The sequence below is a fragment of the Notamacropus eugenii genome, chromosome 6 (assembly GCF_028372415.1).
Source record: "Notamacropus eugenii isolate mMacEug1 chromosome 6, mMacEug1.pri_v2, whole genome shotgun sequence".
NCBI lineage: Eukaryota > Metazoa > Chordata > Mammalia > Diprotodontia > Macropodidae > Notamacropus > Notamacropus eugenii.
In genome coordinates this window covers 78,566,966-78,855,323 of record NC_092877.1, presented here as the reverse complement: position 1 = coordinate 78,855,323, position 288,358 = coordinate 78,566,966, and the positions used below count along the sequence as shown (strand labels likewise).

Genomic DNA, 288,358 nt, shown 5'->3' with positions numbered 1-288,358 from the left:
GATGAAAAGACCAGAGCTGAACAGCAAATTTGACTTTCAAATACAAGACTCAAGAAAAGCATAAAAGTTAAATAGAAAAGGGAAATCATAAGGGACTTAATAAAGTTAAACTTTTTACATTCCTACATGGGAAGATGATACTTGTAACTCATAAAAATTTTCTCCTAATTGGGGTAATTAGAAGTACATATAGACAGAAGGCATGGGTGTGAATTGAATACAAAGGGATCATATCTAAAAAAATAAAATTATGGGGTGAGAGAAGAATGCACTGGGAGAAAGGGAAAGGGAGAGGTAGAATGAAATAAATTATCTCACAAAGAAGAGGCAAGAAAAAGTTTTTACAATGAAGGGGAAGAGCAAGGGAGATGAGAAGTAGTAAGTGAACCTTACTCCCATCAGAATTGGCTCAAAGAGGGAATAACATATACACTCAATTGGGCAAAGAAATCTATCTTATCCTATAGAAAAGTAAGAGGGGAAGGGGATAAGAGAGGGGGGGTAATAGAAGGGAGGCCAAACTGGGGGAGGTGGTAGTCAGAAGCAAAACATTTTTGAGGAGGGACAGGGTGAAAGGAGAGAGAGAATAAATGGGGCAGCAGGTAGAAAAGGATGGAGGGAAAAATATTTAGTAATCATCACTGTGGAAAAAAATTTGAAGCAAATTTCTCTGATAAAGACTTCATTTCTTAAAATATAGAGAACTGAGTCAAATTTATATAAATAAGAGCCATTCCTCAATTGATAATCAAAAGATATGAACAGTTTTCAGATGAAGTAATCAAAGCTACCTATAGTCATATGAAAAAATGTTCTAACTCACTATTGAGAAATGCAAATTAAAACAGTTCTGAGGTACTACTTCATACCTATTACATTGGCTAATAGGACAGAAAAGGGAAATAAATGTTGGAAGGGATGTGGGAAAATGAAAACATGAATGTACTATTGGTGAAGCTGTATACTAATTCAACCATTCTGGAGAGCAGTTTGGAGCTGTGCCCAAAGGGTTATAAAAACATGCAAACCCTCTGACCGAGCAATACCACTTCTAGCTCCATACACACAAAGAGATAAAAAACAAAAAGCCAAAGGACCTATATATATAATAATATGGTATATTTATATTTATATATAAATATATTTATAGCAGCTCCTTTCTGATGGCGAAGAATTGGAAATTGAGGGGATGCCCATTGATTGGGGAATAGCTCAACAAATTGTGCCATGTGATTGTGATAGAATATTATTGTACTATAAGAAATGATGAGCAGGATGCTGTCAGAAAAACCAGGACTTACATGAGCTGATGCAAAGTAACAGCAGAATTGTAAGATGATTATCTGTGAATGACTTAGCTATCCTCAGTAATACAATGATCCAAGACAACTTCGAAGAACTTATGATGAAAAATGCTATCCTTCCCCACAGAAAGAAGTGATGGTGCCTAAATACAAAGTGAAGCATAATTTTTTTTACTTTATTTTTCTTGAGGTTTGGGGTTTTTGTCTTTTTTTTGTCTATGTTCTTTCACAACATGACTAATATGGAAATATGTTTTGCATGACTACACATGTATAACTTATCAAATTGCTTGCCTTCTCAATGAAGGCAGAAGAAATGAAAGAAGAGAGAGGATTTGGAATTCATAAGTTTTAAAAAGGAATGTTAAAAATTGTTTTACAAGTAGCTGGGGGAAAATAAAATACTAAATAAAATTTTTTTAAACCCAAAAATGTTTGTTGATAAATATACATTTTTTAAAAGTGATGAGCCTCACTCTCTCCTCCAAGGTCATCTGAGTCCAGTGGCAAGACATAGGTCAGGATGACTGAAGATAACCCCAGATGCAGCGGGCCTTTTTAAGCTAAGGCCTTGCCCAGGTCTCAGTTTGTCTGAGACAACACCAATTTGGTGATTTAAGGCTAGGTAAGAAATGAGGCAAAAGATAGCTTAGTTTGCCTGTTCAAAGGGAGGAAAATCAGACCAGGAAGGGGAAGACCCTTAAGATTACTGGCCAGAACAGAAATATTTGCTATTTACATTCTCTCTGAGCCATCAAAAACCAAATAATGACCAGGTGAGGCTTGAGCTGGGACCTGTCATTGGTAAATCAGTGAGAGCCAGAGTGATTTGGGTTTAAGGTGTGGTCAAGTATCTCTATTTGAATTCCAATGGGCTTTATGAAGGCTGGTTTTCCAGAACTCTATTTCAAGAAATCATAAATGAAACTACACGAGACAAAAGGGTTAATTGTCCAAAGCTTTAAAAAATGATAGAATAAGTAGGGAAGAGAAAAAAAATCTAACCAGCAAACCCCAACACAGAGTAATCGGGGAAAGCTTCATGAAAGAGGTGGACCTTATCAGTGATGAGGACACGGGTCCCAAGTTTAAAGCTGGTACTCCAGGATGAGGAATTGCAGTGGTACCCAGAGAGTAGAAAAAAAACCCTGGAAATCTGCAAAAGACTCCCAGAGTGGAGGGAACGTAGAATGGGAAGATGGGACAGTGCTGTTGGCAAACAACCCATTTGCTTTGACTGTATCATTCAGCTGAAACGCTGCATTAACATCAACCACAGATAAAAGGCTAAATGGCCACAGTTCAGATTCAAACAGGCTTGTGTTGCCTTCCTGAGCAGCTTCACCCTCAAGTGATTTCTCCTGTACTCTGCATTCTTCAGTACTTCTGTAGAGCCTGTACTTTTATATTTGTAATAACATCCCTGGGCCTGGGGTGGGGAGGAGTGATTGGAAGGAGCCCTAGAGCCTGGGGATTCCAGGTGGAGAAAGGGAGGGCTGAGGAAATAGGATGGGGCAATGATCAGGAACCCAATGACTTTACACCACAATCTTCTCCCCCAGTCTTAGCACATGCATCTCACCCCCAAACCAGTTACTTGGGACTCCACTCCAACTTCTCATCACCCTTAGCTTCTTCAGCACCCCTTCATCCCTTCAGTCCCTCAACTCCGCAGTAGCTATAGCTTTGGAAGAAAAATATGTGGTTCTCAGTGCTTCCACATACCCTTCTATTCATAAGTTGCATTTCCCCAGAAAAACAATATTTATAAGTGGTGGTTTTGTTCCCAGGCTAGCTCAGAAAAAAAACAAAACAAAACTATTCAATCTACAATAAACATGAAATATTCCAAATGGTGGGTTTATTTCCAGGCTAACCCACAAAAAACCTATTTGATCCATAATTCGGCTGAAATACTATGCATTCACCAGGAAAAAAAGTGCAATGCAACTGAAATATTAATCACAGTAACATTATTTCTTGGATTTTTTTCACATGCAGGCACACATATAATATTTCAACTACATTACAGGTTAATGTGAATTCATCTGGGAACCTAACCACCGTTTATAACATTGTTCCTACGAAAAAACATAGCCCACATTCCAAAGGACCAATTTTTATAACAATGCATTCTTTAAAAATAAATCTGCTGCTGATCAATTCATTTCCTGTCTACAAGATTCAGCACCTTTACAAGTGCCTCTCACTCTTTTATAAACAGGTACCAACATTCCTCTCAATATGTTCTTCTGCTCATGAGTATCATTGAGTGGAAATGAAAGGTTCTAATTAGTTACTGAAAAATTCGGCTTTCTGTTTTCTCTGGGAAACACAAATCATGAAATCTTAGAATAAGAAGGAATCTTAGAGGAGATCGGGTCCAACAAAGCTGACAAGTAATTACAGTCACTCTCATGGGAAACTCGCTAGATCTCCAAGAAGTTCAGTCTTCTTTGGGGATACTACTAATAATTAGGAGATTTTTCCTGTTAGCAAGCTGAAATTTGTCTCTTTCCAACTCTTTGTTCCTATTTCTGCTAGGGTTTAGGGTGGTGGTGGTGGTGGTATGAGGGTGTGGAAGGGAGGGAAACACAATAAGTTGAATTTCACTTTGATATACATTTAGGCAGTATTCATGTTTTGTCTTCTTTTCTCCAAGCTAAACAACTCCTGTTCCTTCAACCAATCTGTGTGGTATAGTCTCCAGTCCAACCAATATCGAATTCATCTGTCTTTGATCCTGTCAAGTTTGCCAATGATTTTCCAAATATATAATACCCAGAAGTGGATAGAGTCCTCCAAGCACAGTCAGATGAAGGTATGATGAAGGCAGAATACAATGGAGCTATCATCTTCCTTGCTCTCTACTTCTATGAATGTAGCATTGCCTGACCATTGGGTAATGAATAACTATATCCCCTCTAGCCCTATAAAGAAATCCATTTTGAATTAATAAAATTCACCTCCAGAAAAAGTTTATTCCATCCTTCTCAAGCCATCACATTACCTCATTTGATCAAGGAGGATTTCATTTTAGGGCATGAATTAAAGAGAAATTGTTTTCAAAAAGCCATATCTGTCCTTTATTTAGAGGACTTCCATGACCTTTGTCCTACAAGACATTGGAGGAAGACCACCCAGAGGGCGATTTGGGGGCCCCTGAACCTTGTGAACTTTACTTACATTTTCCCAGTTATTGTAACACCTGTTCCCAATAATGTAGGGGAACAAGAACGCCCATGAGGAAAATTGTGACTGAGATGAAAAGAAACAGCTGGCACACTTTCAAAGGATCAAAACAGACCAAGAAATAGAAGCATTTATTCATTCTTAGAGTTATTAGCAAACCTGCCCAGAGCACTAATGTTATCGTTGCTCTCTTTAGGAGAAAACAGGGACCTGGAGAAGGGAGCAGGGAGGGATTAGAGAATTTTAGATGCACATAGAACTCAGTGATATTCCCTAAGCCTCTTTATGCATTGCTGATTTCCAGGTATATAGTCAGTCTGTCAGATTTTTAAAAAAATTCTAATATAAAGAAATGCTTGATATTTATAGGGCTAAGAAGAGGCTGTTTGGCTGTTCTTAGATTTAATTCAGTAAACATTTATTAAACACCTGTTATGTGCAATACAATGCTTTACATGCTGAGGATATAAACACAAAACAAAACAAAAAGTACCTGTCCTCAAGGACCTTACATTCTACCGGAGGGATAGAACATATATGAGATAATTAAACACAAGGTACTTTGAGGACTGCAGGAATATTAACAACTGAAGAATCAGAGAAGGCTTCATGGAGAATGTGGTACCTGAGCTGAGCTTGGGAGGAAGATGTGGATTATGAGAGCTAGACATCAAAAGGGAGTAGATAATGCACATGGGGAAAAGAGAAGAAAATTTGAGCGACTACACAAAGGTAGGAGATGGAATGCTGAGTATATTTCATGAGCATTCTATCTATACTTTCAAACAATTGATTGATTAAAAGTCTTGAAGAGTGCTGGGTCAAGGAAAGATCCCCAAAGGTCTTCACTACAGATATTCATCCAGATTGATGCTGGTTTATTAATCATGAAGCTATATGTACAGGTATTTAATCAATTCTAAATCTGTCTATTACAGGGCTTCTTAACTTTTTTTTTTTTTTTGTATCATGGACCCCTTTGACATTCTTTCTGTTCAAACCTATGGATCCTTTCTCAGAAAAAAAAAATCTTTTTAAAGGCACAAAATAAAATACTTAAGGGTGACAGAAAATCAACCATATTGACATATAGTTATCAAAATAGTTTTTAAAACAAGGTCACAGGTCCCAATTTAAGAATCTTTGGTGTAGTCTTTTATATTCTTCTAGAAGCTAAGAAATAAGGGCTTCAAAGAGCGGTTAAATTCTATTTTGTTTATGTTAGGAGAAAGGGAGAGAGGGCAGGAGGAAAAAAGAGAGGAAGAAAAAGATAGAGAGAAAGAGACAGAAAGACAGATAGGGAGAGACAGAGTTGATAAACAAGAACCAAAAGCTGTTTGTTCTGAAAATGTAACCACAAGCTACTAATGCCACTTTATTTAGAAATACACAACTGTTAAGGTCTAACATCTGAGAGTTCTTGACATTATATATTATATCCTGTCTTGTTAACACTAACTACTTTGGGTTCTCTTCCTTAAGATAAATAATTCTATATTAATCTGTAACATTTTACATGTAGATGTTAAACAAGAAACAACTGCCTGGATACTCTTGAGAATGTTTCAAAACTATGTGATCACATCCAAAGCTCTAGTCTTTGTAACAGCAACAGTCTGGGAGATCATTGTCCTTGGATGACATGACATTAACACACTAAATCATAAAGGATGTTTCATTTTTCTTCATCACTATGATCCAGCTCACATCTTTCTCAATAGAATATAACCCCCTGAGGGCAGAGATTGTTTGATTTTGTCCTTATATTCCCAGAGTCCAGCACAATGCCTTGCTGTGATAAACGGAGTAAATGTTCAATTCAATTGAACCTCCATCCTTGCTGAAATCCAGGTATGTTATGTCTGCAATATCCTTAATTCACCAGTCAACCCTGTCAAAAACCATTTCACAAATAATATTCAGATATGTTTAAAGTGTTTACATTTCAAAATCCCATCCAACTCTAGTTACGTGGATACTATCGCTCCTCTTCCACACATGTATCTTTCTTCCATTCTCAGCTCTACGGAGTAACTGTGAAGTCTGACATTACCCCCCCCCCCCCTTTTTTAAATCTGTGTTAACCCCCTTTTTAAGAAATAAGAGTAAATTATTTAGGATCATATATTTTACATTGTCACATGACAGGGAATTATTGAGAAAACATGAAATACTTGGAGGTAGAAGTCTAAGTTTAAATTCCAGGGTGTTAGACAAGAATCTCTTATTCTTTGCCAGACCTTCAATGGAGAGGGGTCTTCCCTGCTCCTAGTGGGGGGCTACTTAGATAATATTTACACCAGTATTTTCCGCTTTTTAAAAAGAAAGTCATCTGTTGTTAAAAGGCATAAGTACTCATTAAAGTCTGTCCCAGGCTGATGATGCTGTGAAGATTTCCCTCACACTAGACTTACTAATTCTGTAGCTGTACCATCTGTCGAGCCCCAAGCCTCTTGTTTCTAGGCTTTTCCCACCTCTCTTCCATTAAAAGTCACTTGTCAATAAATATAGCCACATGGAGCCTCAGTAGGCACACCTCCCATGCTAGCATAGGAGCTGTCAACATGAGTACTGAGTAAACAGATGTAGGAATAAGCATGAACAATTCTGTGGTCAGCAGCCAATAGTGCTGTCTTTAGGAGGCACTCTCTCTGCCATGGATTTTCCTTTTAGTATACTCATTTGTATACATGTTGTATCTTCCACTACCACCACTATCACCCCAGTAGTATATGCTCTTTGAGGGCAAGGAATGTTTTGTTTTAACCTTTGTATTTCCATTGCACACAATAAGTGTTTAATTAATGTTTGTTGAATTATTTAATTGAATTTAAAAAACATAGTGATGAATCCATTGACACTGCTGATCATTAGAGCAGCTGCAATACTTCTGCTAAGACAGAATGAAGAGGCATACCATTGTGATGCAGTTTAGAAATGATAGCTTGGTGTTTAATGAAACATTAAGGACTTTAAGTGTAGTCTAAGATGATCTTGGCTTCCATGTCCTTGTTATATTTTGTGACAACTGTGTGGCTTCTTATAGATAGTCTGTGGGATTGCCAGCATGGGAAGTCAGTCCTATTTGCATTTATCCTTAGAAGAGCAGAGGATGGATCATCTGGACAGCTCCTAATAGTCTGGTAGGTCTATGGATCATGGGAACAGACTAGTTGGGAGATCTAAATTAGTTAAAAATCAATCCAGCAACTGCTTATTATGTTACATCGACACTGCTTCAAGCCAGTGTATCTAATGTATCTGATGAGTTTCTGTTGAGACATGTCCTTTCTTCACAGTTATATAATAGTGGAGGGAAAACTGTGCCCAACCCACATTCAAAGTTCCCAAGGCTAGGAAACATAAGGGAAATAAGAATGCACCCAATTCTCAATTATTCATGTACGGATTAGAATCTTAAAATGATTATCCACAGTCAATTTTCAAACTTTAAGTCTGTTTCTACTACTAGGTGTCTTGCTAGGCACACACCACCCCTCTTTGAGTCCTTGTGTCCAGGGTATGCAAAGTAGCTTTAACATCATCAGTAAGAACATTAGGTGGGTCAAGAGGACTGGAAAATGTCATCAAATTAAATAATAAAAAGCATCAATAAATATTTCTTTGAAAACAGAGGCAGCTTGGTGGGGGAAATCAGGCTTGTAGTTTCTTTGCCATAAGGAGGAGCTCCCAGTAAGGGACTCTTGTCTAATAAGGCAAATTTGGCACCTTCTCTGCAACATGTAGTTTTAAAAGAGCTGCCTGGGGTAGAGATTGGTCTAGAGTCACACAGACTTAAGTCTCAGAAATGAGACTCGAACCCACGTCTTCCTGACTCCAAGGCCAGCTTTCTATCCATTGTACTATCCTACCCCTCTTATGTGAAGTAAATAGATCAAAACAAGTAAAGTAAAATTTGCATTTGTTATCATGAGGAAACATCACAACAGATGAGTTCTCAGAGGAATCTTTTTCTTTGCGTAGAAATGTCTGGAGTACATATTGTTTTGGTTTATCAAACCTTTGTTTATCTCATTCTTTCCATTTCCAGTCTCTTCACTAGTCCAGACCCTCATCATTAGCATTTGGACTATTTTAATAATCTCCTAGGTGGGCTCTCTGCCTCTGGGAGTTTCCCTCCCATTCGAAATGTCTCTACAGGCTGCTACCACATAAGCTTTTCTAAAACCCCACTTCACATCATCATTAAATCCCTGCTCAAAAAACCTTCCAAAGAGTTACCATTCCCCATGTGACAAAGTCCAAACTCTGTACTCTGGCACTCAAAGCCCATACAATTAGCTTCCTGATCATCTCTCTAATGTTTCTTTTCAGGAACCCTCTGCTCTAGGTATGTTGATCTACTCTGTTTTTTCAGATTTCAGGCATAGTCCCACCTTCTCCACAAGAAGATACATATATGTGCCTTTCCTCTCCGCATGCCTATTTCTGTCTTTCAAGGACCAGTTTAAGTATCCACTTCCTCTATGAAGCTGCTTTTCTTTGGCTCTCTCAGCTGAACTCTTGGAGCATTTATTGTCTATACCACTCATTTGGCATTCAGAATGCACTGCCATGCTTTGCGATTCATCTCTGAAAGTATATTGTCACTGAACAATAATAATAATGGCTAACATTTACCCAGCATTTTAAAGCTTACAAAGCCCTTGACAAATATCTTATTTTATAACATTTATTTGAGCCCCACGTACTATACTTGGTGCTGGAGGAAAAAGACAAAAATTAAACAGTCCCTGCCTCTCAAGAATCTCACATTCAAATGGGGCGGTGTTAGGGGGAGATAACATGTACATGACAAATTTAATACAAAATATATACAAAGCAATTACTCTAATTGTCATAGATCCTTGGGAGCCTGGGAAAGGGCTTGGCAAGTCTTGTAAAGGGCACCACTGTCACAGCTTTGCAACATATCAATGCCCAGTCTTCGGCATATGCCAAGCCTTAAATAAAACCTACTAACACTTATAAAACATCCCACTGCAGAACACTTTACCCAGGGAAAGAAACATGGAGCTGGTGTGGAGAATGAAAATATAGACACATGGGAAACGTCACCCATGTAATCACACTCCCTAAAGCCACTGGGTGAGGACGGGGTTTAGAAGCACAGACTCGGAAGCTCCAATAAGGTGACAACTGGCAGTCTTGAGAGGCAGTCTATAGCAGCGGCTACTCTCATACCTAGGTCTCTTTAGTAATTTATATCCCTACTCCATCTCATAAACTACAAAGCAAGCTCCTCTTTGTACCTCTGGTGACTAGGACAATTCCATTTGCTCCATGCTAAATCTAGAAGTTGGATCCCAAGAAGGGGCAGCGCAGAAATTTTTTCTTTTTCAGAAAGCATAAAGGGAGTTTATCATGGTTCTTGCCAGAGTGTGCTGGACCCAGTTTGAACTGGATTGTTAAATTTTCAATGTGAGCATTTTTACCTTGGAAATGGGTAGATGCTACAGATCAGGACTTGAGTGATCATTTTATTGATTGTCTAAATTTGAGGAAGTGATGGAGAAATGTTAATAATATAGATTAAATTTAAATGTAAATCATAGATGCTTCCTCCCCACTCCAATCTTGAGTCAGCTGTTAAATATTTTCCTAGCATACCCCTTGGGTTCTTCCTCTTACCACATTTCAAGATGTCAGACCAGGTTTGCCCCCCAGAGTCACAGTCAAGGGAATAGTCCAGAAGCATTTTCTCCCATTCTCACTCCAGTCCTAGAGGACAGATTGGTCCCTTGATAGGATCTTTAGGAGTACAGGCTAGACCCACAGTGGCATACAGGCATTTTTCAGATCTGTTCAAGTTGGGCCTCAGACCCTTACTCACTGTGTGGCCCTGGGCTAGTCACTTAACCTCTGTTTGACTCAGTTTCCTCAACTGTAAAATGGTGGTAATAACAGCACTATCTTGAGGTTGTTGTGAAGGATCAAATGAAATAATATTTTAAAGTGTTTGCAATGCTTGATGCATACATAGCAGATGCTATGTAATCGCTCATTTCCTTCCCTCTTTCATGTCTCCTCCCTGGCCCCTTTATGTCACCATTACCCTAGAGTGGCAGTTGTTTTTCAGTCACCATCTTGGTCTTATTACTCTCAACCTCCTGGCTGTGGTCTTTCTACCTGGCTACTGGCCAGGCTTGTCTGTATTTCTCTGCTTCCTCATCCAGCCCTATCCACACCAGAACCTCCGACAAACATTCCCAATCCCACGTTAGACACTCAATAAATGTTGGGGGGATGATTTATTGATGTTCTTCTCTGAGGCATCTGAGGGGACTCATGGAGTGAAGTGCTTGGAACACCTCAGAGGAAACACACTTTATGAAATCAACAAAATAAATTGCAGGGGATTCCCAAATGCTTTTTTCTGCCCTGAGCTCACCTAAGTCCTACTCTCTGTCCTCAAAGCTTTTGAACACTGATTGATGTAAGTACAAAGCCAGAGTCATAAAACTCACCTAGATGCAATTGTCGGGAGCCTTTGGGGGAGGAGGTAGTAAATGCCTATGAATGGAACTGCATATGTAGAAAACGTCTGCTCTCTCCCATGGATTTTAACTTGTTTTCTAAAGTGAATTACTGTTTGTCCTACTAACTTTCCACCCTAGGAAAGACTCGGTGTGGGATGGAGGGCTCCCTAAGCTGGGCCTCGTTCAATGTTCAACTCCAACTTCTTTCTTAACATATGCAACTGTTTGGGCTCCCCCCCCAACCCCCCCAAGTTAGGTCTGCTTTCTTCTAAACTCTGACAATATATTAGCCACATAGGAAACTGGTCACATTACTTTATAGCTGTACCAGGTGTTGTAGAAATATTAGACATGGTCTGTTCACAGGCAACTTAAAAACCAGCTGCTTATAGTTCCATAGAGTGGAGCAGCAGAATGGGCCAGTGGGTAGACTGCTCATCTTGGAGACAGGAAGATCACAGGGTCATAGGATTACTGATCTACAGCAAGAAGGGACTTCAGATACCACATCACACCTATCATATTGGCTAACATAATAGAACAGGAAAATGATAAATGCTAGAGAAGATGTGGGAAAATTGGAACACTAATGTATTGTTGGTGGAGTTGTAAACTGATCCAACCATTCTGGAGAGCAATTTGGAAAGGGCTATAAAGTTGTGCTTACCCATCAATACTACTTCTAGGTCTGTATCCCAAAGAGATCATACAAATGAGAAAGGGACCCACATGTATGAAAATATTTATAGCAGCTCTCTTTGTGGTGGCAAAGAATTAGAAATCGAGGGGATGCCCATCAACTGCAGAATGGCTGAACAAGTTGTGGTATATGAATGTAATGGAATATTATTGTGATATAAGAAATGATGAGCAGGTGGATCTCAGAAAAACCTGGAAAGATTTATATGAACTGATGCCTAGTAAAGTAAGCAGAACCAGGAGAATGTTGTACACAGTAACAGCCACATTGTGCTACTATTAACTCTGATAGACTCATCTCTTCTTAGCAATGCAAGGATCTAAGACAGCTCTGAAGGACTCATGGTGAAAAATGCTGTCCATATCCAGAAAAAGAACTATGGAATCTGAATGCAGATTGAAGCATATTATATTCTCTTTTTTTGTTGTTTTGTCTTCCTTACGATTCCTCACATTGGTTCTACTTCTTCTTTACAACATGACTAACGTGAAAATAGGTTTAATACAAATGTATACGTTGAGCCCATATCAATTTACATGCTGTCCTGGGGTGGGAGGAGGGAAGAGATGGGGAGAAAATTTGGAACTCAAAATCTTATGTAAGTAAATTAGAAAACTAAAAATTAATAAATTTATATAAAAGAAGAAGGGGCCTCAGAGGCCATCTAATCTAACCCCCTCATTTTGCAGAAGGGGAAACTGAGGCCCAGGAAGAGTTAGGGATTTGTTCAAAATAATAAGGTAATGAGCTTTAAAGGTGGGATTTGAACTTGGACCCTCTAAGTCAAGAACAAACATCCTACCTCTGACACCTATTTAGCTGTGTGTCCACAGGCCCATCATTTAACCTTTCGGTGCCCCAGGCAACTTTACCACTATAAGTTATGGAAGAGCTGATAATCAGTATCACTCAAGAGAGTTTCCACAGCAATATATATGGGGTAATTCCCTACAGTAATGAAATCACACAGCCAGAACATCCCCCCCCCCCCCCCCCACACACACACAGAATAGAAAGTATTGGAAAGTATTTGGAGTCAGAAGCTCCTGAGCATATTACAATCCCCTTATTTTTACGTGTAGACTTAGGGGGTTGGCTTTTATGCTAAAAGAGTAGGTCTTTCAGCTATAAAATTCTATGAATCTATGTGTGATTCCAAGTAGTATTGCCTGGTAGAATATGACCCAGCTTGCTTATCCAACCTGTTCATCAGTCTTGATGTTAGTACACCAGGGAAGGCAGAGCAACATTATTCAGAAGACACAACAGCTTGGTATTTACCTCATGGCTGTGGTGAACATTGCATTTAGGCCAAGCCAGGGCTAGTCATGGTGCTGGAGCCCCTTAAATTGGCCAACATACTGCTTTCTATGATAGGGAACTCTTTTGAGAAGGGCAGGAAGAGGTGGCCCCAAGAAGACGACTGAGTGAGATTGTCTAAGCACAAATCCTCCTTATTAGCTCAAGGCAAGAAGTGTGCCAAATAAACAGAGGGGGAAAATAAAAAGATAATTTTTATTTATTTAATTCATTTAAATAATTATCCAAATAACACATATTTATTTATTTGAAAATGGATATTTATGTATTTATTAAAAAATAAAAATATATAAAGATAAAAAGAGGGGAAAGAGGTTTTCACAAAGTGGGACCTCAAAGGACAACTAACAGAGAAAACTAAAGAAATGAATCAACTAAGAGAGATTCTAATACAATGAAGATGTCAAAGGTGAGTAGCCAATGAGAGCTCCAGCAGGTACTTGGTCTGATGCAGTCTTCTTCACATGGACTTTGGTGAGCCTTCAGATAATCCATGATTATTTCCTAAGTTTACCAAGTGGTGAAAAAAGGGGCTCTTATAAGGGGTTCATATAAGACTCCAAGGATGAGAATGTTTCTTTCCTGGCTGTGATTGAAGGCAGGCAGCCTAAAAACCCATGGGTGGGGGAGAAAAACCTTTAGCTCTCCCTTTCCTCTTCCCTTCCAGAACCCAGGCTGATACCTGGCCAGTGACTATACAGTTCCTTTGTTCTTTGTTTCTTTTTGTCTTTGCTTCACCTGCTTTGGGGAAAGGAATATTGGATATGACTACAGTCTTGCAATCTTTGAAAGATCAGAGAAATAGGTCCAATGAGAGAGTAGATGGCAGAATTTGCTACCAGCCGAGTCATGTGCTAGCAGGAAGGCAGACTAGCTATGGCTTTTAGGGAATTGCTCTTCCAAAGGCTTTCACAACATTCACACTTGGTGGGGAGAATGCTTTATAGTAGATGCTTTAGGTTTGAACTCACTTTATCTAGGGACTAAGGTCATATATGGTAGATAAAATATGCTCCAGGATGTTGAGAGGAATCATTTGTACTTCTGTTTTTGCTTTATCTACTCCACAAATATCCCTTTAAAAAACTAGTTGGTATTAACTGGTTAATCAATACTGTAGCGTTAATCATTGGGTCAATCAATAATATAAGAAAGACTCTAACTCAGGAGTTCTTAACTGTCTTGTGTTATCGAGTCTTTAGGTACTCTGGTGAAGTTTACAGGCCCCTTCTCAGAACACTCTTTTTAAATGCAAAATATACATAAGACTACAAAGGAAATCAAAGGATATTGAAAATACAGATACCACTTTTTCCCCATCCAAGGTCATGAATCCTCTGAAATCTGTCTGGGGATCTCTTGGGAGTCTATGGAGACCCAGGTTAAGAATTCTTATGGTAACTATAACTAGTGATTAATATTAGGGAAAGCACACCAGAATAGGGGCTTGGATTGATAATATGAGAAAATAGTCCCATTACCCCTTGGGGTTACCTCTGATGAATTAACAAAAACAATTAACTCAAAGCAATGGTATTGTAAAAAACAGTACCTACAAGAGTTCCCCCATAAACCGGAGACTCATTTTCCTACCAAAACCAAAAAAAAAAATAGTGTCCATGGAAAGACAAGGCACAGACTTAAGAGTACAACAGTACTGAAATACACATGCACAATATACATATATATGTATACCTGCATGCATGTATATATATATGTGTGTGTGTGTGTATCTATCTACACAGATACACACAGATTTCTACATAGATACACATGTACACACATAATCTCACATGTGGCCAAGGCACCATAGGATCCTATTATCATTTCTCATATGTTCCTCAGGATGCTCTGCTGAGCTCAGTGTCTCTGCTGTAAAGAAATTAAATTGATTTTGTATCATTTTATAACTGATTCTGTACCATGACTGATCCTATTCTGTATTACTACCCCATTTTGTATGCTTGCTCAAGCCACACTTTTTTTGTCTCTATGAGCTAAGTTTAGAAGTTGAGTTCTTTTTCTAATCACTGTTCTATTTTTGCTTCAAAGAAATTGTTATCCTTAAGGAATGCAGGTGGACACTAGGAAATCTAGTCTAGTATCTTTACACCACCAAGCAGTCCTTCTGGGATGTCTGGTTTGTTATCCAAAGAAGTCTCTAACCTTGCAGGTGGACTCAAACAATGAATGTTTCTTAGTCACAGGAGGGAAGAAGTGGGATGTCGCTAGCCCCTCATTCCCAGTTTCCAATCAATCATCTTGTCCTTATCTCCATGACACTGCCAGCTCTGAAACCAAGTTCATTATTTTCCTCACCTACTCAGTTCTGGTCTTTGTTCTATATTTATAAAAAGGAGCTGCACCTACCATTTGACCCACTTTGTTAACAGGTCTACATCCTGTTAATAAACTCATAAAGCTCAGAACTCTGTACCTCAGTTTACCTTTATTAAATTCTATCAAGACAGTTGTGTGATATGCTTAGCTAGGCAACCTAGGTCTGCTCCCCTCTGCAGCATGACAACTGTCTGTCATACCTAGTTTTCTCTTCAATCGGTAGTTGACCCTCTTCCCTGCAGTCTACCTAGAAGCCATTTCCTGCCTACAATGCTGTTTCTCTGTTTATATCTCTAGGGAAGGGGCATATCTCTGCTCCCTGAAGGATGCATCTTAACTGTGCCTGAAATTCAAACTGCTCAGCTGTCTTTTAAAGGCTATGAAGGCCTGGCCCATTTTTCTCCCTGCCCCCCTCCCTATACCTCAGCCTTTCTATGATTATATCCTGGTTTGGGGATGAGAGAGATTATTGAGAAAGCAACTCCCTCTCACAATTCTCCCCTTCAGTCAAATATTTGCTGTTCCTATCAATCAGCCAGGGTGCATTATGTATATATTTATCCACAATCCCAGTTCTGGATAGCTCTCTAGTTAGTTGGGAAAACTTAAGCATTATTCTTTGAATGCCTCCCCCACTGCCTTGTACTACAGAGTCCCAGAAAAGTCCATATATTTTTTATAGTTATAAAGGTGGGAGTTGGACCCTAATCAACTGATTTTCCCCAGCCTTGGAGATAATCATAGGTAATGAGGTATTAATGTGTTAACAACTGTGTTATCCCTTTATGAAGTATGATTACATCCATCTTACACTTAGTTTAGCACCTAATTATCTGTGATTACATCCTGTGCTAGGGGAAATCAATGGGTCAGGGATCAACTCATTCCCCTCCCTCTTTATGTAAATAACTTCACAAATGGAGGGGGGAGGAACCTAGATATAATAGATTTTAGGTAGTGAATACAATTTAGTCTGTTTTTTTCAGCATAACATGATACCTTTATAAAACCGATAGCATACTGCACATAAAGAATTTATAAATAATTGCCAAAAGACAGAAATATTAACCTCACTAATGTTAACCTAGTTTTCCACCTGCCACAATACTACCCAGGTGCCTTTATTGATCTGCCAGGGTACTTACCTGCTGCCAGGATTTCCTAATGCCAACAGTCTGCTTGCTTGGACTTCTGCCACCATATCATACTGATGTTATTCTCCACATCCAACTGGGACATCCAGTTGTAGCGTAGAGACCTCTCTGATCCCAACTATTTATCTATTTCGACCCTAATATATCATTTATGGACAAATTTTTCAGCTACTACACCCACTTGGCTAGACTTCCTCCTCTTACCCTTGCTTATATCCTTTCCAGTTTACTGGTCCTGCTTTTGCAGGCCAGGATCAACAGTGTGACATTGCAGCCAAGAAAAGTTAATGCAGCCTTTGGCCAAATTATGAGAAACATAGTATCCAAAATGAGAAAAGTGATAATCCAGCTAATCATACTACTTCTGGAGTATCATGTTCAGCTCTGGGCACCTAATTTGAGGAAGGACATTAATAAGGTGAAACACATCCAGAGAAGGGTGACCAGAATCATGATGAGGCTGAAAACCATGACATGTGAAGATCAGTTGGACAAAGTAGGGCTGTTTAACCTGGATAAGGGAAGACTTAAGAAAGATAATTGTCTTTTTAAAAAGTGTCTGAAGGGCTGTTATGTGGAAAAGAGGTTAGACATGTTCTTCTTGGTCCCAAAGGGCAGAGCAAGCAATGGGAAGAAATTGTGAAATTTAATTTGATGGAAAGAGAGACTTTATAACAATTAGCCGTCCCAAAGTAGAACAAGCATCCCCAGGAGGTGGTGGTTTTCTCCTCCCAGATCCCTGAACAGTCACAGTTACAGAGGGGACAACTCTCATTCTCAGTCTTTAAATACATTCTACTGTATATATCATACATACGTATATATGTATGTATCTCTTTCTTAGAAGCAGCATGGCTTAGTGGGAAAGTGCTGGCTTCTGAGTCAGGAAGATGTAGGTTCAAGGTCTGCCTCTGACACATACTGCCTACAAGACACTGGGTAGATCATTTAATCTCTTAGAACCCCACACAACTCTTGAGACTATATAAGTTGAAGAGAAGCTAATGTTGGTAGTGGGAATTCCTTCATTAGGAGTTTTCTCACCCAAGAAATCTCTGGTCTAAAAAAATATCAAATCTCTCTACTCTACCTTCCTTTTGAATAATCTAACATCTATTGAGGCAGGTAAGTGATTCAGTGGATAAAGCACTAGCCTTGGAGTCAGGAAAATCTGATTTAAAATCTGGCCTGCACCATTTACTAACTGTGTGACCCTAGGCAAGTCACTTAACCCTAACTGCTTACAAATAAAAAAAAAAACCTAAGATCTTTTCCTTCTTTGGTCCCTGATTTCTTCATTTTGTCTTTTCTTAAGAACCCAATTCTTGTAGGCAGTGGGTCTCAAGTGTTAGGCTAACTAGGGCCTCTGAGCACCCATTTAATTTTTGTTTTTTCAATAAATAAAAATTTGTTTTTTTCTCTCTTCTATCTCCCTCCTCAATGGAAAAAAAAGAAAAAGGAAAAACAAAACCCTTTTTAACAAGTATGCACAGTCAAGCAAAGCTAATTCCTGCATTGGTTGTGTCTAAAAATATCTACCTTATTTTGCGGTCTGTTATCTCTCTGTCAGGAGGTGGGTAGTATGCTTCATCACTGGCCCTCTGGTGTGGGGACTGGTCATTCCATGGATCAGAGTTTTACAATCTTTCCAACTTGTTTATTTTTATAGCATTGCTGTAAATTGTTTCAGCTCTGCTCACTTCCCTTTGCACCAGTTCACATGAGTCTTCTCAGGTTTCTCTGAAACTATCTCTTTTAAGTTTCAACCCTATCTTAATCAAGGAACCATTATTCAATCCACTAAGTAAGGTTTGAATGAATGAATGAAAAAAGCATTTATTAAGCATTTTGTATGGGCAAAGCGCCAGTGCTCAGAAGACTCCCTCAAGGAGCTCAACTGGGGAGACAAGAATTATGGAAGATATCAGTTATAAGTCAGATGGATAGGTGCCATGGTCCTTAGGGTACAGCATAAAAGCAAATGGGAATGCCTCTACATGGACAAAAAATCAGGTTAGTTTCTGATGCTCAACTATTTAACAGTGCCAACGACTTTGGTGGCTTGACTGAAACAAAGGGTAGAAAGTTCTAAGAATGAGAGCATACCATTTTAAAATAACTGGAGGTGCCCAAGGGCAGAGCTCTGTCTCAAAGGAAGATATGCATGGGATGTGCCCCCCTCTCTCAAACAGTACAGAAAGTATGGGTGGAGAGACTACAAGGGTTTTACCCAAAGCTCAGGTTAGGAATTAAAAAGCATACACATCAAAAAGTTTTGACAACTGCTTTAAAAAACATTTAGAAGTATAATTCTGATGTGTTTAAGTCAAGCACTTCGTGATCACATTTTGTAAATGTATAAAAAGTCAAATGAAAATCTGAGATATATTACTCATGTATTACTTTCTTCCATAAGTAGCACATTACTGGCTCCAGTCTCTGCCTAGGCTGATAATATCATATGGCCTGACACTTGAACCATGAGTAGTAGAAAGAGTATGCTGGCCTTGGAATAACCTCAGCTCAAATTCAGGTTCTCCATTTTATTATCTGGATGACCCCTGCACAAAGAATTTTACCTTTCTGACTTTAAGTTACTTATCTATCAAATGGAGATTATGGTAATATTCACATTTTCACAACATTTTTTTTGCAAACTTTAAAACATGATATAAATGGGGTGGAAATGGAACTGTGATTTCATTGGTATGGGAACTCCTTCTGCCACTACATATTGGCAGCTTTTCTGCAACTTAAATAAAGCCTATGGCTGGGGCACTGAGAAATTAGGCTATCCAGAGTCACACAGCCAGGGACTGAACTAGAGGTCTGTCTCCCCAATGCTGAGGCCAGCTCTGCAACATTTATGAGCATGCTATCTTCTGCATTATAATGCAACTTCTTTGTATCTGCAACACTCAGCATATAGTGGTGGCACATAATTAAATGCTTAACAAATGCTTGATAGGTAGTGGAACATTTAAAGAAAGAAAAAGAATGGCATGGGTCCCTCCCTCAAGAATCCTCACTCCATAAGGACAATAAGCCTGATACAAAAATTTTGACTATTATGCAAAATAGCCTAAGTATATAAAACCAAATTTGCTAAGCATATAGAAGTACAAAAGACCATGAGACTAGACGTAAGCAGAGAAGATGGCGGCAAGAATGACTCTGAAGATTTCAGCCTAAGTGAGTAGGAGAATAGTATTACCAGAAGTATAAATAAAGAAGTCCAGAAGGGAAATTAGTTTGGGGGAGAGAGAGAGGGAAAGGGAGAGGGAGAGGGAGAGGGAGGGAGGGAGAGAGAGAGAGAGAGACCTAGCCAGTAAACCCCAAGTTAACCGGGCATCCTCTGCCCATCCAAATTTACCTTCCTTTGCAGAGGAGAAGGAAAGGAAGGGGGAGACAGAAGGGAGAGCATGAGCTGAGTTATCCAGCTAGCTGGGTCTCCATTCAGGCAGCTTGTCTACTCACAGGTTGTGTTTGTCTCTCATAAGTTCCTTGCCAGTAGGAGCTATGTCTTCTTTGTATCCCCTAAAGCACAAATATTTGATTGATTACACATGAATCATGCCAATCAACCTCAATGAGGAAGAAAAAAAAAGCAAAACTAACCAAAAAAAGAACATAAGACTCTGCTTCTAAAGTGCAAAAACCATGTCATACTAATGTTATGTACCTGAGGGTCCATGGCTATTGAACATATTCGGATATGGACAAGTAATTAGCAGGAGCCTAGGGTTTGAAATTACATTTTGGGGAAATGTAAATATTAATATGAAAATTCTGATGCTGTTTGATAAAACATAGAGTTAAAAGTGATTTTAGAGATTAACTAATCTGACCCATGCTTTTTACTGATGAGGAAAGCGAGGTCCAGAGAGATTAAATGTCTTGTCCAAGGCCATTATACAATAACAGAATTGGGATGAAAACAAATTTCTTAATGACCAATTCTGTACTTTTACCATGCTAAGTTACTTGATCCCTACCATGCATCCAAATGATAGTTGTCCCTTCCACATTGTGGAATTATGTTCACAGAGCGCTTTGCAAACCTTAAAACAACAAAGTTACAACCCTCCCCACCCCCATCCCCATGATCTGGAAAATCTGCATACAAATTTTTGGTCCTCCCTTCGTACCAGAAAAGAATGGTATTAAAAGATAAAATATATTGATATTACACAATACTACACATATATTTTATGCATTTCTGAATTAAAAAAAAATTTTTTTCTGTGTTGTCTGCTGGCCTTCGTGTGTCTATGCCTCTACAAACTCCCCAAAAGTTCCCATTTAATTTCTTATGCCAACTCATAATAGAGAAAACTGTGATATGAAAGGGATAACTGTACTTCATTGCTTTAAGACTAGCATGGCTCTGGCTCAGTTTGTAGCCTCCAAAAACTGAAAGTCACCACAGCCACAGCCAGAAGCAGAAACCAGGTTTTATCACATAGCCTATCACCTAGGTTGCTTTCTCCAAAGTTGAAAACCAACCTTCACAGGGTGGGAACCATTGAAACTAAGTTCCAATTTCACTATCACACAAACAGAATGTCACATAGAGCATTTTTATGAATTTTCCCCCTCTCATAGATATCAATGCTAGCTATCAAATAGAAAAAGGACATTAAAAAGTCATTTAGAAAATAATTTTATTTACTCAAAAATATAGCACCAAAGCAACTATTTTTCAGCAGTCTGAAAACTGGACATCAAGTATCTATTTTTTCTAAATAGTTATTTTCATTATGGCTTCTTAAGGGAGTGTGCCACTCACCATTTCCATTCAAACCAGTAAGACAAGCTATGCCCATTTGTCTATGTTTACCCAATACAGTTCTGAGTTTACGAGGTGTAAATTGTTCAGGTGCTTTTGAAGGTATGTTTAGTTAAGTGAGAAAGAATGAAAGCTGATTGATTCCATATCTGCCTAAAGCAAATGGCTCCCTCTAAGATAGCTGTTCTTTTGAAAAATATTTATTAGAAACTGCAAGGGTAAGAATAAATAAAAGGTTGGTTCAAAGATTAACATGACTGCTATAAGTGATTCCTTTCTGAAGGCAAAAAAAAAGCCTCAGAAAACTCTACCAATTTATATAACATTACAATTTTAGTCTTTATGCTTCCCCTGGGCCATATGTAGCGGGCAAAGTATTAGACTGGAAGTAAGTCATAGTTTCCAATTTCACCACACACATTTACTGGTTGTGTGACCCTAGCCTGGGGCTCAGTTTCCTCATCTGGTGAAGCCTACAGATCTCTTCCTACACTGTTGTTGTTGTTCAGTCACTGTTTTTAGTCATGTCCAACTCTTCATGTTCCCATTCTGGGTTTTCTTGACAAAGATACTGGAGTGGTTTTCAATTTCCTCTTCCAATTCATTTTATAGATGAGGAAACTGAGGCCAAATGGGTGAAGAGACTTTCCCTGGGTCACATGGCTAGATCTGAACTCAGGAAGATGAGTCTTCCTGACTTCAGGCCCAGCACTCTATCCACTGCATTACCTAGCTGTCCCACTTCTTAGAATAGTGCTATTAGATGTATAAAATATCTAAGTTACAAGAAAAAAAACAATTATACTGATTTATGGTGATCAATATATTAAAAAAAGAGTCCCTTAAATAGAGTACAAGTGAGGGCCAATTTTACATACAATTCCAACAAACTTATTTGACTCCCAAAGGTACCAGAAATAAAATGGGAAAAATCAATGTGAACAGGTAGGCACACTGAAGACAAGTGGGATCAATCGTAATTGCTAACTCTGTCTACTGCTTTAAGGTTTTTAAAGTGCGCAGTCTCCAAGTTGAAGGGGAGGTTCCCAGTTTCAAATTAAATGGGTGGCTGGTGCTGCCACAGAGAAACAGCTTGAAGTAGGATTGGAACTTAGGTCTTCCTGATGCCAAGTTCACCATTATCCATTATGCAATCCTACCTTTTGAAAGGAGACAGAGAAAAATTAATAGATATAAGAACTCAAAAAGTAAGGGAATCTGGAGCCCTTTGGTGTAGGGGCAAGTAAGCCTATACACTTATGTAGACTTTCAAGGTTTCACCATTATTTAGCAGACTAAAGTAACTACAGTGTCCCTCTATGACAAGAAAGTGGGAGACCTATGTGAGAAAAGCAATGAAATCAGTCACACCCTAGAGCCACTCCTGGGTATATACTCCAAAGGTATAAACACATCAAGGGCCACTAGAAACCAAAATGTTCATAGCGACACTTTTCATGGTAGCTAAGAACTGTAAACTAAGTGAGTGCCCACTGATTAGGGAACAGATGAACAAACTGTCACACCAATGAAATGGAACGATTGTGCAAGATGATAGAGGAATTCAGAATAACGTGGGAAGATTTACATGAACCGGGGCCTCGTGAAATAATTAAAACCAGAAGAATTTATACTACAATAATGTAAATGGAAAGAACGCTAAGAGGAAGCTGACTAATCTTGGCTCAGGGGAACAGAAACTCAAACTTACCTCTATCCTTTTAGCAGCAATAGGAAGCCAAACGTTGCACAGCCAGACAAGGTCACTATTGTCATTTGGTTTTTTTGCAACTTGTTTTTTTTGTTCAGTTTCTGGGAGATGGGGAGCACTGGACTGCGCTCCACACAGAAATGAATGGTATGAAAACAAAAGGTGTCAATAAAATCTTTTGGAAGATTCTCTGTCTGAGAGTCAGGAGACCTGCTAACACACGTTCTACACAATTTTTTGGAACTGCCTGATGCACAGGATAACTTAAATTTGGTTCATTGTATGAAGTAGGCAATGCTGCTTTACAAATTCTCATGTAAGCAGAATGAAGTCAGTTCCATTTATGCAGGAAGCATTTCTGCATGATACTGATTACCAAGAATTTTTTTCTTTACCTCTCTTACTCCAAGGTCCAGTGGGATACAATGAATAAGCATAAGATGCTACCCAGTAGGAGAGATATTTTTATTTTTTGAACAAAGATTATCTCCTCCCTTCTGCTCACTACCCCTTTGGGAAATCAAGAAAAAAAACCCTGTAACAAAAACACGCACTCATCTCAATCTGTACTGAGTCCATCCCCTCTGAGGAAGTGGGTAATCGGTCACAACATGAATCCTCTGGACCTGTAGTCAGTCATGGCGTTGATCAAGAGTTCCTGTGTCTTTCCAAGCTGTCTTTGCAATACTGTCATTGTACCGAAATTCTTCTAGTTCTGCTCACTTCACTTTGCATCAGTTCATTCAGGTCTTTCCAGGGTTCTCTGAAACTATTCCCATTTCTTATAGTACAACAGTATTCTATCACATATACCATAAATTCTTCAGCCATTCCCTAATTGACGGGCATCCCTCTTCAGGTTCCAATTCTTCGCCCCTGCCAAGAGAGGTGCTATCAATATTTCCATGCGTATTAATTTTTTTCCTCTTGCTCTTAGCACTGGGCCTGGAACACAGTGCTACATTCAGGTTATCTACTATTATTAGACCTAGTAGTGATATCACAGTAATATGGGTATCACTGTAAGGATATCATTGGTAGGAGCCCTAGGGTCGCATTCTTAACATATCTCCCTTTGTCATTACATCATCCAGAGGCCAGAATAGCTCCAGGATATCCTCAGGCAAATTCTGTCAGTATAGTTTTTTAAGATTTGTTGAATTTCCTTAATGTATTAGGCACTGATTTTACCTCTCCTTGGAAGGAAACATTAGTAACTTGTAGTTGGAATCTAACCAGTACATTAACTTTCATCTCTCATCTGCAGGAGGTAGATCAGACCAGTGGTTAAGACTAAAACCATAAATCAGAGCATTCGGAGGACTTAATCCAAGCTCTGGCCTGCTCTGTGCTTCCATTTCCTCATCTATACAAAACAGCACTAAAAACTTGTTAAAATCAGTGAGAGATTTTCTATCAGGTATCTGACATTGTGGTTAAGAGCTGGGTTTGGCAACAAGTTGCAGGAGGGATGGAGCTGAGGATCACGGGTGGAATGAGACATTTGTGTAAGCAAGATGGGAAAATTCCACTCTCAAGGCTACATGTCAACAGAGACTCTGCAGCTGGGCAAATAACCCCAAGGAGGTCAGTGAAAAAAGAAAAGCCTCATCTAAAGCAAAATATTTATAGTAGTGCTTTTTGTGCACCAAGACCAAAGACAATGCCCATCAACTGAAGAATGGTTAAACAAAACGTGGTCAATGACAATACTGAAATATTAGTATGCTGTTTGAATATGATGAATACAAAGACTTATGTGTAAAAATCAGTATAAAGTGAAGTAAGCAGACTCAGTAAAGTGATATACAAAATCTGCATAAATGGAAAGAACACAGATAAATGTTGTGAAAATAACAACCAAACCTGTCCCCCTCAAAGAGGCATGAAATCACCTCCTGCTGCTTCTCTTTCTTTAGATGTGGAGGTCTACACACTACGCAACACTACATATAATGCAAGATGCTTTTAATACACTGGCTAGTTTTGCTGAATTTATTCTCCCTTCTCTTTTACAAATACATTGGGAAAAGCAGGCAATGTAAGGAAAAAAACCCATTCCAATCCTACATCCAGACTTTTGAGCTTTTACTCTAAAATATGACTTAAAGTATTATTCAACATCCCAGTGCTCAGGGGAGTAACCACACATACAGCCTTTATATAATGTTCCCTGTTGAATGCTGAGTGCTTCCCGACTGCTAATTTTGGTTTTTCTGAGAAGTGTGAAGAAGGCAGACACATAGAAAGCAAGATTGTGGGTCAGGAACCAGGGAATTCAAAGGTATTGAGGTCACAGAAAAGCACAGAATGAGGGTGGGGAAGGTTCAGAATCAGGTAGAAAACATCAATAACATGGAAACCTTGAATGTGATACAGTTCCTCTAGACAGGAATCATTTTATAAAATGGAACAGGCACTTATCCCAGGGCATGGGAAGCTAAAAGACTAGGTTTGATGATATGCTAATTAAGTTTAAGAAAAATAAAGTGACTGAAAATAGAGGATCCAAGCTAATGAAAATGGAAGAGAGCTATAAACTCCTTAATCTAAAAGTACCTAGCTTTATTGTGAAGATCTACTTTTTCATTTTCTTTAAGCCTCGAAATCACCCAGAACTGGGGGAAGTATAGCTAGTCAAGTCTCTAAGGGTAGGAACTCAGAATGTATACTCTTTCCCACTGAGGTGAGGACTGCGGTAGTGGCTGGGCTATGTGGAAGTGGGAAAATGCTTATACAGCTTTAGGATCTACTATAAATCCCAATTTATTGGTTGGGGTCTTCTACTCTAACCCTCTCAAGTAAGAATAGCTAATTTAACTAATTTCTCTTCTCTACACTCTGATCTACTACTGTACTTCATCTGTACAGTCAATGGTAAATCAAAGCTTTGTGGTCTACCTTCCAATACACAGAGGTTAAGGATGTGCTGCAATTTAGAGTGTACTAATAGTCTCTACAGCTGTTTGCCTTCTGTCCTCTATTTTTTCATCACTAGTGATGAAAAAAAGATGATGAAGAGCCACCAGGATATTCTGCACTTGGGTTCTGAGCTGAAAGCTCCTGATACTGATGAATGTAGATGTTCTAATGAATTTGCAGACAGGTGCCCAAAGGTGACAAGGAATTCCATTATCTTGTGGAGTACATAGAACTTCTGTACACCTAAACTGCAGTATACCACAGGACATGATGGATGCTTACAGTGGACCTTTGGGACATTTATGATTTACCTTTTTAATGTTCACTGGAATACAAATATTTGCAGACTCCAGTCATATCACTTATTAAGCCAAGTATGACTTCCTGGTATGATTTAATCTGTTTACAAAAGGAAATATTCAAACAGAGCTGCTCATACAATAACGAAGTTAAACAATGATTTTAATGTACACATTTACACTTGTATTAATCCTACATCTACTTCCACCATGTACGCAAAGTAATTTCATCACAGAATATTACAGCTGGAAGGGACTGGTTTATCTTGTCCAATTCACCCATTTTTACAAGTGGAGAAACTGAGATCTAGTGTCACAAAGCTGGTAAGTGGGGAAGTTGAAATTCAAATCCAAGTATTTTGACTGAAAACCCAGTGTTCTTTCCATTAAATCATGTTCCCTCTCATTTACATTACTTCCTATTTACATTCAAAAACTAATTAGTCTTCAACAAGATGTGACTCAGACGGACCGTGTTTGTTAACAAACAGCACAGGGCAGGGTCCAAAACGGTTTTCTTGGCTCTGACATTTTCACATCCCAGGAAGCAGCTTATTGAAATCTCCATTTCAGTACATTATTTGAGAAATGCAACACACAAGACACTAAAAAGATCTTCCCAAGTGTGCTGTACTTCCCATATTTAAATCATAACTCTCAGGTTGTGAAGACTGAATAATAAATACGTCTATTTTCTACCCAGAATGGAGAGGTTTAGCTAACAAATTTCACCGCCCCCCCAACTTCTTAATAGTGTAACTTGCATTAATGGTGTTTTGAAACTTTAGAAAAATTTAAAATTAATTCTTGGAATTAATATTTGTGGAAACTACTAATATTTACTCCATTACAAAATTCTGTCTTCTTGAGTTATCACTCCACAGAGATGATCTATATTTGTTGCAGCACAGAGATTATGAAGATGTTTATTTTATCATTCAGATCAGCCACAAGCTTCTTCACTTCCTTCCAAATGGATCAGACCACACTTTTAATCCTATGGAAAAAATAATATCAAAGTATTCAGTAAGACAGGTTTCATCTTCAAACTTCCAACCCCAAGTGAACAAAATGACATTCAAAAATCAGTTGTGCAATTCCACACAGTTTAAAACAGCCCAGGCACTCTGTTGGAATCCAAAAATCTAAGACAGCTAGAATACTGTGCCAGCCTCGAGGGCACACTTAAATGGCTTCACAATCTCTTCACAACAGGAAGAAAGCTGTCTGGCCCAGTGAGAAAAGGAACTTTTCCACAAATTACAAAACTTTTAGTTAATAAGCCATTTACAGATCTAGAAATCATTGAGTCTCAGACAATTCAAATTTCCTTAAAGTAGCTTACTCTTTGGCTATAAAGATAGTCCTTTGCTCTTTGTACAAAGAATCTGGCATCAATTAAAATACTCCACAAGTAATGGTATTTTCCCATGAGGTTGGCATTTAAATAGGTGCTTGGTAAAACCTGCAAAACATCTACTCATATTTCATATTCAGTTGCATATTTAACCTATTTTGCTGTATTCTTAATGCCCATTTTAAATACTCAAAACAGGAATGAGGCAAACATGCAAAGTATCTAGGTTAAAGTACTCAAATTGCCCATGTTAAAACTTTTCTTGGCAATTATGTAATGGCAGTTATTAAGAAATAAATCCAGTATAATTAATATATGGTCCATGAGACAATAAAAATGTCTTCTCCAAATAGCAAGAATCCACCCCACCAATAAGAGGCAAAGTAAAAGTTTTATGAGTTTACCTGGTGGCTGCACATCTGCTTGGACAATACCAGCCCGATTTATAGCTTGCTCCAGCTCTGAGAAAGACAAACCAAAATATGACTTTTAGTGGGGGAAGGGGGGGAAGCTGTGCTTTCCAGGGCCAAGGTCATGGGACAGTTATAGATCACAAAATTAAGAAAACCACAGAAAGTCTATTAAGTTCAGGAATGCCAGTGAGCTATCATCACTTATGGTTTTCAGGTAGTAGATGTTGAATCCCTTAAAGCAAAACATAGGTCTTTTCTCTATCATTCAACCAAAAAGGAGGAAAAAATCCTTCAAAGGATAGCTTTTCCTAATGTCTTATTCTCCGTGCTCTCAGCATTTCTGAAAGACAACAAAAACAAAAAGGAACTAATTTTGAAAAGAACTTGTGGGCGTGATATCAAAAGGAAAATGCTGCTGAACTGAAGGAACAAATACAATTAACAATACGAAGCAACTTAAATATCTGCACTGCACTTCATGGAAGAACAAGAGAGAAAATATGCTATGTTTTTGATAGGAAATAGAGCAGAAAATTAATCTTTGGGTGGGCGGCTTTGGTTTGGATAATTGAAGCTTCTCTAATTGATTGCAGGTGTTGTGCCAATTAGTAATAGCATTTAAGCTACAGAGGCTATGCCAGTCTCTCTGGAGCTGTCCTGAACATGCAAAGGCCAAGAGAAACTGGGCATCTTCTGTCTGTAGGCTTCTAGCATTCTGACATCTTACTAAGTGGTTTAGAATAAAACCAAGTCTTGTGAAAACAGAGACTTATTATTTTAAGAATCTTGCCAAACAAATGGTGGTATTTTAGGAGGCAGACTTGTAGCCAAAGGACATTTACTAGAAAATTATAATAATTAAACTTTGTAATAAAACCTCTGTTTTAATCAGACTGACAGTGTTTCCTTGAATCCACATTTAGCTCTTATATTATTTAATGTTGGATCATTTTCTTTACTTGGTTCTGTGGCTTCCTATAAAGGTACAAATGGCATGACCCAACAAATAAGCAAGAATTTATACTGAAAGCTTATTGCTTTTATAACCCCTGCTCCCCACCCCAAGGAATGGGTCCACAATAAGTGATTTCACTTTACTTATTACTTGGTTGATTGAACACTCAATTCTGTAATTACAAATAGGAAAAAGGGGATAGAGTAGTGGAGGTCAAGTTCCTCTGGGAACAGACACCTAACTCTAAGATGTGAGACAATGATTTACTAAGGAAAAATAAAGTCAGTGCATTACATTTCCTTAACAACTAACAAGTGCAGAAAATGGGAAGAGGGGTAGTGAGACGCGTGAGAAATTACTTGTCTCTGATTATATGAAGATTTGTTAGGGAGAAGGTTTAGACTTATTCTGTCCTGCGCTAGGTCCAAATGTGTATCTAAGAGTGATGTATTTCAGTTCAATATGAGAAAAGACTTCCTTATAGTAAGAACTATCCCAAAGGGGAATTAAATCCCTTGACAAGGAGTTTATAAAGGTGTTTCCAATGATGGAGGTCTTCAAGAAAAGACTAGATGACTATTTGTTTAGGGATACTATAGATTGAGTATTGAGGTAAAGGGTTGGACTAAATGACCTCTAAAGGATTAAGGATTCTTTCAGTGGGAACTAAATTTAAATGAGACTAAAATATGTTTGAATAATATTTTCTAAAGGCAGTAACTCTACCTAATTACAATGAATTATCAGGAGTCCATTAACTTCTAGTTTTCTGAGCTCAGTGCTATATAGAAGAGCGTCCCTTCCATCCATATTCCTGAAGAAACAAAGCCTTCTTTACAAAAAACAAAACAAAAACCCAAAATGTTCTCCAAGAAAGGTCACTTTGAAACAAGTCAAGAGAAAATGATCATAGTTCACATGATTTGGGACAGAAGCATGTATGCTCTTCTCTGTAAAGAACCAAAGAACTTTTCTCTAATAGCAAGAGAATGGTGGGAAAGATTGCACATTTGAACCAGGAGTCAGGAGGCCTAGGTTCAAGTCCTAGGCCTTCTGCTTACTAACTGTATAATCTGAAGTGAGCCACCTTAATGCGTTTAGGCTCAGTTTTTTCAGCTGTCAAATGGGAACATTATCTGAAATGTCAACCTCAAAAGGTTGTCATAAGAATCACAGGATCTGGAGATTAAAGGGTCTTTAATAACCATATAGTATAACCTCTTATTTTACAGATGAGGAAATTAAGATACAGAGAGGTTAAGATGCAGAGAGCTTAAAATCATACAAAACCAGGGCTTCTGACTGCAAATTAAGGGTTACTTCCACTACACCACATTGCTAATGCACTCTATAAACTGCAAAGCAGTATATAAATGCAGGCTGTTATTACTAAAGACATCATTTTTATGGAAATCAGACGTCTTGGTAGCAAATACTCTTCTCTCAGGTGCAATAAGGCAGGTGACAGAAGGCAAAAGAAACTTTCTTAAGGACAACTATTATCCCAATGAGCCTGTTCTGAAAACTGTAGGATGCTGGCTTTTAGTGGTGATGCTACAATATTTAACTATTCCCTAAACTACGGTAATGCCATGGAGATAGTACCAAGAAGGGAATCTTTGTCCTCATAGTTTTTCACTAATTGTTAATAAGGTTTGAGAACAGCAAAGAGTTTCCTTTAAACAGGGTATACTCTCTTAATTCTTATTTTAAGGCTGATTAGGTTGTGGCTTTGCTTGGACTAGTAATTTAAATACTTTGCCAAACCATTTTCTCCCAACTGATAACTGAATATTAGTATCCTATCTACATCACAAGGTTCTTTAATCCATGAGTGTTTTTGAAGTCTTAGCACTTTTATATAAATTCAAAATATTAAGCAGAACCAAGTAAGAGAGAACATTCTTACTTGGGAATGTGGAATGAGAAAAGAAAAGTCTAATACAGCGTAAAGAGCCCTGGATTCTTCCACTTACTACTGCGTAAACTTAGACAAGTCACCTAATCTCTGAGCCTCAGCCTTCTTATCTTTAAATTGGGGTTAATAGTACATATCTCTTTTGTTACAGTTACTAAACTGATAGATCAAAAGAATGTTGTAAACATAGAAAACCTAATCTAGGAGAGCCTGTGATAAAATCTGTGAGGCTATCCAGGTCAATAATATTGAAAAAAGTGGACAAGATGGTTAAGTAAAACTCAGACTCAGAACCAAGGAGAGATCATTAATGGAATGAAGTCCACTTGAAGAGATTTCTAAGGGAAAAGGGAAAACTTGGAGCTGGGCTATTTAGTGCTTTCATCCATAATTTAGATTAATTCATAAATAGCATGTTTATCAAATTTGTAGATGACACAAAGCTGGGAGGCATAGCCAATGTACTAAATGAGAGAAGGATCCAAAAAAATTACAAGAGGTTAGAATCTTAGGATAAATCTGAGAAGATGAAATTTAAGAGTCTATAGGCAAAGTATCTGAATCCAAATAATTGAATTTAGAAAATTGTACAAATAAAGGATGGGAGACAAGATCATGTGAAAAATATCTGAGTAGGTTTAGTAGAATACAAATCCAATAAACATTCAGTATGGCATGGAACACAAAATGAGCTAAATGCAGTCTTAAACAATAATAATAAAAGCCATAATAGTGTTTGGAAAGAAGGAAGTGATAGTCCCATGGTACCCTGCCATGGTCAGGTCAGGCAGAGAATACTGTGTTCAGTTTGGAGCACAATACCATAGAAAAGACTCTGCCAAATTAAAGATGGTAGAAGGCAAATAAGTCAGGACGGTAAGGGGGTTGAAAAGAATACCGGCAAAATGAACTGGGTGCTATTTGTTTACAGCAAAGGCTTGGGGGAGGGAGGGAACGATCAAACAATGTGACCGTGTTTAAGTATGTTAAAGTTTTAGCCTCTGTGTAGAAGCTGCAGGGAACCTGATTTTAAGCATGAGTGCAAACTTGTGCACACACACTCTCTCTCCCTCTCATATATGAGTATATAGATAGATAAATTGATATATGTGTACACATGTGTATTTATCTATTTATATATAGCTATAAAAAGCTAAATTTCCCAGCAATTAGAACTATCTAAAAGTATAAGAAAACATCTCAGGAGATAATGGAATTCCCTTCACTAGAGGTCTTCAAGTAAAAGTTGAATGACCACTCATCACAGATATTTTAAAGGGGATTTCTGTGCATGTATGGGTTGGACTATGATGATTGCTTAGCTTCCCTCCAACTGTGAGATTCCATGATTCTTTTTGCCCCATCTACACCAATTAAATTCAACAAACCTTTGGTTAAGAACTTACAACATGCAAGGCATTATGCTAAGAACTTAGAACAAAAAGGCAAAACAGTCCCCATTCTAAGGAGGGATGAGATCCATAACTAACACCTGAGGAGAATGCAGCAGGCTGCAGATGAGCACAAAGGAAAACAAAGAGTCTAAGAGAAACATAAGGAGTACATTCTAACATGGAGGTGGCCTATGGGGATGTAAAGAAGAGGGAAATGTAATGTCAAGTTTTGCAAAGAGCTACTGGTCCAGTCTGGACGGAATGAAAAGTGCACAGAAAAGGCTGAAATGAGAAGTAGGAACATGTTATGGAGGGTCATAAATGTTAAGTTGAGGAGTTTGAATCTTATCCTACAGGCAAAAGGGAGCTACTCACATTGTTTGAGCAGGGGAGTGACACAAACAAATAAAGAATGAGGAAAAATTATTATGCTAACAGAAAAGCAGCCATTCACCCCTCAGGTTTTAAAGCTACATCATGATGAACTCTCCATAGGCAATAATTTTACTCTTATAGGAGACCTGACTAAGCATTCAGAACATGAACAAGGCAGAAAAGAGACTAAGGACTTCAAAATGTGAACAGATTGGAATAATTAATAACTTGAACAGTGAACATGTTTCTACCTGCAGCAAAATCATTCAAAAGCAAATGTTAAATATTATTGGTTTGAAGGCGCTTACAACCAGCATAACTCTGCCCCCTGGTGCACAGGCAGTGGCTGGTCTTGAAGATTTAATTGAAGATTTTAGTAACCAAAAGGTCAAAGTGCATTAGAAGGAGAATGAGGGAAGACTGAGAAGTCTTCTTAATATAGTTACAAGAACCCACTGGATGTTTTTAAAGTCTTTTAAAGATAATTTTTTTTCCTGAATTTTCATATCCTGAAATAAATCCACTACTTTGTTATCTGCCTAAAGAATAATGATTTTTATGTAAAACTCCTACCATCAAACTACTAAGTCCTAACTGGCTGCATAGTATCATATATAAGTAAGGATTCTCTATTCTGAAGATTAAAACATGGAAAACCAAGGAAAGATTAAACCAGCTACCCAAACAGGACCAAATAACTATCTGGCTTACCGTATTTTATCTAGTGACACTTGAATAATTCAGTTGCATGTGAACCAGTGAATGAGCTAAAAGTTAATATGACTATAACAACACCAGTCTATCCTTATTAATTATACTACATTCAGTAAGAAAAATATATGGTTAAAGCACATAAGGGTAGAGTATAAGGACCTAACAATACAGGAAAAGTCATAACACAAAAGCTAAGACAAGATCACACGCAAAATCCAAGTGATTGCCTTTGTCATTCATACTGGTGAAATTAGGGGGCCCCACCCCTCAACTGAAAAGCTGGCTTGTACCAAACTTGAACCCAGTCCATCATCATCCTTTCAGTACCACAGAGAGAGCTTAAAAAAGCCTCATGCTCTCCTTAGCAGCAGCAGTTTCCTTAACAGCTCCATAAATGCTGAAGAAGCCTGTGAAAGATGACACCTCAGGGAGGCTCACTATGAAGTGCATCAATCCAAACTTCTCATGCTCCACATCTACAAGGCTAGAGAAGATCACTAGAGATGGGTGGTCAATCAATCAATCACCCTTTTATCAAGTACTTACTATGTAGAAGGCACTGTGCTGAGGGTGGGCTGTGGGGGACAAATGCAGCAGTTTCTTCCTTTAAGGAACTTATTTTCCACCAGAGGGACACAACATGTTTGAAGACCAACAGAGAGAAACTGGGAAAGGCCTTATGAAGGGAGGGGCAAATTGAGTTAAGCCTTGAAGGGAGTGTTCCAAAAGGCAGAGGTGAGGAGGGAGGAAATTACAATCTCGAAGAAGAGTATGCTCAAAGGTATTAGAGCAGGAGACATATCCAGGCAAAGCCAGTTTGACTAGACTATCGAGGACTTGAGGAGGAAATGTATAATCAATCAGCCTGTAAAGAGAGGCTGGAGCCAAACTCTGGAGACTTTTAAATGCCAAAGAAGAGAAATTGTATCCTAAAGGCAATTAGAAAACGTGGAAACTTCCTGAACATAAGAACCTGTGTTCTGGGTTGACCTATGTTTTAATAACATCAACTTGACAGCTTTGTAGAGGATGGATTGTAGAAGGGAAAGACCGGACACAGGGTGACCAATTAAGGAGTTATTTTAATAACAGTCCAAGTAAGAAGTAGTAAGAAGTAATAAGGACCTGGACCAGGTAGGATGTGATTTAAGTAGAGAGAACGGAACTGATTCAAGTGACATCCAAGAGGCACAATTAACAATACTTTTCAGTGATCTGGGTATACAAATGGGGTGAGAGTGACAACCCAAGGATGAGTCTTAGTTTGGGAACCTCAGTGTTTGAAGTCAGGAGGGCTGAGTTTAAGGGGAAAAACAATGAGTTTGGTTTTGGATCAGTTGATTTTGAGATACCTCCAACACACCCAGGTGGAGATATGAAGCAAGCACATAGATGCAGATGTGGGGCTGAAGCTCAGTTGAGAAATTAAGGCTGAATAAGAAGATTTATTTGGGAGTCATTTGCATAGATCCATATGATTATATGAGATAACCAAGAGAGAATATATAATCAATCAATAAACATTTAATAAGTACCTACTATGTGCCAGGCGCTGTGCTAAACAAAGGAGAAACAAAAAAAAAAAGGCAAAAAGGGTCCTGTCCTCATCGAGTTTACAGTCTAATGAGGGAAAGAGGTAAGATGCAAACAAATATATACAGAGTAATCTCTATACAGCATTAAATAGGAAATAATTAACAAAGGGAAGGCACTGGAATTAAGAGGGCTGAAGGAGGCTTCCTATAAAAGATGATGCTGTAGCTGGAACTTGACAAAGAGAGCCAAGGAAGCCAGGCGGGAGAGTGTTTCGGGCACAGGGGACAGCCAGAGAGAATATGTGGAGCCAAGGGAGACAGTGTCTTATTCCTGGAATAGCCAGGAGGCCAATGCCACAGGATCTAAAGGTACATACTAGGGAGAAAGGTGTATGAAGATTGGAATGGTGGGACGGGGCTAGGTTATGAAGGGCTCTGAATGCCAAGTAGAATTCTGTGTTTGCTCCTGGAGGCACTGAAGCTTATTGAGTAGGAGAATGACTTGATTAACTGAATGGATAGATTGGAATGGGGAGAGTCTGAAGCAGGCACACCCACCAGCAGGTTACTGAAATAATCAAGGTGTGAGATGATGAGAGCCTGTACCACAGTGGTGGCATCAAGGGGAAAGGTAATGAATTAAATTTTGGACATGCTGAGTTTATACTATGTACTGGATGTTCAGTTCAGAATGTCTAAAAGGCAGTTGGAAATGCCAGACTAGAGGCCAGTAGAGATTGGGATAAGACAGGAATATTTGAAAATCATCAGCATAAAGACAGTAATTAAATCCATAGGAACCGATGAGATTATCAAGTAAAACAGAGGGAGAAAAAGGTCCAAAACAGAACATTTAGGGACACCTATAGTTTAGAGGGTGTGTTACTGAGTCCAGTAAAGGAGATGGAGATGGAGTGATCAAATAGGAGAAAAACTATGAGAGAGTGTTACCTCAAAAAACTAGAGAGAAGAGACTGTCAAGGAGGAGAGAGAGAGAAAGTGTCAAACATTGCAGAGGTGTTAGGAAGAATAGATGGAGAAAAAGGACTAGCATTGAGCTCTGAGCTACACAAGTAGAAGGCAGGATAGAGATGAACCTTCTGCAAAGGAGAATAAGGATCAGTCCAAAAGGGAGGAAGATAATCAAGAGAGAAGGAACCCTAAGCAGGGGGTGGAGAAATGAGTGGGAGATGGGAAAATGGACAGTGGTGTAAGGGATCCCTAGGACTTGTCCTCAGCAAAGTTTGCAGCTTGCACTATTCCCTTTTGGAGAGACATGAGAGGTTCTTGTCAGGGTTGAAGAATAGGTAGAAGAGCGTGCTAAGAGTGAGAATCCATAGGCTAGGCTAAGGAATGAGAAGCTAATCTAGGAGTTGAGGTGGGGGGTGAAAAGACATGAGAGTGACTCTTGTCCAACATCTCCTCAGTCATGAAAAAATCTGTTCAAGTCATATAGTCCCAAGAACTCAATCTCCAAAACTGAGTAGTACTAGGCACCTTGGGTTTGGGAGCATGAGCTCTCTAAGCTGCTTAGTTTAGTCATATGAGAGCTAGGACCTAGTTGGGGATGAGGAAGGGGGAAAGAGTGCTTAGACTGACCTGGGCAGGGAGAAAAATTTTCAGTTGTTTCCAATACTGGATTTGGGAGTCAAAAGTTCTCAATTCAAATCCCAATTCTACCTGCATAATCTTCTTTTAAAATCAATAAACACCGATTTTTAAAAAGAAAAAGCGATCTTAGAGGTAATCTAGTTTAATTTCTTCATTTTACATGAGTAAACTGAGGCCGAGAGAGGTAAAAATATTTTCCTACAGGTCATATAGGTAATATCTACTTATTTATTCTTAATCTGTCACTTAGGGACAGAAAATGGATAGAAAGTTGGCCTGAGAGTCAGAAAAACCTAGGTCTAACCTGTCATTCTTGTGGGCTTTGTGACCCTGGGCAAAACCCTTAACCTCTCAGTACCCCAGAATATTCTAAGGTTATTAAGTTGCAGAGCAGAGGCCAAAATGAATTGGTAGAGGGAATTTCTTCACTAATAGGACCCTAAATCAATTAAATCACAGGGACAAAACAAAAAACAATAACCTCAACACTAGGCTTCATCTGTATATTTGCAATTGGTACGCAATATGCCAAGCACTGTGCAAGGCACTAGAGATACAAAGATAAAGACAAAACCACAACAGTCACAATGGGGAGAGAGGGAGAGGGAGACAGTTTAACACGAAAAAAATAAGTATAAATATAACCTAAGTAGTAATAAGTAAAAGCAAAAGAGAGATCCAGGTAGTCTAAAATTCTCAATGCTCAAAGAGTCTAAGAACTCTAAAATTACTGGAGAAAGGAAAGTAGATTTTTAGGTGGGGGTATCAGAGAAGAAGGTAGTCTTAAGATGGTATGAGTAAAGGTGATAAAGTGATGCAGCAGGTTGAGACCACACCATGGCACTTCAGAAAAGAAAGTAAGTCAACAAGCACTTACTAAGTTCCTACTAGGTGCCAAGCACTGAGCTAAGTGTTGGAAAAAGCAAAAGGAAAGGCTAGGGAAGCACCATCTGTTTCACCATGGTCATGTGCAAAGGACATCTGAGAGAGAGAGATAGGAGTTGGCAAGCTATTTCTCTTCCAAAGCCATCTTTCTAGCCCTTTATGCAACATAATTTTTACACTTAATCTCAATAGGATACTGCTCGAATGGAAGAAATCAAGGATGTGGTGGCCATAGCCTGAAAATATGAACTACAAAGTAATATCTTAAAAATGGTCCTCACTTGTACGAGACAGAACCAAACCTAGGGACCTATCAAAAGCTGCTGAGTTTGAAGGGAGCCTTTTTCATTTTCAGATACATTCTGTTCGTTTTTCTGTTAAACAATTGCAATTTGTCTGCTAGAAGCTAAAGCTCTGGCCAGGGATCCTTAACTTTTTTTATGTCATGGACCATTTTTGCACAATCTGGTGAAGACTATGGACCCATTCTCAGAATGTTTTTAAATGCATAAACACACAGAATTACAAAGAAAACTAATTATATGTAAATGCAGTTATCAAATTTTTTTTTAAAGTTCATGGACTCTAGATTAAGAACTCCTATCCTAGGCTAAAGCAGACCAAGTTGGCAGCAACTCAATATTCCATGAAGCTCTATAAAAATATCTTTATTAAATTAACACAATTTTCACATAATTATAATTCCATGTTAGTATAAGTTTTTATATTTGAAATCTTTAAAAATGTATTTACTTATTCCCAAGAGATCATAAAAATGGGAAAGGGTCCCACATATACAAAAATATTTATAGCAGCAATTTCTGTGGTGGCCAAAAACTGGAAATCAAGGGGATGCCCATCAATTGGGGAATGGCTGAATAATCTGTGGTATATGAATGTAATGGAATACTACTGTGCTATAAGAAATGATGAACAGGAACACTTCAGAGAGGCCTGGAAAGACTTATATGATCTGATGCTGAGCGAAAGGAGCAGAAGCAGGAGAATTTTGGACACAGCAACAACCAGTGTGCAAGGATTTTTTCTGGTAGACTTAGAACTTCATTGCAATGCAAGGACTTCAAAAATTCCCAATGGTCTTTTAAGGCAAAATGCCTCCCACATCCAGAGAAAGAACTATGGAATTCAACTGAAGAATGTAGCAGATAATTTTCTTTTCTATTACGTTTTGGTTTGTTTTATGACTTCTCCTATTCATTTTAATTCTTCTATGCAACATGACTGGTGAAAATGTATTTAATAGGAATGTATGTGTAGAATCTATATAAAATTGTATGCCATCTCCGGCAGGGAGGGAGGAGATAAGGAGGAAGTAGGAGGAGGGAGGGGAAAAAAATCTAAGTTATATGGTAGTGATTGTAGAACACTGAAAATAAATAAAAAAATTTTAAAAATGTATTTACTACATTCTCAAGTCTAATTTCTTATGCCTTCTTGACATTTTAAAATTCCTCACTTTCCTAAATTCTCATTAGTTTCCTATAAGAGATTTCTTCTGGGTGGGGGTTTGCTAGCAGAACCTTACTTTAGAAAAAACAATTTTCTCATATATGCCAGTGCTTTCAATGTGATAATTTTCAACAAGATCTCTTTTTAGGCATACACTCTATGTTTGATGGTTACCTACATTCACATGAATATAGTATTAGTAAATCTTAAAGCACTGATGACATGATTTTAACAGTAGCCTGGAAGATGATCTCATACTATTCGCAGTTTACACTAATTGCCTCACTTCATAATTTTGGCTCTTCTATTGAGGGCATCTTAAGGTTTGGCCTCTGTAGGTTGTCCCTGATACCTACAGAGAAGTCCCTCCATGTTCACCTAGCAATATCTTTCCCATCCTTCAAGGCTGAATTCAAATGTTTTCTCTTTCAAAAAGTCTTTCCTAATACTTCTAGATAGAAATGATCTACACCTTCTTCTATCTCACTGTTTGGTATTCTTCTATGTATTTATAACTTGTATTCAAGTGAGTTATATATTTTCATTATCTTCCCTACTAGATTATAAAGTCTTTAAGATTGTAAGACTTTAAGACTGTACCTTGTTTCATCATTGTGTTCTCCAGGCAAACCAAAATGCACTGCATACAAAAGATCCTCAATAAATATATAAACTGAATCTTATTAAGAAAGTAGAGCATTTCAGAATGAGGTCATCTAGGTAAGGTAGATACTAATATTTAAATTACAACATCTGCACTAAATAAAATTCTTATACCCTAAGGAAGTGGTTCATCAGAAACACAATGCTGTCAACAATATGAATGATAAAAAGCTCCTTTGTGGTTCCCTTTATATAGATTAAAACTACATAATTTTATTGTTTGATACATCAACTCTCAAGTGCCAAGAGTTCTATTTGAGTCTCATTTATTCTCCCTGATCTTCTAATAACCTCAAACGCAATGGTGGTAATCTTCTCTAATTCTATATGGTATTTGGAAACCTCATAGCAGTTAATAAAACTTAAATGCTTGTGTTAAGTTCAAAAATTATCCAAGGATCACATTGGACCTAAAATGAATTACAAATGCAATCTTATGATCAATCAGTCAATTAGCATTTATTAAGCCTGCTATGTGCAAGGCACTGTGATGAACATTGGGGATACAAAAAGAGGCAAAAGACAGTCCCTGCCCTCAAGAAGCGCACACTCTAGCAGGGGGACAAGCAAACAAATATGTACAAACAAGCTATATATATGTAATATGGAGAGAGAATAAACAGGAAATAGTTAGGAGAGGGACAGCACCAGAATTAAGAGAGACTCAAATAGGTTTCCTGTAGAAGATCAGATTTTAGTTGAGACTTGAAAGAAGTCAGAAGAAAAAAAGGACAGGGAATAAGGTGTAAGAACACAGGAAAGGTGAAAGAGGCTAGATTTGGGTTTCAACACCAAACAGAGGATTTTGTATTTCATCCTGAAGATGATAGGGAGTCCCTGTAGTTCACTGAGTAGATGGGTGACAGAGTGAGAGCTGCACTTCAGGAATATCACTTTGGCAGCTGAGTGGAAGACGGACTGGAACAGGGAGAACTTCAAGAAGTAGACCTACTAATGAGTTACTGCAACAGTACAAACATGAGGTGATAAGGATCTGCATCAGGGTGATGGGCAGTGTAAAACAGAAGGGGAAGAATTCAAGGGATATTTCAAAGGTGTAACTGACAGGCTGTGGCAACAGATTGAAAAGGGAGTGTGTGTGTGTGTGTGTGTGTGTGTGTGTGTGTGTAAAGGTGTAACTGACAGGCTGTGGCAACAGATTGAAAAGGGAGTGTGTGTGTGTGTGTGTGTGTGTGTGTGTGTGTGTGTCTCTGTTTGAAAAATAATGAATAGTAGAAGATGTCACCTAGGTTGCAAACCTGAGGGGACTGGGAGAATGGGTGGTCATCTCAACAGTAATAGGGAAGAATTTAGGAGGAAATATGATGAGTTTGGTTTTGTATGTGTTGACTTTAAAATGGACATCCAGTTCAAGATATATGAAAGGAAGCTGGAAGTGCAAGACTGGAGATCAGGACAGGTAGATTTGAGAATCATCAGTATAGAGAACTAATAAAGGGGGAAAAGAGAAGAAGGCGCAGGACAGAGACTTGTGGGATACCTATAATTAAAGGGTGTGACCTGGATGAAGACCTAGCAAAGAACACAGAGCTGTTCTGACGGGTAGGAGGAGAACCAAAAGAGTGGTACCCTGAAAACCTACAGACGAGAGTATCAACAAGAGGAATATCAGCGTGAAAGGCTACAAGGAAGCCAAGAAAAATGAGGACTGAGAAAAGGCCACTGAATGTAGCAATTAAGAGATCATTGGTTAATTCTGCAGAGCTGTTTCTAAGGTCAGAAGGCAGACTATACAGGATTAAAAAGAAAGTATGAGGAAAGAAAGTGATAGAAACTATCTCATTCTTCATTTAACTCATTAAAAGATTTAATGCTCTAGTTGACTCCCTTGCCCTTGTATACCTAAGAAGATAGGACCACATATGTGTTCAGCCCCACCCTAGATTCTAGAATCTGGGATAGGGGCTAGAAGTGGACATGCCATAAGGAATATAGGCAAGTAGCTCAGAAACCCAGCACTGTGACATCATTGCTGCTATCTCACTCTTTCCTCACACACTGGTTCCAATAACTAGGCTCTTGTCTTTTGTCCTCTGATCAAGGTTCCCCTTCTCTCAGTGCTTCCAGATACTACAATCCTGTTCCTGAACACAGCACTATGTTTCGGAAGCACATATCCTGCCCAACCTCCCTGTTGGCTGCTTCCCTGACAGAACCTCTCACAATCCTTTACTATGCCACTAGCTTCAGGTCCCAAGCACCTGTAGTCTAGCTTCCAAAAAAGACTTGGTTATAATCTGGATGGTCTACCTGCTGAAAATGTTATTAGAAGGATGAAGAATCTTTTTTTCTAAGATTCATGTACAAAACATGAACCAAAAATCACTTTTGCTATATTTAGTATGTTTTCAAAAGTCTGATCTGCCTCAAATGACATCATTACAGTAATACACTGTGGACACTCTCTATACATAACCAATATAAAAACTGGCATTTATAGAATGCTTTTAGGTTTACAAAGTACTTCATACCTATTCAAAATAGATGGAAAGAAGAGATTGTCTTTTACTCCTTTTGGTATTCCCAGCGTTTGGCACAGTTCCTGGACACATAGTAGGTTTAATAAATGTTTACTGACACACATCTCTTGAAATCATCACTTCCTTTCCATTCTTATTGTCATCACTTTAATTAAACACTTCATTACCTTTTACCAGGAGTATTAGAATAATTTCCTAACTGGCCTCCAGGTCGTCCCAACTTTAATTCACCTTGCATACTGTTGACACACTAATTTTCTTAAAGCACTATTAAAACCCTTAAAAGTGCTATTCAAGTTACTGCCTTACTTAAAATTTTCTCATTGCCTTAAATTCAACTCAAGGTCTACCATGACCTGACCAGGCAAACTAACCCAAATCATGTTCAAGGTGTTCTCTGCCATTCAGTCTCCCACTTCTGTACCTTTATTTGTGACAACTCAAATGCTTGAAATCAACTTTTCCAATCCATCGTCCTGTTAAAATCTCTCCTTCCTTGAAAGCACAGCTCCCCAATAAAGCTATCCCCAATCCCCACAAGTTAAAGTGATCTCTCTCCTATGACTGTTCATAGCATGCCTAAGCTCTACTTTGCATTTACAACCTTCTGGCATGCCAAACTTATCGATATACCTCTATTAGACTGTAAGGTCTTCAGCACAGTGTGTCTGCGTCTAGCAAAATGCAGGTGCTTAGTTAACTACGTGTTTAATGAATTAATGCTTACACAGTACTACAGAAAGACAAAAGTGTGTCTAACCACTTTATTTCCAGAAGTCAAATTGTGACATTATTCATTTAGGATCTCCAAGCACCTCTGGTTAACTACGGCCAACCTCCAGCTTGACAATAATTCAATTTTCCTAAAGACAAAAGGGATAGATGCTTAAAATATTCTCTTTATGCAAATGTCTTCACAACTCTAATAATCACTGAATTAATCAGGATTAAGCTTTTAAAATTATTGGATTTGATTGCAAAAAGAAAAACAAATCAGTACTCTCGGGATACAAAGTGGTGCCAAGACCACCCTTCTCTTTTTAACATTAGGAGACACCCTGTTTTCCAGAGCTCAGGTCCAGCAAACAAGCTGCGCCCTGAGCTTGGCATAACAACAATCCTTTGCGCTCACTCTGCCCAGCACTGTCTCACACCAGCAGCAGGCGGTCTCATCTTGGACACAGTCACGAAATCCTGCTGTGCATCAGTTGTTACAATGTTGCCGTTAGCCTCACTGTCAAGGTCACAGCTCACTGCGTAGTCATTGGTGTAAGGACCGAGATCCGCCCACACCAAAGTGGGTCTCCTGTGGGGTCTCCGGCACCCGTGGAATCTAGTTTTGGTTTTACTTTGTTTCATTTTATTGTTAAAGCTCACTGTGGTTTTGGTAACGTGTGTCAGCTCCGTGGTTCTTGTTGCAGAGCCGCCGTGGCCCTTGGGTCATTCGGTCAGGGCGGACGGCGGCCAAAGGAACGAAAGACTGAAGTCCCACTGATCGTGGTGGATGGAAAGGAGGAAAAGGGGCCAGAAATGGAACACACTCAGGTGACAGGTCGGGTAAAGATGGCCGCTGAACCCACCCCTGGGGAGCCCAGCGTGGGGCCCCGGCTTTCTCTAAAGGCCGACAGAAGGTCTGGGAGGCCAGGGCGACCACGCGGGGGCAGCGCCGTGAAGCCCGTGTCCAGGGAGACAAGACGCGGCCCCAACACGGGGGCTGGACCGAGGGGCAGGATGGGGGCCAGCAGGAAGAGAGGTCACAGAGCGGGACCGGGACGCGGGAGGGGCAGGCGGGAGGACAGCGGCGTCGATGTACCGTGCCAGGATGCAGGGCGGGGGGCGCCGGCGGCGGACAGCATGGAGGCACGGGGGAGGGGGGGGCAGAGAGAGCGACCCCAGAATGCGGGGAAAGGAGAACACAAAGAGGAACCGGCATGGGGGGCGGGGCGACGGGAAGAGAGGGGTCCCTGGGGGTGTGCCCGAGCCCCAAAGGGGAGGTCAGAGGTCGCACTCACTGTACTCCTCGGTCCGCATCAGGGGCCGGAAATAGATGGGGTAGAAGGCGGCGCCCAAGAGCAAGGCGAAGCCGCCGAAAATCATCGTCGTGCGCAGGTTGCGAGACATGACCCGAGCTCGGGAGGTCCGGCACAAGACACTGACCCAGAAACCCCGGGCCGCGCTCGCCGCACACGCGAGGCGCCCACGGAAGTGGGGGCGGGAAGAGACTTTCACTTCCGGAGCGAGGGGCGGGGAGCGCGTCCAGAGGGGGAGGAGTGTCAGGGAGGGGCAAGGAAGAAGGGAGGTGGGAAGATAGTGGGGCAGACCGTGCTCCCCGCTTCCCCTCCTGCCCCCTGGCTCCCATCTCACAGACCTGGGGCACTTGGGGTCCGAGGAAGGGGGTGTGAAGCCTGGGCGGCCTTGGGCGAGTCACGTGACCTCCCATCTGGGGAATGAGGGAGTGGGGGGGCCTCATCAGCTGAGCCGGCGCTCTCCCCGAAGCTAAATCGGCGGGGACCTCCGCGGAGGCGCCCGGGCGGGATTCCAGCCCAAGCCTCTGCCCTGCGGTCGAAACACTCCACGGCCGAAGGCCCTCCAAGCCCCGGCTGTGGAAGAGGAACGATTCGAAGCGGTGGGGACCGGAGACACGTGACCAGGCCCCGCCCCCGCCTTCGCCCCGCCTCGTGCCCAAGTTTGTGCAGGCTCCTAGGCCCCCCTGTCGGGTTACAACCCGTCTAAAGGGATTCCCTTTGTTCGCTCACCCCCTCCGGCCTCGGCCCCTTGCCCACTGATGTTGCCCCTCGCTGGGTTTGTGAGGTCCTTGGAGGCAGGGCCCGGCTTTTGCCTCTTTCTGTGTCCCCGGCACGTAATGGGCGCTTAATAAATGCTTAGAGGTTGGTTGAGTGTGTGTTAGTTGACAATGGGAAACGTGTGTTATGTGTAAAATACATAATGACATAAATATACACACATTGCGGAGATCCTTTAATAGGCACGAGCGCCGTTTTGGAACGCCTTGGCAGACAGTCTCTCCAAGTCCAGCCTAGTGAAGACTTCTCTGATCGTCCTTAGACCAGCCCCAGGGCAGCGTGGGCTCGCTCTGTGCCTGGCTCGGGAGGACTGAGTTTGTAAAGAAGCTTAACCTTCAAGAACCCGGCTTGCCCTCTACACCGCGGTGAGGCTTTTATGGGGAAATGTACGATACCTCCTCATGTACGTATACATACATGTGTGTGTGTGCGTGTGTGGGAGGTACATCCCCATCTACACGTACATGGAATCTCATTCCAGTGTGTTACTGCTGTCCTGAGGTGCCCTCGGTGATGAAAGACTGCCAGCGGTGGCAGAAAAGGCTTTGACACCGTCCGGGAACAGCGGGTGATGCCACTTTCCAAGGATCAGCCCAGCTACATGGAGGGACGCTCATCAGCGGCTGGGAGGCTGGCCATCAGATAACGAATTCTTGGACCAGAGCAACCCATGAAACAGAAGAAAGCAGTGACCCGAGCTCAGCCTTCTGTGGTCTCGTTCTGCCCCTGCTGAGAACTGCCTAAAAAGAAGTAGATGGGGCATTCAGAATCACACAGCCTTTAGACCTTTGCATAGCTCTGAAATGTGACATCTTTGTAGATGAATAGACATATTTTTGGAAGTAAGGGAGTTATATCGGTACTGACAGGTGTTACAGCCACATCTACGGAAGACCCAGAAAAGAAAGTTTTTGTCACCAAAGTCCTTGGCACTGTCAAAGTTCTGATGGTCAACATCAAACACCAGAATGATTTCAATGGTGTAAATGCTGTTTTCTTTTAACAAGAGGCATTCCTGTCTGCTTTGCCACTGTACTGTAAGGATCATTAAACTTTTCCATCTGAATTGCAACTGAAACCTTCCATAAGTATTATCTCCCTCAGAATGTGAGCTCCTTGAGAGCAAAGGCTGTTTTCCTTTTTCCATTTATACCTCTAGCTCTTAGCACAGTGTAAAGCAAATAGTAAGTACTTAATAAATGTTTCATTCATCCATTTTTCCTCCACTAAATAATCAATAGCTGACATCCCAAGAGAATCAAACATTCTGCTGAAGTACTTTGATAACCTCTAAGAATGATATGGCAAGATGGATGCATAGCAATATCTTTCTCAAATCAATAAATCAATCAATACACATATATTAAGCGCATGTTATGTTTTAGATACTTTTAGGCTTCGTAAGTGAATGGGAAAGTGAAAGTGGGACAGTCCTTGCTTGCCCTTAAGAACTTATATTCAAAGATAAGTAAATACAAGATATATACAAAATAAATACGATTTGGGAAGGGGCACTCAACAATTAGAGGAATCAAGTTGTGTTCATCCTTAGTTGCTGAAGAAGACCATGCCATCAGAGAAATAATGACTTGACTTGCACTTGACTTTGTTTTGAGTGAGGGAGGGCTGTGCAGGTCACCAGCCTCACTTCTCCTCCAGAGCCATCTGAATCCAGTGACCAGATATTCATCAGGATGACTGGAGATGGCCCAGGATGCAAAGGGAGACCTTGGCCTTTTTTGGCTAAGGCCTATTCAGGAACTCACTTAGACTGAGGTAACACCTATTCAGTGAATAGGCCTCTTTAAGAAGTAGTCATGGAATGATCCCTTTAATGGACAAAAGAAAAAATATACCTAAAAGAAGCTGGGAGGGAAAGAGCAACAGTTACTATTGATAATCACTCTAAAGCCAAGACGGTCTAGATGAGCCCTTAGGCAGGGGCCCATTGGCATCCCAGTTTCAGAGTGCAGTAGATTTAAGATCTTGGGAGAGGGCAGAACAGGACAGGACAGGACAAAATAGGGAAAGGGAAGGGAAGAAAAGGAACTGCCTAGAGGAATCAAGAAAGACCTTTTGAATGAGGTGAAATATGAGCTGAACTTGAAAGGAGCTAGGGCTTCCAAGAGCCAAACGTGAGGAGAAGGCATTTCAGGAAAGGGGAACAGCCCATGCAAAGACACAGAGGAAGGAGATGCAATGTCTTGTCATGTGCAGGGGACAGCATGTAGGCCAGTCTGACAGAAGCACAGAATGTGGGATGAGAAGTGGTGAGTAATCAGCTTGGGATACAGGCTGGTGCCAGACTAAGTGGGTTTTAAAGGCCAAATGGAGAAGTTTATATTTGATCCTAAAGGCAAGGGGAGTCACTAAAGCTTCTTAAGCAGAGGAGCAAGATGGTCAGATCTATCTGCTTTAGGACTATGTGCAAAACTGATTGTTGAGGGAAGAGACCAAATGTTGGGAGACCAGTTAGGTGACTGAATGAAAGAACCATGATTTCTGTCTCATGCAAGCTAATCCTAATCTAGGGGTTTAAACACGATGAGCAAAACAAGCAGATTAATAATATCACCAGTACAGATTACCATCATCATTAAAGCCTTTACTAGTCATCTCACTGTTCAATAGCTTTAGAAAATGCACAATTATCTTTCAGATTTCAAGATGCTTTACTCCCAACCTCTGCGTCCTCTTGCGGTATCTCCTCATCCCCCTCCCCCCACACACACATAGAGTCTTTCACTGTCTTTAGAACTCCTTTTCTCACTCACTTGTCACCTCTGATCATCTATCAATTTTGTATAGGTGCCATAGTCTGGTGTCAGTATGCTTGTATCTTCTAAAATGTCTTAATTGTAGTTGAGTCTTCATAGTAACAACGGATTTCAAGGAAGCCTTAGCAAAGTTTGGTATTAAGAGCAGTAAGATATGGGGAAAACCATACCCAAATGACAGAATGTTCTTACAGTCCAGATGCCTAAGTACATGATTTCCATCTCAATCACTGTGGAAAAGTCAGTCTGTGCTCTTAGCAGGCACTTTCTCTTTCCTTGTATGTGAAAATGTGAGTGCTTGTAGGGAGTCAGAGCTCTAATGGCATATCACACAGGGTTCAGACAGACATCAAAGTTAATCTGCCCTCTGATCTGGGCAAAATGGTAACTGGATTTTCTTGACACTACAGAGCCACTGATGTGATGCTAAAGCAGGGCTGATCTTTTTTTTTTTAAAAATAATAAAATTAAGGATTCACAAGGAGCATCATTACTATCTTTGGCTAAATTTAGAGGCCTAGAGTGAAATAAGATGGGACAAATTTAGCTTACTATGAGTCAGTGGTGAATAACCTCTAACTATTAATAAGAGTCACTAGTAGAGATAAACAGTATGTGGGTGTACCATGGATTGGTCAGTAGGCAGATGAGGAAAAAAGGATGCAAGAAAAAACTTAAAAATCGAAAGAAGGAGAAAGACAAGACAGTGAGTGGAAGAACAGTGAGGTCTACTTACTTTGAGGGTTATTATTTAGTACCCAAAATCCAAGTCCTCTCCTCCTCCATACTTTATCTGGAGTGAAATGGTTGGAACAGTGTGTAGTGTTCAATAAATCTGATACTCTCTCCCATCTTTTATTGCAGAGGTAGAAGGCCATGGATATGGAATATTGCATGTACTGTTAGGGCTGATCTGTTGTTGCTTTTGCTAAACTATTTTTTTCTCTTTTAAATATTTTAATGTTTGTACACCCCTACCAATTCTTAGGCTCACTTGCCCTCTTCCAGTCCCTCTAAGAGTAAGTATGTATGTTGAGATATGGAAGTAAGGGAGTGTCTGGACACTGAGAATTATAGAAAGATTTTGACTTAGCATTTGATCACTAAATCAAATTGCAGCTAGTAAATTTGCTAGGTTGGAGGAAGAGATATATTCAGAACCGAATGTGATATAAAAACAAAAAACATCAATAAAAATAAATACATCTGATATGCTAGCTATTTATAACTTCCATTTAGAAGTAATTAGTGAATCCATATGCCATAAGAAAAACACTTATAATAGTTCCAATTTTCTTCTTAAGAAGACAAATGGTAGAGATTTGTGGTCCTGCATATTAGATTTAAGACCTGGATTTCTGAATTTCTGACCCAATTTTATTTGCTGTTTAAAGCCTATTCACAGCCTGGTCCCAACCTGTCTTTCCAGTTTCATAATGCATTATTCCATTCCCTTACTTTAAGATTCAGCCAAAGTGACCTTGCCTTTGCCTCTCCCGTCTCTGTGTTTTGATACTGGCTGTTCCGCATGCCTAGGATGCCCTCCTTCCTCATCTCTGCTTCATAGGCGCCTTGTTTTCTTTCAAGACATGATCCAGCACCACATGAGGCTTTTCTTGATCCCACCTGCCTGCTAGTACCATTTTTCCCTATCTTAACTACCTTGAATTCATTTTGTATTTATTCTGTACACATCTGCGTATCTATGCATTGTCAGCTCCAATAGAATATAAGCACTTTGAGAATAGTGGTCATTGGATTCTTTGTACTTGTATATCCAACGCCTATCACAATGACTGACACATAGGAGGAATTTCCTATTATTTATTAACGGGTTGCTTGCTTGCTTGAATATTTCCTAGGTATATATGGGCCTTTTGTTTATATTATGGACAGGACTGAAGAAACCTGTGGATCCCTTCTCATAATAGTTTTTTAAATTCATAATTGAAGGAAATGCTAAATAAATATCATTTAGTGAATATAAGTACATAATTTTTTTTTCCCATCCAAGCTCCCAGATATCCTAAAATTTATGGATTTCTTTGGAGTTTGGCTAAGACTCCTGTCTAGAGTCTCTCAATTTTGGGAACAGATACTATTTCCATGCCTAATTTTAGATATCTCAGGTTGATTTCATTGTTCTAGTGTGGCATTTAAGTTATGGTACTATTTCCGAGACTACTGTACAGGAAAGAGATGGAAAAACATGCCTTTGGCTAGTCTGGAAAAGAATTGTTACTTCATTTTTATTTATTTACTATCAAAGCTCTGGGTGTCAGCATGATTGGAAAATCTTCCTAATTCAAGTTGTCACAGCTAAAAGCATTTTGTGTGTCCACAACCGGAGTCCAGCATACTGACTACTGTACTGTTTGCCTCTCCAAGGGAAGGAAGAATCAGCATCGGTGTTTTATACAATTTTAATTCACTGAGCATTTGGGTGGTGGTGTTGTTTTTTCTTTTTTTTATGGTCAGAAATCTAACTAACTTGGAAGCAGAAATCTAATTGATGGGGAAAGTAGTGCCAAATTTCTTTTGGAGGAAAAATGAAGAGTTGCCCTCTGTTGTTGGCAAAAGAGCAAGTACCAACTTCACCAATTCTTAGCCTTTCTGCTCCTCCTCCAATCTGTACAAGAGTTTATACATATATATATATATATATATATATATACATACATACATACATATGTCAGTGCATGGGAGCAGGGAACAGTCTGAACACTGAGAGCTGTCTTACAGTTCTACTTAGGAATTGATCTCTAGATCAGATTGTAGTCATTTTATTTGCGAGTGATGCTGAGTGCCACAGTACACGGACAATGCATGGTCAAAAGTTTATGGCTAGTGGCAGCAGGAAGTGTGGCCACTAACCCTGGTGCTCTCCACTGCTATTTGTCTTTTTTGGTGACTTCATCTCTGCATTCAGGCTTGATTCCATGCTGTATCAGCTCTTCTGAAAGACCAAGGACAGGGAAATACTTAAATAAACAATCTTGACTTGGCACGTTGAAGGCTTTTTCCTTCAGAGCCACATGATGGACTAGACTTCTTTTCAATCATTTGCCCCTGGGCCAGCCCTGCATTTAAAAACTCCTTCTAGTTGCCGTGCCCTGGGTGGCTCTGAGCAGTAGGTAACTTTGCAGCTAGTAGGCCATAATTTGACTTGAAGATTTATACCTGCATTAAATCAGTAGGGGAGTCTTTCTGTGTGCTTTAGAGTGCAGAGTTTCCATTGTCCCTTTGCAGTATTTGATTAACCTACGGTAAGATCCCATTTCTCACAAAGTCCTAAATATGGATGTGTTGTCCATCAAACTATTACAGAAATACAGTCAAAAAGAACACCAATCAAATGATTATTGCATGTGTGATGTGACCTATTATCCCTCAAGGGAAATTTTTTCCCCAGTTTGCTTATGACAGAAAAATAAAAAAATCAGAGTTGATAATTATTTCAACTATCTCCCCTAGGAAATTAAAGTTGAATTATAAGACATTTTTTTTTCATGAAACTAAAGAGTACAGTATAAACTAATAAACTCAAATAATATGAAGGCCTGAGTAATCTAGAGTAGCTTTTGAGGAGAATTTGAGGGCTTTCCCTTGACATCCATGTGTCTATTCCTTCATTGGCCTAAGTACCCTCTGCTGTTCTGCTAGTGCTGCAATTCTGGAGAGGATCCACATTTATCCTCTGCTTCCAAGTCCTTGAACTATCTTATTTGTTTGGCCACTGACTTTGGGTATATCCTTAAAGATTCACTCCATTCTGTCTCTGCTTTTAGTGGCCTGTAAAATAATAATATTTGCCGTAAGCGATTTTATAGGGACTTCGCATAACATTGCAGATTGGTTCAGAAAATTTATCAATCAGTGATATTCACAAGTCCTTTCCACCCATAGCTGTGATGCAAAGATGAAGTATCCAAAGACAATGGGCATCACTTTTCCTAAAAATGCAAGGTAATGTTCTTTGCCTTTGGGTTGTATTTTTTAAAATTAAAACTATTTATTTTAAAAAAACCCAAACAATCTATTTTCTTTTAGGTCAAGTCTCATTTCTTTCAGGCTCTTGGCCTGTAGGGAAGTGTTAATTAGTTCGATTATATAACATCTGTTAAGATCTTTGAGAAGCTCAGAGAATCACGTAAGTGAATATAAAGTATGACTCTGAAAATAAAAAATGGAGATTTAACACATTAGATTAAGCTTCTAATAACCTTCTCTATTGAGTCAAATCCTATGAAGTGGCAGACTCCTTTCACCTCTGCCCCTAGCCAGCTGCTTCCTGGAGAGCTGAGCTGTTACAAGGCTTTCTGGGTGTCATTTTGGTCTCTGCCACTAGAATCTATGTGCTACCCTAATATTTGTCTTGGGGGATGGCTGGTGGTCAAATAATAGGGTGTTGCCTGGGTTAAATGAATGTTCCTGGATCTTCCCAGAGTGAGCCTTAAAGTTTTGATGATTTTGGGCCCCAGGATAGACCAGACAAGTTCTCGTTTGTAGTATCAAAGCTGTTCTAATAATATTTCATATTAATAACACTTTAGAGTCAGAACCTACATTCCTTTTGAGATGCAGAAGCACCTTGCCTTCCTTAGTGCAGAGCTATGAGATAGCATAGAGGAGGAAAGTGAAATTAAAAAACAAAAGTCTAGATTTAATCAAATGACTTACCTCTGGCAGTGATTAGCATAGGCATGCACTTATAGTCTAGAACTTTAGCCAATTGGCCCAAGTCTCGTTATTCTTCCACTCTATGTCCCAGACACTGGAATTATTGCTAAATTATTACTAAAAACTCATCTGCTGATGGATATGGAAGACAAGATGCCAACTCATTAAAAATGGTGAGGTTCCTATTGTTTAGGTTTTCTTGATATATGAAATTAAACTTTGCATTCTTTTGAAGAAAACCCTTATAAGTAAATTAATAAATCAAAATAAAAACAAACAAAAAAAAAAAGAAAATGACCTTCCCTATTATTCCCAAGTAAATATAGTAGCAACTGGACCATAAGCTTCTGGACAGCAGGGACCCTGGTTTCATGTATTTTGTGTCTCACACCGTACTCAAATGAATCTCTGATTTCATCAGTTTGGGAGACTCAACTACAGTGTAGATCACAATTTGTCCAGGTCCACTGGTTCTAAAATAGTACTACTCTTAATAATAGCTAGTATTTATATAGCACATTGAGTTTTACAAAGAACTTTACAAACATCATCTCATTTTTATCTTCATAATGACCCTGTGAGGTAAGCCCCTATGAGGCTATTATTATCTCCATTTTATAGATGAGGAAACTGAGGAAGCTGGAGCTTAAGTGACTTGCTTAGGGTCACATAGCAATCCTAGTATCTCACTCAGACCTTTCTGACTCCAAGTCCAAGACTATTAGCCATCCAATATGCTGGAGTTCTTCCTTGCTTTCTTCTGACATGTTTCATTATTTCTCTGACCAGAGGAGCATTCTGGCTTTCCATCTGTCATCTCTTGTTAAATGATCAGCCTGTGCTTTCTTCCTATCAAATAATTCTGTGGTGATGTCTTTGGAATTCCTTGTTGGTTACATGTTGCAACCTGCTCACACTTATCATGTGCTACCCCATCGCCCTCTATGTGATATTCATGTCTAGGTCTTCAGAAAAAATGGCTATTTCATGTCTCACTGCCCATGTAGAGACATTGGCAAAATATTAGAATTGAAAAAAATAGGTTTTTCATTTTGTTGGAAGTTCAGGGTCAGTAAAAGAGGTTTTCAATTTCCTGAAAGCAATCCAGCCCACTCTTCTCTTTCTTTTCAACTCTGGGCCCAGCTCAGTATCCACTTGTATTGTCTATTCTAGATATGCCTCCTGTTGGACAAACTTTGTAGTATGTCTATCCAAATCCATGTTGAAATTGGGACAGCAGACATTCTTTATCCATTTGGTGTTTCCTGGGTAGATGGACAGGTTAAACTTCTTTGAAAGATTACAGATCTCTTCCAGGGGGTTCTGCAATATCTTGGGATATGACGCAATCAGCATAATGGAATTTTTAACGGGAGAACCTGGGAGATGCCACTATCCACAGGAAATCCCTCCCTGCAATAGATTCTGCAGTAGATCTCCTCCATCAGGTTAATATGTTTGGGGAACACACATCTCTTGTTTTATTCCTCTCCTAATGTCTGTTTTCAGAGGACCATTGAACAGGTTTCTTTCTATTGTAGCTTCCAAAGAAACCTGAATGATCTTAATGTATGGACAGGGGACATCTTGCTGCAAAAGCTCGTGCAAAGTATTTTGTTTTGTTCTAGAGAATCAAATTTTTTTTTCCCATAACCAATGAGCAAGCCCATTACTGACTATAACTTGTGATAGAAGGTCTATTTGTACCATACTAACGTCTCCATTGATGATACCCTCAATTCATGTATAGACAGAAGAGTAGGTATACCAGTCAGTAGTTATTGGGTTTCTCTTAGGCAGCTTTTTTTTCTTTCCATTATTAACAAACAAGATCTGAGATTTTTTTTTCTATACTTTTGAAATGTGAAGGAAGGAAAGATGCCAAAAATGTAGGGGAAAAATATAAGATTCCATTTTGCTTGTTTGTTTATTATGGAAACTCATTTATTAAATATTTAGTATGTGTCTGGCACTGTGCTAAACACTGAAAATACAAAGAAAGACAAAAAAAGGCAAAAAGAGTATCTTCCTTCAGAGAGCTTACATACTAAAGGGAGAGAAAACGTATAAATAAATAAGTACATGTAAGATAAGACCAAATTACAAAGAAAGTGAATTTAGTTACTAGTGGGACTGGAAAAGCCTCTTGAATAAACTGCCATTTAAGATGATTCTTAAATGTGGTTAATGGATCTCAAGAATTTGAAATAAAGAGGGAGAACATTGCAGGCATAAGGGAACAGATTGGACATGGCGCTGAGAAGGGCAATAGAATATTGTGTGTGAGGAAGAGCAAGAGTGCTGGTATCACTGGATCCTAAAATCCCTGGAAGGGAGTGAAATGGGAGAAATATAATTGTGGTAGGAAGGTTGTGAAGAGGCTTAAATGCCAAGTTAAGCACATTCTCCTAATCCTAGAAGTAATAGGGAGCCAATGGAATTTATTGAACAGGAGAGGACATAGATCAATACTTTTGAAAAATCACTTTGGTAGCTGTGTAGAGATGAATTGGAGTAGGGAAAGATTGAAGCAGGAAGACCAGTTAGATTATTCCAACAGGTGATGAGGAATTGAATTAGGGTAGTGGCTATGTAAGTAGAGATGAGATGTATACGAGAAATATTGTGAAGGGGAAAAGGACAGTGTTTGGGAGCAGATTGGATATCTGAAGGTGAGTGAGAAGATTGAAGTTACAGAGCTGTAAGATTAGGAGAATAGTAGTGTCCTTTGTGGTAATAGGCAAAAGAAGGAGGGTTGATGGGTGAGGGGAGTGGAGTGGAAGTAGATAATGAAATCTGTTTTGGACACTTGAATTTGAGATGCTTATATTATTCAGTTTGAAATATCTAGCAGACAGTTGAAGATATGAGTTTGGAGCTCAGAAGAGAGGTTAGGACTGGATATTTACTCCCATGTGCATATCATCTGCACAGAAGATACAGAATATACAGAATCATATCCATATGCTTACATATACAATTAAACCTATGGAAGCTGAAAAGATCACCAAGGGAGATAACATATAGAGGAAAAAAGAAGACAGAACAGTGGGTGGTGGTAACTACCATGAGTGGCCATGAAGAATGAAGATAATGTAAAAACTGCAAAGGAGAGGGTCAGAGAGATAAAAAAAAAGCACCAAGAAAGAGCAGTATTATGTAAATTCAGTGAGGAGAGAACATCCAGAAGGAGAAGGTGATCAACAATGACAAACTATAGCAGAGAGATCAAGAAGGTTGAAAATTTAGAAAATACCATTAGAGTAGGCAGTCAAGGAATCATTGCTAATTTTGAAGAGGGTAGTTTCAGGTAGATGACCAGGTCAGAAGTCAGATTTTGGTGAAGCCAGAAGAGAATGACAACTTTTTCAAGTAGGTTGACAAAGAAGGGAAGGATATATATATATATATATATATATATATATATATATATATATATATATATATATATATATATATATATATATATATATATATATATATATATATATATATATATATATATGTATGTATAAAACATGATAATTAATAGGGATGATCAGATCAAGTGAAGCCTTTTTTTAAGAATGGGTATGTTTTTAGACACCAGGGAAGAAGCCAGTAGTTAGGAAGAGACTGAAGATTAAGGAGAGAGTAGGTTTGATAGAGTGGGGATGATAAGCTAGAGAATATGTGAGAAAATGAGATCAAGGGTGTTCATTTTGGAAATAAAATGACCAGCTCTTCATCAGATACTGGAATGGAGGACAAGATAAAGGGGATGATGTTAGAGAGATCTAGGATGAGGAGAAAGTGAAAAAAGGGAGCTCTTAGTGAATCTTTTTTTTCAGTGAAGTATGAGGAGAGGTCCTTAGCTGAGAAGTTGTGAGAAAGAAGTACTATGGGAAGCTTAAGAAAAAAATAAGAGGTTTGGAACAGTTTCTGTGGCAAGTGGGATAGAGAATTGGATAGAAGAAATATCTTGCTGCAGTGAAAGACTAATTGAGATTAGATAATATAAGTTAAAAAAGTGGACTCGATGAATTCTTTCTACTCTATACAATATTATATTCATTCTCTATTATATCCATTCAGCAACATGAATAGCAGTAAAGGAGGCAATTAGTAAGAGTATAGTAGGGTTAGGGTTTAGCAAGGCATGATTGGAAATAGGACAAAGGAAAAAGGGATTTAAGAGCAGAGAACAGTGTAGAGTTGAACTGATTAGAAAAGAGTTTGAGCTTGGGAAGGAGGGATAATGTAGCAAGAGCACATTGAATATTGAGAGTATTGAAAAGTGGAAAGATTGGACCTTCTGGTGAGAATGAATGAAGAATAGGGTTGGGGGTTGAAAGGCTTGGGAACAATTGAAGTGAGAAAAGATTGTATTCAGATAAAAGAATTTTAGAGTCTATACACTTTAAAGACGAATATTTGTGACTGTTGAGAAAAATCAAGGGTATGATCATTTCTCCATGGAGCTGAAATGGAGAAGTACACCAAGGAAACTGAGAGATTAGGAAGTTAAAGTATTTGAGACAACATCAATATGTGTATTGCTTAGTATGAGGGCAAGAATTGGGGTAGAGGGAAAGACAGTGCATCAGCACTGATCTCTTTGAAAAAGGGGAGAGAATATCCTGAGCATTAGTAGATAATAGCCACTAGTAGCTGGATTGAGTGATAAACTGGGTGATAAATTGTATCCTCATTCCTCAGTGTCCTCACAATTCCATCATTCCCAACATGGATCATTTTATATATACTTGGTCTATTCCAGCTGCTTTTCTCATCTTTGTTCTACCTTTTCTACAAGCACTGCAGGAACTATGATGTTAGGGTCCAGATAGGATTGGAGACAAATTGTGATTTTTACAAATTCTTTCCATTTCTTTTCTGTTTATAGTCCTCCTTCCTTGAATGCCAATGGCATGTTTGCTTTGTTAGATATCTTGCCAACCTTTCTTTAAGTTGATTTTATCTCCATTTCTTTTCTCTGCTTTAAGAGACAATGTTGCTCATAATCATCTTTCATCCTTTAGAAGAGTCTACAGATGAGTTTATTTTTCATCCTAGTATTTCTTTTGGCAACACTTGTCTCACTCTCTATTTGGCAAGCTGGTCACATTTGTTGACTGAGTGCTTTCTTGATTCTTTTGATCTCCTTAATGTGATACTTAATTTATATTGTTTAAATTAGAGATATAATTATAGTCAGTGTCAATGTCATTTCTGTTGTCCATTTCCAATACTTCTTTAAGTCATTCAGGATCAAGTCATTAAATTGTATTATATATCCTTTTTTATTATTATTCTTTTGTGTGTGTGTGTGTGTGTGTGTGTGTGTGTGTGTGTGTGTGTGTGTGAAAAAATTCTGATCTTGGGTCTTATTAATCTGGCCATACATTGACAACTGATCTGGGGATAACTGCAATGTCAATGAAATATTTTCCCCTCTGTTAAGATGTAGTCATTTTATTCTATGTGATATTATTTGGAGCCTGCCATGTCCAGTACCTACCAATTCTTTTCTGGAAGATGTGTTCATGATTGTGGAGGTGTGGGGTTTTGTATAATCTGGCAACTCTTCCTCTACTGTGCCCAGAACTACTGGTGCTTAATAAATGCTTTTGGATTTGATAAGATCCTTTGTTCTTTTGCAACTACATTTCTAGGCTAATTGGTAATTTTTAGCAGCTGTTGGGTAGGGGAATGGATCTGGAACGTTGATTGGGGAGAGAAGACTGGATAATCACAGTCTTGGTGTTGTATTTTGAAGTAAGAGCTGGCTTTAAAATCTCAGTTAGAGCTCCTTTTAGATAGCCATGCAGGACTCTGTGCCTTGGTATTCCCTGGTGGAGGGTTACCAATTCTGGACTGTAACCAGAAATCTTACAAGGGATGCTAATTTTTCTTACCATAGAACAAAGCCCTAGCTGGATACTGAGAAGCATAGTAGGGACTCCCTGATACTATGGGGAGAGGCTTTCACATCTCTGTTGCTACAGTGGAGAACCCTTGCTTCAACTACACCACTAGAAAATTGTGTGACTTTGGGCAAATCACTTAACTTCTCTGTTCCTTAACTTCTCCATATGTAAAATTGGGACAATAAAAATCCCTGTATGGTCCACTATGTGGGGTATTGGTTTTTTTAAGAAAGTGTTTTGTACATTTTAAAGGTACTACAGAAATGATATTTATTAATATTTTTGATCACTCTCCCCCTCAGTGAGACCATGTTTAGGACAGGAGCCAAGATTCCCCAATGCACATGTATCAAGCATTCCCCTAATGAGTCCTGAAGGAAGGGGATAATGATGCCCTTCTCTTCTGATTTCATCACGAAGCAGAGTTTCCAGATCATGCACTTGAGCATGCTACTAGCCACCAGAGGACCTAAATCAAACTCCAGAGTCTTGGGGAGATGGTTACAATGACCATGGTCACATAACCATTGCCCATCTTAGTAAACAGTTGTCTGTATTGCTGGAAAGTCCCCGGGAATGCTTCCCAAGCTGCTTCATGGCAAATAAACTGCCTATTATTGAGGATGCTTTTCTCTGCTTAGACTTTAGTTATTCCCGCAGCACAGGAGGGCTGAGCAGCCTCCGTGTGAATCATTTTTCTGAAATGAAGGTGAAGGAATGAGGTGAAATCCCAAGTTATGCAAAGTTAACATAGCCCTGAGTGCTGAGGTTGTATGGAAGGCAATTTTTTGCTGAACCATTTAAAAAAAAGGGAGGGGGTGTGTGTGTTCTACCACAGTATTTATTGAACAGATACAATGCATACAAAGACTGACACTGATAATGATAATTGACATCTATATAAGATTTTAAAATTTGCAAAGTGTTTTACATACATTATCCCATTTATGCTTACAGAAAATATGACATAGATATTGTATGTATTATTATTCCCATTTTACAAATGAGAAAAGTTACAGAGAATAAAAACAAATAATCAATCCAATAACCATCCATGATTACAGATAACTAATGATGAACATGCTATCCATGACAGAGAAGTGATGAATGTACAGGTGGTCTTCCTGACTTCAGGTCCAACATTCTAGCCATTCATTACTTAATGTTACCTCAGTTACAACTACAATTTACTACACAGTGATGATAAGATCCTGAGATAAGAAAAGCCAAATCACACCATAGAGATGGGTGTGTAACACGTTGTCATTTACCAGATTATTCATTTTTAAAAATCTAGAACCTCTGGGGGAAGGTTTTTGTACTGTCCCTAAGCCAATGAGAGTCTAGTGTATAAATGTTTTCCTGTAGAATTAGATATTTATTATTTTATTGTGATAATAGAGTTTAGTATGCTAGCAGAGCATAAGCTCTGATCTCTCTGGTAGGTTCTATTAAGCTGAAAAGGTTTTCAATATGGGTCCAGTGTTAGACACATCCGCCATCTGAGGACAAAGCGAAGTTCTCCAAAACTCATCACCAAATTCATCTAAGATTGCAAATTTTTAGCCACAGCAACTCACACATAGCTGCCACCAAGCATAAAGAGGTTTATATCTACATTGGCATCAGTTAAATAATGAATCAGCAAAGGTATGAAGAAATAACATAGCATCAAAGTTATCTTGATCGGGATACTGGCATCCTTACTTGTTCCTCTGACAGAAACTTTTTTTTTTTCTGAAAGACTCTCCCTCCAAGGCTGCTCCATAATTCAGAAAATTGGGCTCGTTGTCTCAGAAGTTTGCTCTTTGTAGATTCAGGAAGCCCAGTAAGAGTTCTGCCTAGCTCCATTATCAAGTTACAGTGCACTTGTTTGGCACACACTAATTTCATATTTTTATTGCTACTGTTAAAAATAGTGCCAGTGTCCAGTGGGTGCTGACTAAATAATTACACTGCTGTAATAAGGAAAGGGAGATTTGTCCCAGTGTCTCCAACTCAGCCTTTCTTATCATAGGCTCCACTTGCTGTTAATCTTATCGATTAGATTTAACGTGACATTCTACCTGTATATCTGTATTATTGTTAGCTTACGTGTCTAGTTTATGCTGCCTCAGTATTTGCATTAGTATGACAAGTCACAATATTTTTCTGTTCCTGCAGTGAAAGACTGCAGTAAGTTGAACTTGCCACAGTGAGATAATTATTAGCTTTCTCAAGAATGCTACTATGTATGCATTACTAATAGCTCCTGAAGGATTAATATTTCTATGAATTTTGAAAGAGACTGAGATAGCACCAAAGCTGAAGTTGGGCAGTTTTAATATTTTGATATGAACCATATGCCTATATCTTACAATGAAAGTAGATAATTTGTTAATGTGCCACTAGTATTTCAGGCCTTTGGCTAAGTGGAGAATTATGCAGTTTCCCTGGAGAATGTTCATAATTTCTAAGTGAGTCTAAGAAGGTCAGAGCATTAGAGGGTTCCAGCAATCATAAGATTTGCTTACATTCAAGAAACGCATCGTTTTGGAATAGGTTTTTCTAAGAAGGCAATAATGAAATGTCAGAAATGGAATGATGTTCTTCGATGGTCAATGTTTGCCTCTTTAAATAAGCAGAGTGCTTTCAACATCTGGAGATGAATAGTAAAGTTTGGTTTTTTTTTCATTTGGTGGGGATAGAAAGGAAGAAGATGAAAGTTGAAAAGATTTTTTAAATTTAGCAGAATAGAACAGAGTACAAGAGGCCATTAGAAGGTGAGTCCTTGGCCAAAGCTACAGGTCTCTCCATCCCTACCCCCAATCAATCTAAAAGCTTTGAAATATCCAAAACCACAGAATCAGAAATCTGTGTTAGAAAAGACTTCAGAGGTCAACTACTTCAACCCATACCTGAACAAGAATTCTTTATACAACATATCTGACAAATGACCATCTGGCCTTTACTCCAAGACCTCTTGAGAGGGAGTGCACTGCCTCTTGAAGCATTCTGTTCTGCTTTGGAATAGTTCTCATTGTCAGGAAAATTTCCTTTACATCAATTCTAAATTTGATTCTCTGAAACTTCCACCCACTGTTCCAGGTTCTACTATCAGAAGCTATCTAGACTAACCCTCTCATTCTATAGATGAGGAAACAGGCCTGAGGAAATTAACTTGCCCAAGGTCACATTGACTCAAAATATCAAAAGTTAGATTTGAACCCAGATGCCCTGACTACAGAGTCAGTACTCTTTCAACTTTACCAAGTGTAATCTTTCATCCACATGGCAAATACTTGAAAATAGCTATGATGGTACCTCTTCCCCAACACTAAACGTTCACAGTTAATTCAACTAAATCTCACATAGCATGTTTTGACGGCCTTTTACCCTCCTGATCCACCACATTTAGACACTTTCCACTTTTTCCATGACCTTTCTAAATGTAGTGCCTAGAAAAGAAGACAACACTCTAAATATGAGGTAGATGAGTCAGTGTTTCCATATTATCACCAAATTTTGCCTCTTTTAAGTCAGTGTAATATTTCATGCACTTTTTTTGTCCACTCACAGTGTGATTCCTTTAGAATTAAAAGTCTATTAAAAAAAACTACCAGATTTTTTCAGATGAATTTCTGTATAACCAAGTTCCTCCTTCCTGACCTTATACTCATGAGGTCTATTTTTGTTAGAACTCAAGCATGATGTTTATTCCTATCAAATTTCATCTTAGATTTGGCCTGGCATTTAAGCCTTTCAAGGTCCCTTTATAATGTAAATCTGTCATCCAATAACTTGCCTATCTTTCTAACATCATGTCATCTGTGGTTTGTACAAACATACCACTGATGTCTCTATCCAAGTCAGTGATCAAAATATTTAGCAGCACAAGGCCAAAATTCCTGGGGCATTTTACTTGAGACCTCTAAGGGATATCCAGCCATTAATGACTGGATCTGATTGTCCAACCAAGAATCCACATAACTGTACTATCATTTAGCCCATATTTCTCCATCTCATTAAAAAATATGAAAAATTTTATCAAATTCTTTGATAAAATTTCAGTAGACTGTAGCACTTCCCAAATCTACCAGTCTAACAACACGTTCAAAAAAGAAAAGAGGAAATTAAGTGAGTTTGGCACAACCTATTCTTGATGAAATCATGATGGTGCTTTGTCATTCCTCTTTCCTTTTCTACAACCTGAGAGCATAGATTCTAGAGCTGGAAAAGACCTTAGAGATCATTTGCAGGTGAAGAAACTCAAGCTCAGAAAAGAGAAGAGATTTGTCCAAGGTTACGCAGGGAATAATTTTTCCAAGACTGGGAGTCAAGGTCACTGGCATGTACTTTCTGGACTCCATTTTCTTCCCTGATTTGAAGAATAGGACATTTGGCTTTCTCTAGACCATATGATCATGGTCACTTATTTTCTCTGACCCTCAGTTTCTTTTTAGGAATAGTAATAATGCTGATTTCTCTGGGTTGTTGTGAGGTTCAAATGAGATAATATATGAAAAGTGCTTTTTACCTTTTAGAGTTATATAATAATATATATTTTATTATATATAATAGTCTTCAAATATTTGAATATACCTAGGAATTTTTTTTTCAGTAGAGCATAAGTTTCTTGAGGGTAGAGACTGTTTCATTTTTGTCTTTGTTTCCTCACTAACTAGAATAGTATCTCACACAGTCTAGGCACTTAATAAATGAATTCAATGAGTCGAATCATGAGCTTTGGTTCTTCACTATTTTTATAGCACCATGTCATAATTATATATTTTCCCTTGTTCCCTGTCCTTGATTCTGTCTTTTGCACATGACTTTTGAATTCTAAAGTCTAGGGGGTCCTTCTGCATCTACATTTGTGGATTTAGAGAACTCCCCATTTTCTTCCTTTTTGCAATTGTTTTTCTTTCTATCTTCAAAATATTCTTAATAGCTTCCCATCCCTCCTGGGTAGATTTCCTCTTTTGATTTTCCCATTAATTATGATAGTTATTGATACATTGCTTTCTTTGACCATGCCATTTGCCCATCATATCTAAATGTTTAATTTGTTTTATACTGTCAATAAGTCCTTCTGTTAAAAGAACATTAAATAACTTATAGGTAGGTAAATAGTGATATATTATATATGCCCCCAACCTGAATTTTGATGATCGTTATTAAATATCTCTTTAGTGCTATTTACGGAATGTTATATTCAACATATATCCTGTCTTCTATAAGCATAAACTATACACATTATGATGTACATTGTCCACATAAAAATACAATTATAAATATGTTCCAACACAACATATAAGGTATTGACTTCTTTATTTCTGTCAGTAGCATCCCCAGTCATCCACATTCAGAATTTTCATGTCATCTTTGACTTTTCCCTTTCTATTACCCCAATGAAAAATCAGTTGTTGAGTCCTATTCATTTTACCACTGTAATACATCTTTAAATTGTTCCATCCTCTCTGCTCTCATTGTCACTATTCAAGCCTTCATTATCATCTACCCATTCTACAGTATTAGCTTCCTAATAGTTCCCCCCACCTCTGGTGCCCCTCCCAACTCATCCTTCCTATCATTTCCAGAATAGTTTCTCTTGTACATGCATAAATTTGGACAAGTCACTACTATACTCAAAATCTTTCAATGGCTCCCTATTGCCTTCATAGTAGAATTTAAACTCAATCTAATGCTGAAGACTATCAGGGAGAAGAGTGGTGAGGCACAATCAACAAATTGCCTCAGAAACCCCTCACTGATACTAAGAACCTAGATTCTCCATACTGGTAGGTATAAAATGATAAGAACTATTAGAAATCATTTGACATTATTTAAAAGTAATGTTATTTTATTGATCTATCATCATTTGAAATATATAATAGAATGAACCCTGAATTTGGAGTCAGAAGCCCAGGTTAAAATTCCAGCTCTTACTGCACTTATTACTTTGGATAAGTCACTTACTCCTTTGAAACTTTGCTGTCTTCATATACAAAGCAAGGGGTTTGGACTAGATGATCTTGTAGGACCCTGCAAGTTCTAAAGCCTATGAGCCTTTGGGGCCAGACAGGGACAAGAAGAAATCAGAACACAGCCCTAACACAACACTTACCTTTCTCTTGTAAAAGACCTTTCCATCTTGCCAGTCATTGTGAATCATCAGGGAGCAAGACTGCAGGCAAAAAAAATGGCCTGATCATTTTCTAACCACAGTCAGGGATAACCTAGTCTGTATCAGAAATTTGGAAAGGAAGCATAAGGAGGCCACACTCCCCTTTATCTGAAACAGTACATTGTAATTCTCCTGGAGACAAAAGGGAAGTTTAACTCTCCTAACAGAAAATGAGTTAGATTTTTCTGGAGAGTGGTGTTAAATAAGGGCACAATACCACAGGATATCACTAGTTGTTTGATTAAGACCAGAAAATCTAAGAGAAGCAGAATCTACCAACTGTAGAAAAATAAACAAAAACAAATCGAAACAACCCAGACTTCTGAAATTGGGAATTCATCAAAGAAAATAGAATATGATTAAAGTAACACCGATGTCTGTGAGAGCCAGGGTGGAAATGTGAACATATTCCTATTTGAAAAATAAATGAGGCTCTACAATTTTCATCTATAGACCTCCAGGTAATTTGCAAACATTTGTAGCTAAATTTTCATTTTGCTGAACTGCAAAAAAAAAAAAAAATTCCTACTTACTTCACAAAGAACTCCAAGGGGCACAGAGCAAGGTGAGAACGTGGTTCTAAGTAATTAAGCCTTATGGCACCCTTGTTAGCTAAGAAATCCCAGTGCACATCTTTGAAATGCAACTGTGTCTGCTTCACAGCACAGAATCGCACCCCAGACATTTTGTTGGAATGCCAAGACAAATAAGGCCCACATTTCCGAAAAGGAACTAACTCAAATGGTCTTTAATTTTGTGATCTTTTTTTCTTAAAATTTTAGTATTAGATTACTGTGATAGGAGGGATAATTGGAATAATTACTGTTTGTCATTGTCTATGTCATTATAGTCTGTCATCCATGGTCATCCTCATAGGACCCATTGACCAAGGGAGACTTTTAATTTTTCTTTTTTTCTTTCTAGTCTGGACTTGTGATTTCAGTGGGGTAGGGGGACTCCTGGTGTAGAAATTTCTTTCAGTGATGCCCATCAGCCACTCATCTGGAATTTATGGTATTAGAGCTGTCTAGGGTACTGAGGAGTTTAAGCCACATAGAGTCATATAGTTAGGTATTGTAGATGTTTGTCCTTTGTTCTTGAAGAGGACCATGACTTCAAGAAGGTGATGCCATGACTTGTAAGTGAATTGGGTTTAAATAAGGGAGGGCTGTGCAAAGTGACCAGCCTTACTCTCCCCTCCTGAGGCAGCTGGGAACAGTGGCAAGATATAGATCAGGATGGCCCTGGATGCTGTGGGAGACCTTGGCCTTTTTAAGCTAAAGACTTTCCCAGGTCTCAGTCTGACTGAGGCAATGCCCATTCAGTGATTAAGGCTAGGTAAGAAATGACACAAAGAATGGCCTCTTGTCTGTAGTCAACCCCGCCCCCCCCCCCCCAACATTCTAAAGGAAGACTCTCAGGGTTTCTATTGTAAATGCTATTTACAGTCACTCTAAGCCATTAAGGCCCAAACAATGACAGAGTGAGGCTTGGGCTGGAACCTGTTGTTGGCTAATCTATGAGAGCCAAAGTGATTTGGGTTTAAGATATTATCCCGAAGAAAGAAATCTAACTTGTCAACCCCAAGATATCTTGCAAGGTTTCAGTGATAAAAATTTATATTCCTTTGGGCAGAGTACCCACAGGTAAAGGTATGATACCCTATGTGGACAGAGGGAGAGGAGAGAAGGAGAACAGGGAGGGTGAGGAGGGAGGGAAGGAGGGAAAGAAAAAGGGAAGGAAGGAAGGAAGGAAAGAGTGAAGAAAGGAAAGAAGAAAGGAAGGAAAGAAAGGACTACATTGCCCAACTGGAGCTGGCCTCTTGAGTACCCAGTGGAGCAGCTACTGCTACTCGTAGGTTGTTTGTTCCTCCTTCTCAAAGACGACCATGACATCAGGAAGGTGATACCATGACTTGCAAGTGAATTGGATTTAAGTAAAGGAGGGGTATGTATGCAGTCACCAGCCTCACTCTCTCTAGAATATGTTAGAGGTAGTACTTGAACCCAGGTCTTCCTGAATACTTACTCTCATGCCACACTGTCTCTTTTGGTTATTATTTGTTGTTGTTCAGTTATTTTCAGTCATATCCTACTCTTTGTGTCCCCATGGGGGGTTTTCATGGCAAAGATACTGGAGTGGTTTACCATTGCCTTCTCCAGCCCATTTTGCAGATGAAGAAAGTAAGGCAAACAGGATTAAGTAACTTTCCCAGGGTCAGATTGCTAGGGGGTGTCTGAGTCCAGATTTGAACTCAGGAAGATGAGTTGTCCTGAGTCTAGGCTCAGCATTGTACTACCTAGCTGGTTATTCTTATGATAGCTTAAATTCTCTTCCTCTAATTTTGAGTTGCTGAAAACCTCTCTGGGGAGCCCCTTCTGCATGTCCTGTCTCACATTCTAAGTTTCATTCTTTTTTTCTTCTTTCTCTTCTCCTTCAAAGTCCTAAGTGGGACATGTTGGTCAGAGCCATTGCAGTTCCCTTTTATCCCCTATTTCTAATAGCTTGCTGAGATCTTGATGTCCATCTAATTCATAAGAAATCAATCAACATTTTTTTTTGCATAACTACTTTGTACAAGGCACCGTGGGGAATACAAAGAAATTTAATAGATATTCCTTGTCCCCAAGAATGTAGTCAGAGACAAGATTTTATGTGTGCATGTTATATGTGTGTTGTCATACATATGTACATATACTTATATGTGTGTGTTTATATATGTGTGTATATACACAACCATCTCTGTCTGTCTATGTATGGCAGTGTATATCAGTGTCAAATAAGTACCCCAGATAATAGCTGCCCTAAAAGTTCAAAGAAAAGAGAGATCATTGTGAGTGGGGTGTCTAGGTACATGTTCAGCTGCTTCTTCCATCTGTGAGTAGGTGGTCTAATTGGCAACATCTCTGGGTAGACCCACTGTGTGTCTTTCCAAAGATAATATCCATCCACCTCACAATGAAAGGGAATCAAACTTCTTCTCCTTTGCTGCTCAAGAAGGTATGTTATGTTACAAATTCCTTAGGAGCAGGAGGAGAAAAATCAGTCTATTTTGGTAAACATGGTAGGTATGTTACATAAAGCAACTCCCTCTGAAAACAATAGAGATATAGATATAGGCATATCTATGTCAATGTCTGTAAATTTTCACTGTAGGATACTAAAGACTTTTCAGAATACAATAAACCAGCTAAAAATATCTGTCGAGAAACTTCAGGCTTAGAAAGTTACAAATTTCTAAGAACATGAAACATTTCCAAATAAGAACAAAGGAAAGAATAGTGGATGTAGTTGAAACTATAAACAAAATATTCTTCCAGTTAAGACTCAAAAACCAGAGGCTGGAACAGCCTGTGATCACATCTTCTCTGCCTGGGCCAATAAAAACTCTGACTAACTGCCCAACATATACCCAGGATCCATAGCAAAGCAGACTGTGAGCCTAAAAGCACACTTATTTTCCTACTTCTCCTTTCCATTTTCTTTTTGTTTGATTTCTATAGGCATCTGCATTTGTGAGGGAGGTTGACCCCATATGCTTCAGGTAGATGTTTGTATGCTCTTTTTCTAATGATATGGGATCAAGAGAAGGAGAACAGGGTAATGAGGAGAGTATTGGGATGACAGTAATTCAGTAGGGGCAGAATCAAGTCAGATTCTGCTATCTGAATGGGCCTAATGATTTCTGAAATGGGGTTCCTAGGAAGGTGAGGAAATGAGATAAAGTATCATGAGTCACTCTAAGTTCTAGGAAGAAGCATAGTATTATTAACACACGTAGCCAGTCTCTAGAGTTGCACCAGGGCTACTTTACTCACTGAACTGCTTGGAAAGACAATTGTCCAAGAAGTGAAATGCTACAGGAAAACAATGTAATGAATTTGAACAAACCAGGACCATGTGTATCTCTCACTGAGTGCATCCATTTGGGCACCAATTTGGCTTTCTCTTTGGATAAACAGTATGGGATTAGGTCAGTTTTTAATGAGCCATATTTTCTCTGTGTATAAGCCACTTCATGGGAGAAAGGCTGTTGATTTCTGATACTAAAGAAGCTCCTTCAGGCCACTAGATTTCCGTGAAATATTTTTTGTTTTAGCAAACAATATTTTTTTAGCATTCCAAATGGATGAAAGCTAGATCAAAAAGACATGATGTCTAGAATTCTCTTTATTTAAAAAAATTCTCTTTATTTTAAAAAATGCAACTTATTAACATGTTGATATTGAAATAAGTATACATATATATATACATATGTAAACTTTCTAGGAGGTATACTTAAAAATGAAAATACATTTGTACAAATGTAAAACATATATAACTCAAGGAAACTAGCTTCTGGGACATGAAGGACAGCATATGTTGTATATAGAAGAGAAATCTGTATATTTATCTCTGAGCCAAGTTTGATTTTAATATTATTGTATCATTTTAAATACAGTTCCCAAGTGATTGACTATAGGACCATTACTCAATAAATATTGTCATTTTGCTAACTGAATCAATTAACAAGCCTTTATTAAATACTTAATCACAGTAACATGCTAAGTGCTGGGGATAAAAAGATGGAAGTAAGTCCCTGTCCTTAAGGAGCTTATATTCTAACAGGAGAGAGAACATGAATATTTTTAGGCATTTACAAAGCAGATACAAGGTTACCTTGCAGAGGAAAAGAAAGCACTAACAGGTGCGGAACCAGAAAAAAAGGCGTGCAGCACTTGAGCTGAGTCTTGAAAGAAACTCCAAGACCTGGAAGTGAGGAGAAAGTGCGTTCTGAGTATGGGAAATGGTCGGTGCAAAGACACAGCACAGGGACTATGGGAGGCTGCAGGAGAAATCTGGAATAGTCACTTTGGAGAGTGGGATAATCAACTAAGGAGGGTCAAGAGAACTGCCTTGCTGCAGTGAGGGCCCAGTTGAAACTGACTAACATAAATTTGTAGTGGATACATTCAGCATAGCATAGTTTGTAATTTTCTCTAGCACCATTCAGCAGCAACTGAGTAGTAGAGGAGGTAGATAGTAAGAGTAAACTAACTGTGGTTAATGTGCTTTCCTTAACAAAAGAAAAAAAGTATTTTGCGTAGTCCAAAAGTTTTTCTATATAGGGAAATTCCTAAATCTTTACCATCCTTCCCATTATAATAAGAAGTGATAATAATAATCTCACAGAGCAATTAAGAACCCATTTATTCAACAAACATTTATTAAGTATTTACTGTGTATTTCCACTGTGGCAAATGCTGAGGAAAATACAAGTTTTAGATAACTTAAAAGAAGGAGTTTTTACTCTGAGGTCAAATGAACTTTTAAAAAATGTATAATTATTTCAATATAGTCAGCTTCTTTTGTAATCGTATGTATTTTATTTATTTTGTGCTTCTTCCCCTCATACTAACCTGCTCCTCCACTGCTCAAACATTTTCTCCTAGTGGTGGTTGAACTGCTAAAAGACTCTTCTCGACATTGTCAACTAGTGTCATTCCAGTGGATGCCACCTTGTCAGTAGGAGAAACTTCAACTCCAACCACAGGTCTACGGGTCTTTCAAGTTCCTACAAGGTCCTGTGTGGGAGGAAAGAAGTCACAGAAGGGAGGTAGCCCCATCCTAGGCACTGACTCACCTAGGCAGAGCCTGTGCTTATGGCTTACAACCAGGTGGGAAGATCATCACTCTCAGGACAGCTCAGAGAGTCATCCTCATGCTTTGAAGTTGGAAGAAAGAGGATTAAATGAGAAGGAGGTCACACCTTTAGTATTACCACATAATCCCAACTCCGGGAATTCAATTGGGAGACAAGTCTTATGTGGTCAGCCTCCCCTTGCCTTTCCTGCAAGCTTCCAGATGGTCACCAGGAATGATGGCTGAGCATATTCCAAAGGAGGAATAGAAGAGGAAGGAGACCTTCATAGATATTATTGACAGCAGAGTCTGTTTTGCTTTTTCCCCCTTTGTATCTCCAGTGCAATATTTTGTACCAGGGGTGGAAAACAAATTGATTTGTTTTGTGAAGTTTGGATTTAGTCAAAGGGTTGCACTTGAGGACCTGGAGGGCCACATGTAGCTTGGAAACCACAGGTTCCCCACCCTTGTCTTGTACATAGCGGGTAATTAACAAATACTTGTTGAGTAATTGGTTGAGGAAATGGCTCAGAGGAATGGGTGGCTTGCCCATGATCATGCAACTAATAAATGTTTGAGCCAAAATTTGAGCTCCCATCTCTTGACTCTTTCTATTGTGTCATGTTGCCTTGTAACTCTATAAAGAAATAACTCTAATTTTGGTCAATTAGTCAAACAACAAGCATTTATTAAGTGTCTATTATGTATTAGGTACAATACTGTGTGCTAGAGATCCAAAGACACCTCTGGAGTGTGCAGAAAGAGAATTTTCAGAGTTCTCAGCTAGGGCTGGGTCTGGAGATTTACTTTCCTTTTTGGAGTCTTTTTCATCTAAGTACTTCTACCCTACCTTTCTCCCAGGTTCCAAATGTTGGAATAATTTGGTGGGTTTTTCTCCCTGTCTTCCCCTCCTCTCGTGTTCATGCAATATCTTTCTCATCTGTAGTGTCATTCAAATCTCCCTCTTCTCAATCTTTACCTCCAACCAGCCTACAGAGGCTACAGTCGAATATACAGAAGACTACAATCTTCTTGCTGGCTTCCAGTATCCAAGTCCTCCATTCTCCTACAGAGTTGTCTGTAGCTAAAATAACTTCCTCATCTCTCAAACTCCAACTATGTCATCCCACTATTTTTAGCCCCCACTCAGCTTCCCATTACCTAGCAAATAAAATAGAAACTTCTGACTCTTTTCTTTAAAGCTCTGCACCAGCTAACTCCACCCTCCTCCTCACCCCAGGTCTTTCTCTCCTTCATCTTATACCAGCCTGACTTCCTTCACTCTAGGAAGCTGGCCTTGTTGCCATCCTTACACCCATTCCTGATTTTGCCATTTCCTACACTCCAGTTGCCTCATAAATGTGTAACAGCTCATCTCATCTGACCTCGCCCATCACTCCCCATCTCCCACACTCATTTAAAGCACACCTCTTCTAGGAAGCTTTTCCTGATTTACTCAAACCATTACCTATCTGCTAGTTCACCTACTCCTATGGAACCCTAATAACAATTTACATAAAGACTGATCTACTTTTGAACCTTAATCCAGTTTGGAAATTACTCTCTTCATATAATAGCGTCTTACACACTTAGGAGCCTCCACTGTCATTCCAATTCTGATCTGAAGCGTGGATCCCTGTATTGATAATGCATTTTTCCTTATTGTTAACATAATTTTGCTTTTTAACGGGAAGATCTTTCCCATCTCTTAATAGGCCCATGTGACCTGCTTAAGTCACATGAGTCTAAGTCACATGGAACAGGAAGGGTGGAACAGAAAGAGTTGGAGCCAGAACAGAGCTGAGAGGAAATTTGATGAGAGCAATCAGAGCTGGGAAGGAAGCAGGCAAACAGGCAGCTGGGTAGCGTGAGTGAAAGAGCCTGAATGTGATTTGTTTAAGGGAGCTGGTTTGTGGGAAGCCTAACAGAGAGAAGGCTTGGGAATGGTGGTATCCCCTGTTTTGTTATTGTGTATAGATATCTTTGTTACTGTGATAGATTTGGCTTTCTGGTGTCTGAATAAATGTTTTGGTTCTGTCTTCCATGTGCATAATCTGTTGTATTTCACACATCAGAACTGTGCCCACATATTCATAGTTATCATAGGCACTGTGAATATTGTATTGGCACTGCAATCCCCTCTACAACCTTCTCTACAAGTAGTCATTGAGATTCTGGTTGAAAACCTTTACTGGGGAGGTCACTACCTTACAAGGCGTCCCATCTTATTCTAATGACTGACAGTTCTCTTAGAAAGTCTTTCTTTATATGGAACAAAAATCTGCTTCTCTGTAATTTCTACTAATCAGTCATGGTTCTGAGGTCCCTGAGGTCAAGCAGACAAAAATCTAAACTCTTTTCCATGTATTTCAAGACAGAAATCATATCCTTCTCCACCACTGCCCCTCCACCACAACTAAATCTTATCTCCTCTAGACACACTATTTCTAGTTTCTTCAACTCAGCCTCATGTCAGATGATTTCAAGTCCTCTCACCATATTGTTCACCCTTCTCTGAATATGTACCAGCTTATTAACACCCCAAATAAAATATATTCAGAACAGAACTGGAAATGGCGTACCATTTCCAGTTCTGTTCTGAATATATTATTACCTCCTTCATTATGGTCTTATGTGTCCTTTGCCACAATCTAAGAGCATGCTAGCTTTTTTGAATACCACATCACATGGATAATTCATATTGAATTTGCATACCATTATAATCTGTTAATCTTCCCTATAACAACAACATAGCAAAACCAAACCAACACAGCAATGATGTAATAGTATTTACATAGAACTTTAAGGCTAGTGAAGCTCTTTACTAATATTGTCTTATTTTATCTTCATAATAATCCTTAAAGGTCGGTGCTATTATTATCTCCTTTTCACAGTGGAGGTAAAATTAGGGTTAACTCAGAGCTTAAGTGACTTATCCAGGGTCATACAGTTAGCAAGTTTCTAAGACCAGATCTGAACTCAGATCTTCCTGACTCCTACCACCTGGCAGCCTCACTAAGTGCTCTCTAGTCATGTCTTTTCCATCTTATAACTGTATTGTTGCATTTTTTAAACCTAAAGTCAGGACTTTACATTTATCTACATTAAATTTTTCTTGTTAGTTTCAGCCCACTATTCTCATCTATTGAGATATTTGGGGGATTTTATATTAGCTCTTTTAAATATACTTCAGTCACATCGTATGATATTATAAACCTCATGGAAAGTGATAAATATTTGCTAAATGACTGACTGAATCAATGTAGTTTAAATTGCATCTTTATTTTTACATGATAATTTAAATGATTTAATGAGTGGCTGTCAGTGATGAGGCACTTGGGGACGATACATAAAATGACACAGTAATATAAAAATCAAGTCTGGTTCAGAGATTAATTTTAAAAATCTTCTCTCCATTTATATATCATCCATCAGAACAGAGAAAACTTCTTCCTTTGGTTAGAATTGTCTTAAATTTATAAAAATGAATTTCTGCATCCTTACATACTGCCTTCTTTAAATCATTTTTAAAGCAAATCATATACAGCACTTATTTCAGCAAAAGATATGCAAGAAATGTTATGTCTTTTTATTTAGGAGACTCTAAGCTTTGATGTCATTTTCATCTTTAGATCAGCAGAGTTTTCTATTGAAGGGAGACTCATCTCCCAAAGTCAAATTTAAATATTCAAAATGGTAGTATTGGTCTCTAATGCATTGCATAGCATATTACTATAGAAGCAAGGTTAACTTCCAAAGGGGGTGGTGTGGAGCAAACAGGATTTAAAGACATACAACAGTATGCAGACATTACCCATTTGGGAAGCAGAGTGAAGGCAGGAAAGAAGGATCAAACAACCTTAGAGAACAAAGTTTGGGTTTTTTTGGTGCTGACTAATCTTAGTGAAACAGAATGTGATGGATTTTTTTTGCCTCATAGCTAGTGAGTTAGAAAGACTACTGAAGTCAGGAGAAATTTGAATCCCAAGGCTAGCTCTCACAGTTCTTGGTTCTGGATATGATCCTTTCCAAGTCACTACCTCTTTAAGCCTTAATTTCTCATTGAAAAATATGGATAATAATCCTTATCCTGCTCTTTCACAGGATTGTTGTGAGAGAATGTGTTTGTAAATATAAAAACATTATATGAATGTGTGTTTTCTTATCTTTTTTTTTTTTTTTACAGTTTTTACAGTTTCTCCACATATCCTATTATTTGACCAAAGTTTCTGGTCTATTATTTTTCACCTATTTGCCCTGCCTGTAATATGTACAGATTCACACAGAATTCTTTGGTTATAATATAATATCCAAAGAGGCCCACAATGTAGTAAATGATCTGGGCATGCTTTCTCAGTCCCATGGTGGTTAAGAATTAAACTACTATTTCTCTCCTCGGGGTGCTATAGGACCCTGAGCAATGGGGATGGGGGTGTTTTTCTAGTACTATTGTTAATAAGCCCCCACTGAAATGCTTCTCTCCATGTTACTTAGTCATACTTAATTAACTTTTACAAAGAAGGATTTACTGAAGTAGTATAGTAAGAACAGTTGATACAAAATACCTTCCCAAAAGTCTCTGATACATTCCCACCAGGATATAGAGTTCAGGGTATAATGGGCTCAACTTTAGATCACAGGTGACAAAAATAGTAACCAAGAGTTTCTTGAATCTCCTTTCCTAGAGTCTACAAGATGATCCCTTTAGATATAGTGTAGCTTTCTGCTGAAGAGTCCTAAAACAGTTTTTTCTTCAGTGTGCCTAGTTTGATACAGGCTCTTGTACCCGTTGCAGATGGGGAGAGAGAAGAGAGAGGCTCTACTCTTTCCCAACAAGCAATTCCTATTTTGGGGCTTGGCTGGAATCGTTCTTTTTGCTAAGCTGCCAGACACTCAAATACTGTGTTCTGAACTTCCTTGCTATTTTATAATAGACTCACAGAGTATGACTGAATCTCCCCAGCCAATATCAATACACTTGCTGTGGCACCTCACTGAAGTTCCTTTGATTGATTCATTGATTCATTAAAGATATCTCAGCCTTGCTCACACCTAATTCACAACTCTGATTGATTCAGTGGAGAAGTCGAAGTAACCCCTCACCCTATAATAGATTCATAACCACCAGTCTTGCCCAGATGATGTGATTTTAGTTCTTGAAAAAAACTTCTATTTGTGTATATGTCTTATCTCTCAATTTTAGGTTATTAACTTTTGAAGGCAGGTACTGTGTCATATTAATCCTGATAACTTGTCAGTTCCTGTGTATAGTGTGTTATACATAGTAGACATTTAATAAAGAAGGAAGGATGTAAGAGAGGAAGGAAGAAAGGAAAAGAAGGGAGAGAGGAAGGGAAGGGAAGAAGAAAGAATGTAAGGGAGGAGGGAAGGAGGAATAAAAGAAGGAAAAAGTCCAAGAAAAGTTTTATTCAGTAAATACTTCTGTAGAATTTTTTGAAGCCTCTGGGATTGTGGGTTTTAAAACCTCATGCTTAGTTGTTCATGTCTCTGAGCAGTCTTTGATCTATAGCTTTATTCAACTCCATGTGTCCCATTGATAGCTGACAGCTGTTGGACAGGCATATCTCACAAACCTGCCTGGATAACTAGGAGGCATACATTTAGGTGGGAATGGGACACATTCCAGTAGCCTATTTCTGTGGTCTCTATTACATACCAACGAACCATTTGGACCAGAATCCTCTGCTCACTATAGTCTGTTCAGATAGTGCATTTAACTGTAACAGTTTGACAGGGTTTCTGATTTCAAAATTAATAGAAAACTACACCCATACCAGAATAAAATGGTCTGTTCATCCAAGAAAAGGAGTGTTATCCTTGTGTAGTTGTGGCTCAGTTCACGGCTTGAATTAGTTATAGACAAGTTTACACAGGGTAGTCCTTGAATGGATATATAGTATATATAACAAAATGTGTGCAAGTTTTTAAAATATTATTAAAATAAGAAATTTTGATGAAGACTGTTAACTTCAGTTAGTTTGAATGACCAGTTGAGGTTACTGTGGAGCAACAGATAGCCCACCTTAGTATTAGATAGTTCTGTGTTCAAGTCCTACCACTAACATGTGACACTAGGCAGGTCACTTAATGTCTTAGTAATCCTGGACGACATGGACCCCAAGTGTCAGAGCAGATACCAATCTGTATTGATAGAGTAGGGCACCAGTTGAAGAGGGAAGTGTGAAGCAATGGAAAGAACCCTAGAGTATCAGGAGATTCTAGTTCTTACCTCAGCTTTGCCACTAACTTATCTAAGTATAACTTTGAATAAGGTACTGAACTTCTCAGCCCCTCTACTTCCTCCTCTACAAAATCAGGGAGGTTGATGAAATAATCTCTAAGGTCCCTTTCAACTCTAAAATTCACTGAACTATTTTATTTGCTTGATTTCTGATCCATTAAAGGACTTGATCCAATTTGACCTGTTCTATTTGTATTGACTCAACCCTGACTGGCAACAAAAAACAGCTTCCTTTTTTGAAATGGCCTCCTTTCACCAAGTACATTGCTGTACAGATGAAAAATTCCAGTTAGCTCCCATACTTCGATGTCTTTTCTGAGACGATCTTTTCCTGGGGTGCTCCAGTGCCCCCATGTTTCTTGCAAATTAGGAACACACACTTGGCAGCCCTGATATTACCTTTGTGAATGCAATGAAGTGACGAGCCCAGAGAGGAAAGAAAAATGACTCCTCAGTAACTCATCTTTGGATCTTAATTCATTAGGTCTACAAAACTGAAATATCACAGAATTATAGAAATTTCTAAAAAAGAGATGAAACAGCTTTGAGAAAAGAGAAACTGAGCCCATGGACTGTGTCTCCATCAGGAGTATCAGTGAACTAACTAATCAGATGGCAAAAATGAGAGCCTGGGATGGAAAATTCTGCTAAGTTGGAATCATGGTTTTAACAGGTCAGCAGATAATGTCCTTCTCATTTTGGCCGACTGGCATTTGTGGAAAGGAATGCTGAAACTAAAAAGTCGATTGCTATGGTCATTGACACAATTCACTGCTTATCCAAACAATTTTTTCTTTTAATTTCCTTCCAAATACTTACTTTAGACATTACTTAGACCTGAAATCACAATTAGCATGTTTACCTATGTGTAGGTAGGGGTATGATATATTAAGAATTATAAATTATTTGAGTCTTTGAAGATCTTAAATTATTTATAATACTTAAACCCTCTAGTTACATCACACATATGTAAATGATTTTATAGCATTGCTATTTATACCACTAGAGTCCTGATTACAGGGCAGATAGCTTTTCCCCAGAGTTTTGTATTCAATGAGTAGACTTGAAGCTCAGGTTTCGGAAAATGAGTTTCTTTAGCAAAATTTGAAATGCAAAAACTATTTTGCCATTTTAAATTTAGAGATGAAAAGGAAGTAAGGAAATAGTCTTTTCTACTTTGTGGGTGGATGACTGAAAATATTTATTCACATCATAGATAATTTTTATATTTACCTCCACTTAGGAGTTATGTTTTTTAAACTATGAAATTATTATTTAGATGTTTAACAGTGTTCAAGAGGAAATGAAGAAAGTTTCATAAAATTTTATATGAGATTGGACCATCTCTTCAAAATAGTCTAATATCTTCCGTGTAGTACAGAAAAAGCTGTCTGTCTAACTGGAGTATTATATCTCAAATGCCTGAACTGAAGAGATGTTAAGATTTCTGTTATTTTATCAAGCTGCACATATATGTCCTCAAAGAAGTCACGGTATCTCCATGTACCTCCATATACCTTTTCTGAAATAAGAATGATAGCCAGTTACCTCACCAGAGTGCTAGGAGATTTAATGAGATTGCAATAGCTGAATTTAGCGCCCTTCCTTTGAGGGAAATGATTTCTTCACTTTGATGTTGCCAATTCTTTTATAGTATTCACCTGATTAATTTTTGAAATTTGTGTACAGATAGGTAGCCAGATGTTCTTCCTATATAATTGGAAGCAAAAATGTGGGACAGAATTTGGAAATGCTATTGAAGTACAAATTAACCAGTCTGATTTTTTATCTCCTTGTTTGAAGGTTTGACTGTCATAAAATGCTGGAAAGAAAGACATCCAGGAAAACCTGTAACTTTATCCTGGAGAGAATTTATCTACATCCACTAAAAAAGAGAAGAGGGAGTGTTTCCCTGCTCTGTTTCTCTCTGCATATCTGGAAAGGGAGACCATTCTATGTGCTTATCCTCACACAGAGAACCAAATTATTACCGTTGAAGTTCACTTGAGGAATAAAGTTATTGCACACATCAAAGTGAAGAATCACTTTTAAAAAACCCGATGACTTGAATGTAACTTTACTTTGAGGTTTCCATGTCATATAAGCAACAACTGAAAGGGATGACTGAACATTTCAGATCTATGGCTCACTGGCTGCAGAGTGAGTGAGTGAGTGAGTGAGTGAGTGAGTGAGTGAGTGAGTGAATGTGGCCCCTGGCCTGTAGAGTCCCAAGCTCGTGCTAAGAAAGAGTTTAGGGAAGGAATTTTCTTTCCTCTTCCTCTTTTTTTTTTAAAGCAAAAATAAACAGATCGGAAATTTCCTGATTTCTAACTGGAACTGGGAGTCAAAATGCTTCTTTCACTTTAAAAAATTATAACAACAAAGCCCCCAAATCTTTTTTCCCCTCTACTCCTCCCCCTTCCCTAGTCTCATTATAATGTACTTTAGGATAATATTGTAATTTTCAATTTTCCAAAGGAAGAAAACGTTTTTGTGTTTTCCCCTTTCTTTAATCAGTCCCGTAGGCCTTCCATCATATGGCTGATCTCCACAGCAGGTCAAGGTGTTCCCTTATTACTGGTAACATATAAATATGCTACACATATACATACATATATATATAGACACATATTATAGATTTTTGTTACTATGATCTAAGTACCACATTTATCCTCTCAAAAACGTTTACTGGATTCCAGTTTACAAGGGGGAGGGGAAGGAGGGATAGAATTTGGAACTCAAATCTTTTTTTAAAATGCTAAAAAATTGTGTTAGCATGTAATTGGGGGGGTGGAATAAAATATTATTTAAAACAGAAGTCATAGAAGACTGTATCTGTCATTGAGAAAGCACCCTTACTCTATTATTAAAGCAGTAGTCCTTCTGAGTTCAAATCCAGCCTCAGGTACTTGCTAGCTGTGGGACTCTGAGTAAGTCACTTAAACTCTGCCTCCATTTCCTCAACTGTAAATAGACATCATAATAGAACTCACCTGCCAGGGTTGTTGTAAGGATCAAATGAGATAAACTTGTCAAGTGATTAGCACAGTGCCTGTCACATAATAAACCCTTAAGTACTTGCTCCCTTTCTTTCCCTTTGCTTCCTTCTCAAGCCTATAATAATTCATATTACTCCCCTAATTTCTCATTAATCAAAACTACCTTATCTTAAGCAGCTGTCACTTTAGGTTCTATTTTCCCACTTAAAATTTTTCTTTGTTCTTTAGCCTTTTATTGACCTGGAAAGACTCTCTGAATCCCTTCTGTAGTGGCCTTTAAAACCATGTGATTCAAGGTTATTTTTTAAAAAGACATATCAGGTCCTTGAAGAAGTGAGGACATATAATTTTAAAGCCAAAAATGTGTTTAGACCAGACCTTTAAGTTGACATTTCCTATTAATAAACATTTTGCCTTTATAAATCAAAAGCTTAGTTTATTTTCTATCATAATCAGTGTCCTTGAATTGGGATACTGCTTAACTTTTCTTTTTATCTTTCAAGCAGGATTTTGTTTCTTTTGTCCTTTTAACCCGACCCATTCTTTCTTTAAAAAATTTTTTCTCATAATACCCTTATTTTCTGCAGTAATTCTTTCATATTTTGTATGTATATTTTAGTTGGGAGAAAGAGATGTTTACCTTTAAAAAAAAAAAAGAGATAAACCTGATCTACTTGGTAAAAGGGGAAGTAAATTATTTCTTGTAGGAAAGTCATCATACAAATTACTAAAATTCAAACCCCTCCCCTCTCCTTCCACTCCAATACTCCATCTGCTAAATGGTTGCTAGTGACCTAGAAGGGCCAGTGTATCTCACTGCAACGAGGCGTTTGCTAATATGTTGCCAATGGGATTACACTGAATACAATCATTTTTCTTTTTCGTCACACAGATTTGAGAGAGTTAATTATTTAATATGTTTGCGAAGCACATGGGTTCCTTAGAGCAAGAGTGTCATATGAATGTATATAAGTGAATAATTAATTAAAGTTTAAGCAGATTACTTGGTGAGTTCTTCCCTTAACTGTCCCATTTTACTAATGAGGCGTTTTGAAGTTAGTCTTGTTTTCTTTCTTTTTTTTTTCTCCTTTGGGGACCCTTCTTCTCTTTCTTCTTTTTTAACTTCCTTCTGTTTGATTCTATCAGTCCCTAGTACATGGTGGATTCTCAATAAATATTAAATCAAGATGATTTAGGGCCAGATCAAATCCATATGTAAAATTTGCGTTCCAACATTAGTGGAAGCCTTAAACTCATAATAGCCATAGAATGAGATTAATAATTAGAGCGTTCTAAGAAGCTGGCTAAATGAAAGGCTGACCACATAAAACACTAAGTAGAGGATTGTCTTCAACAGTCAATGGGACTTTTGTTTATTTACCCCTCCCTCTTTGCCAGCTCTGTTTGGCTTTCTTGACAACAAGTAAAAGAGAATATATGAAAATGCATAAAAATTAAATTGAATTGTTCATTGAAACCAAAACCTCTTTTCTTCTCACATCAAATAAAGCAGATTGACAAAGGGAGCCTACAACTTAAGAAAGCCATTACAGAAATTCAGCTGATTTTGTCTGCAGTAACAATGGACTAATTTAGGATAGATATTAAGAAGTGACATATTCTCTTTGGTTATTGAGCAATGATGTCAAAATCTTAGGGCTTTCTTTTTAAACTAGAGATTAAGGAGAGTTATAGAATATTTTTGTATCTATCTTGCTAAACCATGACCCAATTTATTTATACTATAATCTCACTATATAGCCTGAGAAGTAAAATGAACTGTTCTTATCAATTAATTACTTAATAGAAATTGAGATTCTTATAATTTAGGAGTTATTTATTCTTAGTACACTACTAAAATGGAGAGGTGCTCCCTGGCATGAGAAAAAAATGCTGATCAGCATTTTTCTTTTTCTCTTAGAGGTTTGAGGAACTGTGCTGTCTCAGATTTTCTGGTGACCTGTGCTAAAACCCTGGGGCTAAACTAGACCTATAATGGATCTATTTTTGAATTGTTCAGCAGTATTGGAGTTTAAAACAGTAGTCATAGTGCATGCATAGAATGAGGCCAGTTCTCCCCTTCATATCTAGTAGAGCACTAGAAACCAATAGAAACCCTTCCAGCCCTGTCCCCATTTCACATTTTCTGAGGCAACAAATCACATGGTAGGGTAGAAGTCACTTAAATAACTAACATGATTTAAAGGCTCCTAGGGAGCCCCTGCCCAAAAATATGCCTCTAACCAGTATACTAAAAATGCCTTTCACTCAGCCATTAGTGTTTCATTTCTTTGGGTTTAGACATCTCATATTAAAATGCAAATTTATCCCTGGGAGGGCTAATATATGATCTTTATCACTTATTAATACCTTAGCATGAGTTAGTTAATGAAATCCTTTCTGATATGAAAACCAGGGCAATTGAACATAAAATTGACAACTGTCCAGACAGTTATCTAAACCAGAGATCCCTAAATAGCTGATTAGAATCTATTGGTAGACCTTGGAACTTTGACTAAAATCTAAGAACTTTGGAGATGGGAAGTTTCTCTCTCTCTCTCTCTCTCTCTCTCTCTCTCTTCTGTGTGTGTGTATCTCACTCTTTAATCTAGTCTAATATCTTGTTTCATAGCTAAAACTGAGACATTACATGATCTTGTCTAAGATTACAAAGTAAGTTAGTGACAGAGCCATGACTAGCACCCAAATCAGAAAATAGTTGTTCACCTCTTCTTTCCCTTGTTCATATACATATATATATTTTTGTGTGTGTGTAATATTCATTCTGTCTTATTTTGATTGCTATTTTTATTTTCACATCACATTTTTACTGAACATCTTCTTTCAGCCCATATCCATTAAGCTACCTGTTTTAATAAAGAAGAAAAGCAAATCAGAAAAGCTAACCAATATACCAACCATATCTGACTATATGTATAATAGTCTACATCCATAGTTTTCCCATGTCTATAATAAAAGGAAGGAATTGCATTTTCTCAACTCTTCTCTGGGACTAAACTTGGTCATTAAAATTATATAGTGTTCAGTTTCTTTTCCTTTTCTATTCACATTGGTTCAGTAGTTGTCTATATTATTTTCTTATTTTAATTATTTCACTGCATCAGTTCGGATGTCTTCTTATGCTTCTCTGTAGTCATCATATTCATTAGTTCTTACATAGTATTACCCTACTGCATTCACATAGCACAATATATTCAGCTATTCTCCAATCAATGGACTCTTTGTTTCTAGTTCTTTGCTACCAAGGTGCTTGTTTGTTTGTTGGTGTTTTCCTGACTACAACACGCAATCTCGTTGATAGGACTGAATATTAGGGAAACTCTAGAAGGGACCCACGGTTAGCCAAAAGATAGAGCTAGGTTTTATGATTCCTGCAGTAGGGGTTGGGAATTCTGTGTCAGGGAAGAGAAGTGTTGAAAATGGATAGAGAGACAGGGAGATAAATACAAATTTCACCTACTTGACAGCTATGCTCATTGGACTCCCAGGTACACGTGGGTAAAGTGGGTAAATACAAAGCTTGTCTCTCCCTCAGCCCAAGGAGGAAGATGAGGAGGAGGGAATAATCATTTATTCAATGCTTACTATGTCAGGTATCATGCTAAGCACTTTAGAAATGTTATCTCATTTCATCCTCACAGCAATCTTGTAAGATAGATGTTATTATTATCTTTATTTGCAGTTGAGGAAATTGAGGCAAAAAATGGTTAAATGATTTGCCCAGGGTCACCCAACTAATAAGTCTCTGAGGCCAGATTTGAATTCAGGTCTTTGTGCTCAGTTTTCTATCTACTGTAGTACCTCGCTGCTTCTGGGCAATGATAATGATAATATTAATGATAATAATTCATATTAATGTAGCACTTTATAGCATATATAAATATAATTTATATAAATGAGGGAAATGTTCCCTCTAGTTAGCCAAGATCTAGTTATGCTACATGGGACTCAGCAGGACAACTAGCCTATTCACCAGGGGCACATAGGAGAGAACTGTCTTCACTGTGTTGCATTAATTTTTATGTCTTTTATTATCATGGAATCAAGGATCTGGAAGGGACCTCTAGAGGTCAGCTAATGGGGAAATACTTAATAAGCATCAATAATGTGCTAAGGAGTGCACTGTTCAGAATATGCAGAAGACACTTAGACACGGTTTCTGACCTTCTGGAGACATTCTAAGGAGACAAGGACAAATATGTATAATATTCTCCTCCCCTCTTTCCCTTTTGGGGATAGGACAAGGGAAAAGGTAGATGCTGGTTGATTGGGAGCCTCGGTACTAAAATTCAATTCTGTTCTGAATAGTAATTTTCCTTTAGGATTTGAATAAATTACTTGATCTGCTTCCATTTCAACTAGATTTTAGAGGTGGAAAGGACCTTAGTCCTTCTAACGAATGCCCTCATAACAAATGAGGATACTGAAGACCATTTAAGTGAAGAGATATTCATTCAATCAACTCATTGTAAGCATTTATTATATTCTTACTATATGCTAAACGATGTGCTAAGTATTGGGGAACACAAAGAACACTTTCAACTTACATTCTAATGAGGGGGATAACAGAGAATAATTATATCCTTACATGATATATAGATAATACATTGAAAGGAATCTCAGAGGAAAGGTACTAGCAACAGGAGAATTAGGAAGGGTCTTCTGAAGAAGGTAGAACTTGAAATGAATCTTGAAGAAAGCCAGGGAATATGAGGTGGAGGTGAGGAGGGAGGATATTCCTGACCTAGAGGGCAGCCTGTATAAAGGCAAGGAGTCAGGAGATGGAGTGATACGTGCAAGGTTTAGCAACAGTTCATGAAGAAAAGGAAAGGAAAGAAGACTGATAAGGTAGAAGCAGACCAGGTTGTAAAGAACTTTAAAAAACAAATAGGGCATTTTTATATTAGACCTTGGAAGGAATAGGGAACCAATGAATCTTAATGAGTGAGGAATGACTTGGCTAGACTGCAGCTTTAGGAGAGTCATTTTGGCAGGTGAATGGAAGGTGGATTGGAATGGGGAAAGGCTTGAAACTGGGATACCAATTAAAAGGCTATTTCAGTAGAGTAGTTGAGAGGGGCAGCTAGGTGGTACAATGAACAGAGCGCCAGACCTGAAGTCAGGAGGATTTTGTGAGTTCAAATCTGATCTCAGACACTTATAAGCTGTGTGACCCTGGGCAAGTCACTTAACCCTGTTTGCTTCTGTTTCTTCATCTGTAAAATGAGCTAGAGAAGGAAATGACAAACTATTCCAGCATCTTTGCCAAGAAAACCTTAAAAGGAGGTCATGAAGGGGTAGGCATGTTTGAACAATAACAACAGTTGAGAGGTAATAAAGGCCTGTACCAGGGCAGTGGCTATGTGAGTGGAAGGGATATATACAATAAATGTTGTAAAGGTGGAAATGACAAGATTTGACAAAAGACTGGAAATGTGGGGTAAAGGAGAGTGAGGTGCTAAGGATGACATTAAGATGGTGAACCTGAGTAACTGAGAAGAAGGTGGAATATTCAACAGTAAGAGAAAAAAACTGGAAAGAGGGGAATGTTTTGGGAGTAAAAATTAGTTCTCCTTCGGACATGCTTGTAAGACAGCTAGTTTGATGTTTCCAAAATGCAACTAGAGTTGATGACGCAGGACTCTAGCTCAGAAGAGAAAAACTAGGGCTAGATATGAAGACCTGGGAATCATATATAAATATGATAATTGATCCCATGGGAATTGATGGCAACATCAAGTGAGAAAATGTAGAGGGAGAAGAGGGCTCGTTCCAGAGTCCTTTTGGGTGCCCACAGTTAATCACATGTGATGTGGATGAAGATCAAGCAAAAGAGATAGAGAAGGAATGGTCAGATAGGTAAGAGGAGAATCAAGGAGAAAACAGTGTCACTAAAACCTAACCAGGAGAGGAAATCTAGCAGGAGAAACGGATCAGTGGTATCAAAGAGGAAAAGTCAAGAAGGATTAGGAATGACAAAAAACCATTCTATCTGGTAATTAAGAAATAATTGTTAACTTTGAAGAGGGCATATTCATTTGAATGATAAGGTCAGAAGTCAGAGGGCAAACGGTTTAGAGGCAAGCGAGATGATGGGAAGGCTGAAGATTGACTTGTGGAGATAATGACTACAGTCTGCTCAAGAACCTGAGAGGGAATGAAATCAAAATTTGTGGAGGGGCAGAGCCAAGATGGCGGGGTAGAAAGACACACATACACATAGCTCCAAACCCACAACCCATAGACCGGCTACAGGGAAGCAACTCACGGCGAATTCTGCACCCAGAGGCCACGGAACATTGGAGCGAGGGAGATTTCTGTTCCAGAGAGACCTGCAAACCTCTCGCGGGGGGTCCTTCGCGCTGCGGACTGGGCGCTGGGACTGGGAGCTGAGTGCAGCCCTGCTGCGGCCGCGGCACCGAGAGGAAAAGATCCGAGCAGGCTTCAGGGACGGGATCTCCAGCGGCCACGTGGGTCCCTCCACCCACAGAGGGACCTGCAAACCTCTCACAAAAGGTCCGTGGCGCTGCAGACGCGGACACCAGCCCAGACCTGCTGCGCGGCCACGGGCACTGAGAGAAACAGATGCGAGCAGGCTTCAGGGACGGGATCTCCAGCGGCCGCACAAGTCCCTCCACCCACAGGTGATGGGGGTCGGTGAGAGAGTCTTTTTGGTGGGTCGAGAGGGGAGTGGGGTGCCCCCATAATTCAAGCCCCCCCGGGAAGTAGAAGCTGAGAGGCAGCTGCAGACAGGGGCTCCCCAAGTGGGAGCCTGGATCCATTGTGGAAGGTCTGTACATAAACCCCCTGAGGGAACTGAGCCTGAGAGGCAGCCCTGCCCCGACCTCAGCACCTGAACACAATCTCACACTGAATAGCAGCCCTGTCCCCGCCAAAAGTCCTAAGGCTGGAAGCAGCATTTGAATCTCAGACCCCAAGTGCTGGCTGGGAGGATCAGGAGGTGAGGTGGGTGTGAGGAGAATATTCAGAGGTCAAGTCACTGGCTGGGAAAATGCCCAGAAAAGGGAAAAGAAATAAGACCATAGAAGGTTACTTTCTTGGCGAACAGGCATTTCCTCCCTTCCTTTCTGATGAGGAAGAACAATGCTTACTATCAGGCAAAGACACAGAAATCCAGGCTTCTGTGTCCCAGCCCACCCAATGGGCTCAGGCCATGGAAGAGCTCAAAAAGAATTTTGAAAATCAAGTTAGAGAGGTGGAGGAAAAACTGAGAAGAGAAAGAAAAGCATGAAAAGCAGATCAGCTCCCTGCTAAAGGAGACCCAAAAAAATGTTGAAGAAATTAACACCTTGAAAACTAGCCTAACTCAATTGGCAAAAGAGGTTCAAAAAGCCAATGAGGAGAAGAATGCTTTCAAAAGCAGAATTAGCCAAATGGAAAAGGAGATTCAAAAGCTCACTGAAGAAAATAGTTCTTTCAAAACTAGAATGGCACAGATAGAGGCTAAGGACTTTGTGAGAAAGCATGATATCACAATACAAAACCAAAAGAATGGAAAAATGGAAGATAATGTGAAATATCTCATTGGAAAAACAACTGACCTGGAAAATAGATTCAGGAGAGACAATTTAAAAATTTTGGGACTACCTGAAAGCCATGATCAAAAGAAGAGCCTAGACATTATCTTTCATGAAATTATCAAGGAAAACTGCCCTGAGATTCTAGAACCAGAGGGCAAAATAAATATTCAAGGAATCCACAGAACACCGCCTGAAAGAGATCCAAAAAGAGAAACTCCTAGGAACGTTGTGGCCAAATTCCAGAGTTCCCAGGTCAAGGAGAAAATATTGCAAGCAGCTAGAAAGAAACAATTCAAGTATTGTGGAAATACAATCAGGATAACACAAGATCTAGCAGCCTCTACATTAAGGGATCGAAGGGCATGGAATAGGATATTCCAGAAGTCAAAGGAACTAGGACTAAAACCAAGAATCACCTACCCAGCAAAACTAAGTATAATACTTCAGGGGAAAAAATGGTCTTTCAATGAAATAGAGGATTTTCAAGCATTCTTGATGAAAAGACCAGAGCTGAAAAGAAAATTTGACTTTCCAACACAAGAATGAAGAGAAGCATGAAAAGGTGAACAGCAAAGAGAAGTCATAAGGGACTTACTAAAGTTGAACTGTTTACATTCCTACATGGAAAGACAATATTTGTAACTCTTGAAACATTTCAGTATCTGGGTACTGGGTGGGATTACACACACACACATGCACACACGCACACACACATAGACACAGAGTGCACAGAGTGAATTGAAGAGGATGGGATCATATCTTAAAAAAAAAATGAAATCAAGCAGTGAGAGAGAAATATATTGGGAGGAGAAAGGGAGAAATGGAATGGGGCAAATTATCTCTCATAAAAGAGGCAAGCAAAAGACTCATTAGTGGAGGGATAAAGAGGGGAGGTGAGAGAAAAACATGAAGTCTACTCTCATCACATTCCACTAAAGGAAAGAATAAAATGCACACTCATTTTGGTAGGAAAACCTATCTCACAATACAGGAAAGTGGGGGATAAGGGAATAAGCAGGGTTGGGGGGATGATAGAAGGGAGGGCATGGGGAGGAGAGTGCAATTCGAGGTCGACACTCATGGGGAGGGATAGGATCAAAAGAGAATAGAAGTAATGGGGGACAGGATAGGATGGAGGGAAATATAGTTAGTCCTATACAACACAACTATTATGGAAGTCATTTGCAAAACTACACAGATTTGGCCTATATTGAATGGCTTGCCTTCCAAAGGGAAGGGGTGGAGAGGGAGGGAGGTAAAGAAGTTGGAACTCAAAGTGTTAGGATCAACTGTAATGTTCTTACCACTAGGAAATAAGAAATACAGGTAAAGGGGTATAGAAAGCTATCTGGCCCTACAGGACAAAAGAGAAGACGGAGACAAGGGCAGAGAGGGATGATAGAAGAGAGAGCAGATTGGTCACAGGGGCAATTAGAACGCTTGGTGTTTGGGGGGGGGAGGGGATAAAAGGGGAGAAAATTTGTAACCCAAAATTTTGTGAAAATGAATGTTAAAAGTTAAATAAATAAATTTAATTATTAAAAAAAAATTTGTGTAGAGGAGTTGGCTTTGGCTTGGAGAACCACCTCTTCATCTGAGACTGGAGTAAAGGAGGAGATAGGGAGGGAAGATGAGTGTTGTGACATGAGGAAGACAGGGAAAGAAAGCACTCTTAGCAATGGCTTCAATTTTTTCAATGAAAATGAGGTTCTCAGCAAAGGGATAGGGGAGAAAATGTGGTGCGATGTTTAAGAAGAGATGAAAAGGTCTGGAATAGCTTCGGGTGAATCAGATAACAAATTAATTAGGGAGAAGTAGAAGGATTACCTTGCAGCAGTGAGGATCTATTTCAGATTTCATGATTTTTCTAAGCTTCATTCAGAAGCATAGAAGGAGCAAAAGAGGTAAATGTTGGGAGTAATTCCAGGACTGGGGTTTGGCAGGATGTGATCAGTAATAGGACAAAGCTGGCAAGAGACTCAAGGATAGATAGAACATAATGTAAAGATGAACTGATTCACCAAGACAGGGAAAGGAAGAGGGGGAGGATGGCGGTCATAGTAAGAGGAAAGGTCATGTGAGTCAAAGTGAGGATGCCAAACATGGTTAAGGGCTATAAAGCATAGGAAAATATGGAATGAGAAAAGATCGTAGTCAGGAAAAGGAGTTTTAGGGTTTGTGAACATAGAAGTAGAAGGACTGTGGGTGATGGCAAGTTCAAAGATATGAACTCTGTGCACTCAAGTGGAGCAGAGGAGTGAGTCCATCACTCTCTCACAAGTTTGTTGAGACAGAAGCTTTTTGGAAACTTTAAAGCACTATATAACTGTGTGATTGCCATTGTTATTAATCATTATTATTACTAGTGACAGTGGCACAGCTACGAAGCTAGTCTCCTGGTTTCCAGTTCTGCTGTCTTATTTCCAATACAATACTCCTTTTTGTTTTTCAGCATTTCTGCTATAACCACTTATTCTGCATTCTTAGTAAACCGATTTACCCCCAAAACCTTTTACTAATGCCAAGAATCTTCATCATTGTCTGCTTTGCCACTGCACCCTAAGGACCTAGGTGCCCTTGCATCTGACTTGTAGCTGAAACCTTCCATAGGTGTTATCTCCTCAGTGGAATGTAAGTTCTGGAGAGCAGGGCTCTTTTAGGACCTCGGGATCCTTGATGTTAATCATACCGTTGTGAATGTAGTAAGTGACTAAAAAATACTTGTATCATTTATTTAATCAATCAATTAAGAAGCAATTCATAAGTGCTAAGGACACAAGACAAAAATGACCCAGTCCTTTCCCTTAAGGGCTTTACATTCTATTGGGGGAGGTAACCTACACATGAATAAGTACATATAAAATGAATGCTAAGTCAATGGAGGTCCAGAGTAGCTGGGGAAATCAGAAAAGGCTTTTTGTGGAGTGGTACTTGAAGAAAATTTTGAAGAAATTAAGGAATTGTAAAAATGAAAATAATTTGGGAGTACATTTTAGATCCAAAGGATACCAAATGTAAATGCATAGACAAGAGATGGATTGTTCTGTGTAGGAGATAGCAAGAAGGCTGATTTTGGCTTGGAATCCACTTACTAAGTCCTCTGGGGCCTTAATCTGATGTCAGAATAAAGTCTTCTGTGTGAGAAACAGAGAGAAGACCAGCTGGGCTGAACCACAGTGGGTAGGAAAGGGGACCCATTTACCAAATCCTCTGGGACCTTAATCTGATATCAGAAGAAGACAGGAGGCGGCAGAGGGATGCACTGAAGACAAAGCAGAAGGAAATGGACTTAACATGCAATGTGATAGGTTTGCATTAGAAGAACTTGAAAGTGATTGTGGTTACTCTTTTGGTGGGATTACCAAAGGAGACTAGAATTTTCATTTCTCTAGACTTTAGGAATTAGGAAACTCTTACATATGGAGAATGACATGGAAATAAATTAAGGGACCTATTCAGTGAATGTTCCTCTCACCTTGATTTTAGCAGCACACACCTCTTCTCTGCTCCTCTCCTATGCTCCTCCTGGTTCTCTGACTCACTTAGGGATTTCTTCTATCACAGGTTAGACTTTGCTGATATTTTACATTGATTAGCATCAGTTAGCTCCAGTTAACTTGTCCTAATTTTAATTTTAATATCTACTTTTGCATTCATAATTTCAGACAAAGTTTACATTTAAAATATTGTCAGGATGAGGGAGGTAGCATGCACAAATCCCTTTCTCCCTTGGCTCACACATGCATTCTTTCTCTTCAATTATTTACACTTTTTTCTTTCTCTTAACGCCCAATTGCTCTCTCCTTTCACTCTGTGTCCCAGAGTAGACCCACACATCCATATTTTTTTCAACCTTTATGTTACATTTAACACTTTCTATTATCCACATGTTTTCTCAAAATGTCTATAACATATACATGCTTACACATATGAATACATACTTCTCTCCTTCTGCCTCAAAATGCATTTTTTCTCATTTCCTCAATAGTTCTTTAGTTACTGAGCCTAAAGTCATTTCGTCTCAAATAAGGGAGTGGACACACATAACGCTGTGTACTGGCATAAACAATACACCATTGAAAGTAAGCAAAAGGTGGGGCACTTCCTCTGGAACACCTTCTGTAACCTGCCAAAGCACAGGTTGGCCGCTCCATTGACCATACAGAGTCTACAGAGACTGCTGTGAAACAGGAAATGTGGTTCTCTGATATCCTCCGGTTCTTGCCCTCCATCCCGGGCAAAGGGCTCAGTTGGGCACACCCTTCTCCTTCACCCTTTGTTTGTAGGGACAAACAAAATGTGTGTATAGTCAGTGCTTCCAGTTGGCTACTGCCCAAAGGCAGCACAACTCTAGGAGGCAAATGGCTCCTAAGCCCTGGGGAAGGATAGGGTAAGGAAAGCTGCCTAGTTTCTCCCAGCATGGAGGGGAGAATTGAGCTGGATATGCACCTATTCAGAAGGGCAAAGATCCAAAAATAACTAAAAGCAATAGCATTTCTTTTGACATGCCTAGAAATAGATCTCATTTCAAAACGGACTGGGGTTTCTTCATATCAAATGAATCAAAGTTCTTCATAGTTTCCATAAAAAGGCAAGGAAATCCTTTTTAAAAGGCTTCCCACACTCCCAAACCTATCCACTCTTTTACTAGAATGTTTCCCAAAGCAAGACCTATCTGACTTTTAGGGGAGTCTTTTAGGACCAGAAAGACAGGCTCAGGGGAGAAACTGAGATCTGGAAAACTAGGGATTGGAGTCTGGAATTTGACAGAATATTCTAAGGGGAGGGGCAGAAACAATGGTGATTTCTAGTGACTGAGGGAAGTGAAAAAGTAAAGGAAGCAGAGGCTGAGGATAGGTATTTGGAAGGTATAGATCAATATGAGAAATGGAAATTATAAAAATGGAAACAGGTCTGCAAGATTTAGCTAGATGCCAAAGGTGATCTTTGGTAGAAGCTGTAGCAGTGGTTTTCCTGTCTGGGTGTGGTTTGTTGCTTAATAGTAATCTCTTCCATTTTGATATTGAAGGCAAGTGTCATGGTTCATACATCTTCATTGTGAATAACTGAGAATACAGGATGGAGGAGGGGAAGGAGGTTCATAGAATTCTGCATATGGAAAATACTGAGTTCTAAAGAAAGGAAGAGGAATGGAGAAATAGTTCTGAGTAAGAAAAAGTAAAGATGAAAGATGAAAAGGTCTCCCTCATCTTTATAAAATTTTTCTCATTTTGGACCAATCCTATCTCATATAATCTCAGGAGGAGCTGACTTTATACCCTGGGAACATTCTGTTTTTCTCAGGAATTGATTCTCACCTTAAAAGTATTCTTAGACCCACAAGTAGTACCAGCTGAGGAACACACACACACACACACACACACACACACACACACACACACACAACATGTATAGCAGGCCATTTGTCCTTACAAAGGAATTTGAATCATTGCTTGATAGCATTTAGATCTCTAAAGTAACCTTAGAGGTCATCCCATCCAATCTTCTTCTCCCATCTCCCCTTTTGGCTCTCATCTCTCTTAATACTCTACCTCATTGTCATGTGCCGCCATGTTGGCCTCTGCCTGCCCAAGGACTCTGAGCCTGTCTTTCCTGTGATCTAGACTTATCTGTCCAGCTTTGCCCACTAGATTCTGCTGCCATCTGAGGGTATTTTTGCAGGGCTCTGATTTTATCTAGCTATCCTGGTTAAAAAGAATCTGATAAACAAATCTATGCTAAGGTATTTGTGACTGATTCCTTGCTTGGCCTAGGAATATTAACATTTAATTTTTTAAAAAAAATGACACATCCTAAGGAAATCTCTCCCTAATGATGAATTTTGGACATCTTCATGGGCTAGCCAGAGAGATATTTATGGGCAGACCATTTCCCCCTTCATTAAAATCACAAAGTGGTTTAGAATTTGCTGGAATATAAGTTCTTTGAGGGCAGGGACTATTTTATTTTTGTCTTTGTATTTCCTGAGTTTAGCACAGTTCCTGGCACTTACTGGGTGAATCATAAATGCTGGTTGAACTAAACTGAATTATGGGTCAAATTGAGAACAAAACTCAAAAGGATAAAGACTAAGATGTTGAGTGGAAAACAAAGAAAAATTATGCAATTTTGAAAACTTTATCTTCCAATACTCGTTAACATTTCTCGTCCAAATTCATTTGGTCCAAGGAGACTTAAAATCACCAAATCATTAGTACTCTAGAAAATATGAGGAAATGATTTCTGAGGACTAAAGATGGATTCTCAGACTCTCAAAGACAAGAGTCAGAGAATATAGTGACACTCTTAGAAAACTTGCGTCAACTCCAGGAGAAAGGAACAGAAGAAGTAAGCAGAAAATGTCATGTAAAGAGCCTCAAAACATTTCAATACAGTGGAAGCATGATGCAGGCTGTGTTATCTTCATGATTTGCTTTCCCTGGATAGGGTCGGAAGGCTGAAGCCACAGTAACCCCAGTAACTCTTTATTTTGTAGGTAAGAAAATTGAGGGCCAGAAAGAGGAAGTCATCTAGCCAGTCACACAGGTGGCAGGGCCTGGAATTTAGAGCAGATACCTTCTCATTCTAAATTCAGTGCTCATTTCTGTATATCACATGGAGTTGAAATAATGGGATCTAAGGTGTAAACTTTTGGATTGAAATTGATTAATGGTAGTTCTATACATGCCCTAAGTTTCTTATTTGAACCACAAGTGCCCTAGAATTACGAAGTGGTCACTTCCGTCACCTGAGCAGTGGAGAACATTAGAGACCTTCCTGGGTTTCAGCTGTGCTGTTGTGGGCTTTCTATGTTTACTAGGAATGGTGTAAATTAATTTTTTTCTTCTGCAGAGGTCATGGCTTGACCTGTAATATTTTTGAGTCCTCAGGGTAATGAGCTGTTTTATATTACACTTTGGTTCTATTATTAGTGCTAATAAGAATGATCCCACTAGTGGCAGTTGCTAACGATTCTGGGGGCGCATTAACTTTCTGAGTAGCAATCGCAGCAGAGAAGCAGCTCACTGGCTTGAGACAGACTACTCAAGGAATGAATGACTGTATACTGAGAGCTGCAATGTATGGACAGGATGCAGACATACTCTTAGCCAGGGCACTCCCAGTATTGTAGTCCCCGCTGGTAAGCAGCGATTTCTAAACTGCCTTCCTGCCACTCTCAATTCCAGGAATGATTAATTTTGTTTTAAAATCGTGTGTGTATTTCAGGAGGCATAATACCCTTAATTGGGGGTTTGAGTAAAATTGAGTTGAATTAACTTATTTTATTTTATGTCCAAAGTGGGACCTAGGGGCTCGTGAACTTCCACAGCGATGCTAATCAAACAGAAACCAGCATTTTGAGCCAATGGCTTGGCACTTAAAAAGCAAACAGGATGGCACCACTGACTCGAATATATGTACCTTTGAATCTAAGACTCCGGTGTCCCTCTTCTCATTGGCAGAGAGGGTGGGACCCAATCAGAAAGACAAAAGATGAATTACAATGATCAGAATGGCGTGAAAGTCTGCGGGGGGGATCCCCATCCTTCCAGGTGGATGAGGTGGGAGGGGGGAAAGATTGTCAGGAAACAAAATTTCTAACCTCATTGGACTCCCCTACCCCCCGCAGGTGTTTCGATAACGAGAGACAGAAAGAAAGAGGTTGAGAGCTCCGGAGAGAGGGCAAGCTCGCCCAGGAAGGGAGCGAGCCCGGCACGGAGTCGCACCGAGCATATGGGACTGGGGACCCCGGAGCAGAACCCAAGGGCCAGCGAGCGCGGGCGCCCTAAGGGACCAGCACTTTCCCGATCGACTGGAGCCCGGAGGGGAAGGCCCCCCGGGCCGGAGGAAGGCGGGAGGGAGGAGCCGCTGCCGCCGCCGCCGCTGCCTCTGCCTCGGCCGCCGCCGCTGCTGCCGCTGCTGCGGGGGTGGAGGTGGCGGCGGCGGCCGCGGCGCCGCGGCGGCAGGTGGCCCAGCGCGGGGCAGGAGGCGGGGAGGGCGGGGAGACAGAAGGTGGCGCCTCCAGCGGGGGCCGGTCCCGGGGCCGGGCTCTGCACCAGGTGACCCTGTTCCGGGCTCGGATCCGGCTGGCCCTCGCGGTCCCCTCCCCCGACTCCCCGTGGAGCCGGGCTGCGCGGGGCAGGAGGAGCAGCAGGCGCCGCCCGCCACGGAACAGGACTGCCCCGGCCCCGGAGCAAAAGCCATGTCCCCCCGGCCCGCGGCGGACAGCGGAGAGGAAGAGGAGGAGGAGGAGGAAGAGAGCCCGAGGAGCTGGACCAGCGGGGTCTCCCCGGGCCTCGGCGGCCGCCCCTCCGCGATCCTCCTGCTCTGCTGTCTGGTGAGCTGCCCAGGACCCTGCGCCCACCCCTGCCCCCTCACCCGCCCCCGCCCCGGGCTTCCTCCCTCCGGGCATCGATCTCCCCAGGGTGTGGTGTGTAGAGCGGGGAACCGGGCGGCCACGGCGGACACTGGGCTCTCCCGCTCCCGCGGTGGGCAGCCTGGCAAGCGGTAGCAAAAGCCTGTAGTTTTCTTTCTTTCCTTGCCTGCTGCGCACCAGGTGCTCGAGGCACCCGAGAAAGGGACTCAGGTACCGGAGTGTTCTGGGATGGACCGGGAGTTTCTTTCTTTCTCTTTTCTCCTTTCCCCTCCTTTCTCCCGAAGTCGCTCACGTTCTCCCGCAGCATCTCTCCCACGCATCCATTCCTACCTCAGAGAATGACCCTTCACCCAGTATTTCGTTTCAGACTCACTCCGTACTACCCAGTCCTCTATGGCCCTTAGCTTACCCTCTCCCCCCACCCTTGTTTTCCTATTTACTAATAACCCTGGACGCCTTCCCCGCCTCTGTCCAACTCCTTTATATTCCGTCCTCACACGCTCTTTCTGGATTCTTTAAGTGTTCTCTTTATGCCACAACATATCCCTCTGTGAACCTGGAATTACCAACGCTCTTGAACTCCTTCCCAGTTTCTCTAAAGTTTCAGATGTCAGATAGAGGCACAATTCTAGATAACATGTTTAACAGTATTTTATTTTCAGTTAGCTATGTTGTTTGCCTTATCATTTCAACTTGGGTGTATTCATTTGTTTGTCATCCACCATCAAAGTCGGTAACCCATACTTGAAAGCCATTAATTTTAAGTAGGAGTAAAATTTAGACCTTTGAACCAGGATGATAAAATTATCTCTAAATTCTCTTTTTTCCTGAGTTAAATAGTAATGGATTTGCCTGTTGGCATCCTTTGTGTACAACATACTTTACCTTTCGCGATCCTGTACAAACATGGTGTTATCTCAGGATATATTACTGTAAATAATCAAAATGGTAAATGCTGAATCATGAAACTGATGTAATAGGAAATTTACAGAATGCTAAAGAATTTAACCAGTATATGTCCAGATTTCTTATAATTTGTTCGATATTGTCATTGTTGGGGGAGTAGGTATGGGGAAGAGATCAATTTTGTGTATTGGTTAAGAACTGGTTAGAAAGTGTGGGAAAAGTGAAAATTTTATCCCTGGGATTTGGTACCCAGAACAAGAAACCTTTCTTTACCTTTATGTACCTTGCTACCATGATGTTTTTTACACCTTCAAATTAGAAGCTACTGTGATAGCAAAGCATCAGTTTTAATTCTACCTTGAAATCTACCTGTTGAGCGAACACTGCTTTTTATCTTACTTTGGAATTACCAAGTGCTGTGCTATAGAATTACCTATGAGTTTTCAGCTGAAGTTGTCATTTTAATGAAGAAAAAATGTATTAGTCCAAGAACTATCATTATTTAATACTTGTGCCACAGGGCTGTATAACACTGTGTAATTAATAAAACTGCTCTAGCAAATGACAGAACTCTTACCTAAATAGATGATTCCTTTCCATGAGGTACTTGTACATCAACATAAATGATATAATGTGTGAGAATTGAAGATGCTTCCCCTTCCCCCCAGCCTGGAAAGAACAGAAATCCAGGTTTTTATAGCTTCTGGTATATAGTGTAGGTATAAAAAAGGTTGGAGGCCAGAGGTAATACCTGGGGAAATGGAAGTGTTTGGGGAAGAATATGAAGTTTTCTTTGAGCAGAGAGGAAAATCAAGAAACAGGGCAGTACATAAAAAAGAAATGATCTTTATGGATAGAGTAAAGGCTGTGATGGTGGTGAGGAAGAACTCCAAAAAAGAAAGAGATTCCAGAAAACACTGTAACATGGCAAATAACTAGAGCATGGATGAATGTCTTGGCAAAGACAGAAGGAAGGGAAATTTTTTTTTGGAAATATGAAGAAGGAAATGTCAGTGATTCTTGTCCATTTATATGTCCATCAGATACACCTCTGAATTACCATCCAAAGATAGAAAAAAGAGCTCTATTTTCCAACTTAATGTGAAGAATTTACCAATCAAGCAGGAGACTTAAAATATTTTTAAGAGTGATGCTTTGCTTTGAAGGCCAGTTAGTTTGTTACTGGTTAGCAGGCCTTTCAGAAAAGTGTGGTATTTGTGGGTATTTGTAGGTAAAGACTTCCCTTGAAGACTACATATAATAAGTTTAACTGATGTTGAGAGGAAACTGGTGACCTGGATGGGGAGTTGTGAAGGGATTAGTAAAATGACACAGGGTTGTCTAGTCAGTCTAGACAGAGAGTACTGTGTGGAGAGCCCTGTCCTAGGTGCTGCAGTTGAATGCAAAAGAACAAAAGGCCTGGTCTCTGTCCTGGAAGTTTACAAACTGCTTGGGGAAATCTAACGTAATGAAATGACCAAAGGACACTGAGAGAAGCAAGATATCAAGTACATCTCATGAAATGAGTTCATAAACTTGTTACAGAGAGACAGTAGGATATAGTGGAAAGAGCACTGACTGGATTAAGATATTGGAGAAAGGGTTCTAGTTCCATCTCTGCCACTAATTACCTGTATGACCTTTAACAAATCAATTCTGTCTTTCCCTTGGTTTCCTCAATTATAAAATGAGGGCCTTGAACTCTACTTCTAGTCATCTATTGACTCTGAATGCTGAATGGACTTAAGTAATGGAATCATCAGTCAGTAGGGATCAGTCAGAGAAAAGGGTTTTATTTTTTAAGCAGGATTGAGGAGACACAAAGTACTTGAATTGATACAGAAATGGAGACCATTCCAGATATTAAGGAATTTTGAGCAAGTTCACTTGGTTGAAGTTCAGAAATACCTATCCATCCATCCATCCATCCATCCATCCATCCATCCATCCATCCATTCATTCATGTATACAATAAATTTTTTTAGGACTCAGGGAAATACAAAGATTAAGACTAGATACTTGGTCTCAAGAAACTTATAGTCTAGTTGGGGAATAATAAGGTATATGCACAGGGAAGTATACATTAGAATATTATAACTGCTATGAGACAAGAGTGGGAGGGATCCGGGATGGAGATGTGGAGGAGGTGACATTTGAGCTGAGCCTTGAAGGATAGGTGAGATTTCAGGAGGTATTAAATAGGAAGGGAGAAGTGGGTGTTTTAGGGATAGGGATCAGTAGTATGAATCAAGTGTAGGGGAAGGGTGCAATGTATTCGGGGAATAATGAGTAATGTGTTTTCCTGGAATTTGTAATATATGAGAACAATTAGCTTGAGAGAAAGCTACAAAGGTCGGTTGGGGCTAGACAATGGAGCGTCTTGGGTTTTAGACTAAAGCATTTGGTCCATCTAAATCCTAGAATTCCTAACTTTTTTTGTGTCTTGGATACTTTTGAAAGTCTGGTTAAACCTATGGACCATTTCTGCTAAATTTGGGGGTTTTTGTCATCCAAGTTCACAGACCCTCTGAAACCTAACTGTAGACCTCTAAGAGTCTTTTGGACCCCCCAAAATAAGAACTCCTGATCTATACCCCAAAGACAAAAGAATGTTCTATAGTTTTGAAATATCCTTTTCTCTCCATGCTTAAATGCATAGTACCTAAGCTATCACCAGCTGCTCTGTAACTTCTTATCAAGAGATATTGTTATATCTAAAGTAACCTAAAATCGATTCATAGGGACAAAAAGAAGTTGTGGACACTGCAGAGGAGAAGCAGCACTTTCGTAGTAAAAGTCAAGATGCTTCATCTTCAGTATTGTCAGAGGAGGTCTTTGGAGTCTTCCCCTCTTTTCCTCCTATTCCCAAGGGCCTGACAGCATGAATTGCTGAGTTTACTTGTGTGTCTGAGCACATCTCTGCATAGGTCAAGTCAAAAGGCATTTATTAAGACATTGTTATGTATGAGGCACTGTGCTAAGCTTTGGGGATACAGAGAAAAGGCAAAAAAATGCAATAGGTGGTAAAGGTATCTTTGGGCACTTTTCAGATTCAAGTATTGAAGTATTGATTGGGTGATTTTTTTGGGTTTGGTTTTATGCTACTCAGTGTTTTTTATTGCCTTCAATGAGGCTAAAATTTGAGAGTTGGCTAGATAGCTTACTGCTTTTAACCATACATCCTTATACAGGATCATACAATAGCCAGTCCCCAAAGAGGGATGAGATGTTTTGTTCTATATTAGCTGGGACTTCACAACCATCAATGTTATCCCAAGAAGAGTACTGTGACTGTAGCTAGGATACTGCCAAAGCATGAATAATTGTGATGAGGTCTGAACGATAAGTCACAGAAACCGTGCCAAACAATTTTTTTAAAAAGACAAACCATGGTCACAGCTGCTTTCTGAGAAGTCTGAAGTCAGTGAATGTCAGAGAGCAGTGAGGACTTCTGGATGGTGACCTTTGTAGCAAAGAAGAGTAGGGTTCCATCAACTGAAGCAACCACAGTGGTCTGAGCATGGTCTTCAGAAATGTCATGTCCTGTCCAACACAATAACTGTGGTCTCGTCTGATTAAACATTCACCAGTTAAATCTTGTTGGTGTCTCGCTTGGTTAGAACCTGAGAAATGGCTTTGCTAGAATGCAGCTCTGCCCCTTCCCAACAGTGGCCATGAATGTGTAAAGGTTTTTTTTTTTAATTGAAAAATAAGTGTCATGATCACCAATATCAAAGACAACTGTAGAGCTGAAATAATCAGTGTAGATATTTGTACTTGTTAGACAGCAAGAGGACAAAGAAATAATAGGATTTTAGTATAGCAGATGTACGTGGGGGACAGCAGATCACAGCTGTGATGGATGTCAGAGAGTTTTCAATCAATGGTGATAGACTGTATTCTTTTTTTAAAAAGACTTTTATTGATATTTTTTGTTTTTGCAATATCTGTGTTTCCCCTTGTATCCCTCCTCAAATCCCTCCCCAGAGGGCCATCCCTTGTAAGAAAAAAGAATTTTTTAAATGGGAAAAGAAGGAATAAAAGAAAAAATTCAGCCAAATAGATCAATATATTGAGAAAACATCTGACATCATGTGCAATATCCACACCAATATCACACAACCCTGTGAAGCAATGGGAGGAGAGATCTTCTCGTAGATGTTCTTTGGGCCATATCCTGAATCTAGCTATCATGAATTTGTTGATCCTTTACTAACTGTTGAGCACCATGTCTAATAAACAGAAGGAAAATATAAGCAATTTTCAATTATATGTGTGTGTGTTCGTCCTTCGTTGCCGAAGAAGACCATGCTGTCAGAGAAATTATGACATGACTTGCACTTGACTTTGTTTTGAGTGAGGGAGGGCTGTGCAGGTTACCAGCCTCACTTCTCCTCCAGAGCCATCTGAATCCAGTGACCAGATATTCATCAGGATGACTGGAGATGACCCAGGATGAGACAGTTGGGGTTAAGTGACTTGCCCAAAGTCACACAGCTGGTGAGCGTCAAGTGTCTGAGGTGAGATTTGAACTCAGGTCCTCCTGACTCCTGCACTGGTGCTCTATCCACCACACCACCTAGCTGCCCTTCAGTTATACATAAACACTGGGGAACCATGGATCATTGAAGTCCAAAGAAAGTACCTCACTTTTACATAGTGTTTTGTTTAAAAAGAGAAATATTAAATTATTTCATTTGACCCTCTCAACAACCCTGTGAGGTACGGCCATTTTACAGGTTAGGTAAACTGACATTCAGAGAAGCGAATTGATTTGCTGTCTCCCACACAGCTATTAAATGTCAGAGGCAGGATCCAAGCCTTCCTATCCCCGGACCCCCAAATCCAGCAGCCTTTCCAAACTGCTTCTCAAATTAAACAAGTAAACAAAAAAAAGCCTTTTTTTTTTGCTAAAAAATTTCAGCCTCCCCGCCATTCCAACAGTTTTGCTGTCTATTCTTCATATTTGTCCTATTTATAGAATCCATCAGGTAGTAGTAAGGAGAGCATCCACAGGTAAAGCAAGAAAAAAAATGGGGAAAAAAAGAATTTATTAACTTGCTGCAGTATAACCTAATATTCATGATATTTCACGTTCTGTTTGCTGGCCCTGACTTTGTGGGGAAATTCTTACTCTGTAGAAGGAATGAAGGGGCTGTTGGGGCCATGTGGAAATGCAGAAATGCTGCTGTTTCCATGTATTTGCTTTCTTCCCCTTCTCACTGACAGAAGGCCTCTGGGGAATGATGGTGATAGTGGGTTGTAGTAGTGAGGTGCTGCTGCCTGTGGTAGTGATGGTGGTGAGGGTACTGATGGTGTGGTGGTTGGTAAGTAAATCATTCTAGACTAGAGTGAAACTACTGAGGATGCTGGAGTTAGGTGAGCTCACATACTTCTACAGGGCTAGAAAAGTGGTTCTTTTGAAGTTATTCAATCACCTGCTGCCTGAACTTTGGACTGTAGTTACAGAGGTGAGCAGAGAAGTTCAGGCCACAGTTACAGCCGCATGTTCACTTTATGTTGCAGGGCTTCTTGGGATGTGGCCAGAGAGTGTGGATGCTTCCACCTAAGCCATTAGGCCTCATGAAATAGTTCTCAAACTTTTTATCTCAGAACTCCCTTTGTAATACTCCTGAAAATTATTGAGGACTCCAAACAGCTTTTATTTATGTGGGCTGTGTCTACCGATTTTTATCGTATTAGAAATTAAAGCATACATTTTAAAATATTTATTTTTGTTGTTGTAAGTCATTTCCCATGACTCCATTTGGGGTTTTTTGGAGTGGTTTGCCATTTCCTTCTCCAACTCATTTTACAGATGAGGAAACTGAGGCAAGCAGGGTTAAGTGATAAATAACTGTACTTTCCAAAACAAAACAAAAATAGTGAAAAGAGTAGCATTGCTTTACGTATTTTTGTAAATCTCTTTAATGTGTGGCTTGATAGAAGACAGCTGGATTCTCATCTTTGCTTCTGCATTCAATCTGTTGTGATATGTTGCTTTGATTGAGGTACATGAAGAAAATCTGGTTACATATGTATGTAGTTGGGCAACCTCAGTTTGTTAATAGGCAATAACATCTTGCTATTATTATGAAAATAGTTTTGACCTTCTAGATCCCCTAAATGGGTCTTGGGGACCCCTTGAGATCCTCGGACCACACTAGAATCACTAGTCTCATACATTTTGGGGACTTCAGCACTATCAAGAGTGGTAAATCTTGTTCCAAAAGTATCATTCTTCAATAAATAGAAAGAGTATGTTTCTGGAATCAAGCAGTAGGTATTTAATAAATGCTAGCTGAATGGAATGGAATTCTCCATTATCAGACAGCTTGTTATCCATGGGTAGGTTATTCACTACCAGTCTTGCTTCCTGACAGCATCACCTATTCTACTCAGTGTTGTATTTTGTTGATAGAAACAGGATATTTCTTTATCTGTCTTCTTCCAACACTGTAGAAAGAGGGCTTTTAAGCCAAAACTATTCCCTCTGACTGGAAGAAGCAAACATATAGAAACTGTTCAGCTTGATTTTAGTATAAGCCTTTGACTGAGCACACTGGACGTTTAGATTTTAGTAACATGGTTTCATTGTTAGGTTAGAATTTTATTTGCACTTCAGACATGTCTGTGTAAATACACAAACATTCGAAGTAAATGAGTGAATGTAAAAAATGAACGAATTTTGGATTATCCATATGACCCCCCCTCCTGCCATTGTCATCAGGTGGGCCACTTATAGTGAACATTAAAAATGTTTTTCCATGGTCTTCTCAGTATTGGTAACAGCCTTGGTATCAAGGGATAGTTGTTTGAGTAGAGTCTCTTCTCATTGATTTTTTTTAAGCATATAGAACTCAGTCATCCCAAAGGAAGCGGTAGACACTATTGACTAATCCTTTTGCCATCTAGAAGAAACATAAATTCTTCAGATTCTTGACTTCTATGTTGAAACTCACTCAGAAAAAAAATAGTATATTTATGCTTCCCGAGTTTATGTTATCTGTCATCAAAGCATGTGTAAAATTGATTTTTTTAATCTACAAAATAATCAGGTGTCACTGAATGCACATCCCTCTCATAAAAAAACCCTCCATTTTAAAATTGAATGTAGAATTTCATAGATGAAATACCACAGAACTAAACTTCTGTATACACAGAGGATATTCAATGTCTTAAGAATGCTTTAGTGTTCCTTGTTCTTTAAACTCAAAAAGCAGATAGGCAATATAGGACTCTTGTGTATAACTTGTGGGATATGAGAAAGGCCCACATGCCCAAAATTGTCTTTCTCCTGAACTGTCATTCTGCCTTTAGGTAAAAGTCTTTTTCTAAGTAATTTTTTTTTAATATTTCATTTTTTCAATTACAAAGAATAATAATTTTTAACATTCTTTTTTTAAAAAACTGAGTTCCAAATTCTCTTTCTCCTTCTCATCCCCCTCCTCAAGAAGGGAAGCAATTTGATATAGCATATGCATCAGTTCATATAAGCCTTTACAGGTTTTTCTGAAACTGTTTTGCTCATTATTTATTATAGCACAGTAATATTCCATCACAATCACATAATACAACTTGTTTAGCCATTCTCCAAATGATGGGCATTCCTTCCATTTCCAATTCTTTGCCACCACAAAAAGAGCCGCTATAAATATTTTTGTACAAATAGTCCTTTTCCTTTTTTTAAATCTCTTTGAGATACAGAACTGGTAGTGGTATTTCTGAGACAAAGGGTATGCACAGTTTGGTAGCTAGCCCTTTGGGCATAGTTCCAAATAGCTCTCTAGTATAGTTGGATCAATTCACAACTCTGCCAACAGTGCATAGCTACTCTCATGGGTATGAAGTGGTTAGGTAAAAGTCTTGTCCCCAGAAAGTCTGTGGAAATGGGTCAGTGTTACCAGAAAATTGTAGCATGCCAACCTCAGATCACTCTGTATCACATCAGCATGAAATAATTGTTCAGATTATTGGGGCATCCAGAGAAGATGTTATACAGATCTGATTTTTGTTTGTTTGGGTGGGAAAGATCTGGAACATAAAGCATTACAGCAGAGTGGGGAGGACCCTTGTACAACTAGAAAAACTGATAAGATTTGCTGCCTGGGAGGAAGGAATGAATAAAGGTTAAATGGAAAGTGTCTTCAACAAGTTTCCACTACTTTCAATTTTCCCTAGGGCCAACCCTCACTATCAGAGTCTTAATGTTGGAGGATAAGAATCTCAGGCACACTAATGTATTGTTGTTGGATCTGTGAATTGGTCCAAACGTTCTGGAAAGGAATTTGGTATTATGCTACTTTTAAAAGTACCCAGAATGTCTACACACTTTGACTTAAAGATCCCATAGATAGGTATATGTCCCAAGGAGGTCAAAGACAGAAAGATAAGTCCCATATACTCCCCCAGATTCCTAGTAGTATCACCTTTTTTTTTGTGATAGCAAAGAACCAGAAACAGTGAGCTAGAAACCAGAACCAGAAACAAAGAACCAGAAAACAGAACCAGAAACAAAATCCCCCATCAATTGATTGGGGAATGGCTAAAGCAATTGTAGTACATGAATGTATGTAATATACATTACTGTATTCTAAGAAATGAGGATTTTGAAGATTACAGTCATGGGAAGTAGTACAAGAAATGAGCAAAACCAGGAAAACAATACACACTATGAATATAACAGTATAATTGGAAAGAATAAATAAAAAAAATCCACTGTGTAATTATCATAATCAAACTTTGACCTAAGGATGAGTTGAGAAAATATACTCCCCTTTTGCAGATGTGTGGGGTCTATGTGTATGGAATGTTGTATATTGCATCAGAGAGGTGATATAAACCCAGCATGAAAAGAACAGGTTAAGAATTGAGCAGGAAATGATGTTTAGTGTGTTCTTGCTGAATTGGTTTCTTCTCTTTCCTTTTTATTCTCTGTTAAATTTATTTTTTAAAAGTTTAGTGCCATGTGCAAACTAGGCATTCAATAAATGGCTATTCAATTGAATTGAAACAAATCAGAAAATAAAGAAGCTGGACTGAAGTGAGGAAGTGGGGTGGTAGATGGAAGATGACAGAACAGAACAGTAATGGGAAGGCTATTGGTGCAATGTTTTATGGAGTTGTTGCTTAGGATCCTGTAGCTTGTGATACGTCTTTGCTGCAGCCAGCATTAAATATTAAGGTCCAATATTTAATAAGAAAAATTAGTTGTTTTTATTTTAGATTAATATGATCTGGCATGTGGACAAATCCAGGAAGTTTAAATACAACATTTACCCTGAAACTCCGTTCTTCAGTTACCTGACTTTTTTTCCCTAACAGGAAATATTTAATAACCTCACATAACATATGCCAGGAAACCAGCTTAGCATAATCAATATTTAGACTGTGATGTGTCACTAACAGGTGCTGGTTATGTACATCCTTCAGGCAATGGCTGTAAGTACATTGGTCTTGCTCCAACCCACAGTGTCCCTGTCTTACACGCTCCATATGTTCTAAAAGACAGGAAAGTGATCCAACCCACACTGTGTACAAGCTATGTTCTGTATCTTCAAGGATTATCATGAGGCCTTTGCTCCACCCACTGAACTAGAAAACCTTCTAATCTATGAGTCATTGCCTGTAGATTACTTCCTCCCCATTCTTTTATTAATCTCCTCAGCATAATCTACTAACCCACTGTTTTATAACTGCCAATCTGTTGAGAAAATAATAAACAAAAAATTGAACTAATCTGTAAAGCCTTTACTACCAAAAAACCTTACTCTTAAAAAATGTGTACGTTTAAAATAGTGACCTGCTGTTTCTTGTAACCTGCTACCAACTCCACCTTCTTTCTTGTTTTGGTCTATACTTTCTTGAATTCTACTGTTCTATTCAGTGTAACTCCCTTCTATCCTTTATACAAATCTTGTGGACAAAACAGGAGTGAGATGGGAACATCCTCCTTGAATAATATTTCCCATGGCCCAGGGTTCCCAGGCTCTCAGCTCACATAGGTCCAAATTTCAATGGTTGACCCAATGGGATAATTTTCTCTTTTGTTTTGATTATCCCTGACTCAATTTTACTCTGGGAAATTTCCAAATATATTTATATCTAGAGTTCCACAACTGCGTATAATATGCTCCCTATTTGCTAAACACTGACTGGAAGTAACACATATATATCTGGTAAAGGACCCCCTTAACCTCACCCCCACAGAAAATGCTGGGCAAACAAAAGACTCACAGGAGCTCCCAGATACAGAAAACAAACAAGCGCTTAGATCACTCATCGGAGCCCATATGAAAATACAGAAAACGCATAAAATGCTCATAGTAGTTCCTCTCAGAAAGAACTCAACTCAAAGCTGCCAGCAGGATAATACTCTGACATTCTGGCAAATCTCTAGCTCTCCCACCAGTGACATTGTCTTTCTGAAAATAATAGTTCCTCCTGTGGTTTGTACTACCCCTAGAAGGAAAACACACTTTGGAGCTACTGGACAGGCAACCCCACTTTTTATCAGACCTGCATTATGTGAATAAGTCTCTGATTTTCTTCCCCCTCTCCCATCACGGTTTTAAGTCTTCGTGTTGCTTCTTTAGCTGCAGGAGCCCCATGAGTGATTCTTTTCTTTCTCCCAAGAAGGATATTGCTCAAGAACTTTGAAAACTGAGGTTCTTTGTGCAGCAACCCCCAAAGTTGGCACTGCTCAAGAAATCTCCCTTCTCTGGCTAGAAGGTTATGATGAGATATGCTACATAAGGAATCTGAATCCCATCTACTCTTCAAAGAAGGTTGTAGCTCAGAAATATTGCCCATGAACTTTGGGGTGAGTGGGACAAGTGTAGTGTATTGGCTTCTTCCGTGTGTATCTGCCAGAACTCTGTTGTTACCATTGGCTGCTGCCATTTCTTGAGATGGGAAGTTCTACCAGAACATTTCTAACTTTGCTTGGAAAGACTAAGAACTTGAGTTTCAGAAATTCTTCTCTTAGGCCATTTGAATGAGTTCAGGTAACTTACCTGGTACTTCTTCAACATGTCATTATTTCCTGCTGGGAGCAGAGGGCAAGAGAGGATTCCCCCCCCCCTTTTTTTTTTTTTTTTTTTGCAACAGGCCCCATATGCTCTCCAGAAGAAAGAAAAAGTACAAGAGGAAAAGGCAATACAGGAAAGAGAAACTAAATAGGTCTGCTGGCTCACTTTTATTGATAAGTGCAGCCAGAGGAGGCATCTCTGGTAACTGTTGCTCCTCACCAGAGTCCAAGTCAGTGGAGTTGTCCTAGCGCCAGTCACAAAAAAACCAATCAGGAGTTTGTCTTTGTTCTCCAATGATAGTTTGCATTGTCATACTCTGTATAGGAGAGATGTGGGTAGCATATTTACCTGTTGGAGCATGGAAAATTCTTCTGATCAAGTTCCTTTATAAATAAAAATTCCAACTCCCCCCAAACTACTAAGATATTTTTTACATGTGTATACAAGTATGTGTGTGTGTGTATATATATATATATATATATATAAATATGTGTTTGTGTATACAAATATGTGTATACATATGAATATATAAGTATATTCATATATATATGAATGGATATTTAAGGATTATTTATCTCATTTCTTCTAGACTATAATAGCTTAGTACACTAGAGTACTATTTTCTCAGTGTTCTTCAAATATCTAAATACTTAACAATTTTGAATCACCAGTACCAAAATAATCAGAATTCTAAACTAACTAGGCCTATTTTTGTACATTCAACTTTTAAAAGGAGACAAATTTAAAGAAAAAAAACTCACACCAGGGAGTTCTTAAGTAAACAACTTGTACCCTCCATCCTGGGATCAGTACAAGTTCAGTCTAATACTTTATATCACTGCTATTTATATCTACAAGACTAAATAGGAATCTTGAATCTCCACAATGATGACCCCAGCCACTCAAACACATACTCTGAGGTCATCGTCAATGAAAGTTCAAAATATGTCAAGAAATGTACAAAAACAGAAAACCAGACTATGGCACATTTTAGAAAGATTTTCAGTAATAACAAATTGAAACAACAAAATTCTATTGACTGAAATTACCAGCAAATCAGAATAGTGTTTCTTTCAACATTTTGGTTAATTGAGATTGTGCTATGCTGTCTTGTTCAATGCCAAATGCTGAAGGATGAGAGAAATATTTGACGATGCTGTAGGATGGTACATGGAAGAGTAAGACAGTTTTTAAAAGAATGAAGAGGAGGTTTAAAGTCATTCTTCTGAAATGAGATGCAAAACATCCTATTTTACATTATTTTACATATTATTTGCATGTCCTAGAGCCATTGTGAACTGTTATTTTGCTAAAGCAATCATGTGAGCTCATTGACTAGTATTTTTGGAGGAAGCATTTGGAGACATCACACCAATGTAAAAAGTGAGCTGCAAATCAAGTTATGGTCTAAACCGGCTTCCAGCGTCATTGATCTTGCATTACTTTGGATCAGCTGAGTAGTAACTGAACAGTTTGGTTCATCTTGAAAAATGAGTCAACTCATCAGATGAGCTTGCTGCTGTTGCTACCACTGCTGGTTCTGTTATCGTTCCCTAGAGAACAGTATTCAATCCCAGATTAATAAAGCAGGACCAAAACAGTCTTTCTTTAAAGCTTACTACTTGCTAATTATAAGATCATTTTATAATATCTGCTTTAAACCTATAATTTATACATATATGTGAAATTGTAACTTAATCCTTTCACTGTAGGAGTGAAAATTAGAGGGCAAAACAACTCCTTTTTTTTTCCTAAGGGGTCTCAGAACCTATATACCCATACACACCTTCCCACCCATTTCCCATGACTTGGCAAAAAAAAAAAAAAGGAGCTATTTTGGTTTCCCTTCCATTAGTAGGGCCAAGTTGTGACAAATGTATCTGGTAGGGAAGCAAGTGAGTCAGATTTTGTTCCTCCTTATCTAGAGTCAAGTGGGCAATTATGCAGAACAGTTTTCAAATTTTACTTATCTTATAATTAATTATTGGGTGGCCACTTTCAATTTATGTGTGCATTTAGCTTCTTGATCTGCTGACAAGACCACACCTATTTCTTGCTGGGAGAAATGACCAGACCCGGAGCCACAGCAAACTTTGGCCAAAGGGGCTTAAAGATAGCAGCTAATTTCTCTTCCTTAAACAAATAGACAGCTAAAATATTTCTTAATATTTCTGGTGATGAGCAGGACCGTTCTTGGTCTGAACTTGCCTGTGTTTGATTTTTTTAGAACAATACAAGTCTCCTGCTGGTCTGCAACTTTGAAATTATAGGGAGAAGGTAGGGCCTTTTTTGTCAGTCTTGTTGACATTACCCTTGGGGTGCACTTTGATCCCTTCTCCCTGAAGAATCCTGGCAGGTTCTGACCACTACTCTTTGAAGTCTTGACAATGGTTTTTACAGCATCTGAAACTGGGGTGTCTCTTTTTTAAACTCTAGCAGCCGCTTCAGTTGCTGCCAGCCCTGTTATGTCATAGCTCTCCTTTTGGAAAGCAGCTCTGTGGACTCTTGCCACGTTGTTCAGGGAGTAGCATTTTGATTAGCAGCTGCTACTGTGCCAGGGAATGGACCTACAAAGACTTTAATGTAGCCAGTTCTTAATTTGTATGATTTTTGCCTCCAGTAAGTGACACTTTCCCCTGTGAAATCCACAAGCCCTTGTAGAGCAAATCAATTGACACGCATTTGCTAAGTTCCTACTATGTACCAGGCATTGTGCTAGAGTTTGCCAAACAGTTAATAAAAATATCAGTGGTATGTAGTTTGATCTGACCTTAAGTGTTTGATTTCTTTTTTCTTTCAGAACTTTGTGCCGTCCTTGGGTAGGCAAACACTCCTGACCACGTCACTGATTCCAGAAGCCAAGCCCAGTGTGACTTATAAAGATTTCATTCATGTCATTGTTATCGAAGGAAATGTTCGCAATGTTTCTGAAGTTTCAGTTCAGTATTTATGTTCTCAGCCTTGTGTGGTCAACTTTGAAGCCATTGTTTCCTCTGAATTCAGAAGCAGCATTCCGGTGTATAAGAAGAGATGGATGAATGAGAAACATCTTCATACCAGGAGAATTAAAATGGTGCATGTGAAATTCCCAAGCATCATGGTTTATAGAGATGATTATTTCATCAGGCACTCCATTGCAGTCTCTGCTGTGATACTACATGCCTGGATCACTCATAAGCACAGTGGAGATCTGAGTGCCAGATGGGAGGAAAACTTCTTACATGCTATAACAAAGAACTTCACCTTGTTGAAATCAGTTCCACCTTTTGAACGCCCTTTCAAAGATCATCAAGTATGTCTTGAGTGGAACATGGACTACATATGGAACCTACAGGCAAACAAGATACCCCAATGCCCTCTAGAAAATGGTAGGTATGATGGCCTTATTCCTTGGTAGGATACCATTTCCCCCCCTTCAGATGGCTAGTATCAGAACAGGAGAGAATTTTATGGTACTAGGAGAATTTGAAGAGAGGAAAATTTTTTTAAAATGGTAAAAAATAAAAAAATAAATAAAAGGCAAGAAAAATTCCTCAGTCCAACCTCTCTTCTTCTACCATCTGTGGGCTATTTCACACTTGTTTGGGAGGTAAGGCTGGAGGGAAGAATGGAAGAGGAGAAAATAAGAAACAGAAATTGAGGAAAGTGACAATAAGAGGGATGTTCTGGTTTTTAATGGCACAGAAATGCAGGAGCAAAATTCAAACCACCAAAAAAGAAAAGGAATTAGGGATGATCATTCCTGTCCACCTCAAGAACTAATTAAAAGAAAAGCAGTCTGCATGGCCATGGCTGTATATAATATTTTGCTAGTCAGTGTTTAACAATCAGCTTTCCAGAAAAAAAGTACATAAGACACATTTTTAAATTTAATCTGCATTATTAACATTTTCTCCATCGCTTTCTTAAACTAGAAATCAACAAAACAATAAATCAAGCACTAATTTATAGTTTGCCAGTTTCCAAGGGGTAAACACTCACCCTGAAAATTTAATGATCAGCTCAAAAGCTGGTTCAAGCTGACTCCAGCATACCCTTGGCTCGATCTCAATGATCAGTACCTCACCATGATTCCCTAGATATAGTAAATGTGTGTGAAATGGTGATGGAAAGCTAACCCTAAGAATTAAAGAACTCTGCACTCAGACAGTGGATGGTCTTTTACCTTGTCTCCACACTGGCACTGAGATCAAAGAGGAATACCTTGATGTGATGCATTTTCAATAACTTCCTAGCTTTCTACTTAACCCTTTAGCAACATGGATCCAATCTGTATCCTAATCCTGAGAAGCCCATTGAGACCTTGTGATCAAAGGCAAAAGCTAAGATGCCCTTTGATTGGAGGTAAACTTCTTGAGAGCAAGGACTATTCTACTTTTGTCTTAGCATCTCCAGAGCCTTTTGCAGTACTTAGAACATAGTGGATGCTTAATAAACGTCTGTTGATTGCTTACTCAAGTGTGATTGGAAAGGTATTAAAGTTCATCAAAATATTAACCTTCTCACATGACACATACTTAAAATCAGAAAATCTGGGCTTAAATTTCAGTCCTGTTATTTATAACTGAAGTGACCTTGGGCAAATCACTGTCTCCTTGAGTCTCAATTTGCCCATCTGTAAAATGAGGGAGCTGAACTATAGGATTTTTGAAGTCTGACCTAGCTCTGAGTCCAATGATCCTGTCATCTTCCAAACTGGGAATTCCTTTGTCGATTTAGACATGGACCATTGTCTCCTTTCTCTTGTTACCTATACCTTTGTCACTTGTAAAATACTTCTTGCCAAAGGTCTCATATGGGAAGGGGAGGAAATTGGAGGTGGGGGAAGATATAGCCCTTTTTTGGCACCACCAAAATATTGCTATTGGCGTCATGAAAATTTAATCAGTCCATGTGATCTTATTATATAGTTGATTAGAGTAAAATTGTCCTAGTGAAATAGTATATTAGTATTATATTTTGTTTTAATTGTGTCTGTATGTGAATGAGAAGTACTCACTTACTCTTTAATAGATAGCCAGGACTTTGTACTTTTACTGGACTGTAAATATATTGATACCAATGAGAGGAAATCTAATTCCCTTCCTGGGCATGTAATTAAATGTCTGGAATAAATAGGGTCACATTTATTTCTATGATCAATATGTATACTTCATACCATCAGAACTTTATACTTGCATCTGTCTGGAATGCCATACATAACAGGTACCTAATTTGTTAAGGGGAATGAAGCACCGGGCATATGCTGTACACATCTTTCAGTTACCTCCTACTTTGTTATGACTTAATGATTCCATTTCATGTTTGGCAAATCATATATTTCTCATTGAGGAATGAATGAATCGAGAGCTGGAAGTTTAAATATGAAGTCATTTATGAGCTTAACTGAGTTCCCAGAGCTTCTGAATATAACCTTAAAATGTGAAATTCTTTTTCTTTATTCCATATTCACAATACTCAGAAATAGTTCAGTGGGATTTTTTCCCTCAGCTTTTCTTTGGCATATTACCTTTGGGTTGCAAGCCAATAAAAACAACCTTAACTCAGAGGAAAACCTTTACTAGTGTTTAAAGCAGACCAAAATAGAGGACTTTTTAACCTATACCATTAACAGTGCTATAATATGCTCCTCCTTCCAAAAAGAAACATGTCCCTGGTATTCTTCCTAAAAGAAAAATCAAAAGAGAAGATAAAATAGTCTTCAAAAGGAAAGCATGAAGACTTTTGTTCTCCTTTATGGCTGGGGAATGGACGAGGTCCAGCCCTAATGTTTGTTCACAGTAGGACGGCCTTGTTTGGCTGGTAAGTGAACAGGAGTCAGCTCAAAACAATAAGATGGGATAAAGAAGGTAGAGGATTGATAAATTGTTCTCAGTCAGTGGGACTTCTTTCAGGCTCAATCCCTTTTACTATCTGATTCCAGCAGCAACATGGCTTTCCTGAGATACATACTTTGTCAAGTGTCTGATGTATTGTGATGGCTCTGCCTGTGGGCTACTGTACACATTGATTTATTTTACTTTCCTTTTGCTCTGTGGAAACATTCAGGGTGAATCAAAGTGTCTTTGCACCTGTGGTAGATTAGTAATATTAGAGAGTTCTTCCACCCACATATAAGCAGGTTTCTTATGTTAATTTAGGAGATGACCACGTTGCAAATACCATGTGCTTATGGACTGTTTTTCTCTACATCTTCTCCAAGGAAAAGCCTGTCCCTTTATAACTGTATCCTCATAGATGCAGCACTGGAGATTTTGCTCAGCCCTTCTGACTCCATGCTTGTTTATAAGCCTGGAAGAATAATCTCAAATGCTGAAACTCTAAGCCAGCTCCCATAACAAATCCCAGTTTATGGTGTACCACTCTGCTGGAAGCATGATGTTAGAAGATGACCCTAACTCATCTCTCTAAGCTGATCATATCATACAATAAGTTACATAACATCCCCAAATTAACTCTCATTTTTCCTTGTGTGTTGGGTTAGGTCTAGCAAAAAAAAAAAAAATGCCTGAATAATTAAAACCATTCCCAAGTAGTATAGAGCACTGAACCTGGAGCACTAGCTGAAATCCCAGCTCTGCCACTTCCTACTACCCGTATGACCTTGGACAAGGCACTGAACCTTTCTGGAATTTTATCATTTGTAAAATAAAAGGATTGATAAGTTGATCTCTGAAGTTCCTTCCATCTCTAGATCTAGACCATAACCCATCAATATGAGTTGGTTGATTAATACGATCTACCAACATGACCCCAGAAAAGTTGACTTTTGTGAGTAAACCTCATTGCTATTTCAGAAAGAACTTGCCATGTTAGCTTGGACTCACTGTGCTTAGCACAGTCAGAAATAGTTAGGATGAGAGCATTAGCTTGAAGCTATGCCTAGTGGCCTGGAATTGATTCAAATACTGAAAATTCAGGAAGTACATGCTAAGCTATTTGATATAACCCACCAAAGGTACCTATTTTTCCATGAGGTGTGAGTAAGAAGCCTTGGTCATGACTCCATATTCATTTTGCAGAATCATTATAAGGAAAGAATTCCTCAATTGTGTTAGACACCTCTAATGACTCATATATTTATTGAATCAGATTTGTAAGGGACCATCGAAATCATCTCGTACAAACCAAACATTATCTTATCTTTATTGATATCCTTAAGTTTGACCTCATCATTTCTAAATATATACCTTCCCCTTCTTTCCCCAGCAAGCCATCCCTTATAGCACATAGCAAAAGAGGAAATAAAAGCATGTCAATAAAACTAAACAACACATTAGCCATGTCTGATAGTATACATGATATTCCACACCCATAGTTCCCAATCTCTGCAGAGAAGGGAAGGACATGCAATTTCTTGGCTCTTTTTCCTAGGTCAAGCTTGGTCATTTTAATTACATAGTGTTCACTTTGACTTTTTTGATTTTTATTCAGTTTATCTTATTATAGCCATTGTATGTATTATTTTTATGAGTCTGCTTACTTCAGTCTGCAGTTGCTCACATGTTTTTCTTTACTTATCCAAATTCTTTATATGAATCATTTTATAAAAACAATAATATTCCATTACATTCATGTACTACAATTTCTTCAGCCAATTTCTAATCAATTTTCATCTACTTTGCTTTAAGTTCTTTACTACTACAAAAAGTCCTGCTATAGATATTTTGGTGTACATGGGCCATATCTTTCTATCTTTTGCTTCCTTGGAGTGCATGTCTAACAGTAAAATTTCTAGATCAAAAGATAAAAGCATATTTCACATTCCCTTCTAGAATAGGCAGACCAATTCACAATTCTGCTAATAGTATATTAGTGTTTCTGTCTTTCTACAGCCCTTCCACACTATTTCCATTTTTGCCATCTTCATAATTTGCTGGATAGCAGGTAATACCTCAGAGTTGTTTGGATTCATATTTCTATTGTTATTAGTGATTCACAAAAATCTTTCATATGGTTTATAATAATGTAATAACGTAGTAGTTCCCAATTCGTTTGAGAACTTTGTTAATATCTTTTGACTACTTATCTGTTGGTGAATGGCACTTAGTCATATATTTGTGCCAGTTCCCTATATATCTTGTATATTAGGTCATTTCAGAAATATTTAATGCAAACAGTTTTGCCCAGTCAGTGATTTTCCATCTTATCCTAGTTACATTCATTTTGTTTGTATGAAAGTTTTTCAATTCATTATTATCACAACCATTGATTTTATCTTCTGATTGTCTCAGTTCCTTATTTGGTGAAGCACATTCCCCCAGGCATATCTCTAAAAGGTTCCTACTCTTATACTCTTCCAAGTTTTTTATGGCATAACCTTTTATGTTGTAGTTACATATTCATTTTAAGCTTTTTGTGACATGTGGTATAAGGTCCAAATTTCTCATTTTGCAGCTGAGAAAAATGAGACCCGGATGAGTGGAGTGCCTTTCCCAAGGTCATAGAACTGTTACATTGCAGAATTAAAAATGAAACTCAGGTCTTCTGACTAAAGGGTTCACCCAGCGGCATGGAACTGCATTCAAAGCTCCCCATTTCTATCATAAACCTCTTTGTAGTCCTCAGAACTCTGTATCAATTATTTGTAATATGAATTGCTAGATACTGGATACCCTTGAATGTAGTAGGTGTTTAAAATGATTTATTTGAATTGCATATCTATGCTTTCACCAATGTGTTTTATCCCCCTTGGGAAAATGGTAAACCTAAAGGGGTGGCAGGAACTACTAAAGATCCCCTGAACCCATTTTTGGGAGATTGGGCACTAAGTCTTGTCTTATTTCTAATTGCTTACCATAGCATTCTGTGCTGAATAGCAAGAACCAGTCCTGTTGACTTCCTTATGAGGTGATGTATCAATATTGCTTTTATTGTCTCCATCCAGACTTAAATGAAGATTTATAAGACAAAAACACATGCTTGATGAGACTATGGCAGCACATATTCGTCATTCAGTTTTATCACAGGAGCTAATATTTTTCTAGGAAATGTGTAGCTGAATGAGGTACCTTTCTGCCATTATAATTAAGATCCCTGGGCCTGTATAACAAAGCCAATAGCCTGATGTGACGTCACTATGTTGATCACTTGTATAAGTGTACTTCCCAAGGTGACTTGAAAATAGCAGAACCATTAATAGCAAACCCTCCAGAGCCATCTGGCCTTGACTTTTAAGCCAAACTCTCAAGAACCACAAAATGAAATAAGTAATTATTCTTTTCCGACCTCTACAACTCTTGAAGTAGTGCCTTGTTATTTCTTTATCCACCAGGATAATACAGAGATAGACTAGTAAAAAGGTATTTCCCCCTTGCTCATTAAATCATTGTTAAGTAAGTGGGAGAGAGACATTATTTATGCCTTGGGGGATAAGGAGGTGCTGATGGTTCAAAGTTTACTCTCTTTATTCCTTACTAGTCCTACTAATGTTTTTTTTACTGCATTTGACTTATTATCGTTTAGTGCTGTGCTTTCTAGGACAGAGCTTTGCCCTGAGTGTTTCTGCAGTATTAAAGGATTACCTTATGAAGGCCTGCTTGTTCCTTGTCTGTCACTGATGCCCAGCAGAACATAAATAGTGATAAAACTCCATTATAACCCATACCATTAGAAGAAAACATTTATCAGTGACTTAGGCGAATGCTTATCAAATTTCCAGATGGCTCAAAGCTGAGCAAGATAGCTAATAAGTTAGAAGATAATAGAAGAATTTTTTTAATCTCGACAGGCTAGAACACCGGGTCAACTCCAGGGATATGTGAAAAGTGCCACACTTAGAGCCTAAAAATTAGCTGCACAAGTATAAGATAGATAGATGATGTCTAGGCAGCTCAGGAGAGGAGAACTGGAATTCTCAGTGAACTACAAGTTGCTAAGAAGCATGAAAATGGGATCCATGCTATGGGACATGGCTGCTCAAAGATCAAATGTGATCTTAGGCCATATTAACAGATGAGTAGTGTACAGGATGAAGGAGTTAACCATTGTATTCTGTTCAGATTAACTCTGGCAATCAGATCTGGGCAGGACACAAGCATTACCTATTCTATGTCCAACAGTATGGTGGTAATGAAGAGACAGTCCCTTCCTTCAAGAAACTTCCGTTACACTTTGAGGATATAAGATGTTTGTAGACAATTAAATATGAGATATGTTAAAAATAAGTCCAAAGTGATTCAAAGCAGGAAATCAGGAAGTACCTCATAAAGAATGTGGATCTTGTACTGTGGATCTTCAAGGTGAGCTAGAAGATTCAAGAGGCAAAGGTGAGAGAACATTTCAGACACAAGGGATAAAACTCTTAAGAACTAGGAAATGGAAGGCTGTGTGTGGGATACAACAAGTAAGCCAATTTTTCAGGAGCATAGATGGTGTGAGCAAGAGGAATGTGTATGATCAGCCTAGGAAGAAAGACTGGCAAAAGATGGTGAGGGGCCTTAAATCCCAAACAGAGGAGTAGGTATTTATCCTAGAAACTTCTTGAACAGAGAATTGACATAATCAGGGACAGTTTATAGAATTAAGATCAGAGGGCTTGGGCATGTATGATGATCCTTCAAAGGAGACCTAGGAGGGGAGTGGTCAGATAGATAGAGAAACATAATGGAAGAGTGTCAGAAAAATCTAGGAAGGAGAGAGCCTCTAGAAGAAGTGGGATGACAAGCTGGAGTCTGTCCCCAAGGAGGACAACATGAGTGAAGGGGGCAGAACAGCATAGATGAAAGTGTATTGGACTTGGGATACTGGGGAAACCTGAGCTTGGATTCTGAATCTGATGCTATTAGATGCTAATAGCTATTAGCTGTTAGAGGAGAGGAGAGGAGAGGAGAGGAGGAGAAGGGAGCTGCTACTCACAGGTTGTGTTTGTCCTTCGTTCTTAAAGAGGACCATGACATCAAGATGATGACGTAGCAGTTGACTTTGATTTGAGTGAGGGAGAGCTGTGCAACGTCACCAACCTCACTTTCCCCTCCAGAGTCATCTGGGTCCAGATATTCATCAGGATGACTGGAGATGGCTCAGGATGCAATGGGAGACCCTAGTCATTTTAGGCTAACCTCTCCTCTCCTGTCCTGTCCTGTCCTCTCCTCTCCTCTCTCCTGTCCTCTCCTCTCCTCTCTCCTGTCCTCTCCTCTCCTGTCCTCTCCTCTCCTCTCTCCTGTCCTCTCCTCTCTCCTGTCCTCTCTCCTGTCCTCTCCTCTCTCCTGTCCTCTCCTCTCTCCTCTCCTCTCCTCTCCTCTCTCCTGTCCTCTCCTCTCCTCTCTCCTGTCCTCTCCTCTCCTGTCCTCTCCTCTCCTCTCTCCTGTCCTCTCCTCTCTCCTGTCCTCTCTCCTGTCCTCTCCTCTCCTCTCTCCTGTCCTCTCCTCTCTCCTCTCCTCTCCTCTCCTCTCTCCTGTCCTCTCCTCTCCTCTCTCCTTTCCTCTCCTCTCCTCTCTCCTCTCCTCTCCTGTCCTCTCTCCTGTCCTCTCCTCTCTCCTGTCCTCTCCTCTCCTCTCTCCTGTCCTCTCCTCTCCCCTCTCCTGTCCTCTCCTCTCCTGTCCTCTCCTCTCCCATCCTCTCCTCTCCCCTCCCCTCCCGTCCTCTCCCGTCCCCTCCCCTCCTCTCCCCTCCCCTCCCCTCTCCTCCTTTCCTCTCCTCTCCCCTCCTCTCCTCTCCTTTCCATCCTTGCCTGGGGTGCTCTACCCAGGGAAGGGTATACTTTGATGGCCAAAAGTTGCCTTTTTTCCTTTGGGTTTACTGGCTAAATTTCTTCTTCAAACACCAAGCCTAAAGCCTAATTTGCTCTGGAGCTCATAAATTGTACAACAGGTCCTTCCCCTCCTAGTATTTAGTAAATACTAAATAGTAACTGTTTCTCTTTTACCCAGGAACCCTGAGGGTGTTCTCCTCCCTGTTTGATTTTTTTTTAATTAAAGGGGCCGTCCTTTGAGTAACTATTTAAAGCAGCCTATTCATTGAATACGTGTATCACATTCAAAGTGAGAATCTAATAAGGCCTTAACCTAAAATGGCCAGGGTCTCCCATTGCATTCTGGGCCATCTCCAGTCATCCTGATGCATATCCGGCCACTGGATGGAGATGGCTCTGGAGGAGAAAGTGAGGCTGGTGACCTGCACAGCCCTCCCTCACTCAAATCATAGTAAACTGAAAGTCATGTCATCATCTTGGTGTCATGGTCCTCTTCGAGAATGAAGGACAAACACAACAACACAATTGGCTGTGTGACCTTGGACCAGTCACTTCAACTATGTACATCTGTTTCTTCATCTGTAACATCTGTTACTCAAAGGCTCAGAGGAAGGACTCTATATAATTCTATAGTAAGCTATTTCCATCTTCCATCCGATGGACCATAGAAATAATTCTCTGGTAATTTGGTTCAAAGAAATACTCCCCAATGGATCATTTGATATAGCATTTTATCTGATTTCTATCTTTTTTATAGGAAAGTATTTGTGCATTATAAGCAAAGATATGAAAGCTAAACTGTAGCTGACCTTTCCAGTTCTTCTGCCCTGTCAAGTGTCAATTACTAATTAATTCCCCCCTTTTTTACTCTACCGCACATATAACATTTCAAACCAAAAAACCTACAGAAACTCTCAAAATATTCACCAGCATATAAAAAAGCCCAGAAACTCACAGTGGAATAAATGACTTTGTGGTACATGTGGTATTGGGGCAAAAGCACAGAATCTCACAGCTGGAAGGTACCTCAAAAATCCATCTTATCCAACCCATACCTAAATAAGGATTCTGTCTACAATCCCACTATTACAGGGTCATCTAATTTTTTGCTGGAAGCCTGTGTTGGAACTCACTACCTCTCAAAAGGCAACTCCTTTTACTTTTTGATAGTTCTAATTGTCAATAGTTTTTTCTTTCTATCAAGCCTTCATCTGCCTTTCTGCAGCTTCTGCCACTGTCTCTGGTCCTGTGCTCTGAGGCCCAGTAGGACAGTTCCATTCTGTTTTCCATACGATAGCCTACAGATAGTCGGAGACAGCTATCATGTTTCCTCCCTAATTTGTTTCTTTTCCAAGTTAAATATCTCCAATTCCTTCAGCCAGTTGTCATGTGGCATGGCCAAAATTCCTTCATTACTTTTGTTACTTTCCTTTGGACACTTTCAAAATTATCAGTGTCCTTCTTAAAATGTAGTGCCCAGAACTGAAAATAATAATAACGAACATTTGTATAGCACTTAGACTGTGCTAAACACTTTACAATGATCATCTCATTTAGTCCTCACAACTGCCCTAGGAGGTAGGTGCTATTATTACCTTCATTTTACGAATGAGGAAACTGAGGTAAACAAAGGTTAAGTGATTTGTGTAGGATAACACAGCTAGAAAGTACTTGAGGCAGGATTTGAACTGAGGTTACTTTGACTCCAGCCCTGGAGACACCTAGCTGCTAATACTCCTTGTGAAGGTCTGACAAAGACAGAATAGTACCCGAAGATTATCACCTTTCTTTTTCTGGATACTGTTAACAAAGCCTCCAACCACATTAGCTTTCTTGTGCATGCTTTGACTTATTTTGAGCTTTCAATTCACTGAAAACCCAGATCTCTTCAAGATGAATTACTATTTAGCCATGACTCCCTCCAGTCAGACTTGGGAAGTTGATTTTTTAAACTTCTGTAAAGACTTTATATTTATCTGCATTAAATTCAATCCAACCATTTTTTTCTAGCATTTTGAGACCTTTTTTTTTGAATCTTAATTCTGTAATCCAGCATGTTAGCCTTGCTTCCCAGCATTGGGTCATTTTCAAATTTGTGTTCCTTCTGTCCCATGCTGAGGTTCAGCCAGCCCTCAGCTGGTCCTTTTCTGTTCATGGGCTAATTCAGTCCAGAGTTCCAAGGTATCTGCTCTGTTTCAGCCATAGACTTAGAATGTAATTTCTAGGAATGTATTAATTTTTAACAAAGCTCCACTGCAGCAAAAATAATTAGGGGGCCTACAGATTTTGTGGTAATGGGATTTTAAATATCCCTATAAAAATGTCAGTTCATGCTGTGGCTTTCTGCAGGTAAATGATATACCATTACTTCAGTTTTGTGATTGTTGGCTTTCAAAAAACCAAACATTGACTACATAACTTTTTTTCTCAAATCTCAATTGCTGTAATTCTTTTATTATCCAGCTTCACTTATTTCCATAATCACAAGCTAAACTCTAAACACCAAGGGGGAAAGGGAGGACCTCTGAAGTCTCTCCTAGTCCTATAACTCTATGTTTTATATAAAGTATGTATTCACAAAGTGAGGAGAGACTTTTGAGGGTCACTTAGTCCTTTTTCCTGACTTTGAGGAGGCTGGGGCTACACAGTATTCTTAAAGATTTTTAGTTAAAAGAATTCCACTCCTTCTCTAGCTCACTCCAAAGCTGAGGTCTTTTAATATTTAGCCTACCTCCCTGTCCAGATAGAAATTTCAGATCTTCTTGTTTTATGGTCAACAAACATGGGATCCTTTGGCAATCTTTTAAAGAGCTTTCGATAGTACACCTCGGAAACATTATTTGTTTATCCCATCAATTTTCTCTTCTTCATGAGTGCCATTTATGAGGGTTTTTGTCTCTCCCCCCTCCCCATCTCAGACTATTTCTGGTTTCTCCATATTCCTTCTAAAATGTAGACAAAATAATAAAGCTTCTTTGTGCCATGCTGCATTGTAAGAAATGCACCTGGTTACATGAAAATCTGGCTTTCCATGAGATGGAGAAGATTCTGGCTGACTTTTGTGTTAATGGTATTCTTGAGGAGGAGGGGCATACTCTGTGCCTAATGATTCCTTTTAGTGGACTTGTGATCTGAATGAGTAGTAATGTGGTTCAGATCCTATCTGGCCATGTACTAGTTTGTTCATACATCATAGAATGTCAGAGTTGGAAGAGACCTCAATGACCATCTATATAGTCCAACCCATCCATATCCGGAAAAAGCAATCCACTCTATAACTTCATTCAGCAATTGGTCATTCAGCCTTTGCTCAAAGATTTCCAATGAAGGGGAACTCACCACTTCCTAATAACATTTATTGTATTACCCTGGACAGGTTGCTTAATCTTTCAGTGCTTTAGAAAACTCCCTATGATTTCATAGGTTCCCACATTCCCATCCTGATGAAATCACAGATCCTTCCCAATTTTTTTGCATGATCTAAATAAAATGAACAAGAGTTTTGATGATGCTTTTTACAGACTTGTAGTCAGCTTGGCATTTTGGTATAATCTTCATTTCGGCATTTTGACATAGCCAAGTAACCTCATGCCAAGTGCACCTATCAAATCAAAGTTCTTTCAGAGGAAATGGATTTGGGGAAGGAATTTAAAGGAAGAGAGTATGGTGTAGTGGGAAGAATACTGCAAAAGGGAAGCAGATAACCTGGGTTCTAATCTCAGCTCTGCTACTTACAAGCTAGGGGACTTCAAGAAAGTCATTTAACAACTTTGAACCCCAGCTTCCTCATCTATAATATAAAGATGTTAGACTACAGCAGCTAAATAGTCCCTTCCAGCAGTAAAATTCCATGGATGATAAAGTTGACTGATTACTTCTCAATCCAATTAGAAGTAAACAGTAGAAAGGAAGCCATAACACTATCTGTCATAACCCTGAATTTCCAAACTATGGTTGTTGAAGCTCCAGGCACAAGGTCTGGTTTTTCCATTACAGAAGGAAATCACCATTGTTTTGAATTTGTTGGACAGAGTTTGTCTGTGGGGTACTCTAAAATTAGTTTAGAACCTCAGGTTGAATTTTTTTCCTACATAATCTTTCATGGTGGGACCCCCTTTCCCCAGAAGCTATCTTTTTAATCCCAGGAAACAGGAGACCCACATCCATACTCACTTATGTTACCTTCTCTTTTTCTTTCTTTTGGTTTGGAAACCTCTGTTGAGCCCACATTACTAGAGTCAGGTTGGAAAGCAGTAAAATCCTGTTCCCCTTTGATAAATGTTCCTACTGTACACTAGATAACTCAACAGCTATTGCTAACAGAAGGTTTCCTAGGGGTCCAATTTAGCCATCTGTCTGTCTTATGCACCACAACAACCCTATGGATGCCAAACTAAGGTTCAGCTGACTTGAATCTGATGGGTGAAATTGGTCCAGTTTCTCTAAAAATCCCTTGTGGCATTTCTAGACCTTTGGCCAAATTCCCTTAGGCAGATCAGAAAGTTGAGAGTGCCTATTCCCATGCTGGTGTCTGAATAGGACATGTCTCCTGTTAGCATTGATAACCATTTAGTCCTCTACTCCTCAGCGGATTGACCTGTTAACATAGCAGGTGGATTTTCCAGAAGCTGATTGCAAAAATTTGGCTCATTTAATGATATTAAATATGTATACGGGTGTCTATGATGTTGCATTGTGCTTTGGTGACTTCCCAGTTAGAACAAACCAGATTCTTTTCTTTCTACAACTGAGAATTTTCTGCTTTGATGAGCCAGACTTCTGATGCCCTGGGTCTCATCAGGAGGCTCTGTTGTTTAGTGCTAACATTTGCATTTGGTGCATTGCACAGTGGCTCTATCTTCTACTTTCGTAAATGGAGCCCTGCTAAATACGATGATTTGAATACTTTAGTAGAGGCAGTTTGTGTTCCATGTAGGGTTTATCAAACTAAGCCCAAAGAGTATTTTAAGAAAACAAATGAGAGGCAGCAAGAAAACAAAATTTCGAGTCAGAGAATATGAGTTTGAATCCTATCCCTACTACTGACTAGCTGTAGCTGTAGGATCTTGGCCAAGTTATTTTTTACCTTTTTGGTCCTTTGCTTTTTCATTTGTAAGTAGGGAGGGTTAGATTCGGAATTTCTCAAACTCCCTTGGCCTACTGCCTCCTTTTCAAGAGAAAAATTACTCAGTGCCCCCCCCTGGAAATCTATTTTCTTTAACCCTTTAAAGTTTTTCTTTGAAATTTGAGGCATTTCAAATATATATATATATGTATATATACATATACATATACACACATGTATATGTAAATATATGAGTGTATATGTATATGCATATACACATATATATTTAATAATACATCTTAAATTTCATAAGTTATTGTAAATTTGTGGGATTTTTTCCTTCATTGAAATTTTGATGATGCAATATTGCATCATGTAACTGTATAGTATCAAATTGTAAACAAGTCGTTACATCCCCATACTCCTGCCCAGTGCAAGCTGATCTTCCCAACATTGTGCAACTCACTTACCTGCCAATACTTGCTTGTTAAGACCTGTCAGCAGACTTGACCACTGATTGGTTATAACTTGAATTTTGTCTGTTTATGTGGAAAATAATGTAATCACTACAGCTTTAACTCTGTTACACAACAGATGATACATGTATGAATGGCTTTTCAAAATCTTCTCTTTTTTCCTTATGCTTCTACTACCCCCTTATTTTTATTCAATGTCCCCCAATTGCTCCCAAGGCTACTACTGCTCCCTGGGTTGCTCCAGTACTCCCCAGGAGGTGGTATTGCCCACTTTGGGAACTTATGGATTAGATGAACTCCAAGTTATCTTCTAGCTGTAGATCTACAATCCTGTGATTCCAGGAATTAATTCAGTGATCTTATTTCCCATAGAAAAATATCTAATGAGTCCAATGACTAGCCATATCTAGGTGTTGGTTGGGGTTAACTTAGTTAAACGAGATCTCCCTTGAAGGCTTTACCTATTTATGTCACTGTGTCCTCCAAAAACACAGAGTACAGATTCTCCCACATCTGCAAGGTCATGATAGTCCTGGCTTAAGGGATTTGCGTGTTAGAGGACGAGGATGCCTAAATGCATTGAAGATCTTTGAACAGCAAACTAGCTACACAAAGTCTCCAAGTTAGAAAAAAACTGTAGAAATCTCAGGAGTTTTCATTTCCTTACGAGTCAAGTTTTGTACAGTTTGTGTTTTTTTTCCCCCTTCAAATGTTTCCTCTAAGGATTTAATTTGATGGGTAACATGAGTTTTATATGATCATTTAAACTGAAATCTTTTGTTATTTTCAGATGTGGTCAATATTCTCAGCTTTCTCTATGCATCTAGTGGAGAAAACACAGGAATTGTGAAAAAGTTCCAGAGGTTTCAGAACAGAGAGCTTGAGGCAACCAGACGCCAGCGTATTGATTACCCAAGGTAAGTAAAGAGAATATAAACCAGAGGCCAGTGTTGCTCACTGATTCTCCCTGGGGAACCTACTCAGTCTAATGCAGTCTTTTAAAAGACATGCATTTTTTAATACACTCTTTAAAAGGTCGATATCTGTGTAACCTAAATTAAGGTCTACAAGTCCTAAAACCAGCTCCATAGGCCTGGAAGGCCCAATTTTCCTGAATTATTATCAACTCTCAGCTATATTTTGGGGGGGGAAAGGATTTTTATTATCAATTGGTTTTATTAGTATCTTTTACAAAGCAGTTATTTTCAGATGTAGTTACCTCCATCCCTACTCCCATCCAAGTATTTAACCTTCCATTATAACAGAGAAAAATTTGTTCAGCTGTTTTTTAGTTGTGTCCAACTAACTCTTTGTGACCCCATTTGGGGTTTTCTTGGCAAAGATATTGGAGTGGTTTGTCATTTCCTTCTTCAGCTCATTTTAAATATGAGGAAACTGAGTCAAACATGGTTAAATGGCATGCCTGGAGTCGCATAGCTAGGAAGTGCCTGAGGCCAGATTTGAACTCAGGAAGATGAGTCTTTTTTGGCTTCAGGCCCAGTACTCTAGCCACTGTGCTGCCTAGCTGCCCAAAGAGGAAAACAGTTAAATAAAAGTGCCCGTGTAATGATTGCACCTGACCAGTGTGTATAATTTATTGCAGAGTTATCCCCCAACTTTTTGCCAAGAGAAATGTTTCACAATCTGTTCTCTGGGACCAAGATTATTCATTAGAATTGCTCAAAGTCCAACTTTATTTTGGTGTTATTTTCATACACATTACTGCTTTTTTTTTTTTTTTTTTGGTTTTATACATCTAATAAGAGTAGTGACAGTAGGAAAAAGACCTGAAACCAAGGACTGCTGCCACACAAAGATCAGATGTAGCTTTCTAGTCAGCACTTTTTCTGCCCTCCACTTTGCCCTTCCTGGATCAGAGACTTTAAAAGTTGGACAACTTTTGATTTTCTTCATTGATTCCAGTAAAACAAGCATTTTCTTTCAGCTAGATTGAGGGATGCCTCCTTGGACTGGATGGATTTAGCAGAGTGATTTAATCCTTCCCATGCTGCTGGGATATAGATAGATCTGAAGTCAGTTTAGTGAACGTATGCTATTGCTAAGCTTCCTTTAATAACTTATCTTCATGAGCTTTCTCAGCTGGGTGGTCAGGAGGGAGCTGTATGGTTCCATCTGTTTGAATATCTTACCACTGATTTTTGAGACCAGACTGTCAAGCCCTGGACATTCTGAAGAATTTTATATCATTGTGGGTTTGGGTCCAGATCAACCCAATAAAGTGAATGTTATCAAAAAACAAGTCACATGAATTTTTTAGTTTCTCAGTGTATATAAAAGTTTTTACACTAATCTGTACGCTATTAAGTATGCAATAGTATTATGTCTCAAAAAACACCCAATGTACTTATTAATTTAAAAATACTTTATTAGTAAAAAAAAATGCTAGCCATAATCCTTTAAACCATAATTTAACAAGTTGTGATCTTTTTGCTGATAGATGGTCTTGTCACAGTGTTGATGGCTGCTGACTGATCAGACTGGTAGTTACCAAAGCTTGGAGTGACTGTGGCAATTTTTAAAAACAAGACAACGATGAAGTTTGTTTCATTGATTGACTCTTCCTTACACTTGAATACTTAGAGGCCATTGCAGAATTATTAATTGGTCTAATTTCAATACCATTGTATCTCAGGGAATAGGGAGGCCCAAGGAGAGGGAGAAAAATAGCTGACCAGTTGGTGGAGCCGTCAAAACACACATAACATTCATTGATTTCACTGGCCATCTTGCATAAGGCAGTTTGTGGTACCTCAAAACAATTACAATAGCGACATCAAAGATCAATGATCAAAGATCATCATAACAAATATAACAATAAAAAAGGGTGAAATATTGTGAAAATTACCAAAATGTGACACAGAAACACTGTGCTAATAGACTTACTCCATTCAGGGTTGCCACAAACCTTCAATTTATAAAAACACAGTATCTAAAAAAGTGTAATAAAGCAATAAAATAAGGTATGCCTGTATTCCCTTGAACAACCAGAGCCTCTCCAGACCCTCACTCTAATTGTGAATTAGCATTGTGATAAATTCAGAGAACTCACCCACTGAACCATCCCTCACCTGCATTTGTTTCAACATAGACCAAGGATTGTTAAATTAGAAATGTTTGTTATATACATACTCTGGTTATATGTGCATTAGATACTTTTCTGTCACAATTTATTAATCACAAAATATAGAATACTACTTTTTCAAATAAGATGGCCAAAGTCCAAGAAAAAATAGTCAAATGCAATTAGCACCTAATACTTGCTAGGCTCTGGGGACGCAGGAAAAAACCCAAAACATCAGCAGGCCTTCATGGAGCTCATGTTCTGCTAGAAAGACTTAGGTTTGCAATATTTGCTCCACAGTGATTTTTATTGCTGGAAATGTGAAACTAAATAACCAAAGTGCATGGAAATACACGAAAACAATATACTCGATAATATAGCACTATCAATTGTCATATGATGAACACATTATCATCTAGTCTGTTTTTCCTCTAAGATTTTTACCTTTGTAGGAAAGAAAAGGGATCAAAAGTCCTACTTGTCGTGTCATACTGCTGTTTTAAGGCACTCAAAATAGAATCACTTCTTATTAAATTATCTTTTACTAGCATCTAAATTTTTATTTCCTCTTTAACTTTCTAACCTTAATCAAGGATAGAAATAAGAGTCACCTGAGATTCTCAGAGAGATATGAAAACAGGGTTTAAAAAATGTCAGCTTGGAGGCTGGATTTTTACAATGAAACCTCCCTCTTTGGTATAGGTTAATGTGGCTTCCTTGTGTTGAGGAATTATACCTTGCTGCTCATCTCCCAAGATATATACTTGAAGGCAAAGTCATCTCTTTATTAGAAAGAAAATAATTTACTTGATAGCTATTAACTCTAATAACCTGTTCTTGGGTGAGATAAGGAAGCCAGCTTTCTTTCTTTTTTTTTTCTCCCCTTTATTCTTACAGGTTTACCATTTCAGTATGGCTTTATTTACTCCATTACTGCAAAGCACATCTCTGTGGCATTCTGTACTTTGTTGATTCAAATGAGATGTATGGCACACCATCCCTATTTCTAACTGAAGAGGGTAAGTACAGCACAATGACCTCAAAGAGCAACTGTAATTTTGTAAGGATTTATCAAAAGAGAAGGCTTTATCAAACACACCAACTTATAGGCTATTCCTAGACTAAGGAAGTTAATATTCAGAGATAGTGATATTACTCAAGTTGCCCAAAAGCTGCTCTAATTTTCCTATTCAACAAAAAATGAGGCTTTCTTGTTTAGATATTTTTTGAAAAATACTAGGAAGTCTATGTTTATGCTTAGCTTTCTGTCATTTTTAACTCAGTTTTTTTTCTTGTTAGGTCACCTGCACATTCAAATGCATCTTGTCAAAGGTGAAGACCTTGCTGTGAAAACCAACTTCATCCTTCCATTGCAGAAGTGGTTTCGACTAGATGTCTCTTTTAGTGGAGGACAGGTAGAGTGTCAGCAGATAATCCATAATCGATTTCATTCTTCGTATTTGTGCCCATAAGGTAGAAGACTCAGTTTTAGGGAGCAGCACAATCTCCAGAAACATGTTTGTTGGAGAAGATAGTGAGCTGTATGCTTTTTAAGTCGGACTGTTGCAAGCATTCAGACCAGAACGGTCGTGTTTCGCTACAGTCAAAAGCATCCCCTTTAGATTGTATGAATGGGAAAGTAATCACACCAATACACTTAAAATTGTCCAGACTTAGTCCCTTCCCCTTGAGGATCCAGACCTACAAGGGTAGATATTTCAACAGCCTCAACTGTGTTTCACAAAGGGCCAGTAGAATTTCAACCAAGTGACTGGGTCAACTAATCGATCATGGTTGCATTAACTGGCTGTTTTGACATCACATAGACACAGCCATAGAGTTACATTTCTAGTGAGGAAAAGATTGTTCAGACATTTAGTGCCATGAATCGTTACAAATAGTAGTGCCCTATCCTCATGGCACAGATTTTCACGTTATGGCAAACCTATGACTGTTGTCTTTGGAGCTAATTTCATCTTTTCACTGTATACAAAGTCAATGTGTTACATATACCTGGTTACTTTGTTCTTTTACTAACCATTATTGACTTGAGTTTTCTTGAAACAAAATTGGGAAGAGACTTTTTGTTTTTATTGTATACTGAGTGATACCTGGTTTCGCTATTGGTTGTAGATTATGGTTTTTCTTTTTTTTCCTTAGAGAAAAGGAAAATAATGTTAGAACTTGATTTCTTTCTGGGAGAGTTCTGTGAATAGCTTGGGGTTTTTGTTTCATTGGAAGTGTCAGATGCTTCTATTCCGTGTAGTTTCTAATGTAAAAATTGTGGTGCTATTTTGTTTTTGCATATTTGTGTAAGAATATTTTTTAATCAGTGTCACTCTTGTCCCCTAAGAGAAACATCAGGTCAAGGTTATGTATTGCTTCTGGAGATATTTAAATCACACAAAATCAATCTTATTGAGCCCCTATTATTTGTAAGGTAACATGTTTGTTGTCCATGTGCTATAGACACTTGAAATCTAGTAGGTGTGACAGAGCATCAAGATATAGACAACAAAGGAGCAAGTAGGTGGCAAAGTGGATACAGTGTGGAACAAGGAAGACTTGTCTTCATAAGTTCAAATCTGGCTTCAGACACTTACTAGTTGTGTGACCCTGGGTAAGTCACTTAGCCTTGTTTGCCTCAGTTCTTTATCTGTAAAATGAGCTGGAGAAAGAAATGGCAAACTGCTCTAGTATTTTTGCCAAGAAAACCCCAAATGGGGTCACAAAGAGTTGAACATGATTGAAACACTGAGTGACAACAAAACTAAGCTATCAAAGATTGTTTCTGCTTCTGATGACCAAAACAGGGATGTCATAAAGGCATGCCCATGATTAATTGCCAGCTGAACAGGACAGACAGTGATTGCCATAAGAATTTAGAGAAGCAAGAGATCACTGTGATTGGAGTGTGCCAGAGAAGGCTTTATGGAAGGGATGACATTTCTGCTGAGTTTTGCTAGAAGGAGAAAAGACAGAACTGATGAATGTGATTTGCATAGATGGAGAAAGTCTTTCAAGACAGATGAAAAGCTGTGACTATAAATGGGCTCAGGGAAGAATGCCATATTCAGGAGATACTGAGTAAACCAGTTTGACTTTAAGGGAGGATTCATGGGAAGAGTAGCAGGAAATGAAAACAAAGAGGTAAATTAGGGCTGAAATGGAAATTCAAATTCCAGGTTTTGTTTAATTTAGGTTTTATTGAATAGGCAGTAGGGAGTCATTGAAAGTCTTTGAGCAGGGGAGTGACATTATGAAAATGGTATTTTAGGATGACTAATATGACTGCATTACACAGGGTCAGCTGGAGCAAAGAAGACTGGAACCGGAGAATGAGTTAAGAGGTTTAATTAAAGGTGTTTTATGTTGAGCTTCCAAATGAGTAGAGGTCTAAGAAATAGAGACAGAAAGAAAATATGGATAGGCTCTTAAAAAGGTGATCAAAAACAAAGATCAAAGAGCTCTTTTTGAGTGAGCATAATTTGTAAAGTTTTTTCTAGTTGCACAGGCAGTCATCCCCAGACTTTTTCTGTTACGGAGTTACCAGTTCAATTATTTTGACAAATCATTTGACCAGAGAGTTTAGTGAAGCAATTGTGAGGTTAGTTGAATGATAGATTCTTCTTTTTTCTATTATAGACCTGACTAATTGCGTGATTGAATTGACCTAATTTATGAGTGTTTTTCTATTCTGTAGACACTGAACCATTTAGCAGTTATCACCAAGAGCATCCTTTTTGAGTATTGTCAACAAGCACTTAGCACCTAGTGTATGCTTTCCCATTCAACTGGGCACTGTGGGAAATACAATTAAATTAAAAGAGAAACTCCCTTTCGTTTGGGAAGACTTGTTGTTCAGTTGTGTCTGACTCTTCATGACCCCATTTGAAGTTTTCTTGACAAAGATGCTGGAATGGTTTGTCATTTCCTTCTCCAGCTCATTTTATAGATGAGGAAGCTGAGGCAGACAGGGTTAAGTGTCTTATCTAGAGTTACACAACTAGTGGCCAGATTGAGTCTTCCTGACTCCAGCTCTAGTGTCCCACTTAGTTGGCTGGGAAACTTATGTTCTTGTTAATGAGAACAGATGTACCCTCATGAAACAACCAGAGAATGACATAAGACAGCATATAATCGAGTGTTATATTGTATGATGTAAACTTAAAAGCACTTTGAAAATTCAAAAATTCAGAGGAGTGATAAAGGATAACAGTATATGAAGGATCTACAGAACTAAAACATTTTTTTTCTGAGGACTCTTTGGCAGCAGACTAAATTTTAACAAGCTCTGTTTGAGATCTAAAGTTCTGTTTTCTTTCAAGAACCTGAGTCTTCACACATGAAATAAAAAACCCTTCCACTTGTGAGAGACTATGGTTTTGAAGGAGCTGAAATTCAATGGGAAACACTTCTTACTTAAGAGAAATATATATGTGTGTGCATGTGTATATGTATTGTACACACCTTATATAACAAACATATATGTACACATATACGTGTATTTATATCTGAGTATATGTATATTCCACATATATACAGTGTTCATATCTGGGTGTGTATATACCACATGTATGTATACATACATTACACATATGTATGCATGCATATATATATATGCACAAACATTACGTTATATCATTTGGGGATGTTACATTTTTGAACTGCACCCGTTAAGTACACGTAATGAAAGTATAGTTGACAAGTATTCAGAAACTATACAATTAAGAGATGAACCCCAAATATCTTAATGTTAATTATATGTACCATACTTAGCACAATATGATTAGTTCTATTTAATTCAATCACTAATGATACTTATCTGTTTTTCTCTCTTTAGATCATAGTAACAGCCAGTGTGGGACAGGATTTGGAAAGCTATCACAATCAATCCATTATGTAAGTGCAAAGTTTTGTTTTGCCCAGAATGATGCTTTTTGAAGTTTGAGGAGTGTCTCTGCTGCGTTTTTGTATTGTAGCTAGCTTTTCTCTTTATTCAGCTTCTTTAGTCAGGACCTTTTTTCCTGCCCTGTAACAAGACTGTCTTTCCTTCTTTCCTTCCTTTTCTTCTTTCTTTCCTTCTTTCTGTCTTTTTTCCCACAAACTCTCCCCTCCCTTCTTTCAAGCTGCAGAGCCATATTCCTTTTCTGCACATCCATGTAAATTAGGCTTCTCTTTTATAGTGCTTTAAAATTATTTGTTTTTTTGAAAAAACATTGTGTAAAATATATCATCTTTCTAATATTGTTTATTGAAAACAGTTGATATGTTAGGAACTGTATAAATAGGAAACATTCTTCATATTTATGTTTCTAATCTGAATTAGAAATTTATACAGTTATAAATATTGGCGTAGTTTGTCATCCTTATGTAATCTTTTCCCAAAAGAATTATAGAAAAAGAATTTGGCTTCTTGCTTTGTATTTTATAATTATTTCCTTTCTTCCAGTTTTGTGTATAATCCTGGGACTCATAGCCAAGAGTCTAAAACGCTGAGATCATAGGGGTAACCTTCTGATATAATTCAGAATTGGGAAGGCACTAGTTAAATATTCTGATTACACTGAAACTTAAGAGGTTTGTGGAGAATGTGGAGAGGGTCTAATGAAGAGAAAAGAAAACCATTAAAGCATCCTTGTAAAGGATTTTCAGAATTCATTAGGACTGCTGAAATTCCATTGGTCCATGACCTTTGTTAGCCCTATTCACACCTAGCAGTGCTACCTTTTCTTATCCTAATCATCTATGCCACTTTTTTCTGTGCATTTCTTTGAGAGTCCAGAGAAGTGTATGCAGTCTGCAACAGATATTTGAACAACCTAGAAGGCAAGACAAACACGTATTCCCTTGAAAACCAAGCAAAAAAAAAAAAGTGAAAGGAGATGAGCATTGTATATTAAGTTTCTTTGTTTATTACCACATTTCCTGTTTCACAGTGATTTCTTTCAGGTTCTGGGCACATAGAACAGTGCTGTTTTCATAGCTGGATTAAAAGATTAGAGTTATATAGAAAGCCTAAAGAATGGTATTATTTAGCATGGGAAGAGAAGGCTGAGGTAGCTACTTAATAACTATGTTGGACTAGATGAAGGATGTCAATTAACCAGTTAGTCTTGATTGGGGGTCATCTAGGTGGTGCAGTAGATAGAGCACCAGTGCAGGAGTCAGGAGGACCTGAGTTCAGATCTCACCTCAGACACTTAACACTCAGTAGTTGTGTGACATTGGGCAAGTCACTTAACCCCAATTGCCTCATCCTGGGTCATCTGCAGTCATCCTGATGAATATCTGGTCACTGGATTCAGATGGCTCTGGAGGAGAAGTGAGGCTGGTGACCTGCACAGCCCTCCCTCACTCAAAACAAAGGCAAGTGCAAGTCATGTCATCATTTCTCTGATGGCATGGTCTTCTTTGGCAACGAAGGATGGGCACACACAGACAGACAGACAGACAGACAGACTGACAGACAGACAGACACAGACACACACACACACACACACACCTTGATCAAGAATGGAGCCAAAAGAAATGGTAGGAGGTGAGATTTAGATTAGACTCAAAGAAAAACTCAATGAGCCTAGGAGTTTTGCATTTTAATGTGGGTGATTTTGATATTTTTTCTGAAGATTTCAGGAACAGCATAGATAGCCATTTGGAAGAAGGAAATGAACTAGATAGTCTCTTTAAATCTCTGCAGCTCTGATTCTGTGACATGTTATGAAAATTAATTGTTTAAGTTTTTATTGTATTTCCTGATTCTCATTTGGCCACTCTGATTTTTTTTAATTAAATGTTTTATTAGAAGCATAATATTAAACATCAATTACAGTTACTGAATAGTTATTTACATTTTAATTAATTTCAATTTACAAAGTATCATATATTTCTTCAGTTTCTCTAAATCCCCTTCAGGATTTTTTTGACTATTCCTTCTCATTTACTTTTCCTTCTATGATCACAGTCAGACAGCATTGATTTCTTATACTGAAAGGCATAATGTTGAATTTGGAATCAAACTGGATTTGAATCATGGCAGAGCCACTTTAACGTTAAGAAGCTAATTTAAAAGGTCTCTTCTTCTTTCTCCTTTCTTTGCCCCTCCTCTAGATATTTTCACTGCCTGGTTGAACTTCATGTTGCACCTGTGTAACCTATATCAGATTGCTTACTGTCTTAGGGAGGGAGGAAGAAGGGCAGAGAATGGTAGAATTTGGCATTCAAAACTTAAAAAAAAAATGAGTGTTAAAAATGTTTTTACATGTAATTGGAGAAAAAATATGATATTATTTAAAATATATATCTGGTCACCTGTTATGTTTTTCTGCATGGTCTTTCTTTTCTCTTCAAGTACAACAAATACAGAGAGATCAATCTTAGATATCTACACACACCTAGGTTCCTCTCTCTCAGGTGTTTCCAGGGCCTCTATTTTCAGAAAGTGTCTGGTTTCCTAACAATCACAGATTTCAGGTTTGCTTGCTCTTATATGACCTTAGAAAGGCCTCGTAATACTCTTTGAGTTCAGTTTTCTATCAGTAAAATCATTTCTATTGGCTCTTCCACAAAAGTGAGGTAGGACAAGCTCACCAGGGAATGTTTGAAAGGTACTTGCAAATGAAGAAATGAGACCCAACATGCATATCTAGAATTCAGGAAACCACCAATTGTAGGTGACAGTCTGTAAGAGTCAGTAATTTAAGACCTTCATTTGCTACAGCCATTTTAGTGGGTAGGTGAAAGTTAGTTCAGGGTTAATCCAGGTTAAAAACTTGACCAAGTCTTTAAATTTACATGTATTTGTATACCTCTGAGCTTGTCTCTTCTTAATTTTCATTAATTCTTTCATATCCTTCAGTTTGATTACCCTGATGGCCAAATAGGAGTATGCTAATGTGTCATCTGAAGAGAGTAGCTTTGGCATTCAATGAAAGTTTATGCTAGCCACAAAGAGTTAATTTTTTCAGCCAGTGCAGCTGGAGAAAGCTATCTAGTACATGCAGAAAGGCTGAAAGCTGTGCTGGTGAAGAGGATGGCCATGCTGATGAAACTGCAACTTCATGAAGGTTGAGAGTGTTATGTTAGCCAAATTTATGGTCATTAGAAGAAATGGTTCAGAATTCAGTTCCACAAATACCTCTGAAGTACCTTCCAACTGCAAGAATGAGGCCATTTGGGGGAGTTCCAGTTCTTATGCACCCACGTGTCCTTTAGTACTATCAGGGGACATAGGGTTCCTTTTGTGAAGCTAATGAGAGTTTCCTGGAAGAAAGCTGCAGAAAGTCGTGGACACAAATAGGAAACAAGTCTGCACAACTCTTCTGTAGCCGGTCAAGATGACCTTGTGGGTTGCCAGAAGAGGAACCCAATGGAGGTTACCCATTATTCTCTGAGAGGAGTTTAACAGTCTTTAATAATGGCCTGAGTTCTCATCATTTGGAGTTTCTTGATATGATGGAAGGGCAGGGAGACATACTGGCATATCCCAGCAACAAAAGAAGGGTCCTTTCTTTCCAGTTTCCTTTAGCTTTTTGTATCCAGTCCATTTCCAGGTGTCTGCTCTCATCATCCCATTGGGCTTCATAGCAGAACATGTCAGACACTGCCCTTATTTTCATCCTTTCCCTTCTAGCTCTGCTCAGAAGGTCTCACTCACCTCCTGTCTGAAAGTCCCAGACTAGCCACACTTAGAGTGGTTCCAGCCGTCATAGGAGGAATATGAAAGGTTCTGTGCTGAGGCAGCACAGGGTCACCACAGGAATCCAACATTATTTCTGTCACCATAAATCCATTCTGTTTATTTTGCTGTGGTCCTTGGTTCCTGCAGTGATCTTGGCTCCTGACTGCTTGTCTGTATAATGATAGTAATACCACTGCACGTCAGCTAGGCAGCACAGTGAATAATGAGCTGGACCTCAAGTAAGGAAGTCCTCAATTCAAATCTGACCTCAGACACTTACTAGCTATGTGGCCCTGGGTAAGTCACTTAACTTCTATTTGCCTCAGTGTCCTCATTTGTAAAATAGGGAAAATAATAGCACCTGCTTCTCAGGGTCATTGTGAGAATCTAATGAGATAATACTTTTAAGGCCCCATAGTACTGGGCACTGAGTGCTATATGAGGTTAGCTATTATTAGTAGGAATAATAATAAACCATTGTGCCAGCCTTAAAGAATTATATAAATGCTAGCAATTATCTAATATTAATCTATCACTTTAAGCAAAATGCATCCACAGGGTAGAAAGCATAATTATTGCACTGATGATGAAGCTGAGAATGTGAGAGGTGAAATGATTTTCTCACAGGTAACATCAACAGAGCCAGGATTTGAACCGAGGTTCCTGATTTCTTCAGCTTTTTATTTGCTCGGTTTCTACTGCTCTGACTGATTCAATTTGCATATAGCTTAAGCTTCATCTTGCCTTCCTAGATTCTGACTGATTTTTGTTTGCTTTTGCAGTTCCTGCCTGTTGATAGAGACAGTGGACCCAGTGCTGTCTGACCTTTATTACCTTCTCAGCCCTTCAGTTTTGGCTTCATCTTTCCTGGTCCTAGCTCTTCACCTAGAGCTATGACCCACCATTATCTATAACCATTCCATATGAAGGTTTTATTGTTGATGTTACTGTTATTGTGTTGTTGACCCTAGTGCTGTAAAATCAGGCAACTTCACTTTTACTAGTCATGAGAACAGAACAGAGAAGGAGTGTATCATTGGCCCCAGGGTCACCCTCATGATTTTTAGAACAATGGTTTCTTAACTAGTGCTCCATCTGCTGGTTCACGTTGCCCTTGGAGAGGAAAAGGCTTTGGGGACATGTGGGAATGAATCTGAGAGTCACCAAAGCGACTTGCATTTCTTATTTTAAGTCGCATCAAAATATAGGGTCTGCTTAATAACCTATATTTTTTTCTAGTTTTCGAGAGGATTTCTATTATAATGACACAGATGGCTACTTCATTCTTGGAGGGAGCAGGTATGCCCCTGGAATCGAAGGGTTCTTTGGTCCCATGAAATACTATCGTCTCAGTGTGGTGGAGACTGAACAGGTAGGTATAGAGGCTAAATGACAAATTAATGGTCATTCACAAGTAATGTAACACAGGAACATGTAATGCAAAGTAAACAAGAGATTTACTGAAGACAGACTGAGTAATAATTCTGTAATCAAGCATGATTAATTTTGAAGGTTTCAGCAAGTGGGATAATGGATTTCTGTCAAGATTTGGTTCATTTAATACTCATAAAAATGGAAATAATTTGCTTTCTGTGTTTTAATAACTACTAGCTTAATGACAGAGTAGACTTTTATCAGGATGTTAGATATCCACTGATTAAACTAATGAAAGAAGTCTAAGTTGTTCAGTCTTTGTGAGGTATCATTTAAGGTATTCAGAAGAGATGCTTCAGCACAGGGAATTCTTTGTTTAGTAAGTTCCTTTAAAAAAATGCAGGCAGCCGCTGACTTAAGAATGGATTATTTTAAAAGTTCATTTGTAAGGCAGTTGTATAGAGTTTGAAACATAAATGTTTATATGTGTATCTATAGGAGTGTGTGTGTGTTTATAAATGGACACATACATATACATATATAGATAGCTATACATACACACCTATATTCATACACACACACACAACATGATTAGGTTCCCAAACCAACTCAGACAATCCTAACTCATAACATACCTGAAATATAATATAGTATTAACAGTACTATCAGAACTAGATGACGTATATAACAGTATTTCTATGGGAAATTATGTTCAGAGTTACAATTCCCGATGCTTGGAATACCTCATCTCCTATTATAATTTGGAAGTAAGATCATGTGAAATTCTCCACTCACTATCACCTTCCAGGCAGTGAGAGCAAGTTGTAAGCTCTTCTCTATGCTCAGGAGTAAGAGCTCTAGCTGATTAGATATTGAGAGAGATGGATGAGGAGGTTGGAAGATGAGATACTGGGAAAATCTTGGTTCAGACCTTCTGTAGTTATCCTTAGGGACACTTGTCATTTTATCCATCATCTCTTTCCTTTTTTCTTCATATTAACAAATTATAAACCTGGTAAAGAGAAACATCATGGCGTGGTGGAAAAAGTGGCATGATGGAAAGTGACTTGGTGTTAGGAAGACCTAGGTTCATGTTGTAGACCATGGACAAGTCATTTAATCTGTGGGTGCCCTAGGCAACAACATAAAACTCGGAAGGTACGGGCACATTGCTGATCTGCATCCAAGGGCAGCCATGCTGGAATTTGATTTCACACCATTCAAGGGTCCAGTTTAGACCATCCACAAAAATAAATTAAAAAAAAAATTATCAAATATATGCAAAGAGTAAGGAACAGAATTGTAGTAAAACCATAAAAATTACATTTTAACAAAAAAGAATCAAACAAGTTAAACAAACCAAATACATTTAATTTGTGTCCCCTTCACAATTCATCCGCACTTTTATTACCTTTGGTTTCTTTTTCTCCTTTTTATATAGTCATTGTCTATGCATGCTGTTTTGGTTCTTTTGCTCTCGTTTTGCATTTCTCCTTATGAGCCTTTCCATACTCCCTGATAGGTTTCATATTTATCTTCTTTTATGATGCCATAATATTCTGTTGCATTAATATACCATCATTTGTTTAGCCATTTTTCAATCCAAATGTAGAGGTTGTTTCTAGGTTTTCTTTTTTTCTGTAGCAAATAAAGCAGATATATTTTTGTGCAGGAGGATCTTTTTGTCCTTTTCATGAAATCTTTTGGATAAGGTCCTGGCAATGAAATGACTGTATAATGAATTTTGTTACCTAACATATGGTATATTGTCCAGTACACTTTTTTCCCACTCTCTTTGCTCTTTTCCATGGACCCCAGGGATTGATCATAATTTTCCTTTTCACCATCATTACCCACTGCTTCCATCCATGGTTTCTAGTCATCTCTGATCCACTGTAGAACAGAATAAAATCTCACAGCTTTTCCTTTATGCCAGAGCAATCGTCCCTTTTGCAGTTTTCCTAAGTTTTCCCCATTTCTGTCAGTGGCATAGCCACTCACCTACTTATCCATGCTCTAAGACCCCATGGTAACTTTTGCCCTTTTCCACCTTGTACATCTAATTAAATTTCTTGATTCTGCATATGTAACTTTCCTTGAATCTATCTCTTCTTTTCTGCCACTACCCTAATATATCCATTTATTACCACCCACTTTGAATATTTTGATAGATTCCTGTTAACTCTCCCTCCTTCCATTCTCTTCTTCCCTTCAATCCATCTCATGTCACTACTAGATTAGTCTTTCTTACGTATGTCTTGTCACTCCTCTGCCCCAAACCAGTCAGTCCCTCTCTTTTGCTTTACCAAATAAAACCCAGATCCTTTACCTTGGCATTCATGGCTCTCCACAATATGGCACTAACCTTCCTTCCAAGCTTTAGAAATCAATCAGTCAACAAGCATTTATTAAGAGCTTGCTATTTGTCAGTCACTGTGTAAACACTGTTCTCTACCACTGATTTTATGCTTTGGTCAAACCAGGTTACCCATCATTCCCTGTACACACCTATGCTTTCCCACCTCCATGCTTGGCTTAGACTCTTCCCTATGTCTATATGCCATTCTCTCTCTCCCCCTCCCAGTCTACACCTGCTGAAATTTTACTATTATAGCTTACATGCCCTTGATTTCCCCAGTCAGACATTCCTTTGTTGGACCTCATGAAGAATTTTTGCATTTATCATGTTTTATTTTATATTTTTATATGTGTATCTGTTTTGCTATTCCGCATTTTCCCCAGTGCCTAGGACAGAGATTTTTGTGTGTGATCATGTGTAACTTTTTGCATGTAGAAGGTGTTTAATAAATGTTTGATGAATGACATTGAACTGCTAGAAAGGACAGGAAAAAAAGGTAGTAGGTTAAAAACAAGTTTCCTTTCTATCCTCTCCTCTCCTCTTTTCCTTTTTCACTAAAGTCCTGTAGAGAAAACAAAGATGCACTTAGATGATAAATAATGGCAATTCTTTGAGTGTACAGAGGACCAAAGTAATACCTATTTATATTTCAGAGGACCACTGCAACCTAATGGATCTCCTGAGCATTTCATTATAGAACCTTGGTTGGTCTAAGACTAGCTCTGAGACTTGGGAAACAACATTTGGGGAAGGAAGGTGCAGGGATCAAGGAACCCCTATTTCTTCCCTTCTCTTCATAGGTCCTGAACTAGACTAAATGCTTGTGGTGTGAATGGAGTAGAAAACTCAGTTAAATATGAATCAGAAACTAAAGCTAGGGCTTGGGGGGAAAGGGAGGAAGCCAGCAATATGAGTTCTGAAGCAGTGAGGAGGGTAGAAAGGGAAAGACAGGAAGTCCCAAATAACAGCTGCCAGGAGGAAAAAGGTCTTTCAACATCCACTCAGGTGATCATTTGTCTATGAGATATATTGGGGATTTTGCCAACCAAATAAAGACCAAACTCTTCACCTTGGCATTCAAGGCTCTTTGCAAGATATGTCAGTAAGATAGGTATATATAATTTGGAGAATTTCTGTACAGACAGGCACAGTGGATGGTTTGGGGAGTAACACACAGACTGCTAAAGTCCCTTGTCCAGAAGTCATCTGAAGAGCTGATAAGTTTTTAAATTTTAGCACTGTAGGAACTAGCTGCCATGTGAAACGTAACATTACGCTCAAGTGAAGCAAAATCTCCCATAAGGAAATGCTGCTTGAACTGATCCAACTATCTAGACTGTGATTTTAATGACTCTAATTCCTGCCTACAGCCAGGTGGGATGGGAGGAATATATATGGCATAGCAGATTGAGTATTGGACTTGGAATCTGGAAGTCCTGGGTTCAGATCCTAACTCTGGTATTTACTCATTTATGACCCTGGGCAAATTTCTTAATCTCTCTGATTCCCAGTTGCTTTATGTGTAATAGTAATAGCTAACCTTTGCAACACACTTTAAAGTTTGCAAAGAATTTTGCATATTATCTCATTTAATTCTTACAACAGCCCTGTGAGGTGCTATTGTTACTATATCCAATTTTATATATGAGGAAACTGAGGCTGACGGAGGCTAAATGATTTGCCCAGCATTACACAGCCAGCTAGTAAGTGTCTGAGACTAGGTTTGACTTTAGGTTTTCCTGAATCTAAGTCCCATATTCTATCCTATGGCTGCTGTAAGTATAAGATGAGGTCGTGTTGATCAAGACCTCTGCCAGCTTGAAAGGATTACATATCATGTTAGTTATTATTACTCAGCAGACCTTGATTTTCCCATGGGGGAGAGCCCTAGCTGCTGTTGTCTTCCTTCACCGTGACTTTCTTCTCTAGTTCCAGGAAGGAAGTCTTCTGTCTGTATTAGCGGTCCCTTGATAGGAAAGTCTTTTTTTCATTGCTTCTTTTGCAGTTAATTCTGCAGTAGGATGACTGGCACCCTAAAGTCTCAAATGGGAGAAAAATAAAGACCCTACAGGTGGGAATGAGCTTAGACTGAGAGAGAGGAGGGGGAAAAGAAAGCAGTGACTTTGATTTTGCAAAGTGCCTTGTTCTGAAAAACTCAAGCAGGAGGTGCATGTTCAGAAGAGGTGCTTAAGGGAGTCAGATGAGCTCTATGGGGTCTTCTGGATCTGAAGGCATTGGCACTCAGTCTTTGCACTTGCTTTTCTCTAGATATTTAATCCTCTCTTCAAAAAACAACTTGCTGATCAGATTGAGTTATACTATGAAAGGTGTGCCGAGATTAAAGAAATTGTGTCTCTCTATGCAAACATCATACAGCAAGGTGATGACAATCCAAGAATGTGTAAGTATCCAATGCTAGGGCACTACTTTTAAGCACCATGCTCTTGTGTTTTCTTCTATATTGAACTTCAAAGTAGCCTCAAACTGAACCCCAGTTGAAAGATGCAACAATGACCTGACATAAGTTTTCTAAAATCTGGAGTTGGGTACTTAGCAAAATTTAGCAAAGAAGTATAAAAAAGTAATGGCCAAGAGAAGCATAAAACTTCCCTGTGGTTTTAACCATATGAAATTCCAATCCAGAGACAGAGATTTAATCTACTGTATTGCTTTATTCCCAACCAGAAGAGTTAGCAGTTTAGAAAATAAGGATTAATTGGAGAAAAAATGATTACTAGTTTTTTTTTTCCTTCACTGGTGCATTTTGACCTAAGAACGTTAAGAATTGTGTGTTGTTTACCTTTAAAAATGCTATATAATGAGTGTGTTGTTATGGATTTTTGTTTTTGCTTTTTCAAATCTTGAAATAAAATTCTTCCTGAAGAAGTTTGTCATTTTTAATAGAAAGAATAAATTACAATTAAATTGTACAGATCTCTTGACAAATATTCAGGAAGGAATTTATTTTATTATATTACTCGACCATAATCATCATCTTCCCCTCCTCCAAATTTCTCTATTTCTTTTTGAGAGCATCATTCTTTTATTCAGTCAGGTTTGTACCCTTAGAGTTGTTCTCACATCTTTTCCCTCCCTCAAAGGACCATAGCCAATCAGTTTTTAAATCTTATCCATTCTACTTCCATATCTCTCACCTCCATCTTCTTTCCCCTCATGTGGTCACCAGTCCCTCATCATTTCTTGCCTAGACTACAGCCACAGCCTCCTAACTGGACTTCTAGCTTCCAGTCCTTTGACTTCTGTAATCAGTTCTCCATACAGTTCACAAAATAATCTTCATAAAGCACAATCTGACTGTGTCACCCTAGCTAAAGAAATCCCAAAGGCTTTTGATGACCTCAAGGATGACTTTTCAGTTTGGTAGCTGAAGCCCAACTCCAGCCAGTTCTCCCAGGTTCCCTGCACACCACTCCCTTCTCTGTTCCAAATAAATTGGCCTGCTTTCTGTTCCCCAACTCAACACTCTCTTTCCTGCTTTTTTGCCCACTTCTGTAAGAAACTCTTGCTTTCTTCAAGGCTCAGCTCATCCTATCTCCAACAAGAAGCCATCCCTGAATTCCTTGAACTGCTAGTATCCTCTGTCTCTTCGCTCTATTATCATGTATCTACTTTTCTGAATATCGTATATGTATTATCACTATCTCCTACATCTCCAGTAGGGTGTTTGCTCTTTGAGGACTGGGATTTACTGTTTTTCATTTTTGTCTTTGTGTCTTATATTTTTGCCTTCTATTTTGTAAGAGCTTAATAACTGCTTTTGGGATTAGATTGGATTGGATTAAATTAGATTGGATCAAATTGGATTGGATTGAATTTGGTAATCATTAGGCCCTCTGGTGTTCTAACTGGAGGTTGAGAGCTCACTACTTCTTCCAGTGCCATAGGACTCCCTGTCTGATGCAGTGATGCTAGAATTAGTCACATGCATTTCTCCTGGAACAGGAAATTCCTAGGGGATATTTGCTGTTAGCTGCAGCAAATTACATATTCATTCCTGCCTACACAGCTCCCTATATACCCTTGTAGCTGAACTCCTCAATTGCCATTAGATTGAGGGGCAAATTTTGCACATATGCCAGTCAAATGAGTTTTGCATCAAATGTTCCAAGTTGGAGATCAGAGATGGGTTATATGAGTGTGAAAAGGCAGTACTTTTGGAAATTCAGTTCAGGAATAGGCTGTATGGATCCCAAACTGCTGCTCTCACAACAAAGGAAGCCAAAAATATGATACTGTCAAAAGAGGAGAGAGTGAGTATAGGGGAGCTGAGATACCCTAAAGCAGAAAGAAATGTGTGGGGCTTTTAAAAATGTAATTTTAGGGAAAGTATTCTGTCAATCAGCACCTCACTTTGTCATCTAATCTGCTCTGTGCAGAGACTTCTCAGGGAGGAGGAGTGACAATGTGAAATCTCTGTAACTACCACCCTTGAGGATTTTGCCTTCCTTGAGCTCTCCTTACTTTGCTCCTCAGACAAAGCTGCCAATGAGAGTTGAACAGATATTTACCATATTGGTCCTAGAGGGGACCATCTGTTCATTTTGCAAACCCATTTAGCAGTCATCAGCAGCTCTGTGTCACTTTCCCCTGGCTTGGCTACAAAGATGTGACCCAGTGGCAAAGGGCACCCTTTGCAATTCCTTTCTCCTCAGAGAGTCAAACATCAGCAGTTTACATGCACTCAGATTCCTTTCTACCTCTTAATTTCCAGCTCCTGGATTTCATTTAAGTTTGCCTTGGAGAGGGGAGAAATTTCCTTTCTCAACACACATATATGAAACAGGAAGGTGGATTAGTGTGATAAAACAAAGCCCTTGACTTAGAGTCAGAAGACCTGCTTCAAGTTCTGGCTCTGTCATTTATGTGCTCCATGACCCTGGGCAAACTGCTCAGCCTCTCTGAGCTCCAGGTTCCTCCGTTATAAATTGGGAATAATAGTTTGTTCCTACTCCACCTCTGTCACAAGGTTGTTGTGGGGATCAGTGAGATAATGTATGTCACCACAAATAGTTTCCCCGCAAATACTATTTTGACGTAAGCTATTATTATAACTTCTTATGTTTCTCATTTTCTCTAGGTAACCACAAGAGCTACTATTTAGACCTTAATGCTAGGTATGGAAGATTGTCAACATGTCGTGCCTTTCCTTGGAGAAAAGAGCTGAAGGATAGATACTTCAATTTGTTCCAGGTTTTGCAGGAAAAGAATTTACTGTCTGGTAATTGAGTCTTTGTCTTGGCTTTTTGGAAATTGGTTTGGAAAGCTCCTGTTTTGGGATATTTCAGCATGTTCTCTGTGCTGGCTTGTGTCTCTGAGCATTTTCTTTAACTAGAGTATCCTAGGGTGATTTCAGGAGTTAAATTCTGGCCACATAGCTCTCAGTAAATCTGGGAGTGATACTATATATATATATATAAAAATCCATGACTCAAAACTGGGCCCTAAATTTAGAAATCACCTAGACAGTCCTTAATTTAAATTGTAATTTAAGTCATTCCCAACCCAGAAATCTCTAAGGATGCTTTCCAGAGGCCAACGTCATTTTCTTAGGTGTCTGAAGACTTGATTTATGTATTAAGTAGATAGTTATAACGAGGAAGGTAAGAGGTTTGCTGGTCATAGAATATCTAGAGGGTTGAAGGAACAGGTCAACATTAGCCTAGAGAAAAGAAGACTAATAAGAAAGCATGATAGTTATTGTCAGCAAGAAGCAGTGTAGTACTGTGGAAAAGGCTGGGTTTGGAGTCAAGATCAGCCATTTACAACACCCATTACCTTACGCAAGCCACTTTATTTCTCTGACATCAGTATACCAGTCTGCAAAATGAGGAGGGCTGGACTAGCTGACCTCTGAGATCCCTTCTCACTCTAAATATATGATCCTTTGAAATTTTGGGACTGTCCCGAGGTAGGGGTAGGAGTAACATTCTTCTGTGTTGTTCCTGAGGCCAAAAATAGGTAGATTTAATGGGAGATATGTTTTAGACATAAGAAAGGATTTCCTAACAACCAAAAGTATATTGGGATGCCTTATGATACAGTGGGCTTCCCATCGCTGGAAGATGGGGCTTTCACTAGGACAGATGGGTACCCATCTGTTGGAAATCTTAAAGAGGAGAATCAATCCTGCATTGGGTGGGACATTGGACTAGATGGCCTAAGGTTCTTTCCAACTCTAAGGTTCTAAAATCAGGCTTCTGACCATATTTACATAAGATTGTATTACTTACAGAAGGTTCAGAAAGAAATCAGTATTAGTTTCCACTATTTCAAAAACTTAAAATCTTTTTATAAAAAAACCTAGCAAGTGATACTAATTGGCATCCTTTCATGTTTCATTTTCCACTTCAGTAAGACTTCTTTTAATCTAAATTTAAATTTTTGCCCAAGTGTCAGGAGCTCTGACATCATTATTTGCTAGTGCCTGGGGCCTGACAACTAAAGATGGGTGTAAACTGGGATTTTTGACTCCTTGAAAAGATTCATATTTGAATATCAAAAATAGGTAGTGTCCACATAGATCCCTATGCATTGGATGTGTCCCATTGGAGCCCTTTAACATCCCAGGCTTACATCCTTCAGAGTGAGAGGGTGGGGAGCAACTGGGACTTGTCATTTCATTTACCCATCAGGCCTCTTCTGGCATCAGCTCTGCTTAGATCTGTGCTAAGGAGCAGCCCACTAGGTGCTGCTGTAAATTCTAGATCTCCCCTTTCTCACCAAGTCTTGCCTCCCACAGACACACACAGACTTATATTCCTTCTTTGTCATTCCCCTGGGGCAGAAGGGCCTGCTGAATGGGAAGCTCCAGTTGGGGGGCTATCCTTCCAGCAGTCCCTCCCGGTCCCAGCTACAGTTGCCCTCCTTCTCCCTTCCAAAAAAAGAAGATGAAACCTTCTTCAGAGACAAGTCTTACTTACCTGGGGCATTTCATAGGCTAGAGCTAGAGAGTCCTCCTCATATTAGCACAGAGAGAAAGGTTGGCATGCCAGAGATATGCTTAGTTATGTAACCAGAAGGAATAAATGGTATGTAAATCTCATTTTATAGTTTCTAATAAATAAGTTTAGGTTTTAAAGTATTTTTGCCCTGGTTTCCTGTGGAAAGAACAGAAATCAAATTGTTGTGACGGCATCCCTGCTCCCTCCCTTACTTCTGACCTCAATCTGTCCTAAGTACCTAGTATAGCTCCTGAATCTCACTAGGTAAAATTGATCATTGGCTGACCGTAGCTGACAAGGGATTGTCTTTGGGTTGTTTTTATAATCCTTTCCTTGTTTGGAATTCATCTGCTTCGTGTCAGTAGCTTGCATTAACACCTTTCAGTTTACATAAGGTTTTTTTTTAAGTCATTCAACAGGCATTTATTATTTACTCTGTGCCAGGCACCATGCTGAACACTGGGGATACAGAGAGACAGAGATACAGAAAAACAATCCCTTCTCTAAGGAGCTCACATCCTAATGAGGGAGACAAATTGGGAATAAATAGGTTCATACCAGATATATGCAGCTTCCATCCAATTACCACCATTGGGTATGATGAAAGCATGTGAAAATTCTGTCAGATGTGTAATGTTTGGAACCACTTGTTTTAGTCATTGAAGGAAGGAAGGAGGACTAACAGATTTTTAAAAGAATCTAATCCAAGGAGTTCATATTTTATCAGTTCAATAAATATTTGTTAAGAGCCTGCTATGTGCCAGGCATTGTATTGAGTGCTAGAAATACAAATAAGAAAAAAATCTGCCCTCAAGGAGTTTATGATCCAATGGGGAAGTACAATATGCAAAGGGAAGCTAGAAATGTAGGGGTGCGAGGGAAGAAGCCCAGACCCAAGGGCATCTTGTTCTGTGATGTTTAAAACTAGCAAAGCTGCAGATGGAAAGTGGAACGTGAGCTGGAAAGTCCAAATCCTGCCCTCTATAAAGGAAAACTTTGGGAGGAATTTAATGTTCCAGCCTCTGGCCCTCCCATTGGACTTTTATATAGAGGGATAAAACAAAAGCTTAAAATGTGACACCAGGGAGTTGGGCTAGACATCAAGAAAACCTCTCTTGACATAAAGTTGGAACCACTGAATGAATCACCACAGGAATTTGTGAAGTCCAAGGGCAGAGCTGGGAGGAAAGAGAGGTAGAAGTTACAAAGAGACAAATTTAGATTTGGGTAAGTATTCTTTCAGGACAGCTACCTCAGAGTATGCAGGCAGGTGCCCTATCCTGGCTTCCCCGTGAGTGAAAGTATTCAGATAAAAGCGTTGCAGCCAACTTGTTCAATACGTTGTAGGGCAGTCTTGGTCAGCCTTGGACTGAGCTGAACGACCTCTGAGTTCTCCTTCCAACTAAGAGATTCTGAGATTCTCTGAAATCTTTAAAACTAAGAGATCCTTGTTAGACACAGCACTGCTTTTAGTCACTAGAGCCTGGAATTTTATGACTATGTACGTATGTGTATATATGTATATAAACATATAGATATCTATATGTGTGTACATATACATATATTTAATTCAGTCAATATGTAGTAAGTGCCAACCGTGCTTAAGGCTTTGTGCTAAGCACTGGGGAGACGTAAAGAGACAAAAGACAGATCCTGACCTCAAGGAACTTACAGCATGCAAGCAAATATATACAAAGTAAGCTATATACAGGATAAATAGGGAATAATTAAGAGAGAAGGTATTGGAATTAAGGGGGGTTAGAGAAGGCTTCTGTATATATTTACATACACATACATACATGTATCTATTTATCTACATATACATATGTTTACACACACGTTTACATAGTCACAAAATCATAGGCTCTATTATCTAAAAGAGTTTTTGTATACATATACATGTGTCTATATACCTATATAGTTAAGACTATGGCGTTGTGGTTAGCCCTGGGTTCAAGTCCTGTCTCTAGCATATAACAAATACTGACTCAGTGCCCTGGGCAAGTCACTTAACCTCTCAATGCCCCAGACAACTCTCTAAATTTATAAGTTGCAGAGAAGGTCCCAGCCGATGCTGGTAGGATGTCTCTTCTTCCTGGAGTTCATATTCTGATGAAATCCAGGGTCCATTTGTTATGCTGTATCTTTACAACCTAGACAGTATCCCTAACAGCACATCCACAATTGTATCTCTATCAGCAGTATCTAAAATTGGGGCAGGAACATCATTTGGCTTAATTTTCAATGTCAGCCATGCCCTTGAATTTGGGTAGATGAGTCAAGGAATTTGGCATTCATTTGAATTATACTTCAAAATTTTGTTGACTCTTTGTGACCTTGTGTGGACCATGGGGTTTTCTTGGCAAGGATACGGGAGTGGCTGGCCATTTCCTTCTACAGTGGATTAAGAGGTTCAATGATTCATCCAGGGTCACACAGCTAGTAAGTGCCTGAGACTGGATTTGAGTTCAGGTCCTCCTGATTCTAGGTCCACAGAACCATTTAACTGCCTCTAATTTTTTGACAACCTCTTAATTGTACCATAACACAGAGAGCTTCTTGCACCTAAAGAGAGGCCCCTCACCTCAAGGTCAGCCCATTATGATTGTTCAACCTAGAAGGCCAGTTCCTTGTCAGGCCCAACAGCCCCAGCACAATGATTCCCTTCCAAACTACCTCATCAGCATTTAGATTTTGTCCACATTGAACTCTCTCTAATGGGGTTTCAATTTAAGTGATCATAAATGTGGGCTCCATAATTACGACCAAAGTGGCATAGATCTCTTCTGCTTCTTTCCTTTCTTTCTTGGCACATGGCCTTTGCATGAATTTAAAATTTAGGAGTGCAGTTTAGGAGTATCGTAAAACTTTGCTTGTGCTTGTCATGCCAGGAAATGAGGCATAGGGCTGGCCAGATTGGATCAGGGCACGGAGTCCAGCTGAGCCAGAAAAGTCTAGCACATAGCAGAAGTTTAATCAAGCAAAGGGTCCAGGCTAGGGCAAACATGTCTTGGGTCTGGGGTAGTAGAGTCCAGCCATTGGGAGGGTCAGTAAAGGAGCTCAGATGGTACTCAATGGCACAAATCAAGAAAGTTGTGGCCTCTGATCTTGAGGAAGAGAATGCTTTCTCTCTGGTATGTTATTATGCTTTTTATTTGTTGTAAGGGGCTTTTGGTCCATTGCTATTTATTGTTTCTGGGGTGTATGGGTGTTCAGGGAGGACTGGTATCTCTAGTGGATGGGCTTGCCAAACCCTCCTCAGGGCAGCTCATCCACTTTTTCTGTCCACCTGGCACTCAACTCTGACCTATGGCTTCAAGAATCTGTAGCATGCATAGAGGCCACACCCTGGTAGACTGTCTCAGCAGATGGACTAAACCAGGTTGAGGGTAACCAACGGGCCACATACCTGTCAGTGAGTTAAGTGGGATGTCTATCCCAAGCCTGTGAAGACTTCCCCTGGTGGAATGAGTGGATGACAACAATTTGTTCCAACAGCCATGAAGATGACTGAAGCAGGTACTCTGAGGTACTTAGAGCTTAGTTAGATACTAAAGATGCCAAGGCCATCCACTGTATCCCATGCCATCTCCAGTCATCTTGACTTTTGTCTTGCCACTGGACCTTGATGACTCTAGAAGAGACAGTGAAGCTGATGGCTTTGTGCAATTCCATCTCACATAGATCTAATTTAGAAACAAGTCAAGGCATCATCCTATGATGTCTGAGAATGAAGGAACAAGAACAACAATTTATGGTCTTTGAAATGGTCTTCAGGTAGATCCTTTTCTGGGCTGAGGCAGAGAGAGGTTAACCTTCAGCACCAGGGCCACCTTTTTTTTTTTTTTGGAGGGGGAAGGTGAGGCACTTGGGCTCAAGTGACTTGCCCAAGGTCACACAGCTATTAAGTGTCAAATGTCTGAGGCCAGATTTGAACTCAATTCCTCCTGCCTCCAGGGCTGGTGCTGTATTCACTGCACTACCTAGATGTCCAGACCAGTGCCACCTTCTGTGTAAGGACATTCATTCCTTGGAGCCTTTTCAGTTATTTGGATGCTTCTTCTGGGAGAATATGCAAAATCTACAACACTCTTGAAAACTGCCAACTCTTGGTTGATTCACGGGGTGATAACAAAACCATTTGCTGGGTCTTCATAGCCCAGTGGCCATTACTGCATTAGAGTGCAGATGACAAATCCTTTTCAACTACTTTTTTTTCTAATGTTTGATTTTGTGCAGCAGACACATGTACACAAGCCATTCCTTTGATGGTTAAATGACATTTTCACTTCCTTAAAAATAAAAGAACAAAACCATCTATATTACTTGTAATGCCCTTTTGGAGGCTTGAACTAAAAACAACTTTTCTCTTTATATTTCTTTTCCTCTGACACACAATGAGTTTGGTTTCCTATTCCAGATTTCTAACTCTAGTACAGCCTCTGCAGTTCTGTGATCCTAAGGCAAAGAGCTACATCCTCTCTTGCTCAGATTTCTTCTCTCCAAATGGAGAATGTGTCCGTGATCTCTCTCGGGTGATTATTATGAGAGGAAGCTAGACTACTCTGGAACAGTCAAGGGTTAAGTCATGATGATGGGGGATTTTGTTTTCTTGGCTTCTGATAGTATAGGAGAAAGAACATGGATCCTTTTTGGTTCCTTCTCTACCCCATTAATCTCCATAAATGAGACATGTTTTTTAGTTACAGCCCAGCTAGAGAAAGTGCATATGTTAAACCAGATGGACGAAATTAACAGTTTCATTAAATTGATTTTAAAATTGTCAGTTTCACGATGACACCAAAGCAATCACGGTGTTGGTTTTGTGCCATGATTGGAAATTCAGACTTCAAAGAATGTGTGAAACTAGCAGTTTTGTCTTGGAATTAAAATTTTTAAATTGCCTTCCCTCTCACTGCTGAATGCTTAGTTCTCTCACAGCAAAGACTGATTCATGCATTCATTTAAGTTCAGAATTTTAATTATTTAAAAGGAATTTTAAAAATCTTTTAAAAACACATGACTTCCAACTCTATGAGATTTCTAGACCTAGAAGCTCAAGTCTGATGAGTAATTCCCCTCCCGGCCCTTGTTATCTATTACTTCTTAACCACTAGAGCACTGACGCAAATAATTTCTGGAGTTACAAGCTAGGGGCCATAGGAGTCACACATTTTTATGAAGCTTATTTCACCTTCACAGAATTATAGAATTTGAGAACCGTAAGGGACTTTAGTCTAACCCATTTATGAAGGCATCCTCACTGTAAAATACTTAGCGAGTGGTTGTTCAGCCTCTGTTTACAGACTCACCACCTCTCAAAGCAGCCAGTGCTTTCATCGTTAGGAAGCTTTTCCTGATATCAAACCTAAATTGGTATCTGTACTTTCCACCCCTGTTCCTGCTTCTTCCCTTTGGAGCAGAACACATATAATTCCCATGACAATCTTTCAATCCCCTGCTCCTCCTCCCCCCCAGGCCTTCTCTTCTGGCTCAACAGAACTGGAGTCCGTGGGTATTCAGGCCAAACAGTTGAGGATTGGACAAATTACATCTTAATGTTTAAAAATACTTTGCTATGAATACAGCACCTGAGAGGAATAAATATTTAAAAGTAAATCTGTGAATAAGTTTGAATGGGATTTATTTTTTAAAACTTCACTTGAGTGGTGCAATTTCTATTGAATAGAGAGAAGATTAGATTTGTTGGGTAAAATAAGATTCTTAATTGTAGTGTATTCCAGTGGATCTGTGACCTCAATGATGTAGACGTTCCTACGGTGATACAGATTGCAGCACTTCCATGCCAGTCCTTCCTGGGTGCTTTTTCTTTGTGTCTTCCTATAGCTTCAACACAAGCAGTCTTCCTCACTTCCTCCTGATGTGATGAGAATACCAGTGGGGCACTGGGCTTTCTACCTGCCATCCCTTGTCCTCTCTACATGATTAGTACATCTTTTCTGTTGTAGAATCCCTAAAACATTCTTTACTCCTCAAAAAATTCATTTTTCCTCATTTGTTATGTGTTGTTGCCTACTCATACTCACCATACTCTTTTCCCTGGCAATTCATGATAACCCCTGAATTGCATTGTGCAAGGTCAAAATCCAGATCCACATCCCAAAACATTTTGTGGTTTGGAGTCACTCTCTCCTTGCCTGAAGACTCTTGATGCTGGTAGTGGCTGACAGCTTACCAGGGAAGCTTCTGTAATTAGAAGGGAGGACCATCCCATTTTCCTCCCTTCTTCAAGTAGCAAGATGGAGAGAGCCAAACATTCCCCCTCCTCATAGCTCAATACTTGAATTGCCCTTGAGCTATGAGGAGAGGAACATGTTGGTAGCTTCAAGACCATGGCCAACCTCTGGTTTTTAACTACATCTCTTATGCTCGTCCCCACAAATGACTCTTGGTGTTTTGTGTGTTGATTCCTCAGTAGCTGAGTGGAAAATCTAAAATAAAGTGATGAAAAAAGCTTTTTGACCCCATAGGAAAATTCTTGTTGAATATCACAGTTTTCAAGCGAAAAGAAAGAGCTTAAACTACTTGAAAATATCTCTTTAGAAGTGAATCATCTGTGTCACCTAACACCCAGCAGGAATTTTTTACGATACTCCACCCAGCACAGGGTCTGTTTTGCACACAGTAGGCTCTCAATAAATGCAGGAAGGAATGAATAATAAAGAATAAAACTAGAAAATTAGGAGATAGTGATAACTGGAATGGCTGTTCCATAAAACCCTCAAGTTCGCTTAAGTACTAATAAATTTATAGGTTCACAGGAAGGCTTTGTAAGATGATATGTAGCTTAAGGAATCTGCATAATCAGTTTCTGGCTCACAGCAGTGTTTTTAAAGAAAACTAGGTACTTACATCTTATACATGGCAACCCCGGGAAGGAATTGGAGGCAAAAGATGACAAGAAAGCATCCAGTTCAAAGGTGGGGGGCAAGAGAACTGGGGGACTTACACAACTTTTTTTCAGAATAACCAAGGAAATATTAGAAGAAAAATATACCTTTCTTAAGAAAATCTAATAGAAGAAACCTCTTTAAGAGTTTCAGTGGTCCTGATTTGATAGTGAGTCACACTGAATAAATTAGTCTCTGGGGGGAATTTTTTCAGCTATATATGGCGAATCAGTTTTCCCAGGGTACTAGGCAGTCATTTAGAACCTAGGAAGAAGTCATTTGCAAAATGACGTGGTAGCATCCCAGAAGAGTTTAATTTACCTCCCCTGAGGGTGGTTTACCTTGACTCACTGTAGGATCAGTCATAACAATAACTCAGGTAATTTAATTGGCTTTCTCCCCCTTCTTTCCAGAATCTTGGCCATCTCATGGTAATTAATTTTGTGTGCCCTGAATTATGTTATTTCCAGTGCCAGGAAGCCAAAATGATTCAGTGCTAGAAGTTGGTGGGAGGATATTTGAGAAAGCTGTAAAGAGACTCTCCGGCATTGACGGTCTACATCAAATTAGCTCCATTATTCCGTCCCTGATGGATTCCAGCTGCTGTGGATACCATAAAGCTTCCTACTTCCTTGCAGTCTTTTATGAAACTGGACTAAATGTGCCTATAGATCACCTACAGGTAGAGTATTTCATGGATTTTGCTGATATCAATAACCGTCTTTACATTTTTTTTCCTTAGCAGTAATTTTAAAAAATTGTTGAAGAGGTTGGGAAGGTAAAATAGTTGATGTTCATCTTGGTTGGTAGAACTGGCCATTTCTAACTCCCCAGGGTGCTCTGGAGCTCTTTAGGTAGAAGAGAAATAGCCAACGAATGAGGTAACGCCAGAATGCTGAGGCTACCGCCTGAACATTTGACTAAGAGAGGAAGTTATATCTCTTCGGGAAATGCAACCTCAGACAAAGTACTGGATTTCATCATCCAAAAAGCACTTTTACTACAGCGTACAGCAACTCCTTGAGCATTTGGGAGCAGATGATTTCTTTAAAGAAAATCTTGGCCCTCTCTCCCCAAAACCAAATTTTGATAAATGCTTGACTTTGATTACTTTAGCCTTTTTTATCCTCCTGATCCTTTAGCTAAGGGAAATAATTTGGGCCTATGGTCAAAGCATTGCCACAGCCGCCCCTCTCCCACCCTTGCCCTAGAAATAGAATGACCATGCCAGAGAGGGTTTAAAACCAAACCGAACAAATTTGTGATGCAGCTTAATCTAACATTTTGTATTCACTTTTCATAAACACTATAAAATGTTGCCTGACCTGCGTATTGTTTTCTGATTTCCCTATTTTGTTGATTATCCTTGATCCCCGGATTACCACAGAGCACAGACAACTGGAATTTGCTTCCCTGATTGTGCAAAGACATTGCCACTTCTTTTCAGTGCCTTGTTGGTGGTCTTTGTGAGTTTTATTTGGAGTTTCACTCCTAATGCTGTGGAGAATCCTGGGTTGGGGGAGTCCCAGGAAAGGCAGCATCACCGGGTAGGGTCAGGAACCTGAACTCTAACCCAGAGTGCACCACAAACTAGCAAGGTGACCTCTGGAGCAAGTCATTTTAGACCTTTGTTACAGGGCCTGAGTTCAAATCTTGACTGTGCTAACTTGCTACCTTTGTGACCTAGGGCAAGTCATTTCACCTGTGTGGGGCTGAGAGAAAAGAAGGTAGAGGAGGAAGCCAGCTAACAAGGGTTAGGCTAGATGATTCCATCCCTTCCAGATCTAAGGGTCTGGGACTCTATGGTCCAGAATTCTTCAGCAGTATAAAGGTATAATTCTTGATCTGTGCTGAGCAGCTCCTCTCTATTTCTACTGAAGAAAGAATAAAAGGACTCCTAAATGCCCTAATCCTGTTTCCTCCTTGGAGCACCACCTCCTATATACAGTCTTTCCTGATCCTTCCCCATATTTAGTTAATTGATGTTTCATATGTACTTACATGTACATGTTTTTCCCCTGACTAAATATAAGCTCCTTGAGGGCAGGATTTCATTTTTATTTTAGTATCCCCAGCCTAGTGCCAGCCTCAGCACATAGTAGGTGCTTAATAAATGTTTGTTGATTGATCTGTAAATGAGGGATAAAAATGCTTGTATTCTGTACTTAATGGGGATAAGATAAAATGGTTTGCGTTTTTGGATGTGTTATATCATATGGAAGAATCTCATTATGTTGGCTGTCACGAAACACTGAAGTTCATACTATGTCTTTCTCTGTTTTGTAAGAAAATAACAATAGCTTTCTGAGAGAATTTGGCAGCAGTCTTTCCTCCCACTTGAACTATTGAAAGAACCTTCTCATTGGTCTCCCTGTCTCAGCACTCTCCACAATCCTCCATTCAACTGCTGGAGTAATTTTCCTAAAGTGTAGATTTGACTAAGGTCACCCTCTACTCAACCAACTCCAATGCAGGATCAAACGAAATTTCTCTGTTGGACATTTAAAGCTCTTCATCTCACCTTTCCAGTCTTCCTTCTTTCTATTCTTTTGATTGACTCCCCCCCAAGTACTCTATGAACCCGCTACACTGACCTTGCTGATCCTTGCACATAATATTCTATCTCCCATCTCCATATCCTTCTTCTGGTTGCCCTCCATACTTGAAATACTCTCCTTCCTTTACTTTCACCTCTGGTTTCCCTAGCTTCCTTCAAGACTCAGCTTACATTCCACTTTCTACAGGAGGCCTTTCCTGGACCCTCTCCCTTCCCCCAGCTGCTAGCATCTTCCTTCTCAGATTACCTTGTATCTACTCTCTACATAATACCTTACCTATATTACCTGTACCTTATCTTAAGCAGCTTGGTGGTACAGTAGGTAGAGTGCTAGAATCAGAAGACCTGAGTTCAAATCTAGCCTCAGACTCTCTTTACTAGCTGTGTGACCCTGGAGAAGTCCCTTAACCTCTCTTTACCCTAGTTTCCTTATCTATAAAATAAGGATAATAATAACATCTAATTTCCAGGGTTGTTATGAGGATCAAATGAGATAAATTTGCAAAATGCTTTGCAAATGTTAAGGGGTCATATAAATGCAAGCTGTTATTATCACTTAGTTATTTACAGGTTGTCTCCTCCATTACAATGTCAGCTCCTTGAGGACTGGTACTATTTTTACCTATATTCCTCTTTCCACCTCTTTTTGTTCAGTCATTTTAATCGTATCTGATTCCTCATGACTCCATGATGTTTGGCAAATATATATATACGTATATGTATGCATATGTGTAGTGTCTATGTGTGTATATTTATATATGTATGTATGTATATGTATGTATGTATATATATATACATATATATGTTCTTGGTAAATATAAAAATGGAGTGGCTTGCCATTTCCTTCTCCAGCTCATTTTACAAATGAGGAACTAAGGCAAACAGCGTTAAAGTGACTTGACCAGGGTCACACAGCTAGTAAGTGTCTGAGGCCAGATTTGAACTTAGAAGATGAGTCTTCTTGACTCCAGGACCAGCACTCTAGCCACACTCTTAGATCGGATCAATTAATCAGGAAACATTTATTAAACCTGTGATATGTGATAGGCACAATGCTAAGTGCTGGAGATCCAGTGATAAAAAAAATAAACAGTCCTTGCTTTCAAGAAGCTTACATCTAATGCAGAAGACAGCATGCACATATATAAATATATACAGGACAAATGAGCGAATAGGTAAGTTGGGGAAATCAGGAAAGGCTTCCTATAGAAGGTGGAGATTGAGCTGAGTCTCAAATGAAGTTAGGGATTCTCTGAGGTGGGGTGCACATTCCAGATGTTGAGGGTGGCCAGAGCAAAAATAAGAAGGGATCCTGAGTGCTGTGTGTAAGGAATGGAGAAAAGGACAGTTTGTCTGAACCAGGAGTACTCAGAGAAGAATAATTTATAATGAATTAGAAAAATAGGTTAGGTTCAAGTTGTGAAGGTCTTTAAAAACTAAATAAGATAATTTACATTCTATTCTAAGGAAAACGGAGTCATTGGAATACAGTAAGATAGGAGTGAGATAATCATATGTACACCTTAAAATCACTGTGATAACTGTATAAAGGACAGATTGGAGTGGGGAGAGACTTGAGGGAGGGAGAACAATTAAATTGATTTTTCGGCATCCCTGGCAAATGAGTGATTCTATGATAATTGTTATTCTTGTGGCCCTTTTGTCCATTTTGTTTTTGAAACAGGGCATGCTGTATAGCTTGGTTGGTGCCCAGGGGAGTGAGAGACTGTCTGCAATGAATCTTGGGTACAAACATTACCAGGGTGTTGATGATTACCCGCTAGACTGGGAACTGTCATACGCCTATTACAGCAACATTGCCACGAAGACCCCTCTCGATCAGCACACTCTGCAAGGAGATCAGGTACACAGAATTAATGAACAGGGAGAATTTACTACATACCATCTATATAGGGCTTTAAAAGTAACCATCTAAAGTGCCTGCATCTGTTGCTGATTTATTCCTGAATTCCTAGAGAATGCATCTCACTCAATTGAGAGGAGAGCTTGTTAAAGGCATTCATCATATCCTGTTTCTCAATTCTCTGTTAGCAAGAATGAAAACAAGAGCGATCTCATTTCTGTCTGTGAGAACCTCTTTAGGGTTAGAAGGAGGAAGGATGGGATTTGAAGAATTGGACTCATCTCTAAATTTGTCACTGTGATGAGAGGGCTCCCCCCTGCCCCTGATCAATCTCCAATGCATCAAAGAAACAGGTATAATGGCTTCTCTTCTAGACACCGTAATGAAATGAGGCTAAGGACCAGTGACTTCCAGATGGCAGGTGTAGATTGGTATAAAGAGGGCGGTAGCAATAGCAGGCTAAATGAGGAACAAGAGATAGTTGTCAGCTATTAAAAAAAAAAAAACCAACTAACTACAGCCCCAAATCTGAGTTTTATTGCACTACTTGTTCTGATCCAATACAGTAGGAAAATTCTGGATTTCGTAGATTTAGTAGTAGATGTAGTAGTAGTAGTAGAAGACAGATTTGATGCCTAGATATCTGGCCACTGTAGCAGAAGCATTAACCTCTGTGAGGTTTAGTTTCCTCAACTGATAAATAGAAGTAAGGGTGATTGCATTATCTACTTGACAGGCTTTTTGTGAGAAAAGTACTTTGTAAACTGTGGAATATTATGGAAAGGTGAGAGGTGATGATGATGATGATGGACATACATGTCCTTCCAAAAGATAAAGAATTTGTAGCAGGGAATCTCCATATCTCTAAACAAAAATTGATTGAGAAGGACTAACCTTTACTCCTAACTTTGCAGCTCTCAAAACTTAGTAGATTTACTTACCATCTCTATGCTGATGATTTCAAATCTACCTATCCTGCTTTCGCCTCTCTGCTGAGCTCAGATCTTACCTCTCCAACTGCCTTTCAGACATCTCAAACTGGATGAACTGTGGACATCAGCATGTCCAAAATCAAACTCATTACTCCCCCCACCCCCACTCCCTACATTTTCTGTTACTATAGAGGGCAACACCATCCTCTCAGTCCCTCAAATGCACAACCCAGGTGTTAGTCTCAACTCCTTATTATCTTTCATCTCTCCTATCTAACATATTGACAAGGCCTGTCATTTTCATCTCTGTACCATTCTTCAAATATTTCCTTTTCTCTCCCCTATCTTGATGAGTGCAGGCCCTTATCACCTCATGCCTAACCTATTGCAATGGTCTGCTTGTGGACCTACCTCAAGTCTTCCCCTGGCCCAAACCATCCTCCATTCAGTCACCAAAATGAATTTTCTAAAGTGTAAGTTTGACATGTCACTCAATAAATTCCAATAATTCCCTATCACATCCAGGATCAAATACAAAATCTTGTTTGCCTTTCAAAGCTCTTCATAACCTAGCCCCCTCTTACCCTTCCAGTCTTCTTATGCCAGGGGTGGGGAACCTGGGGCCTCAAGATCACATGTGGCCCTCTAAGTCCTCAAGTGTGGCCCTTTGACTGAATCCAAACTTTGCAGAAATCCCCTTAATAAAAGGATTTGTTCTGTAAAACTTGGACTCAGTCAAAAGGCCACACCCAGGGCCACCTCTTTCTTACACCTTTTTCTCTGACATATAATCTGATGCAGTGACGCTGGCCTCCTGACTGTTCCATGACCAAGGCACTTTATCTCTCAGCTTCAGACATTTTCTCTGGCTGTCCCCCAAGCCTGGAACACTCTCCCTTCTCATTGCCACGTTCTGGCTTCCTTTAAGTCCCATCTAAAATTGCATCTTCCACCGGAAGCCTTTTCAAACCCCTCTTCATTCTAATGCTTTCCCTCTCTTAATTATTTCCTATTTATCCTGTCCGTATGGCTTCATATATATGTATATTTGTTTGTATTTTGTCTCTCCATTTAGATAACGAGCCCTTTGAGGGCAAGGACTGTCTTTGGCTTCTTTTTGTATCCTCGGTGTTTAGCATGGCGCCTGGCATGTAGTAGGCGTTTTATTAATAAATGTTAATTGACTGACTGAGTTGTGCTACTAGTTGTCTCTGTTTTTGGAGTGGTTTTGAGGATCTAGTAGAGATAGAGACTGGACCTCTAATTTCATGGGTAAAAAGAACTATTTATGGCACAAGGGAATCCCCATTCTTCCCTTAACACTCCCCTGGTACAGGTCAGCATGGTCTCTGCTCCTTGGGTAGTCTTATAGAACTGCTGAGAGGTTTAGTGGCCTGCCTCCAGTCACACAACCTGTATGTGTCAAATGTGAGACTTAATCTTAGGTCTTCCTGGCTCCAAGGCTGGCTATACCACATTTCCTATGCTGCACTTTAAAATAGAAAAAAAAATTATAATAAGTGGAAATGATGGTTTACATTGAGGCACCATGGCTGCCTCATAGATGGAAGGTAGGGTTCAAATCCCACTTCTAATCCATCCTGGCTTTGAGACCCCAGGCAATCCTCTTAACATCTCAGTACCCCAAAACCAAACTCATAACTCCCCCCACCCCCTCCCTATCTTCTCTATTACTAGAGTAATTGTAACTCAAGCTGATAAAAATTTTTAGTTGTAGACCAGATGTTAATCTGCTTTGGTAGAGGCATTTTCTCCAATGAAATCACACTTCCTGTAAAAATCAGTACATAGCTACTAAAGTTATCAGGACTTTATCTTGAAGAAAGATGTTAGCTGATGATGGAAATTAGTATTTAACAAGAGTTAATCATGAAGAATTTTGATCACTATGTTTTTTTAGATAGTTGATAGTGATCCATTATGTAAATAGAAAATTAATTATACTGAGGAATTCTGTAAACTCCTAAGCATCTTCCCCAATGGAGGAGAACATCAATACAGAAAATAGAAATGGATAATCCACTCAAGTGGATGGTCACTGTTGGAATTATGCTACCTTGTACGCTTCTTAGCTGGGCACATGTGCCTGCTGAGGATCTGGCTCATTACCGTGACCTAGCTAGACAACGCAGGCTGGCTCTTTTGAATGCACGTGGCAGTCTTTAGTGCAAATAGCATGCCCTTGGCTGGCTAAGCCAGATTTGGGTGGTCTAGGACATAAAACTTAACTGTCCTTGTGGTTGTGAAGTAAATTATTCCTCTCCCTGAAAACTCTCCCTTTAGCATAAGGGTGTCCAATAATTGTTTCATTCTTTATATTTTTACTTTCAGTGTCTAGCTCAGTGCTTGACACCATGGTAGGTGCTTAATAAATGGTTATTAATTGATTTAGTCAGAGATATAGAATGAAACTAATGGATTCCTTTCCTACTGAAAATTAAATGTGTGATACTTGGCCCTTCTGAAATGAAACCTGTTTATTTATTTGCCCCCCATGTGGCCAGGGCCAGGAAAGATGAAATGAGATGTTCTTCCTTGCTGATAGAAAACAACACGATGAAAAATTGTACCTGCAAATTAGTCAGGAGGACTGTATCAGAACTCGTTTCTTTTAGAATACTTAATGAATGGCTTCTTGAGAATTTAAGTGGATATAATACATTAATTTAAATGTCCCTTTGTTGAAAATCTATTAATTCATCAGTGGCACCAAGCAAATTAACACCCTGCAAGAAGCCAGACCTTTGGTTAACAAAGGAAGTGTCAGCTTAAGAAAAGGAATTAAGAAAAGGTAGTGTTTTTTTCTCTCCATTTTCTTTAGAATATGAGTATGATTTCCTTAATTTACAGTAATCTCTAATTTAATTTTACAGTAAACTCTAATGGTAATCTCACTTCAGATCTCTTTTTTATGGCTGAGTAGGAAGCTGTTTTAGCTTTAATAGAAAGCTAAGCAGCAACATTTATGTGTCTTGATTTTTTTTCCCCAGGGCCATTGTGTTATTTTTAAAAATTCCCATCATCCTGGCATTAGCAATTAGAACATTATTTCCTGTCTAGATTTGGCCAAATTGTATGTGTCTTTAATATACAAAGTGATAGAATGCAAGTGTGTTAATGTCTTGGGATGAGTAAGGTAAGTTTATTCAGAAGATATTATTCTCCCAAAAAGTAATTATCATGCTTGTGTGACAGCCTGAGTTTAAACCTTGATGTTTTATTGCACAACAACTGGCATTCAATATTCAACAGTAAATACCCAAAGTGTCCGACCCACTTTATGCACTGGCTAAATTGTACCCAATGTTTCATTTTAAAATGACCCCCAGTGCTGTTTGAAACCTGAGTGTTTTCCACTATTCACTGTTGCCATCAAGGAGAGTATTTTCCCATTCTTTTGTAATATCTCAAATGTTAAATTTCAAGAAATAATTTGGCGGGGGGGGGGGGTGGATAGGGTGGAGCAGGAACCCACATTGCTTCCTAATGGGAGCCGAATATCACAGCTGCCTTATAAACCGCAAGGACTGGGTCAGTGTCAGCCCAGTGTCAGCCATGGCAGACCCCAAAGGAGGTTGTGATAGTAGGCGTTTAAAGGGCAGGTTATAAAATTGTTCTTTTTTCTTACTGAGTACTTAGTGCTCAAGGCCTGCTGGCCAGCCCATTAAGTTTTATAACTTGAGAGAACGCAGATGCCTCTGCAACCTGTGTGAGGCCCCCATGGAAGCTACAACTTCCCAGCTGCATGAAGTTCTTTCTTCATTCTTCCTTTTTTCTTTTTACCTCAGTACTGCATATTTCTTTCATGAAATACACTTGATGGGAAAGTTATTCGTTATGAGCAGTCATGCTGAGCAGCCAAGCCTCAGCACTGGGGAGTTTCAATAGCCGGAACTTAGAAGAAACAAAACCAGCTCTCCTTGAGGAGGTTAAAGGCTCAGGTGTTCTGGCTGGCCTTCTATAGTCTCCAACTTTCAGCTGGAGTCTTGTGCCAGGCTACTTCTTAACCACTTCTCTATCTTTTGCCTGGTAAGCTCAGGTCCTGGCTTCCCTCCAAGGCCCCTTTCCTGGCCAGAGCTGAACAGGATTCTTTTTAAATGCTTTCCCTTCCTCAATTAACATTAGTGCTAATTAGCACTAATTGACGGTCCCCTGGGCACACAGCCCTGATTTGGTGCTGTTTACCTCTGTAGTTCCATTAATGTTAGCAGGCAAAGTAGATGACCACCTCTGTCGTAGGATTTCAAGGGCACTGAGAAAGCCGAGAACTACCACACTGTCTCAATTTTCCCCTTTTTATTGTATTACGCTTGACATCTCTCTGATCAGGTGGTAGTCCCTTTAGATTAAGGCTTTGATCCCTAAAAAATTGAAAAGATCTGTGGGAGAGATGACATTTGAAGCTGCTATCCATCACAAAGGACCAGGTTAGAAAGGGAGCCCTCCAGAGTAAGTTCACCATTTTGCTACTGGCCAGCCCTGGTCTAGGTGACATTAGGGAAATTGCTTAATCTCTCAGGGCCACATTTGCCTGATCTTTTAAATGAGGAGCTCAGACTCCCTTCTTTCTCTAAACCAGTGATGCCCCCGGGTACATGGTCCTAACTCAGAACCTTTCACTTTTGCTTTAGTCTTTACAATTGCTGATAATGACTCAGAGCCTCTGGGATTATAAATTCCTAGAAGGCACAGCCTGAGTCTTCCTGTGTGAAGTTTAGTAGACATCCTATTGCCACAGAATCCCTGCAGCAAAGTTCCATTTCCTAGTCTCAGTTAGTGAATTGCACGTTGAAATGGTGCAAATTCTAAGGCTACAAAGAACATAGACTGTCCCCTAAAGTCTGGCCTGTATCATGTTCAGTGTAAGCCCTCAGCAAATATTGACCAATGTGCTTCCCAGGGAATAAATAGAAGAGAACGGCTTGTACAGTTTTAGCCACAGAAGCTCAGTGGCCTCACATAGAGAGACGGCTGGCAGGGAATGATATTGGACATTTGTCCCAGCTCACCCCACACAGCTTCATTGTCTGCCAGTGCCCCTGATGCTATATTACAGTCCTGCCTTGGGCCCCTAACGTCCTCTTATGGTGTTACAGGACCCTCACTCCACATGTCAACATCTGGAAAACAGACCTAAGCTACATAAATAGAACTCCAGAGTAGACTCTGTGATGCCAGGTGTTTTTATTAACCTTCATTAAGAGAGTGTCAAAAGGGAAATCAAAGCCATTCTCCGTGCTGTCTGGGGCCTCCTTCTCAAATTAGGTCTGGATCCAATATCTCTGGTTATTTCACCACCTGCTCATGAACGGGTCTGGGAGCAGCCAGAATAGGAATCATTCTGTGAAAGCAAGCCTTGCCTTGTCCTTAGATGTCATTATGGCTATGTGACCACTTCTCCCCCCCCAAAACATATCAAGACTTATGTATCTTAATTGTCTTTGTCCAATTATTTAAAAAAAATTAAGTCAACCCTCTAATAAGAGCTGAGATTTGCCACCATTGAAGGTATTTAAGAGATATTCAAGCTGCAGGCTCTGAAAGCAGGATCAGTAGGAGGGGAGAAGGAAAGAAACATTTATTAAGCACCATGCCAAGAACTTGACAAATCTCAACTGATTTGATCCTTACCACAGCCTGACCAGGTAGATTGTGATGGTCTTATTAGCATCCAGATCGGTGTTATTGTTATCTCCTTTTTATAATTGGGGAAACTAAGGCAGATAGAGGTGAAATGGCTTGTTCATAGTCACACAGTTAGTAAATGTCTGGGGCTGAATTTGAACTCAGCTCTTTCTGATTCCAGGCCCAGTGCTCTATCCATTGAGCCACCTAGCTGACTCCTTTAGTAGAAGAATTCCAAGTATTGTTTTGGACAATGATTAGAATACATGTTGTTTCATCACTGGGAAGTATCAAGGTGACTACTAGGAAGTGAGAGGATGGTCTAAGTCCTAAGCCACACATTCAGAAGAGAGTGAAAGCAGATGTTGTGTCTCTTAAATCTGAGTGAACTCTCTGCTGCATGGCTAATTGTCTTTGATACAGCAACCTTTTCATCAAGGTGGGTGGAGGAAGGTAATAGGTGGCAATATGTCCTCAACCAGAAGTCTCTGGCTGAGTGTCTTTATCAAGGTGGCTAAGTAGATGAAATGCTGGATCTGGAGTTAGGAAAACCTGAGTTTGAATTCTGCCTTCAGTACTTATTAACTGTGAACCTAAGGAAATCACTCAACCTCCACCTGCTTCGGTTCCCTCATTTGCAAAATCAGGATAAAAATAGTACCCACCTCTTTGTGAAGATCATATAAGATAATATATAAAGCACCTGGTAGACCCCAAAAATGCTATGTAAATGCTTGCTAGTAAATGCCAGGAACAAACCAGGAAGAGCCGGGGCAGATGTGTTACCCAAAAGGGCTTAGCCCCAAGTATGTTCAGGAGGGGTTCCTTACGCTTAGCAAGGAATGCATGAGGTGAAATAAATATAATAAGTACACAACCAAGTTAGATAATGTTTAAATAATAGTCATAATGATATCTGTTGATTTGAGTAATACTATATAATTTGGTCACAAAATGAAGTACAACAATAATAGGCTGACTTTCTTTGGTGTCCCTTAAATCATCTCTGAAGATAGACCAGAGACCAGTTTCGGTGTATTCTGAGCAGAGTAAGTTGTTGTCCCCCATTGGGGACAACAGTAATTTGGCTATATGTTCAGGTAGGTTTGCTCCCCTGCTAAAAAAATAGTCATATGCTGTATTTTAGAGTTTAGATCAGTCTATTCTGATAATGAAAATGGAAAATGCATAATAACCTTTCACCTTTTGTATCTCCTTGTATTATTCAGGGAACAGAAAGGTGGAGCTGGGAGTCAGGAGACAAAGGTCCTGGTCCTGGGTCTGCCATTGACTCACCAGGTAGCTTAGTGGCCAAGTCACTGAACCCATAGATCTAATTTTCCTTATGCCTAAAATGAGGGGATTGGACCAGATAACCTCTAAAGTCCCTGGGTCATCTCTGATATTCTGTGATTTTGCTTATGTTTTAGGCATATGTAGAAACAATAAGGCTGAAGGATGATGAGATGCTAAAGGTCCAGACTAAAGAAGATGGGGATGTCTTCATGTGGCTGAAACATGAAGCATCAAGAGGCAATGCAGCGGCTCAGGTAAAGATGTGGGCCATCACCCATCTAACAGTGGTACTAAAATGGTCAGGGAGTTGCACCTACTGTGGGAAAAGGGGGAAACTTAGAGTGCAGGAAGGACTAGAGAGATGGGATGGGGGATCTCCCTGGGAGGAAACATACAATCATAAACTGAGAAATAGATGGGACCTTAGAGGTCATATAATCCAATGCCTTCATTTTACAGATGAAGAAACTGATCTAGATAAATTAAGTGACTTGCCCAAAGTCCACAGGTTACCATTTTGGCAGAACTGGGAGCACACATGTAGAAACATGTAGGAAAGGAAGACATGAGAGGACTTAGGAAAGGATCTTATCTGCTTCCTAGAGCACTTTTATGTACTTTGGAAAGATTTTTGGAGGTAAAAGATTGAACTTAAAACTTTGAGAAGCTCAGGAGACTTTTTCCAAGTTATATGGCCTAAATTTCACTTTGATGAAAATGCTCCCATGCAGAATATTGGCTAGGACTGATGGGTACAAGAAAAGTAACCTTATATTCAATTCAGATGCTGATAAGCAGGGCATTCATTGCCCATGAGTGCTCTTGGGTACTGTTAGCTGCCTCAAGGTATGAGGCAAGGGAAAGTGAGAAAACAAGAAGAAGGAAATGGAAACATTAAGAAAGAAATGGAAAGATTAAATTTCAGGACCCTCAGGAAACTTTCCTATTGCTCCCTCTGGTCCCTTAGCTCACCATTCCTATTTATTTGTAAAGTATCTTGTAAACCATAAAACATCATATAAATGCAAGCAAGCATCATCATCATTATAGTTACAGGATAAGAAAAGGGAGAAGAAGACATAGGAAAGTTAGAGATGTGTAAAGGGAGTGATGCAAAGTGTTCCCAAGAGTTCCCTAAGATTCCTGGGTTCTTGTTCCAGAGGGGATCTCGCTCCTTCTCTCTCTCTCTCTCTGTGTCTCTGACTCTCTCTTTCTCTCTCTCTCTCTCTCACACACACACACACACACACACACACACACACTCTCTCCTACATTTATGTAGCATATGTATATATACACATATGTGTATGTATGTGTATATGTACACACATATACATGTGTATATTTCTATATATGCACATATATACATACACACATATATATCTATAGCTCTCTATCAATAGATATCTATATGTATACCTATCTATCTCCTTTGTCAAACAAGTGAGGCCTGGAATTTTGGAAATTCTATCAGACACATCCCTTGGAGAGCATAGTGGTTTTATTGGCTTAAAATAATAGAAAAGGCATTTCCATTGTCTCATGAGGAGAAAAGTTTTGAGTATTGAACAAGTTCATTTACACAGGACCATTTGATAAGAGAGTAGACTAGGAGGAGAAGATTGCTATTAAATGGATGTTGTTGATAATGGAAGCCTCTCGTAGGGAATCTGTTTGACTCGGTGCTGCCTAATTTTGTCAGAGACTCGGATAATGGTGGTTACATGGCAGCCTCATCAAATTTGCAGGTGACACCAGGTTTAGAGGGGTGGTTGATGCACTGGATGGCAGTGTAACACAAAAGGATCATGATAGGTTAGAACATTGGACTGAATGTGGTAAGAAGAAATTTAAAAAGGATAAGTATAAATTTTCACATAGGTTCAAAAAGAAAAAAGAACCTTTGCAATTATGAGTGAGTTTGGCTATTAAGGAGCCTCTCTGAAAAAGATCTGGGAATTATACTGGACCACAAACTTCATCTGCATTAGCTGATGCTGTGGCACGGCTGTGAGAAATGTTTGGTATGTTCTGGGAATCCATTGAGAGAAGCCAAACTTTCAGGGAGAAGAGGTTACTTCTGACAACTGCTCCTGAGAATTCAATAACAACGTTTAGTCGCAGAAGGCTTTGATCAATTCTTAAATAACCATCTCCTCAGAATCATGTCTTATGTTTCATATGATCATATATTGCTAAGAAAGCCCCAGAATGTGGGTGGATATTGGCATATTGTCCTTTGTTCTGGTAAGACCATTTCTGAAATTTTGTATTCCAGTATTCTTGATTTAGGAAGGTCATTGATAAACTGGAGAGCTTCCAAAGGAAGATAAGCAGCATGGTGAATGGTCTCAAGTCTATTCTGTCTGAGGATTAGTGGAAGGACCTGTGGGCATTCAGCCTGGCTAAGTGAAGACCCTTAGGAAAGTCATGAGATTGGTCTTTAAGAATTTTAAGGGCTGTCATGTGGAATATTAAATTAGACTTCTTCTGTTTGACTCTAGAGAGAGACAACATTAGGTTTGATGTAAGGAAAAACTCCTTAACAATTAAAGCTGTCCAAAGGGAAGGAGAGATTCTTCCTTCTTGAAGGTTTTCAGACAAAGACCTGATTGGGAGATTGTAGAATTGGACTGGATGGCTATGACCCCTCTTCCAACTCTGAAATTCTGCGATTCTGGGATACCTCTATTTCTGCTTATCTCTCTCTCCCTGCACGTACTCACACCAAGATATACTCGCTCCCTGGCTTCTGTTAGGGTATTTCTAATTACACAGTGATTAAAGGCTATGGTTATCAGTTGGAAAACATAGCATGTCAATCACCTTGCTGGCTGTGGATAACAAAATACGTTGGGCTGAATGTGTTTTCTGTTTTATAAAAAGCCTGAAGTTAACCATGGTTTATGGAAGTCATTTTGAAAAACCATCATCATAATTGTTATTATTTGTTGTTTAAGCAACGGTTGGCACAGATGCTGTTCTGGGGACAACAAGGCGTGGCTAAAAACCCTGAAGCTGCAGTAGAGTGGTATGCAAAAGGGGCTTTGGAGACCGAAGACCCAGCATTAATATATGATTATGCCATTGTGTTATTCAAGGTAAGAATAACTTAATTTGTGCCTAAATTTTGCAGCTCCCATCAGAATTGCAGAACAGTTTCCTGGAGGCATATGTGCAAACAGGGAGTAGGTAATTAAATAACTTAGAATTTGCTTCCCATCACTCACTCTAGGGAGAGAGATAGCTGATGAAAGGTAGAGAGAGAATTGCTCCCACCCCCCTGCTCACTCCCCCAGTTTTTTTTTTAATAACTGTTTCTATGTTTGACTCTTTGACAGCTGAATTCTTTAAGAGATGTCCCTGTTTTTTAGTTTAATGCCCTTCACCTGGTCTTGTTGGATAGCCATTTATTTATATCACATGCACACGTGTGCATGCACACACACACACAATCTATATAGTGCCCATGTTGGGCCAGAAATCACACCTGTGTCTGATTTGCTGATATTAAGATCCTGCTCCTGAATTTAAAGCCTTTTAATTAACCCTTACTGATTCAAGTAGTGGGGAGTTAGAAGAGAAAACCTTTAGTGATAGTTAGTCTCAGCATGGCTATTTCATGCTAACATGCCACTAGTACTGGATTTCGAGTTGGAAGGGACCTTTGAGATCTTCTAGATCAGTCAGCTCATTTTTCAGATGAGGAAATTGAGACTAAGAAAAGATAAGTGACTTGCCTTGGATTCGGGGAATCCAGGTCCTTTGAACACACAAGTGGTGCTCTTTCCACTAAACCTTACAGTCTTTCACTACTTGCGTATTCATAAAAATCAAGGGCCAAAGAGCAGCATACCTGCATCACTGTGTTCTTCCACAGAGCCAGGCATCGAGACTCTGTGACTATTGCTACTCATCACAACACTGGCTTTATCTCCCCTCCCCAGTCTGTGGCTAAAAATATCCATATTCATCACCCACAGAGGTGGATTCATTTAGATTTCCTGCCTTCTTTTTCCAGTCTTAATCACCCTACCTCCCTTAACATTTTCTCATGGGTCCAAATTTAATCATCTTTTTGTCTTTGTAATGAATCTTAGCTTGACCCAGTGGAAACAGCCTAGTTAAGTCTTTAGCTTCCGACCAGATTACAACTGGTTGAGCATCTGTCTGGTGCAGAGAAACTCTGTACTAAGCTGCTTCTTCTCTTGGGAAGATCAGTTGGGATAGGGGTAGGGCTTGGACCCACGATTTCATGAGTAGGGAATTCCTAGATGGGAATTTTTTTTATCAATGCAGGTCATCATCTTCAATGCATCTTATAATCTTTGAGACTCTACATGCCCAGAGCACTAAGAAATAAAGTAATTTGCCTGGGGTCACAAAGCCAATCTATATTAGAAATGAAATGTGAATGCCAGTCATCCTGTCTCTGAAGCCAGCACTTTCTACTACCTTATAGAACAAGATACGTATATTGTGTTTCCGTGGTCTCTTTTTGAATACAAAAAGGACATCAGCGATGTTGATGAACATTGCTTGTTTGAGCCCCCAGCTGATGGTCTTGTCATAGTACTTATTTCTACAGTGACAGACTACAAAGTTATGGCTTGTTATAATGTTGCTCAGATTCACAGCCAGTCTTGAGCCTGGATAAGGAAACTTTGTCTCTAATTGCATACCAGACTACTCAATTGGTCATTACCAGCAAATCAACGCTATGCCACGTTCTACCAAGCATTGCCTCAATCATCCCTAAAGGATTTTCTTCTGTCCTCCCTACTTATAAAATTCTGCTTTCCGTCTTTAATCTGTCTCTCTACATTCATTTTTCTATTTCTCTGTATAGCAGGATACTTGAACCTAATGAAGGGATGTGCAGAGGATATTTTGTTGTTACCATGTGGTTCTAGATCAATAGCGCCAGAAAATAAGAAGATTCAAGTCTGAATTGAAAATTGATTCATGTAGTGTTTTATTCTTGTTAAAAAAAAAACAAAACAACTTTTGAGTTTGCAGTTTGATAGAAAGTGACTCTTTTGAGATTGCCTCTTGGCCATTTTCACTGCGACTTTTGGTTCACCGTTCATTATTTCAAGTCCCCCACATTCTGCAATAAGGAAAGTAAATATTCCAAAATTTCCCCATATTATTCAATATTATCCATGCCTTTTAATATGAAATAGCATATCTATATATACACCTTATATGTGTTTCACACATTATACCTTGCAACGCATCTTCACAATATGGTCCCAGTTCTTTAGCATCTGGGAAACTCCCTTTTTACACCCAGAATAGCAGAACAGTTACCCAGGCTCAGGGTATTCTAGGGGATTACATTTGCTCAAAACTATAGCTCATGAGCTCCATCCTTTTCCTCTAGTCATCTAGAGGACACAATCAATTCAAAGCAAAGGCATTTAATGAAATGGCGTAGCAAGTAAATTGGAAGTAGAACATTGCTTCCGTTCATCGAGGCCTCAGTCCTACGTATACCATCAGTGACCATCAGTGAGAAGAGTGAGCGCACATAAGGCATGGGGCACACCAATGGGAAATGATAGCTGTGTGGAGGAGCAACACATTCCTATACCATACATCCACCAGTATTTTCTGGTAATGTCATCGCATTGTATCTAGTGCTCTACTGATCTCTTAGTGGCTATGGGCATGTAATTTCTGCAGAGCTTAGGCTTATCTGTCCTTAGCTCATAAAAAATGCTATACCTAGCTAAGGTGTATAGCTCTCTGACTAAGACTGAGTCCTTTCTTATCAATCCTGCACCTGCCTGAGAGGAGATCAAAGCCTTCTGTTTCAGGTAACTATTTAACTTCAGAGTTAGATATTCTCAGGATCCTCTACGGCTTGGCACGCAAATGAATTTGAGCCAGACCAAAGGGTAAAACTAAAGAGATGAGGTTGTTTTTTTCCACCCTCCCAGCCATTCTTGCGTTTATTAACTATATCTGTTGAGCAAAGGTTGATTGTTTTGGTGCTTTATTTTAGCTAGAAAAAAACTCAGTTCTCATGACAATTCTATTTGATATTTGAGGTAATTGGAAGCAATTTGTTGTGGCTCCCTAGGTCATTCAGTAGATATCATGATATGGACAAATAATAAACACTGCTGAAAGTTAGATAGAGCAATTCATTCACCAGGTTACCCTAACCCAGGGTCTCCAGGTCTGACAATGTCTCTGCATAAATGCCCCCCCAGCTATTCCTGCTCTACAAGTGGAGGACCATTGGTTAACTTATGAGTTTATATTTTATACAATCATTCTGTGCCTTTCCCCTGTATCCTCAAGTCTAATTACCCTCTCCTCTGCCCTCTCAATCCCTCTTCTTTCCTGTAAACAACTCATTTCTAATTGCTTTCTTCTCTTTTCTGCTGGAGAAATGTGATAAGTCTAACTGTGAAGCATTTGCTTCATTCTCGTGGCAGCAAAAGTCTGTTCTTTCTTGAGACTCTGAGTTAACGTCATCCTCTGATTCAGAAGAATTCTGATTATTTTACATCTCCTTGTTACACTAATACTAATTCTTTGGTGTTTTCACCCCACTGAATTAGGCCCTAATGAACCAAGACTGAGAATGGTTTGAACCTTTTATTATCACTCCTCCCTCATCTCCCTACCCCATGAAGTAATTTTATCTGATTTACCCATTAGATGATCTTAGAATAAACACATCTAAGACTGGTAACCTCCTCATATCTTAGCCATTCCTTCTGATAGCATAAATTCAGGTTTGGTTGAAATAGAACTTCCACTTGTGACGATTAGGAATCTCATGTCAACCAAGTGACCTTAGATAATACAGAATAATAATAGTGTGGCTAGAATTCTTTTGGAATTGACTTTAAATTTAAAAAGTGTGAGTTAACATGTTTAGTGCACATCCTGCCAAAAGCAGCTGTGTCTAGTTACCTTGTGCTACAGCGCATCAACTGAGTATATTTTCTTCTTCATTTTTATTTGTGTTTGTTTATTATTGTTTAGGGTCAAGGAGTACAGAAGAATAGAAGGCTTGCTTTAGAACTGATGAAAAAAGCTGCTGCCAAGGTAACACCTAAGCCTCTTATTTATAGTGAAACATTCCCACACTGAGCACCTACGCACTCACTGGTTTACAGAAGTAAATGGCTTCACTATACGCAAAGATCCTGAAGGTGGAAAAGGGAGGAGAAGGGGGGGAAAAAAGCAACCACCGTATAGTGGTTAGGCGTGCTTTAGTTCCTGCACACACAGAAACCTGCCACAAAGCAGACAGAACAATTTGAAAACCAAATTCATTTTCCTATAAACATAATTGAAGCCAAATTATTTTCGGAGATGAAAATGTGATCGTTGTTCTATTGATAAGAAATAGCTTTTCTCCTTAAAATAGAATGAATACAAAGACTATTGAATTTGAAAAGCCAAAATTGTAATTCTTTGAATTCAGTCTTCTAATGTGAAAATGCTTTTTTTGTGAGTGACAAGGGTTTGAGCCATGGCCACGTTATTAGTTTTAATGGAGCATATAGCTTTGGGAAAAGCACCAGATTTCAGGTCAGAAGACCTGGAGTCAAAGCTGGCCTCTACCACCTAACACTTGTGTGTGACCTTGGGCTAATCATTTAGTTTCTCTCATCCTGGATAGTCTCTAGACTGGATGGTCTTTGTCAACCCTAAATCCTAGGAGTCCTATGAACCTGTTCTGACTTTGTTATTAAGTTCCAAAGGAGATGTTCAAAGTAGCAGTTTTAAAAGAAACTGTAGAAAGGAAGTTATGGTCTGTTTGGAGGTATTGTCTGTATCTCATTTTTTCACCACATAATTGAAAGTAAGGACCAAGCTGTGCTACTGCACATACCATCTTCTTTATGTATCATTGCCTGTTGAAAGTGGTTCTGTTACAACAATGATCTGTGTAAGGAGTCCTTAGAACTTTCCAGAAGCACAGTGAAAGCTAGAATAATGAAGTTAATTCTTCCCTCCTGTCCCTTTCCCAAATGAACACCAAGTGGCCAATGTGGATTTAGGGAGCATTCATTCTATAAGCATTTATTAAGGTTTATCGTATTCCAGGCACTGTGGTAGGCATTTGGGAGACAAAGACAAAACAGTTAGTTTCTGGCCTCATGTAGTTTGGTTTTACTGGAATTGTGAAGGAAGGGGATAAAAACCAAAGAGGTTTTCCTTCACCCATTTGGCTCCATAAAGATGTGTGGTCCTAGATGAGCCAGTGTGAGTAAAATGACCATACCGTAAAGAGCTTTGCAAATACTTTTAAAGTCCTGTTTACAAAACCAGGGAAGGCACTGACACTCCGGAGATAGGATATAGGTTTTCTCCTCTCAGTGCCCAGAAGAGTATTCTCTTATGCAGCCAGGCCTTCATTAGTGCAAATCATGAATCTTGTGAAGTTGCTATATATATATGCAGATTTATATTATTCAAAGATATAATTAAGTAAAATAAGATAATTGGTTCCAACCCAATAGAAATATTCAGTGGAAATTTAAATATAACTTCTTTACTGGATTCATGATTTGCACTAACCAGGAGCTAGCTATGTAAAATAATGCAAATGTCATGGTCTTCTGTGTGTAGAGGGATCTAGCTATACCTTTGAATGGAAAATGAATCACAATGTGCTCACTTTTGAATGCACATTAAATAGATCTTAAATAATTAAACAATAATAATTGCTTTTGTTATTATTTCCCAACCCCCTTAGAGCCGAACTCATCATCTATGCTATAAGGGATCACTGACAGCCAAGTAGAGGAATTCAGTCAAGATGGTATACAGTGGGTACCTCTGTCAAATGAGTTAACATATGTAAAGTGCTTTGTAAACCTTAAAGCACTTGTTTTTGATGTTGTTACTGCTTCTGCTGCTGCTGTTTTTATGGACGCTTAGATGACTAAAGTGATGGTAAACTGATAGGAACCCTGAATGCCAGCCATTTGGTCTCTAGTGTTACCACTGACTGGGTTAGAAACTCAGTCAGTATGTTTTAACTATTCCTATGCATTTAAGAAATAAATGGGGTGGCATGGAGTTGAAGGTTGCTCCTGCTAAAAACTGCCATGATGATTAACATGTGGTACAAATAGCGTTCCTCTTTGTTCTGGTACCACAAGAAGGTAAGGGACATCTAAGTAAATCAGGGGTACCAATACCCCACCTGACTTTAAATCCACCTTAGGCATTTATTAGCTCTGTGTCTATAATGGTAATTATGAGAGTTAAAGATCTTCCCCACCCATTAATGGGCCTGCCCATTAAGGGAAGCTTGATTAGGGGAAGACTACACCTTTGGTTAATTTTCTAATGAGGCACTATTTCTCAAGGGTTGTGATGCCCTCTGGCTCTGAAAATTTATAAATACTCTGAGGTGTGGGTTTTACTTTGGGACTTACTCACTGGAAGTGTTTGTTTGACCAGAGGAGAATCTGGGCAGCCACTAAGGAGCTTTGAAAACCCAGATGTTGGTGCTTCCCTTTCTGGTAACTACGTATGTAAATAATGATCAGATACTTGGATCTGTTGATCTGTGGTGTAGGTATTGCTTATAGTCAGACGGTTGGAAGCCCTTTCTGTTGATTTTTATTTCTGTCTCTTCTCTGAAGTTCAGGGTTCTGACTTTTCCCCCTGAACTAAGTGAATGATACATGTGCTTCATTAAAGTAGATTGTTGACCCTTAAAAAGTTGCTTTCCTTTTAGAAAAGCAGATCTAAGAACCTGTACAACAGGCCCTCTTTTGTATGCTGGGGTCCTTGCTGATACAGTGTCCGTGACCATGTTCCTCAGCCCATGTCTCTCTTGGTTTCCTCAGCTATAAAAAAAGGGGGGGGGGGGGGGAGGTGCTAATAGTATTATCTCACAGCATTGTTGAGAAGATTAAATGAGATATATTTGTAAAATGAGTAATAGCACAGGGCCCAATACATGCTAGGTGCTTAATAAATACTCTTTCCATTCCACTATTATTACTGTGAAACATGGGAGGTATATGGAAGTTCCATACTATAAAGGGGAATGTTGTGGAAATGCTCTTGACTCCAGTTAAAGTCTCTTCTCTGAATTATGAACCGAACCAATCATTCTGGAGAGCAACTTGGAACTATGTCCAAAGGGTTATCAAACTGTGTATACCCTTTGATCCAGCACTGCCACCACTAGGTCTATGTCCCAAAGAGATTTTTAAAAGGAGAAAAGGACTTATTTGTTTTTTTTTTTTTTTTAATTAATTTTTTTATTTTTTTAATGTTTAACAATCACTGCCATACAATTGTGATTTTATCCCTCCCCACCCACCCCCCACTACCTCCCTCCCTCCCCACGACTGCATACAATTCTGTATAGATTCTACATATACTTTCCTATTGAGTATATTTTCACTATAGTCATGCTATGTAGTCAGACTAAGATAAATGAAAGAATCCGTATAACAAATCAGAACATGATACACAAACAGATACACATACACAAACATGATCTGCTACATTATGTGAGTGACTTCCATATTTCTCTCTCTGAGTGTGGAAGGCATTTTGCCTTGAGGTCCACCATTGGGATTTTTTTTTTTTTTTCAGAAGTTCTTGGGTTATTACAAAAATCTAAGTCTACCAGAAAAAACTCTCACACACTGTGGTTGTTGCTGTGCATAAAGTTCTCCTGGTTCTGCTCCTTTCACTCAGCATCAGGTCATATAAGTCCTTCCAGGCCTCTCTGAAGTCTTCTTGTTCATCATTTCTTATGGCACAATAGTACTCCATTACATTCATATACCATAATTTATTCAGCCATTCCCCAATTGATGGACATCCCCTTGACTTCCAGTTTTTGGCAACTACATAGAGTGCTGCTATAAATATTTTTGTACATGTGGGACCCTTTCCCATTTTTATGATCTCTTGGGGATATAGTCCTAGTAGCGATATTGCTGGGTCAAAGGGTATGCACATTTTTGTAGCCCTTTGGGCATAGTTCCAAATTGCTCTCCAGAATGGTTGGATGCGCTCACAGCTCCACCAACAATGAATTAGTGTTCCAACTCTCCCACATCCTCTCCAGCATTTATCATTTTCTTGTTCTGCCATGTTTGCCAATCTTATAGGTGTGATGTGGTACCTCAGAGTTGTTTTGATTTGCATCTCTCTAACCAATAGTGATTTAGAGCATTTTTTCATATGATTATAGATAGCTTTAATTTCTTCCTCTGAAAATTGCCTGTTCATATCCTTTGACCATTTATCAATTGGGGAATGACTTGTATGATTATACATTTGGGTCAGTTCTCTATATATTCTAGAAATGAGGCCTTTATCCCCGAGCTTAGCTGTAAAAATTTTTTCCCAATTTACTACATCCCTCCGGATTTTGGTTGCATTGGGTTTGGTTGTGCAAAAACTTCTCAGTTTAATGAACTCAAAGTTATCCATTTTGCATTTCATAATGCATTCTATCTCTCCTTTAGTAAAGAATTCTTCCCTTCTCCATAGATCTGATAAATACACTATTCCTTGCTTCTCCAGTTTGTTCATGGTATCAATCTTTATACCTAAATCATGTACCCATTTGGACTTTATTCTTGTGTACGGTGTCAGGTATGGGTCTATGCCTAATTTCCGCCACACTGTTATCCAGTTTTCCCAGCAATTTTTGTCAAACAATGGGTTCTTATCCCAGAAGCTGGGGTCCTTGGGTTTATCAAACAGAAGGTTGCTATATTCCTTGACTACTGCATCTTGAGTGCCAAGTCTATTCCACTTGTCTACCTCTCTGTTTCTTAGCCAATACCAAGTGGTTTTGATAATTGCTGCTTTATAGTACAGTTTAAGGTCTGGTAACGCTAGGCCACCTTCCCAAGCATTTCTTTTCATTAGTCCCTTTGATATTCTGGACCTTTTGTTTTTCCAAATGAATTTTGATATTATTTTATCCAGCTCTAGAAAGTAATTGTCTGATAGTTTAATTGGTATGGCACTAAATAAGTATATTAATTTGGGTAGAATTGTCATTTTTATTATATTAGCACGGCCTATCCATGAGCAACTAATGTTTTTCCACTTACTTAAATCTGACTTTATTTGTGCAAAAAGTGTCTTGTAATTGTGTTCATATAGTCCCTGGGTTTGTTTTGGCAGGTAGACTCCTAAGTATTTTATACTGTCTACCCTAACTTTAAATGGGATTTCTCTTTCTATCTCTTGCTGTTGAACTTTGTTGCTAATATATAGGAATGCAGAGGATTTGTGTGGGTTTATTTTGTACCCTGCAACTTTGCCAAAGTTGTTTATTAATTCAAGTAATTTTTTACTTGAATCTCTGGGATTCTCTAGGTAAATCATCATATCATCTGCAAAGAGTGATAACTTAGTTTCTTCTTTGGCTATTCTAATTCCTTGAATATCTTTATCTTGTCTAATTGCTACAGCTAACATTTCTAGTACCATATTGAATAATAGTGGTGATAATGGACAACCTTGTTTCACGAAAAGGACTTATTTGTACAAAAATATTTAGAACAGCTCTTTTTGTAGTGGCAAAGAATTGGAAATTGATTGGATGCTCATCAGTCAGGGAATAGTTGGGGTAGATTATTGTAATGTAGTACTATTGCGTTGTAGGAAAATGATGAACAGGATGCCTTCAGAAAAACCTGAAAAGACTTACATGAACTGATATAAAGTAAAGTGCACAAAACCAGGAGAACACTGTATACAGTAATAGCAATACTGTATAATGATCAACCGTGAATGATTTAGCTCTTCTCCCCAATTCATTGATCCAAGAAATTCTGATGGACTGATGAGGAGAAATGCTGTACACCTCCAGGGAAAGAACTGATAGAGTCTGAATACAGATTGAACCTTGCTTTTTAAATTTTATTTTATTTTAGTTTTAATAGTATTTTATTTTCTCTAGTTATATGTAAAGACAATTTTAACATTCATTTTTTATAAAATTTTGAATCCCAAATTTTCTCACTCCTTTCCCATCCCTCTCTCCACGATGGTAAGCAATTTGATATAGCTTATCTATGTGCAATCATGTAAAACATTTCTATATTAGTCATGTTGTGAAAGAAGAAATAGAACAAAAAGGAAAAAAACATACCCCCAAAATAAAAATAGTGTGCTGCAATCTGCATTCAGATTCCATTAGTTCTTTCTCTGGATGTGGATGGCACTTTCCATCATGCATCTAAAGCACACTTTTTAAACTTTCTTTTTTTTCTTTCTGTCTTTTTTGTTTGGATTTTCTTTTGTAACATGGCTAATATGGAAAATTTGTTATGCATGACTGCACATGTGTTGTTCGGTCATTTCAGTCATGTCCAACTCTTTGTGACCCCACTTGGGGTTTTCTTGGCAGAAATACTGGAGTGATTTGCCATTTCCTTCTCCAGCTCATTTTGCATATGAAGAAACTGAGGCAAAAAGTATTAAATGCTTTGCCCACAAAGGGTTAAATGGCTAGTTAATGTCTGAGACATATTTGAACTCGGATCTTCCTGACTCCAGGTGGTGCTGTATCCGCTGCACCACCTAGCTGCACATGTTTAATCTATCTCAAATTGTTTGCCTTTTTCTAGGAGGAAGGAGAGGAGAAAGAGAGAGAGAATTTCGGAACTCAAATTTTTAAAAAACAAATGTTAAAAATTGGTTTTACATATAATTGCGAAAAATAAAACATTTCTAAAAAAATCAAAAAGATGAGGACAAGATTAATAACAACAAAGTCAAATAACTGGAAAAATCTAGATTTATTACCTAGGCTAGTCATGTCCCTAACATACCAAGTTTTTTACTTAATAGATCTTTAAAATATGTCTTAAAACACCTCTGAAGTTCTACAAGTCTATCAATGATTTGGGTATAACTTCTGTTTAAGTAAAAAAAAAAAATCCATTGTATTATCTAGTTAGATAATACCCATTTTAACAGCTATGTAAAGTTACACTTATAATCATCTACATTGTACATGGTAGTTAATTTGACAAGCAGATGTCTATATAATATGAAGCATGACTGTACAGTTACAGGATTGATTTTATTTAAACAAATATGCCAGAATTTTATAGCCAAGTGAATGTTGTCTCCTTCAAAATAGTCACACTGGAAGATTGTACAATTGTATTCCTAGGATGCTGGCATTACTCACAGCAGGGCTGAAACTCTTCTCTTGGAACTTTCATTAATATCTACAGCATGTTCTTTGGGGCATCCTTAATATGAGTTACTCTTAATCTTTTGAGTATAAATATGATTTTTGGAAATAGCTAAATGTCAGACAGAACTAGTTCTGGTGATTAAGGTGTTCACTGCTGTTTGTGGTACAAAATGAAGCATGAGGATAATGTAATTTGACTGATTTTGTATTGCAGTGAGCTTATAAACTGGCTCTTAAGGCATTTCCAAGGAGAAGTTCCAAAAATATCTTGAACAGTGGCAGGATCTTTGAGCTCAATGAACAGCTTTTCAATTATCAAGCATTTTTTTTCCTCTCTCAAAAATCCCAGAAACCCTTGTAACAAATATGCATAGTTAAGCAAAACAAATTCCTATACTGGCCATGTCCAAAAATGAGTCTTATTTTGCATGTTTAGGCCATCATCTCTCCTTCCTGAGGCTCTGGTAGCATTCCTTATCCTTGGTCCTCTGGAACTGTGATTGGTCATTCAGAAGCTGCTAAATGAAAAACAAGAACTCCCCAGGGTTTACCAGCAGGATGGTTTGTTGGTCTCTAAGAAGGCAGCATTTAACCCCATCCTGAGTAAAGTGCAAGTGAAGTTTAGAGAGATTCAGGATTCTTGGTTCAGCAGCAAGGTGGATAAGATTCAGTTTTATACCTATAGCAACAATCCAAAGCACTTCTGTGAAACCCTGAAGACTATTTATGGGCCAAAGATCTGTGGTGTATCTAAACTACTCAGTCCTAATGGAGCCCCAGGGATCAGAGATCCTTAAGGACTTGATCCTGGAGAGATGGGCATGGTGTTCTCTATAGACTATCATCATCCAATGTTGAAGCCATTGACCGTATACCACAGGTTGAAGTCAATCCCTGTCTAAGCTAAAGTTCCAATGAAGAAGAGGTTTTTGAATGTTGTTAGGCTCTTCTCATATGGCAAAGTACCTAGTGCTAATTCCATCTCAGTAGAGATCTACAAGGCAGGGGATCCACTGCTCATACAAAAACTGACTGAAATCTTCTGGGTTATATAGGAAGAGAAGATTATCCCCCAGGAATTCAAGGATGCCTCCATTATCCATATCTATAAAGGAAAAGGAAACAAGTCTTATGACAATCCTGGGTGTAGGGTTGGGGAAAGAATCCCCTCTCTTAGTCATTGCTGGCAAGATTCTTGCCAAAGTCCTTCTTATTCAGGTGATCCTTCGCCTGAAAGATGGTTATCCACCTGAGAGCCAGTGCAGCTTCAGAAAAGACTAAGAAACAGTCAACATGGTGTTTGTTGACCAACAACCCCAGGAGAAATGCCAAGAGCAGAACAGAGATCTATACACAACATTCATCAACCTGACCAAGACCTTTGGTACTATCAACTGTGAGGTAAACATCTGTTTACCTAAAAGACTATTTTATAGAGAACTTGTACAAGACCAGCACTCACACAGAGGTTAGAAGAAGCAGTACAAGGACACTCTCAAGATCTCTCTGAAGAACTCTAGTATAGATTGTGAGGCATGGAAGACATTAGCACAGCACTACCCAGAATGGCATGCCACATCAAAGGAGGCACTGTGTCTTATAAGCAAAGCAAAATCCCAGTAGCACAAGGAAACATAAATCAACAAAAATCTTTCAATATTCAAAGAACAAGGAAAAAAATTGCACAAGAAACTGAAAACTTCTGATACATAGTTTATTTTTTAAAGATTTTATACATATATATGTATATATACATATATAGTAGATATATAGAGAGAAACTATATGTGTGTATTTTATATATTTAATACATACAATTTAATGAGATAATAATTCATTTGCTCTTTTTTGTTTGTCCCCATCTGAAAAATTCGTTTTGTTTTCTTCATGCTTAGAGTGTTTTGCTGATGCTTTTTTTGGTTTTGCATATCTATCTTAACCTTTCTCCATCTAAATATCATCCTTTCCCTTCTTTCTCTTTCCTTTCTGTTCAGCCATCCTGTTTTGTTTGGCTTTAATTAAATTCCTATATGTAGAAATATGGCTGTGGAGCTCACACATAGTACTCTAAGAGAATGAAGCCTTTGGAGATTTTTGGTCAGACAGATAGTTGATGCCTACTCAGAAACAGATCTGTCCCAGTACTTTCTGAGGGACCACTAGTCCTTCGTATATGCTTATTTACCTCAATACTTAAAGGATATATAATTTTATCAATATCACTAACTTCTTCCACCAGATCCATAGCTTAGTAAATGGTTTTCATGGGTTACTATGACCAAAAACCTCATCACCCTCCATACAGACATTTCTGAATTTAGCCAGAATGGTCTTCAAATGATAAAAGTCTTTCACCAGGCTTGTTGTACTTTGATAGAAATTATCAGATTTTGGATTTCAGGGGCCAGCATTCAAGAATCCAGGAAAATCTCCATACTGCAATGAAGCATCCAAATAAAACTTAAGCAAAGGATTATGTTTGTTTAAAATGTAAAAACCAATATAATTATATCTTTACACAATACTTTAAGAAATCTAATATTTCATTTCTGTGGGCATTATTTCTACTTAATATAGGGCAGTTGAAAAAAATTAATCAATAGAAAGCCCACCTTCTGGTAATCAAGAAATTAGAGCCCTCCCTCTGAAGAAGCCTGCTCCCTACTATGGAATAGATCTCTTACTCATCAAATCTAATGATTTTTCTCAGGCCTCATTTTTCTTGAACTCTCTGAACATTTTGACTCTGTTGACCACTCCTCTCTCCTTAATACTATTTATCTTCTCCTCTTGGCTTCCCTGAACTATAACAGAAGGAATAAATACTTCAATCTTTCAAAGAATCTGTGTTCTCACTAATGGTGAAACACCCACCAATGGGATATATTGCTATACATACTCATAGGGTGAGACTCTCGTCAGGTAGATTCTCCCATAAATCCTCTATCAGAGTTCATACCAAGACCTTCTATTAGTTCACTTAACATTTTGAAAGTATTAATATAATACCTAAGAGGGCCCTCTGCTACCCCTTGGTCTTGTTACATGACTATTTTATCTCATTTTCTAGTCATCTGCCTCATTAATAATCTTTTACAATGATTTGATGTGTAAAATAGCAATTATTGCCTTTTAAAAGTCTGCCTTCTTAGACTATGCAAATTTGGGGGTTATGATTCCCAATGCATTATCTGATATATTTTGCTATGTCCTTGAGCATCAGTAAATGGCCTTATTGCTTGTAAATGGGAAACCTGGATTCAGTGCTTATGCTACTGTAAAAATGAGTCAAGTTAAGCCAAGAGTGCTGTGTTATTTTTCATGAAGAACGTTTGCTGCTCTATTTTTTTGAATTTTATTATTTAACACTCTTTTTAAAATTTTGAGTTCCAAATTCTCTCTCCTTTTAGTCTTCCCCCACCTATTGAAAAAGCAAGCATTGTGATATCAATTATACATGTGAAATTATGCGACACATTTCTGTATTAGCTATGTCATACACACACACACACACACACACACACACACACACACACTTGGCAAAAGAAAAATAAAGTGAAAAAATTTTCTTCAATTGGCACTCAGAATTGATCAATTTTCTCTGGAGATAGCATTTTTCATCATGAGTCCTTCCGAATTATCTTCATTCATTGTATTGATCAGAGTGGCTAAGTCTTTCATGGTTGATCATCATTACAATATTGCCGTTACTGTGTACAATGATTTCCTGGTTTTGTTCACTTCACTCTGCATCTTCATATAGGTCTTCTCAGGTTTTTCTGAAATCATCTCCCTTGTCATTTCTTATAATAAAATAGTATTCCATCACAGTCATATACTACAATTGATTCAGCTATTTCCCAGTTGATGGTCATCCCCTCAGTTTCTGATTCTTTGCTAACACGAAAAGAGCCGCAGTAAATATTTTTGTACATATAGGTCCTTTTCCCTTTTCTTTAATCTCTTTGGGATACAGACCTAGTAGTAATATTTCTGGGTTATAAGATATGCCCAGTTTTATATGCCTTTGGACATAGTTTCTAATTGTTCTATTGAATGGTTGGAGCAGTCCCTATTTTTCCACATTCCTTGCAACATTTTATCATATTCCTTTTTTTCTTTTTTATCATGTTAACCAATCTGCTAGATGTGATGAGGTGGTACCTTCGAGTTATTTTAATTTATATTTCTCTAGTCAGTAGTGATTTAGAATATTTTTATATAACTATAGATAGTTTTGATTTCTTTTTCTGAAAACTGCCTGTTCATATCCTTTGACCATTTATCAGTTGGAGAATGGCTCTATTTTTACAAATTTAATTCAGTTCCCTATATATTTGAGAAATGAGGCTTTTATCAGAGAAACTTACTGTAATTTTTTAAATTACTTCTTTGTCTGTGGTACTTTGTAACAAAATGTAGTTTCCCTGATTATGTCTTTTATTTAGGTCTGTTTTTGCTTTTGTTTTGTCAGAGATTGTAATTGATACCCCCTGTCTTTTTTACCTCAGCTAAAGCATAAGAGATTCTGCTCTATCCCCTTGTTTTAACTCTGCATGTGTGTTTCTGTTTCAGTTGTGTTTCTTGTAGCCAATATATTGGTGGATTATAGTTTTTAATTCATTTTGCAATCTATTTCATTTTATGGGAGAATTCATCCCATTCACATTCACAGTTATGATTACTAACTGTGTATTTACCTCCATTCTATTTTCTTCTGTTTATCTTTCTCTCTCTCTCTCTCTCTCTCTTTCTCTCTCTCTCTTTCTCTCTCTCTCTCTTTCTCTCTCTCTCCTACCATCTCCCTCCTCAAGTGTGTTTTACCTCTGAATACTGTCTTCCTTAATCTGACTTCCCTTTTATCACCCTCCTGCTTTCTCTTATCCCCTTCCCCTCCTACTTCTTTATTGGGTGAGATAGATTAACTGCATATGTATGTGTGTGTGTGTATACACATACATATATACACATACATACATACATACATATATATATATACATATTATATATATGTACATATATATATTCCTCCCACTTTGAACCAATTTATACGAGAGTAAGGATGAGAGCAAGACTCAAATGTTTCCTACCACCCTCCCCATTTTCCCCTCCACTGTAAAAGCCCTTCTTTGCTTGCCTCTCTTATGTGAGATAATTTTACTAATTTTTTCTCTCCCTTTCCCCTTCTCCCAGTGCATCCCTCTTTCTCACCCCTTCATTTTTTTGAGATCATCCCAACATAATCAACTCACACCTATACCCTCTGTCTATGTAGACTCCTTCTAACTACCCTAATAATGATAAAGTTCTTAGTAGTTACATATGTTATCTTCCCATTTAGGAATACAAACAGTTTAATTTTATTAAGTCCCTTGTGATTTGTCTTTCCTGTTTACTTTTTTATGTTTCTCTTGAGTCCTGTGTTTGAATGTCAGATTTTCTATTCATCTTTTCATCAGGAATACTTAAAAGTCCTCTATTTCATTAAATATCTATTCTCCCCCACACCTGAAAAATAATACTCCGTTTTGCTGGGTAGCTTACTCTTGGTTGTAATCCTAGCTCCTTTGCCTTCTGGAATGCTATTTTCTAAGGCCTCTGCTTCTTCAGTGTGGAAGCTGCTAAATCTTGTGTGATCCTGACTGTGGCTCCATGGTATTTGAATTCTTTCTTCCTTACTATTTACAGTATTTTCTCCTTGACCTAGGAATTCTGGGATTTGGCTTTAATGTTTCTGGGAATTTTCATTTTGGAATTTTTTCAGTAGGTGATCTGTGGATTATTTCTATTCTACCCTGTGAATCTAAGATATCAGGACAATTTTCCTTTATAATTTCTTGAAACATGATGTCTGAGATCCGGATTTGATCCATGGCTTTCAGGTAGTCCAATAATTCTTAATTTACCTCTCCTCAATCTATTTTCTAGGTGAGTTTTTTTTCCACTAAGATAGTTCACACGGATATTTTGTACCTCTTTTTCCAATTGGCCAATTCTGAGTTTGTTTTTTTGTTTGTTTGTTTGGTGTTTTTCCCTTCATTGCATTTTTGTGCATTTTTTTTTTTTTACCATTTAGCCACTTTTGTATTTTAAAGTGTTTTTTTCTTTAGTATTTTTTCACACCTCTTTTACCAAACTGTTCGGGTTTTTTTCATATTTTTTGTATTCATTCTCATTTCCTCCCCAATTTTTTCTCTCCCACTCTTATCTCTTTCTTTATAACTCTTCCAGGAATTCTTTTTGGGTTGTGTCCAGTTTGCAGGGTTTTGTTTTTTTTTTTAGAGGCTTTCCTTGTAGCTGTTTTCACATTGTTGTCTTCTGAGTTTATGTCTTGATCTTTCCTGATACCACAGTACTTTTTTTATGGCCAGGTTCTTATTTTGTTGTTTGCTGGATTTTCCAGCTTATTTCTTAGCTTTGAGCGTCATGTTAAAGTTGGACTCTGGTTCCAGGGTGGGGGCGAAGCAGGCACTGTCCCAAGCTTTATGCTTTTTTGTACTGATGCTTTCAGAGCTGTTTCTAGGAATCTGAAATTTTTTTGTGCTTCCAATATTGTCTTATTTTGGGAGAAGTATGGTCCCTGCTTTCCTTGTCTTTGGTCTTTACCCATAAAGGTCCTCCACCTACTCCCCCTACATCCCATAGTTGGAAATGCTAGGGCTCCTCTCAGCCCTGGAATGGTGACTAGGTTTCATGCTCCTCTGTAACCACAAGTACTACCTCTCCTCTCTGCCTTGGAACTGTATCAGGGTTGCTATTACCAAAGAACATCCAGTCCTGTACTCACTGTCTGCTTAGGGTCCCTTGTGATCTCTGTATAACCAGTTATTCAGTCCTCTTACCTGGGCTGAGAACTCCTGAAAATTCAGCTGCTGCTATCGCAGCCTCCTGCATGGCCCACCACTGATATTGCTACTACATGTACTCCAGGCTGGGCCCCCTCACCACCTCCAACCCGTGTCACAGACCTCTCTTGCCAACCTCCTAAGTTGTCTTTGGCTGAAAAAAATGTCTCATCATAACCTTTTGTTAGCTGTGCTGCTCCTGAAATCAACTGGACACATTATTTTAAAGCTGTTTGGAAGGGAATGTTGGGGGAATTTGGCTGAGTTGCTACCTCCACTCCACCATCTTGGCTCCCTTGTGTCCATTCTGTTTTGATGGTCTACCTAGCCTATCTATTGATCAATAACAATATCAATAATTATGTCTATATATAACAGTTTATAATGGACAGACTATCATAGCACATAGAATCCTAGAGTCTTAGAGTTGGAAGGTACATGAAGAATCATCTAGTCTAACCTCTTATCTGTAGGTAGACCTTGCAAGGACTGTTGTTTCCATTTTTACAGGGGAGTGAACCAAAGCTCAAACAATTTAAAGTGATTTGCCTGAAGGTACATAGCTGGTAAGTGGCAGAACTATGACTTTAGACCCTGGTATATGCGAAATCCAGGTTCAGTTCTTTCCACTAAGTCATTCAAGTCAATCCAACAATAAGCACTCTAGTGCTGGATATACAAAAACAAAACAAAAAATATTTCTTGTATTCAGAGTCTCTTTTTCACTGGACAATAGCATGCAAAGAGACACAGTTTGCACAAAGAGCTTTGACATAAAGACTTTGAGCCCTTTTAGTACTGGGTGACATTTTGAAAAAAATATTTTGAGAACTGCATTTCAACATAATTGACTTCTTTTGCATTCCTATGCATTTTATTTTATGCATTTAAAAATATTTTTCTGAAGAGGGGGTTGCAAACTTCACCAGACTGCCAAATGAGTCCATGACACACACAAAATGCTAAGAAGCCATTTTTAGTAGAAATTCTCCTAGAATCCTTTTAAATCAATAGCTCTAATATCAAATAGATGGTTTTTTAGAGAGACTGGAGGAGGATCTATGGAGGAGGGTAAGGAATGCAAGAAAGAGCAAAGATAGGAGAAATACAGAGGGATTTAATCCAAAAAGAGCAGGACGATGGATGCATTGCAAGTCAGGCTTTATATGGGCACCCTAGTTAGCACCTATCTCCAGCACTCTCTCTAAAGTTGGCCCCTTTCAAATTCAGTCACTTTTTTTTTGTGAAAACCTCCTCTTACCTTCCTATGCCTTCCCTTCTTCTCTTAGATGCTCAATCCCTGCTGAGGCTTTAAACTAGCTGTCAAAGCTGGGAAGGCTCAGTAGTCACAGATAGCCTTTACTTGCAAGTAGGAAGTTGTGGCAATTCCCTGCTGTGCTGATTTCATTGTTTACAGCAGAGTAACCCAAAAGATCATCAAACAGATCAACTGGAAACCTCCTTGAGCTAGGGCAGAGTTCAAACATCATGGTCCCATATGCCTCACATACTTCCAGGGCTGTTCAGAAAGTCCAGTTCCTTATGCTTATCTACCCTGATCTGCCCTGCCTACAGTAGAATGTTGCCTTCCTAAGGAACTAAGGATCATTAGAGCATAGAAAATGGGTGATAAATTTGGCCTCAGCATCATTGTTAAGATGGTAGAAATCATCGCAGCTGCTTCCATCACTACATGGATAGGGATGTTGGGGATGCTTTGATGAGTAATTCTAAATGACCCATATAAAATTCATAAATGACCCATCTGCTCTTAAAAAAGTAAGAGTAGAAACTTCTATAGGGATTACATTTGTACAGATTACTCTTATGTTCTATCACCATTTTGACTTTGTTTTCTAGGGAGAATAATTGCTTTTTTTTTTTTTTTTGGTACTGTTTCAAAATGCAGGGATTACATCAGGCAGTGAATGGCCTAGGATGGTACTACCACAAATTTAGGAAAAACTATGTCAAAGCAGCAAAATATTGGCTAAAAGCAGAAGAAATGGGGAATCCAGATGCCTCATACAACCTTGGAGTTCTTTATCTGGATGGCATTTTTCCAGGAGTCACTGGAAGGAACCAAGTGAGTAAGACTTCATGGAGCCACTACTGAGAGCTTTTTCTTTTAACTTGTCTACTTCCCCAGTGGACTTGTGGGAATCTATAAAATTAAAACACATATGAAAATGGACCACTCAAAACCAAAACCAATGAAAAGAGCCAGTGAAGTAGATATAGCCAGGCACCTAGACTGAGTTAGCTTCTGAAAGTTGTGCTCTTAATTTTATTCTGAACTTCCTGGCAACTCAGGCATTGGTGGATACAATTTCAGCTATGTATTTTTCATTATCTTGAAAAAGGGATGCATCTAAATTAGTCTAGAGAGAGAAGAACTTTGTCATGGCCATGAATTCTAGGAAGAAACGAATATTTTTTGAATGTCTTTGCATACTTAGCATTGCTGTAGGCACCTGATGAGGTCTAGATGGTTAGGCACATGGTCCTTTCCACAAAGGCTGAACAGTAAGACTAAAGTGAAATAACTTGGAATAGTATGTGATAGCAGTTATTTAGGAACTGTTTTGGATGGTACAGATTCTAAGTGGTGATACAGAAAAAAAAGGTACTCAGAGAGTATTTAGATTGGCAGAAGGGTTATTAAGCATGCACAATGAAACAAAATACGTACAGACTGTCCCAAAAATCTTAGTGCAATTTTAAGCTTCCATAGTCTAAATAAGTTTTAAGCTTTAATAGCTTGAAACTGTGCTAAGACTTTTTGGATGCCCTGTATGTATTTTTGTTCATTATGCATGCTTAATAACCCTCCTACACATCTAAATACATGACACTTATATTACTAATTATATTCTAGCTCTCATCTCTTAAAATAAATTCAAATTATGTGTATGTGTTTGGAGGGAGGGATTAGAAAAATCAACTGAGTGGATTTTCACCTGAAGTGACTGCTAGTATACTTTATGTGTGATGAACAGACTTGTTTACTGGCTAGCTTGATCCCTGGATTAGCTGGAGTAGGTTGTCACATATCAGACAGAAACCCTTCTTCAGAGGGCTCATGTCTTCTAGAACTGCTTGTCCTATCTGTTTCCTTTAGGGTATTTGAAGTTATGAGTCTGTGATAAAATCAGTCTTAAGGTACCTCACTATCTTGACACTTCTGAAATCAGCTCAGCAGAGAGGGCAGAAGAACATGGACAAGAGAGCTCTTTATTAGGCAGGCTGACGTCTTTATCTGTTTCTTTACAGACATTAGCTGGTGAATATTTCCATAAGGCTGCACAAGGAGGACACATCGAAGGAACCTTGTGGTGTTCCCTATACTATATGACAGGCAATTTGGAGACTTTTCCTAGAGACCCTGAGAAAGCCGTTGTGTAAGAAACCATGAAAAGTTATACATGGAAGAGACATTTATCATAGCAACAGCAACTGAGGGAATGGGGAAACATGATTTGGGAAACAGAAATTCTTGGGAATTCTTTACATTTTTTCTTGGGAAATCCCTATTCCACCAAGGTTTACCTTCTTTGGAATTCAGCAATTCTTAATTATCAGGCAACTGATTACCCAGTTTATGAGTTAGCTCGTTCTTTTATTCTGGTCAAAGAAAATAAAACTTAGCTAGATCCTAAAAAGCATGCGCATTTTAACAAAGAGGTGATTGGAAAGCAGGTGAAAATGAGGTTTTTAGATTATATTATAAATTTCATTTATTGGAAGGGAAGTCAACATGTGAGATGAATTTAAGCATCTCTTCAAATTATTTTTTGTTCAGAAACATGAACAAAGACATTGCCAACTTTCCAGAGGCGTTTTCATATGTAGTAATGGAAATGGGTAGTGATATGCATATCACAGGTAAATGATGTTTATGAAAAGTAAAAATTTACCTTATTGATTTCTGCATACAATACTTGTCCTTATTTAGCATAAATAATTGAGAACTGACCCTCTGTACCTGTCTTCTCCCATTTCATTTGTAAGCATTTATGAGAAAGAGCAGTCACTACAAAGCTCTAAAAAATGTATCATCATTTTTCTTCTTGACATTCAGTTGTGATTTGTTGCTATGTAAAAAATTCTAACAAGCAAAATATTCCCCAAATGGGATTTGTAGTGCTCATATGCAAAAAAAAAGAGGATAATTATTTCCACCTAATTTAATTTGCAGTGGTTTTGATATTTGCTATCCCCCTGTCTTTTATAGTTGGGCAAAACACGTTGCAGAAAAGAATGGCTATTTGGGGCACGTTATTCGGAAAGCTCTCAATGCCTACCTGGACATGTCATGGTAAGCTTGCAACACCAGCTGCATATAAATGTTTGCACTTTTCTAATTTCTTCATGTTTTTCAATTAGTTTATAGAGCTTTAAAAAGCATGTTTTTTAAACCCAACAGAATGCGGGAAAGTTATGGACTCCAGTAATGGTAGCATTTCAGAGGCTAATTGACTTTTGATTGAGAAATAGTATTTCCAGTTTTAATTATACAAGAGAACTATTTCACTGAAGGAAAACTTCACCTTCAGCAAACCAAGAAACACAGATACATTGACATTTCAGTTCACTCTGCATTTTTTCCAATGTCCCATTCCTGTGGATAACTGAGCATTTGCATTGTCCTTGGAGTTCTGAATGAAGGTTACTCTTAGATACAGGGAACTTAAGTCAAAAAGCATTTATCATGTACCAGGCACAAAGAAACGCAAAAATAGTCCCTGCTCTCAAGGAGCTCACTGTCTAAAGTGAGAGACAACATGTAAATGCTATGTAGCAAAAACATGTCGACAGGATAATGCAGATAGTGATCTACAGGAAACTGAAGTCTAGAGGTATCAAGAAAGACTTCTTATAGGATTCTAGCTGGGACTTGAAGGAAGCCAAAGGGACAGAGATGAGGGAAAGCACTCCAGGAATGAAAAGCAGGATATGGTGCAAGGAACAGTTAGGCAGCCACCGTTATTGGATTACAGAGTACATACATGTAGAAGAGTGAGTTATAAAAATACTAGGCAGATGGGAGAGGGCTAGATTAGACATGGCTTTGAAAACCACAGGATTTTGTATTTGATCCTGGGGGTGATAGGGAGCACCTGGAATTTATGGAATAGGGGGAAGACATGGTCAGATTTGTGATTCGAGATCACTTTGACAACTAAGTGGAGGATGAACTGGAATGAGGACAGTGTTGAGCCCTAAAGACTAATCAGCTGGCTAGCTCAGTAATCCAAATGTGAGTTGGTGAGGGTGGGTGGCAGTATAAGAAGAGAGAAGGGGCATATATGAGAGATGTTTGAAGGTAGTGTGAACTTGGCAAATAATTGTTTCTGGGGGTGAGAAAGAGTTAGGAGTCCAGGATGATATCAAGGTTGCCAGCCTAGATAGTAATAGGAAAATTAGGAAGAAGGGGAGGCTTAGGACAAAGATATTGGGTTCAGTTTTGGACATGTTGAATTTAAAATGTCTAGGACACCAGTTCCAGATATCCATTAGGCAGATGAGGATATAATTCTAGAGGTTAGGAGAAAGGTTGAGGCTGGATAAATAGATCTGATGGTTATCAGCATAGCTTCAAGTCACTGTCATCTTTGCCCTATGACCAGGACAGCAGGTTGCCATCCAGATTCCCGAGTAGGACATAGATGGCTAGATGGAAGGCTTACATCTTGACCTTCCATGAAGTCTGTCCTACCATCTCAGGTAACAAGGAGCCTAGGATGACCAAGACATATTTGCCAGTGCTCTAGCTTAGCTAGAAGGCTTAGAAGGCTTTCCTCCCTTTTTCCATATTATGAGTCTTCTTCCTGAGCTGCTTGGTGTCAGACTCAGCAGATGATCACTTACACACACAACCTGCTGTTTTGCCTCTCTTGGTTTTCCACATGAAGAGATCTCCTCTCAAATTCCTCCTAGCAGTACTGGGACATATGTAACAGGAACATTTTTATCCCCATCTTACAGATAAGGAGGCTGGAGCTCCAAGAAATGAATTAACTTATCTGTGGTCATGCAGCTATTAAATGTTAAAAGGCCAGAATTCAAACCCCAGGTCCCTAATTCCAAGTTCATTAGGTCATGTTGTCCCCAAATGCATGCTAAAGCCCTTTGTCAGACTACAAAGCATTGTGTAAATATATATTGTTATTATTCAAATCTTTGCCTCTTTCAAATCCATATCCCAACTCTCTATCACAATTTTCTGCTAAGCAAAACAATTTTAAACTGGTTTATTGCTTAAATTTAGACATTTCAGTAAAAATGAAAATAGCTATGCAAATTAACATGGCCCTGTAGACCATGATAGAAATAGACCATGAAAAAAATCAGACCATCTCAAACCTAACTAGGCTCTAGTAAGAATATTAATTCAGAAGTTAAATGTAACTCAAACGTTGGATAATGTTCCTTTTTGGGCTACTAGAGGTCACAGTCATGGGAGGCCAGTCACCAGGAATGTAATGTAAGAATATAATAGCTTATGAAGACTTGTCAGTGTGATAGATTTTAAAGTTAATCGCAAGATTTGCAGAGCTATGTGTGTAGGGTTACGTTTAAATATACACAGTATGGGTGTGCCTTACTTTGTACAATAGAACGTTGATTGTTAAGAACTTTTTAAGACAAATTCCATTTTCCTTGTTGACATATCTTATCATTTTGAAAGCAGTAGCAGCTCAATTTTTACTTGACATTTTTATGCCTTTGGCCGGCTTGTTGGTCCACTTGTTAATGGTCTGTTAGGAAATGCTTAGGTGGAAGTAAACATGCCTGCTTTTATCAGCTTTTTAAGTTAGAATTTTCATATTTGGGGTTCTCTTAAAGGGAAAGCATATTTGTAAAATGGTCCCAGTTGTGGGCTGTATTTTATTTTATTCTTTTTGCAAGGAATGTTTTTCTTCCTTATTAATAGCATAGGATTCTTTCTTTCATTTTCTGAATTTAAATGGCTTGACATCATGCAGAGTTTTACTTTAAAGTATCACTTTTAAAAATCTATTGTTAGTTGATATCAGATCAAAATTTGTTTTTCTTCCTCTTACAGTAATCTGACAGCACATGGATTTTTCAGAGGCCTGAATGCACTTTGCATGGTTTTTAGGTTGCATAGCAAAATCACTGATGAGCCTAATGGGTTTTTAAAATACAAGCTTCAGCCTGGATTTAAAGATTTTCAGTGCCAAAAGGAAGGAAACATTATCATCTATCTCAGAAGGAAAATGCTTACCATATGAAAATATTTTGGGGATGTGTTTTTGCATCTTCCAGATTTCCAAACCCATTTCCCTTCCCCATGCAGAAAATAGAAAATATCCTTCTTTTCTTCCATACCATGTTGTGATTTTTCCCAGTTGGCCATTTTTAATATAATGTACATAGCTGCAGTGAACCAACTTTTGGTACCACCTCCTCCTTTTCTTTTTTCCTAGTTTATAAGGAGATTTATGCTGGACATTATTTTTAACTTGTGTGTGTCAGTTCGATGAGCTTGTACTTTCCTACGTCATTCCAAAATTCATTTGGAATAGTTTAAAAAGGGAACATGAGCTTTTTGCTATATTGAAATAATATGGAAGATAATGTCAGAGCACCAGAGGTCATCTTTGGAAATGTTGAGAAATTGTCCAGGAAAGGTCTAGCAGTCAGACTTTCATGTTTAATTTCACTCTTCTCTCCTTTTACATTTATTTTATCTGGGAGCTATACATTCTCTTTTCTTTGGTCTTGAAAAGTTCTAAAGTACTTAACCTAAGAAGATGCCAGATTTGTGGCAGACTTCAGGCAAGATGAATTGATCCACCTAGTTCCAGGTGAAAAAAAATGCATTTTGTTGCACACATTTTTTTTTTAATTTATATATAGTTTAGTGAGTTTATCATATGGAGGCAGTGTGGTATCAGTTGTAGATATCTATGTAGATATACCTGTATAGAGATGTATGTATATAGATACTGAACCATTACCTTTTCATGTATGAGATTAGCCTAAATGCCCACTAAGGTACTGTTTAACACTGATTCTATGGCAAAATAATTTGCCCAAGATAACTAAGCAAATTAGTGGAAAAGCAGGAAGGGGAGAACCTAGATTTAACTCCACCTCTGCAATTGTAGAAGCAATGTAGAACTGCAGGAAATAGGCTAGATTGGAATAAAAGAACCTGGGTTCAAATCCTCTCTCTGCCACTTCTCAGCTATATGACCTTGGATAAGTAACTTTCTGGGCCTCAGTTTCCTCATATGTAAAATTAAAAGTATAGACTAGATTTCCTCCAAAGATTCCTTCCAACTCTGTCTATAATCTCATTGTTCATTCTGGTGCAGCTTCTCATCGAATGTGGTAAAGTGATAAAAATTATAATATGCTCTGGCTACTTCTGGATGCTTTCCAAGGCTTTGAGAATGGTTAATGTTGGTTTTTTTTCTACTGCAACAATACAGTATACTGTAAAAGCCACTGAACTAGACGTCAAGAGACCTGAGTTCTCAACCCAGGTTTGCCATTTATGAACCATGTGTCCTTGAGCAGGTCACTTAATGCCGAGCTTCAGGCTGCCAAAACCTAGAGATAGTATTGCTTTTTCAACTTTCCTCAGAGCTGTTGTGGAGACTGGCTGCTTTGTAAACCCGAAGATATTCTTTTAGAGAATTAGGGTGTCTCAGTAGTTATGTAATAGCTTAGGATCTCCTGGATTGTGATTTCTAAACCTAGCTCTCTGTCTATCCTGCTTTGTGACTCTGAGAAAGGGATTAATCCCTACCCCCTTGTCATTGATGTTTTATCCTGTGAAAATTGAAGGTGTCAGAATGAGAATGTGCAGGCATTTGGAGAAAAGTTCTACATAAATTTTGGCTATGGAAAAGTCCCTGGGTTTTTGGAGTTTTTTCCAGCTTCTCAGTTGACACTAATTTTGAGCAGGAGAGAATGAATATTGTTATCTATTTAGTACGAATCCAAAAGAATTTTTGCTGCTCAAACTATGAAACTTCACAGACTCTTAGATTAGTGGTAGCTAGGTGGAACAGTGGATAGAGCAGCGGAAAGACCTGAATTCGAATCTAGTACCAGATACTTACTAGCTGTGTGACACTGGGCAAGTCATTTAGGCTGTCTGCCTCAAGTTTCTTCAAATTAAAATGAGAATAATAACAGCACCTACCTCCCAAGGTTGTTATGAGGACCAAATGACATAGTAAGGGATGCATAGCATTTTGAAAACATAAAAACGCTATATAAATGTTAGCCAGTCATTATTATTTTCATTATCCTTATTAGAAAGGCTCCTCAGAAGTTAATTAGCCCACCTTGCACCTGAACATGAATCCCCTCTCCAATATGCCTGCAAGGATGTAGAACCCACTACTCCCTAGAACCCATTCTACTTTTGAACAACTCTGATTGTTAGGAAGGTTTTCTTTCTATCAAGGCAAAATTGGCTTTCCATCCTTTGTTTCCACATTTTCCCTCTAGAGTAACCAAGAACAGGGCTCATCTGTATTCCATGTAACAATGCACTTGCAGATGGCTCCTGTGTCATTTCTAAGTGTTGTCTTCTCCAGAATAAATACATCCACTTCGACCGTCTGATTCTTCCTTTCTTCTATAAATGATTGTAAATAACTGGTATTTTTACTGTAAACTTTTGAAAGAACCTAGCTACTTATTTTGCTATTATTATTTTTCTGAGGAAACCTTGTATACCTTGAGTTGAGATCTGTATTGAGGGCTTTCATGTGAAATGTAGTATTCACTCTTTAAAGCTCATCAAATCCTTATCTTTGTCCTTGGAGGATATTAGAAAGGTAGTGGGGCGGGGGAGAGGGAGGGTGTAACAGTAGGATGGAGGAGTGGAGGGCTGGAGGGTTAAGGAATGTGATCTTAGAATGACTGGTCTCCTGTCAGCCCAGGTAGAACAAGTTTAATGATCCCCCATACCAGTTGGTAGTATGAATCAGTGATGAATGAATTGGTGAAGCCATGGAGCATCTCTTCAGAGGAGATACCTATGGATACTCTTAATAATGTTTCCTTCATAGTCCCATAAGGAAGACAGAATATGTATTAACATCATTTCATAGATGCGTGGCACTCAGAGAAGTTAAACACTCTAATTTGTCATCTCATCCAATGCCACCATTTTATAAAGGAGACAACTAGAGAGGAAAAGAGGCTCCCCCAGGGTTGAAGGGCTGGTAGGCCACAGAGCTAGGGTTCAAATCCAGGCCTTCTGACTACAAATCCAGGGTACAGTCTTTGAGGAAATCTTTATGTACCCAAAGTCTAGCATACCACAGAAAGAAATAGAATTTAAGGCCCTTAGAATGGGAACTTGATCCCAGTATGTAACTAATGCCTATCCCTCTTGAAGCTCCCACTTCTTGGCATTTCTTGGCATGAATTTTGCCTGTGGCCCTGTGAATACTCTGGGGAACAGATAACTAGAGTGATTTTGCAACTGTTAAAAAATATATTAAAAAAAAGTATTGGTAAACCGCCCCTGCTGGAAGCTTCCCTGTCCCTTCTCGCTATGCACCATGGCTAATTGCTCTGCTGCCTTATGTATAATGGAGTCTGATATAATCAGCACACTCAGCAGTTACACCGCCTGTGACCTGCAGCATAGCTGAATTCAGATTTTTGTTGTCCTCATTTGGCTTCTAAATATCTATGAGTTTTCTTTCCTGGTGCTACCCTGCGTAGTAGTCACTTGGAATATTTTGGAAAAGTTGGGTCTAATAATAAATGAAATTGGAGGCAGAGCCAAGATGGCAGAGTAAAGGCAGGGACTCACCTGAGTTCTTCCCCAAACCCTTCCAAATACCTTTAAAAAATGACTCAAAACAAATTCTAGAGCAGTAGAACTCACAAAAAGATAGAGCAAAACAGCCTTCCAGCCTAAAGCAACCTAGGATATTGGCAGAGAAGGTCTGTTGCCCCAGGGTGAGAGAGGACCATGGTCCAGCAAGCTGTGTCAGTGCAGAACAGGCCCCAACAAACCAGGAGCAGGCCTTGGGGTAACTGAATCATTGATATCAGTGGTAGTTTCTACACCCCTCAGCCCACAGACAGTAAGAGAATCAGACAAGGGGTCAGAAGGAGATTTACAGATGCACCTGGGCAGGACTCTGTTGCACTGCCTATACTTGGATCTGAGTTACAGTTCTGGGTCTTAGTCCCAGTGAGAGGAGGTGTATTAGCACACCAGAACTTGTGGCCACAGTGGAGAAGGGATCCTCCTCACAATTCCAGGGTTGAAAAGAATGCTTGTGGTCACTCACAAATCAATGCACAACACAGGAGAGTAGTAAACACAACTCTGTGGATCATATCACCTTTCAAGAGCCAAAAACTTACAGGTCCCCAGAGTTACCTCTGAAACAGCTGCACCAAGAGCCTGAAGCTTGGGACAGTGCTCCCTTCACTTGGGAAGCAGAGCCCACTTTAGCATAGAGCTAAAAGTCAAGAGACAGGTTAGAAAATAAGCAAACAGGAAAAACTTCTGACCATTGAAAGTTACTATGGTGACAAGGAAGATCAAAATACACACTCAGAAGAAGATAGCAAAGCCAAAATCGCTGCATTCAAAGCCTCAAGGAAAAATATAAGTTGGTCTCAAGCCATGGAAGAGCTCAAAAAGGATTTTAAAATTAAGTAAGAGAGGTAGAGGAAAAATTGGGAAGAGAAATGAGAGTGATGCAAGAAAATCATGAAAAAAGAGCCAATAGCTTGGGAAAGGAGACACAAAAAATACTGAAGAAAAATCACCTTAACAAATAGAATAAGCCAAATGGCAAAAGAGGCAAAAAAAAAAAATTCTTTGAAGAGAAGAATACTTTAAAAAGCAGAATTGACCAAATTGAAAAGAACATACAAAAATTCACTAAAGAGAACTCTTTAAAAAGTAGAACTGGCTAAATGGAAAAGGAGGTACAAAAGCTCATTGAAGAAAATAATCCTTAAAAGTTATAATTGGGCATGTGGAAATTAATCACTTTATGAGACATCAAGAAACAATCAAAGAAAGTCAAAAGAATGAGAAACTAGAAGAAAATGTGAAATATCTCATTGGAAAAACAACTGACCTGGAAAATAGATCCAGGAGAGATAATTTAGGAATTATTGGACTTGAAAGCCATGATCAAAAAAAAAGGACCTGGACATGATATTTCAAAAAATTACCAAGGAAAACTTCCCTGATATTCTAGAATCAGAGGGTAGAATGAAAAATGAAAGAATCCACTGATCAGCTCTTAAAGGGATCTCAAAATGAAAACCCCCAGGAATATTATAGCCAAATTTCAGACCTCCCAGATCAAGTAGAAAATACTGCAAGCAGCCAAAAAGAAACAATTCAAATATCATTAAACCATGTCAGGATAATACAAGATTTAGCAGCTTGTACATTAAAGGATTGGAGGGCTTGGAATATGGTATCTTAAGGGCAAAAGTTCTAGGACTACAACCAAGAATCACTTACCCAGCAAACTGAGTATAATCCTTTAGGGTGGGGGAGGGAAGGAAATTCAATGAAATAGAGGACTTTCAATCATTCCTAATAAAAAGACCAGAGTGAATAGAAAAATTTGACTTCCAAATATAAGATGCAAAAGAAGCATGAAAAGGTAAACAGGAAAGAGAAATCATAAAGGATTCAATAAGGTTAAACTGTTCGCATTCCTACATGGGGAAATTATATTTGTAATTTCTAAAAACTTTCTCATTATTAGGGTAGTTAGAAGGAGTATACATAGACAAAAAGCAGAAGTATGAGTTGAATGTGGTTTATCTAAAAAAAAGTAAAATTAAGGGATGAAAAAGAAGAGAAGGGTGAAAAGAGAGGTAGAATAGGCTAAGTTGTCTGTTATAGCATCTTGAAAGAGATTTTACAGTGGAGGGAGAAATGGAGGAAGCAGGAAGGGGAAAACATGAACCTTACTGTCACTGGAATTGAGAAGGAATAATATATACTCTTAGTTGGGTGTAGAAATCTGTCTTACCATACATGAAAGTAAGAAGGGAAGGGGATAAGATAAAGGGTAGGGGGAGCTGATAGAAAGGTGGGCAGTTTGGGGGAGATAAAAGTCAGAAGCAAAGCACTTTTGAGAATGGATAGGGTAAAAGGAGAGAGAGAGTAGGATAAATGGGAAAAATAGGATGGAGGCAAATAAGTAGCTGGTAATCATACTGTGAAGAAAATGTTTTACAATGAGTTTCTCTGATAAGGACTTCATTTCTCAAACATGTAGAAACCTGAGTCAAATTTATAGAAATAAGAGCCATTCCTCAATGGATCAGTGATCAAAGGATATGAACAGGCAGTTGTCAGGCAAAGCTGTTTATAGTCGTATGAAAAAAATGCTCTAAATCACTATTAATGAGAGAAATTCAAATTAAAATAACTCTGAACTACTACCTCACACCTATCAGACTGGTTAATGTGACGCAAAAGGAAAACGACAAATATTGGAGAGGGTGTGGGAAAATTGAAACACTAACGTGTAATTGATGAAGTTGTGGACTTATTCAACCATCCTGGAGAGCAATTTGGAACTATGCCTAAAGATCTATTAAAACCATGCGTCCACCTTGGACCAAGCAAAACCACTACTAGGTCTGTATTCCAAAGAAATCAACAAAAAGGAGAAGGACTTATGTGTACAAAAATATTTATAGCAGCTCTTTTAGTTATGGCAAAGAATGGGAAATTGAGGGGACGTCCATCAATTGGGAAATGGCTGACCAAGTTGCTGTACTATGATTGTAATGGAATACTATTGTGCTTTAAGAAATGATGAGCAGGATACTCTCAAAAAAACATGAATTGATGCAGAATGAAATGAGCTGAACCAGGAGAATATTGTGCACAGTAACAGCAATATTGTATGATGAACTACTATGAATAACTTAGCTATTCTCAGCAATGCAGTGATCCAACACAATTCTATAGGACTTATGATGAAAGGTGCAGTCCATCTTCAGAGAAAGAACTGGTAGAGCCTGAATGCAGATCAGAAATACTCTTTCTTTGCTTTCTTTATTTTTCTTGGTTTTTTTGTCTCTTTTCTTTCACAGAATGACTTAAATAGAAATGTGTTTTATATGACTATACATGTGTAACCTATGTCAGATTGATTGCCTTCTCAATGGTGAAGGAAGGGCAAGGTGAAACTCATAATTTGAAAAAAAAATGTTTAAAATGTTTTTACATGTAATAGGGGAAAATAAAATATTAAAAAAGTGTAAAAAATAATAAATGAAACCTATTTATATAGAACTTTGCAGTCACAAAGTCATTTACATGCCTCTAATTTGACAACCACCCTATGAAGTAGAATGCGCTCATCTTTTAGGACTGTTCATAAATGAGTAATTTGAGGCCCAGAATGATGAGATAACCTGGAACTTGCCCAAGGTTATACATGTAGTAAGTAGCAAAGTGGAGACTAAAACTTGGGTCTTTTGACTCTGCATCCAGGGCTCTCTCTGTTACTTCTGTACCCCACCCATAGTTTTAAGACCTTAGAATTATTCATACTTACCACTCCAATTTAATGTAATGTAAAGAAACAGTGGTTCTATGACTACAGTCCACTTTCAAATTATATCATAGTTCGGTTATTAAGGACCCGTGGTGTGCCAGGTACTGCTCTAGGTTAGGGGCCATTTCTAGTCGTCCTGATTTGTAGCTTACCCTTGGACCTAGATGGCTCTGGAGGAGAAAGTGAGGCTGGTGACTTTGCATGGTCCTCATCATTTCAATCCAGTTCACTTGAAAGTCATGGCATCACCATCTTGATGCCATGGTCATCTTCTAGAATGAAGGACAAACAAAAACAATAATGAACAAATGCCTTAGGTGCTAGGAATACACATACAAAAAATGAAAACAATCCCGATCTTCAAAGAGCTGACATCCTAATGCCAAACTCCCAACATCTTGAATACTAAGCTTTCACTGAGATTATTCTGAATCATGAGCCCCATGGACCTTCTTACAAAATAGAAGGCTCAAAAAAACCAAACCCCCCCAAAACACTGGGCATCTTTAGATTTGAAACAACGTAAACAATGAAGTCTAGTCTGCAGCCTGGGTTTGGACATAATATTTATCCAGTAGAGGGTGCCATTGTACCAGCTAGTGTACAAAACCCTTATTTGAGAACTCAGCCTTTAAAGATGAAAAGGAAATAAATCAATTCATGCTATATTTTTATCTACAGTATTCATTTGGAAAAAACACTCATGATATCGTGTTTTTTTAAAACTGCTTATTCTGTGCCCTCTTATGTTTGAGTATAAAATTCTCTCAGAATATTTGTAAGAGCCACTACATGGAATTTATTATTAATTGTCTATTTTTAGGCATGAAGCTCTGCTGTATTCTGTTTTAGCAGCAGAAACTGGGATTGAAGTGTCACAAACAAATTTAGCCCATATCTGTGAGGAGAGACCAGTAAGTAAATGTTTTCTGCACATACTCTTAATTTAAGATTAAGTAGCATTAACTACATCTCACAAAACCTCACTGATTCGTGGATTGACTCCTTCCCTCACCGTCTTCCCCACTAGGAACTGGCAAGAAGATTCTTGGGAGTTAACTGTGTTTGGAGATATTATAATCTCTCTGTTTTCCAAATCGATGCCCCTGCATTTGGTATGTATAGAGACCTCTGCTGTGCTGGGCCATTAACAACCATGAGAACATTGGTAACAAAGAAAAACCTAACTGTTTTATGTGGTAAGAGAGTTTAAAATAAATTAGAGAAGAGAAAGAACTCTATGATGAAAATCACATTTTCACACACAGTCAGAGTCCCAAGACCTGCACCTTTTCTGCTACCTGCTCAGACTCACCATTTTGATGAAAAAAAGTGAAGAATAAAAAATTTTTTAAAGTTATTTGGAGGATAACTCTTAAACATGGGTTTACTATAGGAAAGAAAAGCTTATCAGAGCCAGTAAAAAAAAAAAATTTCTAGTTGAGAAGACAAACTTAAGAACAGCGAGATTTGGGGTATTAAGCAAAAAAACAAGTCAACAAACATTTATTAAATACCCACTATGTACGAGGGAACCGAAGAGAAATCTTTCCACTCCTGGACTTTGAGCCTGAATTCTAAGAAACCCACAAACCCATTCGGGATATTTTAAGTAGAAACAGTTTAGAAGCGGGTTTTGAGTCCTTAAGTAGGCATGGGAAAGTACAAAAGCTTGCCCCCTTCTAATTCAGTTCATTTAAATCAATATCTCTTTAAGTGCCTCCTTAAGAGGTATAAAGGCCTTGTCCTCAGGACTGGCAGGGCAGAGGAACAGCAGTGGGAGGGTGTCTGCAGCTGCCATTAAAGTGAATCTCTTCTTGCTCCGAAGCTTATTTGAAGATGGGAGACCTCTACTACTATGGCCACCAGAACCAGTCAAAAGACCTTGATTTGTCTGTGCAGATGTATGCCCAGGCTGCTCTGGATGGAGACTCCCAGGTAAATGAACACTTGACTGTGTCCCAAAGGAGATTTGCTATGGTGCTACGGTCAATAGCACCTTTGCATGAAGGCTCCTCTGGCCTTCATCAGTGGCAGGACAGTCCTTGTGGGACCATTTTATGGTTTATTTCAATTGCCATAGGAAGTGGGATTCTTATTGTTTTGAGGGTGTGTGTATGTGTGTGTATGTGCGTGTGTGTGCATGTGTACGTGGGTGTGTGCATCTGTGCATGTGTGTGCGCGTGTGTGTGTGTGTGTGTGTGTGTGTGTGTGTAATATGCAGAATGACTGGAACCATGGTGACATTGTGGAGCCAAATGTACAGTGTAACCAACCTGTCCTTTCAATTCCATTCATTCATTCTTCGTACAGAGGCAGCTAGGTGGTGCAGTGGATAGAGCACTAGTGCAGGAGTCACGAGGACCTGAGTTCAAATCTCACCTCAGACACTTGACACTCACTAGCTGTGTGACCTTCAGCAAGTCACTTAACCCCAATTGCCTCATCCTGGGTCATCTCCAGTCATCCTGACGAATATCTAGTCACTGGATTCAGATGGCTCTGGAGGAGAAGTGAGGCTGGTGACCTGCACAGCCCTCCCTCACTCAAAACAAAGTCAAGTGCAGGTCATGTCATCATTTCTCTGATGGCATGGTCTTCTTTGGCAACGAAGGACAAACACACACACACATTCTTCATACATTTCAAGTGCCATTTTTCTAGAGAACTGTTTGCAATGTCTTGGAGAAGATAGAAATCTTAGCTAAAACATGGTCTCTGCCCCTGTGGAGCTTACAATATGACCCAAAGATAACCTTCATACACAACATTCCATGTGTGAGAGGATAAACACGGGGGCCCTGGGAGGCTGCTCAGCGGTAACCGAAATGTGTTTTTAATTTACTTTCTAATAGAAAACACTTTGACCTTGGTCACTTGTACCGTTGCATCTCTATATTCAGCGTTGTCCTTAGTGTCAGGCTTGTGAGAGTGTATTTATATAAACACAAAGCTGAACTGAAATGGAAACCAAGTGAGATCTACCTAGTTTGAAACTCAAAAATAAGGGGAAAGTAGACCAGAGACCCCCCTCGATCCTTGTCTCATTGTTCCTTGATTCAGCACTGTCAGTTCAGCACTCTGCTAGCTCAGTCATGCTATAGATAGAGGGCACCTGCTCTCCTCTAGGGAGGGGAATGTCTGTCATTCTCTCTATGCTGGCTTGCTCTCCCTCCAGCTGCCTCTAGCCCTGGCTGGCAAAGGGGAAGGACATCGACTGAACCTTCATCCACTATCTCATTTCTATTTATAACCCCAGCTCTCCCTTAGTGGCTCAAGCTTCAGTTCTTGTTGATGGACCCCAGGAAAATGAGTAGGGCATGACAAAAATTGATGGTAATAGCTAGCCCCTTATAACACTTCAAAGCTCTTTACACATATCTCATTTGATCCTTGACAGCTCTGTGAAGTGTTATCATTCTCACTTTATAGATGAGGAGACTGAGTAAGAGAGAGGTTAAGTGACTTGCCCTGGGTCACAAGGCTAGTCAGTTTCTGAGACAGGATTCAAACTCAGAACTTCCTGACTTTAAGTACAGCACTTTGTCGCTGTACTTTCTAGCTGCCTGAGTGGATATTAATCTGTTTTTCCTATGGGAGTAGCAATAAACTGCACTGTACAGGACCTTTTGTATTGATGACCATTTAGCAGTAAAAAGATATTATCCAATATTCACCCTACACTAACACTTTGCTTTACTTCTCATCATGGCATTGAGGTGAATACTGGTTTGCAAAAATCTATGCCTCTGGAACACAAGTTCTGGTGACTCTGCCAGTGCTAGAAGGCATAGAGTGTGGGACTGGTGATGTTAGGACCAGCCTGGTAAAGCTTTAACCACAGCAACTTATAAAGACACATTCCAAGTTGTGGAGAGCTTATGACTGAGGTTGGCAGAGGGAGGACCCAGACTACTGAAATTGCAATGTCTGATGCCCAGTTTAGGAGGATCAGAGGCTTGTAGTCACATGTCTTCATCTCCCCATCTTGTGTTCATCCTTCATTTTTGAAGAAGACTGTACCATCAGAGAAATGATGACATGACTTGCACTTGACTTTGTTTTGAGTGAGGGAGGGCTGTGCAGGTCACCAGCCTTACTTCTCCTCTAGAGCCATCTCTCACCATCTTAACCTTCATTTGATCATTCTCCTTGATCTCTTTGCATCATTTGACACTCTTGATAGTGCCCCCCCCCAATGTTCTACCTTCTCTGAATTTTCATGTCACTCTTCAGCTTTTTCTCTTCTTTCCTATCTGACCATTCCTGTTTCCTTTAATAGATCATTTTTCTTATCATACTTCCTTTTTCTCTGCATTCTCCCACTTGGTAACCTCACCAGTGCCCATGGATTTAATGACTTTCTCTCCACATCTATGGAGCAGCCAGATGACTCAGTGGATAGAGCTCTGGACCTGGCATCAGGAAGGCCTTCATCCAACCTTAGACATTTATTAGCTCTGTGGCCCTGGGCAAGTCACTTAACTTCTATTTGCCTTACTCCATTGGAGAAGAAAATGGCAAACCACATGTGGTCCACAAAGATCATAAAAAGTCAGACATGACTGAACAACTGATGTTGGTTTTTGTCCTTCATTCTCGAAAAGGACTGTAGCCTCAGGAAGATGATGCCATGACTTACAAGTGAATTGGATTTAAGTGAGGGAGGGCTGTGCAAAGTCACCAGCCTCACTTTCTCTTCCAGAGCCATCTGGGTCCAATGGCAAGATATAAATCAGGAGGACTGGAAGTGGTCCTGGATGCAAGGGGAGATCTTGACCTTTATAAGCTAAGGTCTTTCCCAGTTCTCACTTTGACTGAGACAGCCCTACTCAGTAATTAAGGGTAGGTAAGAAATGAGCCAAGGAATGACCCCTTTTACTTAAGTAAAAACAAAAAATCAATCTGGGAGAAAACCCTCAGGATTTCTGGTCAAAACAGAAACAATTATCATTTGTGTTCACTCTGAGCCTTCAGGTCCCAAACAATGAACACTAAGTGGGGCTTGGCCTGGGACCTATTGTTGGCCAATCAATAAGAGCTAGAAAGAATTGGATTTAAGGCATGGTTTATAAGAAAGAAATGTAGCCAATAAATCCCAATATATCTTGCTAGGTTTCAGACATCGAAATTTACATTCCTTTGGGCAGAGCACCCACAGGTAAAGGCATGGTATCCTCAGTCGACAGAGAGAGAGGGAAAAGAAAAAGAAAGAAAGGGAAGGGGAGGGAGAGGAAGGATGAACAACAACCATCCCCAGTCTTGCTCCTGAGTCTCACATCACTACTTGCTTATGATATGTCTATTCTAATCAGAAGAGCCATAGACATCATAAATTCGACATATCCAAGACAGTACTCATTACCTTTTTTCCCAAACCCATTCCTCTTCTGAATATTTCTCTTTAGGTTGAGGGTTCCACCATGTTGCCATTCCCTGAGGGTTGGAACCTTGGCTTTCTCCTCAACTCCTGATTCTCCTTTATCGTACATATCCAATCAATTCCCAGTTTACTCTTTCTGATGTGCTCTAAGGGTTAATATTAAGGGTTACTTTCCCAGGCCTCCAGAGGGGAGTTTGAGACTCATTCTGTAGCCTATCCTGTAACTTGAGATCCTACAACTTAAGGCCCTTTTATGTATTTGTCCTTCATTGCCCGAAGAAGACCATGCCATCAGAAAAATGATGATGTGACTTGCACTTGACTTTGTTTTGAATGAGGGAGGGCTGTGCACATCAACAGCCTCACTTCTCCAGAGCCATCTGAATCCAGTGACCAGATATTCATCAGGATGACTGGAGATGACCCAGGATGAGGCGGTTGGGGCTAAGTAACTTGCCCAAGGTCACACAGCTAGTGAATGTCAAGTGTTTGAGGTGAGATTTGAACTCAGGTCCTCATGGCTCCTGCACTGGTGCTCTATCCACTGCACCACCTAGCTGCCCCTTCCTCATTTGTAAAGGGAGGCTAATAATACTTTCACTACAACAAAAAATGTAACACACTCCCTCCTCTCCTTTACTTCACAGAAGCCCTTTCTTCAAGAGGCAGCTTAAGCTTCTAGTTGTCCTCTGCCTAAATTACTTTGTTTTAATATATTTATGTATGTAAATGCTGTCTCTTTTCAAAGAATGTAAGCAGGAATTATTTCATTTTTTTCTTTCTATCCTTGGTACCTAATATAGTATCTGACACATAGTAGGTGCTTCATAAGTGCTTATTAATTATTTGCTCATCATCATCCATAAAGACGGGATTGGGTGCCTGGTATGTCTGTAGCACCATGCTAGGTTCTAGGGTTATAAGGATGGTTCCTTTTTCTTCTGGAAGAGTTTGTAATCTAGTTGAAACAAAGAGACATTGTCTTGTGTGGAGTAGGTCATTAATGTATTGAACTGAATTGACATCTACACAGAAAGTAAACTGACAATCTAACGTAGCATGTACTTATATAGTGGGATGGATCTGTGATCTATCAAATCAGTATGGGGATGCCATCCATTAGTGTAGCTCTCAGCTCATCCGTGTCTTTTCATATTGTGCAACTCTTGCCCCTGAGCAGATCCTCAGGGTCAATGATAGGATGGATTCTAAGTACTGTAAGACCTCTGAGGAGCTACTCATTTTTGAGGGTTAGGCTGGTTGGGAAAAGCTTCAGGGAGGAATTAGTATTTGAGTTGGAATTTGAAGGAAGAGTAAAAACAGATTAGTAAAGAGGGGAGAGGAGAGAAGGAATCCCACCCAGGCAAGGAGAATGAATTAGGTTCAAGGGACAGGATTTGGCCTGAATGAACAATTTGTGGAAATAAGCAATGGAAGATAAAGGAGGAGGTAGTAGGTAGAGGTCAGGCTGTAGAGGGCCTCGAATAATGGGCTGAAGGATTTTAATTCTATCTTGTCTGCAGATGGGAGACTAGAATGGGTTTTTTGTTTTTGAGTAGGAGGTGATGAGTTCAAAGCAATTTTTAAAGAAAATTTTGGACACATTGAAAGGACGAGATAATATGAAAACAGGAAGACCATTGTCATTTATTCAGTAAACAGTAAATGCCTCTTATGCCCCAAGCTCTGTGCTAAATGCTGAGATTACAAAGAAGGGCAAAAAACTGTCCCTACTCCCCAGAAACTCACAGTCTGATGCAGGAGACAATTTCTAAACTTTTATGAATTAGCTGTATATAGGATAAATTAGAAATGACCAAGTGAGGAAAAATACTAGAATTAAAAGGAATGACTGAATAAAGAGAAAATTTCCAGTGCTGTACAACTTGAGCTTATCTAGGGAAGATTTCTGGAAGGATAATTGTCCACAATAAGGTTTGGATAACTTGTGATGCAAATGGTTGGAGAAAATATGTATACTGTTGAGGTCATGACTCCGTTGAAATACTGAAAAAATGAGCACTTGGACTTAAGGAATGGGCTGTGGGCAGTGGGATGAGCTCTGGATTTGGAGTCAGTGGTCCTGGCTTTAGATCCTGCCTCTGCCACTTACCACCAGTGTAACCCTGGGCCTCAGTTTCCCATCTCTAAAATGAGGGAGTGGGACAAGGTAGCCTCTACAGGCCCTTCCAGGACTGAATCTGTGATCCTATAAGGGTTGAGAGAGAGCCATTGTCAAGAGCCCTCTAATTAGCAACAATTTTATTTAACTTAGTCTGCCCTTTACCTTAAAATGAGTTGATTAGCAATATATCACCAAGGTTTTGCTTCTCATCCATATGCAGGGATCAGCACAGAAAGGTGGGTTCTTTCCTTCACTCTTTGTGCAAATATTGCACCCTCCTAGATGTAAACAACAAATGAATTCTCTCAGCCCCTTTCCTAGGTCTAGTGAAAAATCACTTACCTGGAGCTGGTAGCCTTAGTCAGGAGCCACTGGCAAAGCACGAGTCCTTCCACTGCCATAAAATTAACTTAGGAAAATGTTTAAGTGAGCACACAGGGGGAGCAGCAGTTAGAAGAAAATGTGATAGCCCATACTCAGGTACCTTCCCTTTCCGAGCTATGTGACCAAGTTAGCAAGAGACTTTAACCCCACGATGCCCCTCAATGAAGAAGCAGGTATTTTTCCTTGCTCTGCTCAAACCCCTGAAAGGAATCTGTCTAGAGATTTATAATTGGGGGGAAGAGAGGGGTGTTTGCTGACAAGTCTTTAACAACTGGCTCTCTGTAAAATACATATGCGCAGCACACCTTTAAGTTTAATCTGCATTCACTTTTTCCATAATATTCTTAAGCCTAGACAATCAACAAAATAATAAATAATCACTGATTTGAAGCACTTATCTATTTCTGCAGTGTGAAGGCTCACACTGAAAATTTAACAGTCAGCTTACCAGCTCATACAAAGTGGCTCCAGAATACAGCTGGTGAGAACCATTGCCAGGCTTCCTGAAAACAGCAGAGACTTTTCCAGAGAAAGGACCTTAAGGAGTCATTTTCCCTTGGTGATTAATGGAAAGCTAAGCACAGCTATCCTATGCCTTAAAAGGATGACCAGTATTAGATATGACTCCAACAAAATGTGAAAATACAAAGTCTGATTTCCAACCGGCTGGTGGGGCCTCAGAGAATAATCAGTAAATAATGGTCATAGTCTTTGCTCTGGTCCTTTACATCTTTTTCTGATATGAGGGCAAAATTTCCAGCTAGTTCTGTTTTCAGAAAGTGAAGGAAAAGGACAGATCCTCCGGTTGACTAGTTTCTGAGCAGATGGAGCTCAGCATCCCTAGGAAAACCTACTGGTTTTTTTGCAAATAAATTTCTCAGATGCATATATTTAGGGAAACAACTCATCAATGAAGATGACAAAACCATCTGGCACTAGGACTGAAAAAAATATGGAGGTTGTAAAAGTTTACATTCTGATGAGGGGTGTGGGTATGTGATTTGTTTGTTTGGAATGGATGAATTTTGTTTCTGGTTTGTTTAGTTATGTTTCTTTTCCTTGTTTTGATTTTTTAGGGATTTTTTAACCTGGCCCTTCTAATTGAAGAAGGAGCTACTATCCCATACCATATTTTGGAATATCTAGAGATTGATCAAACACTCCATTCTAGTAATATCTCAATCCTTCAGGAACTCTATGAAAGGTGAGCTCATAACTTCACTCGCCGACTATATGACATTTTTTTGTGTGTGGGCTAAAGGGGAAGTATTTGCTTCTGGGTAAAAGTCTGCCTTCCATTTCCCACTAGCCAGACTACTGACTCCCTACTAGGGTATCTAACAAGGGCTCAAGATCCATAGCTTATTAGAGAATTTACAAATTTCCCTGCTCAGCCTACATAGGCTGATTGATTATTATTTGCCTTAGGCACAAGGTTTAAGGTACAGGGTTGTTGATATAAAGTGAAAGTGCTAGATAAAAATCTTTTGGTGTATGTGTGTGTGAATGCCCATGGGAAGCTGTGAAAAGAACAGTCATCAGATAACTTTTCTTGGGGTGAAGTTTTTGTATAGCTAGACATGTAAACAACAACAATCTCAGTGATGATGATGGTGATCCTAGCAGCCAATATTTATATAGAATTTTAAGGTTTTCAATGTGCTTTACACGTATCTCATTTGATCCTCACAGTAGCTCTGTGACATAGGTGTTATTGTTATCCCCATTTTATTTTGGAGGAAACGGAAGGAGAGATTAAATGACAACTCTATGAGGAAAGTGTTATTATTATCATTATTAGCCCTGTTTTACAGATAAGGAAACTAAGGCTGGAGAATTAAGCAACTTGCCCAGAATCACATGACCTATGACTTACTAGTCTGGGCTAGCATTTGAATTTAATTCTTAGAGTGTTAACTCTGAAAGCAAGGGTTGTCCTCACTTTTCGGGGTCCAGTGTAAGCACTGTCCCTGGTGCTTAGCATACCACAAATGATTCATAAGCACTTTATTCATCCCTTGATCCATTCTTTCTGACTCCCAGGCAGATCCTCTCTCCACTGGGTTCCCCTAGGGAAAATGAGGTTGGGCTGGTTGATAAGAAAGAAATTAATTATGTGGTGACCTTCAACAAGTCTCTGAACGTTAGCAGATTCATTTGTGAAATGAAAATGTTATTTTCCAGGCTTCTCCTAGCCCTGACACTCTATGATGTTAGGCCATGCTTTCAGGTCCAGGCTTTGGGAAGGGCATAACAGACCATCACAAAGTAATCATTTAGATGGCATTCTTCAGTTTACAATACTTTGAAGGAAGGGGGGGTGAGGTGGATAGAGAGGCAGATCTGGAGTTAGCAATCCCTGACTTGAAATCCTTCCTCAGATCCTTATTTGCTATAAAATAGGGCTAATAGAACCTTGCTTTATGGAGCACTGGTGAACATTACCATGAGCTCTTCAGGCAAAGTCCTTTAAGTGTCCTGGAGGTATGGTCTGTGTCTCTAGCTTTCCTCCCAAATGTGGAGAGGTAGGGACTAGCCTGCTTTATTAGAATCCTGCCCAAGCAGCCTCTGCATTGAAGCACGATTCAAACTGGTTTTTTGATAGTTACCCAAAAGGGTCAGAGTCTTTGAGAGCTCACCTTGAATGCCTAGAACAGCAACAAAAAAAAAAGTTGTAGAGAAAGCTAGGGTGCCATTCCATTCTGCATTAAACCTTTCTGCCATCCTGAAATTGTTCTTGCTCACAAGGTAAACTATGCAGCCTCGGAGACTACTTTGAAAATATCAGTAATTAATATTAATACCAAATTAAGTCAAATAACCAGGGTGATTTGTGGCTTTTTATTGTAGGTGCTGGAGTCATAGTCATGAAGATTCACTCAGTCCTTGTTCATTAGCGCTGTTTTATTTTTATTTGCGGATTATCTGTAATGGAATTTTGCATTCCACCCTGGTAGGTATTGTGTCCCTGGGCTTCCCTCCACCCCCACCTGTCTTTGAAATCCCTGCCCTTTTGGCTATCATTCATCTAATACCTACTTCTGAATTTTGGCAGATCTACTTTCTGGGAACCTTTCTGGTGTCCATATTGATCGCATTGGCAGTCCAATATTTTCAGTCAGTCTCAGGTAATGATTTATCTAAATCAAGCCCATTACAGAAAAAAAAAAAAGTGTGTGTGCATGTGTTCCCTTCCTCTGCTAGGTCTTCCTTCCCTGCCACCATTTTTCCTTTTACTTAAACTATTCCATCTACCTCGAGAACCTCCTGATTCCCACTTACTACAATCTGTCCAGTCTTTCCCTTCAAGGCCCAGCTCACATACCACCTCCTTTTCATTACTACAATAAATATTTGTTTCATTACAGTAAATTGAGTACCTTTCCTAATCACCTCCAGCTTCTCCAGATGCCCCTTTCTTGGCATTTCTCTAGGATTTAGTTTGTGTCTCTCATGACACTTACCAGGGACCACCTTGTATTGTGTGGATGTTCATAGATGCATCTTAACTTGTCTTATAGATCTGAGCTTCATGAACTTTTAAAAAATATTTTTTGATAATGATACTTCTATATAATTTGTTTTTGTAATTCTATGTATTTTAATTTATGCATTTAAGAATGTTATTCTGAGAAGGGGTCCTTAGGCTTCACTAGACTGTCAGAGGGGCTGATAACACAGAAAAAAAGTTTAAGAACCCCCATTATAAATTATAAATTTCTGGAGAGCAAGAATAGTGACTTAAACAACTTTGTATCCCTCACTGTACCCAGGACAGTGTCTTGCATATAGCAAAGGTTCAGTAAATATTTGTTGGATGGATTCATGTTGATATATATGTTAAATACATGAATGTATGCATTTGAAATCATCAGAAGGCATTTATTCAGCATGTATATGAACCAGGGGAATAGTAGAGACAAAATAAACAGACACACAGGCCCTCTTTTTAGATTGTAGTCTAAAACAGCCTCTATCAACCTGGACAGACATAAAAAGACGTAAAGACTCACAAACATCAATTCAGACATTAGCAAAAACAAGATGAAAAAGGGACATGCTCTATAAACATTAGTATGAAGATTATTTGTGTAGCAGAAAATGAAAAGTGAATGGAATAAACCTGATGTCAGGAGGTGGTGAGGTGGTAAGGAGGTCAGAGGGAATCATCATTTTGCTTCCAGTCCCCTAAGGAAGTTAATGAGAGACCATCCAAACTGTCTCCCAGGTCTGATGCCTTGTCGTCAGCTGGCTTATAAATCTAGCTCATGCAAATTCAGTTCCATCACTAAATTTGTTACCAGGTATAGCACATTCATTTTGTATCTTGTCAGTGTTTTCCATTTCAAATTATCGCTGTCATTTTTACTCTGTAGAAATATTGTTATGATTATTACAAATGCAATTCAGTTAGAGGAGCTGAAAATTGTCTTTATGGTTTTATACCAGCTGGTACCCATGAAAATTCATGGGCTAGTAGAATTGTTTTTTATGAAAAGTTGTTTCTGCTACTTTCCTTCATATCTTCATCTATACTCCCAATAGAGCCTCATCTCACTCTTTCTTCCTTCATTTTATTGATCATTTCTTTTCCTTTTTCTTCCTTTTCCTCAGCTATCCACGTTGCAGGGGATACTCTGTACCATCCTCATATTTACACATGTTTTTCCCTTAAAGTGTTGCTCTCTCCCAGCTCTGTTTCCTTTCTTTCCTCTTCAGTGGCATCTGTAAACTCTTCTCAATCACAAACACTTTAAATTTTAAATGTATTTAAAATAAATGGAAACTGATTTAGCAAGATTTCAGGTTGGGTACAACATAGAAAGAATTCTAGATTTGGAATCAGCTGCCTAGGTTTGACTCAGCGCTGCTCCTCTATTTCCTGTGTGATCCTAGTAATTAACTTCTCTCAGGGCCTCAGTTTCTCCATCTGTAAAATGAGAAAGTTGGATTAAATGATCTCTTGAGGTCCCCTGCTGCTTTATACGCATTATTTTAGTAATTAGCCACAATTATGGGACTGGCAACTGAATTGGGGACCATTTTATGTATTAAAAGCATGAAAGAGGGAAGGAAGAAACTGAGCTTTGGTGAATCCACGTCAAAGGCAAAAAGGATTTGTCTAATGTACAACAGTGCTGACTCATGGGGACCCTCTGTGATAGGAGTCAAGTCCAGTGACCTAATAAAGAAAGAAGTTTGAAAATAAAAGATTAAGTGGTTGAGCATTCTTAAGTATCTGGGTAGTAGCAGAAGATATGATAATGAGTTCTTGACACTTAACTAGGTATTACCAAAAACAAACAAACCAAAAAACCCTCAAAACACAGCCATTTGAAAATGCAGGAACCATATGGAAGAAATAGCCTGTGAATGGCACATTGTTATAAAGTTAAGGGACTTTGTGATTTGAAGACTTGCATTTCAGTCTGCGTAGTCATCTTTTTTAAAAATAGAATAATTCATTTTTGAACTTTTAAACTGAGATGTCCCTCTATTTTGCTTTAGGCTCCGTTCACCCATAGAGAATTATGTTTTATTTAGTATCAGCTGAAACCTTGTATAAAATTGGCCATCACTTCATTGGTTGGTCTTTGCAAGCTAACTGAAGAGGTTATTTATTTCTTCCAAGGATGCTTTGCTTGCAATTTGGCATAGGCTGCCACCAAGTGAACAGTAACACCTGAATTCTAGCCTTCAAGTCCAAACTCCCAGACTTCTCAGAGAAAAAATTCACAGGGGGAGGAAAGGGGGAAGAGTATCTTGCTTTTCCACTTTTGTGGGGTGCAAGACCCTTACCCAAAAACTTATAAAATAAAGAGGGGTATCAAGGTAAGAACAGAAAGTGTTTATTCAGTTCTCCCGAGAAAAGGGCATCACCTCCACCAGGACTGACTGGTGGAAGGAGGCAGGTTTACAGAAAGCAAAGCACCATTATGTACCCTAATGCAGAGAATTCCGCCCCCCACTATCCCTCCAGTCCATTGACTAGGAGGCGGGCTTACAGTCTAAGTGCAAAAACTGAAGTAACTGACTAACTGCTGATATGGCAGAACTATAGCTAAAGTAAAGGGGTAGGGAGGGAAAGGGAGGAGCTTTTTGGAGCAAGAGACGAACAACTCCTTATTTGGCCAACTTAGTGCTGATGTGGCAATAGTATGGCAATCAAGGGGAGGACTGGATCCCATAGTTTGAGTAATTTTCAGGAAACTGTAACTGCAGTCCATTATATCCTTATCTGGTAAAACTTTAGTGCTGAAGTAGCACTAAGGAAAGGAGAGAGGGTACCTGCTATCCTCAGACCCTGGATTCCTAGAGGCCAGGTGTCCAAGAAGTCCTTGCAAGATTAAATTCCAAGTCAGCTTTTCATTCCCCCCCAAAAAATCAACTCATCTACTGTTAAAGATAATAAGATAATTCCTATATCCCTGCTATGTGAAGTCTTCACCAGGGCCTTATTTCACTCACACTCAAGGCAGTTTTTCTGACAATAGAGATCTTCATTAAAATAGCCAAACACAAAGACTAACTCGTATTAGCATAAACCATTTAAATAATATTAGTAATATATACAAGATTTTCAGAAATATTAGTAACAATCAGATACCTTACTCACTAAAGTTTTAAACTAACTGATCCATTTTGAACCTCACATAAAATCAAACCACTTGATTCTCTACAATAATTAGATGAAATATTGCTCTTGAAAAAATAGACTAGCTAAACATTTTCCTATTTTTTTTTTCAAAATATTGCACTTCTAATGGAAGAGAACTGACCTTTCATAGACCTAATCATAGAATAGGGACCAGATGAGAAGGTGTTGAACTGGATGATAACAAGGTGCCAGTTAATCTCATGAGTATGGGAGAATGGAGGCCACAGGTAGGCTTACTTCCAGTTAACCTTTTAAAGTCAGTTCATTGGAGCCAAGAGGCAGACTCAAACAAGAGCCCAGCTCCTAATCACATGGGAGAATGTTGAAGTTCAAGGACACCCCAAAATGTTGAGGTGCAAGGTGTTAGTGGTGGGTTTACTTCTATATGAATTCACTCAGGCTGACTCTAAAACAAGTAAAGACATTTACTTGTCTTTAGCACACCGAGCAGGATCTTAAGGGAAGTCACTGTCCCTTAAAGGAGGTTTCAGTTTAAGGAAGACCCCAGCTTAAGGTGGGGCAACTTCTTAAGAGAGAGAGTCCCCACCAAGGGAGGCAATCCCCCCAAGGAAGCAACCCCTTCCCCTCCAAGCTGTACCTTCCCCCCAGGAAAGGAGTCCCCCACCCCCTAAGGGAGGTGGCCTCCTAAGGTTTCCCTTAGTTCACCCACTAGATGGGAAAAGCAAGGGATTCTTATAGAGGAAAACCTGCCAGGGATGGGGAAGATGAGGTAATCAGGGACAGAAAGGTGGACCGGAAGGTGGGGTAACCAGGGACACATGGGTGGGGGTAGTTCCGAGTTTGGAGGTTATTAGTCATATCATTATTCCACTGTTCAGCCCATTTGCCTGGGGCAGAGGGGCCCGATTAGTTTGGTATTTCATTGACCTGCCTGGTTGGATCTCATTATCTCCAGCAGTGATTTAAGTGATACTCAAAATAATGGGCTTCTCTTAGCTCAGTCTGTTTGAATCTCATCATCTCCCACCTCAAGAAGTAGGTACCCAAATTCATTTGGGAAAAAGAGTGAGGGTCATGCATTCCTCATCAGAGAAGATCCAGGAATGGGAGAATGGGAAGCTATAACAGAATGGGAATGGGAAGTCACATGGAGCTGCAGACAGAAGCAACCCCCAGAAGGAAAAAAGCCAGCATCCTAGGAATGAGGCTGCTTGAACAGATTGGTCAAGACATGTGTAGAGAAAGAAACTTGCGTTGCTGAAACTCTGGACTCTAGCCCTCAGGGAAGTCATCCTGTGTCTTCTTTCTCCCCTTGAGCTTTTTTGTTAGGCATTAAAGCCTTTTCCTCTGGGCAAGAGGAAAATCTGTTTATCACTGTTTGATTTAAATGTTTATTTTGCTTCTATTCCTTGTGCTAACCACCAACATTTTTCTAGTGGGAAATATAGTTGTAAGATGGTAGCTGAAGGGTAATCATCCCTAGAGAGAGTTCTAACTAGTTGTTTTCCCAGGCAGCACAGTCTCTGACTGGGATCTCAGAATAAACAAAAAGATACAGAGAATTCGAGATTGACACCAAATCCCAGAATGGAGAAAAAGCATTTATATGGGAAAATCCACTTGGACAACATGTCAGTAGTTGGATGAGGAACAAATAAAAGTGATTGAACAACCCTAAATGATATACCTTGATCTTTAATATGACTACACTTTTCAAAATCAAATTATTGATTCGTTTTGTTTTAACATATTTGATACTTTTCCAGTGAGATTTCCAATATGCATTCAAAGTAGTCTTTTAGGAGGCCTCTCTTCAGGAACCAAGAGAAGCCTAGGGTGTGAATTCATTTTTAAAAGAGGGTGAGAAAGCTATTTGATCAACTTTTGGCCACGTTACTATCAACTGGCATCCCAATGGTTACATCCAGAGACTATTCCTAAGTATCGATCAATTGACTTTCCATCTCCAAAGGCTTCTCTCCAATCCTAAATTGCGTTCAGCCCAGAATTATATGGTATCACTGAGAAGAGTTCTTAAAACCCAATGTAGGTCCTGTAAAAATGAAGCCTTATTGGGCATACCAGGCAAAGTAATTTCTACCACTAACAGTAACAATAATAACAGAAAGTTACATAAAAGTTATAAAAATTTACATGACTTTCAAGTCTTTTTTTATCTGAGCCTTAGTGCAGTCCCATAGGGTAGGTATTATTCCAGTTATTATTCTTCCCATTTTACAGACAGAGAAATTAAAGTGTCAGAAATGAATTAGGAACGTATTTCATCCTGTCTCCAAGTCTGAAACTGGATCTACTGTACTATTCTGCCTTCTGCTCAGTAGAGCTCTGAATCATCTCAGGGGTTCTTAGCCTGGCATCCATATCTGCGGATAGATTTGATGGGGTCCCTAAACTTGGACAGGGGGGGATACATCTATTCTAATTTAATTAGTTTTCTTTTTAATCCTGTGTGCTTTGTTTTATGCATTTAAAATAACCTGAGGAGTTCATTCATGGACTGAGTCCATGATACAAAAACTGTTGCTTTACACCCAAATTTGTCTCTATGTGTTGGAAAAAAATATGTCCCCAACCCCCCACCCCCACCCCACCACTCTCTTCAAGTACACTGCATGCTACTTTGAAGTACCCTCAGAGTACTTTTGAGGTACTCTGAGTTCCTTAAGAGCAGAGACTGTCCTTTACCAGAGGTAAACCTGACCCATAACGGGTACTTAATAAATACTTATTGACTGACTATTCAATAAGAACTGGACTTACTGTCCCCAAATCAGATCTCTGATAAAGTTATATGTGTTCATTCATTCACGGAACAAAAAATACAGTAAGCACCTACTATGTGAACATAATATTCTAAGCAATTCTTATAGACAGGGTCTGTCTATCAGAAAGATAGAGGAGACAGGGTTCTAACAAGACTACAAGGTCCTTGAAAATAGATACCATGCCTTGTATTTCTCTTGTCTCCCCTAGATTGCTTGGTGCTATGTTTTAAACCAGGCCTGCACAACCTTGGGCCCAAGGGCTGCTTATGGCCAACGGGCCACTTGAGGCACACCAAAGGAAAATGTAGGGGAAAACATCTCTACATTTTTCAAGGGCTGCCCAAAATCCTTTGACATATCCTCAGGACCATAAGTTATGCAGGCTTGTTTTTAAACATAGCATGAACTCAATAACTACTTCTTGAATTTAAATAAATAATATACAGATAAATAAATAAGACTGGTTTCCTGACCTCAGGAAGCAGGAGTATAGGAACTAGATTCATAATTTCTTTGGTCGTGGGATCCCCCAGTAGGGAAATTCCCTCTACCAGTGCATATTGGTACCTTCTCAGCAACTGATAATCTTGGAGAGTCGCCTAAAACACAGAAAGGTTCAGTTGAGCCAGGATCATTCAACCATTATGGGTCAGAAGCAGGACTTGACCCCTTGCTGTCCTGGCTCCACCCACATTGAGCTATAATCAAGTAGTGAAGATAGGATAGACAGAGCTAAATATAATACAAGTAAGAAATATGTGACTGAGGAGCCTAAAATGTCATGAGATCAGAAAAATAATTTCCTGCTCTGGGAATTCTGAACATCTGCATGATGGAGATGACATTTGAACTCAGAACATCATCCTCCAAAGTAATTCATCAGGACTGATAATAATGATCCAGACATGGATGATCCATAATCTTTCCTTCCAAGCCTGCTTCCAAGCAGATGCCTAAGGAAGGGGGGCTCCTTTTAACATTACAACAAACATTTATTAAGCACTAACTGTGTGTAGAACAAGACATGAAGTGTTGTGGATTCAGAGTCAAAAAGAGAACAGTCCCTCCCCTCCAGGAGCCCCAGATTGTGTGTAAGAGTGGGAGGTGGGGTACATAATGTGGAGAAAGGGGGGGCATAGCTGGAGAACACAGCAATTGATAATTGTGGAGCAGCTATATTGAAAACCTGATAGAAATGATGCTGGTTTCTATACACCAAAGCTCTTCTCCATCACAGCAAATAATGAAAAGGGAAAGCTGTAATTCCTAAAGCACAGCGGCAGTTTTTAAAGCAGACACATATTAGGAATGAAAGCTGGCCCAACTTATAAAAATGATATGGGACTAAAATCTCTTTGAGAAGAATTACAATGAGCCCCAGAAGGTAGAAGGATCCTGATAATCACAGCATGAAGTGTGGCAGATTCTCTCCTCAGTCCTGCCAGGCAGCATTAGAGACAGAGTGTGGTGTCCTAGAAAGAAGGATGGACTCAGGCCAAGAAGGCTTGTTACTGGAATCCCCAACTTGACGTTTGTTAGCTGTGTGACCTTAACCCAGCTGTCCCAACTCCCCATTGAACCTCAGCTTCTTTGTCTATAAAATGGACTTGTACTGCCTACTTCACAGAAGTATGGTAAGGATCTAGTCAAATCATTACATAAAATGCCTTGCCATAAAAGACCTTATCAAAGTGAGTCACAAGCCTACAGATCCTACTCAGGAGTAGGCTTTCTTTCACTATACAGCATCCTTACAATTTAGGGACTCCGAGACCAGTGCTTCTGAGGTTTCCTGGGAAAGCCCTGACCTATGCAACTGCATGAAGAAGAAGGTTCTTTCCTAGTTTTGTGCTCTGAACAGAAGAGATGAGATTTCCTTACCAGATCCTGGTAACTCTAAGCAAAATTATGCAGTGGACAAGTGTGTACTGTGAATATTTCTGCCTCTACCCTCTCTCCTAGTTCTTGGGGGCTCCTGCCTCTGACCATGTGCCCACACCATCCCCACAGGGCCTGTTTCTTACCTTACTGATATAATAGCCTACTGAAGTTTTAACTCGGTTACCCCTTCCAGGGGTTTTTGAACTTGAAGGAAGCTTTTGAAGACCCCAAAGGAATGTACCCACATGCTTTTGACTAAAGGATAGCATTCCTTAGGATCATTTTTTTTTTCTAATGCTGAAAGGGACTCCAGCCCTCTTTTTATTATAGCTAAATAAATTTTCAGAGAAGTGAAATAACTCACCCCAGGGATTCAAATCTAGGTCTTCAGACTCCAAATCAGCACCATCCCTTTTGTACATGTCATCATCTTTCCAGTCAAGAGGACAGCATGTGAGGGAGAACAAAGACACCTCCCAGCTCAGCCAGTAGAGCTCTGGTGATCAGTAAGGGCACTGACCTCACAGCCAGAGAGGACTCACCTTTGCACTATCTTAGAGATGAGGGGTCAAAGATATTTAGTGATTTATCCAAAGCTCCACTGAAAGAGATTAGAAATGGGACCCAACTCCTAGTCTAATGTCCTTTAGCTTTTACTAAACCTGTATTTTTTTTCCTACTTGTTTCAGATACTCAGCATTTTTTTCATGTACGTCTGTGTGTATCTTTACAGCCAGTGGTCCTCCGGCATCTGTTTCACAGCACTCTTCAGAAATTGCCCCTTCCATTGCAAATCCAGCTGTTGGCTCCTTGGAACAAGAAGAGGCCATTCCTGCAAATAATTTAGAGCAGTGAGGATGAATTGCTGACTCTCCGTGTTTCCCTAGATGAGAGATAGAGCCTTTGGACCATGGGTATTGGATAGTAGACATTAGGAATGCTGCAGCCAGGGAATTGTAATGCTAAACCCTTTAACATGTTTTGACTACTGGAAGTTTATATTGCACTTGGGTAAATATCTATATCTCTATGATACTTATATTTATGCAAATAAATATAAATATATATTAAATACAAACATATGGATATGGATATTTAAGTTATAAGGAAATGTCCAGAGCTGATACTGCTTTTCCCAGGACATCAGGCAAATACAGTGGAACCCTCTTCCTGTACTAGTGTTAAGGACATGACTGATGCCCTCTTATGGTCTGCAGGGTTATGGGTTATTGGACTTACACTGTAGCATTGCTGTATTTTAGGGGGCATTATTTACCTGTGCTCTGTCCAAATCCACTTAAAGCAAACTATGTTCTAACAGGCCTTCCAACAGTGTTCAGTCCTTTTGAAATTTTTCCTTATTGAAAAATAGGCAAATAGGACCCTGAGCAGGGTTCATACATAGCATTTGGGAGAAGGAGAGTCCTTGGCTGCTTCTGAAAGCACAGACCAAATTCCTCATTGTCTTGCCATGCCTAAAGGAAACAAAAGGAGCCTTAATTAGAGCTAAGTCCGTGTGAAACACAGAAAAGGAAATGTCATTGTAAATTGGTTTACATTTTTCTCCTTAACTTTTTGTAGGATCATAGTGCTTAAAATGCTTTCATGATATTGCCAGATATGGTTTCTTCACAATTGTAAACCTTCAGATGCCATTTAGAAAATGATTAGTATTTAAGAGTAGTCCACCATGAATTACCCATTAGAATAGAAGTAGGGTGATGGAATATGCAGAAAACAATCCTTTAGGTCCTAGTCCCCCTGTGCCTGGTTCTTGGGTTTGGAGAGAGGTATGCCATGGTGTGTGTGTGTGTGTGTGTGTGTGTGTGTGTGTGTGTGTGTGTGTGTGTGTGTGTGTGTGTGTGTGTGTGTGTGTGTGTGTGTGTGTGTGTGCTTATGCCCGTGTGTATATGAAAGAGGAAGAGTATGTATGCCTGTGTGCGTGTGTGTGTGTGTATACTAGAATAATTAAATCAGTAATGCAATATTGTGGGTCCAGTTTACTCTCCTTTGCACTACTTTATTTACAGTAGCAAATAAAATTATTTTTATACTATTTACCACCTGTGAAGTGACTAGTTTTTTTTCCTTTTTCACATGTATACTATTTTTTAATAACTCAAAATTCTAAAGTCCATGAATTTTTATAAAAGCAGAGATAAGGGGAAACTTTATCAGAGAGATTTTTTTTTCTGGTGACACATTAACTTTTGAGTTTTAAAAGTGGATTGGTGGCTCCCCTCTTTAAATGATCAGTCACCTGAGTTCTAGCCCTGGGGTCTTTGTCTCTCTCTTCAGCATACTTGGAGATATGGCCAGATGCCTTCTAATGCAGTATGCTTCCTCTGACTGGTCCCTTTTAAACACCTTCTGGCACTGCCCCTGACTATCGCTAGGACACTTCTCAGTTACAACTGTTGTCCCTTTACCTGAACATCTGTGAATGTTCAGGTAACTAGTGTTGAGTTTCCAGAGGTTGGTTCAGTACCAGGCTGGATCCTGGTCCAAAAGGACTGACATCTATTTTTCAGATAGTTTTTGAGGGAAAGCTGAATGGTTTCTAGAGCTAAGCCAACCCCAGGATAGGCCCAGAAGTCTCATATTACACTTAAGACCTCCTCTAATCTAGACTCCCTGATCCCTGGGGTCAAAGCTGGATATAATAGGAAAGAGGACCAGGCAAACCAGTCCTTTCCAATATACTCTAACACTAGGGATTCAGGGAATTCATGAACAGGGAGAAGGGAAAAAGTACATCTTTGTTTTGACTATTTGGCTTCCTTTTTTAACTCTATGTATTTTATTTTATGCATTTAAAAACTTTGTTCTGAGAAAGGATATATACACTTTATCAGAGTGACAGAGGGGTCCAAGATTAAGAATCCCTGCTCTGTTCCAAGTACCAGACTTGAAGACAGAAATTCTGGAGTTTGAATCCTTCCTCAGACTCTTGCTAGCTGTAGGACCCTAGGCAAGTCATTTACCCTCTCTTAGGCTTAGTTTCCACATGTGTAAAATGGGGTAAGAAGATAGCATCTACTTCACAAGGTTGTTGTGGGGCAGCATGTAAAATTGCAAACCTCAAAGTGCTATATTAATTCTAGCTCCTATTGTTATTGCCTTGTTTCCATTCCTTGGTGGGTACCCTATGGCCTTCCAGGTCCTCAAGTTCAGCCTTTTCACTGAATCCAAACTTCATAGAACAAATCCCCTTCATAAAAGGATTTGTTCTGGGAAACTTGGACTCAGTCAAAAGGCCTCCGTCAAGGACCTAGATGGTCCCAGTGGCCAGGTTCCCCACCCCTGACTAGTTAACTACCTCAGTTAACAGATGTGGAAACTACAGCAGTCTAGGTGAAGTGATTTGCCCAAGGTCATATAGATAGTAGCTAGGTAAGATAGGATTTGCTTTCAGGTTCTCAGACTCCAAATCCAGCACAGGCTTCCCACTGAACCACACGTCCTCTGTTTAGAACTAAATCGATGAGAGGCCAAGCTGGTACCATGGCAGGGCCAGGACTGGAGTAAGGAGTGAGCAGCGTTTTCTAGAAGTCCTCTGAACTCTGTATCCAAAAGAGGAAAGATCTCTCCTAGAGGCTTTCTTCCGACCTGCCTTCTCTCTGAAGGTCTCTCCAGAACAATTTACCACCACTGACACGTTGCCAAACTCAGTGTATAAGTACTCAGATAGTTGTATAGATTTAAGGGCCTAAATCACTTACCATATAATTAGCACTCAGTCCTCCTGGAATGGGGAAAGGGAGGCAGCGGTGCTTCTCCTCACTTAACAGAGGAAGGAATGAGGTTCAGAGAAATTAAATGAATGATTTGGGGTCTTGAGGTAATGAAGGGCTGGCGCGAAACTGCAGGAAATCTCCAGTTATGTTCCATGGTTCATCCAGTGGATGAAAACTCTCTCTATATTGTCTAATTTCTTCAGCTTTCATTCTGTCTTGGAAGGAAGCACTTGAATGATCTCATGCGGATGTACCCACCATAATTTTTTGTTGCAATGATGTGACTGTTCTTTTAAGGAGAAGATCTTATTCTGAATCTTATTAAGGATGAGTCTCATGCCATTGAGCCTTAGACTTGCCTAGTCACCTTTTTGATTCTCTTTAGTGTCTGAGATCTCAAAGCCCTGTCCTGATACTGCCAATTCTTTGTTGCCTGTGCTACTGGGGAACCAAGAAAGCAGCTTCACAAGGGTCACTGTAACCAGAAAGGTCTGTTTCATTCCCCTCAATTGAGGGGCTAATAAGCAACAAGCTAGTCAACAGTTGGAAGGAGTAAGTGAAGAAATGAGGTGCTGCATCCACAGCCCTTGTGGTCCCGTGACTTGTGGTCAGAAGGCCTGGATTTGAGTCTGGTCTTCATCACTTACTCACTCTGTGACCTCTGTCAACTGAGTTTACCTCCTTAATCTGATGATTCTTCGTCAATGAGATGAAAATAGTAGCTGTCCAGCCCACTTCAAAGGTTTGTTGGGTTGATCAAATGAGAAGACATATGTTTGGGGCAGGGGTGGGGAACGTACGAGCTTCAAGATCACATGTGGCCTTCTAGGTCCTTGGGTATGGCATTTTGACTAAGTCCAAGTTTTACAGAACAAATCCTTTTATTAAGGGGATTTGTTCTGTGATGTTTAGATTCAGTGAAAGGGCCACACTTGAGGACCTAGAGGACCACATGTGGCCTCAAGGTAGAAGGTTCCCACCCCTGGTCTAGGGGTTATATAAATTGGAGTTACTCTGACTGAATAGTTTATTAATGTTCCTAAATATATGCTTTCTCCATATGGCCTCAGGCACTTACTAGTTGCATGATCGTGGGCAAGTCACTTAACCCTGTTTGCCTCAGTTTCCTCATCTGTAAAATGAGCTGGAGAAGGAAATGGCAAACCATTCCAGTGTATTTGCCAACAAAACCTCAAAATAGGGTCACAAAGATTCAAAAGTGACTGAAAAATAGCAAGGGAGTGATTGTGCGAGTGGAAAGAAAGAGTTGTGTGTGAGAAACATTGTGACAGCAGAAATTACAAGATCTGGCAACTGATTGGCTAGGGGTGAAGGAGAGTAAGGCAGAAGATAATACCGAGATTGTGAACCTAGTGCCTAGTAGGATGGTGGTCCCCTCCCTCCCTGACCCCTTTTCACTCCCCTCCCCCCACTACACCCACCCCCATCAAAATAGGAAAGTTCAAAAAAGGGTAGGTTTTTGAGAAAACAGAAAAAGTTCCATTTTAGATATTGAGTTTGAGATGATTATGAAATATCTGTTTTGAAATGTCTAGTAGGTAAGTGGTGTTATGCAATTGGAGGTGAGCAGAGAGACCAGGGCTCTGTATATCTGCATAAAGAAGTTAAACCCATGGGAGCTGAAGGGCCCATCAAATGGAGCAGTACCTGCAGATTTCAATGACTTAGGTAGTCATATCTTCCTTTACTATCAAAGTTGGTTATAACATCTTAGATTTATTTTCATGATCCCTGTAACATAGCATCTAGTGTGATTAAAAAACTGGGACAAAAGAAATAGCTGTGAGTTCTTGAATTATTTTGGAACTTTCCAGATAGGAAAAGGAAAAAAATAAAGGTCCAGAAAACATAGATACTTGGGATATAGCATTAGAAAACCACACTCAAAGCCAAAGATAGTGTTTTCTTATGCCAAATTGTGCTTCTGTGGGGTTTTTAATTTAAAAGTTCAGATTCCAACAAATCTTTCTTTAGGTTAAAGAATGTTAGAGGCAGAGCTGTGCTGGCACCAGCTCCAACTGGCTTCTGGAGAGTTGATTGATAAATTTTCAATGTGAACCTTTATGCCTTTGAAATTTGCAAAATGCTTCAGATCGGGACTTGATTTATTTTTTCATTGATTGTCTATAGACAAGAGAGTGATTGTGAAAATGTCAGTATTTCATATTAAACATTAAAGTGATTTGTCCATCCTTCAGTCACCTACCCCAACCTATTGTTAGACATTACCACAACTCCTCTGGTTCAAGCTGAAAGGCAACTAAGAGATAATCAGGTTCGATTATCTTATTTTACAAATAAAGAACTGAGACAAAGAAGTCAAATGACTTGCCCAAGGCCACATATCTAGCAAAGTAATAGAAAGGTGGTTCAAACTTAGGTTTCCTTACTCCAAAATCTCAATGACAATTGCATGCTTAAATAGTATTTCAAAGCACTTTCCTCACCAAACCTGCTAAGGCTGCCTCTTTGGTAAGTCACTCCTAGTGAATTCCTTTATTCAGGTTTCACTTTTGTAACTCCAGGGTCTTTCTTTCCTCTCTCCTTACTCATAGGCTTATTGGTCTGCTTTCTTATTACTCAGACTTATTTGACTGCTTTCTTAAACAAGGCATCACTTATTAACAGAGCTGGGTGGCCATAGGCCACCTTTCTTTCAAACACACAGTAAGTAACCTGAACAACCCTGGAGATTCAGGGTATTGGGTTCTGTAAAGTGAATTAGTTCTCTACTTAATTAATGCAAAAAGTTCAAAAGTCTGTGTCACTAGTTTTCTCAGAATGAAGGACACCTGGATACACTGTGCTACCAATGAGATTAGTCAGATGAAGATGGCAGAATTTCAGTAAAGGACCTGGCAAAGGTCCACAAGTGATCTCTGTCAGGAAGGACACATGGAGGTCGCTGGGCAGCAAGGTGGCCATGTGGAAGAGAGCACCTCACCTTGACATGCCATTAGACTGAGGCACAAAGCAAGTGAAACCCCAGGTGTAGAATGGTGGATGCATTCAGGACACAAATATAAGCAAGTAAGACAGCCCCTACCCTGAGAGCTTACATTCTAATGGGGGAGAGGGGCATGTGGGTAGAAGGATACAATGCATAAAGGGGAACTAGAAAGCGGGGGGAAGGGGAAGATAAAAGTGAAAACGGGGACAGTAGATGTCCCAGAAGTGATTTGGAAGCCCATGTCAAGGTAAGTAAACCTAAACCCCAACCCTAACCCGAAATACGGGACTCTAACCAAAGTCTAAGTCTCCCACTCTAACTAAAACTATAAAACATCCCTGCCTCCAAACCTAACCCTCTAACTCTAAACCAACCTAATATGCCCCTTACTCTTACCCCTAACTCTAAATGCCTCCAACTCCAACCAACCCTCACCCTTTCACTCCAACCCTAAAGCTAAATAATCCTAAAGCCTCTGAATCTAAACCTAACTTTAAATGCTCATGCCTCCGACTCTAAATCAAGACTAAAACCCTGATCCTCTAATGATGACCCTTAATTCTAAATCTTACTCCAACTCTAGCCCTAACTCTAAATTCATGCTAACCCTAACTTCCTTATCAAAGCCCAGAAACCAAGAGTCAAAATCCAAAAATTTCAGTGGGAGGGAAATGACAATGATGGCCAAAATGGGCAATGTGGTGGGAAAGATGTTTCTAATCAGTTCTGAAATCTTTCTTAAACATTTTTCCTAGGAAAATCAGATTCTTTTCATTCTAAGTCATGGTGATTAACAAAATCTTCATTTTTACTTACTAGAATATAACTAATCAATTTATATTTGTCCAACAGTCACAAAACAATTCTGGGGGCCAGTGTTTCCCAACTATTATTCCAAAGGACTCTTGTCAATCATATGCAAATTAGATTCAGAAAGATACATTGCTATAACCATCTTTAAAGTAAGTGCCTTTTCTCCAGGGGCAGCTTTCTCAGTGTTCTCTGACATGCAAGTCTCATATTTGTTTTTATTTTTGCCTCTCTTTCAATTAGCAAAATTGTCAGAATAGGAAAGGGAAACAGGCCAAGAAGGAAGATGTGACTTGCCCAATATGGATAGATTGCTAGATCTGAAATCAGGAAGACCTGAGTACAAATCCAACTTTAGATACTTACTAGCTGTGTGACCCTGGGCAAATCACTTAACCCTGTTTGCCTCAGTTTCCTCATCTGTAAAATGAGCCAGAGAAAAAAATGGCAAACCACTTCAGTATCTTTGTCAAGAAAACCTCAAATGGGGTCATGAAGAATCTGATATGACTGAAAAGTGACTAAACAACAACAAAAACGCCAGAGCCAGGATGAAAGCACAGGATTATTGACCTCAAATCATACTTCTGTCCTTACCACTATCTCCTTCCACTGATTCTTTGCCGTGCCATACAGTTTAGCACATAATTATACACTCTCTTGCATTTTTTATGCTGTTTCAAGATTAATATCTTATCAACTGGAGTATACAATATTTGAAGGTAAGGATGAGGTCATATGCTATATATGCCAACAGAACCTTGGCTAAGCAAGATCGTCTGCCTTGACTGTCTTGACGATATAAGACAAGAAAAATAGAAAAAGGTGAGTGGACTTAAGGGTGTGTCAAAGGTCTGTAAGGATTGGAGGAATTTGACATTTCATTATCTGAGATATCTTTCTGTGAACTAAGAGACTAGACTAATAAGCCATGTGTTATCTTATGCTTAATTAGAGGATCCTATCAAAATGCAGCTTTCCAATTAAACCTACCTTTAAAAAATGTTTCAAATAAAAATCCTTGTTTTTAGTTGAACATTAGCCAGACCTAAGAATAAGTGGTTGTTCTCTGAAATAAGTCCAAAGAATAAGGGTGAAAGCTTGGGATGTGAAAAGAGCATTGAACTAGATGTTGGGAAATCCAGTTTCTAGTCCTCTGCCATTAACTCCTTCCGGGACCTTGGGTTACATATATATATATATATATATATATATATATATTATGTATACATATTTATGTGGATGTGATATTTACTGTAGAATGTTAGAACTGCAAGGGAATCCTTTATTTTATGGATTAGGAAACATCTAGAGAGAAAAGTGATTTATCCAAGGCAGAGCTCTAATATAGAATTTTTGCGCCAGGTAGAGGTAAGGAGAGAATACTATGCTATGGTGCAGAGAAGCACAGCATTCCTACAACAATTTCATCAGTCAGCTTCCATGCTTCGCAGGCAATTTTATATTACTAGAGAGCAGGCAAGAAGCATTGTAGTAAAGTTTTGTCCATGTTGCATTCCATTTTTGCCAACTCCATCAAATACATCCATCAATCCTCGAGGATGCAATCCTCTTGAAATATGGCAAATGGATGTCACACATGTCCCAGAAATCTGGAAAAAATAAATACCTTCATGTGACTATAGACACATTCAGGTTATATTATTGCCACTCCACTGACTGGGGAATCAACAAAATTTGTTATTGATCATCTGTTTAGATGTTTTGCGACTTTAGGTATTCCACAAATTATAAAAACAGGTAATGGTCCAGTTTATACTAGTCAAGCCTTTACTAAGTTCTGTCTGTCATACAGAATACAGCATAGAACTGGCATCCCCTATAATCCTACTGGTCAAGCCATTGTAGACATAAAAACTCTCCTCAAAACAAAAGAAAGGGGGAGAAGAAGGCAAAAGAATAAGAAGAGTTGACGTGGTTTTGTATACCTGACACCAGACAGAGAACTTACGCCTGCTCAAAAATTTCAAAAAAGCAAAACACACCTCACTGATTGGAAAAAAGTGAAGGGGAAATGGAACAACACAAAGACAGGCCCTGGGTTAACATGGGGGCGAGGGTATGCTTGTATTTCCACAGGAAATGGTAAAGAAATGATCTGGATACTGGAAAGAAACATCCGACCTCTGCCATACATTGGAGAAGATAAGGATCGAGGAAAAGAGGAAAGAAAAACAAAAGCCAAGACCATAACGAAGTGTTGTCAGACTGACAGGACAATGAAGACGCTCATTCTGCTTCTGGGCACCCTCCAGCTGACCACTGCAGCAGAAGGAACTGATTGAGAGGAAGACAGATGAACTTTTTGTACGTAATCCGCCTTGGGTTACGGGTGGTGACATGGGGAGGGAAGATAGAGGAGGTAATTGTGGTAGCATATGGGTCTAAGGTTTTTGGGAAACAAATTGATATAGATGCATTGGTTTCCATATAGCTAACACCAGCATTATATCTGTAATTATGTGTCCTAGGTTTGCTTTAATGCCTGTCAAAAGTAAAGGCTGGTATCTGTCTGTATCTGATCAAACTTTTAATCAGTTAATGTTGAAAGACAGAAAAGATGTATAAGTTGCCTTATTTTAGACATTATAAGCTTTGTGGCAGCATTGGCTTCCTCTGTATCAATTGGTTTATCCGTACATACAATTTAATGGATAGTTTAAGGGAAACTATTGTGGTGGTGGGAAACAAAAGTTGATGTTTTTGAAAAAAGATTGTTCATAAGATGTGATTATCCATTATAATACCACCATACATGATTTATAGATCAGGCCTCCAAGGGAAATCTTGACCCCCGGGAAGTTGCAAGCACAATTTGGGATGATGTTGCTAATACAAATCCCTTTGCATTCCTGTTCCATTGGCTCATATCTATATTACCTCTGTCCCTTTGTTTCTCTGTATGGCCACCTATTCATAGGTGCCTTCTCTCTCTTGGGTAAGCTTTTCAAACCCAGGTACCTTATCTCCAGTCACAACAAAAGAAAGGGGGAATTGTTGATTAGAAACACAGGCCCCTGACTTTCCAAGAAGGGCTCTTTATACTATCTGCTATCTGTAATTCTGGATTCTTAAAAAAAAAAATCAAGCAAAAACAAAAGCTGTTTATTTGAACTCCAAGTATCAACCTCAACTAAGTATTACCTAATACATGATAGGTGGAATGAGAAGGAGCAGAGGAGGAGTGAGAGATAGAAGGTTGCTAGGTTTAACACAGAGGGGAGCAAGATTATCTGTCAGGAAAGCCAAATCCAAGGATGTCCTTGAGACTGCAGTCTTTCTAATGGACTTCAAGCACACATACTGGAATTCTTCATCTATTCCTGTCACATTAATTCCCAAACACTGGACTGGGAACAATCCGATTTGGTCCATTCTCACTACATTAACCCAGTCATTTAAGAGGAGTTATAAATTCTTGGTTGGGAGAGATGCCCTGGTAACTTAAAACCTTTAACTAATCTCCCATCTCCCCACTCACCCCCCGGACCAAGCATTTTTAGCCATTTGGTCAGTAGTGCATTGTCATGCCCTCATGGGAAACATGGTTATTGGCTTACTCTGGGCTTTGTGCAATGGAATTATGGGGCCAATAAGAGCTTATCCTTGTCCTATCACCCACTTCAAAACTTTCCATCTCAGAGAAACTGACAGCACTGGAAAGTACCATGGAAGGAACTCTTAAAGTATAATCATCTTATAAATGAAGCCTGAGGAAGTGAAGTGACTTTTTCAAACTTCCACAACTATTTAGTTTAGTAGATAGCCTCAATACCAGGCTTTGCTGTAAGTTCTCTAATAATACTTTGCTACTGTAGTGTTAATGAGAGTTAAAGAGCTTCCCCTGCTCATAATAGGCCTCATCTGGAGCCTATCAAGAGGCACTTGATTAGGGGAGGCTTATTTTGTAAGAAGGCCCACACCTTTAGTTAATTAATGAGGCATTGGTTTTCAAGGGTTGTGATGTCCTCAGGCTATGAAAAGAGTGTGTGTGTATGTGTGTGTGTGTGTGTGTGTGTGTGTCTGTGTGTGTGTCTGTGTGTCTGTGTGTACTCTGAGGTGGGGTTTTGTTTTAGGGGCTTACTCTTTGGAAGAATGTACCTGTGATATGACCAGATGAGACTCTGGGTAGCCATTAAGGAGCCCCCCAGCTTTGAAAACCCAGATGTTGGTGCTTCTCTCTGTGGTAACTATGTACATATGTAATGGTCAGACAGTTGCATCTGTCTGTTGATCTGTGATGTATGTATTGCTTATGGTCTGACAGTTAGTTGGTCTTTATTTCTCTGCTTGTATTTTCTCTCTTTGTGAATGGGATTAAAGAAGATAGTTGATCCCTCAAAAGTTGCTTTCCTTTTAGTAAAGTAGATCTAAGAACTTGTGCTAGCGGGCCATCCTGGATATGTCAGGGTGTTTACTGCTACAGAGGGCCATGGGATTTGATGATAATGGTCCTACCACTGATGTTAATGGTGGACTGGCTGCCTGTAAGGATTAAAGACAGAGGTTCTGCTCATCTTGAAAAGACTTTGGAATCCCAAAACTCACCACTATTGTACAAAACATGGGCAAAAGCTAATGGAACTGATCTTCCCTGGTTATAGAATACAGGGTGTCCCAAAAGTCTAGTGCAATTTTTAACTTTAATATCCCCCTTTAGCTTTAAGATACTAAAGCTTAAGACTGCACTAGGACTTTTGGGACAGCCTGTATATAGTGAAAGATGATATGGTAGAGTGGAAATAATAATAGCTTACACTTATATATCATTTTTATTATCATTTTAATTATAAATGGCAACTCACAGGCAGGAACCAGGATGGCAGAGAAGAGGCACTGTTGATCATAGACATGGGGGAGGAATAGAAAGTACAAGAAATATGGATCACGTGTTTATTATTTATGGAATAATATGGTGCCATGAGAACATCGACTTTGACAAATACAGAGAAGATTGGGAAAACTAGAATGAACTGGTGAAAAGTGAAGTAGAACAAGGAAAGATTATATACAATGATTACTACAACAAACATGGAAAGGACAGCAATAAAACAACCAAAATGGAAAACTGCAAAATGTTTGTAACCAAGCTTGGCTCCAAACATCTCACATGGGAGGGCGCTTCTCCCAAATCTTTGCAGAGGTGAGGGACTATGAGTATAGACCACTGACTAGAATAATAGACAATAACAATAACATTTTTTAAAGTGTTCATTAGTTTTGCTCAGCTACTTTTCTTCCTTTAAAAAAATTCTTTATTATAACAAGGTAACAAAGAATTGGCTCTTTGGTTGGGAAAGGATGAGGGATACAATGGGAAATGTAGGTGATATAAAACAAAAGACCACTCAATTTTTTTTAAAAGCATTTGATGTAACATCCCCTCCCCACTCAAAAATCTTCAGTGGCTCCCTATTGTCTCAATATTGTTTACAAATTCCCAATTTTTAAAGCCTTCTAATAATCTATTTTCCCTATCTAGTGATTTCACAATATACCCCTCCACTCACTGTCTGATCCAAACTGGCCTGTTAATTATTGCCTATAATGGACATTCGATAATCCTCTGCCTTGGCATCAGTGGTCTTCAAGGTTTCTGATACACTATCTCCCCAATTCTCTGCTGTAGAATCTCTGACTTCTTTCAAAGCAAAGGTTAGGTGGCATCTCCTACATAAATACTTTCCTGACTGTGCCCTGCTTCTTCCCTCCCACCTCAATTATTAATACTCTCACCCTCAGAGGCAGGTGATGACTATGATGGATACAAATCTGAGGCTGAAGTCAGAAAGACCTGAGTCCAAATGTGGCCTCACACACCTACCAGCTGCATGGCCCTGAGCAAGTCAGTTAACCTCTGTTTGCCTCAGTTTTCTTAACCATAAAATGAGGATAATAATAGCACTTACCTCCCAGGATTGTTGTGAGGATCAAATGAGATAACTGCAAATCGTTCAGCAGAGTGAATTTGGCACATAGTGAGTGTTATATAAATGCGAGTCCTACTCTTCCTTCTCCTCCTCTTCTTACTATGTGCCAGTGTAAAAGCAAGCACCCCAACATACACAAGGGGGCCTGCTATCACAGGTTCTTAGATCTGCTTTTCTAAAAGGAAAGGCAGCTTTTGAGGGGTCAGCAATCACTTTAATCAAGCACATGTATCATTCACTTAGTTCAGGGAGAAAAGTCAGCACCCTGAACTTCAGAGAAAATAGAGAAATCAAAGATCAACAGACATGCTTCCAAATGTCTGATATAAGCAGTACATACATCATAGAAAAACAGAGAGAGATCCAACTGTCTGATCATAGTTACTAGAGAGGGAAGCACCAACATCTGGGTTTTCAAAACTGTGGGACTCCTTAGTAGCTTCCCAAAGTCTCATCTGGCCAAACAAACACTTCAGTCAGTAAGCCCCAAAGTAAAACCTCACCTCAGGGTATTTATACATTTTTTAGAGACAGAATGCATCACAACCCTTGAAAACCAGTGTCTCATTAGGAATTAACAAAAGGTATGGACCTTCCTACAAATCTTCACAGGCCCATTAATGAATGGGGAGGATTGTCTTTAAGCACATTAAAATACTTAATAATACAAATACATATACTGTTTCTTGTTAAAGAAACTCTTGTTTCTGTGTTTTATTTCTAGTAAAGACTCTTGGTTGATAAAGGCAAGATTCAATCAGAGGCGCTTGATTACACTAAAGCAAAAGGAGCAAAAATCCTGCTTTGCTTGCCATCACAAGCCACGTACCAGGCTAGGAGCTAGAGGTACGGAGAAAGACAAAACCATTGTCCATAGTCTCAAGAAGCTCACATTTCTAATCAGGGATTCTAATAGAGGAGACAACATTGCAAATCTAACTACATGAATACAAGATAGATACAACGTAAATGGGAGGTAATCGCAATAGGAAGACACTATCAGTCTGGGAAAGACCTCTTTCAGGGATGGCATGTAAGCTGAGTTTTGAGGGGAAGCCCTGACATGGAGATGAGGAGAGAGAGCATTCCAGAGATGAGGGATAGCCAATGAAAACTCCCAGATTTAGGGGACAGAGGGTCATGAGAAAGGAATGGTATAACGGAATTGTAGTCTATGGAGGGAATAAATTGTAAGAAAACTGGAAAAGCAGAAGTCACCATTCTGATGACTTAAGAACCAAAGGGTTTCTTTGGAGCTTGCTTGTATTAGGGAGCTGCTGGAATTTATTATTTTCTTATTCTGACAGCTAGATGTCGTAATGGATAGTGTGCTGGACTTGGAGTCAAGAAAATCTGAATTTGAATCATGCATCAAGAGAAATTTAACTTTGTTTCAGTTTCCTCATACGTAAAGGGGGGATAATAACAGCATGTTTCCATCTGGATTGTTGTTAGGATCAAATGTAATAATGTATATAAAGTGCTTTGAAAACCTTAAAGCAACATAGAAATTTTAGTTATTATTTATTGTTGCTAGTTATTATTATTGCTATTATTAAGTGGGGAGGGGGCAAGGTGATAGGGTTATACTTGTGACTTAGGAAAATCACTTTGACCACATCTGTCATTTTGCCATTGACTTAAAACAACAACCACAAACCAAGAGAAGGGTCTTCCATCCATCCCTGCAGGATCTTTAACTTTGGAACACCACCATCTTTAAAGAATTAAGACAACTTAAAGGGCAATTGGACACTCTTCACCACACTCCTGCAGATTTCCCACTGCACCTAGAGAAAGGGGAAATCAGGATAATATTCTTTTGTACTCCCTATTTCCTGGAAGTTTGGTGATTAAATCAGCTTTTTCCTTTTGTCCTTGTACCACCTAGGAGAGAGTATGAACCCAAAGATACGTATTAGCCCATTTCTCTAGAGAACATTTAAGAAAGCTGTTTGGCATTTTAGAAACAACTTGTCAAGAGGAAGATATGCTCACCTACAGTTGGGAAAAAACCCATGGGGAATGTGAATGAAGTACCTCCAGTGAAACAGGTGTCCTAATCAACCAAGTCAAAAGACATAAAAACAGTGAAATTAAACCCAAGGATTTGAGGACTGGACTGAGGAATTGGGAAGAGAGGAGGGAAACTAAAGAGGCTGCTGGGCCAGGTGAGTGAATCAAAGAGTAAGAATCAATTAATGGATCAATCAATAAATATTTGTTAAATGCTTCTAAGTGCCTGAGCACCTTCCCCTTTTAGCATCCTTTTTTCCCTTCAAAGCTTAGCTCAAATGCTACCTCAAAGGCCTTTCCTTATCTCCCCCTCCCCATTTGATAGTGTGCACTCCCCAAAATATTTTTTTCTTTTAAATCTTCTTGTATACCTTCAAGACAATGCAAGCCCCTTGAGGAAAATGATTTCATTTTTGTCTTTAGAGAGCAGACACTTAACAAATGTTTATTGATAAAAGAATTCAGTTGACATAGCAAAGAATTTTAGAATTAGGAGGGATTTTGAACCTGGAGTGGATAGAGCAATGAACTTGGATTCAAAAACTGATTTCAGATTCTGCCACTGATAATAGTTTCATGACATAGTCACCTAACTTCTCTGAATCTTATTTTCCCCATCTGTAAGATGTGACTAATCATACCTGTAGTACCTTCCCCACATATCAATTGTGATTATCAAATGAGAATATACACAAACTACTTTGAAAACTATAAAAATCTATATAGGATTATAGTTAAGGTTATAAGTAACCTTAGAGGTGAGTGAGCCCAGTTGTCTCCTTTTCAGGAATGAGAGAAACAGGGCTGGAAAGGTTAACTACCTGGAGTCATGTAGCTCATAAGTAACTGCAGTTGGATTTGAACCCATAATTCCTAATTCAGTATTCAGTATTCTAGCCACTGTGCCATAATACCTCGTATAAATGTTGGTTGTTATTGTTACTATTATCCAGTCCAATAACTTCCTGAACTGCAATTCCCAAGCAGTCATATGGGCATCACTTGAATATACCTCTTTGGAGGGAGGGATCCACTGTCTCCAGAGGCAAACCATTCTACTTTTGTTCTTCCTCATCCCAAAGGATGGGAGGAGATATCTGTTCACCAAGAAAGTAACCTTCTATGGTCTTATTTTTTTTTCCCTTTTCTGGGCATTTTCCCAGCTGGTTACTTGACTTCTGAGTTTCCTCTCCACACCCACCTCACCTCCAGATCCACCCAGCTAGTGCTTGGGGGCTGAGATTCAAATGCTGCTTCCCAGTCTCAGGGCTTTCAGCAGGGTGGGGCTGCTATTCAGTGTGAGATTAAGTTCAGGTGCTCAGGTGGGGGCCACAAGAGGCTCAGTTCCCTCAGGGGGTTTATTTGGAGACCTTCAACAATAGATCCAAGCTCTTTGGGAGCCCTTGTCTGCTGCTGCCTCTGCTGCTGCCTCCCGAGGGGGCCTGAGTTATGGAGACACCCCACTCCCCTCTCGGCAAGCTGAAAAGACCCTCTCACTGACCTTTGGTGCCTGTGGGTGGAGGGACCTGCGCTGCCTGCTGGAGATTCTGCCCCTGAAGCCTGCTGTGATCTGCTCCTCTCAGTGCTGCACGGCCAAGGCAGGGCTGGGCTCTGCTCTGGGTCCAGTGCACGATGGACCTTTCGTGTCAGTTTTTCAGGTCTCTCTGGAACACAAATCTCCTCTGCTCCATTGTTCTGTGGCTTCTGCTGCTCCAGAATTTGTTGGGAGTTCTTCTTTACAGATATTTTATGGGCTGTGGGTTCAGAGCTAGCATATGTGTATCTTTCTACTCCACCATCTTGGCTCCTCCCCCAATACCAACCAAATCATTCTACTTTTGGACATCTCTACCTTGCATCAAGCTAAAATAAGATTTTCTGACATATCCATGCATTACTCCTTGTTCTAGCCTCAAGCGAATTCGAACAAGTAATCCTGCTCTTCAAATCCTTAAAGAAAATGATTGGGTCACTACTAAGTCCTTTCTGGAAATATAAGAGAGTTCCGAGAATTCTGATCCAGTTTAGTTTTTTAATGTGGACAAATCAAGTTCTTGAAAATGTGGCTCTGTTCTGGCTAGGGATTTGACTCTAACGCTTGCTACCTTCTTTAATAGTGCCCTGCCCATTATGCTCACCATTCTAGTCTTGGAATCATAATCCTGTCAATCATTTCTTCTGGAAAGAGCAGGCCAATAGACTCCCACTATTGTTCCACTCAACATCCCAGTAAACTTTCCAAATCAAAGCACCTCTTCCTGGCCACTCCACTCCTATAGATGGATTCTCACCAATGGAATGGAAGCCCCAAAGTGAAGTGAAGGAATGTTTTCATTTCATTTCATTTTCATTTCATTTTCTATTGGTATCTTCAGGGTTTAGCTCAATACTTTTTCATTCGTCCCTAGGGCTGGGGCAGCCCATTTCAAGGAGGAGAGATTGGGGGTCCCAGAGAATACTAACACACTTATGCACACTATAGTCTAAGCAAAACACCACAGATAAACTCTCCATGGAAAACAGGCTTGGCTAATGGTACCTTTGACAGTCAGCTGATTGTGAGTTTTGGCTTTTGAAGAATTTGACCTGGAGGTCAATAATCAGGAGATCATTCCTGACAGTCACCTTTGTATCTCACCTGTCTCCTCCCTGGCTCCCCAACTGGGATTATAGGGATCATCTCTCTGGCCCTGTCACTATTTGGCTTTTATTCCATGTGACTCTAGACCTGTTAGGTTGGTGCCAAAAGCCCACTGGTCCCCCCCCCCCCCCCCCTGCTGCTTCCTCCCAGGTATTTTAAAATAATCAGATTTTCTAATCTTTCGAGGCAGTCCTTCAAAGACCTCCCTAACTTCTCCATGTTCTAAGCTCTAGACATTCCTTTCCTTTCCTTGAAAGCTTCCCTTTGTCCACTGTTCTATATGTCCTTTAAGGGCTCTCTGAGTATTTTCATGTCTTTCTGGAAACTATAAATTCCTCAAGTGCAAGTATGTGCCTAATTACTTGTGAAAAGAATCATCTTGTCCTTGCTGGTACCATAACTGCTGGTTGTCTACAATTTGGTTCTGAAATCCCAAACCACCACTGAGGAAACAAAGTGTTTAAACGAAAAGACACTTAAAAGCACAAGCCAAGGTGGCTCCTAATATGAGAGGCTACTTTCACAGTCTTTGTTCAGATAGTCTGGAATCTAAGGTATCCAGGGTAAGCTGAGAAAATGGTAGACTCTGGTAGGAGTAGCTGTGCTTGCTAATCCAGCATTCTCAGATTGCCAGGGCTGTCTCCTTGGCATTCACAACGTACAGCCAGTTGTCTAGGCTCTTTTCCATTCTCCAAGTCCTTATTCTTCCTTAAGCCATCTCCTCCTAAAGCTAAAATCTCTCTGCTTCCCTCACATGGCTGAGTAGTGCTAACACCGTTGATCACTCTATGTGCCCCATCTCACTAAACTTCTGGGAGGAGAGAGCCTTAGATACATAGCATTTGCCAGAGTTGATATTTATATAACATTATAAAGGCTTGGGAAGCCCTTTCTCATTATTTTCTTAAGATAACCCTAGGAGGAAAGTACATGGTGTATTATTTCCTTTGTCCAAGTTCAGCACTTTCTACCACCCCACTGCTGAACAGCCAGGGAAGAATGGTGCTACCCAAAGGGTAAATGCTTCCTGCTAAGGGAAAAGAAGGAATCTTCTAATCTCAAGCACAAACAGAGCTGGCACCAGAGAACCTTTGATTAACCCTAGGCAAATAAGAGGGAAAAATTTTGGTTCTGACACATACTTTATGCTCCCCATGTTGTACGAGAGCCAGCCAGCCACCCAGGCTAGACTGGCAAGTGTGACTTATTCACAAACATCTTTTGATGCCAAAGTTGATACTTAATAATACACTCCACTATATTAGTGTGGACTGCAAAAGAGCAGCCTGCCTTATTCAAGCCATTAGGAGAGTTTCCAAGGGGCTGCATACTTACTTGCATCCTCTGACCCAGGTACTTGCATCTGTTAGACTCTACCTCCATTTTGAAAGCAGCCTCGTGATGCTTCTCAAGGTACTGACTAATTAGGTGGCATCTCCACATTCAGGCTGATGGCAACTTTTGTGTCCTGAGTCTTTTTTTGTTGTTACATTTTAAATTCCAAGCTATCTTCCTCCCTCCTTCCCTACCCTGAACTAGAGGTCACCATTAGACAGAGATATATGTATACACACACACGTAAAACCATGCTAGGTATACTTCCATTTACCAGTTCTTTCTCTGTCTTTTTAACTTGGAAATGTTCAATAAGAAAGTTACAACAAAAGATGCTTTCTACAATAACTATGTAGATTAATTCAAGTTTCCAGACCTAAGAATTAGAATAAAGAAAAATAAATATATGCTAAAGAAAGGATCTTGCAGAATAACGGCCCCAGCTCTAGCTTTCAGATGCTTAATCAGATCAGGGAGGACACCTAATCTGACACTTGTTTTTGCTAACATGGGAGGGGAGCACAATGGGGAAGGGCACATATAAAGAAAGAGCATATTATAAAGAGTTCTTAAGGATAAGGAGAAAATATTAGGGCAAAACAAAGTAACCCATTCCCTAGCCAAAAATGTATCCCCTCTGGATTTGAATATCTTTTGTTATTTCTTCCTTTCCAAAAATATGGAAAAACACACCACATACACAGATCACATGAATAATCCCATCTAGAAAAAGGCATATAAAGTGCAAAAGGCATCAATGAGGTGCTTAATTTCTGTATTTACAGTGTAGTGTGGAGAAGTTTAAAAGATACTACAAAATATACAAATGTTTTTACATATGTTATACATACACATAGATAGACAGATGATAGATAGATGGATAGATATTTTATAGATAAACACATTCTTGTTTTCAAGGATGAACAATATAAAACTACAATCATACAGGTTATTTTCTACATAACATAAAAAATCTATACAGTTCTGTGACTATCCATATAGAGTATATTTGTGTCTGTCTAGGAAGAGTTCTATGCATAGTAGATAGAGGTCAGGGGAAGGCTTCATATGACCCCAGATGGGGTGACATGGGATTAGGGAAATGGGCTAGTTGTCTTTCTTCCTCATTTTATATTCCCCTTTCCTACATACTCTTTGGAACTGGGAAATTGTTGGTAGAGCCTAGTTAAGTGGGATGATGTGGGAATATTGGAGAGGGTGTGATAGAGGGAAGAAAGGTATGTGGCTGGAAGAAAGGCAAATGAAGTTATGCATTCTTAGAAGAATGGCCAATGAAAGGCAAAGAGAGAGTATCAGAGAGGCTAGAATGTACAGGCTCCCACACCCCACTCACGTGGGGCTTTGGGACCCAGGCTGACTGGTCAATTCAGCCTTCTGGATTACCCTCTGGGAATGCTGGGAAAGCCTTTCCAGTCACATGCTCACCAAGTAGCCTCTTTTAAGAAGCAGGAGCTTAGGGGATCAAAGAGGACAGCAAATGGAAATGGACAAAGCTCATTCCTGGCAAATGAAAGAAAATTTGGAAAGAGTTTCCAGACTACTTTTTAACAGGTGATCTTAAAGCTGAAGGTTGACAAGGTGCTTTTGTCTAGCCAGACTATCATCCTTTGAGGATGCAGAAGAAACTAGGCATAGTCTGTCTGAGGAGGGTCATGCTTTTGAAATCCACATTTTCCCTAGGGCAGGGCCACTGCCACTCTACCTCCTCTCAGCAGATCTGGCAGGTTTTCTTTTCTGCGAAAGGGACAGAAAGATACAAGGACCCAGAAAGAAGAGGGCTCACAGCAAGACCATTCACCCATTAAAAGGCCAGGGGTCTGGTCCACTGGCTAGTTCCTCTGGATCAGACAAGACACAGCTCTCAAGGTACCTTATGCCTCCTGGCAGGTCCTCTCAGGATGGTCCTCTGATCCTGCAGGCAGCTCAGTTCATTCCATTCCCCCTCCCACTGAGGGTAAATAAACTTCACAACGTGACTCACAAACCACAAACTGGGGTTGGCAGAAAAAAAGCTTAGCCTACAAAATATCAAGGCCAGTTTTCACAGCCAGGGTTTAAGAGACGGGCAATCGCGTAAGACGGACAGAGGAATGGATCTTTCCTAACCACAGAGAATTTTGTCATAACCTGCCCCACCTCCTCATGACAGACGAGGCCCTTAGACTATCTGAGTGGGAACAGTTCTTTGCACTGACCTTTGTGATTCTGGCTTTCTGGAGTATTCCATATTTAAAATGATCCATGGTAGAAGTCTGAGCGGCTGCTTACAAAGAAGCTGCTGACCAACTAGCAACTCAAGTGCTCACTGCCCTGGGAACATTACCACCTTAATATTCTCCCATTAGTAAGAGATCCACAAACATGTCTGCAACTTTTTTCGCTTCTTAATTCAATTGCTATCCTTCAGAAATACCTTTTGAATGTTCTAGAAATTGCCTGACTCTGGCCAGGCTATAGACTGCCCAGGAGGAACTGTGGAGACTATAAAGGGGGAGAACAGGAAAGAGGGGGCATGAGCATATGCAGTAGTTCTACATCACTAAAATTTATCTTTGGTGTTGGGCATCATGTCTGTAGAGACAGCCCAAACCTATCTAACTAACCAGAGAAGCTGCCACAGCACATGCTGCTGACCACCAGCAGTTTCTCCTGGGCATGAAAAGGGTGTCCACATGGTTTACTATAGATAAAACTCAGCTCTTAACCTTCCCCTTCCTGCAAGTCTCCATGTGGCAGGGAATGGAGGGGCATGAAACTTAATAGGACAGTTCTGGGTGATATATGTCACTGGCTGGCATCTTCTCTACCCAGGCCTGCCCTGCCTCCTAGCTTTGTGGGACCAGGGAAGTACCCATTTCCTATTTACAGTCAGGTCATTCCTGGGAAGAGCCATGTGCCTTAGCAACCAAACTCACACTTACTTAACAATAAAAGTTTAATTATATATATTTCAGCTATGGGATTTCCTCAGATTTTTCCCTTTTGAAAATTGTTTAGGGATTTAAACCATGCCTGTTGGTCAGTGGCTCTAGTATTTCTAGAGAGGGTATAAATAATTGGCCTAGTCAGTATTCGTCTTGCAAAATCTCTATGGTTCTTGTCCCAGATGTTTCAGAGAGCCAGAAATCATGTGAGAGAGAATTGTGGTAAGGATGGTGCTTTCATCACTGTTTCTGCCCATGCTGAGTCAGCCCTATCTGCCAATGCTTTAGGTTCTGGGATGGAGGGAAGGAAAAGCAAATTTCTGTTACTCCATTTTCCCAATGGATAGCTATCCATCTGTCCCTACCCTTCCCATACTTTAAGAGGGGAAGGGCATGTAAAACAAGAAATAATCCATCTTTTCTCTTCCCCTCTCATTGACTGTCCCACTACAAGGCCAGGCTGCTGTGAGACCTCTTCATGTCTGGGGTTTTCTCTTGTGTGTTGGCCAAAGTCTGGGACTTGTTAGTTATGACTCCAGTGTTTTCAAACTGCTCAGGGACATTGATGGGGACTTCCTTGACCTTTCTGTCATCTGTCTTCAGTTTCCAGCACTTTAAAAACTGCCATTTGCAGGGCCAGAGAACTGCTCTGCAAAAAATGCCTAAATAGTAGCAGGAATTCTTCTGGCAGCATTTGTCCACGAAGCCCATAATCAGGCGATCCCAGGGCTCGAGGGACTGCATCCACATTGGCAATATGTGGTGGGTCTCAAAGGCCCACAACAACACTATTATGAAAACTACCAATAGGAGGGATACTCCTACCCCGACCAACACATTCCAACCTGCCAGGGAGAGGCCAAACACTATCAGTGGTAATAGAAAAAAGCAGATAATCAGGTAGAAGATGGCAAACCAACGGTAGGTGGCTGAGATATTTCCTAGGCCCCTGGCAAGACGGATCGGCAGGCGCATGTATGGCACTGGGTACCACAGAATGACCCCGGTTATGTTGAAGAAGAAATGACACAAGGCAATCTGAAATGAAAAGGATTAGACAAGATGAAAACTCATTTAGCAGATACATGAAATCAATCAGGGAATGGAAAAGGAAATCAGGAAGAAAATGGTGATGAGAAGGGAAGGGAAAGGTCAATGGTGTCACAGAAACCATTATCACAAATACTTTCATTGTCATTAAGACCCAGAAGGGACAGTAGAGGCATCTAGTCCAGTCTATTCAATATTGCAAGGAGGTTTGCAGTTCTGCAGCAGGAGATGAATAATTGTTACATTAGATGTGACCTAGAGAGCACTGGGTCTGAAGTCAGGAAAACTTGGGTTAGAAGCTCGCCTTGGCCTCCCTTTGCTCATCTGTGAAGAAGCAACAGAGCCCTTCCTTCACTGGCTTATTGTGAACATCCAGAGAGATCATTATGTGAAGTGCTTTGGAAACTTCAAGGCACTCTGCCAATAAGAGTATTCCTGATGATGTCAGGAGAAGAACCATGCATGTGGAGTCTGAAGACCTAGCTACAATTTAAATCAATTAGCATTGATACTACTACTACAGCTACTGCAGAGCCCTATGTTTGAGACACAGAAAAGTACCTGACCCCAATAAGCTTCCATTCTGCTCCTATTCTGCACTGGCTGTGCCACTTATTACCTGCATGACCTCCACCTTCAGCAAAAAGCTCTTGCCTACAAAAGGATGACTAGATGATCTCAAAGATCCCTTCCAGCACTTAAATCCTATGAAAATGGGCCTCTTTGCAAATGGGCATGCAGGAAGGAGCTAAATGCAATGAAAAGCTTGAGTCCTAGCTTACAAACAAAACAAAATGGATATTTTAAGCCACTTTTGCTGAGTTCCAAAACAGTGATTTCAAAAGTAATTTACTTAATTAAAAACATTTCTTCAAATGGAATTAATTACCAGTGAGTTAAAAAGCAACAGAATTAATAAAAAAATTTATTGCAATGAGACTTTTATAGTAATTGTTTTCAAAATCAGTTTTGGGATTCACTGTTTTAGAAAATTCATCTCATTGTGTTATCATGCTTTGAATCAAGCTCTACTCCCAGACCTGCTACCCACCCTCCTTTGTCACCTTTCTCTTACACAGGCATTGCCTGGCCTGCCTACACACCAGCAGGTGCAATTTCCCTCCCTTGCCAGAGACAGGAGGAGAGGAAGAGGAGAAGGCAGGTACCTAGTGAGGCAATATTCACACTGGAGAACGTTAAGGGCACCACCATCCTGGCCTTGTCTAGGCTGCAGATCTCAGCTTTGTCCCTTCCCTCTCTCCTGCCTTCCAAGGGATCAGTCCCTAAATCCTCCTGTGGCATCTCTTGTATGGATCCCCTCCTTTCCGTTCCTGATGACACCACCAGATCTTCATTTTGTGTGGTCTGGACTTGAAGTAAAATGGAAAATAATGCTGCTTTTCCTCTGACTGATACTATTTGTGTGATGTTGGGCAAGGCACTTATGCTCAATTTCCTCATCTATAAATTGAGTAGGAATTGGGCTGGATGACTTCTGAAAATCCTTCCATCTCTAGATCTATGGCCTAGGTCTATTTCAAAAGCCTCCCCCTGGCTGGTCCCTTGATGGTGATACATATCACACACACACACACACACACACACACACACACACACACACACACACACACACACACACACACACGTTTTCTAAATCAAAGCTCTGATGACATCCTACCCTTAAATCCAATACCTCTTTCCTTCCCAAGGTTAGGGTAAAAACCAAACTCCTTGGTTCAGCTTTCAAGGTCCTCTAGAGCCTGATCCTCTTCTGCCTTTTTCAGCATTACCTCCTGCTGCTCAAAGGAGATGGTGTCTATACAAGTCCTATTGACATCATCAATGTTATTGCTGGCCCTACCGTTATCATTCATTCCAGTGAAACTGGTTCTTCAAAAACGCTTGTTCACTTGACAATCTCTGGGACTTTGGTTCACATCCCTCCCCCTCTCAGAAGACTTTTCCTCCTGCTCTCTGCCCAAACACATCCTCAGCATCCTTCAAGGAAGAGGCTTCTCTTCCCCCCATGAAACCACCAGTCACCTCTCCCTCCTCTAAACACAAAACATGGATCTGTACCAGTCACTGAGCAAGTAGCAGAGCTGGGATTCAAACTCAGGTCTTCTGACACCCAAGTCAGAAGTTCTTCTTGCCATATCACCTTTTCTGACTGATAGGAGGGCAAAAAGGAGGAAGTTATCCATGTCTTTTTCAATCATTGTATGTGGTTGACAGGGGATAAGGTAGAGAATGGGGAGTGACTGTTTAGCATCCTAATTTGTTTATTATAGACACAAACTGGAGATATCTGGTCCAGGTAGTTCAGCTTCTGGGACAATAGCTAGGGATAATTTTCTCACCCACAGGTCACCGTTCTGAGGTAGGTAAGATCTCAAGAGTAATAAATGATCCCTTGACATATGAAGCATATGATGAGAAAGAAACCAGAGGGTTCATTTGCAGGATTTAGCAGTAAACTAAGAATAGAGAGCTTAATGCAAAGAGTTAATGAGTCACAAGTGTGTATCCTGACCTGGAGTGAACTTTGTAAAGTATTTCCAGAGCTAGCTAAGGCAGCCAGGATGGCAGTGGTGGTGGTACCGATGTTGGAGCCCAAGGTTAAAGGGTAAGCTCTCTCAAGGCTGATCACCCCGATGCCTATGGGAAAAAAAAAACCACTGGATTCAGTCCTGGGTGGGAATGACTGAGCATGGCAGGACCACATGTAAAAATGGAGACATGGGCATGTGGAAAGGGAAAGGGGGAGAAAAGGAGGACTTGCCAACGAGAGGAGTGATTGTAGAGGTGAACACAGAGCTACTCTGCATGATAATTGTCATCACAGCTCCAACAAGAATGGCGAGGTAGCCAGCCAGCCAGGCAAAAGGGAAGGGGAAATCTGGAAACATTAGAAGAAAAAGACAGTTTCTACAATTTTTCTGGTCAACAGGACAATTTACTATCAGATGCAATAGATCACTCCAAGGTCCATCCAGAAACAATCCTTCTACTGAAAACACATTCCAAAACTTCTAGTGGAAATACTTCCTAATGCAATTAAGAGCAGTGAGCAAGAGGCCTAGCCTTCTAACCACTGTGCTATCTTGTATGCTCAGCCCATCCCCTCCTCTTCCTTAATAATAACTTTTATTATTTTTATAACAAATAGTAAGGACTCATTATTTTATGGTGGCCACCACAGCCATGATGGCTCACTGCATTGCCATGATCTTTCTTCCTTTTCCTCCAACATTCCTGCTTTTGTGACTGTGTATGAGGCAGCAGGGATACGCAGCAACTTGGGAGTATCTTTCCTAGTCAACCAATGATGACAGTCAAATTTCTAGAGCCCTTTGTTATTTACAATGCCCTTATCATGAACAGTATATGTATAATTTCTTTTTAACAGATTCTTTTTTCATCAGATGATAATAGAATCTTCAAATTAGAGATGCAAGAGACTAGGTCATCTTGTCCATCCCCCTTCATTTACAGAGGGAGAACTGGAGGACCAGAGACCTCCATTTACTTGCCCAAAGACACTTAGCAGAGACAGCAAGCCAGTGCCTCTGACTCCAAATCTAATGCTTTTTTTCTGTTGTACCACAAGGCCCATGTGGGTTCATTAACTTGTTCAAGATTACAAAGCTAATAAATGTCTGAAAAAGAAGGATGGACTTGGGCATCAGAAAGACCTAGGTCAAATCCCATCTTGGGTATTATAACCTTGGACAAATCATTTAACATCTTTCACATGGAAATGATAATACCTGTGTGACTCCCTCACAGGAATGACGTGTAAAAGTTGAATGTGTTGATGTCTGTAAGGGATCTGCAAACTTTAGAGCTCTATTGAGTTTACTAGGAGATGTGATTTCTTTAGTATAGAGAGCTCTCAGGTGAGGGAACTTTATCAATGCAAAGTTGCAGATTCTCTGTAACATAGCGCTAAAGACTTGCCTAGCCCTCTTAAGAGGTTAAGTGATTTGGTCCCACAAACAGTATGTGTCAAAAGTGAGACTTCAACTCAGATTTTCCTGCCTTCTAGGTCAACTCTCTACCCACTCTATCACATGCCTGTCTTCCTTTCATTTTCATGGCCATTCTTTATCTCCCAAGGGGAATGGTCCCACTAAGGTCTTGTGAAGGGTCTCTGTGAGGGAAATATGGAAAAGCCTAACTCAGATTTTCCTAGCTCTCTCTGTACATCTAAACCAGACCCTCTAGGGCTATTGAGGACACAACATTGGAGCAATGATCCTTCTGTTGAGCTCAGGAACATTCCCAAGAGAAGAATACAAATTCAAATAAAGGAGACAATGTGCATTTCTAGGATTGTCAATCAGAAGGAGAAAATTCAAGTGGAGGCCTAGGTCATCTAGAGTTCTTGCTTCCAGAAAGATGGGTCAGATATGGACCTCTGGGAGCACAACGGGAAGAGAGCTAGCAAGTGTTTTGGGTTTTTTTTGCCCAAGGTCTCTGCCCACAGAAAGTCTCAGGGAGGGTAAAATGACTACCTGTGTTTATGGTCTTCTTAATCACTGCAGCAACTTTTCCCTTGAGTGCAGAGTGCAGGACCTTGACAATAATGATCAAACAAGCGCACAGGACCAGCAAGGAGAAGGGCAGAAGGATGAGTCCAATGCTCGAATCTGAGAGTTTGGCATCCACAAATAAGTGTTTGCCTGGAGGGACCAGAAGAACCACTTATTAAGAGAATTCACAGGTAATAAGGCCTAGCAAGCCAGAAGGTTTCTTTGAAATTGACACTGTCTTTTCTAGAGTTCAGCTGTGTTTGTCTTTATAAGGTTAAATGACTTGCTTACAGTCATATGAGTATTAGTCACCAGAGTTGGCAATTGAATTCAGGTCTTCTGACTTTAAAATGCAGGCTCTTTCCACTGTAGTGTTGAATCTGGAATTCAAATTGAGGTCTTTTTTTTTTTTTTTAATTTCTGTCACACACACACGTGTGTCTACCAATTCTGCCTCTCAGAAAGGAATCTTTTGTACCCCAAGGACCAAGACCTCATCATAGTCTTTACTAAATCTGCCCAGTCTTAGTGCAGTAAAGTGTGATTAACTGACTGATAAAAGTAAGAATGCAGGAAATTGTCTGTATTTTATTTTAGCAGCATAAAAGAGTGAATGCAGTTCTCTAGGGTAGCCTCTATCCAGAGCCTTTAGACTCTGCCGGGGCTGGCTAAAGCACTGGCGAGAAGGAGAGTCAGCAAGGGTCAAAGAGAGATAATAGCACTAACAGCACTGATTTTGTGCACATCATTCAAGCTAGGAATGATAGCTGAGAGCCAGTGGGGTACGGTGCCAAGGATGCTCTGGGATCAACTCTGCCATTAACTACTTATGCAACTTTATGGATGTCACTTATCTTCGATAAAGTGGGGAAAGTTTCCAGATATTTCACCATGAGCAGGTAAGTTAATACTCCCATGCAAAGGGTATGATTTGGTAGGGGAATTCTCAAGGTCCTTTGAATGTCAGGATTATTGACAATGCCCTACAAAATATGTGGGGCCTCTATGAACAAAGATGGCCTGGTCCTCAGAGGTCATTGCCTAAGTGTGGGTACAGTGCGTATAAGAATTCCACATGAAAGTTGCCTTTTTTCCTGCCTCCAGCATGCTAGATTCCTAAGAGCTATCTGGCTTGTTTCAGACTCTGGGTCAATGCTTCCAAATGACTCAGAGGCAGGTCAGGGAAAATGTTACAGAGAAGGCCAGATACATTTGCTGAAGATGTATTGAGCTCTTTGCCCCGCGTCATGTATCACTAGTACAGAAAGCACTCATTGGCACTAGGCAAAGAAGAGTTTGGCTGATCCTTAGGGTAGGCCTAGCCACTTTCTCCTTCCCAAGGATAGTGCCTTCAATGCTCCTTTCACAAGGCTGCCTTATTGGTCTGGCAGTCAGCTCTCTCATCAAGGACTATTTTACTGTCAGTTGCTGCCAGAGAAGAAGTAAGTATGGAATGTGAGCAGTATGAACTCTGCTGAAGATTGTCACATCTTCCTGGATCTCACAGAACTGTATTTCAAAGGCCTTGTTTACCTAAAACTTTTTTTGTCTCCCTAGCAAAAATTGAGAATGAGGTTAGAAATTTAGTAAAGTTGAGTGTCCAGTTGGTTTTCTACTTACACTTTTTAAGGTTCTTTTTATATACTGTACTCATGATGGTCCAGGTCATGTTCCCTTCAGTCCAGCAGAGATTGGGAGAGACACATTCTTTTCGGGAGGGTACAGTAACATTGCTTAAAGTCTAGATGATACCACACAGGGAAAAAAAAATTCTATTGCTAAGAATGGTATTACATGAAGATGCAATTTATAACACTGAAGACACAAACCCCACTGGCCACTGAATCCCCACTTTCCCCTCTTCTCTCCCTTACCTTCCCCACAATCCCCAGTGAAGACCTTCAGCCTTTGTGCTGGGTCTATGGAGCATTAGCTGAGCGTACAGAACATCTGGATTACTTCTGAAGGCCAACAGAATTGCACTCAGAGCACTCTAACCCCAGAATGGGGACCTGGGCAGTCAATTGCTTTATCCCTACCTTGGAGCAGTCTTGTTCTGCCCCACAGTCTGAGGTATAACTAGGGCAGGGTGACTAGAGCTTTAGGGCAGGGTGGTCTAGAGAACTAAATATATAGAAAACCAATAGCACTTGCAGTTCCTCAACACCACAGGAGGAACAGAGAAGTCTCAATCCCTCATCTATGTCATTTGAATCATTTTCTGATACTTACTACATTTTTAAAAGTTTCACACCAAGTCTTTATCAGGCTCTTGCTTTTTGCTGCCACATTTCCTGTAGCAATTTCAACTATGACTTTTTTATCCAGCTGGGGAAAGCAATAGACATGAGGAAAAGAGTTAGCCTTTTCTTTAGCTATGATTTGTGAGTGCAAAAATTATTTACTTTTCTAGGGGCTCCAGTGTACAGAAGAAAAAACCATGATGTGGGCAAAACAGAGACACAGACAGGCCTCATTTCCAGAGCATTACACCTACATATGGGACCTTATCTCATCTTCCTATGACTAGGATCAGGTCAGATAAACTCTTTTGTCCCATACTAGGGGGCCCAGTACACTGTCAGCTCCTTAATGCCAGTGAGAATCTTTTTTTGTCTTTGGATCCCCCAGTACCTGGTCTGTGATGGGGATTTAATAAATGCTTATTGGCTGACTAGTATTGGAATGAGGCATCCCTAAGGAAAGAGCTTCCTCTTTGACCTGATCTGAAGGACAATACTCTCAGGTCAATATCAGAAAAAAAAAATGGTCACAAAATGGTAGAATAGTTGAATCCCTCCTTTGGTCAGAGTGGTGGTAAGGAACAAAACTCTACCAACGTGGAGCTCAAAGCAACCCAGCGCTTGCTTCTTAGCACCACTTGCTTAGGCAATGAACTGAGAAAGACACGAGTATGAAAAACTTCCAACGAGCACTACCAGATTGAGAGAGGAGATTTTTCAACTTGCCTTCCAAGGGAACCAAGTTCATTACAAGTGCTATTATTTTACCCTCTTAATGACTCAGACTTAAAATCAGAGTGAGTCTTGATGCCTACCTGAATGATAAGTTTTGTTAAGGGACGTGTGATGACTTTCAAGAGTTCAGGGGCATCACCTCCACTATTGATATTAAAGGAGTTTATTAAGACACTGGTGAGGTCGTTGAGGTAGCTTGTGAGCACCTCCATAGGCAGCAGCACCAGTACTGACAACCAGTTAAAAAAATCATGGACAGTAGCTCCTGCAAAAGCCCTAGACGAAGAAGAAAACCCAAAGAAAGAGAAAATGACAAGACAGTTAATTCAATGCAAAGAATGACTGTGTGCAAAATGAGAAAGACTGGCTGGAAAGTCAAGAAGACCAGAATTCAAATCCCACCTTAGTTATAGGACCACGAGTGAGTCACTTAACACAGTGACCCAAGCTATTGCTGGAGTTGCCAATCATTATCAGTACTGGGGTTGTGGGAGTTGGGGGAGGGAGAGGAGGATTCCACATTAGAAGTTTCCCCACATCACAGAAACTAGAGATCCAGGTGCTCCCACCCCCGAACTGGACACAGCACTTGGGGAAAAAAGACAACATTGTCTACACTCCCTCTTATATTGTTGTAGAGCTTCCTGTTTTAAAGCTCTTTTGTATCTAGGGTTGCACTTCTGTGAAGTAGGCAGACCAGATTGTTAATGTTTCCCTTTCACAGACAAGGAAACCTTGGAATTTGCAGGGAGTGGGTGGCAAGTTGGGATTGATGACCAGGACTCCTGATTTCTCATTTAAATACTTTCATCATGAGGCTTTTTTTTTTTTGGAGGGAGGAGGCAAGGCAAGGCAATGGGGGTTAAGTGACTTGCCCAAGGTCACACAGCTAGTAAGTGTCAGTGTCTGAGGCTAGATTTGGCCTCAGGTCCTCTTTTGACTTCAGGACTGGTGCTCTATTTACTGTGCCACCTAGCTGCTCTAATCATGAGGTTTTTAGAATTGTCATAGATCACTGTATTGATTAAAATTAAGTCTTTCACAATTATTCATTATTACAATATTGTTGCAACTGTGTATAATATTCTCCTGGTTATACTCACTTCACTTTGCATCATGTGTCTTCCCAGATTTTTCTGAAACCATCTCCTAATTTCTTATATTCCAATAGTATTCCATCATAATTATATGCCACAACTTGTTTAGCAGTTCCCCAACTGATGAGCATCCCTTTAGTTTTCATTTGTTTGCAAACACAAAAAGAGCTACTATAAATATTTTTGTACATATGGGTCTTTTTTTCCCCTGTGATCTCTTTGGGATAAAGATGTGAAGAAGTAGTATTGTTGGGTCAAAGGATATACACAGTTTTTCTAGCCCTTTAGGCATAGTTCTAAATTGTAATCCAGAATGGTTGAACCAATTAACAATTCTACCAACAATACATTAGTATCCCTGCTTTTCCATATCCCCTCCAGTATTTGCTATTTTTCTTGTCTGTCAGGAGGTGTCAGAGTTGTTTTAATTTGCCTTTCTTTCATCAATAGTTATTTGGAGCATTTTTTCATATGACGATTGATAGCTTTGATTTCTTGTTCTGAAATCTGCCTGTGCATATCTTATGACCATTTATCAACTGGGGAATGGCTCTTATTTTTGTTAATTTGGCTCAGTCCCCTACATATTTGAAAAATGAGGCATTTATCAGAGAACCTTGTCAATTCCCCCCTTCCCCCACCGAGATCCCTGCTTTCTTCCCAATTTTCTCTGCATTGGCTTTGCTTGTGCAAAAAAACCTTTTTAATTTGATGTAATCAAAATTATACATTTTATCACCCATGACCCTCTCATCCTTTTTTTGGATGAAGTGTTCCTTTATCCCTAGATTTGACAGGCTATTTTTTTTATATGCTTCCCTAATTTGTTTAGGATATCATGTACCCATTTATGTCTAAATCATGTACCCATTCTGAACTTATCTTCTTATATAGTATGAGATGTTGGTCTATACCTAGTTTCTGCCAGACTGCTTTCCAGTTTTACCAGAAGGTTTTGTCAAATCGTGAGTTCTTGCCCCAATAGTTGGGATCTTTGGGCTTATCAAACACTAGGTTATTCTGGTCATTTACTTATTTTATGCCCTTAATCTATTCCACTGATTAATCACTCTATTTCTTAACCAGCATCAGATTGTTTTGATGATTACCACTTTATTGCATAGTTTGGTATATGGTTAGTGCCTTCTTTTTTTAAAAATTGATCCCCATGCTATTCTTGACCTTTTGTTCCTCAAGATGAAGTTTGTTATTATATTTTCTAGAAGCATAAAATAATTTTTTGGTAGTTTGATATGAAACTGAGTAAGTAAAATAGCATTGTCATTGCTATTATATTGGCTCAGCCTACCCACAAGAAATTAATATTTCTCTAATTTTTTAGATGTCTTTATTTGCATGAAGTGTGTTTGTAATTATGTTCATACAGTTTCTGGGTGTGTTTTGGCAGTATCTTATACTGTCTGTAGTTATTTTAAATGGAATTTCTCTATTTCTTCCTGATGGGTTTTGTTGGTACTATATGGAAATGTTCATTATGTGGATTTATTTTATATCCTGCAATTTAACCAAGGGTGTTTATTGTTTGGGATAGTTTTTAAGTTGATTTTCTAAGATTCTCTAAGTGTACCATCATATCATCTTCAAAAAATGATTATTTCATTTCTTTGTTTCCTATGCTATGCTTATTCCTTCTGTTTCTTTTTCTTCTCTTGTTGAATAATAATAATAGTGATAACATACACCCTGGCTTTACTCCTGATCTTATTGGAAGGGTTTCTAATTTATCTCCATTATAGATAATGCTTGTTTATCCTTTTAGATAGTCAGTACTTATCATTTTAAGAAAAGCCCCACTTATTCTATTTTGAATAGGAAGGAGTATTGTATTGTGTGAAGAGCTTTTTTTTTTCTATTGAAATAATAATAGAATTTCTGTGGGCTTTGTTATTGATATGGTCAGTTATGCTGGTGGTTTTCCTAATATCGAACCACCTCTGTATTCCTGGCATAAATCCCACCTGAACATAGTGTATGAGTTTTGTGATATATTGCTGTGGTCTTCTTCATAGCATTTTATTTAAAATTTTTTGCAATAATATTCATTAGGGAAATTGCTCTATAGTTTTCTTTCTCTGTATTGGCTCTCCCTGATTTAGGTATCCAAAATATATTTGTGTAACAGAAGGAATTTGATAAGACTCTTTTGCTTATTTTTTCAAATCATTTATATAGCTTTAGAACTAATTTTTCTTTAAATGTTTGGTAAAATTCACTTCTAAATCCATTTAGGCCTTGGGTTTTGCCCCTTAGGAAGTTTATTTATAAGTTATTCAGTTTCCTTTTCTAAGAGTTATTTAAGTATCCTATTTCCTATTCTGTTAATCTGGGCAATTTATATTTTTATAAATATTCATCCATTTAATTTAGATCTTCAGTTTTATTGGCATGCAATTGGGCAAAATGACTCCTAATAATTGCTTTGATTTTAACTAATCTTTCTATCTTTACTGTTTCTTACATTACCATAGTATCCTATGTAGCCCTCCCCAAGAGCCATCTAACATGACAAATAGTAGCATGTTTAGAGAGGGGAAAAAAGTCAGCATAATTGCTCAATATGTTAAGAAAGTCCCAAAACATATGCAACCTGTAACACCTGTAGACTTGCCCATCTCTACCAATAGTTAGGTAGGGGGTGTCTTCTCATATCTCTTCATTTGAGTCCTAATTGATCTTATAACTTTGTTGTATTTACTTTTATTGATGTGGTGTTCTTTCTGTTTATTGTTGTAGTTACTATGTATATTAAAGTTTTTGGTTATGCTTACTTCACTCTGTGTCTGTACATATATATCTTTCTATGCTTTCCCTGTATTCATCAAATGCATCATTTTTCATAACACAATTAACATTCTGTTAGATTCATGTATGCACAATTTGCTTAGTCTTTCCCTGATTGACAGGCATCTACTTTGTTTCTGATTCTTAGTTACCACAAAAAGTGCTGCTATAATAATTTGGAGTATATGGAGACTTTATTTCTAATAATGGCTGTGTTGGGGATAAGAGAGTCTCTGGTTCAAAGGGTATGAACATTTTAGTCACCTTATTTGCATAATTTCAAATTATTCTCAAAATAGTTGTACCATTTTACTCCAATAATGCTCCACCAACAATGTATTAATGTGCCTATCTTCCCACAACCCCTCCAACATGCTTGCCTTTTTTTGGTCATTTTTGCTGATTTTTGTTTTAATTTATTTTCAACATTCATTTAAAAAAATTTTGAGTTCCAAATTCTCCCCTCCCATCAACCCCGTCCCTATGTATTGAGAAGGCAAATAATCTCACTTTTCTGGCCTATTTCTTGACTTTTAACTCTACGCTAAAGTGGGGCTCAGTTTCCAGGAAACAGGTTTCTTCCAGGAAACACTTTCCCAAGATTCTGGGTTTTTTGTGTAGGTGTTTTCAGAGTTAATTCTGGGTGAATGAAATAAGGATATTGTGAAGACTTTTTATAATAAAATGTGGGGAACATTGTATTTTCTAAATAAAATTTCTTTTCCATAAGGCCTCTCTTTCTGGATACCTGATTTCCAGGAAACCAGGGCCTGTGGGCAGTTACCCCTCCCTTCCCTTCTCTCTGTGATAGTGATGTGGACTGTAGCCAAAACTTGGAAGTTACTTAAATCTCCCCTTTGTTTGTCATACTGTTGCCACATCAACACTACAAGCTCCCCTTTTCCCCTGCCCCTTTTTTACTTTATAGAATAGCCACATCAGCTGTTAGTTAGCTATTAAATAAGGAAGTGTGTTTGGATAGGTGGGTCTTGGGTCTTATCTAGTTTCTCGTGCTTAGACTATAAGCCTGCCTCCCAGTCAATGGGGATATTGGAGTGGTGGGAATCTCTACGTTAGGATATATGATGGTGTTTTATCCTCTGTAAGTTGCCTCCTTCCATTAGCCCCGTCCTGGTGGAGGGATGCCCCTTTCTGGCAAGAATTGAGTAAAACACTTTCTGTTCCGACCTCAAGAAGCCTCTTAATTTATTCAAAATTTTGGATAAGGGTCTTTTAATCCACATATCGGGACCTGTGGGTTTTCAGTTTTTCCAAAGTGGTATGATCTAAGAGGAGATGTGTTTAGTACTTTTTAGCTTAGTTTTAGTTTAGTTTAGTTTTAGTACTAAAGTACTTTAGTGCTTTTAGTGCTATGATTTGTGATTGACTACAAGCACTCTTCAACCTGGCAACTATGACTAGGGTCCCCTGTTCCTCCGCAGCCACAAGCTCTTGAATGTTAGTGCTCCTCCTTGACCTGGGACTATAACCCAAGACTGTGGTGCAGATTTGAATATGGGCAAAACAATAGTGCTCTGCTCCCCAGTGCCAGGAAAGGCACCTCTGTAATCTCCTTATGACCAATTTTCTTAGATCATTTGTGGACTAAGAGGCCCAGAAGCTGTCACTGCCAACACCAATTCAGTCACGCTGAAGGCTTGCTAATGCTTTGTTGGGGCCTGATATGAGTTGGTGTAGCCTGCTCTAGATTGAACTTCCCTCTCACCCCATTGCAACAGAGCTTTGGTCTTGGGCTGAAAAATTGTTTCGCTCCATCCTTTTGCTGGTTTTGCTGCTCCAGAATTTGTTTTGAGGTATTACTTAGAGTTGTTTGGAGGGAAATTTGGAAGAGTTCAGGCAAGTCCCTGCCATTTTGACTCTGCCCCACTCCCTTTTTATTTGTTGAATGTTTTTGTTTTTTCTGATAGCATGATTCCCCCTTTCACATGACCTCCCATACTGTAATGTAGTCCCGTAAAAGAACATGCACCTATAGGCAGGGTGTTGCCAAATTCTGTCCATAATGCCTCTTGCCCATCTCTTCACTGATGCCTCTCTCAGATTTCTAGCTTCATCCCTCTCTCCTTTTGAACATTTAAAAGAAAATCTTTTACTGGTCTTTCTTTGTCATTCTGTTACTACTGCTGTCTGTGTTTATTCACTCCTTCTGTTGTTTGGGGAGACTGAGATGTAAATAAATTCTTCAGTTTTGGTTTTCTCTCTAAAAATGTTTCAAGCTATAAATGGATGACCATATTTTGTATTGTATGGTTAGGCTCAGATTTGTAGGACAGGTCCTTGGGATGCATCCTGAGCTCCAGTGTTCTTTGGAATACACTATTCCATTCCTTCCTCCTTTTTCTAGTAGGGGTTGAATAGTCTTGTGTTATTCAAACGTCCTTTCCTTTGTAGTTTTAACGTCTTTCTCCAGGTGGTTCGAAGAGCTTATTTCTGAATTTAATTGTTAGATTTAACCATTATGTTTCTTGGAGTTTTCAGCCTTAGGTTGTTCCCTCCCTCTTCCAGTTGATCTGTAGGTTCTTTTCATTTGGATTTCTTTTTTTTTTTTTTTAAGTTCAGAAGTTCTGGGCAGTTCTCTCCTATTATTTCTTTTATTACGTTGGTAAGGCTTTTTTGTCCTACGTTCTTTTGGGAGGCCAAAGATCCTTTAGTTGTCTCTATGCATCTTAGATCCATGTTTTCCTTGCATATTGAATCCTTTAAAAAAAAACTTTCTTGTTTTTTGTGTCTCTTTTTGTTTTCTTTCTCTTTTGCTTCTCTGTACTTGCATTCCCTGTCTATTGTTCTCACTTTTGTTTCTTTGGTAAGGCTTGCTATTGCAGATTCAAATTTTTCTATTCTGTTCATTATTTTTGCTCTGCAGGAAATTAATTCAGCTCTCTTAATTCTCATTTCTCTTTTAAACCATTCAGGAACAGTATGTTGTCATTTCATATTCTCCTCAACTTCCACAGGGTCCTCAATCTCATCAAGTGTTAGATCATTTTCCTTCACTTTTCAATATTTATTCATAGATGCCTGAAGACCCAAAGGTCAAATTTCTTTTTGTTACTATTCTTCCTGTTGATTTATCTGTTTATTTTCAAGGTCTTTGAGATTTCTTCTTCCTGGAATCTTTGGTACTGTCAGTCTTCCCAACATTTTCCTTGCTGATCACTTTTGACTCTCTTCCCTCTGATTGTGGTTTCCTTCAGGGCGGGATTTCAAAGGGTCTCAGTCTCCTCCCATACTGTGCGTTTCCCAGTTCACCAGCCTATATCTCTGTCCCAACTGACTTTTAGTGGTCACAACTGGCCCCAGCTATATGCTGTGCTCTTCCCTTGGGGTTGATGGTGTGCTGCACAGCTTCCTGCATGCAATGTCCTGTTCTGTTTCCCCAGAACCAGCAGTTCAGAGCTTTGCAGAGTTGTTGCTTCCAGGTTGTAATGCCCAGTAGGCAAAAGCTCCTGAAGAGCTATAGTAAAGCTGGCCCAAGAAAACTTCCATAACCGAGAGCTGGTGTCACTATAGCACTAGAATGAGGGAGGAGGAAACATACTGTATAGGTGGGTGTTCTGTCTTTTAGTCTGCTAGTATGACCTTGTTGGCAGTAGTACAGAATGTGAGCGAGGGATGCTGAATGAGTTCAAGATTAGTGAGCATCAATTCCTCAGGTTTGGTTTTTTTTTTAGCTTTGTTTTGGATTCTTGGCATCCTAGACCATGAAAACAGATAAAGTTGCTTTATCCTTGGAACACAATTTCCATTTTGGGGAGGTTTGAAAGGTCATGGAGACCAGAGAAAATGCCTAGTCTTCTACAGCCCAGAATTACCCCCAATTGCTACAATTTCATTTTCAGTGGTTATGCACTCATACTTTTTAAAACTGATAATTAGGTTTTCTTCTCTTTTTTAAAATTAAATTAGCCAATGAGTTATCTCTTTTATTGTTGTTGTTTTTCATAAAATTGGCTTCTATTTGTTAGTTCAATGGTACTTTTTTTTTAACTTTCAATTTTATTAATTTTGCCTTTGATTTTCAGGATTTCTGTGTTCGTGTTTAATTAGGGATCTTTAACTTATTCTTTTTCAAGTTCTTTGAGTTGAATAACTAATTTGTTGGTCTGTTCTTTATCTCTTCCATTGATATAAGCATTTAAAGATATAAAATTTCCCCTAGGTGTGACTTCGGCTGCATCCCACAAAGTTTAGTGTATTTTCTTTGCTGTCATCATTAATGAAATTGTTTATATGATTTGTTCTTTGACCCACTCATTTTTTAGGATTAGATTATTCAATTTCCAATTTTTAATCTATGCTTCAGAGGCTTTTTATTGAATGTTTTTTTATTGCATTATGATCTGAAAGGGTACATTTAATATTTCTGCAATTCTGCATTAGCTTGTGAGGTTTTTATGCCTTAATACATGATCAGTTTTTATGAAAGTGCCAGGTACAACTGAGATAAAAGGTATACTCTTTTCTATTCCCATTCTATATTCTCCAAAAGTCTATCCTATCTAACTTTCCTAAAATTCTATTCATCTCCTTAACATCTTTCTTATACATTTTATGGTTGAATTTATCTAGAGGGGGTAAATTAGGTCCCCTACCAGTATAGTTTTACTGTCTGATTCCTCTGATAGTTCCTTTAATTTTTTGTTCAAGAATTTGGAGGATATAACATTTGGGCGAACATGTCCAGTACTGATATTACTTCACTGTCTATGGTACCTTTTAGCAAAATGTAGTTTCCCTGATTATCTCTTTTAATTGGGTCCGTTTTTGCTTTTGCTTTGCATGAGTTCATGATTGCTATCCCTGCACTTTTATTTGGCTGAATCATAATACATTCTGCTCCTAGCCACTTATTTTAACTCTGCACATGTCTTTGCATCCCAAATGTATCTCTTGTAAACAACATAGTATTGGATTCCGTCTTTTTTAAGAAGATAAAAGATTATCAACTTAAGTACAAAATAAGAAAAGAAAAATAAGCCTTGCCATGTGCACAACAGAATGTAAGAGAGGATTCCAATATATAGCAATAAATTTCCGTTTCAAGAAAGGCTATATAATAAATACTACAAATTATCTTCAGAGCTGTCCATCTTTTCTTTGTTTCCTTGTGAGTTTTTTTTTGTTCTCTGCTGTGCACTTTTTACTTTGTTCTCCCCTTTCCTTCCCCCCCTCTCCCCTAAGGCGGCTACAATTAAGTGTGAATAGACACAGACATATGCATACGTACATATACACATACATACATATACACATACATACACTTACATACATATACACATACATACACTTACATACATATACATAGACTTAGATATCCATAATCATAGTCATATATAGACATTTACGTTGAGAAGCATCTATGCAAGACCATACTATACTTGTTTGTCTTCTGTTTCTCTGAGGATGGATAACATCTTCCTAAGTCTACCAACTCTTTGTTTCCTGCACCACAGCAATATTCCAACCATATACTGTCAGTCATTCTAAATAGTCTAAAATAATATTGATTAATGGTTGTTATCCTTTGTTCTCAAAGAGGACCAAAATGACATCACTATGCTGGAAGCAAGTTTCAGTATGTCCAGTGCTGGCTGATTAGATCAATACAAGCTTGGAATGTTCTACCACAGGTCGGGTACAAATAGTCCATGTGAACATCTGGGGTGAATTCTCTAAATTTGCACATCTTGAATTTCCTTTGAGCTGTTTCAATTCTTCTTTGTTCATAGAGCATAGCACCTTCTCTGATGTGGGCATGCCATGCTGAGCGTTCCTGTGGCAGTGCCTCTCATATCAACATAATCAGTTCCAAAGGTCTTAAGAGAGATCTTGAGAGTGTCCTTGTATTGCTTCTTCTGACCACCATGTGAACACTTGCCCTGTGTGAGTTCTCCATAAAGCAGTCTTTTTTGGCAAGCATGCATTTTGCAATCAAATAACGTGACCAGCCCATCTGAGCTATGCTCTCTGAAGCAGAGTTTGAATGCTTGATAGTTTAGTTGAGTAAGGACCTCAGTGTCTGGTGCCTTATCCTGCCAGGTGATCCTCTGAATCTTCCTAAGACAGTGCAAATAGAAATGATTCAGTTTCCTGGCGTGGTGCTGGTAGACTGTCCATGTTTTACAGACATACAACAATGAGGTCAGTACCAATGGCTCCGTAGACTTTCAGTTCAGTAGTCAGTCTAATACCTCTTCTCTCCCGTACCTTCCTTTGGAGCCTCCCAAACACTGAGTTAGTTCCAGCAGTGTATGCATCAACCTCATTATCAATGTGTGCATCCCTGGAAAGTACACTATCAAGGTAAATGAACTTATCCACGGCATTCAAAACTTCTCCATCTGCTATAATCAATGGTTCCACATATAGATGGTGTGGTGGTGGCTGATAGAGCACCTGTATTTTCTTGGTGTTAATTGCTAGGCCAAAATGAACACAAGCAGTAAAGAATCAATTCATACTTTACTGTATCTCAGCTTAAGAGGCTGCATTGAGTGCACAATCATCTGCAAACAGAAATTCACATACCAGTACTCCCTCCACTTTGGTCTTGGCTTATAGCCTTTTCAAGTTGAAGACTTTACCATCAGTGTGGTAGTTGACCTTGATGCCATGTTTGTCCTCATTGAAAACATTTGACAACATGGCTGAAGACATCATGCTAAAAAGCATGGGAGGAAGTATACAGCCTTCTTTCACTCCATTGGTGACTGGGAAAGCACGAGAGCACTGTCCATTATCTAGAACCCAGACAAGCATTTCATCGTGAAATTGATGTAGAATGATGATGAATTTCTCCAGGCAAGCAAATTTTGACATAATTTCCCACAAGCCTTCATGACTGTCAGTAAAGGCCTTGTTCAGATGTACAAGTGTTATATACAGATCTCTGTTCTGCTCCTGGAATTTTTCCTGGAGTTGTTAGGAAGCAAACACCATATCAACCATTCCTCAGCCCTTTCTAAAGCCACACTGTTCTCAGGTAGATGACCATCTTCCAGGTGACGGATCAGCCTATTAAGGAGGACTCAGGCAAGAATCTTATCAGCAATGACTAAGATAGAGACCCCCCACCCTGTGGTTGCCACCGGACAATCTGTATCCTTTACCTTTATAGAGATGGACAATGGAGGCATTCTTGAACTCCTGGGGGATAACCTCCTCTTGCCATATAACCTGGACAATTTCAGTCAGCTTTTATATGAGCAATGGACCCCTTACCTTGTAAATCTCAGCTGGAATAGAATCAGCACCAGGTGCTTTGCCACATGAAAGGAGCCTAATGGCATTGAAAATCTCTTGTTCATTTGGAAGTTCAGCTAAGGAGGGATTGACTTCAGCCTGAGGTATGGCTTCAGCACTGATGGATGATAGTCTGCTGAGAACACTATGGAAGTGTTCAGTCCATCTCTCTAGGATCATATCCTTATCACTAATCGATGTGGCTCCATCAGCACTGATGAGTTGTGATGCACCATAGGTCTTTGGTCCATAAATAGCCTTCAGGAAATCATAAAAGTGCTTTGAATTGTTACTATTAGCATAAACTGAATTTCGTCTGCCTTCTTCCTGAACCAAGAATCCTGCATCTCTCTAAACTTTGCTTGTATTTTACTTTTGATGGAATTAAATACTGCTTTCTTAGAGATGGATGAACTATCCTGCTGGTAAACCAAGTGGAGTTTTTTTCATTTGATAGATTCCGAATTTCCCCATCATCTTCATCAAACCAGTCTTGATGTTTGCAAGTATTCTGACCCAGATGTGCAAATGCAGTGCTATATGCCAAATCTCTGAAAGCTGCCCACTCTTTTTCTGCTCCACTGTGGCCAACTATGTGTTGGCTCAACTTTCTCTCCAAGTTAGCAACAAACTGTTCTTGGTCAAAGAAGAGCTCTAATCAGTTGACATTAATTCTTCTGATAGTCATTTTTTCCTGGGGATGCTGCTTATGTTGAATGTGAATATTTAGCTTAGAGAGGATAAGTCTATGATCAGTCCAACACTCTGCCACACATTGTCTTTGTCACTCTCACATCCTGTATCTTCTTACAATTAAATAGTTTATTAAATGCCAATGTTTGCTTTGAGGGTGCATCCATGAAGTTTTACTGCATTTAGGTAAACAGAAGACAGTGTTGATAAGAAGGTCATGAGAAGCACCAGTCTTCATTAGTATGTGACCATTGCTATTGCTGTTTCCAACTCCATTCCTCCATAGACTCCCTGCCAAATCAGTAGTTGAAGCCTACTTTAGCATTAAAGTCACCCAGAATTATAAGAATAAGATAGATAGATATATCCTCTTTTGGAATATTGATGATAAGAGTCTCCAAATATTCACCAATTTTTTTCTTTGACCTCATTAGAGTTCATCACGGTGGGAGCATAAGTACTGATGATGGTGGTGTGACATTTTTCTTCAGGTGGCAATGGCATTGTCAGGAGTGTGTTGTTCACTCCTTTTGGTAGGCTGTGTTCAGTGAAGACTAATACTTCTAATGTGAATGCTGCTGAGCCATCTTCAGGGCTGCTTCCCACCTTTGGCATCCATCTGTTTTCACCTAATTCTCACTTATGACTCCCAAGAAACTGTAGCATGTGCAGTGGCCACACCCCTGGTAAGTTGATTTGGCAGACGGGCAAAACCAGGTTGAGGGTAACAGAGGCAGTCTCAAACCTGTTGGTGAGTTAGAGGATTGTCTACCCCAAGCATATGAAGACTTCCCCTGGTGGAATGGACAGAAGAAAATAATTTGTTCCAACAGTCATGAAGCCAGCTGAAGGTGTTGTAGAGCCCACAGAGCTTGGTTAGACATCGAAGATGCCAAGGTCATCCATTGCATCTTAAACCATCACCAGTTGTCTTGATCCTGTCCTGCCACTGGACTGTGGTGACTCTGGAGGAGAGAGTGAGGCCAACGACTTCTTGCAAAATGATATTGATTAATATGGCTGACATATAGTATACTTTCCCCATTTTTTTCTTTTGATTAAATCTATTTTAGCTTTAGTTTCATCTGAGATCATAATTACTACCCCTCCTTTTTGTTCTTAATAAATTCTACTCCTGATATTTATTTTATGTTTCTGTGTATCTGTTTCCTATTCCTCCTGACTCCTCTACTTTACTTCTACCTGTTACTTTGCCCTCCTGTTATTCAACCTAGCCCCACCCCAAAGATCTCTCCCTTATCCTCGACCCCCCAGTCTTTCCTCTTACCCTCTTGTTTCTATCTAAATTTAGAAGATTTTTAAGGCCTTCCAAATATATGTCATTCCCCCTTTATTTCATTTCTGCTAATTAAGACACCCTTCTATCCCCCTTATCCTATTCCCTCGCTCTCTTATTTCTTTATAAATTCAGATGACTTTTATTCCCTTCTAAATGTATGTATTGTTCTTTTTTTTAACCCAGATCTGATGTGAGTAGGATTCCCTCTAAAAATCTTTCCCTTATCCTTTCCCCATCTCTATCCTCTTAGCCTTTTATTTTTTTCTGAATTTAGAAGACTTTTATGCTCTTTTAAACTTGTATGTATTGTTTCCTCTTTAACCCATTCCCAGTGAGAGTAGGTTTTCTGAACTGCCAGCTGTCCTCCTCCATCTAATTCCTCTGTGTTAGTTCTTTCCTTTTATACCTCATTTGTATAAAATAATTGCTCTTTTTACCTTTTCCTAAATGGTTTTACTTTTTAGAATCACATGTTACTCAGGTCTCTTCCAGTCTTATTTTTGAACTACCAAATTACTAATAACAATCTTAGACATGCATTTTACATTTCCTCATATAAAAAGCAAACAATCTATTCTTACTGAGCCTCTTGTAATTAATTCTTGAAGTATACCTTATATTTCTCTTGGATCTTGTATGTCAAATTTCCTATTGAGTTCAGGTGTTTTTGCAACAAAATCCTGAAAGTCTAGCAATTCATTGAATTTTCTTTTTTTGTTTTCATTCAGGATAATGCTTAACTCTGTTAGGTGTGATATTTTCAGGTCCAGCCCTAGCTCTTTTGCTCTTCAGCATGTAGTGTTTCAAGACCTGAGGTCTTTTAGTATCACTACTGTTAGGTCTTGTGTGACTCTAATTGTGACTTCGGCATATTTGAATTGTTTTTTCTTGTTGCTTGTAATATTTTCTCCTTGAATTGGGGGTTTTGATTATGATATTCCTGTAGGTTTTCCTTTTAGGATCACTTAATAGATTTTTTTCTATTTCTACTTTCCCCTCTTGTCTACTTAAGGACAACTTTCTTTTTTTTTTTTTTTTTTTTTTAATTTTTTTATTTTTTTAATGTTTAACAATCACTGCCATACAATTGCGATTTTATCCCTCCCCACCCACCCCCCACTACCTCCCTCCCTCCCCACGACTGCATACAATTCTGTATAGATTCTACATATACTTTCCTATTGAGTATATTTTCACTGTAGTCATGCTATGTAGTCAGACTAAGATAAATGAAAGAATCCGTATAACAAATCAGAACATGATACACAAACAGATACACATACACAAACATGATCTGCTACATTATGTGAGTGACTTCCATATTTCTCTCTCTGAGTGTGGAAGGCATTTTGTAAGGACAACTTTCTTTAGTTATTTCTTATATTACTGTATCAAGATTCTTTTTTTGACCATAGCTTTCAGGTAGTCCAATTATTCTTATGTTTTCTATTCTTAATCTGTTCTGTAGATCAGTTCTTTTTCTTATGAGATATTTCACATTCTATTTTTTCATTATTTATATTTTATTATTTCTTGTTCTCATAACTTTTCTGGTTTCCCCTTGTCCAATTCTGAATTTCGAGGAGTCATTTTCTTTCTTAATTTTGGATCTCTTTTATCAGTTGGTTGACTTTCTTTTCATAATCTTGTTTTTCTTGAATTATTCTTTTTAAAAAAAATTTCCTTGATCTTCCTCATTTGATTAATTTTAAAGTTTTTTTAGGTTCTTCTTTTGGGTAGATAATCATTTGAAATTATTCTTTGAGATAGGAGAGGCTTTTTCTTTTTTGCTTCAGTATCTTCCTCTGAAGATAAACCCATGTCTTATCTATTCCCATGGTAATTTTCTAGAGTTGGGCTCTTTCTCCCTAGGCCTTCTTGTTTCTTTTTTTTATTTGTAGCAGCTTATTATTATAATCACCTCTATTCCCAGGGTGTGGGGGTTGAACTTCTGGCCTCAGATTCTCCTTCAGTTCTCGCCTCTGGCCTGGAACCAATACCAAGAACTCTGCCCTCCTGTAAATGTCCATAGCCAGTGGCGTTACTGCTCCACTGCTTCTGCACTCACTAGGTGTGTGCTGGTTCCTTCTCACCCAGGGCTATTTCTCAGCCTTTCAGACATCCAACTCCCCACACTGAGAAGAAGATGAAAGTTTTTGTGACTGAGGCCAAGGTTATCTCCCAACCCAGATAGCCCCAGGGATCTCCACTTGCTGTTCCAGCAGAACTAGCTTGGAGGTATTTATTCTTCACAGGGAACAAATCTTTTTTCTTCACATCTTCTCTGGTTGTCCCAAAGGACCACTATTCTGCAATTCTTATTTTTACTGCACCACATTTGCATTGAGGTGCTATTTTTGTCTTGTTTGTGGTGAAATCTTGAAAGCTTGGGATTTTCGGACCTACTCTGCCATCTTCCCAGAATCCTCTCCTAGATTCTGGTTTCTAATCCATTCTGTTATCCTCTTCTGTTTTATGGGTGAATTCATCCCATTCACATTCCTGGTTATGATTTCTACCTGTATATTTCCCCCCATCTCATCTTTTTTATTTATCCTTTTCCTTTTTTTAAACTGGGTCCCCTCATCAATTTCATTTCTGATCACTGCTTTCCTTAATCTACCTTTCCCTCTTATTATCATCCCCTTTTTTCTCTTCTCTTTTCCCTTCTCCTACTTCCCTACTGGGTGAGATGAATTTCTATACCCAACTACATAGGTATGTATGTGTATCAAAGAGGAAATATGTATGTATGCATATATATATATGAGAAATACATATATGTAAAAAGAGAAGACTGCACACACACACGCACACACGCACGCATGCACACGCGCACACACATACACACACACACACACACACACACACACACACACATACACTTCTATTTTTTAACCAGTTCAGAGAAAAGTGAGATTCAATTCTTGCTCATTTCTTCCACCTATTTTCCCCTCCATAGTAAAAACTCTTTATTGTGTCTGTTATGTGAGATCATTTTCCCCATTCTTCCTCTCTCTCTTCTCTTTCATGCACCCTTCATTCTCACCCTTCTATTTTTCTTTTGAGATCATCCCATTATAATAGATTCAGATACATGACCTCTGTCTAGATAGATGCCTTCTAACTGCCTTAATGATAATAAAGTTCTTAGGTGTCTCATGCATCATCTTCCTATAAACAGTTTAACCTTATTAAATTCCTTGTGACTTCTTACGGATGGTTACCTTTTTATGCTTCATTTGTGTCTTATGTTTGAATGTCAAATTTTCTATTCAGCTCTGGTCTTTTTGTAAGAATGCTGGGAAGTTTTCTATTTCATTAAATCATCCCTTTTTTCCTTTTTAGAAGTATACTCAGTTTTGATGGGTAGGATATTCTTGATTGCAATTCTAGCTCCTTTGCTTTCTGGCATATCATATTCTCAGACTTCCACTCCTTTTATGTGGAAGCTGCTAAATCTTTTGTGATCTTGACTGTGGTTCCACGGTATTTGAATTCTTTCTTTTTGTCTACTTGTGGATTTCATCAATCTAGGAACTCTGGAATTTGGCTACAATATTTCTAGGAGTTCGAGGGAATCTCTTTCAGGACGTGATTGATGGATTCTTTCCATTTCAATTTTACCCTTTGATTCTATCAAGGCAGTTTTCCTTTATAATTTTTTGAAATATGATATCCAGGCATTTTTTTATCATGGCTTTCAGGTAGTTCAATAATGTTTAAATTATCTTTCCTCAACTTATTTTGTAAGAAAAATATTTTTCCTGTAGATATTTCACATTTTCTTCTATTTATTCATTCTTTTGACTTTGTTTTATTGTTTCTTGATGCCTGATAGAGTCATTAGCTTCCATTTCACCAACTTTCATTTTTAAAAAGTTATTTTATTCAGTGAGATTTTATACCTCTTCTACCAAACTAATTTTATTCAGTGAGATTTTGTACCTCTTCTACCAAACTAATTCTCTTTTGATAATTTTCTTGTATTGCTCTTCATTTCATTTCCCAATTTTTACTCTGCCACTCTGATTTTTGAAATCATTTTTTGCTCTTTTAAAAGTTGCTTTGATGCTTCTAGAAATTCTTGTTGGGCTTTTGTTTAATATGATTTGCTTATAGATGTTTTCAAATCAGTGTCTTCATTTGAGTTTCTGTCTTGAGCTACCCTGCCACAACAGAGGCTCTTCATGATCCTGTTCTTTTTGATGTTTGTTTATTTTTCAGCCTATTTCTTGACCTTCAGAGTTGGACTCTGCTGACCTCTGTGGGGGGAGGGATGCCATGAGCTTCTGAAGCTCTCTCTGGGGTGTGTAGGTTTTTCACTGCTTTCAAGATGTGATGGGGAAAGGTCTGGTTGCTTCTCTCCTGGTCTGCATTCTGATCCTTACCCAGGTGTGGTGACTGTGACTATTCCTCTCTGTCCTTTAATTGTACCCTGATGCTGGGTAATGGGAGACAAAGCTGCCATATGGAGCTGGATCCTGTGCCTAGTGCTGGCAAAGAGGTCCCCTGCATCCTCTTTCGGGTCAGGTGCTCATTCCCTTTACCATGTCCAGGTTATGATGGCTTCAGTCTTGCCACTACCTCTAAGACCTACAGTCAGTACTGTTTCATTCTCCCAAGCACTTCCCACAAGAATATAATAGACCTATGACTCTCTTTTTAAGCTTTCCTAAGTTGGAACAATGACTCCCTATGATTTTGTTGGCTTTTCTACTCAGATTTTGATTTAGCACTTTCTATGGCTGTTTTGTAGAAAGAGGTTTCAGGGAAAATTCGGTAGTTGTGACCCTTGATTCCATCATCTTGACTCTACCCTTCATTCCATTATTATTACTGTGAAAGATGAGAGATGTATGGAAGTGACCTACTAAAAAGTGGCATGTCATGGCAATGATTTTGATTAAAATTAAAAATCTCTCCCCTGTGGCCATTATGGATCTATTGGGATAGACAGAGCAGCAATTATTATGTTCAAAACACCAAATATTTGCTGGACATTTACCCTGCAGGAACACCACTAGGTCTTTGTGATTCACAGGCAGAGACTGTGGATGTTAAATATGACAAAGAGGTGGCCCAATGGCACAGATTGGCCCATGATATATATATATATATATATATATATATATATATATATATATATATACACTTCTACTAACAGACTAAGAGACAAGGAATGAAATTTGTGGTCAAGGAATAGTGCCATTTCTCAACACAAATTCCCATCTGAGTTTCTCTATCTGGCTCTGTCTTTGAGTACAGTACCCTGATGACACTCAACAAGAAAGGGTAAAAATGATGTGATCATTACTTCTTACAAGTTTTCATAGTCTAACTTGCTCTGAGCCCCTTATAGGAGTCAATAAAACCTGAAAACCAGTTTAGAAAATAAAATGAAAATGATATTCCCTTCACTAGGGAAACAAAGATTCCCTTTGTCTGTTACTCAGCAGCACCACCCCCACCCCCAATGACCTGTTACCTATTCCCAGACCATATTCCTAGAATAGATTTTGCTTTATATGAGTCTAGAAGTACAAAATATGAGTCTAGAAGTACCACAAATGAAATCATTGTTAACCTATAAATATTTGTGATTAAGCTGAGTTATTTGAACTGCTCAGTGTATGGGCTTATCCCACAAACTGTACTGTAACTAGGTCCACTGGAAGAGCCACAGAGGTAACTGTGGAGGTAAATACAAATATTCAATTCTGTTTATGGAGAGAACATGATTAGCAAACAAGTGAGACAAAAATTCCTACCTTCGAAATTCCTCCCTGTCTCCAGCCTGCAAGAGGGCCACCAGTGTATTGGTGACTGAAGTCCCAATATTGGCTCCCATAACAATGGGAATTGCTGCCTTTACTGTCAACACTGTCAAAGGAAAAAGGTAAATGAAGGAGAAAAATGTGGAAATTCACAGGAAAAAAAGCTTAAATAAGTTAATGAATCACCTTTTAAAAAAGGTAGGGAAAGTTATCTAGTCCAACCATGACCAAGAAGAGAAATTTTTTTCTACAAGGTCCCAACCAGTCACTCATCTAGCCTTTGCCTGAAGATCTCCTGTGTAGTGAAGAACAACTCAGCATAGCTGAGATCAAGTGCCCAGAACTGTAACTGGGGCAAGGCAACTGGGGCTTTTCCCATAGCAAGAAAACTAGATCAATGGCAGCAGTGATGGAGGGGGCGGTTCACTGCTCCAATGGTGGCTGCAGCAACAGTTCTGTCCCAAGATTGCCTCTTCCCACTTCAGCAACTTAGAATCCTCTGTCTTCCAGGGGAGTTTTTCATACTCTTCTCTCCTTCATGGCCATACTCCAGGGAAACTTATCTCCTGCCCCAATCTATCTCTTTCACTAGAGGGAAAATTTACATGTATCCATCCTATAAAGGGGATGGAGGGGAGGACCCAGTCCTGGGATCTGGAGAGATGTGGTCTAATTCAAACCCATTTTGAGAAATGAATTAGTGATTCAAAATGATCTGGTCTGAATTGTTTCTGGTAGAAAAAGAAATCCACTCAAATTGTAACTACATCCAAGATGGTGACTCAGACTCGGTTTGGTTAAATATCAGACAGGAAAAAAAAAAGAAAGGAGTCCTCCACACTGAGCAGACTTCTCCCAAAGCAGATCTGTTCTATAATCAATGCTCTCCATTTCCAGCAATGTGCAATTAAGATTTCATCCAAGAATATGCAACCCAATTCTCCCAGCTAGAGCCTAATTCTCTAACTACCACAAGAATAGGTACAGAACACAGGACACACAGATGGACATCAGAGGCAGAGACTCAGCCTGATGTAAGGATGAAAAAGCAGGAAGATACTGATTAAAGGCCAGGGCACATGGTGAGTAATTACATGACTCTATAATTTGGAATGAAATTCTTTGAATACTTCCAGGCTTGCCTAATCATCAACTTTCAGGGCAGGGAGGGGGCTGACTTACATGAAGAGGACACCATGCTGACAACGATGGATGTAGATGTGCTGGAACTTTGCACCAAGACTGTCACCATCACACCAATCATCAAGCCGGCCACAGGATTGTAAATTACCGAACCATCGTAGAAAAGCATACCAGCCGCTTTCCCTACAAAGGTAATGAAATTAAAGAAAAAATAATATATATGGTAGTAGGTTGGGACTACTGGACCCCAGACCAAAGGCTAGGGACTGCTGTGTGGGAGGCAGCATGGAGGAGGAGTCACTGGCTACCAAGGCAGGCAATGTGGCAGAGGGCAGCAAGGGCTGAATGTGGTTTCAGGAAGCCATAAATCAGATCCTGCCTTTATCTCACTGTGTGAGGATAGGTAAGGCACTTTTCACTTTTCTGCACAAATTTCAAAGGGCCACAGAAATGCCGATCATTATCATCTTTTGCCTTGAACCTCACCACCTTCTCTCATACCAGCTTAGCATCTCTGCTGTATCTGAAGAAATCCACATACTGTTCCTCACACATAGTTACATGTTCCTGAGCCTTGGAAGAATTATTCTGACCTAGAAGGGTGCTCCCTTTTCTTCCATTCCCTCCCCAAGCATACCTTCCATTGGAGGGGAGGGGAACTCTCTTCCTTCAAAACTTTTCCACCCAATTCTGTCCTTTACCATGCATTTCTATTACACTGCGGGATTTTGAGGCAGCTGGTTGATGCTGTGCATAGAGTACTGGATCTTGAATCAAGAATACATGAGTTCAAATCCAGCCTCAGACACTTACTAGCTGTGTGACCCTGGACAAGTCACTTAACCATTCTCAGATTCAGTTTCCTTGACTATAAAATGAATCTACCTCACAAGGTTGTTGTGAAGATGATACTGGAAGACAATATTTGTTGGCAGCTGAGCACAGTGTCTGGCATTTGATAAATGATATACAAATGGTCATTCCCTTTCCCTATTTGGGTTGAGATTACTTGTTGATTAGCTATAGGCTGAACCAAAATCAAATAAAAAGCAAAAAACAAAACAAAACACAACACCCACAGACCTTTGACCCTTTCTGATGTTGCTTTTCATACCTCCAACCAGCTGGAAAGCACTGCTGAGAATGTCCAAGGAGCAGATAAATAAGTAGAGAAATCCTAGGAGAAGAAAAAATTTTACGAACCCTTCATAGATGCTATATATTATCATTATGGTTTCTGCCTCTGAAAAAAAGGGGAAAAGCATATATTAAAACTATGTGCCAGATCCTGTGCTAAGTGCTATACAAATATTACCTTATTTGTTATATACACATGTGTATAGCATGCCTATATGCATGTGCACACACGCAGAGGAGCTAGCATTTTGTGAAAGAATCTCCCATCTCTTTCTTGCCAGAAAAAGGGTATAATGGCAAGCGAAGTAGGATCTTTTGCTATTTTTGTTTTAGTATAATCAAGTGCCTCTGGTTGAATCTTGCCTTTATCAACTAAGAGTCTTTACTAGGACTAAAGTACAGAACCAAGAATTTCTTTAGCTAGAAATAGTATATGTGTTTGTACTGTTAATGCGATTAAACATCTTCCCCATCCATTAATGGGTCCAGGGAAGATCTGTAGGGGAAGATTTGTAGGTAGGCCTGTACTTTTTGTTAATGAGGCCCTGGTTCTCCAGGACTGTGATGTCCTTTGGATCTAAAAAGGGTATAAATACTCTGAGTTGAGTTTTTATTTGGGGGCTTACTGAGGGTGAGTGTTTTGTTTGATCAGACAAGACTTTGGGAAGCCACTAAGAAGCCCCTCCAGCTTTGAAAACCCAGATGTTAATGCTGCCCTCTCTGTTAACTATGATCAGACAGTACAACCTGTCTGTTGATTTGTGATATATGTATTGATAATGGTCAGGCAGTTGGAAGCCATGTCTGTCGATGTTTGATTTCTCTTTATTTGAAGTTCAGGGTGCTGACTTTTCCCACTAAACTAGGTACATGATATATGTGCTTAATTAAAGGAACGATATATTTGTTTGATTAAAGAAAATTGCTAACCCCTCAAAAGTTGCTTTCCATTTACAAATGCAGATGTAAGAATCTGCGCTAGCAGGCCCACCTATGTATGTCAGGGTGTTTACTGATACAAAGGCAAGCTGGAGTTGTCAGCTTTGGTGATGTATTAGAAAGTGCATTTTAAGCTCTAAATCACTAATGATTAGAGAAATGCAAATTAAAGCAATTCTGAGGTAGCACACCTGTCATGCTTATCAGATTGGTTAACATAACAAAACAGGAAAATGATAGATGTTGGAGAAGATGTGGGAAAATTAGAACACTAATGCATTGTTGGCGGAGTTGTGAACTGATCCAACCATTCTGGAGAGCAATTTGGAATTATGCCCACAGGGCTATAAAACTGTGCATACCCTTCTATACCACTTCTAGGTCTGTATCCCAAAGAGATCATAAAAATGGGGAAAGAACCCACATATACAAAAATATTTACAGCAGCTCTTTTTGTGGTAGCAAAGAACTGAAAATTGAGGGGATGCCCATCAGCTGGGGAATGGCTGAACAAGTTATGGTATATAAATATAATGGAATGCTGTAGTTCCATAAGAAATGATGAACAGGTGGATTTCAGAAAAACCTTGAAAGATATGCATGAACTGATGCTGAGTGAAGTGAGCAGAACCAGGAGAACATTGTACACAGTAACAGGAACATTGTGCCATGACCAACTTTGACAGAGTCAGCTCTTCTCAGCAATGCAATACTCTAACACAATTCCAAAAGACAGAATTCCAAAATGCTATCCACATCCAGAGAAAGAAGGAAGGAATCTGAATGCGCATCAAAGCATACTATTTTCTTTCTTTTTTTCTTTCTCATGGTTTTTCCCTTAGGTTCGGATTCTTCTTTAACACATGACTAATGTGGAAATATGTTTAATATGATCATACATGCATGGCCTCTATCAGATAGCATACCTTCTTGGGGAGGAGGGTGGGGGAAAATTTAGAACTCAAAATCTTATAAAGGTAAATGTTGAAAACTAAAAATAAATTAACTAAAAATATTTCAAAAGAAAGTGCATTTTAAGAAGCATGCCATTTACTTGAAGTGGTCTCCAAATTCCTTTCCCCCTCCTCCACCTTGAAAAAAAGCTACATTTGTGGAGAAGCTTTTTGGCACCAAAGACATTGTGGTCTGGAGGGGCGGCAGGGGGAGCCATAAGCAAATCAAGGCTGCATTTTAGCTGAACTATTGGCTTACTAAGTGGTGCAGATGAGAGAAGCAGCCAGCTCCAGGCAGAGGGGTCCTGAGATAATGACCAGCCAGAGCACTTAGTGCTCTGCAGGACATTAGGGATCACTCTTGGGTATTGGACTTCACAATAAAGATAGTTTTGCTTTGGAAGAGAATCTCTCGGCCCCCAAATATCACTCATGATGTTTGGCCACCCCTAGCACGATTAGCCTTCAGGTGCTGTTAAGACTATCCCATTCCCCTCCCCAGAACCCAGCAATGGTTCCCATCTCAGAACACCTGCCCCTTCTTCTCACTGGCCCCTAGGCTCCATGCTGGCTTGCCCCTCTCACCCAGTATTCCTTCTCTCAGTTTCCACTTTTCTGCCTTCCTTCATTGTCCATAAGCAACACTTACCTTCCAAAAGTCAAGTGAGATAATCATTCATTCATATATTCAACAATCCATTTTTTAATGAGCCAGCTGTGTGGAAAGCACTTTTCAAGGAGCTGGGGGTATATAAAGATAACTGAGATAGGATTTTTGCCCTCGCAAGTTGTAATCTAACAGAAATGTAAAATATGCCCAAATATGAAATACTACTCAAGACCATGAGAGATAGCAAATTCTATGGATGGAAAGAAGGAAGCCTTAATAGCAGCAGCTAACATGTACAGAGTGTTTTAATCCTCATTTATCCTTACATTAACCTTGCAAAGTAAGTATTATTATCAGTTTTATAGCTAAGAAACTGAGGCTGAGAGAGCTTAGGTGACCTGCCCTGACGAGGGTAACAGAGCTAGGAAGTGTCTGAGGCCTATTGAAACTCAGATGTTTATGTCTCCAGGTCCAGCATTCTATCCACTGCACCACCCAGTGTACACCTTATGGTGCACACAGAAGGGAGAAGGTGTGAAGGTGTTTATGCACAAACTTTCCAACTTCAGAAATTATGGTGTCCTGAACTTAATTGAGCCCATCCTGGAATGCAGGAGGGAGATCTTTAGCTCTACACAATTTGCCAGGGGCTGTGTCATCTGATACTTCCATGTTATGCATTTGCCCATTGTCTTACCTTTTCCTAATAACCCTGTGAAGCTGCCATCCGCCCCCAGAACAAGGTTCACATTAGTCCCACTTGCTTTGTAGCATCCTGAGCACACAGTCATAAGCATGGATACATTTAATCAATTGTATTTGATGTTGATAATGACGTTAATCTTTAAGACATCAACAGAGGCCAGCAGTGTAGCTGGCAGACAGCAAATACAAAATATGACACAGCACTGGTTCAGACCCACTTCTGTCTACCAAAGTTAAGCCAAGTAGGCATGGATGACCAGAATCAGAAGTGCGGATGACTGACAACTCGATCTTATGCAGGGCCCAAGTTATTAACCATTTTTGTATATTCCAAAGAACATACCTGTGTCTTTTTTCCCCCAGTTTTTGAAAGGAAGATTTATTTAATAAGTTTCACTTAGCGCAATACACCTAAAAGGAAATCACAATACAATGAAAGAGTTAAATCAAGGCCTCAGAATTTAATACAAATCCTAAAGTATCTGGATTGTGTCTCAAAATTGTCCCCATTATCTTTAAAAAAACAAGCTTAAACTGTACGTGTCTTATAGGATAGTAAACAAAATAAACTAGAAGCATGCCAAATGTTTCACTTTGAATCGCAGACACAGCTTCTCTATTTGTTTTATGAGAAAGCGTGTCTCCCAACATGCATCTCAAACAGCATTCCATGTAATGTGGTATAAGAGCAATATTTAACATAACTGAAACTGCTTTAACCTAAATACGCTTGCTGCTTAAGTACACTCCCACAACATAACTACCTTGAGAAAAGCTGAAATTGTTTAACAGTTGTAGTCTTTACTCAACTTGGTTATTATATCCTAGTTGAAATTTTTTCTGTGTTCAAAAATACTGAACCTGAAAGTTTTTAAAACAATCCTGATTTCACTTACCGTAAGCATAAATCACAACCTTGTGTTGCAAAACTGTTAAACTTTGTTTTTGTTTGTTTTTTTATCAAAAAAAAAAAAAGTTGACCAAGAGTCAGTGATCAGTATTACATTCCCCATCCACTACTACTGGACACGCCAGACATCCCTCCCATTCTGTTCCCTCCCAGAGATGCACGGTTCATGCTACTGTAGTAGTTGCTGCTCATGCTCCTTGGCTCCCTATGCAATGTTTGATTGAAAATCACTGCAGTTTTCCTGTAAAACTTGGTCATATCTGCTCATGCTGCTTTGACAACTGTAGCCTTCTCCTTAACCCCCACTCAGCTGCTGGCTAGCTGGAGCACTGCAACTGGACTGGTTTGACAAGTCCATGCCTCCCATCATTTGGCTACCATAAACACCACTGCTTGCTCCTGCTGTAGAATTCAAGATGAGTTCTGCATACCTGTGCTACACACTTACTTTGTCTTTTGACATGGCTGCCACAGCATCTTCATGAGCAGCAAATTCAACAACTGCTTCTCCAGTCACTCTGCCATCAGGTCCAATTTCAATGTGTACTTAAACAGGGAAAACTAAATATCATTTTCAGTAGCTCTGTAAGGTAATCCTGTCATGTGCACACAATGGCCTGTTGTACTCTGGAAAGTGGATCCACCATTTCCATATCTATGATCAGACATTTCTGAAAAACAGTAATTGAGGTCTCTTCCAAATCTATCTGACCCAAAGCCATATCCATCATTATATCCATTGTAGTCACCATAGCCTCCATATCCTCCACTGTAGGCACATCGCCTCATTCTTTCAAACCCAGCTCCTCTATCAATTTTTATAGGCTCTGCCAGCCCCAGGCCTGTCATAAAGACCTGGCCTCTGAACAGCCATTAGCTTTCAAGGAGGATCATTATGAGTACGAACTTCTGCCTGGATGCTCTTGAAGATTTCAATGTACTTGTGCCCTGTTCTTTCCTTGTGTTTCTTTAGAGCCTTTTCAGCTATTTCCTGTGAAGCAAACTGCATGAAGTCCTCCCCTGTATTCCTCCTCTGGAAGTCCACTGGCAGTGTTATCCCATTTGGCACAATTTCCAACCCTGAAAAAAACTGAACAATTTCTTCCTTGCTGCAATCAAATGGGAGTCCTCTAAGATGCACAAAGGCATTATTGGCAGTGTCAGGACTATTTGGACCAGCATGCTTCAACACCCAATCCATTTCAATGTTGCTTGACTTGAATACTTCAACATATCTGTGTCCCATAGTTTCTCTGTCTTTTTTCACTGCCCATTTGATTTCACCTTTTGATTCAAGTTCAGCAAATGCTTCTCCACTTGGTCTGCTTTCTTGGGTACAGATGAAATGAATGCCTGATGCCCCATTTTGAATTTTGCATTCTGAGAAGAAGTGTTGGACTTCATCAGCCAAGCAGGATCAGGGCAAGCACTGGACCTTCACCATGAAGTCTTCTCCACCTGCGATGCTCAGCATCATCTTGTTCAGTCAGTCATGGCAGTTTGATACTTGACTTCAGCATGGCTATGAAGAAATCCCCATACCTGTGTCTTGTACATAGTAGGCTTCCAAAAATGCTTGCTGAATGAATCATAGTATATTAATTGTTGGAAGGAACCTCATATCATCAGCTATTCCCTTCCAATTCTTTCCAAGACTCCTTTGTCCCATATCTCCAGTCATTCAGGGTCTAACTGTACACTTGCACCAATGGGAGTTCATTCCATTTGTTGATAACTCTTGGATTTAATTTTATACTTTCTCCTTATTCTGGAGCCAATATCTATCTCCATGTAATTTTACCAGCAAGACCAGTTAACCCCTCTTCCACATGACAGTACTTCATATATCTGAAAATGTCTTTTTGTTTCCATCTAAGCCTTCCTGGCTCCTTCACTACAATTCAACCAGCCTCCTGGCCCTCTTCTAGATGCACTCTTATGTAATTCTATCCAATCCAAGTCCTTTTCCTTAGCTGCAGCACCCAGGACCAAACATACTACTTCAGATACATTCTGACTAATAAAGAATATAATGGAATGATCACTTAAACATGAACCAGACACTCAGTTTCTATTAGTTCAGTCTAACATTAAGAAGCATAAAAATTCACTGAAGAAAAGAATTCCTTAAAAACAAAATAAACCAAATGGAAAAAGAGATACATTTCACTGAAAAAAATAATTCTATAAAAATGAAATTGGACAAGTGGAAGCTAATGATTCCAAGAAGGAGTGAGAAACAATAAAGCAAAGTCAAAAGAACAAAAAAAAAATGGGAAAAAATGGGAAATATCTCATTGGAAAAAAATTGATCCAGAAAATAGATCAAGGAAAGATTACTTGAGAATTGTTTGACTACCTGGAAGGCATGATCAAAAAAAGGGATCTGGACATCATACTTTAAGAAATTACCAAGGAAAACTGCCCTGATATTCTAGAACCGGAGTATAAAATAGACATTGAAAGAATCCAATGATCACCTTCTTAAAGAGATCCCAAAATAAAAACTCCTAGGAATGCTATAGCCAAATTTCAGAATTCCCAGGTCAAAAAGAATGTACTGCTTTTGGCTTTCAGAGCAGGATCATGGCAGTGGGAAGAATAAGCGCCTCACCAAAGGCAGCAAAAAAGGAGCCAAGAAGAAAGTGGTTGATCCATTTTCAAAGAAGGATTGGTATGATGTAAAAGCACCAGCTATATTCAACATTTGCAATATTGGCAAGACACTGGTTACAAAGACTCAAGGAACAAAAATTGCCTCTGATGGTCTCAAGGGTCAAGTTTTTGAAGTGAGCCTTGCTGATCTGCAGAATGATGACGTTGCTTTTCGTAAGTTCAAGTTAATTACTGAAGATGTTCAGGATAAAAATTGTTTGACTAATTTCCATGGAATGGACCTTACCCGGGACAATGTGCTCCATGGTCAAAAAGTGGCAGACCATGATTGAAGCCCATGTAGATGTCAAAACTACTAATGGGTACTTGCTCTGCTTCTTTTGTGTTGGTTTTACCAAAAAGCGCAACAACCAGATCCGTAAGACCTCTTATGCCCAGCACCAACAGGTCCGTCAAATTTGTAAGAAAATGATGGAAATCATGACCCGAGAGCTGCAGACAAATGACTTGAAAGAAGTTGTCAATAAACTAATTCCAGACAGCATTGGAAAAGATATAGAAAAGGCTTACCAGTCATCTACCCTCTCCATGATGTATTTGTCCAAAAGGTCAAGATGCTCAAGAAGCCCAAATTTGAATTGGGAAAGCTAATGGAACTACATGGTGAAGGTGGTGGCTCTGGAAAACCTTCAGGAGATGAAACGGGCACAAAAGTAGAAAGGGCTGATGGCTATGAACCACCAGTTCAAGAGTCTGTCTAAAATAAGAACTTTTAAAGATTGAAAAATAAAAATTTATCATTGTGAAAAAAAAAGAAAGTACTGCAAGCATTCAGAAAGAAACAATTCAGATATTGTGGATTACAGTCAAGATTACATAGGATTTAGCACCTTCTACATTAAAGGATTTGAGGACTTGGAATATGATATTCTAGAAGACAGTGGAGCTAGAAATACAACCAAGAATCACCTGCCCAGAAAAACTAAGCAAAATTGTTCAGGAGAAAAAAACTGGACATTCAATGAGAGAGCACTACAAGCATTCTTAATGAAAAGATCAGAACGCGCCCTCTCCCCCCCCCTCAAAACTGACTTTTGAAAACAAGTCTCAAGAGAAGCATAAAAAAGGTAAACAGGAAAAAGAAAATGTAAAAGATTTAATAATATTAAACCATTTACATCCCTATACAGGGAGATAAAAAACTAAAAAAAATCATCACTAGAAGGGCAGTTAGAAAGAGTTTAGTCTTATCCATCATATTAGTAGTCAGTTTTACTATAGAACATTACAAATGTTAATGCCTGTAGAAACAGTTACATGAGATTTGGATAAAGGAGGTAGGGAGAATCCAATGCCAAAGAAAGAATGGAAAATCAGAGATAGAAAAATGAAAAAGGAGAAAGTGGAAAAGTATGAGGAATATTAAGTCAGAGTCCTAGACTGAGGCAAAAATTGAATTCAAGAAGTTCAACAACCATCTACACTGAGAGATACAGCATAATAATAAGAAAGAAATATTCACAAGGCTTTAGCTAAGAAAGTCCTCAACCCCTATAATGATGGCAGGAAGATGGCTCTAACCACAGGCTTGGAGGGCATCAGGAAAATGATACCAGGTAACATTTGTGCACTACTTTATGATTTGCACAACGCTTTCTACACAACAACCTTGCAAGGCAGGGAGTATACTAATATTCTAAGTGTGAAATATCTTATTCCTCTTTTAAAGAAGAAACTGAGACTTGGAGAAAAGAAGTGATCTATCTAATATATATATATATATCTCTCCACAGCCAGCAAGTGTCAAAATCAAGATTCAAACCTGATTTTTAAAAATATAAATTTAGGACTCTATTATATCACATTACCTAGAAATGATACTATCTCTTCCTACAAAGAAATGAAACACACACAAGCCTATGTGTGGGATGGCTCAGGTCCCTACATAAATCAATTACTCAGAGGCCTCTCAAAGTGATGACAGAAAGTTGATTTACTAGATTCTCGAGAATCTGGACAATCCTACAGCAGTTCACCTGGAGTAGGAAAGCTGAAGACAAAGAAAAGGCAGTGATTTATATAGACCCTAACGCAAGTCCCTCCCCCCGCACTGCCCATTATTCTCATTAGCTGAGAATATGATCTTACATTCTAGACACGAAATCTAACCAATCCCTTTTGAAATGAAGACATTGAAGAATTAGGTAAACTTTATCCAATCATTGAGACCCTAATGTACTACACAGTTTTATATCCTTATATGGAAAGTCTTACCTCACCCCTGGGAGAAGAATTACAATCTGAGAAGTCTTCACTAAACCTATCCCACTCACCTATATTTTCTCTCTGTCTCTCTGTCTCTCTCTGTCTCCGTCTCTCTCTCTCTCTCTCTCACACACACACACATACACACACACACACACACACACACACACACACACACACACACACAATTTTGATACCTAAAAAAGGAAAAGTGCCCCAGAAAAAAAAGTAAAGTAAAATGAAGGATAGTACTGATTGCAATCCCAAGGAATCAGGGGCCTTTCCTGGGTAAGGACTAGAGAGCAATGACCACGTCTCTCCCTAGATCACACCACCCTGGAACCCCTCCTCCCCTTGAAGGAACAGAATTCAACATTTAACATAAAATTCTAAATCAAGAAATAAGGTAGAAAAATGAATGAGAAAACAACAACACAAGAAAGAATTTGACTATAAAAACCTACTATGAAGATCAAAGATCCAAACTCAAAGGAAGACAATAAAGTCAAAACAGCAATAAATAAAGCCTCAAGGGGGAAAAAATGTGAATTGGACATGAGCTCAACAACAGTTTCTGGAAAAGCTAAAAATGATTTTTAAAATCACATAAGGTAGAAGAAAAAATTAGGTAAAGAAATGAAAGCAAAGGAAGAAAATTAATAACTTGCAAAAAAGAGACACCAAAAAATACTGAAGAAATAACACAGTCAGTAACAGTATGAGGTCTGTAATACTACTAGGTTTGTATCCCAAAGTGATCAAAGGAAAAGGAAAAGGACCCACATGTACAAAAACATTGAAACAGCTCTTTTTGTGGTGACAAAGAATTGGAAATAGAGGAGATGCCCATTAATTGAGGAATGGCTGAACAAGTTGTGGTATATGAATGTGATGGACTACAATTGTGCTATAAGAAATGATCACCAGGATGCTTTCAGAAAAACCTTGGAATACTTACATGAACTTATGCAAAGTGAAGGGAGCAGAATCAGGACAGCATTGTACACAGTAACATTATATGATGTATATCATATTATATGATGTAATAGCAACATTATATGATGATCTGTGAATGACTTAGCTTTTCTCATCAATACAATGATTCAAGACAAATCTGAAGGACTTAAGATGAAAAATGCTTTTCATCTCCAGAGAAAGAACTGATGGAGTCTGAATACAGATCAAAGCATACTTTTTTAAACTTTCTTAATTTTTCTTGGGTTTGGTTGGTTTTTTTGGTCTATTTTCTTTTGCAGCATGGCTCATTTGGAAATACGTTTTGCGTGACTGTACATATGTACATACATATAATCTATATCAAGTTGCTTGCCTTCTCAAGGAGGAGAGAGGAGAGAGAAGAAGAGAATTTGGAACTCGAATTTAAAAAAAATTGAATGTGAAAAATAAAGTGCAAGAAGAGCATAGATAAACCAAAAAAGAATTCACTTGAAAGATATCCCAAAATGAAAACTCCTAAGAATATTATAACCAAATTCCAGAGCTCCTAGATCAAGGAGAAAATACTGAAAGCAGTGAGAAAGAAACCATTCAAATACTATGGAGTCATAGTTAGGATCACACTAGACTTACCTGCTACTACATTAAAGGAGCAAAGGGCTTAGAATATAATCTTCTGGAAGGCTAAAGACCTGGGATTACACCCAAGAATAACCTACCCAGCAATACTGAGTATAATCCTTCTAGGGAAAAAAGATGTAATGATATAGAGGACTTTCAAACCTTCCTGATGAAAAGACCAGAGTTGAATAAAAAAATTTGACTTTCAAATTAAAAGATTCAGAAGAAAGCATAAAAAGGTAAACATGAAAGAGAAAGGGACTCAATAGGGTTAGACTGTGTACATTTCTTTATGAGAAGATGACACATATATCTTCCAAGAACTTTATCATTGTTAGGGCAGTTAGAAGAATTCTACATAGAATGAGGGTGCAGAGGTGAGTATATTATGTTGAGATAGTGTAAAAAAAACTGATAGGCAAGAAAGAGGGATATATTGGGAGAAGGGGGAAGGGAGAACAAGAATGAGGAAAATTGTTTTACATCAGAGAGGCACACAAGGAAGAATTTTTACAATGAATGGGAAAATAGTTGAAGGGGGACAGGCAATGCTTGAATCTCACATCTAAATTGTTTCAAAAAGGGGAAAAACACAGACTCTCTTTCTCTGTCTCTCTCTTCCTCTCTCTGTCTGTCTGTCTGTCTGTCTGTCTGTCTCTCTCCCTCTCTCTCTCTTCCTCTCTCTCTTATAGGCATTTATCTAACCCAACAAATAAATAGAAGTGAAAGGGGAATAGGGAGGTGATAAAAGGGAGGTCTCTTGTTCGTTCTTCCTTTTAGAAGAGGACCATGACATCAGGGATGTGATGCCATGACATGCAAGGGAATTGGATTTTATAAGTGAGGAAGGGCTATGCAAAGTCACCAGTCTCATTTTCTCCTCTGGAGCCATCTGAGTCCAGTGGCAAGATATAGATTATGATGACTGAAGATGGCCCTGGATGCAGTGGAATACCTTGGCCTTTTTAAGCTAAGGTATTTAACAAGTCTCAGTTTGATTGAGGCAATGCCCATTCAGTGATTAGGGCTAGCTAAGAAATGAGGCAGAGAATAGCCTCTTTTACCTAGTCAAAAACCATTCAATTTGGCCAGGATTTCTGGCCAAAACAGAGACAATTGCTTTATATTCACTCTGAGACAATCAAGGACCCAAAAAATGACCAAGTAGGACTTGGCCTGGGACCTATTGTTAACCAATCAATGAAAGCCAGAGTAATTTGAGTTTAAGGCAAGATTCTTAAGATGAAAATCTAGCCCATAGTCAGAAGCACAACAGACTTTAAAAGAAGTAGAGAGGATAAAAAGAGAGAAAGATAAACAGAAGAATATAGGATAGAGGGAAATGCACAGTTAGCATCATAACTATGAATGTGAATGGGATGAACTCATCCATAAAACTGAGGTAGATAGCCGAATGAACTAGAATTCAGAACTCAACAATATGTTGTTTGGAAACACTCAAAACAGAGAGACATACACAGAGTTAATATAAGGATTTGAAGCAGAATTATGCTTCAGCTGAAGTAAAAAAAGACAGGGTAGCAATCATGATCTCAGACAAAGCAAAAGCAAAAACAGACTTATTTAAAAGGGATAAGCAAGGAAACTACATTTTGCTAAAAAGGAACGATTGACAATAAAGTAATATCAATACCAAACAAACATGAAACAAATAGCATAACATCCAAATTCTTAAAGGAAAAGTTAAATGAATTTACAGAAGGAATATGTAAAACTATACTGTGGGAAGCCTCAATCTTCCTGTTTCAGAGTTAGATAAATCTAACCATAAAATTAAATAAGAAAAAATTCAAGGAAATGAACAGAATCGTGGGAAAGTTAGACATGATAGAACTCTGGAGGAAACTCAATGGAAATAAAAAGGAAATAAAAAGAAAAAGAAAATGCTTTTTTCTTAGCCATATGTGGGACCTAGACAAAAATTAACCATATAGTAAGGCATAAAAACCTCACAATGAAATAAGAAAAGCAGAAATATTAAATGCACACTTTTCAGACCATAATGGAATAAAAATTACATTTAATAAAGGGCAATCAAACATAGATTAAAATCTAATTGGAAACTAAACCATCTAATCCTAAAGAATGAGTGAGTCAAAGAATGAACTATAGAAATAATAATTTCATTAAAAAGAAAGACAACAATGAAATAACATTCCAAAATTTGTGGGATGCAGCCAAAGCAGTACTGAGGGACAAATTTATATGTCTAATGCATATATCAAAAAAAGAAAGATCAGATCAATGAATTGGGCATGCAGCTAAAATAAACAAACAAACAAAAAGGAACAAATTTTACATCTCCAATTAAACACCAAAATGGAAATCCTGAAAATCAAAGGAGAAATAAAACTGAAAATTAAAAAAGAAACCAACATTGAAATTACAAAGAAAACTAGGAACTGATTTTATGGAAAAACAATAAAATTGATAAACCATTGGCTTATTTGATTTTTTAAAAAGAAAACTAAATTAAAAATAACAGAAATGAAAAAGGGTAAATGTACCAATGATAGTTATTTTGCCTAGTTATATGCTATTAAAACTGATGATGTAAATGAAATGAATAAATAATTACCCAAAACAATGCACATCAGTTGAATTTTATACCAACACGGAACACAGGAACCTCAGGTACACAATAATTGCACCAGCCAAAAAAAAATCATTAATTCTAGAGCTAATTTAAAAAAATACATTCCTATCTTTTATGTGTGACATCAAAGGGCAATTTTTTAAACTTTTACTTTACTTTCTCTACCACACATGCAGTCTATTATCAAGTCATGTCCCTTTCTGGATTTACTCTTTTTCCCACCTTCCCAGCCTCTACTTCATAATTAAATCACTAATCATGGTCTTGGTCATTGTCCTATTGGATTTCTTTCATCTCTTCCTTTTTGATTTCTAAACTGTAGATATCTCATTCCATTATCCAAACCATCTATCTTAATCAGAAGCTCACCAAATGTCAGTTTTTTCCTCAGTGATAGCTCCTCCTCTGGTGGTTCTCCATTCCTTTTCAAGATTAACCTCTACTTCAAAGTTATCAATTACTTGTGATACGTAATTTATAAATAAGTGAACAAGTCATAAAAAGGACACCTGGCATCTTCAGAACAAAAGGTAAGTGAAAGATGTTGGCACCAAACCAATCAACACCCTTTTCCAGGCAGACATACAGAAACTCATTCACCCAATCCAACAGACTTCTGTGGAATCCAACTGCTTTGGAACCTCCAGTTACTGAATATATCCTACTTCCGCCTGGCTTCAATAGGCAAATTAAAATAAGTTCCCAGTTACCTAGGAATTGCTGAGCTAGTCTCAGGGTAGCTCAGGCTGCTTAGGGTTGAGATCTAACAGAAAGAGGATGAGTACAAGGGAAACAAGGATGAGGGAATCTCTTAAACTATAAGAGTAGTTCAGAGCAGAATTGTCTTCCTTCAGGAAAGGTTAAAGAGTTCAAAGATATAGACCTTAGGTGTGGCTGGATGGGAGAGGAGGAAGTGTTTTGGTGTTAGTGGTACAGGTTACTAGGGACCCAACTGGAACTGCCAGTTAAGCAACACAGCTCCTTTCTTCCCCTTCCCTTCCCTCTGACCACACAGAGTATCATGTCCTTTTCTGCAGGTGCTCTGCCCAAAGGAATATGAATTTTGATCACTGAAATCTTGCAAGATATTTTGGGGTTTACAAGCTAGATTTCTTTCTTAAGGACCATGTCTTAAACCCAATCTGACTCCTATCTACTGACCAACAATTACTGCTGCTGTTGTTTCTCCTTCATTCTCAAAGAGGACCATGACATTAGAGAGATAATGCCATAACTTGCAAGTGAATTGAATTTAAGTGAAGGAGGACTGTGCAAAGTCACCAGCCTCACTTTCTCTTCCAGAGCCCTCTGGGTCCAGTGGCCAGATATGGATCAGGACAACTAGAGATGGCCTAAGATGCAGTGAGGGATCTTGACCGTTTCAAGCTAAGGTCTTTAACAGATCTCAGTTTGACTGAGGCAGTTCCCATTCAGTGATTAAGGCTTAATGGTTGCTGTCCTTCGTTCTCAAAGAGGACCAAAATGACATCACTTTGATAAAGACTCTGGTTGATCAGACCAATACAAGCTCAGAATGCTCTGCCACAGATTAGGCAAAGATAGTCCGCATGGACATTTGGGATGCATACTCTAAATGTACGTATCCTATGTTTCCTTTGAGCTGTTTCAATTCTGCTTTGCACAGAGTACAGCATCTTCTCTGATGTGGGCACGCCATGCTGAGCGGTGCTATGCCAGTGTCTTCCATGTCATACAATCAATTCCAAAGTTCTTGAGAGAGACCTTGAGAGTGTCCTTATATCGCCTTTCTGACTACCATGTGATCACCTGCCCCAAGTGAGTTCTCCATAAAGTAGTCTTTTTGGCAAGCGTACATTTTGTATTTGAACAACTTGGCCGGCCCATCAGAGGTGCACTCTCTGAAGCAGAATTTGAATGCTTGGCCGTTTAGTTTGATTAAGGACCTCAGTGTTTTGGTAACTTATCCTGCCATGTGATCTTCAGAATCTTCCTAAGAAGTTTAAATGGAAGCGATTCAATTTCCTGGCATGGTGCTGGTAGACTGTTTCACAGGCATACAGCAATGAGGCCAGCACCAATGGCTCTGTATCACTTTGATAGTCTAATACCTCTTCTCTCCCATACTTTCCTTTGGAGCTTCCCAAACACTGAGCTAGCTCTGGCAATGTGTGCATCAACCTCATTGTCAATGTGTACATCCCTGGAAAATGCACTACCAAGGTAAATGA

General features: G+C 39.2%; 3 protein-coding genes, 1 long non-coding RNA gene and 2 pseudogenes across 6 annotated transcripts; 2 read left to right on the top strand and 4 right to left on the bottom strand.

The window, feature by feature from the left end:
• Window positions 1-26,377: 26,377 nt before the first annotated feature.
• SMIM20 (small integral membrane protein 20) lies at window positions 26,378-44,631 on the bottom strand. The gene is made up of 3 exons (XM_072620392.1): window positions 44,035-44,631; window positions 27,993-28,049; window positions 26,378-27,228 (listed from the first exon to the last, which is right to left on the bottom strand). The coding sequence occupies exons 1-3, from the start codon at window positions 44,141-44,143 to the stop codon at window positions 27,191-27,193; spliced, it is 204 nt and encodes a 67-aa protein (XP_072476493.1). The 5' UTR covers window positions 44,144-44,631; the 3' UTR covers window positions 26,378-27,190.
• A 50,198-nt stretch (window positions 44,632-94,829) lies between these two features.
• Window positions 94,830-222,834, top strand: SEL1L3 (SEL1L family member 3). The gene is made up of 24 exons (XM_072620398.1): window positions 94,830-95,141; window positions 109,917-110,484; window positions 125,140-125,266; window positions 128,329-128,450; window positions 128,731-128,846; window positions 132,275-132,333; window positions 137,351-137,483; window positions 142,113-142,245; window positions 144,943-145,083; window positions 154,188-154,399; window positions 157,959-158,138; window positions 166,147-166,266; window positions 168,973-169,113; window positions 173,018-173,080; window positions 188,942-189,118; window positions 190,306-190,433; window positions 191,267-191,350; window positions 202,420-202,510; window positions 202,627-202,711; window positions 203,425-203,534; window positions 210,565-210,692; window positions 212,339-212,441; window positions 212,544-212,616; window positions 221,508-222,834. The coding sequence occupies exons 1-24, from the start codon at window positions 95,007-95,009 to the stop codon at window positions 221,627-221,629; spliced, it is 3,351 nt and encodes a 1,116-aa protein (XP_072476499.1). The 5' UTR covers window positions 94,830-95,006; the 3' UTR covers window positions 221,630-222,834.
• LOC140511347 (uncharacterized) lies at window positions 176,441-221,508 on the bottom strand. The gene is made up of 3 exons (XR_011969507.1): window positions 221,139-221,508; window positions 201,749-201,868; window positions 176,441-182,623 (listed from the first exon to the last, which is right to left on the bottom strand). It is a non-coding gene; the product is annotated as an uncharacterized lncRNA (long non-coding RNA).
• A 16,205-nt stretch (window positions 222,835-239,039) lies between the features above and the next one.
• Window positions 239,040-276,577, bottom strand: LOC140511343 (sodium-dependent phosphate transport protein 2B-like). Of its 3 annotated transcripts, XM_072620402.1 has the most exons (11): window positions 276,506-276,577; window positions 272,933-273,061; window positions 271,858-272,001; window positions 270,670-270,781; window positions 251,824-252,019; window positions 250,998-251,093; window positions 250,386-250,506; window positions 248,748-248,915; window positions 247,013-247,129; window positions 246,764-246,888; window positions 239,040-244,218 (listed from the first exon to the last, which is right to left on the bottom strand). In XM_072620402.1, exons 2-11 carry the CDS (start codon window positions 273,045-273,047, stop codon window positions 243,628-243,630), a joined length of 1,785 nt encoding a protein of 594 aa, XP_072476503.1. In that variant the 5' UTR covers window positions 273,048-273,061; window positions 276,506-276,577; the 3' UTR covers window positions 239,040-243,627. The 3 variants fall into 3 exon arrangements, with proteins under 3 accessions (XP_072476503.1, XP_072476504.1, XP_072476505.1); XM_072620403.1 differs by lacking the exon at window positions 276,506-276,577 and having other exon boundaries at window positions 272,902-272,990; XM_072620404.1 differs by lacking the exons at window positions 251,824-252,019; window positions 276,506-276,577 and having other exon boundaries at window positions 272,902-273,025.
• Window positions 276,578-277,277: 700 nt separating this feature from the next.
• Window positions 277,278-278,549, bottom strand: LOC140511345 (heterogeneous nuclear ribonucleoprotein H-like; annotated as a pseudogene).
• A 616-nt stretch (window positions 278,550-279,165) lies between these two features.
• Window positions 279,166-286,521, top strand: LOC140511346 (small ribosomal subunit protein eS1-like; annotated as a pseudogene).
• Window positions 286,522-288,358: the final 1,837 nt, after the last annotated feature.

Coding starts and splice junctions, on each gene's coding strand:
- SMIM20 (XM_072620392.1), bottom strand. CDS start 44,143: ATGTCTCGCAACCTGCGCACGACGATGATTTTCGGCGGCTTCGCCTTG. Junction 28,050..44,034: donor GATGCGGACCGAGGAGTACA/GTGAGTGCGACC, acceptor TGTCTTTCTCAG/AGCTGGAGCAAGCTATAAAT. Junction 27,229..27,992: donor AGCAGATGTGCAGCCACCAG/GTAAACTCATAA, acceptor TTTTTTCCATAG/GATTAAAAGTGTGGTCTGAT.
- SEL1L3 (XM_072620398.1), top strand. CDS start 95,007: ATGTCCCCCCGGCCCGCGGCGGACAGCGGAGAGGAAGAGGAGGAGGAG. Junction 95,142..109,916: donor TCCTCCTGCTCTGCTGTCTG/GTGAGCTGCCCA, acceptor TTTTTCTTTCAG/AACTTTGTGCCGTCCTTGGG. Junction 212,442..212,543: donor GAATTTTGCATTCCACCCTG/GTAGGTATTGTG, acceptor GAATTTTGGCAG/ATCTACTTTCTGGGAACCTT.
- LOC140511343 (XM_072620402.1), bottom strand. CDS start 273,047: ATGATAATATATAGCATCTATGAAGGGTTCGTAAAATTTTTTCTTCTC. Junction 247,130..248,747: donor TAAGAAGACCATAAACACAG/GTAGTCATTTTA, acceptor TAATGTTTCCAG/ATTTCCCCTTCCCTTTTGCC. Junction 246,889..247,012: donor TACAATCACTCCTCTCGTTG/GCAAGTCCTCCT, acceptor TTTTTCCCATAG/GCATCGGGGTGATCAGCCTT.